General features: G+C 46.4%; 3 protein-coding genes and 1 long non-coding RNA gene across 7 annotated transcripts; 3 read left to right on the top strand and 1 right to left on the bottom strand.

The window, feature by feature from the left end:
• The first annotated feature begins 23,757 nt into the window (after positions 1–23,757).
• Positions 23,758–66,781, top strand: PAXBP1 (PAX3 and PAX7 binding protein 1). 2 transcript variants are annotated; one of them, XM_040423201.1, is made up of 18 exons: positions 23,758–24,098; positions 29,344–29,469; positions 41,697–41,870; positions 42,259–42,480; positions 45,268–45,371; positions 46,192–46,412; positions 47,867–48,056; positions 49,908–50,031; positions 54,209–54,311; positions 54,971–55,086; positions 57,890–58,089; positions 58,994–59,138; positions 61,013–61,134; positions 62,598–62,674; positions 63,992–64,058; positions 64,187–64,333; positions 64,922–65,076; positions 66,541–66,781. In XM_040423201.1, exons 1-18 carry the CDS (start codon positions 23,843–23,845, stop codon positions 66,656–66,658), a joined length of 2,667 nt encoding a protein of 888 aa, XP_040279135.1. In that variant the 5' UTR covers positions 23,758–23,842; the 3' UTR covers positions 66,659–66,781. The 2 variants fall into 2 exon arrangements, with proteins under 2 accessions (XP_040279135.1, XP_040279134.1); XM_040423200.1 differs by having other exon boundaries at positions 41,694–41,870.
• A 5,341-nt stretch (positions 66,782–72,122) lies between these two features.
• Positions 72,123–174,403, top strand: SYNJ1 (synaptojanin 1). 3 transcript variants are annotated; one of them, XM_040423197.1, is made up of 30 exons: positions 72,123–72,228; positions 74,382–74,527; positions 97,470–97,556; positions 99,065–99,332; positions 100,693–100,918; positions 105,645–105,728; positions 106,675–106,736; positions 108,609–108,705; positions 108,823–108,995; positions 109,979–110,060; positions 114,168–114,320; positions 123,251–123,416; positions 126,199–126,390; positions 129,899–129,983; positions 137,205–137,345; positions 137,424–137,616; positions 138,287–138,445; positions 139,655–139,811; positions 140,501–140,618; positions 140,698–140,913; positions 144,336–144,414; positions 147,041–147,203; positions 148,715–148,930; positions 150,726–150,863; positions 152,972–153,010; positions 154,465–154,512; positions 157,640–157,704; positions 160,066–160,168; positions 163,299–163,525; positions 171,686–174,403. In XM_040423197.1, exons 2-30 carry the CDS (start codon positions 74,404–74,406, stop codon positions 172,463–172,465), a joined length of 4,641 nt encoding a protein of 1,546 aa, XP_040279131.1. In that variant the 5' UTR covers positions 72,123–72,228; positions 74,382–74,403; the 3' UTR covers positions 172,466–174,403. The 3 variants fall into 3 exon arrangements, with proteins under 3 accessions (XP_040279131.1, XP_040279132.1, XP_040279133.1); XM_040423198.1 differs by lacking the exon at positions 152,972–153,010; XM_040423199.1 differs by lacking the exons at positions 152,972–153,010; positions 154,465–154,512.
• Positions 174,404–177,254: 2,851 nt separating this feature from the next.
• LOC120994545 lies at positions 177,255–179,716 on the bottom strand. Its single transcript, XR_005777429.1, has 2 exons — positions 177,708–179,716; positions 177,255–177,672 (listed from the first exon to the last, which is right to left on the bottom strand). It is a non-coding gene; the product is annotated as an uncharacterized LOC120994545 (long non-coding RNA).
• A 26,241-nt stretch (positions 179,717–205,957) lies between these two features.
• Positions 205,958–217,004, top strand: CFAP298 (cilia and flagella associated protein 298). The gene is made up of 8 exons (XM_040423195.1): positions 205,958–206,045; positions 209,547–209,687; positions 210,908–211,075; positions 211,709–211,776; positions 212,730–212,888; positions 213,319–213,450; positions 215,054–215,149; positions 216,770–217,004. The coding sequence occupies exons 2-8, from the start codon at positions 209,549–209,551 to the stop codon at positions 216,878–216,880; spliced, it is 873 nt and encodes a 290-aa protein (XP_040279129.1). The 5' UTR covers positions 205,958–206,045; positions 209,547–209,548; the 3' UTR covers positions 216,881–217,004.
• The last annotated feature ends 54,351 nt before the right edge of the window (positions 217,005–271,355 follow it).

Genomic DNA, 271,355 nt, shown 5'->3' with positions numbered 1-271,355 from the left:
GTGAATGAATTATTTCTTGGTACTGCACTGTGGACTATGTTGGTGCTACTTCAATAAACAATATAACAAACATGGTTGGTGTCTTCTTCCTTTGTTTTTAAATGCGATGGCCCATGAACAACATTTATCACGTATCCACAGGGATGGATCCGACCTCTAGGACCCCCACTGATCATGAGCATTGGGTCTCTAAGTCCCCTGTGTGAATGGAGTGGTACTGTGCATGCATCACACCACTGCTCGATTTAGTGTCCTCCGCTATCTCTGGCAGTCCCATAGAAGTGGATGGAGAGGTGGTCATTGTTACTCACCGCTCCATTCACACAGAAGACAGATTCTTGTGATCGGTGGGGGTTCCAGTTTTCAGACTACTACTGATCACACATTTATCACCTACCCTGACTTGTCTGTCTTAGTAAATACTCGTTGTTGTTTTTTTTTGCAGTGAGCCCAGGAGGAGGGCAGAGAAGAGGATGGGAGTGATAGTACCAAGATTGGTGGTTGTAATTGTACTCGCTCTCTCTCCTGGGCCGTGCAGTGGTGGGAAGTGTGCACATTCTTCTCCCTTCGGGGCACACCCTGGTCTTGGAGGCCTCCCGCCTGAAGGTGGGGTTCTGTGTGCCACTTGATGGTGATGATGGGTCCCGTGCAGCTGCAGAGGAACCAATGATGAGGCAATGTTGCAGTAGAACAGGTCTTTACTGAAGGTACATCAGATACAGTTCTCAGCATGCATGGACTGGCAGATGTTACCACCGATCTGACAAGTTACACGGCTGCACAGGTAGCTGAAGGGGTTTAGCTCTGAACCATATCCCCATCTTCACCCCTCCGGCCCCCCTGATATGAGCATCGGAGCACTTTAAAAAACCTGCATGTCACATGGAAAAAATTGCAGTTTTTATGACAGTTTTTGCACTGGAAAAAAACCTTATGCACACGATCGTGTTTTTCAGTCAGCAAACCGCAGATCTGTAGAACACGGGTCCTGCCCGAGGGCATGCAGCCATTTTTGATTTAACTTCTGTAGAAATGTCTAATCCTTGTTTGCAAAACGGACAACAATAGGACATGTTCTATTCTTTTGTGGGCCAACAAGCAAGATGTGCTGCCTGCATCTTTTACAGCCCGATTGCAATGAATGGGTCGGCATCCGATCCGCAAAAAAATGCAAAATAGATGCGGACCGAAAATACAGTTGTGTGCATGAGGCCTTACCCAAAGTTATGTTTAAAAGAGGCCTAAAGTAACATCCTATGACCCAAGGCCATGCAGCTAACCCCTTTGCGCCCTCCGCCATACATATACTTTAAAGATGGCACCTGCTAGCCAGGGCAGCAGGTGTCATGGCTGCCGGGTTTCTACCGTTTCATACGAATAAGGCCAATCGCATATGTAACATCCTGAAGTATGTCACTAAACTTCTTTATCCCCGCTACAATATGTTAGGTGTGTATGTATTGTCATTCTGTGTAATCTAACTTTGCATTTGCCATTATATGTATCTTCAGGCCTGTATTATATATTTGCTGTAATTTCAATGTACACCAGCAGGTGGCAGCAATATGTAGCAGACCATAGTCACTTAGTATCTAGCCTGGAATAGTCCATTCCAGCCTAGTTTCCCCTGTGTGAGCAGAAGTGGGATGTTCCCATGGCCTGTCTCATGAGGAGGAGAAGGAAGTTAGTGAGTGTAACCAGCCCCCCCGGCTGGGGAAGGCTGTGTTGGTAGGAGCTCCCAGAAAACAGGGATCCCAACCTAGGATCCAAGCCTCGGCTGAGGCCAAGGATCACCCTTCCCAGCCTGAGTCATCTAACTCAGCTGGTTGACAAGCAAGCAGCCACCTCCAGAACTATAGATCTCCAGGAAGAAGACATCATACCCTGCGAGCAGTCCTGTGAGTACTTATCCAAAGACCAGGAGAAACCAAGTACCTCCTCAGCTAGTCAGGCCCAAACTAAGCAGACTACAGACAGAGCAGAAGATAGATACCTGCCAGATCTACTAGGCATATGACCAGAAGCAGAATACATATAGATTCCTGCCACATATTGCCACTACCTGCTGGGACCCAAGACTATTGCTGTAACTTGTATGGATCAAAGCTGCCAATCACTAAGTAAAGACAAGTTGGATCATACTACCTACTGACCACACTCAATTTTATTGCAAGTGAGCCAGGATACTGGAGTCCAGCCGTATCAAGGTAGGAGACACCATTGACACTACCATATTTGCTATACAGAGACATTATCCCCCTCTGGCATTCCTCACCTGGTACGTGAGCTATAACATCTTAAAGGGCCCTGCTACAGTACCTGCGCAAGCTGCAATTGGCGTCACGAACTACCACACATATATCCTGAACCACTACATAGCTGACCCAGTGTCCTGCTCATTGCACATACATTTAACCCTTCAAATGCCACGGCATCTGAGCGGTATGAGAACGGAACGGAAGGCATTTTGGAGCATTCAGCTCTGTTCAGTTACATTTTGTCCCCATTGACAATGAAGCGTGTTTTTTTTTCCGGTATTGAGACCCAATGATGGATCTCAATACAGGAAAATATTAACTCTAGTGTGAAAGTAGCCATATTCGCCTAAGATATTCATCTTGGTGGAATTATTATTTTTTTTCCCATTTTTGCGTGCGTTGTATATTTTACACAGAAAAAAACCCTGCGATACCAAATACAGCTAAAACAAATAACCAGATGTTTTAAATAAACAAATGTGTGTACATTTGTATATTTTACACATACAAATTCCCACTATACTATTGCTAAAAGTAATAAATATATATATAGAAATATAATAAATATATTTATTTTATTTTTAAAGAAATGATAAAGGGGCGGGTGTCACTACCAGAGCTTTGAGACGTTCTCACAGCTCTGTTTCTCCACCCCTGTGATGATGTCACTACTAGAGCTTGGAGGAGTTCTCACTGCTCTGTTTCTCCGCCCCTGTGATGAGCTCTTTACTTTCTGTTTCCTTCCTCTCAGCTGTTCCTCCTGCGTTTGATTTCCCTGCCTTTAAATCACCCCTCCTCCTTTTGTAGGCTGTGGATTATATTTCTCATTTGAGTTGTAGCTCTTGCTTGAGTATCTTCCCTTGTATGCTATCCTTTCACTGGACCTGTGTTCTGCTGCAGCAAGTACTCCGGATATTGCCAGCCTGTCTTTGGATCCGTCTTCACGGCGGCTGCAGCTCCTTCAGCTAAGTGTGCAGACATTGTAGTGTATCTGTGTGTTTTCTGACTGGATCCGAGGCGACCACGGTTCCCTCCATATACTGAGCAGGGCACCGGTGGCCGTGCCCCTTCCACTAATGTAGGGGTTACAGTGGTCATCAGTCCTAGGTACGCGGGCATGCCTCGTTCCACCTTTTGGATCCGGGCATGGGCTTAGCAGCATAGGGAGAGCTTTGAGGGTCTGACAGGGGTCACCCTTTATTCTCCCTAGTTTGGGTCCGGTCAGTAGCTCTATTTTCTGTGCATGCTCTTGTTGCTCACATACAGCCGTGACATTATAATCCACCAAAACCGTCTTTTTTGACATGGATCCGCTTTCTGGCCTGGTTGACCGCATGCAGGGTCTTTCTTTGGAGGTAGCAGATCTCCGTCAATCTATGACTCAGCTTCAAGCATTGGGCTCTGCTCCGGCCCATGGAGTCTGTTGCGAGCCAAAGGTCTCACTTCCGGAAACGTTCTCCGCGGGCAGTGAGAGTTTTGTTCGCTTCAGAGAGGCATGCAAACTCCATTTTTGCTTGCGTCCCCATTCCTCTGGTAATCAGGAGCAGAGGGTGAGGATTGTCATCTCCCTGCTCAGGGGTAATGCTCAGACTTGGGCTTTTTCGCTGCCATCAGGGGATCCCTCCCTTCGATCCGTGGAAGGATTTTTTGTGGCCCTGGGGCAGATATATGATGACCCGGATCGTGTTGCTCTGGCCGAATCTAACTTACGTTTTTTATGCCAGAGCAAACTGTCTGCGGAGCTTTATTGTTCTGAATTTCGGAGATGGGCAGCTGATTCAGGTTGGAATGATGCTGCACTCCGGAGTCAGTTCTGTCATGGTCTCTCAGAGAGATTGAAAGATGCGTTTGCTTTCCATGAGAGACCAACGTCCTTAGAGTCTGCCATGTCATTGGCGGTACGCCTTGACAGGTGTCTAAGAGAAAGAAACGAGACCTCTCTGTCCAGCCATTGTCAGTCTAGGGGCAGTGGTGCGGACTCATTCAGTGTGCAGGGGCCTCATCCTATCTCAGTCCCCTCTGAGGAGGAGCCCATGCAGCTAGGTCGACTTGCCCCTGATAAAAGAGGATTTAGTCCTCAGAGTATGGTGTGTTTTTGTTGTGGGGGCATAGGTCATTTGGCAAATGTTTGTCCGTCTAGGAGATTCTTGAACTGTACTAAGAGCGATAATAAGAGAAAAACCTCAAAAGGTAAATCATCAAACTCTGCTTCATCTGCTACTTTGGGCAAAGTTGATGTAGGAATTGATGCTTTTCCTCTGACCTGCAGTTCCCGTTTTCTCCTGTCTGCCAGGGTGGCGCTAGAGAGCAAAGTCATTTCTTGTGAGATTTTTGTTGATAGTGGAGCGGCCGTCAATCTTATTGACACTCAATTTGTAGCCATGCATGGTTTTCAGGTTTGCACATTAGAAAAGGATATACCTGTTTTTGCTATTGACTCTGCTCCACTCTCACAGAGATCTCTGAAGGGCATTGTTCACAATATCCGGTTAGCTGTAGGTGACACTCATGTGGAGGATATATCTTGTTTTGTCCTTAACGGATTGCCTTCTCCTCTGGTTTTGGGGTTACCCTGGCTCACTAGACATAACCCCACTATTGATTGGCAAGGAAGGCAAATAAATGAGTAGAGTGACTTTTGTAGAGAGAATTGTCTCACAGCGACTTTTGCAGAGGTGTCTACTAAAACTGTGCCATCATTTCTCTCTGATTTCTCGGACGTGTTTTCCGAGAGCGGTGTTCAGGAGCTACCTCCTCACCGGGAGTTTGACTGTCCCATTAACCTCATTCCCGGCGCCAAGCTGCCAAAAGCTCGCCTCTACAATCTCTCACAACCGGAAAGAATCGCAATGCAAACCTATATCTCCGAGAGTCTCGATAAGGGGCATATTCGTCCCTCAAAATCACCTGTGGCCGCTGTTTTTTTTTTTGTTAAAAAAAAAGATGGCTCTCTGAGACCTTGCCTAGATTTTAGGGAGCTGAACCGTATCACGATTCGCGATCCCTATCCCCTTCCTCTGATCCCGGACCTCTTCAACCAAATTGTTGGGGCCAAGGTTTTTTCCAAATTGGATTTGAGAGGCGCGTACAACCTGGTCAGGGTCAGAGAGGGGGATGAATGGAAAACGGCCTTTAATACCCCTAACGGGCATTTCGAGAATCTCGTTATGCCTTTCGCCCTGATGAATGCTCCGGCCGTCTTTCAGCATTTTGTTAACAGTATTTTCTACCATTTAATGGGGAAATTTGTATTGGTGTATCTTGATGATATTTTGATTTTTTTCCCCTGATGTTCAGACCCATCAGGATCATCTTTTTCAGGTTCTGCAGATTCTGCGAGAAAATAAATTGTACGCCAAGCTGGAGAAATGTCTTTTTATGGTATCGGAGATTCAATTTCTGGGTTTTCTCCTCTCTGCTTCTGGTTTTCGCATGGATCCGGAGAAGGTCCGTGCTGTACTTGAGTGGGAGCTTCCTGAGAATCAGAAGGCATTGATGCGCTTTCTGGGTTTTGCGAACTATTACAGAAAGTTCATTTTGAATTATTCCTCTGTTGTCAAACCCCTCACTGACATGACAAAAAAGGGGGCGGATTTTTCCTCTTGGTCGGAGGAGGCGCTTGCAGCTTTTTCTAAGATTAAAGAGAGTTTTGCATCTGCTCCCGTCTTGGTGCATCCTGATGTTTCCTTACCTTTTATTGTTGAGGTGGATGCTTCCGAGGTGGGTGTGGGTGCGGTTTTGTCCCAGGGCCCTTCTCCTGCCAAATGGCGACCCTGTGCCTTTTTCTCTAAAAAACTCTCCCCGGCAGAGAAAAACTATGATGTGGGAGATAGGGAGTTGTTGGCCATCAAGTTGGCTTTCGAGGAATGGCGCCATTGGTTGGAGGGGGCCAGGCACCCTATCACCGTTTTTACCGACCATAAGAATCTGGCATACTTGGAGTCGGCCAGGCGTATGAATCCGAGAAAGGCCAGATGGTCTCTGTTCTTCTCCAGATTCAATTTTGTCGTTACATTCCGCCCTGGGATCAAAAATGTGAAGGCTGATGCTCTCTCTCGCTGTTTTCCGGGAGGAGGAAACTCAGAGGACCCGAGTCCCATTTTGGCGGAGGGGGTAGTTGTTTCTGCTCTATATTCTGATTTGGAGGCCGAGGTCCAGGCTGCCCAGACTGAGGCACCTGCCCGTTGTCCTTCTGGGAAGTTGTTTGTGCCTCCTGAGCTACGTCACAAACTCTTTAAGGAGCATCATGATACTGTTCTTGTTGGTCACCCCGGGAGTAGAGCCACGGTAGATCTCATTGCTCGGAGATTTTGGTGGCCGGCTCTTCGTAAGTCGGTGGAGGGTTTTGTGGCTGCTTGTGAGACGTGCGCTCGCGCTAAGGTCCCTCGTTCACGGCCTTCAGGTTCCCTTCTCCCGTTACCCATACCTTCCCGTCCTTGGACACACCTGTCCATGGATTTTATCACGGATCTTCCTCGTTCCTCAGGGAAGTCGGTGATCCTGGTGGTGGTGGACCGTTTTAGCAAGATGGCTCATTTCGTACCTTTCCCTGGTTTACCCAATGCTAAAACGTTGGCGCAAGCTTTTGTCGACCATATTGTTAAATTGCATGGCATTCCCTCTCATATTGTTTCCGATAGAGGCACGCAGTTTGTGTCCAGATTCTGGAAGGCTTTCTGTTCTCGCCTGGGGGTTCGTCTGTCCTTCTCTTCTGCTTTTCACCCGCAGTCGAATGGTCAGACTGAGCGCCTCAATCAGAATCTGGAGACATATTTGCGCTGTTTTGTGGCAGAGAACCAGGAGGATTGGTGTTCATTTCTCCCTCTTGCTGAGTTTGCTCTGAACAACCGTCGTCAGGAATCTTCTGATAAGTCACCATTCTTTGGTGCATATGGGTTCCATCCGCAGTTTGGGACATTCTCGGGAGGGGCTCTTTCTGGTTTACCTGAGGAGGAGAGATTTTCCTCGTCTTTGTCTACCATTTGGCAAAAGATTCAGAGTAATCTTAGAAAGATGAGTGAGAAGTATAAGCGTGTGGCTGATAAGAGACGTGTGCCTGGTCCGGACCTGAATGTGGGTGATCTGGTGTGGTTGTCTACAAGAAATATTAAGGTTCCCTCCTGGAAATTGGGTCCCAAGTTTATTGGGCCTTATAAAATCTTGTCAGTCATCAATCCTGTTGCCTTCCGTCTTGATCTTCCACGGGTTTGGAAGATACATAATGTATTTCACAGATCTCTCTTAAAACCATATGTCCAGCCCACGGTACCCTCCTCTTTGCCTTCTCCTCCGATTTTGGTTGATGGCAATCTGGAGTTTGAGGTTTCCAGAATTGTGGACTCTCGCATTGTCCGCGGTTCTCTTCAGTACCTCGTTCATTGGAAGGGTTATGGTCCTGAGGAGAGGATGTGGGTTCCGGTGTCGGACATTAAAGCCACTCGCCTCATCAGGGCATTTCATAGGGCTCATCCTGAGAAGGTGGGTCCTGGGTGTCCGGAGTCCACCCGTAGAGGGGGGGGGGGGGGGGGGGGGGGGTACTGTCACTACCAGAGCTTTGAGACGTTCTCACAGCTCTGTTTCTCCACCCCTGTGATGATGTCACTACTAGAGCTTGGAGGAGTTCTCACTGCTCTGTTTCTCCGCCCCTGTGATGAGCTCTTTACTTTCTGTTTCCTTCCTCTCAGCTGTTCCTCCTGCGTTTGATTTCCCTGCCTTTAAATCACCCCTCCTCCTTTTGTAGGCTGTGGATTATATTTCTCATTTGAGTTGTAGCTCTTGCTTGAGTATCTTCCCTTGTATGCTATCCTTTCACTGGACCTGTGTTCTGCTGCAGCAAGTACTCCGGATATTGCCAGCCTGTCTTTGGATCCGTCTTCACGGCGGCTGCAGCTCCTTCAGCTAAGTGTGCAGACATTGTAGTGTATCTGTGTGTTTTCTGACTGGATCCGAGGCGACCACGGTTCCCTCCATATACTGAGCAGGGCACCGGTGGCCGTGCCCCTTCCACTAATGTAGGGGTTACAGTGGTCATCAGTCCTAGGTACGCGGGCATGCCTCGTTCCACCTTTTGGATCCGGGCATGGGCTTAGCAGCATAGGGAGAGCTTTGAGGGTCTGACAGGGGTCACCCTTTATTCTCCCTAGTTTGGGTCCGGTCAGTAGCTCTATTTTCTGTGCATGCTCTTGTTGCTCACATACAGCCGTGACAGCGGGATGTTTGTATTTTTTTTATTTACTTTTATTTTAAAAAAAGTGTTTACTTTTTTTAAGTGAATTAACCCCTTTCTGCCACAGTCAATGCAGGAAGAGGTTAATTCCCAGCCTGCGGGCTGAGATTTCATTTTAAAGCCAGCAGGTGGCGATCTTACATAAGAAAAAGCGCTCCCTGCCGGCTTTCAGCTTCTTCAATTTAATACACACTTGTAGCAGAGTGCAAAAAGCGTGTACAACTGCCTGACCGCTCCAGCTGGACACGGCACATCTCCCTGCGACCGCAGCTGTCTAATGACAGTGTGGTCACAGCGATCTGCCGGCGACATGGGCCACCGGCAGATCGCACTATAACTCGACGGTTTTATACGTCGAAAGTCGTGCGGCGGTAGTAAAGTTGTTAAAAAAATAAACAGTAAATCGAAATAAATAAAACAAAAAAAAATCATAGGCATCGTAGCGTCCAAAAACAAACGTACTATTAAAATACAGAAATATTTATCCCATACATTGAATGGCGTAACGAAACACAAATTCAAAATGGCCATTTTTTGTCACTTTATCTCCCCAAAATAAATTTTTTATAAAAAGTAATCAAAAATTCTCACATTTCAAAATGGTATCACTGAAAAGTACCATATTTTTCACCCCATAAGACGCATTTTTCCCCCCAAAAAGGAAATGCCCCTGCATCTTATGGGGGGAATACTAATGAGCGCTTTCATTATGGAAGCGCGCATTAGTACCGGAGGACCGGGAAGCGGTGAAATCTTTGTACTCACCGCTTCCTGGTCCTCAGCTGTCGGCTGTGCAGGGCTGCGCAAAGTGTGAGGGGGCACTGTGACCTCACGCTGTGCGCACCAGTTCACAGTACAGCTGGCGGCACAAGGAAGATGATCACACTGGAGGAGAGGGGCGGGAGCGTCAGGAGCGAGAAAGGTAAGTGCTTTTTTATTTTATTACATTTGAGGCTGAGGGGGGTAATATAAGGATACTGGTGGCTGATATAACGCTGCTGGGAGCTAATAAAACACTGCTGGGGGCATGGTGACAGGCATTGGTGGCTGAAATAACGCTGCTGGGGCACGGTGACAGGCATTGGTGGCTAATGTAACGCTGCTGGGGGCACGGTGACCAGCAATGGGGGCTAATATAACGCTGCTGGGGCACGGTGACAGGCATTGGTGGCTAATATAACGCTGCTGGGAGCATGGTGACAGGCAATGGGAGCTAATATAACGCTACTGGGGGCACGGTGTCCGGCATTGGTGGCTAATATAACGCTGCTGGGGACATAGTGACAGGCAATGGTGGCTAATATAATGCTGCTGGGGGCACGGTGACCGGCAATGGGGGCTAATATAACACTGCTGGGGGCATGGTGACAGGCATTGGTGGCTGAAATAACGCTGCTGGGGGCATGGTGACAGGCATTGGTGGCTAATATAACACTGCTGGGAGCATGGTGTCTGGCATTGGTGGCTAATATAACGCTGCTGGGGGCATGGTGGCATGCAATGGGGGCTAATATAACGCTGCTGGTGGCTAGTGATAGGCAATGGGGGCTGATATGAGGATGCTGGGGGCTATCGAGAGGTAATGGGGGCTGAAGAGAGACTGCTGGGGGCTGGTAAGAGGCTCTTATCTAATTGGGGGTCATTCACATTGGGAGTCTGATCTGAGGTTTTATTAACATTGGGGGTCTTATTGGGGCTGTCAGCTTAGGTCTGATTAACATTGGGGGTCTGATTGGTGGTCTGACCAGAGGTCTAATGAAAAAAAAAAAAATTCTTATTGTCCTCCTCTAAAACCTAGGTGCGTCTTATGGGCCGATCCGTCTTAACCTGTTCCGGACACGTGACGTACCGGTACGGCATGATGTCCCGATACTTAAGAACACATGATGTACCGGTACGTCATGTATAGTTCCGATCACCACCGCCCGGCTTGCGGTGATCGGAACTGGGTGCCTGCTCAAATCATTGAGCAGGCACCTTGGGTCAATGCCCAGGGGGGTCCTGTGACCCCCCCGTGTCGGCGATCGCAGCAAACCGCAGGTCAATTCAGACCTGCGGTTTTCTGCGTTTCCAGGTTATTCGGGTCTCTGGGGACCCGATAACCCGGAACAGGATGGTGATCGGTGGTGTGATAATACACCACCAATCACCATCCTGCGATCCTGAGAGGTGATGGTGACATCACCTGTCAGGATCGTCTCTCATTGGTCGGCTGGGCGGGCGGACCACTTAAATTACTGCAGCGCTCCTCTTATCCTCCTTTTGTGTCCGGGAGCCGAGGAGAGAGGAGCGCTGCACGTCGATCTCCAGAGCTGCAGGGATCATCAGCCAGCACCCCCATCTGTGCCCCAGCACCCCCATCTGTGCCCAGCACCATCTTCACCCAGGTGTTTAGGGAAAGGTTAGGGACAGGTTAGGTTAGGCAGGGATATTCAGTGAAAGTTAGTGGGGGAAAAAAAAGCGCCCGTTTTTGTTGCATCACCCTAAAATCGGGTGTCTGGGGTCCACAGCACAGTTCTGTGACCCTAGACCCCCCCTTCCCAGGGGTGCTGCAGCTTGCCCCCCCCAGGGGTGCTGCAGCTTGCCCCCCCCCCCCCCCCCACAACTTTTTTTGGGGGCGCAAGCAGTTTGTTTTGTTTTTTTCTGCGTACGCTGACTGTGGCCGGCACTGTTAGCGTCCGGCCACTGTTAGCGCATCGCACACCCCACCGCTGATCAACTTCGGACGGTTGATCAGCGAGTTTGAATTTTAAATTTTTTTTTATTCACATTTTTTGGCCTTTTTTTATTTATTTATTTTTTTGTCTGTTAGGTTTAGGGTAAGTTCGCGAACACCCGTGCCCCCACACACACGCACACCAAATAAAGTTTATCACGCACGCACACACACACGCAGACACACACTCCCCTATGGCCCGCCGGATGTTCTCGGCCGAGGAGGCATACGCCCAGCTTGCCTCCGAGTCCAAGAGCTCCAGTGAGGACGAGGATGACCCCACTTTCCTTTTGTCATCCGCGTCCTCCTCATCATCTAGCGATGATGATGAGCCCCCAAGGCGGCGGAGACGCCGCCAGGCGGAGCAAGGGGACCGCCATGCTAAGGACCCTGTGGCCCACACTAGTACGAGCAGCTCTGGGGCTCGTACTAGTTTTCCGGCCCACCAGTTAAGTCCACTGGAGCCCCCTGGCGGTGAACTTGTCTGGTGTACCCCAGAGCATTTTGAGCCCGTGATTCCTGATTTTGTAGGCCAAACAGGAATCCAGATTTCCACAGTGGGCTTCACTGAATTTGATTACTTTAGTCTTTTTTTCAGTGACCACTTTGTAAATCTAATGGTGGAGCAGACGAACCTTAACGCCCAACAGTTTGTTGCTCAACACCCGGGCTCCTTTTTGGCTAGGCCCGGTGGCTGGACTCCGGTCAGTGCAGCCATGATGAGGACGTTTTGGGGCCTCGTGCTGCACATGGGCCTAGTCAAGAAACATAGTGTCAGGCATTACTGGAGTGGGAACGTCCTCTACCAGACCCCACTTTACAGTACGGCCATGACACGTACCCGGTTTGAGGCCATCCGGAAATGCCTGCATTATGCAGATAATGCAGCATGTCCCCCCCGAGGTGATCCTGCCTATGTACAAAATCAGGCCGGTCATCGATCACTTTGGGGCCAAATTTGTGCAGTCCTATGTACCTGGAAGAGAGGTCGCGGTTGATGAGTCTCTCATTGCTTTCAAGGGGAGATTCCTTTTCCGTCAGTATGTTCCCTCTAAGCGGCCGAGGTATGGCGTGAAGCTGTACAAACTTTGTGAGAGAACCTCAGGGTACACTTACAAGTTTCATGTGTACGAGGGGCGAGATTCCCGTATTCAACCCCCAGAATGTCCCCCCACTCTGGGTGTTAGCAGGAAACTTGTGTGGGACCTTATGTACCCACTGCTAGATAAAGGTTACCACCTGTACGTGGATACATTTTATACTAGTATCCCCTTGTTCCAGTCCCTCGCCACCAGATCCACGTCCGCTTGTGGGACCGTGCAGAAAAATAAACGCGGCCTCCCTGCCTACCCCCTCCAGGTACCTATCTCCAGGGGTGAGACCCGTGCCCTTACCAGTGGAAACCTGTTGCTGGTCAGATATAAGGACAAGAGGGATGTCCTTGTACTGTCCACAATTCACGGTAACGGCATCACCCCTGTCCCTGTGCAAGGTACCGCGGCAACAGTCCTCAAGCCCGATTGCATCATCGACTACAATCGGTATATGGGAGGAGTTGATCTCTCTGATCAAGTCCTCAAGCCATATAACGCCATGCGCAAAACCCGGGCATGGTACAAAAAAGTTGTGGTCTACTTGGTACAGGTTGCCTTGTACAACTCTTTTGTGCTGTCCCGGAGCGCTGGCAACACAGGGACATTCCTTCAGTTCTATGAGGCAGTCCTCAAGGCCCTGATCTTTTTGGACCGGGAAAGAGCAGGCCGGAGTACCTTGGGAACTGGAGGAGCCCGGATCGTCCCTGGCCAACACTTTCCTGGTGTGGTCCCCCATACTGGAAAGAAGGGACGGAGCCAAAAAAGGTGCAGAGTGTATCACAGGAGGGGGATACGGAAGGACACCACTACTCAGTGTGACACGTGCCCCGATCATCCGGGCCTCTGCATTATTGGTTGCTTCAGGGAGTACCACACTTCCATGGAGTACTAAATTTATATCCCAATTTAGCCACTGACAATCAGATAAAAAACTATGGTTCTCAGACTTGAGACATTAAAACGTAAAAAAAATTAATACATATTAAGTATCGCCGCGTCCATAAGAATCTGCTCTATAAAAATACCCCATGACCTAACCCCTCAGATGAACACGGTCAAAAAAATAAAATAAAAACGGTGCAAAAATCACAAAAATTGTAATAGCAAGCGATCAAAAAGTCATATACCCCCAAAATAGTGCCAATAAAACCGTCCTCTCATCCTGCAAAAATTGAGCCCCTACCTAAGATAATCGGCTAAAAAAAACAAGAAAATTACTCTTAGACTATGGAGATACTAAAATATATTTTTTTGGTTTATAAAAAGATAATATAGTGTAAAACATAAATAAAAAGTAGACATATTAGGTATCGGCACGTCCGTAAGAATCTGCTCTATAAAAATACCCCATGACCTAACCCCTCAGATGAACACGGTCAAAAAAATAAAATAGAAGCTGTGCAAAAAAAGGTATTTTTTTGATCACCTTACATCACAAAAATTGTAATAGCAAGCGATCAAAAAGTCATATGCCCCCCAAAATAGTGCCAATAAAACCGTCCTCTCATCCTGCAAAAAATGAGCTCCTACCTAAGATAATCGGCAAAAAAAATAAAAAATTACTCTGGAGATACTAAAATGTTTTTTTTTTGTTTATAAAAAGATAATATAGTGCAAAACATAAATAAATTTTAAAAAAGTAGACATATTAGGTGTCGCTGCGTCTGTAAGAATCTGCTTAAAATACCCCATGACCTAACCCCTCAAATGAACACGGTCAAAAAAAATTATAAAAACGGTGCCATAACAGCAATTTTTGGGCAAATTTTCCATTTTAATCCGGTAACAAAGCAAGGTTTAACAGCCAAACAAAACTTAATATTTATTACCCTCATACTGCAGTTTACAGAAACACCCCATATGTGGTTGTAAACTGCTGTATGACCAAACGGCAGGGCGCAGAAGGAAAGGAACGCCGTATGGTTTCTGGAATTTTGATGGTCTTTTTTTTGGCACCATTTCCGATTTGAAGCCCCCCCTGATGCACCCCTAGAGTAGAAACTCCATAAAAGCGACCCCATCTAAAAAACTACACCCCTCAAGGTATTCAAAAGTGATTTTACAAACTTTATTAACCCTTTAGGTGTTCCTCAACAGTTTATGGCAAATGGAGATTAAATTTCAGAATTTCTATTTTTGGTAACCTTGCCTCACAAAAATGTAATATAGAGCAACAAAAAAATCATATGTACCCTAAAAATAGTAGCAACAAAACTGCCCCCTTATCTCGTAGTTTCCAAAATGGGGTCACTTTTATGGAGTTTTTACTCTAGGGGTGCTTCAGGGGGGCTTCAAATAGGACATGGTGTAAATAAACCAGTCCAGCAAAATCTGCCTTCCAAAAACCACACGGCGCTCCATTCCCATTCCCGTACAGTAGTTTACGGCCACATATGGGGTGTTTCTGCAAACTACAGAATCAGGGCAATAAATATAGCATTTTGTATTGCTGTTAACCCTTGCTTTGTTACTGGAAAAAATGGATTAAAATGGAAAATTTGCCAAAAAATTAAAATTCTCAAATTTCATCTCCATTTGCCAATAACTCTTGTGCAACACCTAAAAGGTTAACAATGTTTGTAAAATCTGTTTTGAATACCTTGAGGGGTTTAGTTTCTTAGATGGGGTCACTTTTGTGGAGTTTCTACTCTAGGGGTGCATCAGGGGGGCTTCAAATGGGACATGGTGTAAATAAACCAGTCCAGCAAAATCTGCCTTCCAAAAACCACACGGCACATTTTTCCCTCTACACCCTACCGTGTGCCCGTACAGTAGTTTACGGCCACATATGGGGTATTTCTGCAAACTACAGAATCCGGGCAATAAATATAACATTTGAAAAAAGAAAAAATGATATCCAATGCATCTAAAAAAAGAAAAAAAGAAAAAATGATGTTGATAAATACTCCATGTCTGACTTTTGGAATCTCCAACCAGGAGTATAAAAACCAATCTAATATGGAGTAGGGTCATTACCACTGAAGAAGAGGAGAGGTGTCCTCGAAACGCGTTTGGTTTCTAGTGATCTGGATAAAGATCTATACATGACCCAGCTATAAGAAGATTTTCCTTATACTCTGCGGGATAACAGTGCACTGTATCCCTGATCGGACGGAACGGAGCTTATGTCTTACACAACTGGCCGAAGAAAATACTAAAGAACAAAACCTCGAGTGCCGCTACGTCACTTCCGGAGCGACGATTTTGTCTCTGACTCCACGTGGAACGCTGACCAAGGAACAGCCGGCACGCCGGCCTCCAGCAGCTCCTAGAACACTTGGACGACTGTCCGACAGAAAGGAGAAGGTAAGCCCACACAGTGGGTTGTCATCGGTACATTGTCTGAGAGTGCCGGACTATTACAGAGACATGCCCGTATAGTGGGCTGGCACTATATATATCTTGAGACACCGAAGGGACTGATTACCACCGAAGTATACCTATAGAGTGGGCTTTATCAGATATACTCTGAACTGCTAAAATATATAGCCTGCTTGAAAAGGAATATCATACCTAGAGTTTAATATAACTGAAATATTTCAATATTGGATCTTTTTTATTAGGAACAAAAAGGGAGGCTCTTTCTTCTTTTTTTATTGCCAATTTTTTATGGATTTGTAGCATTGACAAAATGAACTTATCACCTTGATTCATTTGTTACTATTGATACCAGAGTGTGTTTATTTACTAATAATGTATTGAATTGCATATTTTATTAATTTTAACTTTTTATGTACCTATAATAAATTTTGTGATCTGCAACCTTATGACTCCATGTGTTGAGAGTGCCAGTCTTCCAATATTCTAAATATAACATTTTGTTTGGCTGTTAACCCTTGCTTTGTTACTGAAAAAAATGGATTAAAATGGAAAATTTGCCCAAAAATTTTAATTCTCAAATTTTATCTCCATTTGCCATTAACTCTTGTGGAACACCTAAAGGGTTAATGACGTTTGTAAAATCAGTTTTGAATACCTTGAGGGGTGTAGTTTCTAGAATGGGGTCATTTTTGGGTCGTTTCTATTATGTAAGCCTCACAAAGTGACTTCAGACCTGAACTGGTCACTACAAATTGGGTTTTTGAAAATTTCTGAAAAATATCAAGATTTGCTTCTAAACTTCTAAGCCTTCTAACATCCCCAAAAAATAAAATGTCATTCCCAAAATGATCCAAACATGAAGTAGACATATGGGGAATGTAAAGTAATAACTATTTTTGGAGGTATTACTATGTATTATAGAAGTAGAGAAATAGAAACTTGGAAATTTGCTAATTGTTCCCAAATTTTGGTAAATTTTTTATTTTTTTATAAATAAAAATGAATTTCTTGCCCATGTCCTTGGGGGACACAGGAAACCTTGGGTATAGCTCAACTCCCTAGGAGGCGTGACACTAAGTGAAAACTGTTAAGCCCCTCCTCCAGCAGCTATACCCTCAGCCTGGAGAGAGAGACAATAAGTTTTTGCTTAGTGTCCAAGGAGGCAAGACACTCCCTGCTTCGCAGGGCTGTTTTTTCTCCTTAATTTTATTTTAGATTTATTTATTTATTTATTATTTTTTACTATTCACAGGGACAACAGAGACGCCTGGACCTCTCTGTTTCTCCCGGGGTCGAGCTGCGCCAGTGCCGGTCATCCACACTGCTGCCTCCCCCACAGAAGACAAGGAGGACCAGGGCAATCCAGCTCCCCTGCATCCCGCCAGCGTAAGGGTCGCCCACACGTCAAGCCCCTCTCCAGCTTCCTGCCACTGAGGTGCCAGTAGCTGAAGGGGCGACCCTGCTGGAATGGACAGAGGGTGAAGACTTCAGGATGGTGAGAGTGGCTGTTCCAGCCTTCCCCCCCCCCCTCCCTTCTGCTCACCCCCCTCCAAGGCCTCCCCACCATTCCTGGGACATCATCTTAGGCGCCCTACTACAGGCTAAGTGCCTTCAGGGCATCCAGGCTACGAGGCAGCCGGCTAATTGACTGCAGAACCGGCACACTTTCATTGTCTAAGATCGCAGGCAGGCAAGGCCTGCCGCAGCAGTAAGCAGCCGGCACACTTTCATTGCCGGCCGGCAGCGCGACATCCGGCGAATCGCGGCGATCGCTTTATCATGCGGGGGTGAAAAGGCTCTCCCTTACCTCAAGGCGTCCTCCTTTTTCGGATCGGGACATCTGCGGCGGCCATATACTTATTGGGGGGGAGGCTCGGCATTCAACTGTGGCTATGGAGTCGCGGCTTTTCATTACAGCCCCCCCCCTTTTTTTTCTGCCAACCGTATCATCACCAACATGTCTGACCCCTCAGGGGCCTCTAGGCCCTGGTATCACGCCTGCACTCCCTGTGAAGTACCCTTTCCACGGGGGCAATCAGACCCGCATTGCTCTCCATGCCAGGCCCCTATACAGGGTTCGCCACTTGTTGTGCCGCCCCCTGTTTCCTTGGATTCACCTGATTGGGCAAGATCCCTGTCCCAGGCCATGGAAAGTCTCACTCATGTTGTGGGCCGCCTTGTAGGCATACAGCCTGCCACGCAGTCTGCTGGACCCCCTGTCGTACCCTCCAGGTCCGCTACTTTTGCCGATCCGTCTGGGTCCCTCGCTCCCAGTGATGCCTCCAGGGCCAGGCACCTCCAGAATCACTCCAGGGCGGAGTGCGCGTCTTCCTCAGATGCGTCCCTGTCTCCTCAGTCGGGTCCCTCCTCCTCACAGGACATGCCCTCTGAGGGAGAATTGGTGGATTCGGATTGGGACATGGACTCGGCATTGCTGTCCAAGCTAGCCTCTGCTGTGGGTCACCTCATTACCAATATTCGCGACACCTTTAAAATTCACAACGACCCTCCCAGCACTGACAAGGCCGGTGTGTCCTTTTTCCACCCCAAACAGGCGTCCACAGTTTTCCCCCTCCATGCCGACTTCTCGTCGGTGGTCTCTAAGGCTTGGACTCTCCCCGATGCCCGTTTTACTCCCCCTAAGAAATTGGATATCTGTTATCCCTTCCCAGCGGATTGCATCTCCACTTGGGCGTCTCCACCTAAAGTCGACCCTCCCGTGGCCCGCTTGTCTAAAAGCACGGCCATTCCTGTGGCGGACGGCTCCTCTCTTCAGTCCACTGAAGACCGTCGCATGGAATCCCTTACAAAAGCCATATTTGCCGCCTCTGGTTCAGCCCTCAGACCAGTCTTTGCTTCGCCTGGGTCGGGAAGGCGGTCTCGGAATGGGCTTCCCAACTGGACCAGGAACTTGATTCGGACGTCTCCCTTCAGGACCTCCGTTCTTTAGCCCAGCTCGTTGTTCAGGCAGGGAAATTCATTTGTGAGGCTTCACTTGATGCGGGTGCCCTCATTGCTCGTTCCTCTGCTCTGGTGGTCTCGGTCAGGAGGGAACTTTGGCTAAATGTTTGGACGGCGGATGCCGCTTCAAAACGGTCTCTTGCCGGACTTACCTTCGCGGGTTCCCGTTTATTCGGGACCCGCTTGGACGAGCCACGGGGGGGAAGAGCGCCCATCTTCCCCAGCCCAGGACCAAGAGCACCACTCGAGGCCATCCTGGTTTCTCTCTTTTTAGGTCCTCCCGCAGGTCCTCCGGCCTCGACCTGCCCTTCCTCTAATTCCTCCCAGGATAGGCGTAAAAAGTACTTTTTTCGGACTCAACCCTCCTACTTTTCAGGGACATCTGGCAGGCACACGTCTCCAACGCCTGGGCACTCGAGATTGTGTCATCCGGATACAAAATCGTATTCGCGTCCCTCCCTCCGAATCGCTTCTTTCGCTCCCGTGCCTCGAGGGACCCCCAGTGTGCGGCCGCCTTCTCAGAAGCCATTCGCACCCTTCTGGACAAGGTAGTGATTACTCCCGTTCCTCCAAGGGACAGATTCAAGGGGTTCTACTCGAACCTTTTTGTGGTCCCCAAAAAGGAAGGCTCGGTGAGACCGATATTGGACCTCAAACGGTTAAAACGGTTTCTCCGTCTTCGCCGGCACAGGATGGAGTCCCTCCGATCCGTGGTGGCTTCTCTGGAAAAAGGGGAGTTTCTGTCGTCTATCGACATCCAGGATGCTTACCTCCACGTCCCGATCGCTCGGTGTCACCAGCGTTTCCTTCGCTTTGCGGTGGGGAACGACCACTATCAATTTGTCGCCCTCCCCTTTGGCCTGGCGACGGCTCCTTGGGTGTTCACCAAGATCCTAGCCCCTGTCCTGGCCTTGCTCCGCTCCAGGGGTGTTTTTCTACTTCCCTACTTGGACGATCTGCTCATCAAGGTGCCCTCCTTTTCCCAGACGTCCACCAGCGTGGACCTCACGCTGCAAACCCTGGAGCGGTTCGGTTGGATTATCAACCTTCCCAAGTCTTCGCTTACCCCTTCCAGACAACTCGTCTTCCTGGGGATGCTACTGGATACAGAAGCGGCGGAGGTTCGTCTCCCACCGGAAAAGCGTCTGACCCTTCACCGTTCGGTTTGGACCCTTCTTCTCCACTGCCGCCCCTCCTTCCGGGACAGCATGCGGGTATTGGGACAGATGGTGTCCTGCTTCGAAGCGATTCCATTTGCGCAATATCACTCCCGCATCTTCCAGACGGCGATCCTGTCTGCCTGGGACAAGTCCCCGGAGAGTCTGGACCGGCCCTTCCCCCTACCTCCCCATGTTCGGACCTCCCTCCTCTGGTGGTTACGGACCCCCATTTTCCTTGTGGCCATCACGTCCCTACGACGGGTGTCTGAATTGGCGGCACTTTCTTGTACTGAACCCCTTTTGGTCTTCCACCAGGATAAGGCTGTTCTCCGTCCGGTTCCTTCCTTCCTCCCGAAGGTGGTCCCCGCCTTTCACCTCAATGAGGACATCGTCCTCCCTTCCCTTTGTCCGTCTCCTTCTCACCCTCGAGAACGGGAGCTTCACCGCTTGGATGTTGTTAGGGCCCTGAAGATTTACCTGGAGGTCACCGGACCCTTTCGGCGCACAGACTCTCTTTTTGTGGTTCCGGAAGGTCCGCGCAAGGGGCTGGCGGCGTCCAGGGTGTCTATTGCCCGCTTCATCAAGATGGCTATTGCCGAGGCTTACCGTGCCAAGGGCAAGGAGACACCTTTTGGTGTTACCGCTCATTCTACCAGAGCGGTCGGTGCCTCTTGGGCTCAGAGGCATCGGGCTTCGGCTGAACAACTGTGTAAGGTGGCCACCTGGTCTTCCTTGCACACCTTCACCAAGTTCTACAGGGTGAACACCTATGCATCGGTGGATGCTGCTTTGGGCCGCCTGGTCTTGCAGGCGGCGGTTTCTTGATACCTCCGGTGGTTTCGCCTTGGGCTGTAGTCCCTCCCCTCTTGGACTGCTCTCGAACGTCTCAAGGTTTCCTGTGTCCCCCAAGGAAATGGGCGAGAAAACGAGATCTTTGTATAACTTACCTGTAAAATCTCTTTCTCGCTCTTCCTTGGGGGACACAGCGCCCACCCATTGTCCTGGTTTACCGTTACGGTTTAGTTGCCCCTGTCGGGTAGTTGACTTGTTTGGTTTCACATGGTTGGTCATTGCCTTTTTTTTTTTTCACTACTTGGACACGCAACTGGTAGTCTCTCTCTCCAGGCTGAGGGTATAGCTGCTGGAGGAGGGGCTTAACAGTCTTCACTTAGTGTCACGCCTCCTATGGAGATGAGCTATACCCAAGGTCTCCTGTGTCCCCCAAGGAAGAGCAAGAAAGAGATTTTACTGGTAAGTTATACAAAAATCTCGTTTTTTTTACTTAATTTTACCAGTGTCATGAATTACAATATGTGACGAAAAAACTATCTCAGAATGGCCTGGATAAGTCAAAGCGTTTTAAAGTTATCACCACTTAAAGTGACACATGTCATATTTGCAAAAAATGGCCTGGTCCTTAAGGTGAAATATGGCCGTGTCCTTAAGGGGTTAAAAGGGGGGAAAAGGAACAGAAGGAACAGGAGATCCCCTCAGGCCTAATACAAAAGATAGGGGAAAACAACAAGCAAGAAATAGGAAAAAGACACTTAACTCCGAATAGTCCGTGGACGAGCAGGAACTCCGTGGAGGTCCAAACACCAACAGAATAGAGCTATCAACCGCACAGCATGATGGGTGAAGCCAGATTAAATAGAGGAGCAGTAATAACCATCAAGCTACACCTGAGACAAGAGGTGTGGTCATTACCAGCAACAACACGGAAACAAGTGGAACCAAAAGAGACTGTCAGATCACATCACGTGCAGCCAGTCTCTTGGATCTTCTGACACCTGTCACGTTAGAGACCGTGACAAGGATACACCATTTTACGGCACCATTTTTGGTGTAAAATCAATAGTGTTCTGAATTCCAGCAGAGGAACAGCCTGCCGGAGTTTACCAGATCCAGCTATGTTCACATTTTACGGCAAGCTGATCTGGCACAAATGATGGCCTCACAATTATCCTGGAAAGCAGCCAGATCACCACCGGATCCCATTATCGTTAATGAGGATCCCGCGGTGAACTAGAGAATCGGGCAGTCTGGATCCAGTGAAATCCGGGAGGCTGCTCTGTGCCGGAACAGCCCGTGAATGCTTTCGGCTGGACAAAAAGTCCTGCGTGCCGAAAGCCGTCATTTCGCTGGAATGTAGCCCCATTATAGTCAATGGGGAATTGCCGCATGCAGCGGTATTTGTCCGACCAAAACTCTGCATTTAGGCCAAAAATTGACCAGATTCCATTAAAACTTTACTGTGAACGTAGAGTTCCCATCTGCGGCATCCCAGATCCGACAGGCGGTTATGGCAGAGAACAGCACAGACTTGTGTAGTGCGCATGCGCCAGTTAATGCCATGGCTCACTGTCCTCTGCTGGTGTGCCGCGGCATTAAACGGCCTGGGTCCGGTGGTGAAGTGTGCAGGCGAGAACTGAAGAGGATGACGCAAGATCATTACATGGCGGGCCAGAAAATATAATGGAAAGGGGTTCGGCGTGCAGATCACTGAGGGGCCTGGGCACTTGCAGCAAGAACGCCACCCCTGGGCACGTGTGTGCCCTCATTTGAATAACTTTATTAACTCAGCCTTACTAGATGGGACAAAAACATCAAGGGTACTTTCTAATCATGTGTCTGTGCAAGACCGTTATATAAGCAGTGCACAACATGATAACTTGCTGACAGACTCCCTTTAACCCCTTCCGTTTTTCACCTTCCTGAAAGAGCCTATTTTAGCAAATCTGACATGTGTCACTTTATATGGTAATAACTTTGGAATTCTTTTATTTATCCAAGTCATTCTGAGAATGTTTTCTCGCGACACAATGTACCTTATATTAAAGGTAAACTTGAGTGGATATGTTTTACCTTTATTTATAAAATAAAATCCCAAATTTAGCAAAAATTTTAAAAAATTCACTATTTTCTGAATTTCTCTGCTTTTAAGGCTTCATGCAAACGAACGTATTTTGTTTCCGTGTCCGTTCCGTTTTTTTTGCAGATAGGATGCAGACCCATTAATTTCAATGGGTCTGCAAAAAATACTTACAGCACACTGTGTGCTATCCGTATCCGTATGTCTGTTCCGTAGCCCCGCAAAAAAATATAACATGTCCTATTCTTGTCTGTATTAGGCATTGTTACAATGGACCCGCAAAAAAAAAAAACGGATGGCATACGAATGTCATCAGTTTTTTTTTGCGGATCCGCAATTTACGGTCGTGTGCATGTAGCCTAAGACGGATACTGATACCTAATAAAGTAGTTACTAATTAACATTCACCATCTACTTTATGTTTGCAGCATTTTGTGAATGTCATTATATTTTAAATTTTTTGAAGCACAGTTTCAAAATTTTTTAAAAACATTTCCAAAATCTACTTTTTTAAGGACCAATTGAGTTTTTCAAGAGGACCTGTCACCACTCCTGACATGCCTGTTTTAATAGCTTCATGAGTTCCCCATAATAACAATTCTGGAGCATCTATTCTTATGGCTCTATGTTGTCCCATTCCTTTATTATTTCTACTAGAAGTTATGTATGAATTGCTATTAGTCTGCAGTAAGGGTACAGCGGGGAGGTAACCAGTACCCTAGTACGTGGGGAATGCATGAAGCTATTAAAACAGGCCTGTCAGGAGTGGTGACAAGCTCCTCTTTAAGTCACTTTATGGGGCTTAAGTAGTAGAAACCACCCATAAAAATAAAAGTTGCAAAGCAAAGACTACTCTAAAATTAGTCTCAAAATACGAATTAGACGAACAAGGAGAAAATGCCTTCTGAACAGGCGGAATTCAGTTGGTAAATGAGACCAAAGTCTGAAACTGCTTTTTCACTGCTGAATACTGGAGCAGACACTGTGGTAAATGTGCCCGTAACTAGAATGGCGTCCGGCCGCTGGACAACCACTTCTGTCCATTCCCTCTCCTAGCCACTAGGTGTCAGCAGTAGGTTTTTCTTCGGCTAAGCTTCCATCCCTGCTAGTAACACCGCCGTGCAGCAGGGGTCGCTGTGATTTCCTGCCGTGAGCCCAGTGCAGCGTTTGCTTTGCTTCGGACGGCAGCTCCTCGGGCCGCAGTGCTGTGTGCGCGCGCGAGCCGGTGTCCACCATGTTCCGGAAGGTGCGGCGGGTGAATGTGAGGAAACGAAATGATTCCGAGGAAGAGGAGCGGGAGCACGATGCGCCCATGGCGGTGGAGCAGCCGGAGCACGTTACCGCCGAGCCGCCCCCCATCTCCGGCCTCTTCCTGCATGACGGCCTTCAGGGGAACAAGCCACGGAAAGCGGCGGCGGCGGCGGCCAAGGAGCCCGTCCCCGGCATAACCAAGCCCGTCAAGCTGCTCAGCTTCCAGGACGACGAGGACGGTGAGTCTGCACACGTCCCTATAGTCGGGCCCCCCTATAGTCGGGCTCCTCGTGGTCGGGCCCCCCTATAGTCGGGCTCCTCGTAGTCGGGCCCCCCTATAGTCAGGCTCCTGGTAATCTGTCCCTATGGTGGTCGGGCTCCTCGTAGTCGGGCCCCCTATAGTCGGGCTCCTCGTAGTCGGGCCCCCTATAGTCGGGCTCCTCGTAGTCGGGCCCACTATAGTCGGGCCCCCTATAGTCGGGCTCCTCGTAGTCGGGCCCACTATAGTCGGGCCCCCTATAGTCGGGCTCCTCGTAGTCGGGCCCCCTATAGTCGGGCTCCTCGTAGTCGGGCCCACTATAGTCGGGCCCCCTATAGTCGGGCTCCTCGTAGTCGGGCCCACTATAGTCGGGCCCCCTATAGTCGGGCTCCTCGTAGTCGGGCCCCCTATAGTCGGGCTCCTCGTAGTCGGGCCCCCTATAGTCGGGCTCCTCGTAGTCGGGCCCCTCGTAGTCCAGCACAATATCACCTGCAGACACAGAAAACCCCTGTCATAGGCAACCCAGTGGGAGAGATGGAGCCAAACTGGAGCAGTTACCATAGCAACCGCCAATGGTCCTGAATCAGGTTGGTTGCTATGGGTAACGGCTCCTTTTCCTTTGCACTGTTTGTGATAGACCACCCCCGGTGGCAGGGTCAGAAGGTGCAGTCTGCTCCACGTCATCCTGTTCTCCGGGCTCTGCACAATATTGCCAATAAAGTTTGAGTATTGCCTTAAAAATCAGCCTTTGGCACAGGCGTGCGGTACGGTAGCTCTGCCCAGTTGATGCCAATGGAGACGAGCTGCAATACCAGACACAACCTGTGGACAGGGGTGGTGCTGGAAGCAGCCATGTTTCTCCAATCCTGGGGAACAGATGAGAGAATTGAGGTGTGATCGTCCCGAGGCCTCCTGTACACCGAGCTCTTCTGTAGACTATAAATGGCTTTATCCTGAGCGTAGGTCGTCGGTGTCTGATCGGCGAGGTCTCGTGTGAGCGCCGCGTCCTCTTCACTGTCCAGATCACCCCACGTAGTAGACGGGCAGCACAGAGGACGCTGCAGCACTCTCCGAAGCCGCCCCCCGTCACTAGTCTTATCTGGATGACCGATGTACAGCCATGTTGAGCGCATGCGCTGCATCTACAGCCGCGCATGTTCAGTAGCGCAGAACACCAATGTATGCCTTGTGATCAGTTACGTGATGTACATTGAGGAGGTTACTTTGCAGAGCGTCCTACGTGTGATGGATGGAGCGTTCCTTCCCGATCATTGCCTGCTCATCAGCGGCGGTTACGTGCTGCGGTCTCCGGCACTGTATGGGGACCAGCGATGGCTACTGTTGTCACTCGCCTTCATATAGACTTATTGTTTCTGGGTAGGGATGAGCGAAAATGAAGTTAAAAAAATAAATAATTAAGTTTCAAGTAAAAAAAAAAAGCATCCTTTCCCCAAAATTAAGTAAAAAAAGAAAAGTATACATATTAGGTATCGCCACGTCCGTAAGAACCTGCTGTATAAAAATATCACATGACCTAACCCCTCAGATGAACACCGTAAAAAATTTTTTATAGTGTGTCAAGAAAGCTATTTTTTGGTCACCTTACATCACAAAAAGTGTAATCAAGCGATCAAAAAAATCATATGTACCCTAAAATAGTACGAACAAAACTGCGACCTTATCTCGTAGTTTCCAAAATGGGGTAATTTTTTTGGGCGTTTCTACTCTAGGGGTGCATCAGGGGGTCTTCAAATGGGACATGGGGTAAAAAAAACAGTCCACAGTGACATCTGCCCTCCAAAAACCATATGGCGTTCCTTTCCTTCTGCGCCCTGCCATGTGCCCGTACAGCGGTTTACGACCACATATGGGGTGTTTCTGTAAACTACAGAATCAGGGTGATAAATATTGAGTTTTGTTTGGCTGTAGTGTTAACCCTTGCTTTGTTACTGGAAAAAATGGATTAAAATGGTAAATCTGCCAAAAAGTGAAATTCTGAAATTCCATCTACATTTTCCTTTAAGTCGTGTCAAACACCTAAAGGGTTAAGAAAGTTGGTAAAATCAGTTTTGAATTGCTTGAGGGGTCATTTTGGGGTGGTTTCTATTATGTAAGCCTCACAAAGTGACTTCAGACCTGAACCGGTCCTTTAAAAAGTGGTTTTTGGAAACTTTCTGAAAAATTTCAAAATTTGCTTCTAAGCCTTGTAACATCCCCAAAAAAATAAAATGTCATTCCCAAAATGATCCAAACATGAAGTAGACATATGGGGTATGTAAAGTAATAACTATTTTTGGAGGTATCACTATCTGTTTTAAAAGCAGAGAAAGTGAAATTTGGAAAGTTGCGAATTTTTCCATATTTTTTTTTTTTTTATAAATTTGGTATTTTTTTTATAAAAATGAAAAATATTGACTCAAATTTACCACTGTCATGAAGTACAATGTGTCACGAGAAAGCAATCTCAGAATGGCCTGGATAAGTAAAAGCGTTCCAAATAGGGATCGACCGATATTGATTTTTTTTTTTAGAGCCGATAACCTGTGAACTCTCAGGCCGATAGTCGATATTCTGTGCATTTTCATTTTTGAATAACATTTTTTTTTCTGGAGATTTTTATTTATTTTTTAAATATTTTAATAGTTTGGACTTTTCGGATGTGGCAATATATGATGTTCATTTATTTATTGTTTATACAGTATATTTTATATGTAAGATTGGGAAAGGGGGTTATTTATACTTAAATTAAATTTTTTTTTTTTTTTACTGTTTAATAACTATTTCCCCCTTAGGCTGCGTTCACACGGGCGAGATTTCCGCGCGGGTGCAATGCGGTAGGTGAACGCATTGCACCTGCACTGAATCCGGACCCATTCATTTTTATGGGGCTGTTCAGATGAGCGGTGATTTTCACACATCACTTGTGCGTTGCGTGAAAATCGCAGCATGCTCTATATTCTGCGTTTTTCACGCAACGCAGGCCCCATAGAAGTGAATGGGGTTGCGTGAAAATCGCAAGCATCCGCAAGCAAGTGCGGATGCGGTGCGATTTTCACGCATGGTTGCTAGGTGATAGTCTATTCACTGTATTATTTTCCCTTATAACATGGTTATAAGGGAAAATAATAGCATTCTGAATACAGAATGCTTAGTAAAATAGCGCTGGAGGGGTTAAAAAAAATAAACAAATTAACTCGCCTTCTCCTCTTGATCGCGTAGTTCCCAGTCTCTTCTGATGAGCTGTCGGCTAAAGGACCTTTGGTGACGTCAGATCACATGCTCCAATCACATGGTCCATCACCGTGGTGATGTACCATGTGATTGGAGCATGTGATCTGACGTCACCAAAGGTCCTTTAGCCGACAGCTCATCATTAAAGAAGTAAAGAAGAGACCGGGAACTACGCGGAGGAGGTGAGTTAATTTTTTTTATTTTTTTTTAACCCTCAATTGATCACCTACTATGCATTCTGTATTCAGAATGCTATTATTTTCCCTTATAACCATGTTATAAGAGAAAATAATACAATCTACAGAACACCGATCGGGTCTGGGTACCACAGTCGGTTTTTTATCACGCGCGTGCAAAAAACATTGCACCCGGACACGCTCGTGTGAACCCAGCCTTAGGGGCTAGAACCTGTGATCTTTTGATCCCTTGTCCTATGCACCCTGATAGAGCTCTATTAGGGTGAATAGGACTTCACACTCTCCCTGCTGCCCTGTGCATAGTACACACAGCAGCAGGGAGATTACCATGGCAGCCAGGGCTTCAGTAGCGTCCTGGCTGCCATGGTAACTGATCGTGGCCCCAGGATTACACTGCTGGGGCTTCGATGGGAACAGCCACCAATGAGAGGAGGGGACCCTGTGGTCACTGCCACCATTGATTTTAATACTGGGGAGGGCGCACTGCGCCACCAATAATAATTAACATTTAATACAGGAGGCGGGTGTGTCGTGGCAGAATCACATAGGCGGCACCCTGCCTCTGTCAGGGAGCTGCAATCAGCGGCAGCAGTTAACCCCTCGGGTGCTGCATCTGAGGGGTTAGCTGCCGCTGATCACAGCTTCCTGTCATATAGGCTGGGCACAGCCTCCTGAATTTGTATTAGACGTTAATTATCATTGGTGGCACAGTGCGCCCGCCCCTCCTCCGCCTCTCTCTCCTCATTGTCAGCGGCGGCACAGGGGGGTTAGAGAGTGACTGCTTCTCCCCTGTGCTGCTGAGGGAACGTGAGCGCGCTGACAGCAGTGCGCTCATGTTCTGTGATAGCGCGCTGGACGCATTATCGGCAAGGTTAGATCCCAATTACGATAACTTTAAAAATCATGAATATCGGCTGATAATATCGGTAGAAGAGCACTAGAAAAATGCCAGAAAAAAAACCCAGCCCCCCCAGAAATATACTGCATTAGAAAAGGCGTGAAATACTAAAAACAAAAATCCTGTGTATGTAGCCGGCATAAAAGTCTATACATTTCCATAAGTTACATGCAGGTTCTGGGGCAGATATTGCACAGTAATTAGCGCCATTTCTGTGACGGGAGAAGCCGTGGATTTTTTACACCATGTGAATGGGATTAATTCCAATCCCCATTTATTACACTGGACTGTACTTTGACATTCTGTAACAGATGCGCAGTGTGTGAATGCAGCCGTATGTGGCAGCCGCCTTGTTCTGTCTGAACTTGTGAGTTAACGGTTACTACCCTCAGATTCCTGCGGCGAGGGGTAGACTGGGAGCTTAAAGGGATATGCCGGTAGGTAAGTTATCCCCCATCCTAACTGTCAGGTCAGCGGGGATCCTACCACTGAGAGCCCCACCGATCACGAGAACGGGCGTCCTTTACCCCCTGCTGAAATGACGGAATTGGCTGGTCGTACATGCGTGCGGAAAACTTGCCTACCGGAATACCCCTTTAAAGTGGCCCTGTAAAAAACCTAAGAGGCCCCATGTTGGAGGTGGGTGCAAATTGACAGATGGTGGGGACAACAGAAGCAGGCAGGCCAGCAGTACTGTACTGCAGCACAAAATACCGCCACTCCCGCTGCAGTAGTCCACTGTATTGCCATACTGAGGAGGATGATACAGCTGAAATCCGGGGAGCACCTGTGGCCGATGTGGGTGGACGGTGTTGCCTTGTATTTTTGCTAATCGGCTACAGTAAGTGCTGCAAGAGGTTCTTTATTAAAAGTTGTGTTTTCTGTGTTTTTCTCAATAGAAGAGGAAGTTTTTAAAGTGAAAAAATCAAATTACAGCAAGAAAATTGCGAAGCTACTTAAAAAAGAATATAAAGACGACTTGGAAAAGGTCGGACCCAGATCTGACGTGAACTTTGGACTAGATGGTAAGAGGCAGAAGTGGTCGGGTTTACTGATGTTATACATGTTAAAGGGGTTGTCCAGTTTTCACATGGAGGATAGGTCATTAAATATCAGATCGTCGGGGTCCAATTCCCTGCACCCCCGCTGATCAGCGGTTTGAACGGACCGCAGCGGTCCTATATCTGCATTCCCTTTACTCTTTACCTGCACGCCGTTGACATGGGACGGAGCAGCTGTCATTGCACCGCCGCTGCAATGTCGATGGCTTGTAGGTAAACCATGAAAAGAATGAGCGCCACGTTCTCTTCAAACAGCCGATCGTCGGTGGAGCCGGGAGTTGGACCCCCACTGATCTGGTATTATTGACCTATCCTGAAAATAGATCATCAATATGGGAAAACTAGACAACCCCTTCAAGAAATGCATTCTAAAATAAGATGGTATTCTAGTGTACTGGAGCTTACATAACAACTCCCATTATCTCCTCCTCTTACCAGAATGTCATTACCTGCTTATAAGCATGCTCTGTATTCACATCACCCAGCACCCCCAAATCCTCGGTTAACCCCTTTAATGACCAGTTTTGTTTTTTCCCTCAACATTTCGGTTGCTATAGCTTTTTTTTATTTTTTTGTTAGTCACTGGGAGCTCTTAGACCCACCATCTCTGCCATAACAGGGGGCACCCCAACATTCCTGCTACCTCTATCCATTGGACTTCTCTTTTGGGTCCTGTGTTGTCTGTGATATCCAGACTGCCTTTCTTTTCCTAAATTGCAGTAGGGTTATGCCTGCGCCGTACATTTACAGTTGTGCGGGTTTAAGGGCCAGGGACATACACCTTGCATTTATAGCATGTGGTCGTAAACAGATGAAAACTCTGTTCTAGTTATGAAAAGTTCTCCCGTCTCCACAGGAGACGGAATAACTTATTAGATTGATGTGGGTCTTACTGTGGTGACTGCCATAATAACAAGAACAGGGACCCCAAACCTGAATATTAAAGGAGCAGCTGGCCGAGCATCCACCATGCCTCTACATTCATTCTCTGTGGGACTGCTGGATATGGCAATCCAATAAAGAATGAATGGAGTGGGCACTGCTCTTGCTGCTTCATTGCCATTCCAGGGTATGGGGCCGCCGTAGGACCCCCAACAATCTAATTGTCACCCCTTATCTTGTGGATAGGATTTAAATGGGTTGTCCAGAATCAGAAAAACATGTCTGATTTCTTCCAAGAACAGTACCAACCGCTCTCCACAGGTTATGTGCAGTATTGGAGCCGAGCTGCAACCCGTGGACAAGGGGTGGTGCGGTTTTAAGAGGAAAGCAGCATGTTTTTCTAATCCTGGACAACCCCTTTAACATCTCTTTTATAATCAGAATGACCCTTTAAATTCTTGCAATTAGAACTTAATTTTTGTCTGTTCCGTTGTTTAGTTTTTTGCAGCCCATATGCGGAACCATTTATTTCAATTGGGCTGCAAAAAAAGGAAATTCTGTATCCATATGTCTGCAAGGACAGGCATTATTCCAACGGATCCGGAAAAAAAACAGATGTTACACGGAGTCCATCATTTTTTTAATTATTTTTTTTTTTTTATCCGTGATCCCTTTATAGTCAGTTTTTTCCCCTATGTTCTCATTTTGCCACCTGTTGAGTAACGCATAGATATGACCTGATGAGGAGTGAGGGAAGAGATGCGACAACTGCTCAGCATGCCTTTCTTTTTGGCTCAATATAGTTGTCAGGTTTTTACCCTCTTCCTCTGCATCCCTGGCAATTAAGGCTACTTTCACACTAGCGTTTCACGGATCCGTTTGAAGGGCATTTCAAACGAATCCGTCAATAAACTGACAATAAACGGAAGACATTCAGACGGATCCGTTTGTACGGATCCGTATGTTTTACGGATCCGTTTGTCACGTTGGTTTCCGTTTTGTCATCCGTTTAGCGGATCCGTTTTGGTAGGAAAAGCATCTCTAGGTTCCATCTTCATGTATTCAGATCTATAGGGTTGTAATGCTCCTATATTTCTCCAGGGCTATCTTGTTGAAGTTCCAAAGCTGGTCCGGCTTTGATAATGGACCACACCTTTTGGACTCTTGTACATGACTACATGCACTTAAAGATGTATAGTGTTCGTTAGAGGGCCATATGTCCCTGATCGTCCTTGATCGTGCGTACAGGAGTACAGAGCATCATGATGCTGACCATGTTGTGCCGCAAACTGGGCTATTGTCCCGCACTCATATGATCTATTAGTGCAAGACTATATCCCCGCGGGCAGCTCAACTTGCACAGGATGATTGTACACTATGATGCTGTGTGCTCTCGTGCGCACGATCAATGCCACTACGGGACATATGGCCCGCTCACGGACCGTATGTCTCTTGGGGCATACAGTCGTGTGCAAGAGGCCTTAAAAGGGGTTTTCTCATCTAATACAATGGGGGCATACCACTTTAAGATATACCTACATTGTCTTATAGGTGCGGGTCCCACGGCTGGTACCCTCACATATATTGAGAACGAAGCCAAGAAAGTAGATGAGGTCGCACTGTGCTGCTGCCCTCCATTCACTTCTATGTGAGAGGCGGGGATTAGCGCTTGGTGGTGGACGTACCACTGGAAATGTGTCCTACAGCAACAGTGCTCCCCGCTCCGTTCTCGATATAGGTGCGGGTCCTACCAATGTTTACCCACACCTATCAGACAATGGGGACATATTCAAGTGAAATCCCCCCATTGTCTATGTGAATACCCCTTTAAAAACTGTATGTCCCTTGCTTGTCCCTTGTGGTAATCACACTAGTTATATTAGCGTCATCGGGAAATCATTAAACGTTAAAATCACAATTTATTAATGAATTCCTGATGATGCTGATGGACCGTGACTCCCACTAGGGCTCATATGAAAGGGCACAAGATTGAACAATGAACAAGCATTTGCTTGTTCATGTGCCAATCATAGGGTCTACGATCAATAAAGAGCCAAAAGATCGCTCATTATTGATGGTCCGGTTTTAATGGATCTTACGACATTGGCACTAATGCTGTTTTGATATAAAAACTACCAAGGGTGTTATAATAAACGCACAGTAGTGAGACTAGGGTAGTTTTAATTTCAACACAGCTATAGTGCCGAGGTTCCCTGTACAGGACAATAAAACACAGACACAGTGCAGTAAAGTATAAACATTTTTTTATTTTTTATACAGAAAATAAATAAAATAAATATAAACAAAATTTTTATTTACAACTGTTCATAACGGTGAGGGGAGGTGGACTGTCGTGGGGTTGATGGTCTGGGGCTGGCAATGGTAGCCCCCCTGTCCTGGCGATCCACTGAGGTAAAACAACGGGCCACAGGAAAGGATGCAGGGCGTAATTGCGGGGTGTGGAGAAAGGAAGGGTCTGAGGAGGAGGAGGCCCGAGCATGTGTAGAGGTGGAGGGAGTTTGAAAAGAAGTAGGAGGAAAATACGGGGCAGGAGAAGAAAAAGAAGCAGAAGGAAACACATGCTCGGGGGGGTGGGAAGGGAAAGGTTGGCGGTACTGGCCACTCGTGTGGGATGGGGGGTAGGTGTGGGATGGGGGGTAGGTGTGGGATGGGGGTAGGGGTGGGGGTTGGGGGCGGTGCATGATTTCCCATGACCCGTTCTCTAGCATGATCTTGTACGCATGCAACTGCTCGGGCGTCATTGAGTCCATCAAACTGATCATGCTTAGCCTATAATGGTAGTTTGGGCTGCGTTGAAACGCCGACTCCGCCCCCTCCCAGCGGCGAATCAAGTCAGCACCAAACTCCATCTGATGTTGGGCAAAACCTTCTAGAGCGTCGGAAACGACCTCTACAAGGTTCGCATAATCAGCTCGATTTGGCCTACCGGATCTCTGCCTGCTCACCAGGGCTCTCAAATTTTGACGAAAACCTAAGAGCCTCTGTTGAGCGGAGGGACCCGGTAGGGGACTCTGATTATCCTGAGCCGATGCATGAGGGACAGGAGGGCTGGCGCTGGCGATCTGTTCCGGTTCCGCCTCAGGAGGTTGGTCAGGCTCCCGAGTCCTGCTGGCACGTCTGTAGAAAAAAAAAAAAGGAAAGTTAGGAATTGTTCTTTAAATAAAACATCCATGTTCTATGCTATGTCTACCGTATACCATAGGGGGCTGGCCAAAACAGGGGAGCCAAACGCTCCGCTGTCTCAGACAGCCCCTTACAGTCAGACCGAGAGAAAAGTTGTCCATCTGACTGTGGGGGGCTGGCCAAAACAGAGGAGCCAAACGCTACCCTGTCTCAGACAGCCCCTTTACAATTTATTTTTTGAACAGTTGTTATAAATATTTACCTTTTTGGTGCCATTGCCTTTCGTAGGAACCCCAGGGCCGCCGTATGGATGTAGGTGGCCCCTGAGGTTCCTCCGGAGCCACTCGGGGCCTGAACCTCCTTGTTGTAATCCCTCCTGAAGCGGTCCCGGATAGATCGCCAACGCGTTGTAACCAGTTTGACTATCGAAAAAAAAAAACTATTAAAAATAAAATCAGCATGATGAAAGGAAAAGAACAATATTTTAAAGTACTAAAATACATATTGTTTTACTTACCATATTTCTCCTGAGCCGCCGCTTCGAGATCCCCCCAGGTCTCAAAAACTTCAGCACAGATGTCCCTCCAGAGCCGCTGGGTACGACGATGATCGGCGTGGTGGCGGTCGGAGTGGTCCCATAGTGCTGGACGCGCCTCCACCAGTTGGATGAGGAGCAGGTTATCTATGCTCGGAACCCCGAACTCCTCGTCTTCCCTGGTGGAGCCTACGGAACCCTGAAAAAAAGGAAATACAAAATTGAATGTAAATCCTAATACAAAATGCTAATTAAAACTACTTAATTCAATACTTACACGTCTACGACTGCCACGCTCATTCCCGCGGACTCTGGAGGCGACTGGGGGATCCTCGCTGGCGGCTCTAGGTGCAGATTGCTAAAAACAAATTTTCTCGCCCAGTTTCCTTGGGGGACACAGAAGACCTTGGGTATAGCTCATCTCCCTAGGAGGCGTGACACTAAGTGAAGACTGTTAAGCCCCTCCTCCACAGCTATACCCTCAGCCTGGAGAGAGAGACTGCCAGTTTTTGCTTAGTGTCCAAGGAGGCAAGACACTCCCTGCTCTGCAGGGCTGCTTTCTCCTTGTTTCAATTTTAGTTTTTTACTTTTTTATTTTATTTTTGTTCCAGATCATCAGGGATAACAGAGACGCACTAGACCTCTCTGTTCTCCCGGGGTTGAGCTGCGCCAGTGCCGGTCACCCGCACTGCTGCCTCCCCCACAGAAGGCAAGGTGGATCAGGGCAGCCTCGCTCCCCTACATCCCGCCAGCGCAAGGGTCGCCCGCACGCCAAGTCCCTCTCCCAGCGTCCTGCCACTACGGTGCCAGTAGCTGAAGGGGCGACCCTGCTGGAACGGACCGAGGGTGAAGACGACTATGGTGAGAGAGAGGCTTCTCCAGCCCTACGTCCCCCGTCCCCCCCCGGTCTCCTGCGTGCCTGACCCTATACTGGGCCTATGGACCCTTCTGCCCATGCTAGACCTAGGCTGGCTCCTGGGCTGTCGCAGGGCGACATTCTGCTCCCTCTCTCCTGGCCTCCAGGACATTGGCACCCTTCTCCCTACAAGAAGAATGCCTAGGGAGCTGCGGAGGTCCGCAACTAGCTGCCCCTGATGGAGGGGTTATGCAGGCGTCCACCCTCACAGACCCGGTCTCAGGGTCCCCCTCCCTCTTACCGGCCACTACTTCAGGGCCAGAGGGCCCGCGCCTTGCTGCCACTGACCCTCCCTACTCTCACGGACACCGTTCCAGGGGAAAGGAGGTTGTAGCTGCCGGCCATATGGAGCGCTGTTCTAGGCAGGTGCCCGCTCCAGGGGTGAAATGGCTGCCGGGTGCAGGGTCCTCACTTCCGGACAGCTGGGTGGGCACCGTGGCCTGCAAAATGAGCGCTTCAACAGCCCCGGCCGACCGTCGGAACAAAACTTGTGTTCCACTTCAAGGCCGCGATCCCGCTCTATCCGGGTCCCCGGCTCGCGGGGTGGGCACCCGCGGCCGGTATGTGCCGCTCCGTAGGCCCGGCTGGTACTTTAAGTACTGTGCGGCCCCGGTCATCCGGGCGCCGCTAAAAATTTAGGCCCCGGCTCTTACGGCCCGCGGGGTGGGCACCCGCGGCCGGTATGTGCCGCTCCGTAGGCCGGCCGGTACTTTAAATACTGTGCGGCCCCGGTCAGCCGGGCGCCGCTAAAAATTTAGGCCCCAGCTTCACGCTACTAGGCCGCAAATTCAGGCCTCTGTTGGAGGGGGCTGGAACTTCTCCAGGCGCGAATTCTTCCCGCCTGGAGGTTCCCCCGCCCCCAGAGGATCGCAGTGCCGCCCCCCAGGCCGGATCCCTGTTAACCCTTTGGGTACAGGCCGGCTTCCGATGAGCCTGTATGGGTGGATCTGTGCCCTGTAGGTGGCCCCCCCTTTTATTTTATTTTTTTCTGCCTCAGTGAGGCTGTGTGTTAAAAAAAAAGAAAGTTTTTATTATATATATGACTTGTGGGCTGCGCAGGACGCTGCAGCCTCATCTCAGAGTGCTGCCTGTATACATGCCCCCCTTCCATAGGCGGCATGGTGTCGCGCTCCCCGGCTGCGGCGCTGCCAGGGTCTTTTTTCCCCTTCTAGGTGGTTTTCTTGCCCTTTCCGCGCTACGGCGCTGGTCAAGTGCATGCCTTTTCTGTAGGCAACATTCGTCACCCTCTCCAGTTATGGTGCCTGCCATGTGCAGGACCCCCCTCCTGGGCGGGATACTGCACTCTCCCTAACTGCGGGTTGGCCTTGTGCATGATCCCCCTTTCATTGGCGGCCTACTGCAGTTTCTCCGGATACAATGCTGGCCATGTGCACGACCCCCTTCCATAGGTGGAACACGGCACTCTCACTGGGTTCGCTGCTGGCCATGTGCGTGCCCCCCTTCCATAGGTGGAACACGGCACTCTCACTGGATTCGCTGCCTGCCATAGGCATGACTCCCTTCTGTGGACGGCATTCGGCACTCTCACTGGATTCACTGTCAGCCATGTGCATGACCACCTTACATAGGCGGTATGATGTACTCTCATTGGATTCACTGCCGGCCTTGGGTATGCCTCCTTCCCGGGTGGCGGCATACATACACTCCCTCGGTCGGTGGTTGTTCTCTCGCCGGTACATTGTTGGCCATGTGCATGACCCCTATACATAGCGGGGTGCTTGCACTCTCTCTGGATCCGCGGCCGGCCATATGCATGACCCCTCTTCTGTGGGCGGTGTACGCACTCTCACTGGATTCGCTGCCGGCCATGGGCATGCCTCCTTCGGTGGCATACACACTTTCTCACCGACTGCTCGCATTCTCCCTGGATGCGATGCTGGACATGTGCCTGCCCCCCCCCCCCCCTTCCTTTTCTGGGCGGCATACTACACTCTCACCAGATACGTTGCTGGCCTTGAGCATGGCCTCTAACATGGGTGGAACGCTTGCGCTTCCATTGGATACGGTGCTGGCCTTGTGCGTGACCACCCCTCATTCCATGGGTGGAATTTTGCACGCTCACAAGATTCAAGGCTGTCCTTGTATGTGCTGTACTGGACTTGCACATGTTCCCCTTCATTGGCGGAGTAGTTACACTCTCACGAAATTTCGGGTTGGGTGAATTGTTGCACACTCACTTAATGCTAAGATAGCCCTGTGCATGCCCCCCTTTTTCACTAGGTGGACCTCCTGCGTTCCTGCTGGATACTGTGTGGCCATGTGCATGGCGCCTTTCTGGGCGAAGTATGGTATGCCCTACTTCTCTGACGTAGGTACGGCCTTGGGCATCACCCCCTTTTTGGGGCAGGCCTTTGCATTCTTGCCCACTGCAGTTTGCCAGGTACATTTCCCCCCTTTTTCGGGGCGGTCAGTTTGCGTTCCATCGCATACCATACTAGTCTTGTGCATAACTCCTTTCAGTTTGCACTCCCGTAGATACTGTGGCACTCTGTGGCTGGCCCTCTTCGCTGAGTGATATATTTTTGCAGTGAGCGGACGTTCTTGTGCGTTGTTTCCTTCTCGTCCCGTAGGTGGGTTGGCCTTCTCACTGCTTACGGGGCTACTCGTACGTATGCCTCCTTTCCTCCTGCGACATACTTTTTCTCTTGGGATACGATGATTGCCGCAAGCCTTGCACTATTCTCTAAGGAGATCATTCTGTCCATCTGTGTAAGCCTAAGGTGTTGTCCAATAAACAACAAATGAATACCTTATATTTAAGTAGACGGGCTCTACTGTTCGCTACTGCACAGAGCTGGGTGGTACTCATTCATTTCGTTGGCCCATTTGTCCTTCCGCGGCATTGTTTCCCTGTGCTAGTGGTCACATGGTCGAGAGCGCTGTCTGCAGCGCCCTTCGCATTTTATGTTGGCTCTGGCGGGACTATGGTCCCCTCGCCTAATACCATTTCCTCCTCTTCGGGTGCAGTGTGGTATGATTCTTTCCGGATTGGCGCCCTCGGTGCTTCAGTCTGATCTGCTACCAGGTTCGGGCCGCTATTCTTGGGAAGGTCACCCAACTTCTCTTGGGTGCTCGCTTATACAGGTCTGGGGGACCTCCACCTTGGGTTCTTCAGGGTATTCGCCTTCTGCGAGGCGGTGAACCGGGCGTCTCTGTGTAGCGGTGTTCTGCTTTTGAGCTGTCCTATGGCCTCTCTGTTGCCCACTCCCCCTTTCGGTTGGAGGGTGTTATACCGGCCTCTGTCTCGCCTGCCTTTTCTCGCCGGCTCTGTTTGGCTCCCACTCGGTACAGATCATTCCGATGTGGCGTCTGTTCCGGCCACGCTTCAGAGGCTGTTCCTTCACTGCCCTTCCCTCTGGGGAAAGCATGGTTGTTCATGTGGATGGTTCTGGTGTTCCTTTTGAGTCTCCCTTGTCCACACTGGCTGTACTAGCTGTGTGCCTAGTTACCGGGTCTACCGTTTTCTGTCCTCCCGCTGGGTGCAGATTGCGTTTTTTCCATTTTAGGCAATGTTTCTGCTTTGGATTCACCTTCTCGGTAACTTGGGAGGACTACCATTTGGTCAGGATTGTCTTTTAAATCTCCCACACCGGAACTGTAGTCCGTCTTCCTGTGGTGGCTACATTGGCTTCGGCTTTAGCCTGTCTTGTCCTGGCGGTTGCTGGGCGGACCCTTCGGTTCCTGTCCGTTTGTCCTTCTGCTTCCCCACTCTGGGGGGATACGGGACAACCTTGCTCGGGGGCCGACGGGACCAGTTCTACCGACTGTTCTACCCGTGTTACGGGTCTGCGCCTGATCATTGGGTTTTCACCCGCTTGCCCAGGCAACTCTAGTGGGCTCGCTAGTGTTCGCTTCTAGCCGAGTTTTTCGTCCAGGATCTGTGGTAGGACTTAGGGTTTTACCTGGGGTTCTGTGGGAAGCTGGGCGTTCCCCCACTCTGCCTTTCTCCATGGTTCTGTCTTTCTCCAGTCCGGCCTGGACCTGGGGCTGGGACTCTGTTGCTTGAAGTATCAAGTGTCATTCCTGTCCTTCCTCTTTCAGCGTTCCCAGGCCCTCTGGGCCTGTCAGGAACTTCTTCCATGGAGCGGCTCTTGGGTTCCTTTGTACTGTCCTCCGGTACCGTCCTGGGAACTACATACTAGGCTCTTGGCGCTCCAATTTTTCCTTGGAGCCGTTACAGAAGTTCCCTCTACTAACAGTTGGGTTTCTGTAGCCATCGTGTCTCTGATGGGTGCCTGAGTGGCGGCCCTTCTTGTTCCGAGCCTTCTGTCTTCCCCCAGGACAGGGCTGTTCTCCATTCCGTCTCTTCCTTCCTTCTGAAGATGGTGTTTGTCTTTCATTTCATTGAGGCAGTCGTCCTCCCCTTCCCACCCCAGGGAACGTTGGAGATCTCCGACTCTTGTCGACATTCGGTCTCTTGTGTTTCCAGGAGGTCCGTGCAAAGGGTTGACGGCCTCCAGGGTGGCTTTCCTCCGCTTTCTCAGAGTGGCTCTTGTTGTGGTTGCCGCACCAAGGGCAGGGTTCTGCTTTTGGTGTCACCATTCATTTGGCCAGAGTTGTCGGTTTTTTCCTGGGCCGGAGGCATTAGGCTTCGGCCATGCATTTGTGCAAGGCGGTCACTGGTCTTCCTTGCACACCTTACCGAGTTCTACAGGGTGCATACTCGGGCTTCGGCGTATGCTGTTTCGGGCCGCCTGGTCTGCAGGCGGCGGGTTTTTTGATGCCTTCGGGTGCTTCGCCTTGGTGCTGTGGTCCCTCCCCCTTTGGACTGCTTTTGAACGTCCCAAGGTCTTCTGTGTCCCCCAAGGAAACTGGGCGAGAAAACGAGATTTTTGTATAACTTACCAGTAAAATCTCTTTCTCGCTCTTTCCTTGGGGGACACAGCACCCACCCATTCTTTGTTCTTCTCTGACTGTTTCCGAGTTTGTTTACCCTTTGGGTAGTTGGCTTGTTGGTTCCAATTTTTGGACTTTGCCTTTTCTCACTACTTGGACACGCAACTGGCAGTCTCTCTCTCCAGGCTGAGGGTATAGCTGTGGAGGAGGGGCTTAACAGTCTTCACTTAGTGTCACGCCTCCTAGGGAGATGAGCTATACCCAAGGTCTTCTGTGTCCCCCAAGGAAAGAGCGAGAAAGAGATTTTACTGGTAAGTTATACAAAAATCTCTTTTTTTTTTTTTTAGAAGACTACTTAAAAAAAAATAAAAAAATTACGATATATATTCGGCTGGCGATTCGGCAGGTGAGCTGCCCATTGCTGGAGAGCCCTCCGCAGATGACGAAATCTATAATAAGAGCACATACTGATTAATGCAAGGAATCAAACAGTAAAAACTCCAAGTGTTGATTTTATACTTACTGGCCACTGAATACGGCGGCGCCTTCTGGGTGGGTCACTCCAGTCAATCGATGTCTTCTTTGAGGACATCTGTACGCAACAGAATACCAGACAAAATGCAGATAACGTTAAAGGAACTTGTAGAGCACTATTTCCTCATATATCAACAATTTTTTTTTTCAATACTTACTTTTTAAAATATAGATCTGGGCTTGCCCACCGCAGATATTTCCTGTTCTTTTTTTGGGAACGACCCTAATAATAAAATGATTAAAAAAATGAATCCGACAGGAGCCATAATCCCCCCCCCCCCAACTGCCATAAACACCCCCAGAGACAGCAGCCCCGCATAGTGCTAGCAGCCCCCCACAATGACATCAGGCCCCCAGTTCCAAACAACCTTCCCACAGTGCCCTCAGCCCCCCCAATGCCAGCAGCCCCCACAGTTCCAGCCACAAACACCCCCGCAATGTCAGAAGCACCGCACAGTTCCAGCCACAAACACCCCCGCAATGTCAGAAGCACCGCACAGTTCCAGCCACAAACACCCCCGCAATGTCAGAAGCACCGCACAGTTCCAGCCACAAACACCCCCGCAGTGCCAGAAGCACCGCACAGTTCCAGCCACAAACACCCCCGCAATGTCAGAAACACTGCGCAGTTCCAGCCACACACACCCCTTCCCAAGTGCCAGCAGCCCCCCCACCCTAGAAATATAGAGATAGATAGATAGTAAAAAAAGAAAGATAGACAAACAGACAAAACTTCATACTTACCAGTCTCACCAAGTCGATAATCCAAAATGGCCGACGATGAGGGGGAGGGACAGGAAGTTACTGGGCATGCGCAGAGACGTGAACGGTTTCAAACGGATCCGTGTCAAAGCGGAGCCAGGACAGACGGATCCGTCCCCATTGACTTCCATTGTAAATCTGAACGGATCCGCACGCCTCCGCACGGCCAGGCGGACATCAAAACGCTGCAAGCTGCGTTCGGGTGTCCGCCTGCTGAGCGGAACGTAGGCTGAGCGCTGGCAGGCAGATGCATTCTCAGTGGATCCGCCTCCACTGAGAATGCATTAGGGCCAGACGGATGCGTTCGGGGCCGCTCGTGAGCCCCTTCAAACGGTGCGCACGAGCGGACACCCGAACGCTAGTGTGAAAGTAGCCTAAGCCACTTCTTATTTATGTATCTTGTGTATATTCTCGTGTATGTGGCATCACTTCTTCGTGTATGTGGCATCACTTCTTCGTGTATGTGGCATCACTTCTTCGTGTATGTGGCATCACTTCTTCGTGTATGTGGCATCACTTCTTCGTGTATGTGGCATCACTTCTTCGTCTGTTTTTCAGCAGCTGATCAGCAGTTTGGCAGGAATGCAGTCTCCAAAGATAATAACCAGGAAGAGGCGACTGCCGGCAGCGATCTGGGCGAGGCGGAGATGGAAGTAGAAAGTGAAAAAGAAGATGAGAAACCCAAAGCCGGCTCTTTCGCCAACTCCTTGTCTTCTCTAAATGTCTTACGTCCAGGTACTAAAAGCACAAGTACAAACCTAGAGCCTTCATACATTCTATAGGCCCCTAAAGATAGAACTGGCTCCTAGAGATCTATCTTTGTACTGTTTCTGTTCGGGGGGCGGTGTGTATATTTGGAATAGGTATTTGCCAGCAAATGATATGATAATGGGGTTTCTGTCCTCAGGGACTTTCCATATGTTTTACGTAGGGCACACTGACATTACAGAGCAGCCATGTATTATATTATTTCGCCACCATGGATAAAATTAATTGATCAGAAATATATTTTCCTGTGAGTTGTAAAACCTTACATACGAAACATGAGACGACACAAGATGCCTTATATCCCTCATAATAAGTTTACCAAGTATTCATCTGCCTTTTTTTTACCTTTTTTAAGGAGAGATTCCGGATGCAGCTTTTATCCACGCCGCTCGGAAGAAGAGGCAAATGGCGCGTGAACTTGGAGACGTCCCATCCATTGACTTAGACGGTGGGAAAGGTCGCCTGGTCCGCGAGGATGAGAATGATGCCAGTGATGATGATGATGACGATGAAAAGCGGCGAATAGTCTTCTCAGTCCGAGAGAAATCGCAAAGGCAGAAGATTGCTGAGGAAATCGGTATGTCCTAGAACGTTTAATCACTTAATAAAATTAATTCCAGATGTTTGGGAAGTGAGTGAGACTTAGGCCTCTTTCACACAAGCGCAACGGATTAGGTCCAGATGCGTTCAGGGTGCGTTTAGTGAAACTCGCACCATTTTGCAAGCAAGTTCAGTCAGTTTTGTCTGTGATTGCGTTCAGTTGTTGTTTTTTCCGTGCAAGTGCAATGAGGTTTGATGCCTTTTTCACGCGCGTGATAAAAAACTTAAGGTTTACAAACAACATCTCCTAGCAACCATCTGTGAAAAACACATCGCCCCCGCACTTGCTTGCGGATGCAATGCTTTTTTCACTGAAACCCCATTCACTTCTATGGGACCAGGGCTGTGTGAAAAACACAGAATATGGAACATGCTGCCCTTTTCACGCAACGCAGAACTGATGTGTGAAAAAAAAACGTTCATATACATAGACCCTTTGAAATGAATGGGTCAGGATTCAGTGCGGGTGCTATGCGTTCACGTCACGCATTGCATCGGCACGGAAAACTTCCTCATGTGAAAGGGGGCCTTAGGGTGCTGGCACACAGTGCAGTTCTGACATGCATTCAGGAGGCAGTTTTTTATTGTAGCTAGCTGAAATGAATTACATCATTCCCACAATGCAGAACACCCGGGTTTAATGAGGCTGCTAAACTGGCTAAATTGAAAACTGCATCCTGAATGCAGGTCAGAACTGCACTGTGTGCCAGCACCCTTATGGGAACTCTGTTCTTTGGGTCTCATTTTGCAGCTTTAAAGGAAACCAGTCATCAGTTTTGAGAGCAGAATTACTTATGGGCACAAAATACATAGAGAGATTGATAGATGGATATTATTTGGCCTAGGGGCTCAATACTGGAAAAAAAGTGATCAGTTTTTTCCTAATGTATTCTGAATGGAGAGAATTCCGTTCAGGAGGCATCAGGATGTCTTCAGTTCAGTCACTGGACGGAGGAAATACCGTAGCATGCTGCGGTATTATCTCTGTCCAAAATCTCTGTCAGTTGCCGGAATGGCGGATCCGGCATTAATTTACATTGAAATGTATTAGTGTCGTATCCGGCATTAAAAATAATGCAATGCCGGATCCATCCTTCCGGTCTGCGCATGCACAGACCGGTAAAAATGGGAAAAAAATATATATAACGGATCCGTCCGATGTCATCCGGAGAGACTGATCCATTCTTGCAATGCATTTGTGAGACGGATCCGCATACAGATCTGTCTACAAATGCTGTCCGTTTGCATGCAGATTGCGACGGAACTGCTTGCTGGATCACTCTGCTGCAAGTGTGAAAGTAGCCTATTACAGCTATATAGGGGTAGACAGACATTCCAGGACACATCCATGTATAGAAGCAGGAAGTTTTAACTCTTGTGGCACAAGCACTTTCATTTAGGACAGTGATGGCGAACCTTTTAGAGACCGGGTGACCAAACTGCAACCCAAAACCCACTTATTTATCACAAAGTGCCAACACGGCAATGTAACCTGAACACTACAGTCCAATATAGTATATCTTCCATGTACTTTATCATGTAGCTATAATAGCCTGCCTACATTCAGTGCGCTGCCTGTGCTGTTCATAGCGTGCCCTGCGCTGATGAATGGCAGGAAAAGTCTCAGGCATATTGGTACACCATAGACTTTTTCCAGGGCGCGGGTGCCCACAGAGAGGGCTCAGAGTGCCGCCTCTGCCACCCGTGCCATAGGTTCGCCACCACTGGTTTAGGAGTTTCTGCTAGGCCTTAGTTCTGCAGTCAAATGTCCCGCCATTTTGCTGACAGCGCTTCGCTGATGTCTTTGCAGGGATATTGGGTGACGCAGTAGTTGTCAGATGTGAGTCAAGCCTGGATTTTCAGGCAGTTCACCCCATAGAATATAACCTGATTACCATTGTACAATATTGCTGTTCCCTATAAGATTATGTCCCCACGGTGGCAAATTCTGCCATGGAACCCCTAACAGATATTCAAGGCGGGCCCTCAGATTTTTGCTGCATGTTTGCAGTTGTACATGCCACTGATCTGCATGCGGATTTAGCCGCTCCACGTATGGCCATGCTCTTTGGTTTCCGCGCCAAGAACTCAAACCACCAACATTTGGAGGCCGATCTCAGCATGGAAAATAAGCTCCCAGGCTGTGAGCTCTGCGCTGCGATTGGTCAGCGCTACAGAGGAACAAGGGCAGACTCCGCCTACCATAACTTAGTGACTGGAATCTCCGCCTACTATAACTTAGTGAGCGGAGATACCGGAGGGCATAACGGGAGAACAGAGCGGCGCCCGGGGATAATAGTAAGTGCAGTGAGATCCCCGGGCGCCGCTCTCCATGTCTGTATAGTTAGTTCATAGTGTAATAATCGGTGAAAGGTCCTCTTTAAGGGCATGATGAAAAATCTGACCCTTGAATTTCTGCCACAGTTTGCACTGCTGTAGAATCTGCCTGGGGTTTTGACAGGTCTGGCAAACAACCTCCTGGAAGTCTGGAGGAGGGCGGTTTTGCTTGCTTTCTTCCCAGGAAGCTTTGCTGCCCAATTGCTGGACCTCCTCAGAGACGAATATGCGTATAGCTATTGTATTAGAAAATAAATCAGTCGGCCTAATCCTTATCTTGTGTCTGTTCCAGAGGATTCTTTATGGTAACCGCACAGAATTATAACTGTGGGGGGGAGCATAAGACATCTAAATCTGTTTCATTAATATGTTTTGTTTATTTCTATTTCCTATTTTATTTCTGTGTCTTCCTTGTGCCTCCTTTTAGGCATTGAGGGCAGTGATGATGAAGCTCTAGCAACAGGGGAGCAGGATGAAGAGATCAGCCGCTGGGAACAAGAACAGATACGGAAGGGAATTAGCATACCACAGGCATGTATTCTTAATCTCTGGCAAAGCAGTGCTGCAAACTTCTGTATCTGGTAATCTGGCCCTGCTCTCTAAGGCTCCATTCACACGTCCATAATAATGGGTCCGCATCTGTTCCGCAAATTGCGGAATGGGTCCGGACCCTTTCATTCTCTATGGGGCCAGAAGCGATACGGACAGCACACAGTGTGCTGTCCGCATTTCTGGAGCGCACCGCCGATCTTCCGGGCCACGGCTCTGGAAAAAGATAGAACATGTCCTATTCCTGTTCGCAATTGCGGACAAGAATAGGCATTTCTATGGGGGTGCCGGTCGGGTTTATTGCGGATCCGCAAAACGGATCAGTTTTGCCCTTAATGCATTCTGAATGGATAAGGATTCGCTCAGAATGCATCAGTTTGGCTCCGTTCCGCCTCCATATCTGAACGGATGCGTTTGTGCAGATCCATGACTGATCCGCACCAGACGCGAGTGTGAAAGTCTCCTTACATTCAAAGTGAACTGAGCTGCAATACAAAGTACAGCCACTACTAAAAGTGTGGAGCCGTGGCAGTCAAATACTAAAGTGCAGCAGTTTTCTGCAAAATCTGATAACCATTGCATTCCCAGGGAAACATTTGCTTTTACCCCAAATGTTTTTTTTAATGAATAATGCAAATGGACCCGTTATGAACGGATACAAGCGTTTGCATTATAGGTGCGGATCCGTCTGTGCAGATACAAGACGGATCCGCACCGAACACAGGTGTGAAAGTAGCCTTACATTATGTATCCCTACACATTCTAGAGGTATAATGTAGGTTTATTTCTGCTTTGTCTTCAGGTTCAAGCACCTCCGCATCCAGAAGCAAACAATTTGTTCTACCCCACCACTTACCAAGGAATACCCTATGGTTCAGCCTACAACATGCCTTACACTTACGCCGCCTATGGAGCTGCTGAGACAAAATCTCAGAAAGCAGATAATTCTGTCACTTACAAAACTCCCAGTAATGAGATGACTCCTGTTACTATTGATTTGGTAAAGAAGCAGCTTAAAGACAGGTAGGGCAGACTATCCTTCCATTTTCGGAACTTACCTCAGTGTCCCTGACTCATGTTGCATGGGGCCAGGGATGCAGAGCTCTTGTATAACGGCAATGAACTACTCGAAGAAGGCGGACGGAAGCAAGAATTGAGCAAATGCCTCGGAAAATAATTAAAGCCTAGTGAAGTGATATTGCCTTATGTGCCCAAAACTCAGGGCCGTGTCAGTGCGACCCAATATGTAAGAAGGAGAGATGGCTGAGTTCACCGAAGGTATACAGGCCCAGAAGCTTCAGCTGCACAAAGTGTTTATTGTGCATCCAACGTATACAGGATATGACTTTTACTTGTCTGAACTGTTGGGATCTCTTGTCATTTTCTCTTGGAATTGTATTCCCAAATCTGGTAGAAATGGCAAAATGTAATTTAAAGAAGCGCTCCCACTCAAAATGTTGTTCTCTGACCTGTTAGAAAGGTGCATGGTGTAAAATGTAGTGAAAGTAATTTTCTTACCAGTGATTGCATTTGTGATTTATCCCCTCCCTTCGGATCCTCAGCGGTGTCATGTGACCAACACTCTGATCTCCATCTGACACAGCATCTAATGTGTGGACAGGAAGTCAGCTTCTCTATGTATTTCTATTGGAGCCTCAATGTCAGTCTCATAGGAATGAATAGAGAAGTAACTGACTTCCTGTCCTGTGTCAGTTGGAGATCAGAGTGCTGGTCACATGACACAGCTGAGGATCAGAAGGGAGGTTATAACTTACAAATACAGTCACTGGTAAGATTACCTTCACTGTAGTTTTACATCATGTACCTTTCTAATAGGTCAGAGAATAACAATTTTTGTGGGAGTGCTACTATAAATTAATGGATTTTACCCACGAGGCATATTGGAAATGCGGTCCCCTGATTCCTCTGGCGGGTAGGCCAGCTGCATTCTGGTGGATGTTGAATAGAGAGATGGTAGTCTATGGCCAAGTTTTTCGACTTTGTGAACAGCCACAACACGGTGTTGGGTTACCCTTGTTTTCCCAATAGGTTGGAGTCCCAGAAGAAGGAATCTTACCTATCCAGGGACAGACCTATCATATGTGCTCTCTGTGCAGCTACACAGGGGAGTAATAAGCAAGGGGGCTCATGCCACTATAACAAAAATGGACACCAAGGCCTTTTCGTATTTTCCTCCCTTTTTCTTCTTTTTTTTTTTTTTTTTTAATATATATTCCTTTTAGCTTTATAATGAGAATTTTCTTTGACATTATATTCCCTACTCTCGCCTTGTAGTCTTTTGACCCAGCATCCTGCAGCATTTTTATATATATATTTTTTTGCAGTTTCATTAATGCTGGTTTCATTCCCAGTTATTGCGTCTGTGTCCTTTCTGGTGCTAATGTCTGTGTGAATGTGTGCTTCTAACACACCTTTGCCGTATATCCAATTGTAACTATACTTTGTGCCACACACAGGCTCATCGCCATGGAGGACGTGCACAAAGCAAATCTAGAACTTTATGAGAAGCACGAGAAAAGCCAGGAAGACTCCACTAACTCCATAGTTCGATTGGAAGGGTGCTCGGGGGGTAATGGTGAACGGTATCAGTTTTTGCAAGAAATGCGAGGGTATGTCCAAGACTTGCTTGAGTGTTTCCGTGAAAAGGTAAGAATGCAATCATTCGTTGGCCTTAGCCAAAAACCGAAATTTGAAATTATTTTTTTCCCCCGTCATAATTCATCTTCTGAACGTGCAAAATAGATTCTGATGTAGAACATACAAATGTAAATTTCTCATGACATTGAGGACCATAGCACCACGCGTACATGCCCACCTACTGCTAGGAGGGGACATGACCTGTTTTTCCACTCGCCTACATTCTGCTGGGTTTTTTCTGCGGCAGGTGGGTCTTCACTGTGGGCCACCACTTTAGTAGCCCCCCCATGCATAGCGAGTGCACGTACTTCATGTACCTCACTGGTCACCAAGTACCCGTTCACTGCATCTGCAGTTGAAATGCCGAAAACAATGTGAGGTTACCAAGGAGGATAGAAGACACACATTTTTCCACTCCCTTTTTTAATGTTTCCTTAATGCCTTTCTTATCCCTTATAAAAAGTTGTCTGAGACGCCACCAGTTCACATTGATATTTCTGAATGATGTGGTGATCACTAGCTGCTGAAACACACATGGGCAATTTGTCACATTGCCATGGCTTACGTTACCACCATAGGTCTCCTATGGCCCCGTGAGAACGTCCATGTTGGGCTGTTAGCACCAACACCATTGTTCACACGTGGATGTTCCCCTGTGTCTAAAGGAGACTTATGGTAGAAATGTCGATCCCAACAGATATTTACGAATGTTCCGTGGTGATGGTTTTATTGGTGTAGGAAGGAGAGGTTTTCAAAGTGATGAAGCCTTGTTTATGACATTCTGTGACCTGCTCCTTCTGAGAGGTGTGCAATATAAGGGGGTTGGAGGCAGCAAGTCCAAACTTTTCTTATGAGATGATTCCTATACTGAGACCAGGTAAGTCATGACTGGTTTTGACATTGATGAAGTTCTGAACTCTGGAGCTGTAGGACGGCTGGAGGTATATGCTTTGGTTATGCAACATCATAATGATGGTGAATGTGGTCTCTCTGCAACATGATGCGACCATTTTACGCATGCTGGATTTCGGATGATCAAAAACCATGTCTGCGACTTGTTGGATTGAAGTTACATGACTGTTGTGTGATGTGGTTGCCCCTTGTGTGTTTATATTACGTGATATATATATATATATATCTGTAGTAACGCGACTACTTTCAGTTATTACTTGTGGTATAAAAGTGATACCATGCAGTCTGTTGCGCCTCCAAAGTCTCCTACTGGTATTACTGCTCAGCCCCTACACAAGGCGAACTGAGCTGCAGTACCAGGTTCAACCACATGGACAACGTCTCTGCACTGTGAAATACTGCAGTGAAGGGGCCACAGATCCCAAGGGTTAGGTTCCCCCAGATTTCATGTCTATGGCCTGTCCTAAGGGTAGGTTCACACCTTAGTTTATCTTCTTAAACAGCCTACCGGATCTAATAAACGGAGGTATGAACCTACCCTAAGAATAGCCATCAAGGCTGAATGGGGGCTATTCAGGATTAAGAGATCCATGGCTCCTTTATTCCAAAAACAGCGCCACACCTATCTACAGGTTGTGTGCAGTACTGCAGCTTTGTCCCATTCACTTCAGTGGCGCTTAGCTGTATATTCAGACACAGCATGTCGGCAGTTGTGTGCTTTCTGGAGGAAAGCAGCCATATTTATTAATCCTGTACAGGACTTGGTGTGACGTTGTATGTTCCCTATAATGTTGAAGGGGGGGGGGGGGGGCATCATTAAATCTTGACTGATACGTCTTGTTAATCCGTTGCTCTTCTGGGAAGAGTTCTTCATTGTGCGTGGAATAACCCACCGTCTTGTCCTTCTGCACAAAATCTGGTGTTACGAATGTTGTTGTGTTTTTTCAGGTTCCTCTGATAAATGAGCTTGAATCCGCAATGCACCAGCTGTACAAACAGCGAGCTACCCGCCTTGTCCAAAGACGACAAGATGATATAAAAGATGAATCGTCGGAGTTTTCGAGCCATTCAAGTCAGTCCATCTTGAAGGTTTTTATTATTCATTAAACAACCTCAAGTAATGTGTATTATATGCCTGACCATATAAATGTAATTGACACTATTGGTCCTAGCCTTCCCCAGGCTCTTTGAAGCCAGTGTGAATTAGACGTTAGTGACGTTAGTCTTTGCCGTGTGGAGGCGGTTATTTCACTGCCAGTTTACCCCCTGCTGTAGTGCCACAGGCTTTCATATGGTACAATAAACTATGGCAAATAAGAAACCTCCTGTTTAAAGAAAACATGGCTCCTGTCAGCCCCCCACACTGAACAGGTAGAGAAAAAAAATTGGCTAATACTTTCCAGTTGAGTGCTGGAGAAGGGCAGCAATCTTCTACACATTGTGCTACCGGCATTTCTCCAATAGGCTGACTATACAGACCTTCTCCAGATCCTCCCATACATGTTACATACTAGGCTGGGCAAGCATATGTAGAGAATGGGGAGAGGGGACACTGCTAGACACCCCTGGCAGTGTTTTATCTTCCTGCTAACAAAAGGGTCAGGCAGTTGAATACAACATGCTCGATCCTTATCTCCCCCCATATCAGCCACCGGTGAAGAGTCAGGAGGCCCCATACACTGTATGTCCCTTCCAAATCGAGCAGATTCAGCCTATGCACATCTAAGCTACACGGCTAGCTTCAGAGACACACGAATGTTTATATCCAGCATCGGCACCTATATCTGCTTTTGGGTGCCCCATTCATTTGCAAGCTGTTTTGCAGACAGTATCTGTTGGGGACTGCTAATGGAGTACTAACAAATGTAAAAAATGCTCATCTGTCTGCAGTCCTGCTGTTCCTGCACCGCTGCCCCGTACCCGTCTGCTATTGCTCCCTGCTGGACTAGAATTGGCAGGACTGCAGACAGGTGAGTGAGATGTTTTTAAAGGGCACCTGTCAGCAGATTTGTAGCGATGACACTGGCTGACCTGTTGCATGTGCGCTTGGCGGCTGAAGGCATCTGTGTTGGTCCCATTTTTGAGAAAAAGGATGTTTTAATATATGCAATGGAGCCTCTAGCAGCAACGGGGGCGTTACCATTACACCTGGAGACTCTGCTCTCTCTGCAATTTTGCATTTTGACAGGACCATGTGTGATAATGTTTTCACTACCAGGCCCTCTCGATCAAAATGGAGAGAGCAGAGCCTCTAGGTGTAATGGTAACGCCCCCGTTGCTCCTAGAGGATCATTTGCATATATTAAAACATCATTTTTCTCAGTAATGCGGGTACATAAGAACATGGGACCAACACAGATGCCTTCAGCTGCCAAGCGCACATGTAACAGGTCAGCCAGTGTCAAATCTGCAGACAGATGCCCTTTAATTGGACACAGATTCAGAGCATCTGGGTTGTTAGGTCCTGGGCTGTACAACCCCTTTAAGGCTAGGACTACACGATAACATGTGTAGCGTGACATGTAGGGTACAACTACACTGCAATCTGCCGCGCAAAATTATTTTGTAATGCTAGTCGATGGTGTCGCACTGGGTGGATACTTTGTGACTGTTGTGTCGCAGCTCGGCACCATAGACTAGCTTTACAAAATATATTGCGTGACAAACTGTCGTTGTGTAGCCCTAGCCTAATGCAGTTTTCCTGCATGCCTTTGTAGTCTAAACTCCTAAAACTTTAAGACTCACATTTGATCAAAACTGCAAGGTGTGAACTTGTCCTAATACTTAGCATTGCGTTTACCCTGGAGTTTCCCTTTGGTCCTGGTGTTTAGTCACCTCTAGTAACTATTACCTGCATGTAATGTCTGATAATGTGAAGTGCCCTTCTGACTGTTAGTACTTTTTGGATTCATCTTGTGCTGTTTGCCCTGCACTTTTGTATATGGAAATGTTATGTCTGTTGTACACAGTTTATGCCAGGCGTCGCACAGATGTCGGCGATTTCCTGCCTTACGTTGTTTAAAGGTTATGGAGCCAACAGGAACAGGGAGACACTGACTAGTGCTCTTACTATATATCCTACCACATTGCGGGGGCTGCTCGTTGTCATTGGCACATTACCTAGGAGCCCAGCGACTTGCGCAGTAATGACAATGAGATGCTGATGGAGATGCCAGTTGTGCCAGTGTTTCCATGCCCCAGCTGCTTCTAGCAGAAGTGATACACTGGTATCATACTCGCTCCTATTAAAAGGCTATTCTCATATTGTAAAGGGATTGCACATTTCTAGGATATGCCATGACTTTATGGTGGGTGGGGGTCTGACTTCTGGCACCCCACCGATTCTGAGAGTGAAGGGGCTGCCCTGAAATCAGCCACCCTCTGTGCAGAGTAACCACGGCACAAGAGGATGGCGCTGTGTGCGGTTTTCTGTACCCCCGGGGCCCTCACCAACCATAAAGCGATGCCAATTTGCAAGATGGGAGTAACCATGAACGGTGTTATCCGACCTCTGAAAAGTAAATTAAACACATCAGCTAAATGTTATTAATTGGAGTAACGTTTGGTTTACAAGCTTCCAGCATGTGACCACTGCAGCCAATCAGTGACCTCAGCTGTCATGTGCTTGTACTGTTGGCATCCCTGGTCAGCGATGGGAGCCATAATTACCAGTATTACTGAATGTGAACTTTAAAGGTCACTGATTGGCTGCAGCAATGAGGTGCCAGCCGCTTGTAAACAGAGACCGGCGGGTCCACCGTAGCATCCGCATTGCATTGGCAAGGTGAGTAGCAGCTTTTCTGGTTTAAAGGGGTTGTGCCATAAACTACTTTTCACTCTAAAGTGTATTTTCACAAATTACTCCTCTTTGATTTTATTTTTTGCTCCCAAATTTACCTCATTTGCAGTTTTCTCTTGGCACCCATGCTTGAATTCTACTTCCTGGTTTGTCATGTGACTGCTGTCCCATTATGCAGATCATGTGACTAACCACGCCCCCTGTTCTTACCAATGATGCTTCTGATGTCCTACATTACAAGGCTCCAGTGCAGGAAGTTAATAGCAAAACAGATTTGCCCCAGGGTGTAATGGTGGGCTAATAACTTTAGATACATTTATATTAGCGGCACAACCCCTTTAACATTTGCTGCTTTTATCTAGTCGGAAAATACCTTTACTGAGACGAGGTCCTGCGTACATGACTTAGGGTGTCATGGCTGCCTTGTACGATTGGGTTGCAGAAAGCAATTCATGCATAGAATTTAATTTTGGATTATGCAATATCTTAAAGGCAATCATAAGGGAATTGACAGTTAAACCAGGTGCAACACCCTATAGCTCAGCTGAATGTAATGCTACTGTCCCCTATCCAATCTGTTGCCTTATTATGCAAAAAAGGCATTTTTAATCCATATGAAAATGAGCGTTTGAAGGGGTATTCCCATCACAGACACTTGGGAGCATATCGCTGGGATATGCCCCCCTTTGATAGGTGCGGGTCACACCACTGGGACCGGAGAGTGGTGGCTGGAGGACCCCAGGTTTCCCGTGGTCCAGCCACCACCAAGCGCTCTCCCCATACAAGTGAATGGGAGCACACTGCGCTTGCGCGGCCACTGCTCCTATTCATTTCTATGGGGCCGATGGAAATAGTCTAGCTATTTTCAGCTGCCCCATAGAAATGAATAGGGGGTGGCTGGGCATGCGCAGTGCGCCCTCCGTCACCTTCCCCGATCTGTTCTCGGTGTAGGTGCGGGTCCCCCACCTATCAGACAATGGGGACATATCCTATTAATATGCCCCCATTGTCTGTGATTGGAATACCCCTTTAAGTGCACAGAGGGCAGGCCCGACCAAATCTATGCACCCTTGCTTCCTCTGCCAGCCCCTTCTTCTCATTGATTGATAAGGAAGGCAAGAGGACTGTACAGTCAACATGCAGAGGTGCACCGAGTGGCTTGGGCCCCTCCTTGGTGCACTTAACTGCTCATTTGTGTATGGATTAAAAGCGATCGCTGAGTAAGAAGTGTTGTATTCAGTCGAGCTAGTCCGACAAGGCGTTGTGCCTGGTTTATCAGTGAATCTCCTGGTTACCGGACATCTGTCTTATTATAAATGACTGATTAGTTTTTAGAAAGAAGAAGCTTTGTTTCTAATATTTTACACCATAAATCTTAAGCGTTTTATATGAAGAATGTGACGATGCCTTTTAGATTGTATCTGAACTGTTCTGTTATATGGATTCTCAGGCAAAGCTTTAATGGCACCAAATCTAGACACTTTCGGACGTGACCGAGCAGCTTATCAGGAGCATGCGAAGCAGCGGAGGATAGCGGAAAGAGAGGCCAGAAGGTAAGGACTGGGTCCAAATTATGCATCTTCACCTCTATATCCTGCATTGTGCCAAAAGCGCAGCGTGCGGAGCTGTTTCCTGTCAAAACGACAGCCAGAGTAGCAGAACCAGACAAACGCCATTATAAGGCTTCATGCACATGACCATAAGCATCTTGCGCTCCACAAACCAAATTATGGATGCAGTTCTGTGTGCATGCCCCAGTTTGTGGACAAGTATAGGACATGTTATATAATTTGAGGATCGGGTATACGTATGCAGGCAGCAAAATGCTTACGGTTGTGTGCCTGACGACTAAGGCAATGGAGTGTGTCGTGTGATGGATCCAGCAAATGTGGTGTGACTTATTAGACTGGTTTCACACAAGCGAGTGTCGCGCTCCAGGCTCGCACCGCGGCTCCCGCCCTGAACTTCCAGCACTGCCAGGGTTGCATAGCATAATATTGATTGATGATGCTATGTAACCCTTACAGTTCTGGAATGTATTGGATAACACTGACAGCATTATGTCGGTGTTATCCAATACATTCCAGACCTCTAAAGGAGTCTGAAGTGTGACACTCGCTCGTGTGAAACCAGCCTTCGGGAATCCACATTGTGGCTCAGTAATACTGATTAAATCTGTTGGCTAACCAGAAGGGATTCCTCCTTGTTTCAGAGCGCGGCGGCGACAAGCTCGTGAAGTTTCTGGTAAGATGGCCGAACACCTTGAAGGTCTTTCTAGCGATGATGAAGAGACCTCTACAGACATCACCAACTTTAACATGGAGAAAGGCTAGTATACTATACTATATTCTACTTATGGATGTTGCTTTCAGTACCTTGCAAAAGTGTTCACCCCCTTGGTGTTTTTTCTGTTTTACAGCCTGGAATTAAAACAGATTCTATGTAATGGTCCTGACAAAATAATCCAGAGTTACAGAGGAATGAAAAAAAAGGGGGGCTGCCACATGTCGCAGCAAAAAACACACACCAAAAAACGAATGCAGATTTGTACCAACATAGCTGCATTCATGCTGTGTTTTCTTCCAGCAAAGAAGAGTTAAATGACATTTAATGAAACGCTGTTTTGTAATTATTGTAATTCAATTTTGCTGAAAGGAAATGCAACCTAAATATAGATGCGCTTTTTTGCCGTACCAAAAACGCAGCACAGCTGCAACGTGTGGCGGCACCCAGACTATTAAACCCCTAAATAAGATCTGGTCCAAATAAAGTCCAGGAATTCATATTGATGATCAGATCAGCAGGGTCTGACTCCCGAGAACCCAGTCAATCGGTTTTAGGAAGAGGCTGCAGTGTTCCTTGAGCTCTTAGTCCTCGTCCCAAGCCTGTGATGTCACAGTACATCGGTCATATGGTCACTTGTCTCATTTAAGTCCATTACCTGAGCTGCAGCACCAAGCACTGCCACTATACAATCTACAGCCCTTCAACCACTACAACTTTGTCTCTGACTTGTCTCGAAAACATCTGGTTCTTCATGTTGCTTGCTCTGGGTGCTGCCACATGTTAAGGTTTTTTTATGCAGTGTTTTAAGTAGGGATCGACCGATTATCGGTTTTATCGATATTATCGGCCGATATTGAGGATTTTGAACGTTATCGGTATCGGCATCTATTTTGCCGATATTCCGATAACGTATTGGGAACACAGATCGCGTTGCTCTCAGCGTGTTCTGTGTTCCCTCGGCAGCACAGGGGAGAAGGAAGCAGTGTCTCCTCCCCCTGTGATGCTGCTGCCGCTGCCTCCAATGACAGGACGGAAGACAAGAGGAGGGGAGGGGCTGTGGCCGCTGCGCCACCAATGAAGATGAGTCTTTCATTAATTCATATACAGGAGGCGGGAGCTGGCTGCAGAATCACATAGCCGGCTCCCGACCTCTATGAACGGCAGCTGCGGTCCGTGGTAGTTAACCCCTTAGGTGCCGCGGATCGCAGCTACCGTTCATAGGGGTCGGGAGCCGGCTATGTGATTCTGCAGCCAGCTCCCGCCTCCTGTATATGAATGAGAGACTTATCTTCATTGGTGGCGCAGCGGCCACAGCCCCTCCCCTCCTCTTGTCTTCCGTCCTGTCATTGGAGGCAGCGGCAGCAGCATCACAGGGGGAGGAGACACTGCTTCCTTCTCCCCTGTGCTGCCGAGGGAACACAGAACACGCTGAGAGCAACGCGATCTGTGTTCCCAATACGTTATCGGAATATCGGCAAAATAGCCCCCTAGTATTAATCATTGGTGGCGCAGTGCGCCCCCCATCCCAATAGTAAAAACATTGGTGGCGCAGTGCGCCCCCCCCACCCAGTATTAATCATTGGTGGCAGTGGCAACAGGATCCCCTCTCCCCTGCTCCTCCGATCGGAGCCCCAGCAGTGTAAGTCTGGGGCTCAGATCGGTTACCATGGCAGCCAGGACGCTATTGAAGCCCTGGCTGCCATGTTCAGCTCCCTGCTGCTGTGTGCACAGAGCACAGAGCAGCAGGGACAGTGTGATCTCCTATTCACCCTGATAGAGATCTATCAGGGTGAATAGGACAAGGGTTCTAGTCCCTAAGGGGGCTAAAAGTTAGTAAAAAAAACCCCACAAAAATATTAAGTATAAATGAAAAAGATTTAAAAAAAAAAATATAATAATACACGTTAACAATAAAGATTAATTTTCAGCAGATTTGTGTAGGAAAAACATTTTTTTCCTCAAAAATAAAAATACCCAGAATATCGGTATAAATTATCGGCTATCGGCCTGAAAGTTGACAAATTATCGGTATCGGCCCTAAAAAATCAATATTGGTCGATCCCTAGTTTTAAGCCCAAACCAGGAGAGGATTGAAAAGAAAAGTGGAGAAGTTGTGTCTGTCCTTAATTTCTCTCCTGTTATGATCCACACCTGATTTTTGGTTTCAAAAACTGCATCAAAAAGCCTGAACGTAGGCAGCACCCTGAGCAAGCAACATGACGACCAAGATGCACTGAACCATAAGACACACCTAGAGTTTAGAGGAAGAAAATAAGAAAAATATATATTTTTTATCAGACATCAGGTTAGACCCCAAATCTGACCCCCATTCCTCATTAGACCTCAAATCAGCTCCGCGTTCATTATTAGACCTCAGATCAGACCCCCATCCAACATAAAATAAATAAACTTAACTTTCCAGCGGCTTTTCTTGCACTCACCGCTCCTTAGTGCCTCAGTGCACTGTGACCGGACATCACTCGGCGCCAGGTCATAGTGCGCACACTACGTATCCTGACTGCGCACAGCATCAGAACTGTGCAGTGCGGTGCCCTGAAAATACCAGTGAGCGGTGACTGCAGCCAGCACCTGGAGTCCTACCGTGTACTAATGAGCTGTTTGTCAACCACTTTTGATGTCTTATGGTGCAAAATACTGTAAATCGTGCAATAAAAAAAAAACACGTTTTAATTCCAGGTTATAATGAAAGAAAACAGCAAAAACACTGGGGGGGAGGTATACTTTTACAAGGCACTGTACACTACCATATGGCACTAATATTTGCATTTGTAGCATTTTCCTCTAATGTCCATACAGATATTTACTTTGTTTTTTGTTTTTTCAGATCGCATTTTGAAAGAGTCCAGCAATGTTTTTGAAGACGCCCTGGAGAACTTTCATTCCATTGATTGCATCAGATTTCAGTTTGAGAGCTGGCGCTCGTCTTACTATAACACGTATAAAGATGCCTACATTGGGCTTTGTTTACCAAAACTGTTAAATCCTCTTATCCGTCTCCAACTTTTATCGTGGAACCCGCTGGAGGTAGGTTACACACATTGAGAGTGACACATTCCCAGCAGGCTGTGGGCGGTATATTACAGAGAAAAGGAGGAACTGAGCAGATACAGAGAATATATTTTTAGGGGGGAATATTCACCATAACCTGTAATTTATTGATTAAAAAGAATACCTGTCATCTTCTGACATCAGTTTAGTTTCTGACCCTGTTTAGTACTTGCATTCTCTATAAAATAACAATTCTGGAGCGCTGTACTGTTCTCTGTAACTCTTCCTGTCAGTGTATAAAAAGGCTGACAAGTTGGAGTTGCATTTCTGTTAAAGGGAAACTGTCACCAGGATTTTGTGTATAGAGCTGAGGCCATGGGTTGCTAGATGGCCGCTAGCACATCCGCAATACCCAGTCCCCATAGCTCTGTGTGCTTTTATTGTGTATAAAAACCGATTTGATACATATGCAAATTAACCTGAGATGAGTCAGGGACAGGACTCATCTCAGGTTAATTTGCATATAGATCAAATTGTTTTTTTTTGCACAATAAAAGCACACAGAGCTATGGGGACTGGGTATTGCGGATGTGCTAGCGGCCATCTAGCAACCTATGTCCTCAGCTCTATACACAAAATCCCGGTGACAGGTTCCCTTTAATAGTGCAGTGCTGCTGGGAAACCATAAAATTGTGTATAGACACATTGTATTGACAAGGGGAATGCTAATCACATCTCGTCAGTGTATTTTTATATATTTCCAAGATGATTAACAGAGGAACTATTTAATGCAAACCCTTAAAAAATAATCTCCAGACTTTGTCACAGGAAATGTTAAGTGTTTACTAAAAGAGACATGTCAGAGGAGCGAACAGATCCTCTTCCTGAGAAAGCTGCCAGTGATCATGTATGTATAAGTAACAGCATTATTATTTTTTAGCCCAAATGTCGTGACTTTGAAGGTATGAGCTGGTTTGAATCTCTGCTCTTTTATGGCTGTGAAGAGAAAGAATATGACAAGGAAGATGCAGACATTCTGCTTTTGCCTTCACTAGTGGAAAAGGTTATTCTCCCCAAACTCGCAGGTACGTCCTGTTCTTCTCCTTCCTAGTAATTCACTGCACTGCAACCATTTACAGTACTGAACCACTCTGAACATTAAGGTAACTCAGGACTGCGTGGAGTCTGAAAGGCTCTGTTAACATTTCGTTTTTTATTACGTCAGAAGTATGGTGAGAGAGGAATAAGGCTCTGCAGACTGTATAGGCCCCCTTTGTCTACAGTAGCTCAACGTAGAGCTCATCATGTCTCTTTCAGTAATTATGAGCCATGTCCAGGATTTGATGAAGACTTAGGCTTCGTTCACATTTCACTTCTTAACGGACGCGTGTTGTCCGTAGTTTTCAAGGACAACACACAAACCCATTAGTTTTAATATTTTGTTTAACACATCAGTAGTTTTTTACTGACCGTGGGTGAGTGGAAAAATCACAGACGTGCACTACTTTGATCTGTGATGCGGACCAAACATGCCCATGGAAGTCTATCAGTCTGTGGGAAAAACCACTGACACAACACGGATGGCATCTGTGTTCATTCATTGTTCCACAGACCATTTTTAGGAGATGCTCTGGAAATTACTTTTCAGCTGAGCAGTGTCGGTGAAATATGCATGACTCAGAGGGGAAAAATGGACGCATGGACCAAACACGGATTCTTCACGGATGAAACATGGAGGGATTTTTCACGGCCGTCAAACAGACACTGAGATGTGAATGAGGCCTTGGGCTTCGTTCACATTACCGTGTCCTTTTGATGTCCGTGAAGAAATCCTTCCATTTCTGTGAAGATGTCCATGTTTTGGGCCGTGTGTCATCTATATTCCACAGATGCTGTTCTGCTGAAATGTAATTTCCGGAGCATCTACTCTCAGCGGTCAGTGAAAAACAGACCAAACACAGATGCAATCTGTGTTGTCATTGAATTTTCATGGAACCATAGACTTCAATGGGCTTGTTTAGTCAGCATCACGGACCAAAGTAGTGCATGTGTCTGGTTAGTGCACCGGTCAGCAAAGCTACTAATTAATGAACATACATTAAAGGGGTTATACGAGGCTGGAAATGCCCCCCCATATGCGCGGGCCCCCTCACACTGATTCTACTTACCTGGCTCCCTGCGCAGCTCCTGGTCCCTGCACTGCCTCCACTGCTTCTCCCTGTGCGCGGATGAAAACATCCGGTGTCGGGAGGGGAAGGCGGTGACGGGTGGAGCCTCGCTAGCATCACCGCCTTCCGTTGGCTGCCTCCCCTCCCTGACACCGGATGTTTTCATCCACACACTGAGAAGCAGCGGCGGCCGTGCAGGGACCAGGAGCGACGCAGGGAGCCAGGTAGGTAGAATCAGTCTGCTGTCCGTGGAAAGTGTGGACAGCACACATCAGTGAAAATCGGAAATGTGAAAGAGGCTTTAGGCGTATATTCCACTGATATTCCACATCCGGGGCAAGTGAATAACCCGTTCACATGCAGCATAAAATAATTGAGTGCAGACTTGGTAAATGCACTGTGGATTTCAAAGGGAGTCTGCCAGCAGTTTTGAGCATGTTAAACTGCTGACAGCACTAGGCAGGGGCTGAGGAGAGCAGTACAAACCAGCCTTATATTGTGTTTTTCTCATCTGCTCCAGTAAGTGCCAGGTAGGAAGAGCTTCCCTGTAACCTGCTGTCTGCATTGATCGTCACAGCCCGTCCCCGCGGAGTATACTGCATAGTGTGCCTTTTTATTTTTCTGTACAGTACAAAGAAAAGCTTTTCATATGCACCAGGTGCATTAGACACTGTGGATACATTTGGTGTTTCCATTGGGAGCCTTCCCAAGTGGGATCACATGGCGAGCTGTCAGAAAAGCCTTTTGTTCTTTTCCATTCTCAGCTTCTGTGTCGCCTTTTCTTCCCGCAGTTATCGCTGAGAATTTGTGGGACCCATTTTCCACGACGCAGACAAACAGGCTGGCCGCTGTGTTTCAGAAGCTAATTAACGGATACCCGACAGTCGTAAATTCAGACAACAAAAACACAGAGGTAAGAATAACGCTCTGCTCCAGAACCGTAAGCTCCCTGCACGCTCACAGCAGAGATAGAAAGTGTAAATTCAATTGAATCCATCGTTCATTGCTTGATTGATGGCACGCAGCGGTACCTTCGGGCTTTACATTTATAACCCAGCAGGCTGATCACGTTCCCCTGTCATAGGAAGGATGTCCTGACTTCCACCTGATTAGTCCATGACTCTGCGCCCACGAGCACACAGATTTTACTGGTGAAAACAACTGCGTTTTGTTTTAATGGTAGCATCTATCCAGTCAGACGTCAATCTAGCCGTCCAGTATTCATTATTTTCATAACCCATCGATTGCAAATGTCCCTAACAGCTGCCGCCAGGGACCTAGCTATAGTGAAAGCAGGGAAGCTGCTGTTACGGGAACCGAACTTAGAAGGGGCCTGCCCACAACAGTATTAGACACTGACATGGTATACAGTCACAGTATATACGTATTGGAAACAGATGGAGCGGCTGCCTGGCCTGAGGGAGGGATCTTGACTAAATTTGCGGTGGGGCCCAGTCAGTTCTACTTACGGCACTAGTTGCAGTTCTGGGTATGTATTAGGGGTGGGCGATATAGATGATATGGCCATATAAATCTGGTCAATATCGCCATATCACATATCGCAGTAGAACATGACATGCGCCGCTCTCGGCACTCACCATGTTCTCCTGAGCCGGCACAGTGGAGAAGGAGAGAGTCCCTCCCTCCCCACTGTGTGCGGCTGCCGCTGAGAACAGACTAGGAGGATCAGGGGAGGGACTGTGGCCACTGCGCCACCAATGAGAACAGAGAGGAGGAGGGGAGAACTGAATACAAACGTAGCCTGAGGGGTTAATTGCGACGGATCACGGCGCACAGTAATAGAGGCCAGGTATGGAATATGGCCGGCACATGCAGGCTACATTTGTATTCAGGCATATTAACTATATTCATTGGTGGCGCAGTGGCCACAGCCCCTCCCTTATACTCCCCCTCTTCGAAGTATTACATTAATTGCGGGCCCTTCCACACGATTAAATCATTGGTGGCAGTGGCCCCAGGGTAGTAGTTTCTGATCGGAGCCCCAGCAGTGTAATCGCGGGGCTCTGATCGGTTACCATGGCAGCCAGGATGCTACTGAAGCCCTGGCTGCCATAGTCAGCTCCCTGCTGCTGTGTGCACTATGCACAGAGCAGCAGGGAGAGTGTGAGGTCCTATTCACCCTAATAGAGCTCTATCAGGGTGAATAGGACAAGGGTTCTAGCCCCTAAGGAAGCTAATAGTTATTAAATAAAAAGTTTAAAAAAAATTTAGGTTACCCACCCCCCCCCCCCCCCCCGAAATATAGAATATATCGCAATATAGATTTTAGGCCAATTCGCCCACCCCTTGTATGTATATATGTATGATTGTGTCCGTGGAAACACTTTAAAATGTATTTTGTTCTGGATCCCTCAGGCACTACTGAAAGCATTATTAACGAGAATGAGGAGAACGCTGGACGATGATGTTTTTATGCCTCTTTTTCCCAAACAGTAAGTGTTAATGATGTAAAATGTAAAAAAAAAATAAGTTAGACTCGCAGACCTAGTCGGCCATTCTGAAATCTGTTACCAAGCAGCTGTCTGTCTGCTGGGGTACAGCACATTGTCAGTATGGACAACTTGCAAAAATACCCAAAGACCTTTTTGTCACTGTTCTTTTAGGCAATATACATACGTGTATAAAGTTACAGAGCTGTTGCAACATTTTTGCGTCTTACTTTATTGTATATAGTAAAAATATTTTTATGCCCTAAAATCCTCACAATCTGAATGCAAATAAGACACCTTATTGTTTATTTTTTCCTAAATAGATCTGAAATAGCATGATTGTCCTCACCATATGTTATGGTCATAAACTGCAATGCAGAAAGAACCACTTGCTTGTCCCTTTTACTGCTACCTCTCGACTTTCTTTCCTCTCTGGAGTCCAGAACAGGGGGTCAGGGTACCCCCGTTCTACAAATATATGGGTGTCCCCAGGATGGAACTTCACCCGGATGTCCTATTGATATGCCTTCAATGTCTCAGATGATGACACAGGGAATCAAACAATATCAAAGAGAAACCTTAGAGCGCCCCCTCAGGTCTGCACTAGGCATAACACCATAGCAGCTGTGCATGGGTCTTGTGGCTGCCATGTCTTTCTCAACTGTCCAGATATTTAAAAAAAAATCACGTCCCTGCCATGATAGGTGCTGCAGGGTTTTCACCCGTGCTGAGTTCTCATATGATCTGCGTTTGGAAACTCCTTTCAAAGGACATTGAATGCTTCCCATATAAGTCTGGATGTTGCCTTTATATCAGTGTGATGCTACTTAAATAGGACCCGTCCCCTCTCCTGACATGTCTGATTTAGTAACTGCTTGCATTCCCCATGTAATAGCAATTCTGGAGCCTCTGTTCTTATGACTGTGTTGTGCCATTCCATTATTATTTCTGCTAGAAGTTTCTGAATAACTTTTTAGCAGCTTGCAGTAAAGGTACAGATGGGTGTTACCAGTTGGGGGGGTGTCCCTGCACAGTCTGACACCAGCAGCACCGATTGGACAGAGAGACACCCAGCAGTACCTTTACTGCAGACGGCTGGCAATTTATTTGTAATCTTCTAGCAGGAATAATACAGGAATGGCACAGCCCAGTCATAAGAATGGGTGCTCCAGAACTTTTATTACAGCCACGTCTGGACAGGCGAGAGGTCCTCTAATTACCGGCCTACATACAGAAGACTCCAAGCTCCTGTATAAATATATACTGGACTGTCATATCTATCCACGCTGACGATGCTAAATGTTGTACCTTTATTTCTAGTGTGATCGAGAATAAGAATTCTGCGCCTTGCGTCTTCTTCCAGCGCCAGTTCTGGTCGTCTGTAAAGGTAAAAGTCACAATATGTTGTGTAGGAACCTCTTGTGTTCAGAAATGCCAGCAGCTCCACTGTGAATAAATGGGTGTCAATGCAATGTAGCGGACGATCATATGTATTTCCTTCTCTTTGTGTCTCAGTTATTAGGAAACTTCCTGAAGTGGTACGGCGTCCTTTCCAACAAGTGCTTACAGGAGCTGGCCATAGACGGACTGCTCAATAGATATGTCCTGATGGCTTTTCAGAATACCGAGAACGGAGAAGACAGTATCAAGAAAGCTCAGAGTGTGAGTAGGACGCTGCAGTCCATGATCTGCAAACATCCAGGTCCTTATCGTGCAGGGTCCCTAAAATGTTTATCCAATACTAACATACACCAGAGTCGTCCAAACACACGTATAAAATAAGCCCCTGCTAGAAGCACCTGTGCAGTCATGCACACTCGTCAGGCTCGAGGATTGATGTTTAGTGGAAGGTTGAGATGATCCAATTGCATGTACAACCAGATTAGTCTGTTCACTTTCCTGAAATGGAATATACATGTGAGCAGAGACTCATTGCAAGATCTATGTGGCCCCTGGGATGCAGATTTTTTTTTTTTTGAAGGATTTTAAGCATTTAAGCCTCCTTTATTCTACGGCTACGGCCTCTCCGCTGTGGACATGCTGGATGTGTCCGCAGTGCCGCCTGATGACCTATGGCTTGTATCTCCACAGCAGCGCCCTGTAAATCCACGGAGCGCACTCATCCATGTATAGTTCTTGTAAAGATTTCTCCTTGTTCCAGGACACGCTTCTCTCTGCCTTAATCTCTCGTCAGTCTTTTTTGTGAGTGTGGTTGTTTGATTTGTTTGTTTTTTTTGTATGCTTTTCCAGGTGATTGCGTGTTTTCCGAAGCAATGGTTCTCGGGTATTAAAGGAGGTAAAACCATTCCACAACTGGAAAACCTCGCCCGGTATCTCACACATCTGGCTGGTGTCATCTACAGGCAGAATATAGGCTGTTCGGACATGGAGAAGCGAAATGCCAGGTGAGATCCTTAGGTTTTGTAAGGCCTCCTTCACATGAATGATACGGTTTGTGTTAGTATCTGTTCAGGAAAAAACGGATGGTTTTGCACACAATTGCAGTCAATTTTGTGTTCAGTGCTTCATTTTTTTTCCACGCAGGTGCAATCAGATTTTGATGTGTTTTTCACGCGCTTGAAAAAAAAAAAAAAGAATAACAATCTTCATCTCCTAGCAACCATCAGTGTGAAAGCCCCATTCACTTCTATGGACTAGAGCTGCGCGATAAACGCAGAATATCGAACATGCTGCGTCGCCCCCGGCCGGAAAACTTGTGTGAAAGAGGCCTAATATGACAAACCAATCTAGTGCTGGCATAGTGGCTCTGCTCGGTGCTGCAGCTCGGTCCCATCAATAAGTCAGATTTATTTTAGTCATTGTCCTGAGTTACTTAAAGTGCCCTGTGATAAAAACTCAAAAGGTTACCAATCCCCGGCCAATTCCCGCACTGCAGCTCTTGTCCTCCCCACCACCGGGCTTCCTTTACTTTGCTTCATGGTCTCTTGCTGTCTACTTGCTATGAGGTACCCATCGCAGTGCGGACGCATGCCGACCTTTCTGAGCGCTGATCACCTTCCACTTTCCCTAACAGCGGCACCAGTTTGATAGAGGCCGAAACGTTGCTAATATCAGCCGCAGACTCAGTAAAGCACGCAACATTCATCAAGAAAATGACTAATTGTGATATTTCTGGAGTTTTTCTATATATCATTTGATGGGGTGGGAACCCGACTCCTAGAAATTTAAAGGGGTATTCCCATCTCAGACACTGGGGGCATATCGCTAGGATATGCCCCCGTTGTCTGATAGGTGCGGGTCCCACCTCTAGACCCGTACCTACAATGAGAACGGAGCCGGGAGAGCTGTGGCTGGAGGACCCCGGATTTCCCGAGGTCTGTCCACCACCAAGCGCTGCTCCCATAGAAGTGAATGGTAGTGCACCCGCGGCCCCTGCTTCTATTCATTTCTATGTGGCAGATAGAAATAGCAGAGCCAGTGTTCGGCTATTTTCGGCGGCCCCATAGAAATGAATGGAGGGCTGCTGCGCATGCGCAGTGCGCCCTCCATTCATTTCCCTGCCCCGTTCTCATTGTAGGTGGGGGTCCCAGAGGTGGGACCCGCACCTATCAGACAATGGGGGCATATCCTAGCGATATGCCCCCATTGTCTGAGATGGGAAAACCTTTTTTAAACAAGACAACAAGCACTGTGCGACTAAGCAATCCTTTAACTACTGCTGAGGCCAGTGATTGGCTGCAGCAGTCATCATCGCTGCCACCCGGCAGGAGATTAACTGGTAAATTTAGTCCACATTTTGTGGCTTTGGGCACTTTTTTTTTTTTACTTATTGACAACTTTTTCATTGTTACAAGTTGTCGTCGTTTATGGGACAACATTTTTATCACTTCCTTTTTTTTACTTCCCAGAGACCAAATCCGACAGATAGTGAAACTGCTAGCAAGAATCCACGCCCTGGAAAACGCTGTGTCTGTTGTGAACGATTACAACGTGAAGGACGTCAAAGCTCCATCAGACGGGAAATAAAGAGGCGGCCGCGTGCTCCTCGCCCCCTCCCTGTTCGCTTTGTACATAGTGTGTAAAGACTCTAAAGCTGTATAAAGTGTTTTGTTTTTAACGTAACAGTGGACATTAAATGAATGAACTATCGTAGACCGGGCCCAGTCCTGTGTATTTAGCCAGGTCTCGGGTACACACATAAGCACTGGCTTACAGGGCATGACCACACGCCGCTTCTGTGTCCGGAGGAATGGTGAGCAGTCGGGGGCCTTCTCTGGGTGACACGGCCTTGAGACCAGTAGAGGCTGATGCGCTCCCATATGTTTTAGGCCCATAGCGACAATTTGTTGCAGGTAGCAGGTTACTGCAAGCTCAGTGTTTGCTTGAGGGAGGAAAAAGTTAATGGCTTCTGATGGTCACAACAAGTCACCTGTGTCATGGAGGCCATCTGATGACCATGACCATCAGTTGCCCTGGACCCCCCCTATCCTAAATGGCAGCTTTTCCCCAAGAAAGAGCGAGCACAATGCCTATGACTTCACATGTTCTAGCAAGTGGTGAAAAGCTTTTAATTTTTTGGCGTAAGCATGTAAGTTTTGTTTTTTTTTTTTCCCCCCCCAGCCTTGTGCCTGGCATCTATAAAACAGTAGGTATGCTATGGCTAAGGCTAGGTGTAGATCTATACCAGAGGCCCCCAATTTACAAATTGGTTCTAGGACGACCAAGTTGAAAACATTGTAACTTAAATGGAATCTGTCACCTGCTTTTAGCATTTTAAGCTGTCACCATCGCCATGTTCACTAAAAGTACCTTATTTCCTGCAGTCGTCTTCTTACTTTATTTCGTTTTCTCATTTTGATTAAAAAAAGTCCTTTTTCTGATATGCTAATGAAGCTCCAAGGTGCCCAGAGGGGCGTTTTTTTCCCCTCCGGTGCACAGTGACGCCCCCCTGCAGTGCCCAGACCATCTTAATTTGAATCCCAAGAACGCCTCCTGATCCTCAAATAACCTCCCACAGCCCCGGCAAACTGTTCCGCCCCCTCCCCGCGTCATCTTCTACCTTCTAGAATTGCCCCGTTCTCCTTCCTGTCGGCGGCCAGAAATCTCACGCAGGCGCAGTACCGCCTGCGCGATCATCAAGCTCCTGAGACCAACAGCCTCAAAAGTCTCACTGGGCATGCGCTGAGCCCAGAGACGTAACAGGAGCTTGATGATCGCGCAGGCGGTACTGCGCCTGCGCGAGATTTCTGGCCGCCGACAGGAAGGAGAACGGGGCATTTCTAGAAGGTAGAAGATGACGCGGGGAGGGGGCGGAACCGTTTGCAGGGCTGTGGGAGGTTATTTGAGGATCAGGAGGCGTTCTTGGGATTCAAATTAAGGTGGTCTGGGCACCGGAGAGGGAAAAAAGGCCCCTCTGGGCACCTTGGAGCTTCATTAGCATATCAGAAAAAGGATTTTTTTTTTTTTTTTATCAAAATGACAAAACCAAATAAAGTAAGACGACTACTGCAGGAAATAAGGTACTTTAGTGAACATGGCGATGGTGACAGCTTAAAATGCTAAAAGCAGGTGACAGATTCCCTTTAAACGGCCAGCAGATTTGTCCCTATGACACTGGCTGACCTGTTACATGTGCGCTTGGCAACTGAAGGCATCTGTGTTGTTCATATGAGCCCGCAGTGCTGAGAAAAATGAAGGTTTAATATATGCAAATGAGCCTCTAGGAGCAACAGGGGCGTTACCGTTACACCTAGAGGCTCTGCTTCTCTGCAACTGCTGCTCCCTCTGCACTTTGACAGGGCCGGGTATTGTAAAATGTCATCAGGCCTGGCCTTGTCAATCAGTGCCCAAGAGGGTGCAGCAGCTGCACAGAGAGCAGAACCTCTAGGTGTAATGGCAACGCCCCCGTTGCTCCTAGAGGCTCATTTGCATATATTAAACCTTCATTTTTCTCAGCAATGCAGGCACATATGAACATGGGACCAACACAGACGCCCTCAGTTGCCAAGTGCACATGTAACAGGTCAGCCAGTGTCATAGGGACAAATCTGCTGACAGATGACCTTTGAGACCATGACTCAGGAAAATGACTGATTGGTGCAGATAGGTCCTTACATAGAAAGTGATTCTAACTTTGTGTAGAGGACAGGATCTTCAGGGCCCTGTACTGAACACAGTGTACAATAAAAATACCATGGAGCTGCCCTCACCAGGTGTCTCATCCTGACACAGGTAAACATTAGTACGGGATGTGTAGTACCGTACTATACTGCAGAGAGGCGCTACTAGACTGACAACCTGTGCGTGCACTTCAGTAATATAGCTGTTGCACCAATGACGATCCCATATGAATTGTGGAGGTATCTTCCTATCATACGTGCTGCAGATCCGGACTGCCTGCGGTACTGGATATGGTTTCAGGTTACTGGGACTCAGGAATGGCTGATTAGATGTTGGAAATCTCGTAACCTGAGGCTGTTGTAACGCGAGCGATCACTGAAGCTGTAACTTCTTCTATGGTCTCCAATGGACTGGCTGAATTTATCTACAAGCAAAAGCTGTCTGGGGTGGGGAATTAGTCATGGGGGTCTGCTTGTACGAGATCCCCACTAAAGAGCCACAGTCATGGCAAATAGATGGGCAAGAGAGCCAGTGTAAGGAGGGGGGGGGGGGGGGGGGGGAGATTACTGACGTAGGCCTCATGCACACGACCACGGACCTGCAAAATCCAGATACTGGTCATGTGCATGAGGCCTTTTCCTAATAGAACTGCCTATTGTCCACAAAACAGACAAAGATAGGACCTGTTCTACAATTTGCTGAACGGTCGCGCACGTGCGGACAGCACACCGAGGACATCTATGTGCTGTCTGCATTATTTGCAGCCCCTTAGAAATGAAAGCGTCCGTGTGTGATCCGCAGTACGGTCATGGGCGTGAGACCTTAGAGGAGGTGTCTCCTCTCCTGATAGGTCTCTAAGTACTTGCATTCCCCATGTAATACCTCTTCTGGTGCATCTATTCCTATGACTGTGTTGTACCAGTGCAGGGACACAATCATCAGAAGGGTGATATCTGAAGTCGGGTTTTCTTGAGCCTGGGTTACCGTACTTTGTGCCAGATTTATTAAATGGCGCACATTGTTTGGTAAGTTTAGGGCAGGGATGGCCAACCTGTGGCTCTCCAACTGTTGCAAAACTACAACTCCCAGCATGCCCAGACAGCCTACAGCAGGGCATGGTGGGAATTGTAGTTTTACAACAGCTGGGGAGCCGCAGGTTGGCCAGCCCTGGTTTAGGGCATCACTAAACCTAACACTTGTCTACAGCTGTTCCTCCACCCCCCGTACTGGAGTAAGGGCTCGTTCACACTAACATGTGAAGCCTGTGCTGTGGACCGCAAATTGAGGTCTGCAATGCACGAGCACCGTCCGTGGGGCAGGCGCATGGGATCGCAGAATGGGTCTGCGATCCTTCCGTTCTGCAAAAAGATAGAACTTGCTCTCTCTTTTTGCAGTGCGGAAGCAAGGAACGGAACCCCAGAAAGCACCCCGCACTGCTTCCGTAGTGTTCTGTTCCACATCTCCGGATTTGTGGACCCATTGAAATTAATGGGACGGCATCAGTGATGCGGAATGGCCACGGACCAGTGCCCGTGTATTGCGGATCTGCAATACGGCAACGGGCATCACACGTTCGTGTGAACGAGCCCTAACAGTGGATAAATCTGGCGCGTATCTAACAGCGCCGAGTGAGGCATAAAATCATAAAGTCAGATTTTTGTGCAAAAATTACAAGCGCTTAAATATGTGATTTTGTTTCCTGGTGACTTTCTACAAGGGCTGGTAAGATGAATGGAAGAGTGAGAACGTGGCTTATAGGGGTATTCCGCTTGTTCCAGGTTATCCTCCGGATAGGTCAGTGATGGCTGACCTCCGGCACTCCAGCTGTTCTGAGAACAGCCAAGCAAGTGTACATCTTAGGAGTTGTAGTTGTGCCGGAGGTTAGCCATCACAGGGATGACTATTAGATCGGTGGGGTCCTACTACTGACACTTCCACTGATCACAAGGATTCTCAGCCCATACCCCTCTGAGTGCCAACCCCCCAGATATGAACAGATCGGACTGATCTCTATGGGAGTACAGTGCTCCTAAAGCAGGCATCCTCAAACTGCGGCCCTCCAGCTGTTGTAAAACTACAACTCCCACAATGCCCTGCTGTAGGCTGATACCTGTAGGCTGTTCGGGCATGCTGGGAGTTGTAGTTTTGCAACAGCTGGAGGGCCGCAGTTTGTGGATGCCTGTCCTAAAGCGATGACTGGAGCAGCAGTGCACGTGTTCAACCTGCTCCTTTCACTGACTCCGTGGGGTCTGGATTCTGGAGATCCCTGACCGATCTGATAGGAATCTTCTAACAACTGGAGATCTATATCAGCGGAACGCGACAATTTTGGAGAGCCGAATGTGTACGGGAAGATTGGGAGCGAATGCTGGCGGCCCTGTAAAGCCAGCTATGGAGGAACTGCACAACACAGGCTTTAAAGTCGTGGCAGCGTCTGACCGTGTAAGGACAAGTGTCCTCCTGAATGCAACTGTATTGATGTCCTCAGGACAGTGATACAGTAGAATACTGTGGAGCAGATGGCAGTACATTGTGCTGCCCTGTGGTATATTGCTCTGTACTATGGTATTGTTGGCCCTGCCTAATTATACTGCCCCGTCTTCTGTCAACCTGGACCCACCTGCAACATGCGGCCACGTCAACCTTTTTCTGGGCCACTTTTAGTTCCCAGTCTGCCCCTGCACAGCTGTCAGTTTAGTCATACATTTCCAGGAGGAATAAAAGGGGAACTGCACAATTCTAAGACCAGATGATTTCCTAGGGAATACGAGCCTGGACCTAGACAGACATGTCAGTAACCCATAAGAGATCTGTGTCCCAGGAGCTCGTCCATACAGTCCTGTGTAAGGCAACTGGCTGCAGTAGGGCAAAAAGTATATTTAGCCTGACCCTAGCCCCGCCCCCTTAACTAAGCCCCACCCCCGCTAGCTAAAAATGGAGACGATCTGCAGGCGATTAACCCGTGTGTTCGCTTCTGGCTCGGACACCACCTTGCAGCCTGGCTGAATAAATGCTGGATTGTCTGCTGTTCACTTCATTATTTCTAGGTTTAGCGTCCCTTTAAATATACACCCCCCCAAATATCTCACAGAATGTTCCTTACAAAGCACACCACACGACCTCATCGTCCAATACAGCGGATGGGACAATGTCGTGACATGGAGGCCGCTTGTTATCTGCTTTGTAACGCGACATGTGATGTAGTTCCTGATACCGGTGGCGCCCACAATCACCCCCGTGCCCATATTAAAGATGGCGACAGCTGTTGCATGACGTCATCCCTCCAGCAGCCGAACGTGATGCGCGGCGCCTAAGACAGATGGGCGTGCTTCCCGATGCCTTGCACTATGGGAGGGGCGTGGTCAGGGTTGGGCAAGCGCGCCCCCTGCGTCTGTTACCTTGTGAGCGCACTCCCGCGGCAGAGGAGCCGTCAGTGCGCGGTGATCGCCGGGAGCAGAGGACGTCTCCGGGCTGCGGTATGTACAGAGCCTCGCTGCATCTCCGCCTTTCCCGGTGCATTACCCCCACAGACCGGCGCTTCACTGCCCTCCATCTACCGGCCTGACAGCTGTCATCTCTAGGCATGTAATGGGAGGTGGGAGCATTAGCAGGCCCTTTCATTCCCGCTGTCACGATGACTTGACCTATGTCGTGACAGCCCGACCCTGTGCTCCTCCTGACTTACTGACCTGTAGGCTCCCCACCTGATCTCTCTCATCTCACCGGCCTGTCATGACTCATCACTGCTCTCTATCGTGATATGATAATGGTAGATGTGAGATCAGTGATGGACTATTTATTATTATTTTTTATGACTTACATATTTTTTTTTATTTTCGGGGGGCGGGGGTCACTATTAAAGATTGATTTGCAACCAGCTGTAACAAAACTACAACTCCCAGCATGCCTTGACAGCATTAGCCTTAGCAACAGGCTGTCAGGGCATGCTGGGAATTGTAGTCTTGAAGCTGCTGGCGAGCCACAGGTTGAAGACCGCGGTGTGCCATCCGAAAACAGTCATGCGCCTGACGGTGTCCCCGAGCGCTGGTTCATGGACAGTCCCGTGTAATAGGAACCATTGTCCGGTGTGATAAGGCGTCTGTGATGACAGGCACAGGTTATTGTGATTATCGTGATACGACGTGTTCATATCATTCACTGGGGATTACCGCCATGTCTGTAAGTAGTGACCAACCCTGACCGACCTGACTCTTCACCCCTTCGTGAACCAGAAGTCGCTGCTTCTTTGTGTTCTCCTCCCTGGGCCGGTCTCTCTATCATGACATGTGTGTAATATGTGACATGTCACCAAGACTGGATATTATTGTGATACTCTATAATTGTGCCGCATCATTACCAGTGTGTGGTTGTAAATGGGTTAATGTCCTACCTTAGCGGGAGCTTCTTGTATGCCAGTGACTCCTTCATCCTTCACTAAAAGATGTTCTGCAGCAGCTGTGGGTACAGCAGTCCAGGTGTGTAGTATGATGAGTCGTGATTGAGAGGGATGCATTACGTGGTTGCTTAAAAGCAGTTGCAGGGGCGCCTTGTGAGGTTCTGCTGCAGCTTCTGGAGGCACATTGTGTGGGTCTGCTGCAGCTGGGTAGGCGCCTTGCGTGGGTCTGCGGCTGCTGCAGCTGGGTAGGCGCCTTGCGTGGGTCTGCGGCTGCTGCAGCTGGGTAGGCGCCTTGCGTGGGTCTGCGGCTGCTGCAGCTGGGTAGGCGCCTTGCGTGGGTCTGCGGCTGCTGCAGCTGGGTAGGCGCCTTGCGTGGGTCTGCGGCTGCTGCAGCTGGGTAGGCGCCTTGCGTGGGTGTGCGGCTGCTGCAGTTGGGTAGGCGCCTTGCGTGGGTCTGCGGCTGCTGCAGCTGGGTAGGCGCCTTGCGTGGGTCTGCGGCTGCTGCAGCTGGGTAGGCGCCTTGCGTGGGTCTGCGGCTGCTGCAGCTGGGTAGGCGCCTTGCGTGGGTCTGCTGCGGGAGGCGCCTTGCGTGGGTCTGCAGCAAACCCCAGGGGGTCCATTATGAGGTTCCCAGAACCCGTATACATAGTGACTTTCAGGCTGCATTTTGCAGCGTTCCCTGGAGGTACACAGGAGGACTGCCGTCACACAGCGGCATCTGGCAGCTTTGTAAAAAAAGAAAGAGAGAATTTCCCTCCGAATGCCGGTGCGGGTAATAACAGTCTATTGCACTATTACATACCGCAGAAAAGGTGTATGAGCGTATAGCGGCCTGATGGGGGCCTATGGATGCGTTTGATGTTTGCATCGGGAGCTTAGGTGCAGTACCAGACACGACCATGGACAGGGGTGGTGCTGGTTTTGGATGAAAGCGCCGGCATTTTTCTACTCCTGAACAGCACATTTAAATGACATCATCATGTGACCACACTGTCCGTGGTCTGGTAGTAGATGCGTGGCTGTCGATACGTGTGTGAACGTCCCTCCCTGTGGGTGCAGCGGATGCTGTAGAATCGGGTGTCTGCAATCTGCTCCCCGTCCCCTGTCACTGACGCTGCAGCTGCATCCCCCTCCTCTCCCACGTCTCCTGAGGCCGTATAGGTTACGATAATCGTCACTTTCCTCTTTTTTCAGCTGTCTGACCCGTCCGTAACGTAGACTTGTCTCTTCCAGGCGGCACCGGTCCAGCAGAACCATGGCTTTCAGTAAAGGCTACAGGATCTTCCACAAGCTGGACCCCCCTCCGTTCAGTGTCATGGTCGAGACTCGGAACAAGGAGGAATGTCTGATGTTTGAGTCCGGAGCGGTGGCCGTTCTGTGTAAGTTACCAGTTCTGTTTTATCACCGATGCGGCAGGGCTCAGTTTGCTGGGTGTAGCAGAGCAGCGTTTGTCATGAGATCCCTGTGGTTTTCTATAGACGTGCCGGATGTAGTTTTGCATATAAATAAATTTTTATGAGAAGACATAGCTTGGTCTTGCAGTTCGAGAGCTAAAGGGCCTCTCAGGAACCCGGAGGGGGCCATCAACCCACCTTAATTAATCATACCTCTCTTCCGGAAGAAGGTTTCCAATATACTTACTGTCACATAGTTGCGTGGATTGGCCACTCTGGAACCTGATCACGTGATGCGCCTCTCTGCGGAAATCCTACTTCTGCCGACGTCGCGTCTATCAGTCTGAATACCATATTCCGGGTCTGGTTTATGGACGGACACGTCACTTCTTCAGAACCACTTATCTCTTTGGCGCATGCGCAGACGAGGTGGATTCAGGAGTTTGTGCATGCATCAGGGAGACAAGTGTTTCTGGCTCCATCCTGGGCTGAGAAAGTGACGTGTCCGTCCATAGACCAGACCCGAAACCTGGTAGTCAGGCTGAAGGATGTGAAGCCGGAATTTCGAATGAGAAGCGTGTCACGTGACCGATCCGTGTAACTTTGAGACAGTATTTTGGAAAAAAAATTCTGCCAGCAAATTAGAATTAATGAAAGGGGTTGTCCCATTAAGACAAACCTTCGATGGGGGATAAGTCCCTGATCGGCAGTGGTCCCCGCCGATCACGAGGACCCGTTTTCCGCCATTTGAATGGAGCGCCTGCCATGCTTGTATGTGTGCGCCCACTCCATTCAACTCTGCGGAACTGCCGGAGGTAGCAGATTACAAGCACTCGCCCATAGAGCTGAATGGAACGGCCATGACCATACATGCCTGCCGCTCCCTTCAAATGGGGAGAACAGGCCCCCATTCTCATGACCGACGGGGACTCCAACAGTCAGAGCCGGCATGGCCAACCAGCGGCTCTCCAAATGTTGCAAAACAACAACTCCCACCATGCACTGCTGTAGGCTGATAGCTGTAGGCAGTCTGGGCATGCTGGGAGTTGTAGTTTTGCAACAGCTGGAGAGCCTCAGGTTGGCCATTCCTGCCTTACAGGTTGCCTTCATGAGACAACCCTTTTAAGGTGGGGTGATGGATTTTGAGAAATCCCTTTAAATCCCACTTTTCTCCGCCCTGCCTGTTGTAAATGGCTGTAGTGCGGCTGTATTCCAGCGCCTGTACTGATGGGACAGGTGTGCTAGTGGTTTTGGCACAGAACATGCAGCCCTCTTGTTCTTCCAGTGCAGACCTATGAAGTCTCGGATGTCACGCCCCCTTGTGGCTGTGATGACAAGTGTCGCTGCGCAGTAATTGACATCAATGACTTGAGTGCGATTTCATTGCTCGGGGGAATCCCGCAGGAGGATGGGGGCATCCGTACTTCTGCTCTGCGGCCCTGTAAAAAAGCTAGAACTTGTCCTATTCTTGGAGTAGGACATTTCTAGAAGAGCGTGGGAAAAAAAATGGCAGCATACACTCGGCCGAGATCCCGTGGTTTGCGGATTTGTGTTTTGATGCAGTCACGTGCATGAGCCCTAAAGCGGTTACCCCTCAGTAGCCATTCATGTACTGGATAGGTGATAAAGGTATAATGACTAGGACCTAGGGGTGGGCGATATAAACGATATAAATTTGGCCAACGATAGAGATTTAGTTTATATCGCCATATTGCGGTAGAACATGGCATGCGCTGCTCTCGGCACTCACCATGTTCTCCTGAGCCGGCACAGTGGAGAAGTAGAGAGTCCCTCCCTCCCCACTGTGTGCGGCTGCCACTGACCACCAATGAGAACAGACTAGGAGGTGGAGGGGAGGGACTGTGGCCACTGCGCCACCAATGAGAATAGAGAGGAGGAGGGGAGGGACTGTGGCCACTGCGCCACCAATGAATATAGTTAATATGCCTGAATACAAACGTAGCCTGCATGTGCCGGCCATATTCCATACCTGGCCACTATTACTGCGCGCCGTGATCCGCTGCAATTAACCCCTCAGGACCTGTATTTCTCAGTTTTGATTGTAATGAGATAAAATTAGGTCAAGGGAGTGGAGCGGATGAAGGGAGGAAGAGCGCAGCTATTTTATGTGTATTTCCTCTGTTTAGTGTTCGTTTAATCTAAGCGAGTGCTCTGAGGAGCACAGGCTGTTAATTAATGGTTATGTAATTAGCCACAAGGTATTGATGGAACCGTGACTGTAAAACGCTGGCGTCCTTATTAATGGGAGCAAAAAGCTTTTACAGGGAGGCAAATGGTGAAAAGTGCAACTAATAGCGTTACAATGTGGTTTAAAGACCAACATGCATTGTATGTAGTGTGTGCTGTACACTAGAAATGGCATCTGGCGGCAAAAAACCTTGTTAAAAACACCATAAAAATGTTTTTTTTATTAAATATTGTGTGTGAACCATCTTAAAGCGTAATGGCTGTGCTTCTTTGCACAATCGGAACTGTGAAGGAACAGGGCTTTTTTGGGCTTCCCTAATGTTTTTTAGCCATAATATTCCCGGTTTCAGCTGCACAGCTAGATGCATTTCACCCAGAAGCAGGGGGTGTATCCCTTCTATGGGTGTCTGCCAGCACTGTACTGCTGTGACATCTTTTCCTTGACTTCCCGCTACGTTTATTTTCACCTCTGGAGCTCACAGAAGAGATAAGGAGGGATAAATCACACTTACAGTAAGGAGGGCGCTCCTGTGGTGTTCAGGAGTGTAGAAGCAGTTGTTTTATCAGGCTCAGGATCTCCACTAGCTCTGATATGCCCCCACTTCCTCTCTGCCATCTTCTGAGTCTCTATTACTAGGGGCAGTTGACTGCAACTTAGGTGGAAGACTGACTAAAACAATGGGAGATAGGTAGGGGACTGTGCCACAGATCACCAGAAAGTATGGACTCCAATAACCAACAAGATGCTGCCCTTGTGCCGGGACTGTTGCAGTACCAGACACGGCCACATGGACGACTTCTGTGTTGGGTCGAGTACTGCAGTGAAAAAAGTGCTGCAACCTAAGTGAGCACTGCAGCCCCTGCTTTACAGTGGGGAAACTAGGGGTTGATCCTCACACATCACACTTTGATGGCCTATTTTAAGCTTTGACCACCAAAACTATACCCGTCATCCTCAATAAAATAAACATTTAAAAGGCTATTAATATCTTTGTGCTGAATAATTTTTTTTATTATTATTGTTCATGTGCTTTCTAAATGAAGCAACTAATATAAGTTTCCTATCATTTAGCTTCTGCAGAGTCTGTGTAAGTCATTCACCTATCCTCTAGGTTTGTGGAATTTGACATCAATCCCTCAGAGCTTTGCTTCTGAGGCCTCTCTCTGCTCTCCCCCTCCCTTCTCTCAGTGCTAGAGTTTAGGGGAAAGCATCCAAGGAAGTCAGTTCGCATCGGAAAGCGTGCACAAGGCAGGGAGCGGCACATCGCATAAGCTATGTGCAAATAGAGAGAGGAGAGAAGCCACAGCAGGACTCTGCAAGGAAAGGGAAGTCGCACACTCCTCAGTAGCGGTGACTTTCGGTAGACGTAAGAAGAGAGCTGTAGAAGGAGAAATCACTCCAGTAATGATCATGCTGATAAAACCAATACCTTTATTATGAATATCTGTGCCCCCACCCTGCTGAGAAGAACGCATTTTTATTTATATGCAAATGACCTAACTGGAGCACCGAGGGGCTGGGCAGAGCCCTCAGAGCACCAGTTCGTAACACCCCCTTTCCCCTGGATTGACACTGCGTCTAGTCTTGTCTTCTTGGGTCTGCTCTCCTGTTCCCAGCACCTGCTCTGTATTCTCCTACTGCTCTCCAAGCGTCAAGACCTGTCATCTGTGCGGCGCTAGATCTCCTGGTTTTGACGCTTGCACAGTTTATCCCCTTCCACACTGATCAAGCACTGAGACTGGGAGAGCAGGCACAACAAGACAGGGCTAGATGTGTGATGTCTAGCTCTGTCAATCTAGAGGATGGGGAGAGGGACTGAATTTGAAGGGATGTTACGAACTGATGCTCCAAGGGCTTTTGGACGGCCCCATGGTGCTCCAGTTAGGTGATTAACATATAAATACAAAATACCTTTTATGTTTAAATGTGGGGGATTCAATCAGCACAACCCTGTATGCAGGTGCACATCGCTATGGCGAAATACATATACAAAGAAAAAGACACAAATGCAATAGCACTCTGCAACCAGCATTCTGCCCTGCCTCTATGCTGGATGAGGCATTGGTGTACATTTTGGCCAAAGCGTAATAAGCCACTCACCACGTCAAGGTCGCCTCTGAGTGGTCCCTAACACTAGTTCCTACCTGTTTGTGGGCCATGACAGCCACACAAAGTCCAGGGAATGCAGGTGCTCAGCATGCATGTTGGTACTTGCATCCCTGAATCCGATGAAAGCTGTAATGGCACCGGACGGGGTTAAAAGCAGAGTGTGCTTGGCGTGCACGCTGACCTGCATTCCCTGGACTTTGTGTGGCTGTCATGGCCCATAAACAGGTAGGAACTAGTGTTAGGGACCACTCCATAGAGGCGACCTTGACGTGGTGAGTGGCTTATTACGCTTTGGCCAAAATGTACACCAATGCCTCATCCAGCATAGAGGCAGGGCAGAATGCTGGTTGCAGAGTGCCATTGCATTTGTGTCTTTACCTTTTATGTTTAGTTTTTTTTGTTTTTTTCGCAATTGGGCCATAGATATTCATAATGCTGTATTTAATAGGGTTGATCATGCTGACAGGCTCTTTAAAATCACTGTACTTTCAACAAATAGTCGATAGTACAAGTGAATATAATAACATTTTATAATACAGTCCTGATCAAAAGTTTAAGACCACTTAAAAAATGGCAAAAAATCCTATGTAGCATGGCTGGATCTTAAAGAGGACCTTTCACCTATTCTTACTCTATGAACTAAGTATACAGCCATGTGGAGCGGCGCCCGGGGATCTCACTGCACTTACTATTATCCCCAGGCGCCGCTCCGTTCTCCTGCTATGCCCTCCGGTATCTCCGTTCCCTAAGTTATGGTAGGCGGAGTCTGCCCTAGCGCTGGCCAATCGCATTGCAGAGCTCACAGCCTGGGAGAAAATAACCTCACAGGCTGTGAGCTCTGCGCTGCGATTGGCCAGCGCTAGGGCAGACTCCGCCTACCATAACTTAGGGACTGGTATCTCCGCCTACTATAACTTAGGGAACGGAGATACCGGAGGGCATAGCGGCAGAACGGAGCGGCGCCTGGGGATAATAGTAAGTGCAGTGAGATCCCCGGGCGCCGCTCCACATGGCTGTATACTTAGTTCATAGGGTAAGAATAGGTGAAAGGTCCTCTTTAACAAGGTTCCAAGTAGAGCTTCAAGATGCAACAAGAAGAAATGGGAGTGAGACAAAACATTTTTTGAGCATTCAATTTAATGAAGAAAACGAATAAACTGAAACAGGCTGTTTTTCAGCTGATCAAAAGTTTAGGACCACAACTCCCAAAAAAAACTAAACCCCTTCAAAACAGAAATCCAACTTCCAAACATGAACTCAGTAATGAGTAGCTCCGCCGTTATTGTTTCGGCATGCTTGATGCAAGCGTTTCCATGAGGTGAGTGGGAACATTTCTCCAAGTGGTGAAGACGGCCGCACGAAGGCCATCTACTGTCTGGAACTGTTGTCCATTTTTGTAAACTTCCCTTGCCATCCATCCCCAAAGGTTCTCAATTGGATTTAGATCAGGGGAACACGCAGGATGGGCCAAAAGAGTGATGCTATTCTCCTGGAAGAAGTAACTTGTCCTGCGGGCATTGTGTACTGTAGTGTTGTCCTGTTGAAAAACCCAGTCGTTACCACACAGACGAGGGCCCTCAGTCATGAGGAATGCCCTCTGCAACATCTGGACATAGCCAGCGGCTGTTTGACGCCCCTGCACTTCCTGAAGCTCCATTGTTCCACTGAAGGAAAAATCACCCCAGACCATTATGGCGCCCCCTCCACTGTGGCGCGTAGAAAACATCTCAGGTGGGATCTGCTTGTCATGCCAGTAACGTTGGAAACCATCAGGGCCATCAAGATAAAAAAAATTCTCATCAGAGAATAAAACTTTCTTCCACCTTTGAATGTCCCATGTTTGGTGCTCTCTTGCAAAGTCCAAAAGAGCAGTTCTGTGGCGTTCAAGGAGACGAGGTCTTTGAAGACGTTTTTTGTTTTTGAAGCCCTTCAGTCTCAGATGCCGTCTGATGGTTATGGGGCTGCAGTCAGCACCAGTAAGGGCCTTAATTTGGGTCGAGGATTGTCCAGTGTCTTGACGGACAGCCAATTGGATCCTCCGGCTCAGTGCTGATGAAATTTTTTGGGGTCTTCCACTTGACTTTTTTGTTCCATAACCCTCAGGATCATTTAAGAAATTCCAAATGACTGTCTTACTGCGTCCCACATCGGCAGCGATGGCGCGCTGTGAGAGACCCTGCTTATGCAGTTCAACAACCCGACCACGTTCAAAAAGGGAGAGTTTTTTTGCCTTTGCCATCACAACGTGTGACTACCTGACAGAAAATGACAATGAATCCACATCTTTGCACAGATTTGGCCTTTTAAAGGCATGTGGTCCTAAAATTTGGATCAGCTGAAAAACAGCCTGTTTCAGTGTAATCGTTATTTTCAATTAATTGAATGCTCAAAAAATGTTTTGTCTCACTCTCATTTCTTCTTGTTGCATGTTGAAGCTCTACTTGGAACCTTGTTAAGATCCAACAATGTAAAATATGATTTTTGGCCATTTTTCAAGTGGTCTTAAACTTTTGATCAGGACTGCATATCTTATTAGAGAAGACTGCTTCTTTATCCATTGAGGAGTCATCTCTTCTCTTCCCCTCCCCCTCTACCCACCTCTGGAACTGTTTATTTTCCCTTAGTTCACAGCTAAAATTGGTATTGAGAGACAAGACAGATTATCACCTCTGAAGGATGAGGTCACATGCTGCCCGTAGAAGTCTATAGAAATGGATGAAGTATGAGTGAACTGCTGGAGGAAGACAGAGGCAGAGAAACACACAGATGCTGCAGCAGCTTCTAGGATGTTTTTATTTCACTCAAGTGCTGGATTCACATCTGTACTGATCAGTACTGATATGTAATATTCCCCATGCTGTGGATGCTTCTGTGTATGGGCTAGAAATTAGGGAGCAGGTTCTTCTCTTCTGTGTATGGGAGACATCATAGCAGCTGGTCTACACATACTAGAGCTTGGTGAAAAGCTGAAGCTTGCAGAGGGGAAACCTGGTGAAAAATGTAGAATACAAGTTGTGTAATGGTCAAGTATAGTGTTACTGATGACAGCTCCTCTTTAAAAAAGATGATCAACTACAAGAGCTTAAAATGAATGGCCACCCATGTGATACATGAATGGGTCAGGTCCCTCATGGAATGGAGCCACTCAGAGGTCGCAATAACGCCTGTACAAGCGTCATAGACCCCTGTACAGGCAGTTTTACTCCCTAAAAAAAATGTCTAATGCGTATGAATACGCACGTTAATTTCACTGCCATTCATGAGCGCACTGAGCGCTGTGAACGGAGCAGGCAGTGCAGCAATACCGCTGTTGCCTGAAATCTCCAATAACAGAGCTCTGTACCTTATTAGGGAGGAGGCTGCTGATTTGCCAGTATCAACGGGCTGCTGTGCCATTTGCTGCTCCTCTCACACCCCCATTCTCCTGCGCGCTGAACACAGAAGCAGCAGCTTCCTTTTTAGTTATTATGAAAATGGGGCGCGCGCGCCGCCACCCTCCTGCGCCATTGCCGGCTGCGGATGAAGTACTGCAGACGAAGGGAAAGCATGGCAGAAACCGGAGCCTCTGCTGCTGGGAGCTCAGTGTGGAGGTTCATGAATGGAAAAACGAATAGCCAAAAGGCTAAACAAAACCCTGTTTCTGACCCTTACGTTTAAACATAACTTTCATTTGATTGCTCTAATACGTAAACACCTAAAGGAAAAAAAGAATTTAAAAAAGCTGCTGCTTCTCTAGATGACCTTTTGTTGATAGTAGTGTTAATAGAGTTTCAAAGGTCTATAAACGTAGGGTACCTACTCTATTAACACTACTATCAACATAAGGTCTTCTAGAGAAACAGCAGGTTTTTCAAATTCTTTTTTTTTTTCTGCAGGTGTTTTGGTATTAAAACAATCACATGAAAGTTATGTTTTAGTTTTTTTATGTAAGTACCCTGGACCACTGAGGGGTCTAATTCCTGTATGGTTTATGTATGAAGCGCACTGCCCACAGATCAGAGAGGACTATACGGTACACTATACTGTGCAACAGTCCGATATATTGTGTACGAGACTGTCCTATAACTGGTGGGGATTTGGTCTTCTGAGAGATAAATTTAAAATGGTCAAAATTAGCTATTTCTGCATGGAAGACATTATAGAGGAGACTGGTAATGGTTTCCCTGCATAAATAACAAACCCTTAAGGTAATGTAGCACTATGTATTATACAGTCAGGTCCATAAATAATGGGACACCCACACAATTCTAACATGTTTGGCTCTATACACCACCACAATGGATTTGAAATGAAACGAACAAGATGTGCTTTACCTGCAGACTGTCAGCTTTAATTTGAGGATATTTACATCCAAATCAGGTGAACGGTGCAGGAATTACAACAGTTTGCATATGTGCCTCCCACTGGTTAAGGGACCAAAAGTAATGGGACAATTGACTTCTCAGCTGTTCCATGGCCAGGTGTGTGTTATTCCCTCATTATCCCAATTACAATGAGCAGATAAAAGGTCCAGAGTTCATTTCAAGTCTGCTATTTGCATTTGGAAACTGTTGCTGTCAACTCTCAAGATAAGATCCAAAGAGCTGTCACTATCAGTGAAGCAAGCCATCATTAGGCTGAAAAAACACAACAAACTCATCAGAGATATAGCAAAAATATTAGGTGCGGCCAAAACAACTGTTTGGAACATTCTTAAAAATAAGGAACGCATCGGTGAGCTCAGCAACACCAAAAGACCCGGAAGACCACGGAAAACAACTGTGGTGGATGACCGAAGAATTCTTTCCCTGGTGAAGAAAACACCCTTCACAACAGTTGGCCAGATCAAGAACACTCTCCAGGAGGTAGGTGTATGTGTGTCAAAGTCAACAATCAAGAGAAGACTTCACCAGAGTGAATACAGAGGGTTCACCACAAGATGTAAACCATTGGTGAGCCTCAAAAACAGGAAGGTCATATTAGCGTTTGCCAAACGACATCTAAAAAAGCCTTCACAGTTCTGGAACAACATCCTATGGACAGATGAGACCAAGATCAACTTGTACCAGAGTGATGGGAAGAGAAGAGTATGGAGAAGGAAAGGAACTGCTCATGATCCTAAGCATACCACCTCATCAGTGAAGCATGTTGGTGGTAGTGTCATGGCGTGGGCATGTATGGCTGCCAATGGAACTGGTTCTCTTGTATTTATTGATGATGTGACTGCTGACAAAAGCAGCAGGATGAATTCTGAAGTGTTTCGGGCAATATTATCTGCTCATATTCAGCCAAATGCTTCAGAACTCATTGGACGGCGCTTCATAGTGCATATGGACAATGGCCCAAAGCAAACTGCAAAAGCAACCAAAGAGTTTTAAGGGAAATAAGTGGAATGTTCTGCAATGGCCAAGTCAATCACCTGACCTGAATCTGATTGAGCATGCATTTCACTTGCTGAAGACAAAACTGAAGGGAAAATGCCCCAAGAACAAGCAGGAACTGCAGACAGTTGCAGTAGAGGCCTGGCAGAGCATTACCAGGGATGAAACCCAGCGTCTGGTGATGTCTATGAGTTCCAGACTTCAGGCTGTAATTGACTGCAAAGGATTTGCAACCAAGTATTAAAAAGTGAACGTTTGATTTATGATTATTATTCTGTCCTATTACTTTTGGTCCCTTAACAAGTGGGAGGCACATATGCAAACTGTTGTAATTCCTGCACCGTTCACCTGATTTGGATGTAAATACCCTCAAATTAAAGCTGACGGTCTGCAGGTAAAGCACATCTTGTTCGTTTCATTTCAGATCCATTGTGGTGGTGTATAGAGCCAAAAATGTTAGAATTGTGTCCATGTCCCAATATTTATGGACCTGACTGTATATATGACTCGGGCTACTTTCACACTTGCGTTATTCTTTTCTGGCACTGAGTTCCGTCCTAGGGGCTCTATACCGGAAAAGAACTGATCAGGCATATCCCCATGCATTCTGAATGGAGAGCAATCTGTTCAGGGTGCATCAAGATGTCTTCAGTTCAGTCTTTTTGACTTTTCAGGACGGAGATAATACCGCAGCATGCTGCCGTTTTATCTCCGTCCAAAACTCCATAACACTTGCCGGAATTTTTTTACCATTGACATGTATTAAGGCCGGATCCGGCCCCGAGTGTTCCTGCAAAACGGATCAGTTTTTGCAGTCTGCTGCGCATGCTTAGACCGCAAAAAATGTGAAAAAAATAAATGCCGGATCCGTTTTTCCGGATGACACCGGAGAGACGGATCCGGCATCTCAATGCATTTGTCAGACCTATCAGGATCCTGATCCGTCTGACAAATGGCATCCGTTTGCATACTTTTTGCCAGCGACGGAACTGCCTGCTGTAATCCTCTGCCACAAGTGTGAAAGTACCCTTACTGCAATTTTTCGTACTCCTCCTCAGCTAAAGAATACTCCTCAAAAATGGTAATAGGAGTATTTTTACTCTTCCGGAAAAAATATAGCGCGACCTCTGGAGCCACTGTTACACAGCAGTTCTTTCTTCTGGCGCATAGATTGGGTCGCATAGTTGGATAGATCCTCTGTTTGCCATATGGACATGGGTTATCATCACGGGGCCCTTCCCTTCTGATTAATGGGGCACGATTGCTGAATCCTGCATAATTGGGACCCCCATGGTCCTCATAACAAAGGAGCCAGAGCACCAGTTCAGCGTCCCAGGACTCTTGCTTTATTAGACTTGGAACATTGGGATGTAAACCAGTAGAAGGGGTCCCCCCATTACAGTAACCTCTGTATGTATGCTCACTAAGGCGTATACACATCGTAGAGGGTAGAGGTTCCCTCTCTACGAGCCAAAATGGAGAGCTGCTAACATTGAGAAGCTTGTGCCATCTAATAGTCGCCTGTAATGCTATATTTCACCTGTAGTGGCCACTGGAGGGAGAATAAACAGCCGATAAAAGGCGATCTTGGGAGCGTGATCAACCGATCGTTGGTGGTCTTCCTGATTATTAAAGGGGTTGTCCATGATGGGGCAGTCGCTTTAAGACCCGATGGAGAGAGCAGGAACAAGTAGAACTGGAAGCAATGTGCCGTGACTCTTCACCTAGGAAAGCCCATCTCGGAGATTCTTCACATAGAGATATGCACTGTAGGTAATTCCTAGACTAGACATCGCTTATGTAGTGTGTGTGTATACACCAGGACCAGTGTTTCTGCCGGCACTTACACTAATATTTCCTTTTGTAGGGATTAGCTAATGACATCACCGTGGTGGTCTTTACAGACACACAGCCGCCGGGTAGGGGGGGCACAGCCGTATAGAGTCGAGACCTCACCGTACACAGGGGCCATGTGTTTCTGCCTGGGACGTTTTACATCAGGCTCCAACAAGTGAATGAAATCTCTTGTCAGAAAGGGAAATCGCAGTGACGTGTGTCGCCCGTTTCCTGCCACGTAAATAGATTACATTAGTCTTACTTAGGAAATGCTGGAGTGGTGTGAAGGAGCAAGGACAATGGGGTGTCACGCCGTGGTGGACACCTTAGACATCAGCCTGTACCTCACATGGATCCAGAGATCTCCCCATTCATTGCTCCTATTGCTTTGCTAGATTTATTTAAAGTGGGCAGCTCAGGGAGCGTTTCCTTTCTGCTGCTCTCTCTCCCTATCACAGCTCAGGGAGCGCTTCATTTCTGCTGCAGCTCTCCCTGTCGCATCTCCAGCCCCCTCCTATCACAGCTCAGGTAGGGTGTCCTTTCTCAAGGGGGTGTCTTTTGCTCTGCAGCTCTCTCCCTATCACAGCTCGGGGGAAGGGGGGGGGGGGTCGTTTCTCAGGAGACATGTCCTTTCTGCTGCAGTTCTTTCCCTGTTACTGTCACCGCGTCTAATAGTATATCCAGATGGTGGCAGTAGAAGGATGGAACGGAGCATGTGTGACCACCTCAGCCTTGTTACTATGGTGGACAGAGAAATAAGGAAAATCCCAAACAGCAGGTGGCGCTATATAGTTAGGTTTTATTGAATACATTTTATTATATGAAATTACAAAAATATTCAGATCCAGGTTCTGTTTTGAAAAATTAAGTTTTCCATGTTGAACAATAGCTACATGTTAGAAGGGATCCTTTATGATAAGCTGATCACAATGTTCCCCCCTCCCCCCCCCCTTCTCGGTGATCAGCTGCTACCTGGGAAAGCTAAGTGTTTGGTTTCCCTACAGCTCCTCCACAGGGGAAATGAAGAATTACATGTACCCATTCCTATCAATGAGCTGTCTGTGTAAGGCTCCATTCACACGTCCACAAATGGGTCCGCATCCGTTCCGCAATTTTGCGGAACGGGTGCGGACCCATTCATTCTCTATGGGGGACGGAATGTATGTGGACAGCACACAGTGTGCTGTCCGCATTTGCGGAGCGCGGCCCCGATCTTCCGGTCCGCAGCTCCGCAAAAGATAGAACATGTCCTATTCTTGTCCACAGCTGCGGACAAGAATAGGCATTTCTATAGGGGGTGCCGGCCAGGTGTGTTGCGGGTCCGCAACACACCACGGACGTGTGAATGGAGCCTAAGACCGGCTATTCACATAAGACAGCTGACAACTATCACTCCTGAGCCCCTCATATACATGCCTGGTCAGCTCAGCCGAGCATGCATGTGCTTTCAGTAGGAAGAGGGGGGAGGAAGCTGCTGTCAGACTCCTGGTGGTGGAGTATTTCCCCGAGAACAAAAGAAGCTGTCATGATAAAATCCCACCCTTCGTGTCCTCCATTGCTGGGGGGTCTGTTAACCTGCATACATACTAGATGGTTGCCCGATCCTACCGAGATCAGCCGGGTGTAACTCCATTTATTAATGTGTACGGGCACCTACCTGTTGAGACTGGTTGCTGTGTGTCCACCAGCAGCTCAGTGCAGCAAGGACGTCATTGTGTAAGATTACCAGGTAACCGCCACACCTGCAGCCTCCATAATCCTCTGCCGTAAGTCCACGACTAATAGTATGTCTAGCAGTAGTAATTATTACCTCCGGAGGGACTGCGCTCGGCCTGTTTATACGCCGCCTGCGGCCAGGTGCAGAGCGCTCACCGCCCGAGCGCCTTGTAACAATGCAATTTACTGTAATCGGTGTGGAATTATTCCTCATATTGAGCTCCAGCTGCTCCACCTCCTCCTTCCAGAAGGATTATTTACTGCACAGCCCAAATATTCTCCACACGTCCGCAGCGCCGCCGAGACTCCAGAGACGTGCCGTCACCCAGCTTGGTAAAACTTGCGGTAATGTCAGGAAGCATAGTCTACGTTTTCCAAACCAGCACCTGGATCTGAATGCTCTTGTAATTTCATATAATTAAAGTTCAGCATAGCCACTGAGTTATTCAATAAAATGCATCAGTATAGCGCCACCTGCTGTTTGTTTTTTGTCCGTCTCACTGAGGTGGTCGCACGCGCTCAGTTTAAATCTTCAACTGCCACCAGACATATGTTCTGTTAGAAGCTGTGGCAGTTACTGGGAGAGAGCTGCAGCAGAAAGGACACAACCCCTGAGCGCAGAGCAATTGGAGCAGTGAATGGGGAGATCTCTGGATCCATGTGAGGTACAGGACTGGTTCTAGCCCAGGCCCCCCTCATATAGGTTATACTTCCCCACTGTCTGGCTGCTGCCTATCCCCGTCGTGCAGATCCACTCATCCGGCCATTGGGGGAGCAGCGAATAGCAGGCCACGACGGGGGACACAAGCCTCCATTGGGAGGCTCATCCCCTTCGCAGATAACCTCTTTAAAGGCGTCTGGTTTGACCATCAACATCAGATTGGCTGGGGTCTAACTACCACCATAGCAGCTGCCATGGGGCCCCTATAACATAGAGGGCCCAACCACAAATGTGCAGTTTATGTATATGGACAATGGAAGAATGCAGTTGCAGAGAGAGCAGAGCCTCTAGGTGTAATGGTAACGCCCCCGTTGCTCCTAGAGACTCATTTGCATATATGAAAACTATTTTCTCAGCAATGCGGCACATATGAACATGGGACCAACACAGATGCCTTCAGCTGCCAAGTGCACATGTAACAGGTCAGCCAGTGGCTTAGGGACAGATCTGCAGACAGATGTCTTCCTGTATGTTTCTGTTGGAGTATATGGAGTATCACACAGGCGCCACAAAACAGCACAAAGGCACTCCATGTGGCACTGCTGCGGCATCGTACAATACAAATACTTCATTATAAGACATGTAGACTGCACACAGTAGCGCGGAGATGTTGGAAGGGTCCCTGGTATGGATTTTGCACTTCTTACTGATTTACAAGGCATTTTCTGTCCAAACCGTGGCGGTATTATTGGCAGTGTACCCAGGAGATAGGAGCTGCTCCGAGATCAGATCATTGTACATTACCACACAGGAGCAGATGGCAGATGAGCAATGCCAGGCTGCGTATACCCGCCCTGCCTGCGACACTGTCTGCTGATGCTTTCTCCTGCGTTACATACATGTCTGAAGGGGGCATTACCCTTAACGTGGATCAGAACGCTGCTGTATCCACCTCTGCAGCTGTCAGCATCAGGGGGGGGGTTCCATTCACTGACAGCAAACAAAGATATTGAAAGATGTGAGTTAGAGGTTTTTCAAGTGTTTAGAACTGATAACCTATCCTCTGTATAAGGACTCATGCACACGAATGTCTTTTTTTTTTTTTTTTTTATGTGCGTTTTTTTTTTTGCAGCTCGTATCCAGAACAATTCATGCAAAAAACGGAAATGACTCTGTGTGCATTTCGTATGTTCGCATTGCCATTCTGCCAAAAAATAAAACTCATCCTATTCTTGTCAGCATTACAGACAAGAATAGGACCATTCTATTAGGCGTCGGGCGTTCCGCAAAATGTGGAATTCATGCGGACAGTATCCGTGTTTTGTAGAACCGCAAACCTAAGGCCGAGTTCACACTTCAGTTATTTCCATCAGTTATTGTGAGCCAAAACCAGTAGTGAAGCCTTCTCAGAGATCAGGGTCGTGGAAAGATCTGTCCTGTCCTGTTCTGTGTTTTTGACCTGCACCTGGTTTTGGCTCACAATAACTGAGGTGTGAACTCATCCGTAGAATGTGTCCGCACCCGTTCCGCAATTATCCGGAAAGAGTGTGGACCCATTCATTCTACATGGGGCAGGAATGGATGCGGACAGCACACAGTGTGCTGTCCGCATTTACGGAGCAGGGCCCCGAACTTCCGTTCCACGGCGCCGGAAAAAAATAGAACATGTCCTATTCTTGTCCGCAATTGCGGACAAGAATAGGCAGTTCTATGGGGTTGCCGGCTGGGTGTATCGCGGATAAGCAATACACTACGGACGTGTGAATGGACACATGACTGTGGTTTTGTTCCCCATCCGAGCCGCATTTTTTGCGGTTCGGGTGCAGACCCATTTACTTCAATGGGGCCGCAAAAGATGCGGACAGCACTCCGTGTGCTGTCCGCATCCGTTGCTCCATTCCGTGGCCCCGCAAAAATTATCAAACATGTCGCGTTCTTGTCCGTTTTGCGGACAAGAATAGGCATTTCTATAATGGGCTGTCTGTTCCGTTCCGCAAATTGCCGACCACAAAACACGGCACAGTCGTGTGAACAAGCCCTAAGTCCTTCTCTTGGCTTTCCCCTAGTCCATGTGACGACCCATTCATAGGTCACATGACCTAGGCGCAGCTCAGCCCCATAGCGCTGTGCTTGGTGAGCAGGGCGAAGGCTGTAGCGCTACTGCCTTCTCAAACAGCTGATCAGCGGGGGCGCCCGGGTGTCGGACCCCCACTGATCAGATGCTGATGACCTATCTAGAGGATGATAACTCATCAGTGTAAAACTCCTGGAAAACCCCTTTAAATCCAGAAAGTTCCTTTTTTAAAGGCCTCTGTCATTGTAACCATTTATTTTTTAAAGACGACCCATCACGTCCTCTAACAACGGTGGTCACCTGTACCCGGCTGTAGCCGCAGCTCTTTAGGTCTTTAATTTTGACTCTCAATATGCTGTAAGGGGGGCGAGATTCTCGACATGGAGTGAACAAGAGTCCTGACGGCGTCCTATCTGCACGGGCAGCGGCGGCGGCTATTGGTGTAGGCAGCCGCGATGGGCGTGGAGCGCTGGTCCTTCCTCTACAGCTGAGATGTGAGACTGGTATCTATTGTAGTCACTATGTCTTTGTACTACTTTTGTTGCATTTTCTCTTTCAGATATTTAGCTTCCGATATCATTGATGTCAATTTTTTTCACTTTATATTCAAGATTTATCGACTTTCTGATTGATTCTTGGATTTGGTTCCTGGTTTCCAGGGGTGCACCTCCAATGAGGCCAGGCGAGGCGGCAAGACCTAGAGACAAGAGGAGGCAGTAGCGGGGCCATGAGAAACGAGCGCTACTCCTCTCTCTATATTCATGTGTATCGCAGTGTCCCTTTACCAGTAGGGCTGGGGGGGGGAAGCTAGGTGCACCCCCTGCTGGTCAGACTGAAATGTAACACCTTATCAGGGGCAGATGGTGTGAAAGATGGGAGGGGCAGGTTAATTAATTACGGTATATATGCCATACACCTCCCATGTAACATTGTTTTCAATGGTTTTTAATATTTCTTGAGATCATGTTTTGGATACGAACCCATTTTGGGGTTTAATGATGTAACTTTTTGGTGTGCGGCGCGCCATTCTTTACCATATTTGGTATTGGTGGAGGACGCGACGTGGTTATTACAGGTATGTCTCCCGTTACCGTCGTGTCTTCACGGCCCCGGCTGTTTCTTTCTCTTTGGTGATTATGGCTTGGTTTACACAGGGTGTTTTTTGATGCCTTTTTGAGCCACTGGGCAGTTACCGTGATGTTAACGGCTGGCAACTTTTCAGCGGGTCACACCGCTATTGCCGTCTGCAGAGAAAACCACGTCTGGTAACGCAGAGGTAAAAATGCACGCGGTTTTTCTGATGGTTCGGGTACGCCGTGTGTTGACTTGGCCTATTGCCATCGCAGGGCACGCCTCAGTGGTCGGAACGCAAGGCAAGAAAGTAACTAAGAAAATTGCATGAATAGCAGTTCCTTATTATCAGACACCCCCTTTATGTGCAGGGGAGATCCTGATAATAAGCCAGCAGTGATCTGCGCCATTCCTGTACCCGCGTCCATGCTGCTATTCGGCATTCTAGAGCGGCTGTCCTGTAATTGGTCCATACATCATTGTGTCCATGTGAGTGTACTGTGATACCATTATAAATGCCGGCACGGCTCGGGGACTGATCACAGTTCTGCATCCCCCCGAGGTCTCCATCAGTCTCCCTGAGTCATGAATGTTTTACATTTTCATAGCTGCCACTGACGCTGCCATGAATTTATCACCTCGTCCCGCATTCAGAATTATTTGTCCTGTGCCGCCACAATACAAACCCCAAGGCCATTTCAGTTCTGTGTTTTCCGGGTAGTACTAGAATTTACATGTCAGTAAGGATACTTCCTTTAACCCCTTCAGGACACCCCCTTATTTCACCTTAAGTACCAGGACATCAGGGCGTACCGGTACGCCCTATGTCCTAAAGAGGTTAAAGAGCAGATTAACCCTATTAAACCAATTATACCGCCCGGTAGGGTTGATCCTGCTGATCAGAATGGTACCTGTCTCGTGAAAATTGGTTGCGGCATTCCAGAGGAAAAAAGACTTTTGTACTTTTTGCAAATAAAGGCTTCACTGCACCGGGGGGTGGGGCCTAGACTCCCAGTGCCCCTCATCTTTCCAATGCTGGCCCCGCCCCTCAGTGCACTGAAGCCCTCATTCATATATAGAATCAAAGTCTTTTCTCAGGAATGCCTCAGCCGATTTTCACAAGACAGATATCATTCTAATCAGCAAGATCAGGCGGTAGAACTGGTTTAATAGGGTTGATCCTGGTGAGAGGTGCTTTTTAAGGAGTTGGCCAATCCTGTGTCCATAAAGTTATACCACCTCCTGATATACATATATTTCCTCACTGTTTTTAAGATCTCTGTTTGCTGTCAGTGTTAACATTTTGTATTTTGAGACCTAGTACTATACAGTTCATTCTGTCTTTTATAGGCTGCACTACTGAAAGGTCCTGATTTCCGTCCAGGGCCTTGTTGTCAGAGTACTGTGTTACTCAGATAGTTACTCAGATATCGATGGTGGTTTGCCTCTACACCCCTGACAACCTCCTGGTACCCTACAAATGGGGCTCAACACAAGTGAATTTTTCAAATCTCCAGCAGCGATGAGAGAGTTTAGAGTCTCGGTGCTCAGACCCACGACATAACAGAACGTTTTTTGAAAAGTCAGTATCCCTTTTAAACGTTTTAGAATGTTTAATTTTATTTTTTTTCAACTAGTCAGAGAAGGGAAAGTGACCTAGCGGGAAAGACGTGTGCACTTTCCACTCAAATCCACCCCCAAACATCTCTGACCGTGTTTGTCTGTACGTGTGATAGATACAATGGGGCAGGTCTGTGAACCTGTCTTTTAGCAACCAAACACGGCACAGATTAAATTTTTTAGGACTACTATAAGAATGAAAGCTGCGCTGTGATTGGTTGTTATGGGTAACACCGGCAGTTTGTCTGTATAGGGTCCATTCACACATCCGCATCCGTTCCTGCAATTTTGCGGAACAGGTGCGGACCCATTCATTTCCAATGGGGCTGAAATCTGCTGTCCGCATCCGCGGATCCGCACTTCCGTTCCGCAAAAAAAATAAAATAGAACATGTCCTATTCTTGTCCACAATTGCGGACAAGAAAAGGCATTTTCTATGAGAGTGCCGGCAATGTGTGCTCCGCAAAATGCCGAACGCACATTGCCGGTGTTCGTGTTTTGCAAAACACATACGGACGTGTGAATGGACCCTAAGGCAGCTTCATAACACTGCCCCAATGGACGGTACTTCTCAAAATGGGTTGCCCATAGCAACCTGTTTCCAGCTCTCATTTTTCGGAGACTCCTTTGGGTCACATGATTGGACGAGTTGCATGCAGCAACCACTTCTCCTTTGCACCATTTTTGAGAAACCTTTACCCAATATCTGTGGTCACCAGTCGTATACTAAGGACAAACTGCTTGGTTGTCATGGCAGCCATAGGCTTCAGTCTCGGCCTACTAGAGCTCAGCAGAGCCTGCCAGATTGTGGTTTCACAAATGAAGAGCCTCAGGTTGAAGACGACCGTTTAATGTCTTCTCCTATAGATGGCGGTCTCTTTTTATAGACCTTCTATACCGTTTTTGTATACTTCCACGCTTTAAGGGCCCCATGGGTGTAACCTGGATATACTTGTGTGAGGTTTAGACATGTAATATCGTCCTGCCATAGATAATGGATCCCGTGTTACATGACACCTTCCTCACAGCTCCATAGTAATGTATTACTAAGCTCCAGTTCCCTCCTTTCTGATGTATGGCTTGGGGTACGTTCACACAACACAATGTTGACATGGATTTTGACATGAAAATACAGTACATGTCGAATTATAATCCGTAGTGTGAACATGGCGTAATGGAGTGTACCTTCACTTCAGAAGAGCGGTTAGATTAAAGGCATGGACTATATAGATTTCATCTCCTGTAATCCAGCATCAATGGTGCAGGGTAGATGGCACTTCATTCTGGATTATCAGATGGTCACAGTGAGGCCTCATACACGCAGCTATACTTGTACATATCCACAATATGGCGCCCATAGACTACCACACATTGGTTAGAAAATGGCAGCATAAGGAGGTTTTTCCCTCACAGACGTGGACAGTTTTGCACCAAATTTAACAATTGTCACATGAAGTTTGAACTTGGTGCATCTTTAAAAGGGGTTTTCTAGAATTACAAAAACATGGCTGCTTTCTTCCAAAAACAGCGCCACACTTCTCCATGGGTTGTGTGTGGTATTGCAGTTCGGCTCCATTGGGCAGGGGTGATGCTGTTTTTGGGGGAAAAAAAGCAGCCATGTTTTTTTGATTCTGCACATTCCCTTTAAGGCCTCATGCAATCGACCATATTTTAGGTTCTCCTCCAATCCGCATTTTTTGCAGTTCGGCACAGGCAATGGGACCGCAATTTTTTAAAATCTGTTTGCTGTCCGTATCTGTGTGTGCGTCCCGCAAATTATAGCACATGTCTGTTTTGCGGAGAAGAATAGACATTTCTACTGTTGGGCCCTTCGAAAAATGCGGTATGCATCCTGCCGGCATCTGCATTTTTGCGGATCCGCTGTCCGCAGAATTCTGCAGTGCATGGTTTCACTGTTTTTTAGCCTCAGATGCTGGATTCCAGGAATTTCACAATATTACAAAACCAACGCCCTAAAGCTCCGTGCTGCCCGGCAGTACTGATCACATAGTAATTCGCCATTTCTCCGTCCTATTGGCATCTAATCCATTCTGTGCAGACAGTCGGAGGGTGAGGGGCGAGGAGTGGATGCAGTGTGACAGATGGGGAGGTGGCGGCAGTTTGTCCTGATGGGGGCTGGTAGTGTGCTCTGCACTGTGCGCTGATAACCTGTATACACAGCTCTACATGGGTTATATCTCACGTCTATTAGACTGCTCAGTCTGCTTGTGTTAGATTATATAATCCCTGGAACGTGTGATCCACTGTGACTTGTGATCTTACCATATGGCTATTTGTGATTGGTCAGCGTCCATGTCTTGGAGATAAATACTTCTAGTTTACAATGCAGTGGGGCAGATATATAGCGGTAATATGGAAATCGTAGAGAATGGTTCCCCCACTTTACACTAAGGCGAATCGGGATACGTCAATAAGTGATGGATGGGGGTCCGACTTCTGGTGCATCCAAGCCAATCGGCTGTATGGAGATCCCGCGGCACTCTAGTCCCTTCCTAGGCCAGAGACGTCATGTTCATCGGTCACGTGGCCCATTTGCTGCTTAGTCCTATTTAAATGAAGGGACCTGGGCTGCAGTACCGAGCACAGATACTATACAATGTACGGTGCTGTGCTTGGTACACTGTGGGGAGGCCTCAGCATTCACCAGAGCTCAGTGGCCTCGTTATACAGCTGATCAGTGGGGGTGTCAGGATTCGGACCCCCACCTATCAGATATTGATGACCTATACTGAGGATAGGCCATCAATATCGAAAACCCAGTTAACCTCCTCGCAGGTGACACTAGGGAGGCTCATCCCCCTCCACCCAACCCAACAACCTACCGCATCCAGCCCCCTGCCGGATGTTTTGATCCGTGTGACGGGGAGATGCAGCAGTGGAAATGCAGGGATCCGGAGCGACGCGGTTGCCAAGAAGCAGGTTAAGTATAATGTATATGAGGGGCCTGAAATTGGGTTGGGGGGGGCGGTCATTATAGTGGTTGGATAACCATTTTAACTCTGCGGGGAGGATACTGGAGCAGGGAGCTGGTTGTCGGGGACATTTGGAGTCCCCGAAGGGAGGGCAGAGGCAGTTTATTACCTTCACTGCCATCCCCAGCACTGTATAGGTGACGCTTCGTGAGCGCCATGTATACAAAAAATAAACCCCCATGTATCGCTGAAAAAAAGCAAAAAGCCACAAAAATGATTTAAATAATCGTACTGGAAAAAAATTGGAAGCTGCGTGTATTAGAGAATAATGAAAATGTGTCTGGTCGGGGAAGGGGGGGGGGGAGGTGTTAATGGCTCGGTCATTAGCTGGTGATGATGGACTCCTGGATCCTGCCCAGTGAGTCTTCTCCATCATTTCTCCAGCCTGCAGAGAAGGAATAGGACTGGCATGGCAGGTGTGAGAAGGAACGAGCCGCCGTAAGTCGGGTGCCCCGGCTGCATCACTTCTGACCGCACGGCTCAGGTTAGCCAGTCTCGACAGTCCAGAGCAGGTCTCGGTAACCTCCAGCACTCCAGCTGTTGTGAAACTACAACTCCTACCATGCTCCATTCACTTCCGTGAGAGTTCTGAGAACCGCAAAGCAAGTATGCATGCTGGGATTTGTAGTTTCAACCACAACCGGCGTGCCGAAGATTGCTGATCCCTAGTCGAGAGCCCGTGTATATTCGGGTGGCCGTACCCAGCACCTGATCCTGTGCCTGAGATGACTGCACGTCCCCTAAAGTTCTTGTCATTGCTTCCTAAGGATTTCTAACATGTCCTTGATGCAGGTCCCTGTTCATATTGTGCAGGACATTTACAGGGAGTTCTAATATTGGGGACAGTCTAGGCTGTGCAGTTGTGTGTGTTACTCAATGTGAACACAACACGGGCCACATGACTGCATCCTGGGCATTAGATGGCGGCACTATCTGTCTGGAGTCTTGTTATTTTCAGGACTGGGTTCCGTATCATCTAGACATCACGCAGCGTTGTGTACTCCGGCGGTGGCCGCCGTTGTACATTTGTCAGTCCACACAGATAAACACGCCACTGTGAGCGGAGGGTAATGACTCCAGATAAGCCGTATGTTGTGTCTGCACAGATAAAAAGTACCTTCTGCTGCTTGTAAGTCATCCAGTGCAGACATGATGTATATAAGAGGGGCCCGGCCGCGCCTGCGATGTGTTATTTATGCTTCCGTCCTTTACCTTATGCAGTGTATTGTGACCATTCTGATTGTTAATTCCCGTATCGTCTATTTTTTACTTTTGCAGCCTCTGCAGAAAAGGAAGCCATTAAGAGCACGTACAGTAAAGTCATGGACGCGTATGGCCTCCTGGGGGTTCTCCGGTTAAATCTCGGTAAGTGAGACTTCACGTGGCTCAGTAGGTTTGTTTCGGATTGTAGCTAGTGACGAGCGAAGTTAAGAAAAATTATATTTGGCCGCTTCGCCGAATTTCACAAAGAAATTCGATTTGTGACAAATTAGTTTGTCACGAATCGCATTTCTTTGTAGTGGGTGCAATGACGGGGAACTGCGATTAAAGTTGCCCCCTGTCATTGAACCCCTCAGATGCCACGTTCATCACTGATCGCGGCATCTGATGCTACAATTGTGGGCTTTCAGGGGTTAATCCAGTTAAAAAAAAAAAGCACATACTCGCCTTATACATTTGCTCACGGAGAGGCCGTTGCGGCCATCTTGATTGAAGATGCCGCGCGAAATATCACGCATTGACGTGGTGCATCATCACACTGGCCGTGCATGATGATGTCTTCAATCAAGATGGCCTCTCCACGTTCAAATGGATGAGGTGAATGTTTTGGGGTTCTTTTTGCCCCCATTTAGGGAAAAATTTTAGTTTCCATGAAGCGCGAGGAAATTTGGATTCGCAGCTAATGGAATATTTCCTGAAATTTGGATCAAACTCAATTCGTTTGGCTTTGATTTGCTCAACACATTGGCTGTTTGTGGCATCACATCTGTTATAAAGCTGTGCCCACCTACAGGAAATAGATGTTCCATTTGCATTAAAAGGGCTTGTCTGATTTAGCGTCAACCTTCCATAAAGAACTGGTAATATTCCTTGCCGCCGCTCCAGTTCTTCCGGCCCGGCTTATTTACCTGGCTGCAGCGGTGATGTCACTGCTGCAGCCAATCACTGGCCTCTCTGGCTGCACTTCTGGGGCCAGTGATTGGCTGCAGCAGTCATGTGTCGTCAACAGGTAAATGAAGCCCAGCTGGTAGAACCTTAGCTGCCGAAGTGGGATCTGTCCAGTAGGTACTGTACTTATCAGTTCTTTATTGCAGGCTGGTTCAGAGAGTTGTCTTGTTTCCTCCTGAAGCCTGGCAACCTTTCGGGTATGTTCACATTGGGCGATACGGTACAGATTTTCCATACAGGTTTTGCTTGCAGAAAATCCACAAGCTAGTAGCGGCAGAGTGGATGAGGAGTTACCAGATCCTCATCCACATGAGGCACTGCAGATTTTAATGTCAGTTTATGTTGTGGACTTCACCCTTTGCAATACATAGTGTAAAATCCGCAGCAAAATCTACCAAAAATCTGCATGTAAGTGATTTGTTGAAGATTTTTATTTTTTGCTGCAATTTCCATCCCGTGTGAACATACCCTAAAGGGGCGTTATGTGTAGGGTTCATACTGCAAATATAGGGGTTACAAATCCATAACTGAGCCACCATCCTGCTGCCTGTGTGTACATATGGGTCCATGGCGGTGGTGGTCGGGGGAATTGTATGTCTTTTCTGCTTTCCCAGTATGCACTGGTCTGTTGTCCTGTTCACAAGTTCGTCCTGGGATAGAGAGCTGAATGAATAATACTGATGAGTCTCTTTTGTCACTTTCAGGGGACACCATGTCGCATTACCTGGTGGTGGTCACCGGCTGTATGTCTGTAGGGAAGATTCAGGACTCAGAAGTTTTTCGGGTCACCTCCACCGAGTTCTTCTCGTTAAGAATGGATCCAACAGACGAAGATCGAATATCTGAAGTTCGCAAGGTCCTAAACTCTGGCAGTTTCTACTTTGCGTGGTCTTCTTCAGGAGTCAGTCTGGACCTCAGCCTCAATGCTCACCGGAGCATGCAGGAACAAAGGACCGACAACCGCTTCTTCTGGTGAGCCGGTCTTAAAATGGGTAGGGGTTCCAGAGGTAGGACCGTCCACCTCTCAAACATTATACCCCTTTAAGGCAGTCTCGGGAATTGGATACTGAAGCTCAGTGTTCATGTAGGGGCTGGAGGCATATGTCCCCTGGATGCTGGAAAAAGGGCAGTGAACTGAACCTCTGACCCAAATTCAGTTCCCTGAACTTGTGCTTCAGATCTGGCCACAACTCTGCAGTACTGACAGATCATTTCCAGGTCTCATCAGCTCTTTATCATAGTTTTTATTTTTTATTTTTCTAACTGGACAGCCCCTTTAAGGACAGCAGACTGGTTCATGGTCACTGGTTCAACCAGTTTTGTTCCCCTGTCCTCCTGTATCACTGTGTGGAGAACCACAAAGTGTGCAGCCTGAGGCAGGTGTAAAGCTCAGGTGTTCAGAGGCCTGCATCCAGTAGTACCGCCCTACGGCCTGTGTCTGTCTCGACAGTAAGAAGCCTTTCAGTCATCTTAAGAGGTTTAGAGAACCACCCCACTCCTGTCCGTGGGCGGTGTCTGGTATCGCAGCACAGCCCCATTCAAGTGCTGACTTGTTGCAATACCAGATACAGCCTGTGAACAAGGAAATGAGAGAAGACAAGCCCTTTAAATTCTGCATCATCAGCCGTGATCCCTGGACTGCAGACCACGTGCGGACGGCAGTGTATTTTATGCAGATTATCTCTGCCGATTGCAGATTTTTACACCCAACAGTTGGTGTCGTCTCAGAATCCACAGTGCAAGTTAGTTCACATACGGAAAACTTCTGCCCCATGTCGATGACATTTTTAAAATGTCATCTACCTCGCTGGTACTGTATATGGGTATTTCCACACGCCATATTTTTAGGCATGAGTTCCAGCGCAGATTTGGGGCTGAAAATCTCACCGATTCTGTGCCGAAATAGCCTCCCGTTCTTTTCAGTGGGAGGCCCCTCGGAAAGACGAGGAAGTCCTCTCAATAAAGCTAAAGCGAGAGCAGGTCTGCACCATTCAGAATGAAAACCCCCAGCGGTTTCTGCCATGAGACACGCGGCGGATATTGTGTGAACATTCCCTCACGCTACGGATTGGCTGTGTATTAGCACTGGCAGCACGGTGGCTCAGTGGCTAGTGTTGGTTCCTTGGGGTCCTGGGTTCGAATCCTTCCAATGTTCTTGGTTTCCTCCCAGACTTCACTAAACTTATGTGTTTGAGACAGGGAGTTGGATTGGCGGGGAGGACTTGTGTAAGCGATGCTAATCTGTGTACAGCAAGGCAGTATATGTTAGCGCTACATAAGGAAAAAAAATATATTGTCCTAATTGGCCCCCCTTTTTTCCCTTCTCCACCAGGAACCAGTCTCTGCACCTACACCTGAAGCACTATGGGGTGAACTGTGATGACTGGCTGCTGCGCCTGATGTGTGGGGGAGTGGAGATCAGGACCATTTATGCGGCTCATAAGCAGGCCAAGGCGTGCATCGTATCCCGTCTCAGCTGCGAGCGAGCCGGGACCAGGTTTAATGTGCGCGGCACAAACGATAACGGCCAAGTGGCGAATTTTGTCGAGACCGAGCAGGTGAGTTGGCTCTTGGATCTGCGTATCAGTGCAGGGTAGACGTAGCAGAGCTCAATATGCAAAGTGTCTTATGTATTCTGCTCCGTACTACATGAAACCTGTACTGTAATTACTGTGAGGTCACCTGCCACGACAAGGCGACCTCAGTCAGGTCCATACGCTGAATATACCTGTACAACAAGAGTCCTGTCTAGTGGGCCTAGAAGATACAGGAACTATGTTTATTCTGCGCTAAATTAAAAAGCATCTGATCAGCCCTGTTACACCAGGCATACTACCTGGTAGGGCGGACCATGGGGACTAAAACAAGCCATTTCTCTGTGCAATTGGTGTTACGGATGCAGAGAAATTCTTCTTCTGCATCCGTAGGGGCTGGTCTATCTCCTCGGAGCACCCCTTCACCTCTGCTTCTCCCCATTTCCACTTCCCCTCCGGGCATCGGAGTAGTGAGGATACCTGGCTCTGTTTGTGGTTTGCTTCTATGTACCCGTGACTGTGTGACTTGATATTTGTGTATTTGCATAATGTGTGGTAATTGTTACATTTTGATTAACAATATACTTGCAGTCCTATGTAAAACATGTTATATAACACATTGTGATGTCACTGGCCTTTCGCAGAATGGGTTTGTCGTCTTTTAAATAGGACCTTTCACAGCTCCTGACATTTTTATTTTAATAGCTTTGTTCATTCCCCATGTAATACCAATTCTGGAGCATCTATTCTTCTGTCTCCCTGTTGTGCTGTTCCTTTATAATTCCTGCTAGAAGTTATGAATGAATTGCTATTAGCCTTCAGTAAGGGTACAGAGGGGTGTACCTGCACTGATTGGATAGAGTGAGTCTGTGCAGGTACACCCCACCTGGTTACCACCCGTCTGTGGAATCGCCTCTCTTCCTCACCCCTGCTTTGCTGCTATTTTGTGGTAGCATTCTCGTCTGTACAGTGGCTGTGCTGTCCGTGGCATTGTCCTATCATCAACTCCCTACGACAGGCATGGCCAACCTGCCGCTCTCCAGCTGTTGTAAAAGTACAACTCCCACCATGCCCTGCTGTAGGCTGATAGCTGTAGACTGTACGGGCATGATGGGAGTTGTAGTTTTGCAATCCCTTCCCTAGGACGTGTTTGGCGCATGCTCTGTCTAAACTAAACTAAACCCTTCATAGAGAGTGGGCACAGTGAGAACTAGGACCGGAGCCTTTATATATCCTGATGCAGAGCAGGAGACGTTTGGGTACGCGCAGAGTGCTTCCTCCTGCGCCTGCGCAATACAAGTAATGACGCTTGATGGGACAAGAACAAGCGGAGGTGGATGATACTAAGTCTGTGTAAGACGAGTCCGGAGAGTCTGCGTGCGAAAATCCAACCCGGGAGTGTGCGCAACTGAATGGTTGGGTGAAGCCATACTCCACTTGATGACGTCCTATGACGATGCCACGGACAGCACAGCCACTGTTTACAGAAGAGGATGTGACCACGAAACAGCAGCAAAGCAGGGGTCAGGAAGAAAGTTCATTTATACGATGGAAAGATGACAGAGCATACAGTAAGGAAATGTAAAATACTGTAGAAGTGTCCAGCCCCCTCAAAGGGGTCGTCTTACTTCAAGTGTCATTTACATTTTCATGTCAAGAAAGTTAATACAAAGCACTTATTAATGTATTGTTATTATCCATATTGCTTCCTTTGCATTATACACTGCTTGTTTCCATGGTTATGACCACCCTGCAGTCCAGCAGTGGTGGCCGTGCATTCACACTATAGGGAAACACCCTGGCCTCTCTGATAGCTGGGACCATGGAAGCTTGATTAGGCTGGTGCTTTTTCCTATAACGTGTAAGCACGTCCACCTTTGCTGGATTGTGGTCGTAACCATGGAAACGAGCAGTGAATAATGTGATGGAAAAATGAATCCAGCCAGCAAAGTAGGCAATATGGACAATCACAATACATTAGTAAGTGCCTTGTAGTAACTTCCTCTACATGATAAATGTCATTTGCTGACTTGAGACAACCCCTTTAAGTTTCACACCTTCCCTCTTGGTCCTGTGAATGGAAGCATACTTACCTGGTCCCTGCTGCTCTGTTCTTTACTGCGCTTCAGCCCCTGCATATGAACAAGGTCATGTGCTGTTTGGGGAAAGGATTACCTCAGTGGCCAGTCAGTGGTTGCAGTGGTGCACATTGCCTTGCCCATTCTGGAGGTTTACTTACAGGGAGAGAGGTGAATTTTAAGTAGAAGGGTATCCTGGACAAACCCTGTCCCATCTGGACATGTATGTAATATCAATAGGATATGTCCTAAATGTCCGATGGGTGCAGGTCCCACCTCTCCGACCCACTCCTGTGTCTAGAACAGGGCCCTTATGTGAATGGACAGCGCTTGGCTATTTTTGGAAGTCTCATAGCAGTGAACAGAGAAAACCAGGCATGCTCAGCTTGCTCTATATTCACATTGGGGCGCCTGTTCCGGAGATTGGTGCGGGCCCCATCTCGCGAACCCGCTCTTATCTGACACTTATGGCATTTCCTCTCTGTCCAGATGGGACAACCCCTTTAAGGTGGCCACACACATTAGACTAAGGTCAGTCAAACCCAACGATTTTTGGAGGACTAGCCAACCAGCTAACGTGTATTTCATGTTCATTCGGCCTGAATACAGGGTAACGGGCATGTTGAATTCCAACATGTCCGATCCTTGGTTCTCGGTCTTCTCTTCCCATTCAAGAAACATGCCCGCTTGGACATAAATGTATACGGGGAGGTCGGGAAGAAAAGCTGGCAGCTGAAGAAGAGTTTGACCCACAGCTGGTTCATGTGTATGGCCTGCTTTAGAATGGGCCACCAATGTGTGATTATTGGGGTTCCAACCCCGCCAGGGCAGAACAAAGGGGCCCCTTCAGTGTTTTTCCAACCACAGCCATTCCTAGTAATGCACCTGGGTCCTGCAATCACACATTGGTGGCCTAAGAAGAGGTAATCAATATACACTGCTCAAAAAAATAAAGGGAACACTTAAACAATACAATGTAACTCCAAGTCAATCACACTTCTGTGAAATCAAACTGTCCACTGAGTGACAATCAATTTCACATGCTGTTGTGCAAATGGGATAGACAACAGGTGGAAATTATAGGCAATTAGCAAGACACCCCCAATAAAGGAGTAGTTCTGCAGGTGGTAACCACAGACCACTTCTCAGTTCCTATGCTTCCTGGCTGATGTTTTGGTCACTTTTGAATGCTGGTGGTGCTTTCACTCTAGTGGTAGCATGAGACGGAGTCTACAACCCACACAAGTGGCTCAGGTAGTGCAGCTTATCCAGGATGGCACATCAATGCGAGCTGTGGCAAGAAGGTTTGCTGTGTCTGTCAGCGTAGTGTCCAGAGCATGGAGGCGCTACCAGGAGACAGGCCAGTACATCAGGAGATGTGGAGGAGGCCGTAGGAGGGCAACAACCCAGCAGTAGGACCGCTACCTTCGCCTTTGTGCAAGGAGGAACAGGAGGAGCACTGCCAGAGCCCTGCAAAATGACCTCCAGCAGGCCACAAATGTGCATGTGTCTGCTCAAACGGTCAGAAACAGACTCCATGAGGGTGATATGAGGGCCCGACGTCCACAGGTGGGGGTTGTGCTTACAGCCCAACACCGTGCAGGATGTTTGGCATTTGCCAGAGAACACCAAGATTGGCAAATTCGCCACTGGCGCCCTGTGCTCTTCACAGATGAAAGCAGGTTCACACTGAGCACATGTGACAGATGTGACAGAGTCTTGAGACGCCGTGGAGAACGTTCTGCTGCCTGCAACATCCTCCAGCATGACCGGTTTGGCATTGGGTCAGTAATGGTGTGGGGTGGCATTTCTTTGGAGGGCCGCACAGCCCTCCATGTGCTCGCCAGAGGTAGCCTGACTGCCATTAGGTACCGAGATGAGATCCTCAGACCCCTTGTGAGACCATATGCTGGTGCGGTTGGCCCTGGGTTCCTCCTAATGCAAGACAATGCTAGACCTCATGTGGCTGCAGTGTGTCAGCAGTTCCTGCAAGACGAAGGCATTGATGCTATGGACTGGCCCGCCCGTTCCCCAGACCTGAATCCAATTGAGCACATCTGGGACATCATGTCTCGCTCTATCCACCAACGTCACGTTGCACCACAGACTGTCCAGGAGTTGGCAGATGCTTTAGTCCAGGTCTGGGAGGAGATCCCTCAGGAGACCGTCCGCCACCTCATCAGGAGCATGCACAGGCGTTGTAGGGAGGTCATACAGGCACGTGGAGGCCACACACACTACTGAGCCTCATTTTGACTTGTTTTAAGGACATTACATCAAAGTTGGATCAGCCTGTAGTGTGTTTTTCCACTTTAATTTTAAGTGTGACTCCAAATCCAGACCTCCATGGGTTGAAAAATTTGATTTCCATTTTTTTATTTTTGTGTGATTTTGTTGTCAGCACAGAAGTATTTCAGAAGAATATTTAATTAATTCAGATCTAGGATGTGTTATTTTTGTGTTCCCTTTATTTTTTTGGGCAGTGTATATTTCTGGAAACCAGGTTATGGGAAAACGGGAACTTACCAGCACTACCACTGGTTCCTCAGTTTTAGGCTGTGTCCTCTAGTTCTTATCTAATTCGTGACGTGCCTGCAGCCCCCGCAACGCTTGTTGCATCACTATATAGCCGTGTGTAGTCAGAGCGCTGACCGAGGTCTTGTCTTGTGCAGGTGATATACCTTGATGACTGTGTGGCATCATTCATACAGATCCGAGGGTCCATTCCGCTGTTTTGGGAGCAGCCTGGTTTGCAGGTGAGTTCTGTGGAAGCAGAAGTAACCTTCGGTGTAATGGGTACATCTATGGGAGATTTACTGGGCAGGAGACTAGTTTGAATATTTTTATCTAAATTCAAACTTCTGTGCAGATAATTTCCTAATATGCGGTATCTTTATGTCAGACAGAGCTCCAAATCCCCTGCAGAGCCATGCATTTAAAACTAAAAATTCTGGTTGCTTGTGGCCACCACTAGAGGGAGCTTATTGCATACTGTGTATAATACTGGATGTAACTCAGGATCAGTACAGGATAAGTAATGTATGTGCACAGTGACTCTCAGCAGAATAGTGAGTGCAGCTCTGGAGTATAATACAGGATGTAGCTCAGAATCAGTACAGGATAAGTAAAGCAAAGTTACTCCGCTCTCTGTAGATTAGATCTAGATACAGATAAAATCTTAGACATTTTTTACATACTGATAATATCTATCTCATGCCAACGCAATTGGAGATTTGTAAAGATGTGGCACTTTTGGTGACCCCCATTATCAGTGATCAGATGATTGCTGACGGTCGTATCTCTAGTGTACTTTTCCATACACTGGAGTGTCACTGATTTGGACGAGCTCCAGATTAAACATCACCATGTCAAAAAAATAAGGGTGAATAGATGAGAACCGTGCAGAATGAGATACGTCCTCTGCAGGCCCCATTTATCCCAGTTCATGGTGTGTGATATCAATACACAAGAACAGCACTGCTTTATCCTAGTATCCTACTTTACAAGTAGGATGGCTAGGGCTCCACGTCGACTTCTGGAAGCATTGAGGTTATGCTAAGCGTAGCAATTTTTTGGGTGCCGGTAAGTCACCATGGAGCCCTAGCCTAGAGGTTACCATAGGTACCATTGACCATCTTGGTCCCTGGAATGAGTTGAGAACCATTGATGCTGTCACTTACTGTAATATTACTTCTCTGGTAGGTTGGTTCTCACCGAGTGAGGATGTCCAGAGGATTCGAAGCCAATGCCCCAGCATTTGACAGGTATGTGCTGTACCTCTGCAGTATATTGCATAGACTGGTATATTGTAGTATTCAACCGTTTTGCCTTTTTGTTTCTTTCTTGAATCAGCATTTATTCCCAATTCCTAATCAGACCTCAAATCAGACCCCCCCTTCCTCATCAGACCTCAGATGAGACCCACCCTCTTCCTCATCAGACCTCAGATGAGACCCCCACCCCCTTCCTCATCAGACCTCAGATGAGACCCCCACCCCCTTCCTCATCAGACCTCAGATGAGACCCCCACCCCCTTCCTCATCAGACCTCAGATGAGACCCCCACCCCCTTCCTCATCAGACCTCAGATGAGACCCCCACCCCCTTCCTCATCAGACCTCAGATGAGACCCCCACCCCCTTCCTCATCAGACCTCAGATGAGACCCCCACCCCCTTCCTCATCAGACCTCAGATGAGACCCCCACCCCCTTCCTCATCAGACCTCAGATGAGACCCCCACCCCCTTCCTCCTCAGACCTCAGATGAGGCCCCCCCCCCCTTCCTCATCAGACCTCAGATGAGTCCCCCACCCCCTTCCTCATCAGACCTCAGATGAGACCCCCACCCCCTTCCTCATCAGACCTCAGATGAGACCCCCACCCCCTTCCTCATCAGACCTCAGATGAGACCCCCACCCCCTTCCTCATCAGACCTCAGATGAGACCCCCCCCCCCTTCCTCATCAGACCTCAGATGAGTCCCCCACCCCCTTCCTCATCAGACCTCAGATGAGACCCCCACCCCCTTCCTCATCAGACCTCAGATGAGACCCCCACCCCCTTCCTCATCAGACCTCAGATGAGACCCCCACCCCCTTCCTCATCAGACCTCAGATGAGACCCCCACCCCCTTCCTCATCAGACCTCAGATGAGACCCCCACCCCCTTCCTCATCAGACCTCAGATGAGACCCCCACCCCCTTCCTCATCAGACCTCAGATGAGACCCCCACCCCCTTCCTCATCAGACCTCAGATGAGACCCCCACCCCCTTCCTCATCAGACCTCAGATGAGTCCCCCACCCCCTTCCTCATCAGACCTCAGATGAGACCCCCACCCCCTTCCTCATCAGACCTCAGATGAGACCCCCACCCCCTTCCTCATCAGACCTCAGATGAGACCCCCACCCCCTTCCTCATCAGACCTCAGATGAGACCCCGACCTCAGATGAGACCCCCACCCCCGACCTCAGATGAGACCCCCACCCCCGACCTCAGATGAGACCCCCACCCCCGACCTCAGATGAGACCCCCACCCCCTTCCTCAGATGAGACCCCCACCCCCTTCCTCAGATGAGACCCCCACCCCCTTCCTCAGATGAGACCCCCACCCCCTTCCTCAGATGAGACCCCCACCCCCTTCCTCATCAGACCTCAGATGAGACCCCCCACCCCCTGAAATGTAAAATAATAAAGGAACTTGCCTCTCCTGCTCCCTGGTCTCCCTCTGCCTGCGTTGCGTGCTGTGACCTGATGTCGCACAACGTTAGATCATAGTGTTCTGTGACAACGTGTGGTGCTGGCAGAAGGAAAAGTGTTGTATTCACCGCTCCCTGGTCCTACTATTTACTAGTGATCGCCTCCTTAATGGAAGCGCTCATTAGTACTTGCTTCATAAGACGCACTGCCATTATTCACCCACTTTTGGGGGGGAAAAGTGCAGCGCTGTGCTTGGTATATTTTGAAGGCACCGCAGCATGAGTCTGAGCGCAGCAGCCCCTGCAGTCAGATGATCGGCAGGGGTGACGGGAGTCCAATCAGATATTGATGATCTATCCCGAGTATTCCTGAATCTTTCTAAAGTAACGCAGGTGTCTGCATCGTTTACTGCGCTGAAGTCGCCTTTATCTTCACATCAGGCATTTCCAAACACTCAAGAGACTTTATGGCAGACAAGTCGTGGTCAATCTTCTCGGGTCCAAGGAAGGAGAAACGATGCTTAGCAAGGCCTTTCAGGTAAGGAAGCGATGTTACCCCTCAGAAAGCTGTTCATCCAGCGGAGGAAAGGTCTGGTTAAATTCTGCGATTTCTCGGCTATGTTACGTTAACGCCCCTTCTCTCTCGCTTTTGCAGAGTCATCTGAAGGCGTCGGAGCACGTGTCTGATATCCTGATGGTGAATTTCGACTACCATCAGATGGTTCGGGGAGGCAAAGCTGAGAAACTCCATACCATCCTTAAGCCCAAAGTAGGCAGCTTCCTGGAGGAGTGCGGCTTCTTTTACATGGATAAAGATGGCGTTCACAGGTCTGATTACCCCTGATTTCCTGTAGAATATTCATGTAGCCTGCGCCCACACAACCAGCCCCGTCCTGAACTGTAACTTCCTTACATTTAATTTTTTTTTACAAAACTGGTGCACCTTGGTATACCTAGTACGATGCCTGAGGGTGCAGGGCATGACACAGGGATTCTGTCCATGGTCTCTATTGAACCCTTGTGTCACACTCCGCCTCCTCAATCCCTGCCTTCAGTGTAATACAGCATATCGGTTTTAATTGCAGTGTTCCTTTAAAGAGGTATTCCCATCTCAGACAATGGGACCCGCACCTACAACGTGAACTAAGCGGGGAGCGCTGTGGATTTCCCGGGGTCCGTCCACCACCAAGCGCTGCTCCCATAGAAGTGAATGGGAGCGCACCGCGCATGTGCGGACCATGCTCCCATTCATTTCTATGGGGCAGACTGCAATAGCCGAGCTAGTGCTTGGCTATTTTCGGCGGCCCCTTAGAAGTGAATGGAGGGTGGCTGCGCATGCGCAGTGCTCCCTCCGTTCATTTCCCGGCTCCGTTCTCATTCTAGGTGCGGGTCCCAGCGGTGGGACCCGCACCTATCAGACAATGGGGGCATATCCTAGCGATGGCCCCATTGTATGTGATGGGAAATCCCCTGATTTTTCCCATATAGGTGCATTAATCCAGTCGCTGTATATTTCAAGTGAAAGTGTTGGGTTTCTGGCCATATGTTCTTGCCAAATGGGAATCTGCCATAGACCACATCTTGCTATGGTGGTCTTTATTACTGGGTGACCAAAACGATAGCGCTCACCCCTGTGATCAGTTTTCTCCACCCTGTGGCACTCTAGCAATGCCTGACAGTGGCCTTCTTGGGGCCACAGCTTTCAGAGGCTTCCTGACATTTTCGGTCTTCTATATGATAGCGTCATGTTTCCAGAGGTTCAATATGGTGAGTAACTGAAAGGTTCCTTGTGTTTCTACTTCTCTTCCTAGAACACAGAGCGGCAGCATAAGGACCAACTGCTTGGACTGTCTGGACAGAACCAACAGCGTCCAGGCTTTTCTTGGGCTTGAGGTGAGTATCGCACCATGCATGGTCTCATACAGAATGATCACATGCAGGGTTAAAGATACTTTGCCGTTTTTAGTGACCAGAAGTTGGTAAAAAGTACTTGATTTGTACAGCAGTCCTGCCATCTTTTTACAGAATAGGGCACTACACATAAACCTGCAGGAGCCAGCCGCCAGCCACTATCTGTGGATGCACAGATGTGAAGAGCATGGAGTGTGGGGGATGTATGAAAGGATGAGGTTCTGATGAAAGGACCAGGGTCAGTTCATAAGATGTTATAGGCCTCTCTATAAGGACTCGGGCACATGGCCGTGGCCCGCAAACAGCAGGTCCACAATATACAGGCACCGGCCGTTTGTGCACCGCATCACGGATGCGGACCCATTCCCTTGAATGGCTCTGCAATCTGGAAGGTGCGGTGCGGAACGGAGGCACAGAACCTGTCCGTGGGGTTTCTGTCTGTGCCTCCGCACCGCAAAAAAGTAGTTCATGCGCTATTTTTTTCTCATTGCGGACCGTTGGATGCGGATCGCGGACCCCATTCAAGTGAATGGGTCCTGTGTCTGCATATGGCGGTCCCACGGTCGGTTGCATTGTGGAACACAATTTGCGGTCCACAGCACGGGCCCGGTCGGCACACGTTCGTGTGCATGAGCCCAACTCTGGATGTTGGGAATTCATCTGATTGTCCGAGGTAACGCATTTCAGAGAGCTGGTGCATCTGCTGGGTTTTGGTGGATGGTAGTCCTCGATCGTTGGTATAACTGGATAGGACGGTAGATGGAGATGTGGGAGGTCCAGCACCGGCGAGACCTAAGGATGAGTTTATATTGTAATGTGAATGGACAGTCAGTGTTGTGAAGCAGAGCGTCTGCAGCGCCGTCTCCCCCTCTCCCTGTGTTACTGAAGTCAGTCCTTTTTGATGATTGAGGAGGTTTCTGAGCATTTACAGGAAGTCGGCAGGGAAAGGGGAACAGCAGGGCGCTGAGCAAGATGTCACTTTCTCCGTAGAAAAGATTTTAAAGATTTGCGTGTTCACATGTAACAGTGATTTATGCAGACGACATTGAGACGGCGTTGTGGGGAATGATGGACAGTGAGAGCACGCGCTGTAATCTTCCAGACCTCCTCCTGCCCCGTGTCGGCAGTCTGCAGGTAGGAGTCATGGTTTCCAGGACATAAGTATTAAGTAACCTGCAATAACAGGACACTAGGGAGCTAATAGCAATTGCCTGTACGTATATACATGCGAGGAAGCGCTTAATTGAATGAGTCTTTTCAATTGAATATACATTACATTAGCCGAGCGGCATGGAGCAGATGACTTATAGCCTTGTCCAGAGAGGCTCATCAGCCGCACGTTGTAATATATCATTACCGTAATGTGCGCTGCACAGAGACTTACAAAGCACATGAAACCACTAATCGCCATGTCAGGATGACCTGGTTTTGGAGATCTTTTTCACAGATATATGTTGTTCCTTCTAAGCCTTTGTAACTGGCGAGCAGTCACTTAAAGGGAACCCGTCACCGACTTTATGCTGCCCATAATAACTGCAGTATCTAAGTAGAGACAGGTGAGTGGATTTCTGTGGTCTGTCATTTTAAGTTAAAAGTAAGTGGTTGCTGAGAACCAACATCACAATCATTGCAGACTGGGCCTGGAAAAGAGTCCCGGCCACCTGAGAAGAGTCCTGGTTATTCATGAATTCCTGCTCTCCTGCTGATGACTGACTTCTTCTACTTAGTTTTCTCCCTTTTTTTCTAGGAGAGAACTGCCAATCATCAGCAGGTGGGTGAGAGAGAAGGAGATTAGGAATAACCAGGACTCTTCTCAGGTAGATTTGACTCTTTTCCAGGCCTGGGCTGCAATGATTATGATTCTGGTTCTCAGCAACCCCTTACTTTTAGCTCATGAGTGACACATCGCTGACATCAGCATTTCTGTCACTAATGTATGTGGCCCTCAGTGACGTCAGTATAAAGTTGATGACGGGTTCACTTTAAGAACCCTGGGCACTGTGCCCTCTAAAGTGGGCAAAACAGAAGTCCATTAGATAATTATTGAAGTTCAGCGCCCTAATAATTAGATATAAAGCAGACAGATATATATATAGGGCCACCTAGTATCCAAGCAAATAGTGTTATGTTGCACTCAGCTCTAGGCCCTTTGAAGTTTGCTGTCCACATTTGTGGTCATCCAGGACAGTGAGGAGGTCAATGTCACAATCCCTGCTGGTCTGTTTCAGTGAAGGTTAATGTCGGTATACTTGGTGGTCTATGACAGCGACGGGTGAGGGGTTCATTCCAGGATTCCTGGCAGTGATGGGATTAATGTCGGTATACCTGGTAGTCTAGGAGAGGTGAGGTGTTCATTCCCATATCCCTGGTGGTCTTGAATAGTGAAGGGGTTACTGTAAGGATCCCTGGTGGTCTCTGGCAGTGAAAGGGTTCATTTTAGCATAGCTGAAGGTCTAGGGCAGTTAGGTAGTTAATTTCAGTATCCCTTGTGGTTTGGGGCATTGAAGGGTTTCATGTAAGAATCCTGGTGGCCTAGGTCAGTCAGTTGGTCAACTTTAGGATCACTAGTGGATGGGTTAATGCTACATACCCAGTGTCCAGTGTTTAGTCACCTCTCCAACATAGCCACTAGGGGGACATCCACGTGTAGTGGAATTGTTGTGGAAAATTTCCGCAAGAATCCACAGGGAAATATACAACAGAAAAGCCAGCACCAAATTGTGCAGAGTTGGGTTTCACCTGTTAAAACCAGCTGAGTGGCAAAAGAGGACACTATACTCATCTGCCCTGGCACCCCCCATGGCAGCGCACCTCCGGAAGACCACGGGCCTCTGTACAACTGGCCCCCTACTCAGATGTTCCGGCCAGGGGAGTCACAGAAGTGCCAGGGGAGGGGAGTATAGTGATGTTTTATCTGTGTTTTTAGGTCTTGCTTATTATGATTATGCTGAGGTTTTTGGATAATCGGCAGCAAAATCCTCAACACTTGTGTTTGTTGCTGATTTTAACTTGACCATTGAACTCAATGGAGAAAATTTGCAAAACATTTGTGACCCTTCCACGTCGCAAATCCGAACCACAGGTCATTTTCTGCATTTAGACTTTACGCAGCACGTGGATGAGGCTTGTAGTAGTCTCATTCGCTCTGCTTGTACAGGAATGGGCTACAGATTTTCCGTCCTCAGCAATTCCACGACGTGTGGAGGAGCCCTGAGAGTTTCACCTCCTGTTCCATCTCCGTGCTGATTGTAGAGATGACTGCAGACAGTAGACGGAGAAGACACGGCAGCTCTAACCGCACTGCCGCACAGTTCTCCCTCTGATCAGGCAGAGCGATTCAGGAGCACTCTGCCCATTCATTAAGGCATTCTGTATGGGAGTTCACTTTCCAGGAGTCAAAATGGCTTCAGAGCTGCTTCATTACGGCCTGCTAGGATTTCCCCATGTCCTGCTTGAAGTGAAGTGGACTATTGCTGAGGGCTCATGCCCACAAACTTTATTTTCTTTCCGTGTCTGTTCCGTTTTTTTGTTGCCAACTGTTGGCGGAATCATTCATTTCAATAGGTCCGCAAAAAAAGTTACAGAAGTTACTCCGTGTGCGTTCCGTTTCAGTATGTACGTTCCGCAAACAAATAGAACATGTCCGATTATTGTCCGCATTACAGACAAGGATAGGACTGTTCTATTAGGGGCCAGCTGTTCCGTTCCGCAAAATACGGAAAGCACACGGACGTCATCCGTATATTTTGCAGATCAGTTTTTTGCGGTCGCGTGCATGAGCCCTAACAGGGTTGTACAGTATTTGCTGCTTATCTGAAACAGCGCCACTCTTGTCCATGGGTGGTGTCTGGTATTGCAGCTTATCTCTATCCAAGTGACTGGAGGGTGGGCACAGCCCTGGCACCGTTTCTGAGGGTCAAAAAAAAAAACCTCCATTTAGCTAATCTCGGGCAAGCCTTTTCATTTTTGGAACGCTTCCGTCAGCTTTTACCATCCAAACGTAACGACCTGGAGTGTTAAATAATTGAGCCTCAGATTTGCTGCTTTTATTCCATAGGTTAACCTGTTCTCATTATTGTCTCCGCTCAGATGCTCTTAAAGCAGCTTGAAGCCCTTGGACTCGCAGAGAAGCCGCAGCTGGTCACCCGCTTCCAGGAAGTCTTCCGCTCCATGTGGTCCACAAATGGAGACTCCATTAGTAAAATATACGCCGGCACTGGAGCTCTCGAGGGAAAAGCCAAGGTGAGAGACATCTGGGGAATGCCCGTCTGCCCGCAGCGGGTTATGGTGCTCGGATTGTTTTTTTGCCATATGTGAATTATCATAAAGACGCATGATGCTACAGGATGGAGGGACCGACTATAGACGGCACGCATGTGATATGTACGGTTATGTGGTCTTTGCCGTTTCGGTTATTTAGGCTGTTACTCACCTCTTTCAGTCACTATGGATTTTCTCATTGTTTTCATTCATTTTGCTATTCATGTGGGCAGACTTTTCAGCGCTGCCACCATGTGCCCGGACACCCCAAGCTTTCTATGATTTCTCCCTGACGTCATCTTACAAAAGACCTTTCAGCTATTCTTTTGATTTTGAGTAAATACTTTTTTTTACCATTTTTTTCGTCAGATCACAATTCAGGCGTATCTTGTCTTAGATGACCGTGCTGCAGCCCACAATGCACGAACACCGACATTGGGGCAGCCGCCCGTTCTGCAAAAAGATAGGACATGTTCTATCTTTTTGCGGAACGGAAGTACGGGACGAAACCCCACGGAAGCACTCCGTAGTGCTTCTGTGAGTTTCCATTCCGCACCATTCCGGATTTGCGGACCCATTGAAGTGAATGGGTCCGCATCCGTGATGCGGAATGCCCACGGAACGGCGCCCGTGTATTGTGGATCCGCAAATGCGGTCCGCAATACGGCCACGGGGGTGCACACGTTTCGCGTGCAGGAGGCCTTAGACTTCTGCTGTGAGCTGTTCTTTTGTTATTCCTCTTGGAAACTAATAAATTCACAACTGGGCGTCACTTTATCAGTCTGGCTGCGCTGATTGACCAGGGTGTAGGGGAAACTCCATTGACGAGGAGAATGATCACACCGAGTTGTCCGTTTATTTATGCATTTCCAAAAGGAACAACAGAGGAAGCTTTCTTAAAAAAAAAAAAAAAACGGATATGACACCCATGTCGGATAAGGCTACTTTCACACTTGCATTGTTAATTAATCGGATCTGTTTTGATTTTGCACATCAGGATGCGGCTGTGTGAATTCAAAATGGGAAAAAAACTGCTCCGTCACTAAATACATTGAAAGTCAATGGCTGACGGAACCAGTCACCCTTTGAATTACATTGTTTTCAGTGCCGGATCCTTTAATAAATATCTAATCACACAGCTCCATTAGACGGTTATTAATTGCTGCTCACGAGCAGCCTGCTGAATATCCTGAATAAACTCTGGATTATCAAACCTTCAGATCAGAACTGGCCGTTCTCGTCCCTGTCTGTTCCTCAGCCCAGGATGATGATCTGAACTTTTCACCGTCTCTATCCGTACGATCTGCCTGAAACCAGTGTCCTTTTTTAGTCATCTGGATCTGAGCACATTCCAGGGATGTTTCTCGCTCTACCTTAGGTTTCAGGCGGACAGTGGGTTTACATCAGTCCTTCTTACCATTTAAAGGGATTCTCAGCACCAAACGGAGAGTAAGCAGATCAGTAATGTACTCTGCTGGGCGGTCCCTGCAGGAATCGGCTGTAATCTGTGAGGAAACCTGGTAGTAAGTATCCAGTTTCCCTGCAGCGCCTCCGCAGGAGTGATTAAGTATTACACTGTGGCCATTCCAGTGCTCCAGACAAAAAAAAATACCTAGTAGCCATTGGCTCATTAACTGAAAAATTTAGGAGCCAAATCGAAACCGAATCAAAACTTTGGTATCGTGACAACGCTACGCCGATCAGATTGGCGTAGGGTTGTTTCAATACCAAAATTTTGAATCTCTTTCGTCACCATAAAAAAGTATTGCGATACTCAATACCACGATAAAAAATAAAAAAAAAAACACCAAAAAAAGCCGCGTGCATTTAGCATTTTATGAAACGTTCGGCCCATAATAGAACAGTCCTAGCCTATTTTTTTGGAGTGACAAGGTGACTAAAAAATGGCAAATCGCATGGTTTTTATTTATTTATTTCTGTTACGGCGCTCACCGCATAGGAGATATTTTTTAATAGTTTGGACTTTTCAGACGCAGCGCTATGTAATATGTTTATTTATTTATTGTTTATATATTTTATATGTAAAATTGGGAAAGGGGGGATTTAAACTTAATATTTTAGGTTACTTTCACACTAGCGTTTTTCATTTCCGGCATAGAGTTCCGTCACAGGGGCTCTATACCGGAAAAGAACTGATCAGGCATATCCCCATGCATTCTGAATGGAGAGTAATCCGTTCAGGATGCATCAGGATGTCTTCAGTTCAGTCATTTTGACTGATCAGGCAAAAGATAAAACCGTAGCATGCTACGGTTTTATTGCCGGCGAAAAAAAACTGAAGACTTGTCTGAGGCATTTTCCCCCATAAGAATGTGTCAGTGCCAGATCCGGCATTCAAAATACCGGAATGCTGGATCCGCCCTTCCGTAAAAATGTGTAAAAAGATACAAGACGGATCCGTCTGTCCGCATGACAAGCGGAGAGACGGATACGTCCTTGCAATGCATTTGTGACTTGGATCCGCATCCGGATGCGTCTCTCAAATGCTTTCAGTCACATCCAGATCGGCGGATCCGCAGGCAGTTCCGACGACGGAACTGCTTGCCGGAACACACTGCCGCAAGCCCCATTCACTATAGAGGAATGGGGCTGTGCACATGAGCGGTGATTTTCACGCATCACTTGTGCGTTGCGTGAAAATCGCAGCATGCTCTAACATAGCTCTTTCACGCAACGCAGGCCCCATAGAAGTTAATGGGGCTGCGTGAAAATCGCAAGCAAGTGCGGAAAAAAAAAATGGCAGGGTCTATTGGCACAATAAAAGTATACCAATCCTCTTCAGTCCCCTTCTCAAGTGCCAGCTCCCTGTCCTTCCCACTCTGCTCCACTGTCCTGACTCTAGCGGAGACGTGCGGTACACCCCTGAGGCCAGTGACTGGCTGCAGCGGTCATGTGTAGTATACAGATACGTCTCCACTGCATCCAGAACATTGTCATTGCTGACAGTAGTGGCTACACTAGAACAAAGGGGGTTTGAGGTGGTGATTGCCTTTTTTTATTACATTTATATTTATTTATTTTACTTTTTATTGTTCTGAAAGATAAAAACACTTTAAGGCCCCTTGCAGACGAGCATGACGGATTAGATCCGGATGCATTCAGTTAAAAATGCACGATTTCGCAAAGCAAGTTCAGTCAGTTTTGTCTGCGATTGCGTTCAGTTGTTCAGGTTTTTTCCGCGCGGGTGCATTGCGCATTGATGCGTTTTTCACGCGCGTGATAAAAAACCTGAAGGTTTACAAACAACATCTCCTAGCAACCATCAGTGAAAAACACATCGCGTCCGCAGTTGCTTGCGATTTTCACGCAGCCCCATTCACTTCTATGGAGCCAGAATATAGAACATGCTGCGATTTTCACGCAACGCACAAGTGATGCGTGAAAAACAACGCTCGTGTACACAGACCCATTGAAATGAATGGGTCCGGATTCGGTGCGGGCGCAATGCGTTCTCATCACGCATTGCACCCGCGCGGAAAACTCGCTCGTGTGAAAGGGGCCTGACCAGTTGTACATATACACCTTCTTGATGCTGAGGGGCATGTCCAGCCTCCAGTGAAATGAAATGATTTTGCAGGTAGCTTTGCTTAAAAATCTCCTGCCGTCTATACATCTCCTCTGCAGATGTATGTGTGTCCATGGTTACAGACTACAAACAAAACCTGTTTGCAGTCTGATCCTGCAGTCGTGATCCCTTCCATCTGTCCTCGGTACTTACTGACCTTCTCAATGTTAGGGCTTGTTCACACGACCGTATGGCTTTTTCAGTGTTTTGCAGGCCGTTTTTAACGGATCCGTTTTTTGTTTCAGTAGGGTTTCCGGTTTCATTCCATTTTTCCGTATGGCATATACAGTAATTACATAGAAAAAATTGGGCTGGGCATAACATTTTCAATAGATGGTTCCTTAAAAACGGAACAGATATGGAAGACATACAGAGTACATTCTTTTTTTTTTTTTTTTTTCGGAACCATTTAAATGGTTCTGTATACGGAACGCAAAAAACATTTGTGTGACCGAGCCCTAAGTAAGAAGCGCTGGGCAGATTGAAGGGGCGTTTGAAGCCTGATGAGGCTGCACATGGATTATTTTTATCTGATGCTTTAGAACAATAATAAAGATTGTTAAAAGCGCACCTGAAACGCCACAAATCATTTGCTTTGCCCTTTTATAACTAGTTATCCAACCACAGCAAAACCAAATAACGTTATTTCTTCTCCATTCACATACGACGCTACCTTTTGACATAAGTTAAAAGGGTTTACTGGGAGTTAAAGGGGTTTTCCAGGCTCTTGATATTGATGGCCTTATCCTCAGGATAGGTTATCAATATCCGATTATTGGGGGCCCAACACCCGGCACCCCCATCGATCAGCTGTTACCGGCAGCCTCCAGAGCTGGAACTAGCACTTTGATAGGAACCGGATGAACAGCTCAATGATAACTAGCTGCAGTAACCTGGCATGGCCACTACGCTTAGAACGGAGCTGTTCTTCCTGTTCTATTCAAAGTGCTAGAGTTCCAGCTCTGGAAGCTGCAGGTAACCGCTGATTAAGGGGGCGCTGAGTGTTGGGCCCTTACCGATTGGATATCAAAGACCGATCCTGAGGATAGGTCATCAATATCAGGAGCCTGGAAAACCCTTTTAAAGAAGACCCGTTGCCTCTCCTGACTTATCTGGGTCAGTAACTACTTGCATCCCCCATGTAATAACAATTCTGGAACATCTGTTCTTATCACTGTATGCTGTGCCATTCCTCTAGTATTCCTGCCAGAAGTTTACAAATTGGCAGCAGTCTGCAGTAAAGGTACTGTTGGGTGTTACCAGTAGCAGGTGTGTCTGACCTTTTCCAATCAGTGCTGCTGGGGTTGGACTGTCCAGGGGCACACTCCCAACTGGTGACACCCATCTGTACCTCTACTGCAAACTGCTGGCGATTCATTATTTCATAAAGTAGAAATAATAAAGGAATGGTAGGTACATCATATAAGAACAGAGGCTCCAGAAGGATTATTACATGGAGAATGCAAGTACTTACTACAATAGACATGTCGGCAGAGATGACGGCTTCTCTTTAAATATTGACAACCAGTTCTCTAATCCTTGCCCGTGCTGATTAGCCGATGAAACTAGCCATGGTGCTCAGGTAAGTGTTGCGACCCTTTCTCCAGCCTGTGCCGTCACATCACCTCTGTGCAGCATTCTAGTGAATGGGACTGAGCTGCAATACTGGGCACAGCCACTCTATGATGTACGGCGCTGTGTTTGGTATGCTATGAAGAGGTGCAGGGCCCTTCAAACAGCTGATGTCAGACCCCATCAATCTTATATTGATGACCTATCCTGAGGGTAGGTTTATCAATATTCAAGTCCTGTAAGCGGTCACTCAGAAGAGGGGTAGATGACTGGGGCACCGCTTATCCCGCCACGTTAGAATCCGCCACCTGCATGTTTTTGGCTGCTGATACTGATGCATCTGGTCCTGGCTTCTAATATACACTGACATAACGGTTTTTAATAACCTTTCTGCTTCAATTATTATCTTTATTATTATCATTATTATTATTGCCATATTAACTCCTTGCATGCCACTGTTAGTATTTTACGTTCTTCTTTTCTTCTCCGTGTTGTAAACTCCTTGTTCTTATAGTCTTATAACTTCTTGCCTGCTTTTCTCCTGCTCCCTCTCGGTTCCTCTCCTTCTGCCTCTTTGAATGAATGGTGAGTATTTCTAATGAAGCTTTTGTACTTTAAGGAAACTTTTAGATGTTGGTTAATTTAAAGGGGTAACTTATCGTCCACCGCTGCTTCTGAACATGGGGTATTGGTTCACCTTGAAGAGACCCAGCGACTTATTTTCAGGCAATGCCCCAATGGAAAAAATATGTAAATGAGCTCATGTCGACTAAATCCAAGATGCCTCCAACAGAGGAGTCCTCAGTTTGGCGGACATGCATCGTCCATAGAAATATATTAGTCTTCTGCTCGCTATCTGGGTGTCATGAATAGCGTGTGGCCTCCGGGTCTATGGCACAAGAGAAAACGACTGCATAAGGTCACAAGTTCAAAGGAAACACCACCCAGGAAACCAGCGACTTAACTTGATTTAAGCCGTGTATATTGCATCCTGTCACTGGTATAGCGGTTATATGTGTAGTATGAGGCTCACGTTTACCCGAGATCTCTATACGGCCTCTGGTTATCCATTTATTTAATTTAAAATGCCCTTTTCTCCTTTTATTAAATTATTTCTATAGAAATTTCAGTGTAAATTGAGTTCAGCAGAGGATTGTGCGTCTGTCCTCCGGAGTTATGACCTGTGTGTTATAGGCTGGGGGCCCTCCAGTGTAATATATGGCGATATAAAGTCTCCGGCTTGCTGTGTATAGAGGCGTCTGTCTTTCCAGTTCTCTCCATAGCTCTCCTCGGGGAGCCTGGACGCTTGCTCATTGCCTCCTGCTGTCGTCTGTACCATAGGAGGCAAATGCAGGTGATTCATAAAGCCAGTGAAGTGCACACAGTCTCTAGTGGGTTCGGTGTCTGCGTGGCTCCTTCACCAGGAATGGTGGAGATAATTTATAGAAGAAATGTGTGAAGATGTTGGTAGAGCTCTCTGAGCTTTTGGACCTCTGCTGAATCCGAACTAGGGCTGCAGTAAACGATTATTTTAGTAATCGAGTATTCTATCGATTATTTTTTACGATTAATCGAGTAATCTAATAAGAAAAAAATAATTAATAGACTGTTTTCCTTTATAAAAACTCAGACCCCCTTCCATTAGTCCCCAACGTCCTTTGTTCCCCACTGTGCGATCAGCCCAAGTGCATCAGTTCCCCCAGTGCCATCAGCTCTCCCCACCCAGTGCCATCAGCTCTGCCCCCTTGTGCCATCAGCTCTGCCCCCTTGTGCCATCAGCTCTGCCCCCTTGTGCCATCAGCTCTGCCCCCTTGTGCCATCAGCTCTGCCCCCTTGTGCCATCAGCTCTGCCCCCCCTTGTGCCATCAGCTCTGCCCCCCCCTTGTGCCATCAGCTCTGCCCCCCCCTTGTGCCATCAGCTCTGCCCCCCCCCTTGTGCCATCAGCTCTGCCCCCCCCCCCCCCTTGTGCCATCAGCTCTGCCCCCCCCCTTGTGCCATCAGCTCTGCCCCCCCCCCCTTGTGCCATCAGCTCTGCCCCCCCCCTTGTGCCATCAGCTCTGCCCCCCCCCCCCTTGTGCCATCAGCTCTGCCCCCCCCCCTTGTGCCATCAGCTCTGCCCCCCCCTTGTGCCATCAGCTCTGCCCCCCCCCTTGTGCCATCAGCTCTGCCCCCCCCCTTGTGCCATCAGCTCTGCCCCCCCCCTTGTGCCATCAGCTCTGCCCCCCCCCTTGTGCCATCAGCTCTGCCCCCCCTTGTGCCATCAGCTCTGCCCCCCCTTGTGCCATCAGCTCTGCCCCCCCTTGTGCCATCAGCTCTGCCCCCCCTTGTGCCATCAGCTCTGCCCCCATGCTGCTCCTGACACCCGGATTGCACAGTGTCATTGGTTACTATGACGCTGTGCACTCCAGGCGCCCGGCCTTAGTTGCGCCCCCACCCCCTCGGTTTCACCAACTTACCTTTCCAGCAGGGGCGCTGCCGACACTCCATCGTTCTGTGCTGCTCTGCTCCTGACGTCACACAGTGCGTCAGGTCACGGCGTGCGTACGTCAGGAGGTCAGAGCAGCACGAGACCATGGACGTACTGTGGAGTGTCCGGAGGCCGCCTGCTGGAAAGGTGAGTATTCCAAGCGCCGCGGGAGACCACGGAGCGGGAGTAATAGCAAGCGCTTCACTCCCGCTCCATGGTCTCATGACACGAACGAATCTTCGATGCAAAAAATTTGCATCGAGGATTTTTTTGTGTCGAATTACTCGATTTAATCGAGTAATCGTTTCAGCCCTAAGATTCCGAACGTTCAGGTCCAAGCCTCCTTGTCCATCTTTGCAATTGAATAATAAGGCAAACAACCTTTTTTATCGAAAATTTCCTACCATTTTGTATCTACAGCCTCTATGCAGATCTATACGTCTCCTTGGTAACAGACAACAAACCTCTTCGTAGTCTGATCCTGCAATCCTACTCTATTCCGTATGTGCCCCTACTCAGGGGTGGACTGGCCGTAGACCTTACAGGGAAATTTCCTGGTGGATCGATGCCCAGGGGGCCACCCAAGCCCCCCCCACCTCTGCAGCTGGCTGGGTACATAATGAGCTATCAGTGGTAATTAACTCTGTGAGAATCAGATACTCGTGTACCCGGCCAGCGACACATGCCCTCCTGAATTCAACTATGGCCCCCATCTCCTTTCCTAAGCCCCCTGCTCCATATCTTAATCAGAGACAACTGGAAGAGGAGGAGAGAAAATGGCAGCTATTGATGGCCAACTCGGGGACAGCTTTTGGGGCAGCATATTCTGTGGTATTTTGCACTATGGTATTAATGATCCCCCTACCTTTGTTGCTCTGCCTCCTGTCAAGAGACCCTCCTACACCATGGGGCTACTATTCAGTATTTTTTTTCCAGGGCCACTTTAGGATTCCAATCCTCTCCTGCTCCTACTGCTTGGTAATACCGTCTACCAGAAGGGAGTGTGTCTGCAGGATCAGACTACACAGGGCTGGTTTGTAGTCTGTTACTATGGAGACACAAGTCGGCATAGTAGCTTTAGGCACAAACAGTAGGCAATTTAGAATTGTGTTCTTTTCTTGGTGGATTCATTGGAGCAGTATGTGGTGGAGGTGAACACAGTCTTTTAGTTTCCTAGTTTGAGATGATATCAAGCTTGTTTTTACCTTTTGAAATCTAAAAAAAGAAAAACGGTTTCCTTCCTGTATAGAGAACCAGTCAACAGCTTTATTGTGGTCATTTTGCAGGGTGGAAAGTTGAAAGATGGCGCACGGTCTGTTACGAGGACAATACAGAGCAATTTTTTTGATGGCTCAAAACAAGAAGCAATTGATGTGCTGCTCCTAGGAAACACCTTAAACAGTGACTTGGCCGATAAAGCGCGAGCTCTTCTGACCACGGGAAGTCTGCATGGTAAGTATTACTAATCCGGAGATTTATTATTTTACAGACACAAATGCTTCAGCTAAAAAGAGGTTTCTCTACCGGTAATTCTGTGTAAACATTGTCAGCGTTTCATACCTTGCCTAAAGCTTGACTCTACTGAGGAGCAAGCAAAACTCTTAAAGGGGTTATCTGGTAATTAGTATTGATGACCTTTCCTCTGGAACAGTCATCGGTAGCGATCCGATGCATTTTACTCATTTTGGGCTGAAAATAATTTTGTCAATTGGTCAAAATTATTCAGTTGATCTGTTACAAAGGGTTAACTGTCTAGCTGTGTGAATCTTATCTCTAAATTACTAAAAACACTTATTTAAAGGGAACCTGTCACCAGTTTTATGGTGTCCTAACTAAGGGCAACATAAATAAGTGACTGATTCTCTTAGAAAAATGCTGGCTAACTTTCTTTAATTGACCCAGTCAATCTGCCAACATCTTGTATTGAAAAGCTCTAGCTTATAATGATGAGTCCTGAATATTCATGAGCTCCTGACTCTTCCCGCCTACCTGCTGCTGATTGACAGTTATTTTCCATATGAATCAGTAGCAGGTGGGCAGGGGAGTGGCTATAGCTCTGAATTAAAAAAAACGCTGGACTCACTGACATCACGCTGGACTCAAATCAGCTCATTAGCATGTGGCATCTTTGTGTGTATATTATGAGGTAACCATCTGTCACACCAGTAAGTGAATACATCTTAAGGCACTTTTTAGTAGTTAATGATTGTATATAATTAGTTAGTTTATAATCAAATATCCACATGACAGGTTCCCTTTAAGCCACATTCTTATCGGTAAGATAAGGACTGCGCTATAATGAGTGTTTAAAAGGTCAGAGATCAGGAGCCGTCAGCTGAGCCGCCTGATGGAAAACAGTAAAAATACAGAGCCTGCTACTAGAGAATCTCAAGGCTGTACAGAGAAAGGGGCTCAACATTTTTAATAAAGACCAATGGTACAATGCAATAAAAAAAAAATGCCCCCAAAGGTGTACATAGCCTTTCATTGGCTTTTTTTGCTGAAATTGCATTCAGTAGGCTCCATCGCCCAGCCGAAAATGTACCAGGAAATAAACCCACGTGTTCCCTGCCTGTTTGTTTCGGGAACATGTAGAAAACCCTGCAGACTGAGGAACACAGTACAAGATTATCACTCCTTTTTCGGTTTTTAGTGCTTCTTTAACTACAATGCCGTCTTGTGGAATCTGTAGAGGTTGTCTTGTCTCTTCCAGCACACGGGAGTCTTCATGAAGCAACTGCTTTGGTTGCAGACCCTCCGTCTCAGCTTTCACTTGTGTTTAGACATGAATTTCTGACATTTGTGAAGCTTGTGCTTGTTTTTACCTCTCTAATCTGCTATTAACCAACTGTCTATTCCTTCCCTCTTGCTGCATGGTCAGTATCTGAGCTCATGTTACAATCAGGTACAGTTATTAGACTAACCTCATCCCTCAATTTGGATACTTTTTTTTTTTTTTGTATAATGCCTGTGTAATTTTGTGGTCCGTCTCCAAGTTCTGCTGTGTGCGGTGACATACTATGGTTTGTACAGTGAATATTCGTTAAAGGCTATCACTGCCATATTTTTTTATTTTTTATTGTCCCAATAAATCTGAAATGAAAAATGAAAGCAGCTTTGTAATACGCCTTAGGGCTCATTCACACGACCGTATGAGTCCGCATCCGTTCCGCACCCACTCATTTCAATGGGGCTCACAAAAGCTGCGTTGCTCCGCAAAAAGAAGATAAAGCATGTCCTATTCTTGTCCGCGATTGCTAACAAGAATAGGCATTTTCTATGGTAGCGGCGGCCACGTACGGTCATGTGAATGCGCCCTTACAGGAGTTAACCGCGATTTTTAAAAGTGTTTTAATAGTCCACCCCTTCATGTGATTAAGCATATTAACAGTAATAATGAAGACAATATTCCTACAGGGCCGGCGCGGCGCTTCCCGGTGTTATTAGATTGCAGGCACTTTCTGGATCACGTGCCGTACATCCTAGTCCAGTTACAACCCGCGATACATGTGGGTTGCGCCTGTGCAGTCAGGCAGGCTCGGGCACAGGCGGCTCACAGCGCCAGAGGCTACCTGACTGCGCAGGTGCAACCTATGTACATTGTGGGTTGTTACAAGGTTAGGATCCAGGAAATACCTGCAGCCTAATTACACTGGAAAGCGCAGTGCTGGTCTCGTAAGAATATTTTCAACATAATCACTGCTAATGTAATTAATCACATGAAGGGGTGGACCATTAAAGAAAAGAAATTGCAGATGAACCCTCTAAAAATAATTTCTACAGCCCCTGTGCAGACTGTCTCCATGGTAACAGCCAGAAAATGAATTCTGTGCGGTGTAATCCTTCAGTATTGCAGTCTCCTACTTTATTCCATTTGTCCCCTGTTTTGGGCCGTTTTTTTATTTGGTAAATGATCCAGAAGTAGAGGACGGATGGAAGGGAATATGAGTGCGGGATCAGACTACATAGGGTTTGTTGTCTGTTACCATGGAGACAGTCTGCTTAGTTGTAGAAACAAAACGGTATAAAATGAAATCAAAGTTGCTTCAATGTTTTTATATTTAGAGGGAGAATTAAATAAAAAAAAATAAAAAAAAGTTTGCAATACAATATCTGGTCTTTTTGGGTGGCTGATGGCATCCGCACCAGTGTCCCCCTCATTTCCATTTAAATCACCCTTTTTACCAGCAGCTTTGTCTGTTCCGATTGACTATTTGTCTTGTCTTCTTGCCAGCGTCTCCGAGAGTGTTGCAGGGCATGTGTGAGAACTACTACAGGTACGCCAAACCTAGGAAGATTCGGATCTGTGTAGGGACCTGGAATGTGAATGGTGGGAAGCAATTCCGAAGCATCGCTTTTAAGAACCAAACGCTGACAGACTGGCTGCTGGATGCTCCAAAAATTGCCGGAATCCAGGAGTTCCAAGGTAACCGCGTGGGGTAAAGCTGGTCGTACACTTTACATCCCTATTAGCCAAGTGCCTGTTCCAGCACCCATATACACATGTCTTCTGAAGGGGGGAGAGGTTTAGGCTAGTTTCACACCAGCGGTTTTAGATCCTGCAGGGAACATCCTGATGCATCTCTTTGCATTCCGCCATTGCCGGAAGTTACCGCCAGCCACGATAATGGGGACCGGCAGAGATCTGACCACAATAATCGGCTGGCCAATTCTATGCATGTTTTCCGGGTTGCGGCCGGATCTCTGCCAGTCCCCATTATAGTGAATGGGGCCGGTGGGTGTCAGCGTCCAGCAATGCTGAATCCAGACTGCCAGAGATGTCTAATGTTAGTGTGAAACTAGCCCGAACCTCTGCAGGACACCTCCAACAGTGACTTATTTCCTCTGAGAACCAAAGGTTTGGACATATTGAAATCCAGCATGCCCCACCCTTCTTTCCGCAATATGTATCGCCATACATTCTCTATGAAGTTTTTATGTTAAACAGATTTTTATGACTTTTTTCAGGTTTAGTTTCCTATGTCACAAATTTAAAAAATCCTGAAATCCTACAGTTCACACCCTGGGCACTATGCCTCATAATAGACTGAGACTTCTATTCTTAAGGCTCCATTCACACGTCCGTAATTCTGTTCCGCATTTTGCGGAACGGAATTGCAGACCCATTCATTTCTATGGGGCCGCACGATGTGCTGCCCGGATTCGGAAATGCGGATCTGCACTTCCGGGTCCAGAAAAAATAGAACACGTCCTATTTTTGCGGACAAGAATAGTCATTTTCTATTATAGTGCCGGTGATGTGCGGTCTGCAAAATGCAGAACGCACATTGCCGGTGTCCGTGTTTTGCGGATCCGCAAAACTCATCCGGATGTGTGAATGGACCCTAAGGCTGAGTTCACATCTGCGCTGTGAACTCCAGCAGTCTGTTCCTGCGAGGAACAGACTGCCAGAGTTCATCGTATCCGGCATAGCCGGATACCACTGTGATGTGCCAGGTCGAATCCGGTGGTATAATCCGGCCACTTTCCGACACATATGCGGAATTTCAGCCGGACAAAAAATGTTGCGTGTAGCATTTTTTTGTCCGGCTGAAAGTCTGTATGTACGCCGGATTACAGTGCTGGAGTTTATAACGCAGATGTGTACCCTGCCTTACAGATCACTTCTCAGCAGTCTTCTCGTTATCATCACAGGCAAGATTACAAATCACTGATAAAACCTCTGTCCACACAACACAGGATCCTCCATTCACAATATATAATGGTCACAGCTTATCTACTCTCACTCCTGGCACATTGACCTCTGCACAGGTGACAGAGCATGCCCACAACACTATACCGGAGAAGACGGTGAGCCCCCTCCAGACTATGGGTTCCTGTATAGCCCATGTGGATGATACATAGCAAATCTCTGAATGCTGATAACAGAGCAGCAGCTCCGGCAACATCGACACCGCCATAATCTTGTGTAGGAAATTTAATTAAAAATATCTATAGTTGGAAAAGAAAAAACTGACCTAATGTCATGTGTCATTGTCTAGTTTTATTTTGTATAAAAAAAATATATATAGGTGATCCCTTTAAGTGGCAGGGAAGACTTTTTCCCAGTAGTCCTGGGGGCTGAGCTCACCATGTACCCATAGATATCCATGAATTTTATACAGGACGCAAAAGCATGACATAAGATCAAAAATATAACTCAAATGTTAATAAAAGACAACGTGAAACAAACGTTACCTCTCATTACTTCTCCAGTGGGTTTTCTGGGACTTAAATATTAATGACTCATTCACAGGATAGCTCATCAATATCTGCTTGTCTGACCCCCAGTACCTCAGCTGATCACCCGAAAGAGCCCTCACAGAGTGCCAGGCGCAGCGCCATACACTGTATAGTGGCTGTGCTTGGTATTGCAGCTCAGTCCCATTCACTTGAATGGGACTGAGCTCCACAAAGGCCATGTGACATGACGTAGCACCGTGGCCCCTTCCAACAGCTGATCAGCAGAGATGCCGTGTGTCCGTCCCCACCAATCAGATATTGATGACTTATCCTGAGGATAGATCATCAAGATCCTTTAAAAAAATAAAAAATAATATATAAATATATATATATATATATATATATATATATATATATATATATATATATATATATATATAATTTTTTTTTTTTTTATTTTTTTTTTTATTTAGGTAAATATCCTCCATAAGTGATACATAAACAACACAAAGTGTTGAATTTCATTTAAAAGTCCTGTCTGTCCCAGGATGGATAAGTTATTGGTAATTAAATGGATGGACATGGCGCAGATTTATAAAAAAAAAAAAAAAAATGGTTAGCGCGCCGTACCAATCCAGCACAACCCTCAGCTGTTGGAGTAGAATTTTGTTTTAATTTTCAGATTTCCAGTATTTCTAATGCCTCCTATTGATGCGCTAAAGCTGCCCAGTGCTGTAGGTGAAGGGATTGGGAGGTGGCGATTATCCGCTATAGCCTCCTGTCCGGGGTCACACTACACGCTTCTGATAGCTCATTATCTCTGGCCGTGTGGTCCTGCCCGGCCTGCAGTGTTCTCTCTCTTCCCTCGTGCTGTTTTTCAGGTGAATTTGTCTTTTCCTTTTTATTTTTATTGTCTCCAGAATGTTATATTCACTTCCTATATACTATACTTCAAGGGATTGTCTCTTTTTTTTTTTTTTGTAGAAGTCACTGAGGCTATTAATGTGATAGAAAGTACATAACCCCACCATCCAGAAGTCCCCCCGCCACCCTTCCATCTCTGTCAGTCTGATCCTCTCCGCCAGTCTTTGATTTTACAGCTGCCCATATATCGCTGCCGTATCACTGGCCTCAGCAACCTCCTCCTGTATACTGCTGAGGGTAGCGACTACCGCACGTGATCTCAGCTGGCAGACCGGGCCGGTCATTGCTGCAGCAGTGGGAGAATCAGAGCGTTGCCACTGGAGCGGAGGGGCTTCAGAACAGTGAATAGAAGTTTGTTTGTTTTTGTTTTTTGTTTTTTTATTATTAATAGATTAAAAAAATAATTCTGACAACCCATTTCAGCATTTATATTATGAAGATACAGCCCAAAGGTGGATCCAGAGATTTACTTGCATTGCGACCCTTCTGTTCAGTTGACCGTGGGAGCTATAACTCAATTTCTGATTTAGGGCTCATTTGCACAAACGTATTTTGTGCTGTACGGTGCGTAGCCCTCGCAAAGAAGGTAGAACATGTCCTATTCTTGTCTGTTTTGCGAACAAGGATAGATCTTGTTACAATGGATCCACAAAAAGATGCCATACATATGTCACGCGAACGTCATCCGTGTTTTTTAAGGACTGCAAAATGCATACTGTCCTGACACTGAGTGACGGCCTCTAAGCACCGTGTAAGGGTTGTCACCCTGAGAAGCCTGAACGGCGAGTAAGAACTTAACCATTGTGCTAAACGTTCTTTCTTTATAGATAGAAGAAGCAAGCCTACAGATATATTTGCCATCGGGTTTGAGGAGATGGTGGAACTGAATGCAGGGAACATTGTCAATGCCAGGTGAGCGCAGCTCTTGTGAATTTCTAATATGTTCGCCATGTTTTTCTATCTTGGGCTGTGTTCACACTTGTCAGAACAGCAGAGTATGCTACCATATTGCATCCTGCAAAAAAAAATCACTGATCCGTTATAAGTTATCGGGAGTCGAATAACCAAGTTGCCACATATCATGTTGGATCCCTCCAATATGACATCGCTGCCCTTAATCAGAACATCAGTGTGAACAGCTCCGTAGGCGGATACAGGCGCGCTGTGATGTCTGGCTTCAGTCTCCGCACAGAACAGGAATGACATGATTCAGGATTTCACAAAAAGCAAAGACCGAGCAGAGTGAACCTTGAGGCCAAGTTCACATAGATGAAATCCTCACATAAATCCGCAGTGAAATATTGCACAGATTTTGATGCAGAGTTGCAGATTTGCATCCAAATTCTTAACCACCTCCGGACCGCCTAACGCAGGATCGCGTTCCGGAGGTGGCAGCGCTGCGCACAGTCACGCATATACGCGTCATCTCGCGAGACGCGAGATTTCCTGTGAACGCGCGCACACAGGCGCGCGCGCTCACAGGAACGGAAGGTAAGAGAGTTGATCTCCAGCCTGCCAGCGGCGATCGTTCGCTGGCAGGCTGGAGATGTGTTTTTTTTAACCCCTAACAGGTATATTAGACGCTGTTTTGATAACAGCGTCTAATATACCTGCTACCTGGTCCTCTGGTGGTCCCTTTGTTTGGATCGACCACCAGAGGACACAGGTAGCTCAGTAAAGTAGCACCAAGCACCACTACACTACACTACACCCCCCCCCCGTCACTTATTAACCCCTTATTAGCCCCTGATCACCCCTAATCACCCCTGATCACCCCATATAGACTCCCTGATCACCCCCCTGTCATTGATTACCCCCCTGTCATTGATCAACCCCCTGTAAAGCTCCATTCAGACGTCCGCATGATTTTTACGGATCCACTGATAGATGGATCGGATCCGCAAAACGCATCCGGACGTCTGAATGAAGCCTTACATGGGCGTGATCAATGACTGTGGTGATCACCCCATATAGACTCCCTGATCACCCCCCTGTCATTGATCACCCCCCTGTCATTGATTACCCCCCTGTAAAGCTCCATTCAGATGTCCGCATGATTTTTACGGATGCACTGATACATGGATCGGATCCGCAAAACGCATCCGGTCGTCTGAATGAAGCCTTACAGGGGCATGATCAATGACTGTGGTGATCACCCCCCTGTCATTGATTACCCCCCTGTAAAGCTCCATTCAGATGTCCGCATGATTTTTACGGATGCACTGATAGATGGATCGGATCCGCAAAACGCATCCGGACGTCTGAATGAAGCCTTACAGGGGCATGATCAATGACTGTGGTGATCACCCCATATAGACTCCCTGATCACCCCCCTGTCATTGATTACCCCCCTGTAAAGCTCCATTCAGATGTCCGCATGATTTTTACGGATGCACTGATAGATGGATCGGATCCGCAAAACGCATCCGGACGTCTGAATGAAGCCTTACAGGGGCATGATCAATGACTGTGGTGATCACCCCATATAGACTCCCTGATCACCCCCCTGTAAAGCTCCATTCAGATGTCCGCATGATTTTTACGGATGCACTGATACATGGATCGGATCCGCAAAACGCATCCGGTCGTCTGAATGAAGCCTTACAGGGGCATGATCAATGACTGTGGTGATCACCCCCCTGTCATTGATTACCCCCCTGTAAAGCTCCATTCAGATGTCCGCATGATTTTTACGGATGCACTGATAGATGGATCGGATCCGCAAAACGCATCCGGACGTCTGAATGAAGCCTTACACGGGCGTGATCAATGACTGTGGTTATCACCCCATATAGACTCCCTGATCACCCCCCTGTCATTGATCACCCCCCTGTCATTGATCACCCCCCTGTCATTGATCACCCCCCTGTCATTGATCACCCCCCCCTGTCATTGATCACCCCTCTGTAAGGCTCCATTCAGATATTTTTTTGGCCCAAGTTAGCGGAATTTTTTTTTTTTTTTCTTACAAAGTCTCATATTCCACTAACTTGTGTCAAAAAATAAAATCTCACATGAACTCACCATACCCCTCACGGAATCCAAATGCGTAAAATTTTTTAGACATTTATATTCCAGACTTCTTCTCACGCTTTAGGGCCCCTAGAATGCCAGGGCAGTATAAATACCCCACATGTGACCCCATTTCGGAAAGAAGACACCCCCAGGTATTCCGTGAGGGGCATATTGAGTCCATGAAAGATTGAAATTTTTGTCCCAAGTTAGCGGAACGGGAGACTTTGTGAGAAAAAAATTAATAATATCAATTTCCGCTAACTTGTGCCAAAAAAAAAAAATTTCTATGAACTCGCCATGCCCCTCATTGAATACCTTGGGGTGTCTTCTTTCCAAAATGGGGTCACATGTGGGGTATTTATACTGCCCTGGCATTCTAGGGGCCCCAAAGCGTGAGAAGAAGTCTGGTATCCAAATGTCTAAAAATGCCCTCCTAAAAGGAATTTGGGCACCTTTGCGCATCTAGGCTGCAAAAAAGTGTCACACATCTGGTATCGCCGTACTCAGGAGAAGTTGGGGAATGTGTTTTGGGGTGTCATTTTACATATACCCATGCTGGGTGAGAGAAATATCTTGGTCAAATGCCAACTTTGTATAAAAAAAATGGGAAAAGTTGTCTTTTGCCAAGATATTTCTCTCACCCAGCATGGGCATATGTAAAATGACACCCCAAAACACATTCCCCAACTTCTCCTGAATACGGCGATACCACATGTGTGACACTTTTTTGCAGCCTAGGTGGGCAAAGGGGCCCATATTCCAAAGAGCACCTTTAGGATTTCACAGGTCATTTACCTACTTACCACACATTAGGGCCCCTGGAAAATGCCAGGGCAGTATAACTACCCCACAAGTGACCCCATTTTGGAAAGAAGACACCCCAAGGTATTCCGTGAGGGGCATGGCGAGTTCCTAGAATTTTTTATTTTTTGTCACAAGTTAGTGGAAAATGCTTATTTTTTTTTTTTTTTTTTTTTTTCATACAAAGTCTCATATTCCACTAACTTGTGACAAAAAATAAAAACTTCCATGAACTCACTTTGCCCATCAGCGAATACCTTGGGGTCTCTTCTTTCCAAAATGGGGTCACTTGTGGGGTAGTTATACTGCCCTGGCATTCTAGGGGCCCAAATGTGTGGTAAGGAGTTTGAAATCAAATTCTGTAAAAAATGACCTGTGAAATCCGAAAGGTGCTCTTTTGAATATGGGCCCCTTTGCCCACCTCGGCTGCAAAAAAGTGTCACACATCTGGTATCTCCGTAATCGGGAGAAGTTGGGGAATGTGTTTTGGGGTGTCATTTTACATATACCCATGCTGGGTGAGAGAAATATCTTGGCAAAAGACAACTTTTCCCATTTTTTTATACAAAGTTGGCATTTGACCAAGATATTTATCTCACCCAGCATGGGTATATGTAAAAAGACACCCCAAAACACATTCCTCAACTTCTCCTGAATACAGAGATACCAGATGTGTGACACTTTTTTGCAGCCTAGGTGGGCAAAGGGGCCCACATTCCAAAGAGCACCTTTCGGATTTCACAGGTCATTTACCTACTTACCACACATTTGGGCCCCTAGAATGCCAGGGCAGTATAACTACCCCACAAGTGACCCCATTTTGGAAAGAAGAGACCCCAAGGTATTCGCTGATGGGCATAGTGAGTTCATGGAAGTTTTTATTTTTTGTCACAAGTTTGTGGAATATGAGACTTTGTATGAAAAAAAAAAAAAAAAAAAAAAAATCATCATTTTCCACTAACTTGTGACAAAAAAAAAAAAATTTTAGGAACTCGCCATGCCCCTCACGGAATACCTTGGGGTGTCTTCTTTCCAAAATGGGGTCACTTGTGGGGTAGTTATACTGCCCTGGTATTCTAGGGGCCCAAATGTGTGGTAAGGAGTTTGAAATCAAATTCAGGAAAAAATGAGGAGTGAAATCCGAAAGGTGCTCTTTGGAATATGGGCCCCTTTGCCCACCTAGGCTGCAAAAAAGTGTCACACATCTGGTATCCCCGTACTCAGGAGAAGTTGAGGAATGTGTTTTGGGGTGTCTTTTTACATATACCCATGCTGGGTGAGATAAATATCTTGGTCAAATGACAACTTTGTATAAAAAAATGGGAAAAGTTGTCTTTTGCCAAGATATTTCTCTCACCCAGCATGGGTATATATAAAATGACACCCCAAAACACATTCCCCACCTTCTCCTGAGTACGGAGATACCAGATGTGTGACACTTTTTTGCAGCCTAGGTGGGCAAAGGGGCCCATATTCCAAAGAGCACCTTTCGGATTTCACAGGTCATTTTTTACAGAATTTGATTTCAAACTCCTTACCACACATTTGGGCCCCTAGAATGCCAGGGCAGTATAACTACCCCACAAGTGACCCCATTTTGGAAAGAAGAGACCCCAAGGTATTCGCTGATGGGCATAGTGAGTTCATAGAACTTTTTATTTTTTGTCACAAGTTAGTGGAATATGAGACTTTGTAAGGAAAAAAAAAAAAAAAAATCATCATTTTCCGCTAACTTGTGACAAAAAATAAAAAGTTCTATGAACTCACTATGCCCATCAGCGAATACCTTAGGGTGTGTACTTTCAGAAATGGGGTCATTTGTGGGGTGTTTGTACTGTCTGGGCATTGTAGAACCTCAGGAAACATGACAGGTGCTCAGAAAGTCAGAGCTGCTTCAAAAAGCGGAAATTCACATTTTTGTACCATAGTTTGTAAACGCTATAACTTTTACCCAAACCATTTTTTTTTTACCCAAACATTTTTTTTTTATCAAAGACATGTAGAACTATAAATTTAGAGCAAAATTTCTATATGGATGTCGTTTTTTTTGCAAAATTTTACAACTGAAAGTGAAAAATGTCATTTTTTTGCAAAAAAATCGTTAAATTTCGATTAATAACAAAAAAAGTAAAAATGTCAGCAGCAATGAAATACCACCAAATGAAAGCTCTATTAGTGAGAAGAAAAGGAGGTAAAATTCATTTGGGTGGTAAATTGCATGACCGAGCAATAAACGGTGAAAGTAGTGTAGGTCAGAAGTGTAAAAAGTGGCCTGGTCTTTCAGGGTGTTTAAGCACTGGGGGCTGAGGTGGTTAAACACCTAACTGTTTTGCCCGAGTCCAGCTCCAGCAGTGGGAAAAGTAGCTAACAGGAGGGGGGACGGCTGCTTTAGATACTGCTATCTCCTGAATGGTAGCAGCTACAACATGCGATAAGCTGACATTCCAAGCTTTCAGACAATACCAGAATGACCGCAATCTGTTCAGTACAGGGGAAGATATCGCTGATAGAAATCGGCATACTGTGAATGCAGCTGAAAGTGAAAGTAAAAACAGGTTTTACCCGCGATTATTCCCGACTGGATTTTTAAGTGATTTCTCCTCTGTTGCTTGGACTTTAGCTGTCATTCGTATGGAATGTCAGCTTTCAAACAAGACCAGTTGTATGTTTCTAGCTTCTACCATTCAGGAGCTAGCAGCATATAAAGCAGCTCTCCCCCCTCCAGTTAGCTACTTTTCCCACTGCCCGAGCTGGACTCTGGCAAAACAGTAAGGTGGTTAAAGGGGTTGTCCCATGAAAAATATTCTACAGTTTTAAAACCAGCACTGGGATCTGAACACTTTTGTAATTGCATGTAGTTAAAAATTTAGCATAGCCACTGAGTTATTCAATAAAATGTATCTGTATAGCGCCACCTGCTGTTTGTTTATTTTCTTATTTCTTCGCCCTGCTCACTGAGAAGGCCGCACATGCTCAGTTTCATCTGCCTCTTGAGCTGTGATAGGGAGACCATGGACACGCCCCCTGAGCTGTGATAGGGAGACCATGGACACGCCTCCTGAGCTGTGATAGGGAGACCATGGACACGCCCCCTGAGCTGCAGCAGAAAAGACCCTCCCCTGAGCTGTCAGTTTGATAGAAATCTAGCAGAGCAATGAATGTGAAGATCTCTGGATCCATGTGAGGTACAGGGCTGGTTCTAGCTTTGTTAGAAAGAGATTCCCATGTACTATATGATTAGTCATGGGATGACCCCCTTCAAGTAAACCATTTTGTGTTGTCTGTGTTGCAGATTTAGATGCAGATTTCAGAACTCCATTGATGTCCATGGTAAACAGCTGCACACAGTCCGCAGGATAGTGTACATGCTGCAGATTTCAAAATGAAATTTGCACTAAAAGAATCTGCAGCATGTATACAGTATGAACAAAGCTCCATTCACTGTGCTGTGATTTTGTTCAGATTTGCCGTTCCTTTGATGCCAGATTAGAGAGGTTTTCTGGGACAAATGGAAAACCAAGTCTTCCCTTTTACCAGTTGAACGAATACTATTTGCCAATAACTTTCCTGTGCCAATTCCTCCAACCATGTAGCCATCACTTGACGGCCCACCATCTTTTTTGCAAATTCCAATGAGGTCACATACCAGATGAAGCGGTCTGCTTTCCGGTCCCTGCAGTGTAAGGGCTCATGCCCACGGACATGGTTTGGTTCCCAGATGCGGACACATTCACTTCAATGGGGCTACAAGAGATGTGGACAGCACTCCGCGGGCAGTCCTCCTCCGTTCCGCGGCCCTGCAAAAAATATAGAATGTCGTATTCTTGTTCGTTTTGCGGACAATAGGCATTTCTAGAATGGGCCACCCGTTCTGTTACGGAAAGCACACGGGCAGCATCCAGGCAAAACATGGCGCGTTCGTGTGCATGAGCCCTAAGGGTGAACTGACGTCACGTACACTGCAGACTTTACAAGATGGCGCTTGCTCAGCAATATATGCTGGGGTGGGTGGAAAACGAGCGCCAGAAACAGCAGAAAATGGAAATTCCTGCTGTAAAGTTCCAGGGGCACGATGGTGATCTCTGTAACCGAGGAAGGATGGAGAAATGGAAGCAACAAGGTCATGCTTACAATGGGCTTAGGGGTAGGACGCAGGAATGAAAAATTGTGATTTAGGGCAGTGGGAACCCATCTTAAAGGAATTTTCTTGTAATCTTAAGGAATTATTTGCCTTCCTGTCATGGTTCTTGATGGGAGATGATTCCATTGAGCCTTCCGGACAGTCTCTGGTTAGTAACTAGTTATCGGTTTCTACAGCACAACCAACCAGAAGCTGTGGGCTGTCGAGCTTCAGAAGACCATCTCCAGGGACAACAAGTATGTTCTCCTAGCCTCGGAGCAGCTGGTCGGAGTCTGTCTCTTCGTATTCATAAGACCCCAGCACGCTCCTTTTATCAGGTCAGTCGTCATTCTGTTCTGTCGGGCAGTAGTTGACCCCAATGCCTTCAGTCCCGAGTGCTTCACTTTCTATTACAGGGATGTCGCTGTAGACACGGTGAAGACCGGCATGGGGGGAGCAACCGGAAACAAAGGCGCAGTGGCCATCAGGATGTTGTTCCACACCACCAGCCTCTGCTTTGTCTGCAGTCACTTTGCAGCTGGGCAGTCCCAAGTGAAGGAGCGGAATGAGGATTATCATGAAATAGCCCGCAAGCTTAGCTTCCCAATGGTAAGGGCAATGGGGATGTGTTGTTTTTTTTGTTTGTTTTTTTTCTTCTTCCTCTTACAATGTCTTAATCTTCATTTTTCTTTTTCCATTCTCTTTATTTTTCTTACTTTGCCACATTTTTCTTGTATTTTTTCTTGTTTCTTATAGTTTTCAAAGTTTTTTTTTTAAGCTTTTTCTTTCTGTTCTTGCTTTATTCCTTTTTGGCTTCTTCATTTCTTTTTCTTTCTTTTTACTTCTTTTTTCCTTTTTTATTATTCAAATTTTTATTTGCATCTTGATTTATTCAATTTCTCTCCTTTTCTACTTCTCCTTCTTCTCCTCTTGTCCACCTTTCCTTTCCTTCCTTTTTTTTTTTCTTTCTTTTTTTCCTTTTAGATTATTCTTTTTTGTTATTTCATTTGTTCATTTTTTTTCTCCTTTCTTTCTTATTCTGCCTCATTTCCTGTGCACACTGCTAATCTTACAGAATGTCCTTTCTCTTTTTATTTCTTCTTGCTTTCTTCTCCCCTGTTTGTGTCTTCCTTTTCTTTTTCTTCCGCTTTTCTTCTTTTTCCTTTTTATTCTTTTAACTTTTGATTTGTGTTCTCTTCTGCTTTTTCTCCATCTGTCCGTTCTGCTGATCCTGCAGAATGTCTTGGGACTGATTGGCGGTGTTGTTGTTTTTCACCAGGGGAGAATGTTGTTTTCTCATGACTACATCTTCTGGTGTGGAGATTTTAACTATCGTATTGATATGCCTAACGAAGAGGTCAAAGAGCTGATCAGGAATCAGAACTGGGATTCTCTCGTTGTTGGAGATCAGTTGATCAACCAGAAGAATAGTGGACAGGTATGACCATCCTATAGGTGTGTGTGTGTTATATCCAGTCTCATGCAGTAGAACGGTAAATACTAGTGTAGCACCTTTTTCCATCTGCCATTTTAGCCAAACTATGCCTCGTTTGGCCAGTCCTATAAATCACTATATACCCCTTCACAACATCCACCGTACATGTGTGGCACATGTTGGGTCTTTAAAAATGGTACCCGCTGAGCTTCTGACCACCATACTCGGCAGGTTCCTGCTGTTTTACACAGTAGACGCCTAGTAAACAAGCTCCGTGATTGGAGACTACTCCGATCATTTATTTATTTTACGCACTTATATAGCGCTGACATATTCTGCAGCGCTTTACAGACATTAGCATTGCCCTGTCCCCAATGGGGCTCACAATCCAAGGTCCCTATCAGTATGTCTTTGGAGTGTGGGAGGAAACCGGCGCAAACACGGGGAGAACATACAAACTCCATGCAGATGTTGTCCTTGGTTGGATTCAAATCTAGGACCCCAGCGCTGCAAGGCACCAGTGCTAACCACTGAGCCACCGTGCTGCACCACCCTTTTAGCTCCTCGAATGCCACAACCTATTGAGACCACAGCACCTGAGCGGGTATTTACTGGGAGCAGGGCTCTTTCTTCTGCTGTATGGAATAGTGCAGCGTGCTTCGCTGTTCCTTACAGAAGTATGCAGTAGGAATACCTTTCTGTATGCATTTTTTTTTCTTTTCTCAAACATGGAGCCTATAAAGTGTCATCTGTTGGAGGTATAAGTCGTTAAGTCCTGCCATATACAGCATTATTGTCACACCAGGATGGTCACTTTACCAGAACTGTATTGTGTTTTTGTTGCGCATTAAACCAGTAACAACCGTGGCTTCCTCTGTCCTTCTTCAGCTAGGATCCCCATATGTTCTAATATGGTTGTGGGCTGGGTAATCGGGACTCTTGCTGTCTCTCTTAGGAGTCCTGTCAAGATTTGCTGCGCTTTTTACTCTGAAATTCTGCCCCAAATCATATAAATCTATAAATTGCATCGCTCGGGTTCTTTTCGTTTATTGTATGCCTGGCTGCGTAAATCACCTGACAGGTTCCCTTTAACTTGCTCTTGTATATAACTGAATATAATCAATATATAATTATATCATAACTGAATGTTGCAGTTTTTCTTCTTTTTTTTTGGGGTCAATTTTTTTTTAATTTTTTTTTTTTTGCTCTCAGGTATTCAGGGGTTTCTTAGAAGGAAAAGTTAATTTTGCCCCCACCTATAAATATGACTTGTTCTCTGACGATTATGACACAAGTGAGAAGTGCCGGACCCCTGCCTGGACAGATCGTATTCTCTGGAAGAGAAGAAAATGGCCCTTTGACAGATCAGGTATTTAGCGTCTGTCGTCTTCATCTGTAGTACAAAGACGACAGCCGAAGGGGCACAGCGCTCAGCTTTGTACCAGCAATTTGTGAGGGTCTCCACATCTCGATCCCCTTTGGACATGGCAGGTGCTTCGTGAAAAGACAGTGGTTCTTTAAAGGGGGTATTCTCACCCATAAGTGTCTTATAAATGTAGGACCTCGGGGCCCCGCATGTCTCCAGAACAGCGTCCCTTGACCCCTGCCCAGTGAGGTGGCCACTGCCTGTCCCATCCTGATGGAGAAGTGGCTGCCCATGTGCCTGTCTTTCTGGGAGTCATGGATACAGGCTAGCCTGCTAGCTGCGGCTACACCCTAAATGTGTACGGTGGGAGTACCCCTATAAGTAGGGGGGATATTTGTACCATATCGACTGCTACCTATAGTGTGAGCCTCAAGCTTCAAAAATACTTCCATCCTCCTCCCCTGCTGGCCCTCTTATCCATACAGAAGAACCAAAAAGGGTCACTGGACATTTCAGTGCAGTCTTTTTAGGGAGTCGGTTGGATGAGATGGGGGTTTCTGAGGCTGCCCCTGCCCCTGAGACTGCCCCTGCAACGTTCATATCCTAAGTGTATGTCATCACTTTAGAAGAGGTGACATTGGTTGGTGTCCATATTTGCAGTGTTTTTCATGTTTACTTCTCCATCACTTCAGCTGAAGACTTGGATCTCCTGAATTCCAGTTTACAAGAAGGGAGAAACATTGCTTACACCTGGAATCCAGGTTCCTTGCTGCACTACAGCAGAGCGGAGCTGAAAACCTCGGATCACAGGTAATGACCGGAGTAGATTTAGTTCTTTCCTTTACCCCTGTGTATTATGGCTGACGCCGTTTGTATCCTTGTCCTGAAGGCCGGTTGTTGCACTGATCGATGTGGACATATTTGAAACGGAGGCAGAAGAGCGGCAGAAGATCTACAAGGAGGTTATTGCAACCCAGGGGCCGCCAGATGGCACAGTCATGGTCTCCATACAAAGCTCGCCCCCGCAGGAAAGCTATTTTGACGATAACCTGATCGATGAGCTGCTGCAGCAGTTTGCAGGCTACGGGGAGGTCATACTTATAAGGTGAGCGTTCTTCACAGTGTACGGATCATTCAAATAACCGAACGTAAAAGGAAAAACCCACGACCCTGAACACCTACTTCTGAGTTCTAGAAACCAGCACTGATCTCAGCGGCAGATTCCTATCAGCCAAAACTTTCTGCAGCAGAAGATCAAAGAATATTTGTGCTAAGTGTGGAGTTTCAGTTTGTGGTGGAATTTCCACTTAACGTGTGCACGCTGAGCCACAGAGACTGCATCACAAACTCAAAGGGGGTCATTTACAATCAGAAATACGCCTACATTAGGTGGATTTCTGTCGCAGATTGTCATGCAGAGGTTATTTGCGCCGCAATCTGCACCTTTTTTCCCGATCATGCCAGGTCTACAAAAGTGGACGTGGTGTGGAAGGGCAAGGAGGTCAGTCTCATTCATCACTTTCTACGCCTGTTTTAGGCAAAGAAAATGGTCTAAATCTATGACGGCAAGGAAGCTGGCTTACATGTAGACCGGCGTTCGATACGGCGAAGTTATGTAGATGTCAGTGCTCTACATAACTTGACGGATCCAGCGCAGGGGCTTATTAAGACCGGCGTCTAAAACGTCAGTCTTAATAAATGACCCCCCCAAATTTCTCCCTTAAAGGTATTATGCCATGATTGATTTAATAAATGAAACATAGTCCATGACAACCTCTTTCTAACAAAGCTAGAACCAGCCTTGTACCTCACATGGATCCAGAGATCTCCACATTCATTGCTCTAATTGCTCTACTAGATTATCTTCAGCCTGGCAGCTCAGGGAGTGTGTCCTTTCTGCTGCAGCTCAGGGAGTGTGTCCTTTCTGCTGCAGCTCAGGGAGTGTGTCCTTTCTGCTGCAGCTCAGGGAGTGTGTCCTTTCTGCTGCAGCTCAGGGAGTGTGTCCTTTCTGCTGCAGCTATTTCTCTCCCTAAGGGCTCTTGCACACGACCTTATGCCCTCATAGACATGCGGTCCGTGAGCGGGCCATATGTCCCGGAGCGGCATTGATCGCGCGCACGGGAGCGCACAGCATCATAGATTACAATGATGCTGTGCACTTCGGGCCGCCTGCGGTGCTATTGTCCCGCACTCATATGATCATATCAGTGCGCGACAATAGCACCGCAGGCGGCCCGAAGTGCACAGCATCATTGTAATCTATGATGCTGTGCGCTCCCGTGCACACGATCAATGCCGCTCCGGGACATATGGCCCGCTCACGGACCGCATGTCTATGAGGGCATAAAGTCGTGTGCAAGAGGCCTATAACTACCACAGCCTCTAACAAAACATATGACTGGTGAAGAGTTAAACTGAGCACGTGCAACCAGCTCAGTGAGAGGGACAAAAAAAAAAATAAGAAAGAGAACAAACAGCAGGTGGCGATCTACAGATACAGATAGTTATTGAATAGCTCACTGGCTATACTAAATTTTTCATTACATGCAATTGCAAAAGTATTCAGATCCAGATGCTGGCTTGAAAAAAATGTAAAATATGTTTTGTGACACAGCCCCTTTTAAGGGGGTTGTTTAGGATTTTTGTATTGATGGCCTACCCTCAGGTTCCTCTGGGGTCTTACACCCTGCACCCCCCATGATCAGCTGTTTCAGGGTAGCTCCCCTGGATCTACACAACTCCGTCCAGTTTGTAGTGGACACAACTGGTTAATGGGAGCAACAATGCAGTTACCGGCTACGCTGCTAGGACTGCCACACGACTCCGAAGTATAGAAAGATGAATAAATCACACATTATACTGGAACTTTCCCCATAAAACTATTGTCTGCTCAGCTCCTCCTGCTCTATAACCTGCAGATTGCACAGCGTTTTCAGGGGGACTGGTTCTCTTCACTCATCCGTCATACAACTGGGGAGGGGATTAGTCATCATTTAATACTATTGTTCATCCCTATTTAGTTTCCATATTGTCCGCAGCATATTTTCTTTTACACTGGGCGATGTGCTGCCGACAAATAACCGTTTTCATGCCCCTGTAAAAGATGCATTTGCTCATCTGTCGCTCATGCGCATAATTTGTCTTTTTCTATTGGGTCCAAGGTTTTGTACTTCTCCTTTTTATAATGTATCTTTAGAGGCAGGGCCCTGGGTGAAAATAAATCATGGGGCACCTTTGACCTCTAGTTCTAAAAAAAAATGTAGGAGCCAAATGATATTTTATGGCGGCATTTGCAACCATTTACGTCGCTGTCTTGTTTTTGATAGAGAGACTCCATTGTTAGAGCTTGCAGCCACCACTAGGGGGAGCTACTGTCACTGGTTTACTATAGATGGATTTATTATTGAGTTTAGTGGAGGCTGTAGATCGCTCTGCAGGGAGTTTGGGTTTGTTAAACCCTCAGTATGACCATGACACATCCAAGTAATACAGACATGTAATATGTTCAACCTGGACGTGTGACACCGACCTTAGGGGGTTTTCCAGTTTGCATCAACGTCCTATAAAATAATCCTTTATGAAGGTTGCTGTACGTTTTGTAATGCATTTCTTCTTTGCTTCTCTTCTCTGTTCGAGGCTGTGGTCACATGATCAGGTCCATACAGATCTTCTTTATTTCCTGTGATGTTATGTCCATAGGCGGGGTAGTAATAGGGGAGGGTTTATGTAACCAGTGGAGTGGGTGGAGCTATAAACCAGCTGGGCGGTGCTGGAGAAATGAGAGGTGCATCATGGGTTTGGTTGGATACAGGAACGGGAAGTGCTACATACAGGATGGAGGGATTGGTTTACATGGTGAAAACGGGTCAGGAGAGTGTGGGGGAGGATGTACATGAGGTAAGTGACTCCATAAGCACATCTGTTAACCATAGGAATCCCGGGAAAAAATGGGGATTATCTTCTGGAGAAACAAAGGGACCTGCTCATTAAAATCCACATAATCTATCCTTCTCTCCACCTGCAGGGACAGCTGCTGGACCTCTCCCATACACAGGTCTATCAATTTCACTAAAATTGGTTGTGATCCAGGAATTTGATACTGATGACCTCTCCTCTGGATTGGCCATCGATATCAGATTGGAGGAGGTCTGATACCTGGCATCTGCGCTGATCAGCTGTTTGAAGAGGCCGCTGCAGTCACAGCTTACCAAGCACAGCGCCGTACATCGTATAGTGGCTGTGCTTGGTATTGCAGCTCAGCCCCGTTCACTTGAATGGGACTGAGCTGCGCATAGGCCACGTGACCAATGTACGGCAACGACACATTGGCTAGGTAAAGGCTAAAGCACTCGCGTAGCGCTCCAGCAGCTGATCGTGGGGGTCCCAGGAGTTGGACCCCTGCTGATCTCATATTGATGACCTTTCCTGAGAATAGGTCATTGGTATGAAATTCCTGAATAATCCCTTTCATCTTCTTTGTTTGTCCAGGATGTTTGTGCTGAAATAACTGCTTATTCATTTTTGCAGGTTTGTAGAGGATAAAATGTGGGTTACGTTCCTTGAAGGAAGTTCTGCTCTTGCTGCTCTACACCTTAACGGCGTGGAGGTAAATGAAAGTTCTGTAAAAGCCACTTTGTTTTATGATCTGTGCTGGTGCCTGGTGTGTAAAGGTCGGCAAAGATGCTTTGAATTTGCCACGTGCCACCTGCTCGCTAGAAAGAAAACGGTCATAGCTGACCCACTGAAACGGCTCACATCAGGACAAGTGTTCAGCCACCGCTTGCCAAGAGGAATGTTCCCATTCGCTGACAGCAAGCAGCGATTTGGAGATTTTGGAAATCCCTTATAGTAAATTCTAAACGTGAAACCATTTGAAAGCGAATATCCCCATTGCAAAACGATGGCAGTACTTGGGTAAGATACAGTGAGGAACAGAAGTATTTGAACACCCTGTGATTTTGCAAGTTCTCCCACCTAGAAATCATGGAGGGGTCTGAAAGTCACATTGTAGGTGCATTCCCACTCCGAGAGACAGAATAAAAAAATAAGGAAATCACATTGTATGATTTTTAAAGAATTTATTTGTCTTGCACTGCTGAACTTAAAGGGGTTCTGCACTTTCATTTAACTGATGATCTATCCTCTGGATAGATCATCAGCACCTGACCGGCAGGGGTCCGACACCCGGGACCCCCGCCAATCAGCTGTTTGAGAAGGCAGCGGCACTCCAGCAGCGCAGCGGCCTTCTCACTGTTTACCGCCACTGACGTCACGACTAGTATCAACTAGCGTAGGCGGGGCTAAGCTCCATGCAAGTGAACAGAGCTTAGCCCCGCCCATGCTAGTTGATACTAGTCGTGACGTCTGCGGCCTGGCGGTAAACAGTGAGAAAGCCGCGGCGCTACTGGAGCGTCGCTGCCTTCTCAAACAGCTCATCGGCGGGGGTCCCGGGTGTCGGACCCCCGCCGGTCAGGTGCTGATGATCTATCCAGAGGATAGATCATCAGTTAAATGAAAGTGCAGAACCCCTTTAAGTATTTGAACACCTGAGAAAATCAGTGTTAATATTTGGTACAGAAGCCTTTGTTTGCAATTACAGAGGTCAAACGTTTCCTGTAGTTCTTGACCAGGTTTGCACACACTGCAGCGATTTTGGCCCACTCCTCCACACAGATCTCCTCTAGATCTGTCAGGTTTCGGGGCTGTCGCTGAGCAACATGGAGTTCCAGCTCCCTCCAAAGATGTTCTATTGGATTTAGGTCTGAGACTGGCTAGGCCACTCCAGAACCTTGATATGCTTCTTACCTAGCCACTCCTTGGTTATCCTGGCTGTGTGCTTCGGGTCGTTGTCATGTTGGAAGACCCAGCCACGACCCATCTTCAATGCTCAGACTGAGGGAAGGAGGTTCTTGCTCAAAATCTCTCAATAAATAGCGCTAATTTATCCTTTCCTCAATACAGAGCAGTCGTCCTGTCCCCTTCGCAGAAAAGCACCCCCGAAGCATGATGTTACCACCCCCATGCTTCACAGTAGGGATGGTGTTCTTGGGATGCAACTTGTCCTTCTTTTTTCTCCAAACACGACGAGTGAAGTTTAGACCAAAAAGTTCCACTTTGGTCTCATCTGACCACATGACTTTCTGCCATTCCTCCTCTGGATCATCCAGATGGTCATTGGCAAACTTCAGACGGGCCTGGACATGTGATGACTTGAGCAGGGGAACCTTCCGTGCAATGCATGATTTGAAACCATGACGACGTAGTGTTCTACCGACAGTGACCCCTGAAACTGTGGTCCCAGCTCTCTTCATGTCATTGACCAGCTCCTCCCTTGTAGTTTTGGGCTGATTCCTCACCTTTCTTATCAGTGATACCCCACGAGGTGAGATCTTGCATGAAGCCCGAGTCCGAGGTAGACTGACAGTCTTCTTTAGCCTCTTCCATTTTCTAACAATTGCTCCAACAGTTCATCTATTTTCACTAAGCTGCTTGGCAATTGCCCTGTAGCCCTTTCCAGCCTTGTGGAGGTACACAATTTTATCTCTGGTGTCTTTTGACAGCTCTTTGGTCTTGCCCATGGTAGTAGTTGGCGTCTGACTGTGGGGTGGACAGGTGTCTTTAAAGAGCACAAACAGGTGCTACTAAGTTAGATTAATGAGTTGAGTAGAGGTGGACTTTTTAAAGGCACAGTAACAGGTCTTTGAGAGCTAGAATTCTTGCTGTTTCTCAGGTGTTCAAATACATATGTTCAGCAGTGTAAGACAAATACATTCCCTAAAAATCATACAATGTGATTTCCTGAATTTATTTTTATTTTTTATTCTGCCTCCTAGAGTGGGAATGCACCTACAATGTGACTTTCAGACCCTCCATGATTTCTAAGTGGGAGAACTTGCATAATCGCAGGGTGTTCAAATACTTCTGTTCCTCACTGTAGGTACGGTTTTGCCATATGGCACTAAGTTGGCAAAGGCATCCTTACCGAGGAGATTTTATATTCACTTTATTTGCAGAAATTCAGCAGGATGATTGAATGATATTTCAAAAAGTGATAACGTCTCCCATGTTTCCGATTACTTTTCAAAGCCCCAGGCAGAGCCGTGTGCCATGAATAACAAATGCACCGTCTCAGTGTGCAACATTAATACCGGGCCTATAGCAGTTGTAATAAGCTGTGGACCAAACGAATGCTTCTTCTTGTAGCTCGGGTTGTAATCTATTGCTCCTTGCAGATATCAGGGAAAACGATGAATATTCAGCTGAAGAACCCAGACTGGATAGCTCAGGTGGAGGAGGAGATGAGTTTGGAGAGGATCACCGTCGCCTTGCCTTGTTCTACCAGCTCTACGCTGCTGGAAGAAGATGCAGACGTTGCTGCTGACTTCGACATGGAAGGTGCTTGGTCCAAAATCACAAATTTCCAAAAGTTAGCGTCGATGTAATTCATGAGCGTTCTCTGTCCTCCTCTGGAATAGAGCATGGTCCTGAGAGTGGGGCATCTGGGAAGTGTCGCCCTAATGGGACAATCCCTGCTAAAGGGGTTGTCCCAAGATTTGAACTTACAGGGGTTATCCTATGAGTAATGTAAAAAAAAAACTAAAATCAGACATCCTATAGTAGATGACAATCTTTCTAACAAAGCTAGAACCAGCCCTGTACCTCACATGGATCCAGAGATCTCCACATTCACTGCTCCAATTACTCTGCAAGATATATAGCTAGCAGTTCAGGGGGTTGTCCTTCCTTTCTGAGGGGGGGGGGGGGGGTGTCCGTCCTTTCTGAGGGGGGGGAGGTGTCCTTCCTTTTTTGGGGGGGGGGGGTTGTCCGTCCTTTTGGGGGGGGGGAGGGGGTTGTCCGTCCTTTTTGGGGGGGGGGGGGGTTGTCCGTCCTTTTTGGAGGGGGGAGGGGGTTGTCCGTCCTTTTTGGGGGGGGGGGGGGGTTGTCCGTCCTTTTTGGAGGGGGGTGGGGGTTGTCCGTCCTTTTTGGAGGGGGGTGGGGGTTGTCCGTCCTTTTTGGAGGGGGGAGGGGGTTGTCCGTCCTTTTTGAGGGGGTTGTCCGTCCTTTTTGAGGGGGTTGTCCGTCCTTTTTGAGGGGGTTGTCCGTCCTTTTTGAGGGGGGGAGGTGTCCTTCCTTTTTGAGGGGGGGAGGTGGTTGTCCTTCCTTTTTGAGGGGGGGAGGTTGTCCTTCCTTTTTGAGGGGGGGAGGTTGTCCTTCCTTTTTGAGGGGGGAGGTTGTCCTTCCTTTTTGAGGGGGGAGGTTGTCCTTCCTTTTTGAGGGGGGGAGGTGTCCTTTCTGCTGCAGCAGATGGCAGTTAAAGGATGGAACTGAGCATGCGTTTCCATCTGAGTAAGCAGTAGAGAGAATTTAGAAAAAGGGCAAACAGCAGGTGGCGCTATACAGATAGATTTCGGGGAATAGCTCATTGGCTTATAATTTTGTAATTACAAAAGTATTTAGATCCAGATACTGGTTTGAAAAAAAAAGTAGATTTTTTTTTTTTTTGTGGGACAACCCCTTTAACGGGAGTCTATCCCCAACCAGGACCATTTATAATGGTTGGCCTGGCTGTACATCTCTCCTTATGTCATTAAGGGCTCACTCAGACAGCCGTAGTGTTTTGCGGATCCGGACCCGTGTGCATTTTCGTATTGCGGACAAGAATAGCACATGCTCTGTCCGTGGTAGCAGAACCCATAATAGAATTCCTAGATAGCCTGAGCCCGAACCTGTGCGCTGAACTTGAAAACACTCAATACTACTTGTAATGAATGCAGTAACGGCACAGAACAATCCTCCAATGACTAAGTCGTCGTGTTCATTTTTATATGTATTACCGTTCAGTTAACCCATTGTAGACATGATGAGGTGCTTCCAGTCATGTGACCCCCCCAATGTCCATCCTGCAGGTGACGTGGATGACTACAGTGCAGAAGTAGAGGAAATCCTCCCTCAGCATTTACAGCCGTCGTCGTGCTCCACCATGGGCTCATCCCCTAGCTCTTCTCCGCGTTCAAGTCCGTGCCCATCGCCCACCATGCCAGAGGGACCCCCTCCTGCTCTGCCTGTACGTCCAAGCCGGGCACCTGCAAAGACGCCAGGACCCCCCGTCGGCTCATCTCAAGGTAGATGGCATCAGGCAGTGACCGGACTGACTGTGCTACATATTATACATCGGGGATTTTGGCTGCGTTCCTTTTCTAACCATGGCTAGAAAAAATGGTGGCTTTGAGCTGTTTCTGTACCTTTTCAGTCGATAGATTGGCATACATAGAGTTCAGCAGACAATGGCTGATAGGTGACTTTCTCCTTCTATGGAGGGATGCCATTAATACATCAGGGCAGGTGGTATCTCACTAAATCAGCCGGGGACGACAGAAAAACTGTCTCTAGCAAGAAATCACAGCACAGCTTTCATTTTAGGCTACTTTCACACTCGCGTTTGGTGCGGATCCGTCATGGATCTACACAGACGGATCCGTTAAGATAATACAACCGTCTGCATCCGTTCAGAACGAATCCGGTTGTATTATCTTTAACATAGCCAAGACGGATCAGTCATAAACTCCATTGAAAGTCAATGGAGGACAGATCAGTTTTCTATTGTCATAAAAAACGCGTTTGGCTCAGTTTCGTCAGACGGACACCAAAGCACTGCAGGCAGCGTTTTGGTGTCCGTCTCCGAAGCGGAATGTAGACGGAACGGAGGCGAACTGAGCGGATCCTTTTCCATTCAGAATGCATTAGGGCAAAACTGATCCGTTTTGGAGCGCGTGCGAGAGCCCTGAACGGATCTCACAAACGGAAACCAAAACACCAGTGTGAAAGTAGCCTAACAGAGCAGCTTAAAGGCCATGTACAGCTATGTTTTTTTATGATTTGCATTTTACTCATTTTGTGCTAAAGATTTTTTTCTTTTTTTCAATTGGTCTTTATTAAAAATGTTCAGCTGTTTCTGAGATACAAGGGTTAAAAAAAAAATCTGTCTGTTTGCAGGATGTCGCTTGGTGTTTTCTTCGAATCCCATCATCTGACGGCTCATGTGTAGCTCTCATCTCTGATCTCCTGATGTCATAAACAGTTGGTTAAGCCACGTTCTTATCAGTTTGATAACCATTGAGCTCTGCGTGTTTATGAGGTCAGGACATCAGAGCAAAGAACAAACAGTGACTGATTATTTTAACTCTTGTACCTCGGGAACAGCTGAACATTTTTAATAAAGACCAATAAAAAAAATGGATCTGTGGCCCAAAAGGAGTAAAATGCAATCATGAGCTGTGATTGGTTACCATGGACAATGACAGTTTTTTTTAATTTATTTTTTATTAAACATAAATTTTTCTTTTTATTGATGAAAATAGTCATACAGAGCGTGGAAAATCAGATAACAGTTTGAGAAATGAGGCCCAATTTAATGAAAACTGTCTGTTGCCCATGGTTTCCATGATGCAATATTTATTACTGAGAACGCAGTATTCACATGGGTCAGGTTCGACTTTGGAGAAATCCACTGTGGATTTTTTTCTTCTTTTATACAATCCACAGCAGAAATACAAGGCTAGCACTCTATCTGTCTTGGATCCGCGTGGAGATTAGCCCCAATGGCGCTAATATGTGGGTTTTCGCTGCAGTAATGAACATACTGTGGGCTGTAAGATCCGCAGGGCAGACGTTATTCCAGGCGGATTTTCTCCAGACCATGTGAAGGTATAGAATTCTGCGTTCACGGCATCACTGAATCCGCACCTACAGTAAATTGTATAAATGAGGATATAGGACAGCGTGTGGTTACAGAAATGAAGACTAGTGACTTGTGAGCCGCCTGCTAGTCTATAACTACATATCCCAGCATGCTCTGCTCTCACTGTATACCTGTAATGTACTGGACTACAGCAGCTAGCTCTTCCATCTTATTGATAGGTTCTCCGGTGGACTTCCAGCCAGTAGTACTAAAGGAAGCTCCATCTCTGACTCTGGAACCCAAACGAGCGCCTCCTCCAAGACCCGGGGCCCCACCGGTGCGTCCAGCTCCCCCGCAGCGTCCGCCTCCTCCATCAGGTAAGAGTTAAAGAGGTTGTCTCATTTCAGCAAGTGTCATTTATCATGTAGAGAAAGTTAATACAAAGCACTTCCTAATGTATTGTGATTCTCCATATTGCCTCCTTTGCTGGCTGGATTCATTTTTCCATCACATTATACACTGCTCTTTTCCATGGTTACAGACCACCCTGCAATCCATCAGTGGTGGTCGTGCTTGCACATTATAGGAAAAAGCGTCAACCTTTCTGGTGGCCGGGAGCGCACATAGACGAGAGCTTTTTTCCTATATTGTACAAGCACGACCACCACTGACTGACTGCAGGGTGGTCTGTAACCATGGAAACGATCATCAGTGTATAATGTGATGGAAAAATTAATCCAGCCAGCAAAGGAAGCAATATGGATAATAACAATACATTAGGAAGTGCCTCGTATTAACTTTCTCTACATGATAAATGCCACTTACTGAAGTGAGACAACCCTTTAAGTGCCATGATATGCAACATTATGGGGGAGATTTATCAAAAGTGGTTTAAAGGAAAACTGGCTTAGTGCCCATAGGAAGCAATCGGATTTCACCTTTCAATTACTAAAGGATCTTTTGCTAAATCTCCCCCAATGTTTGTTCAGAATCCATTATCCTTGTAGACAGCCGTGGTAACACGTGCATGATATCCACGGTACACACAACGTGAAGATTTCATCACATTTCGAATTGCAAATGAAGGAAAGTAGCGAGGCCAAAGGTTGTGCCTTCTCCGAGGCAGATAACGTTACCCAGAATTAAATGGCTGATGGTATAAGGGCCCGTTTACACTGGCAGACAATGTCGCAAGTCAGTAGGCGCCCATTTACTTCTGTATAGTAATGTTAATCAACCTGTGGCTCACCAGCAGTTGATAAACCGCAACACCCATCATGTCCCGGCAATGACGGGCTGTTATAGCATACTGGGAATTGTAGTTCTTCAACAGCTGGAGAGCCGCAGGTCGGAGACCACAGCCCTGTAGAGGCGAAGGATACCGGCCTCGGCTGGGAGCACATCATTTATCTTAAGGTGTCAGGTAAATAAGGTTTGTACGTCATGTTTGAGAGCTGATTGCTGTCGGTGAATGGAAATGTTCTCATTTACATGCAGCGATTGCTACACTTGTATACACAGTCCAGGCAACCGTCCGTGAGCTACACGATTTGGACTTCAGACTGAGACCTCTTTTGCGCACTCATGCATTGCAGCAAACTATAGGAGACTTCTGCTCCAAGGGCTGTTTCACATGAACACGATCGGTCCAGGAAAGATGGGATGTGTTTCAGCCGGATCTCCCGACCCTACCACGCTCCCTTGACCCAAACTGACTATATGATATTGTTTTATGATGCATTCAGTTTATATCCGATGGCGGATCTCTTGTACTGAAATGACACGATGCTGTGAGTTCAGTACCTGAGATTTGCTATCGGATATGAACTGACTGTATCCTGATGGTGGGAGTTCAGTACAAGAGATCCACCATTGGATATTAACTGACTGCACCGTAAAACACTATTACAGTCAGTTTGAGTCAGGGGAGCACGGTCGGCCCGGCAGACACATGGACCGTTTTTCCCACGCCAATCATTTGCATGTCAAACAGCCCTAATACGTTTAGCGCACAGAGGATTGTCTAGACTGGACAGAAGTGTTGCAAACCCTCAGCATGAGGTCTGTACGGGGGTTTAAACCTCGAGATCAACAAGAATAAGATTTCTAGAAATGCTAAGAAATTGAAATTATTTCTTAGAGGGTCACACACAGAATCTTCCAGGATACACATTGGCGGACCAGGCAGCAACTGCTAAGCGGAGACTTTTTTTTGTGGTGTATTTCTAGCGCCAGGGGCACTTTAGCATAATGATAGGATATTGGGAGTACATGCTAGTGATGTCCACCAATGTCTGTCCTGAGTAGTCCCGCGTCTGTTACGAAGGAACGATCAGCAGATGTGATCTATGGCTCTGCAGTATACAGACGGGACACGTGCTGTATGACACACTGTATCTGACCCATGCACTGACGGCAGCTGCCAGCTACGCATCTCACTGATGGTTCACTCTCTGTTCTGCTTTCTGCTGCTCTCCATGTTAAGGTGCTAGAAGCCCCGCGCCAGCTAGGAAAGAGATTGGAGGTAATGGTAGCTTGTCTCCTGTGCTGAATGTAAATGTGGGCTCCTGTCCGGTTTACATTTCACTCCCTTTCCTGCGTCATTCATGTAGTGTCGTTACTGTGTATCGTCCACTCCCTTCATAATAATCACAGTTAGTACAGTACACCAGGCGGACATGACATTGAGGTGCCATTGATTTCATCACATTTGCCCCAACCTTTAGATAGTCACAGTCACAGGGCCCATGATTTTTCAAAGACTTGCAGGCATCCAAATTTTGCCGTAGAGAACACTCGCTGCAAATCTGATAACTCCGATGTTTTGCGCCCACGGTGGCTTTCCCGAACTCCTGATTGTCAGCTCTGGTGAATACGCTCCCTCATTGCTGCACAATTGCATTGATTGGCCAATGAGGAAACGTTTAGTGACCTTCTAATGGTGGCTAAATCTGTGGTCACCCAGCTGGGAATTTATATTTACATGCACGCAACGCAGCTAAAAAAAAAACACTGCCCTTAAAGACTATGTACACCTTTGAGGGCATTTTTTTTTAAAATACTGCATTGTTCTCCTCATTTTGAGCTAATACAATTAGCTGAAGGACCCGGCTTCTCTCGGGTATATTTAATCTATTTAATTTAATGTTTGTGTGTGTCGTTAAAAGATATCAACACTATCCACTATAACAGTGACATCTACAGCACCCCGCCCCCAAAACAGTGCCCCCCAGTGCCCCATCCCTTAAAATTGGACCTCCATAGCAGCCCACCCCTTAACTTTGACCTTTACAGCACTTGATAGTGACCTCCACAGAGCACCGCCCCCTTAACTGTGACCTCCACAGCAGCCTGCTCCTAGGGTGGTCAGAGGTCAAGTTTTAGGCCGGACAGTCCGGCTTTCAGACTCCCTGTCCTCCATCCGGCGCAGGGCTTGGACGGACACAAGGATGTCCTCTTGAACAGCTCACTCTCAGACAGCAGCACTGTGCTGTCTGAGTGTGAGCTGCAGGGAGAAAGTCACCCTCCCTCCCTCCCCTGCAGCTGACAGAAGTTGATTTTTAACTACATTTTTTCAATCCCTGTCGGCTGAGGAGTGGGAGGGAGGGCGTGGCCTAACCTGATCAGGGAGTGGCTTAGCGGGACCTAGAAGTTGATTTTTAACTTCATTTTTTTCAATCTCTGTTGGCTGAGGAGTGGGAGTGGTTAACCCTTTGTGACAGAACAGCTCAATATTTTTACTAAAGGCCAATTGAAAAAAGCCAAAAATGAGTAACATGCAATCATTCAAAAAAATTAATTGCCTCCAAAGGTGTACATAGCCTTTAAAGACGCACACACGCTAGTGCACAGCATACATCACGGTGGTTATTGTGTCTCTGTACTTGACGCTGTCTTTACCTGTGACCTGTCTGTCTGTGTGAAGCTCCTGTTGTTACGGTCTCTACAATCTTTAGTGTCTTTTCTCTCTTTAACAAGGTGCGGGTGCTCCTCCCAGCCCAGGGGTAGCTCGCAGAGATCCGGAAGGTAAATGGACTGCATGAGACTACCTAGCATGTGCCATAGAAATGCGCTGTACTAATATCTAATAGGCCAGGGATATGATGTTACATTCTAATCGTTGGCATAACTAATAAAATTTAAGCCCCAAATATTAAACCTTCTAATTTCCGATGTATAATGATGCCAAATAATAAAGTACTCTAGTTCTATGTCTACAGGTCCAGTGCGGAGCTATGCATCTCCATGGTAACAGACTACAAACAAACTCTGCGTAGTTTGATCCAGAAACCTTACTCCTCCTTTCCAGTTGCCCTCTACTTTTTGCTAACCTACCAAATGTATGTTGGCAAAAAGTAAGCAGCAGATAGAAAGGAGTGTGACTGTAGGATCACAGGTTTTGATTTGTTGTCTGTTACCATGGAGACACATAGGTCTCCAGGAGAGCTGTAGGCATAAAAGTTTTTGTTTTTTTTTGTTTGCAAAGTTGCTTAGGGTGGGTTCACATCACGGTTTTGCTATCCGAATACGTTGTGTAAAAAAAGATACAAAAACGCAGCACACCATGCTTTTGTATCCTTCAGAATCCGGTAAAAAAACACATATATTTATTTTATTTTTTACAGTGGTACTCTATGGTGAACAGATGCCACGGTCTGAGGCACCCATGTAAACAATAGAATGATGGCAAAAACATGAGGTGAACCCAGCCTGAATATTTTTTTGATTATTTACAAAAATGTGGTTGCCCCGGCAGACTTTGCCTTTAAAGGGAACTTGTCACCGGGATTTTGGGTATAGAGCTGAGGACATGGGTTGCTAGATGGCCACTAGCACATCCGCAATACCCAGTCCCCATAGCTCTGTGTGCTTTTATTGTGTAAAAAAAAACGATTTGATACATATGCAAATTAACATAAGAGTCATATCTTACTTATGTGACCAGAGAAGAGTCATACTTTCGTTTTTTTAGCACAATAAAAGCACACAGAGCTATGGGGACTGGATATTGCGGATGTGCTAGCGGCCATCTAGCAACCCATGTCCTCAGCTCTGTACACAAAATCCAGGTGACAGGTTCCCTTTAATATGTGCCATCGCTACACCTTTTTTTTGCATAAACATACAATTCCATTGCAAAATATATTGACGGCATGCAGGGCATTTTTAAAATGGTATTGTTGTGCATGTTTATTTTAAGTGGAAACGGGTCTTGGTTTTCTTTTTATATTTTGCGTTTATTTAATTAAATAGATTTTTTTATTTTTTTATATTTCTTTATATTTCTACTCCGCCATCTGCAGATCACTGATACCAGCTAACCCAATGACCTAAATATGCATATTTCAAACGCAGCCATTTACAGTACAATAGATAGGACTTTAAAAATCCCATCTGCAGGCAGTGAATAACGTGCATGGAAGTCGAGGCATGCTTTGGATTTTCTAGTTTGCAACCTCTTCATTCTGCTGTAGATTTGTCACAGACTTTCACCACGTGTTTCACCCTTTGCAAGGTAATGGGTGTAACCTTGCAGCAAATTTCCACCACGGTCTGCAGCAAAGATCGCATTTTTTAACGTTGATTTTTGGTGAAATCCACAGCATATAAACGATCTTAAACACTGGATCTGTTAGGTCTCAGGATGCCCTAAAAGACCTATTGCAGCGAGTGACTGTAGGATCAGACTACACAGGGTTTGATTGATTGTTGTCTGTTACCGTGGAAACACATAGTTTATTATTATTTTTTTTAAATAAAGACTGTTTGCAGACCCAGAAGTTCACTCGTTGGTGCTTTCTGATCCCCTATATTATGCTGAACCCCCTTAGGCCCAGCACTAAGAATAACATTGTGATTGTTTTTCCCAGAGTGCTTCTTTAAGGATTTTTGTATGCACTTAAATTTTGAGGACTGGATCTTCTGGGTTTGACTTAGGGTACATTCACACGACTGTGTGTAATCCTTTCCATTTTGCGTTCCGCAAATAACGGAACCGTGTGTCCTCATTTTGCGGACGAATGACATCAGTTTGTGTTCTGTATGTCTTCCGTTTTTTATGGTCCTCAAAAAACGGAAGGGGAAAAAAAATGAATTATTAAGGCCTTCAATAATACGAAAACGGATGACATACGGAAACCATTTTGTAGGTCATCCGCAATTTGCGGATCCATTGACTTGAATAGGGCTGCGGACTGATCTGGGCGGACAATAGTAGTACAAGCTTTATATTTTTGCGGACTAGAAATGCGGAAACACGGATGCGGACAACATAGTGAACGTTGTCCGCACATTTTCTTCACCCATAGGAATGAATGGATCAGCATCTATTCCGCAAAATGCGGAACAGACGCAGATCAAATTATACAGTCGTGTGAATGTACCCTTAATTTGCAAGGTAACGCAAAATGTAAGAATTTTTCTATTGGAATCATTTTAAAACTGCTCCTGTGTCTAGATAGTGCTGTGACATACTTGCTATGGCGCACCCTGGTGTTCTCTTGGTTCCCTTCCAGAACGTCCACCTCGTGTCCAGTGCTGGTGGTCACACATGCCCAGTAGTGCAGTCCTGTTCCTTGGATCCTCTTATACACAGGTGGCGCATTGACTCCTACTGTTGTGCAGCCAGCCATATAGAATCGGCTCTAGAAAAGGCTTCTCCCCCACCAGCACCGGACACATAAGATGGACGTTCAGAGGGGGAATATGAAGTACACCAGGGGGCGCCATTTCAGCAGTAACTGGACAAAGAGGCACTTTTAGTCAAGAATTGGAATTATTTTATGTGATATAAATGTGTAATTGTCATATTTAATCGTGGGGCAATCCATTTTAATGGAAAACGCAACTAAAATTCTAATATCTTTATGCAAGTGTACAGGTTAGACCAGTGTCCTGATCATTATATAAAAATCTGAGAAACGGGTACAAAAGTATTCAGTAAGGTGAAGTGATTGGCAGAGCTACTAGTTGTCCGTGTCTTGTATACCATACTAATCTGGTAACTAATAATCTGGTAACTAATAATCTAGTAACTAATAATCTAGTAATGCATGTGCTCTGTCTTGCCTGAGCCTTAGTCCCATGCCATCATTCAGACACGGTTATTTGTGGAGAATTGAAGTGACTTTTGAGATTTCCTTTTGTCTTCCAGTTCGTGGCCCCCCTCCTCCCCAGCTTGGAGCCCCGGTGACTGCCCCCTGTGCTTCAGTGAGGCCGGTGAGCATCTAATAATCATTCCCTCTGTCAAGGGCTTCTCATGGGGCAGCTGAATGGTTAAAAAGCTGTCCGGCGTAGGAGGCGACAACCCCGAAGGTTGTCACTAGTGTTTAGCGAATCGAAGGCCATGAAGCCGAATTTCCTCATGCTTCGTGATGGCAATCCCAAAAAAAAATCATATTTACACCATCCATTCGCCGGCCACCACCATCTTGATTGAAGATTGCGTATGACGTCACCACGCCGGCAAACGTGATGCCTAGGGATGGTACCTTGGAACCGAACCCGAGTTCGGGAAATGGTTTTTCACAGTACAAATTAATTTATGACTTTATTCGCGAAGCAATAGCTTCGGCTCATTTGAGCCGATACATTCTAATACTGTATGGAGCTCCTGCACCGTACAGTATTAGAACAGAGTTTTATGCGAATCGACTTTGGATGTTTCATCCAAAGTCGATTCGCTCATCCCTAGTGATGACATCATCACGGAATGCGTGAGATTTCACGCTTTATCTTTAATCAAGATGGCGGCGACGAGCAAATGGACGAGGTAAGTATGATTTAGGTTATGAACGCGGCATCTGAGGGCTACAATAACGGGGAGCTGTGCAATCGCCGCTCCCTGTCATTGCACCCACTACTTACAAAGAAATGCCCTTGTGACGAAGTAATTCATAACACAGCGTTAATTTTTTAATCTAGCCAAGCAGCCGAATCGAATTTATGAATGCTTCGCCCATCGCTAGTTGTCACCTGCGGCCAATAAAAAATAAAAATACGCACCTGTCCGCATTCCCGCTGTTTCCACCACCACTGCCCCATCCCCCCCATGGACCAGAAGTGGCTTGGTGCCGTGACTTCCATAGAATATCACTGGCCTGATGGGTCACGCGCTAGAACGGCACTGACCAGCCCTTTAAAGGGAACCTGTCACCGGGATTTTGGGTATAGAGCTGAGGACATGGGTTGCTAGATGGCCGCTAGCACATCCACAATATCCAGTCCCCATAGCTCTGTGTGCTTTTATTGTGTAAAAAAAACGATTTGATACATATGCAAATAAACCTGCGATGAGTCCTGTCCCTGACTCATCTCACATACAGGACTCATCTTGGGTTAATTTGCCTATGTATCAAATCAGTTTTTTTTACACAATAAAAGCACACAGAGCTATGGGGACTGGGTATTGCGGATGTGCTAGCGGCCATCTAGGAACCCATGTCCTCAGCTCTATACACAAAATCCCGGTGACAGGTTCCCTTTAAGAGATCCTGGAAACTTGCTGATAAACCAGGCACAATGGCTTGCAGTAGTTAAAGCGATGCCGTGCCCACAATGGACATGGCAGTGCGCATGCCCTGGCCTGGCGAGGAAGTGCGCGTGACCTCGGCCGGACCGAAGGATGACGCAAGGGAATAGGAGGACGGGCAGAGGCAGAAGCTGGGGCGGGGAAACAATAGAAGAAGGCAGAGCAGCCTGGGCTCCTACACCGTGAACGCTGCCCCTGGGCACTTGCGAGTGCTCAGTTGCATATGACTTAAACTTCGTTTTTCCAGCTTCTGCAAGTGTCAAGAAAAAGACAAAGGTACCGTTACATTCATGTATAAGTGCGCTATAGGACAATGTAAGCGCTGTATATGGCCATATGGAGGTGACATCATTACATTCAGCTGAGCTAGTCCTACAAGGTATTGTGCAGTGAATTTACTGGTGACGGGTTCGTCTTACAACTGCCCTCTTGGCATGGGAAGACCAGGGAGCACTGAGCACTGCTGAACGTCTTCTGCCCCGGGTGCCACCGTTCTGGGTCCTGATGCTTTCCAGCGTCCGCGTCCTTTATGAGACCGCTCTTGGGTCAGAACAGACCAGGGGGCAAGGACTGGCGACTACAAGGGAGAGATCTGTCCCCCCGTCCCCCCCCCCTCTGGTCTGCGGTCTGAATTTAGGGGCTGAACTGGGGTCTGGATTAATTTTGGGGTCAGGTCTGGGATCTGAATTTATGCGGGCGTCTGTGATGTAAAATCCAAAATGCCCAAAAAGACTCGCTGTTCACAACTGAGAAGGGTAGAGTACCCTGGCATCAGTCAAGCCTCGCCCGTCCTCAGGCGTTAGATTTATTAGGCTAGGGCTACACGCCGTGCAACCTTTTTTTTATAATACTCTATGGTGTCGCAAAAAACTCATCCGAGATGGATGTTTGTGCTTCGTGTTGCAGCATGTGGCAGTGCGACAGCCATAGACTAGCATTACAAGATATGTCGTGTAGCCCTAGCCTTAGTCATACATCTCAGCCAGGATCCTCCCTATAGAAGAAGCTGAGGTTCACTGAGTGAATGTTCTTATTCTTCTTTGCTCTAGACGATACCTCCTCGTGCCGGGGTTATTAGTGTCCCTCAGAGCCGACTTGCGCAGTCCAGACCAAATCCTGAGGCCCCAGTGAAAGCTGCCGAGCCAGCCAAAGGTATGCATGTCCGAAGCCTGTCTATAGCAGGATCTATAGGTCTGGTCACTGGCAGTGCACTCACACACGTCCCTCTCTGTCTCATGGGGTCTCGACATATACTATCTTAGAGAGGACCTGACATGTCTCTTTTAGTAAGTAGCTGCATCTCCCATGAGAGAACAATTCTAGGGCATCTTTTCTTAGAACTCTGTGTTGTGCTATTACTCAGTTATTCCTTTTAAAAATGTACATCTACATAAATACTGGGTGTTACCATTCCCCCTGTCATATAGTGTGTGTCTGTCTACGCAGTCTGACAATGTCAGATCTGGCTAGGGTTGATTATTGACAAGGGGAATGGTAACATCAAGTTGTCTATTTATTTATACATTTTTAGGAGGAGTAACAGAGGAACGGCAGAATACAGAGAACTAAAGAAAAATGTTCTAGAATGGCTATCCCATGGGGAATACAAGTATTTATTAAAACAGACCTGTCGGGAGAGCAGACGGCTCCTATGCGGCTCATGTCTGCTGATTAAGTGTTGACCAAAGCAAGCTTCGGATGGAGCTTCCGAAGTTTCTTCGTTCCAAACATCGGAATAAGCCCTCATGCACACGACCGTTGTTTTATTCCGTGTCCGTTCCGTTTTTACGTGATTTTCTGCGGACCCATTGACTTTCAATGGGTCCGTTGAAAACTCGGCTAATGCACCGTTTGTCATCCGCGTCCGTGATCCGTGGTTCCAGTCCGTCCAAAAAATATAACCTGTCCTATTATTTTCGCGGAAAACGGTTCGCAGACCCATTCAAGTCAATAGGACCGCTAAAAAACATGGAGGCACACAAGATTGTCATCCGCGTCCGCTTTTTTCCTATCATTTGCATGGCAAACCTGTCTTAGATTTTTTTTTTTACTTTCCTTCATGTCTGGTGATCCTCCAAAAATAAAGGAAGACACACGGTAACAAAAACGGATCACGGAACAACGGAACCCCATTTTGCGGAATGGAACACAACAACGTTCGTGTGCATGAGGCCTAATACTGTACGGAGATTCCTCTACGGACAGTATTAGAATGAATAAGCTCCGATGAGCCAAAGTAAGTTATTCACAAAGTCGCGCGTGACTTCCTTAAATAACTTCAGTAATTTATTTTCAAAGTGGAAAATCACTTTAAAACTTGGAACTGAACCCGGCTTCGGTTCAGAGGTACTAGCCCAGACGTCAGCACCTTCGGCTGTTGTGAAACTACAATTCCCAGCATGCTCCATTCATTTCTATGGGAGTTCTGAGAAGAGCAGAGCAAGTATGCATGCTGGGAGTTGTAGTTTTACAACAGCTGGAGTGCCGGAGGTTGCCTACCATTGCACTAGTCAGAACCGAAGTAGAGTTCTGTTTCAAGCTTTAAAGGGATTCTGTCACCTCTTTTTACCCTATAGAGATGCGGACATGCACGGCTAGATCGCCGCTTGCATGTCCGCAATATACCTGTCCCATATCTCTGTGTGGTTTTATTTCAGTTGAAAAAATGATTTTCTATATATGTAAATCAGCCTGATAAGGAGCCCAAGGGGCTGCACTAACCGTTCTGGAGCCCAGCCACGTCCCCCTGAGGAGGAGCCCAGCACTGCCTGTAACCAGGAATCTCCTCATTGCTCAGAAAGTCAGATCGCCGTAATCTCGCGGTGCGCAGTTCCTTTCCTGAGGCTGATGCCAGCACAGAGAAGGAACACTTTGCCTGTACTGCGCATGCGCGAGCTCGCACATCACGAGATTACGGCGATCTGACTTTCTGAGCAAGGAGGAGATTCGTGGATACAGGCGGTGCTGGGCTCCTTCACAGGGGACGTGGCTGGGCTCCAGAACGGTTAGTGCAGCCCCTTGGGCTCCTTATCAGGCTGATTTACATATATAGAAAATCATTTTTTCAACAGAAATAAAACCACACAGAGATATGGGACAGGTATATTGCGGACATGCAAGCGGCGATCTAGCCGTGCATGTCCGCATCTCTATAGGGTAAAAAGAGGTGACAGAATCCCTTTTAAAGGGGTTTTTCCACTTTTAAAATCAATTACTGAAGTTATTCCACGAAGTCACGCCCGACTTTGTGAATAACTAACTTTGGCTCATCAGAGCCCATACATTCTAATACTGTACAGAGACGGATCTCCATACAGTATTATTCCGCAGTTTTTGAACGAAGCAACTTTGGATGCTTCATCCGAAGCTGGCGTCACTCAACACTACTGCTGACATAGTATATGGACTTACATATTGGAGGAGATTTACTATTGAAAATGTGCCTGTTTTTTGGAGAGTTGTGCACCAAAAAAAACTGCCGTGCATGCTTTGCGTCACATTTACTATTTTACGCTCTTTTCCAAGGTTTTTACGCCTCATCCGACGTGTCCTAAATGTAACTCCGTGCACCAAAATAGTGCCGCTTTTTTTTTTTTTAAACTATGCCAACTTATAGGTCAGGGATCAGCAACCTTCGGCACTCCAGCTGTTGTGAAACTACAACTCCCAGTATGCTCCATTTATTTCTATGTGAGTTCTTAGAAGAGCAGAGCAAGTATGCATGCTGGGAGTCGTAGTTTCACAACAGCTGCAGTGCCGGAGGTTGCCTACCCCTGTTAATATAGGTGATGTAAACCAGCACATGAACAGAAGTCTAGCAGAAGTCTGGTGCAGGATTTCCGATGCTCCGAACTTGCAAAGTTCCGTGCGCCACAGCAGTAAATTTGTTTAATATTGAGACTGTGATTCACATTCTTAGGCCTCATGCACACGACAGTTGTTTTTATCGGCCTCCATTCCGTTTTTTTTACGGATAGGTTGGGGACCCATTCATTTCAATGGGTCAGCAAAAAAATGCTGATAGTTCATCCGTGTTTCCCTTCAGCAAAAAAAAATAGTGCATGTCCTACTTTTTTCACATTTGCGGACAAGGATAGGCATTTATTACAAGGGATCTGTGGGGAAAAAAACGGATCCTCCCAAAAAAACGGATGCCGCATCCGTTTTTTTTTAGCTGCCGCACAATTTGCGTGCATGAGGCCTTAGACCGTGCAGAGTGCAACACTATTAGTCCATCTGACCTTATGTCTTATTAATTATCCATTTGTGTTTCTTCTTTCAGCAATTCCTTCTCTTCCAGAGCCCATGATACCCCAATTTGCAGTCCCCCTCCAGTCCAGCCCAACTACCCAGCCACCCTGCCAAAAACTGCAAGAACCTATGTTACCTACCGCGTTCCATCCTTCTTCGCAAACACCCCCAGTGCAGAGCTTAGACCCTCCACCACAACCGCCTCCTCGTAGCCGCTCTGCCCAGAATCTGCCCTCGGAGCAGGCCCCTTCTGAACAGGTAGGCTTGGTCGCCATGAAATACTTAGATCACCAGTGGGGATTAGATAGCCGAGAATGCCATTTATATACCCTTGGATTTAGCACCGTTATCACCAGCAGTTATACTACATTTTAAAGGGGCTTTTCCGAGATTTTTCTTCTGATAACCTACACTCTGAATACGTCATCAGTATCTGATCGGTGGGGGTCCGACACCTGGAACCCCCGTCGATCAGCTGTTTAAGAAGGCACTGCGAGTGTCGCGGCCTTCTCCCTGCTTACCAAGCACAGCGCGTATATTGTATAGTCGTTGCGCTTGGTATCACAGCTCAACCCCATTCACTTCATTGGGACTGCGCTGCGCCTAGGCCACATGACCGATGAACGTGACGTCACTGGCCTAGGGAAAGCTGAGAGAAGGCCGCTGTGCTCGCAGGACCACTGGTGCCTTCTGAAACAGCTGATCAGCGGGCATCCTGGGTATCGGACCCCCACTAATCGGAAACTGGTAACCTATCCAGAGGATAGGTCATCAGTTGAAAAGTCGGAAAACCCCTTTTAAGCTGAGCCTTCAATTTTTATAAATTAAAGGGGCGTCTCTCCCTTATTCAAAATGACCATGACTGCCTATGTTTTATGATCAGCATTGTAGGCAAAGGCTATAAGCAAGGATAAAGCAACTAATTATACCTAATATTTTCTGTAAATGAAGAAAAGACCAACGACACTTGTGTTTCTATGCCCCCCCCCCCCCCCAATTTTAGAGGGTTCAAAAAACATGGCAGCTTTCTTCCAAAATATAGCACCACACCTGTCTACAGGTTGTTTGTAGTATTGCACCTTTTACTTCACTGGGACTGAGAGGCAGTGCCAGCCACATTTTTCTAATCCTGGACAACCCCTTTCATTTATTTAAGTAACTGTCAGACATGACATGAGCTGGATCAGCGGAAGTCTGGTTGCTAGGGATATTCTGCCTAACAACAAGGTTTTCAGGCAGCACGTCACTAGCAACTAGACTTTATCAAGATTTTCCATATCTTCACCTCAAGGCAAAGTTTTCGCCAAATTGAAGATGAGACCTGGAGGGCCTTAAAGGCTATGGATTGGACACCTTTGAGGACTATTTTTTTTTTAATATTATTGCATTGTACTGATTTTGAGCTAAAAATCATTTTGTCAGTTGGTCTTTATTACAAATTTCGAGCCCCTTACTCTGTACAGCCTTGAGATTCTCTAGTACTATGCTCTGGGTTTTTTCTGTAATTCATCAGGAAGCTCAGCGGACAGGCTCCTTATCTCTGACCTTATAAACACTCATTCTAACTCAATTCTTATCTTACTGATTGTTTTTGAGCTGTTAGTAACTTTTATAGATACGAGTTATTAGATGACCGGCACAAAGTGAGTACGATATGCAGAACTTAACCCTTTATGACAAAGCTACTGAATATTTTTAATAAAGGCCAAATGAAAAAATTATTTTAAGCCCAAATGAGTAAAATGCAATAATAAACAAATTGCCCCCAAAGATGTACATAGCCTTTAACCTAGGCCTTCCTCCTCCATATTAACAGAACACACTGCAGTTTCTTACTGTTGGCAAAATTAACCTTAAAGGGTAAGTACCCATTTGTTACCATTTTTGTTATTGGTCCATTGCATCGGGGGGGGGGGGGGGGGGGATGAAGAAATTTTGCAAATAGTCTTGATTAAAACATTTTTTTTTAAATGTACTGTTTTATGTCTACATCTTCTATGCATAGTTATGTGTCTCTGTGGGTAAATAATGGCCTGTGTAGTCTGATCCTGCCGTAATACTCCCTTCCATCTGCCCTCTTGCTAATATCCGTCCAGTAAATGCCCTTGCACACGACATACGGTCTGTGAGCAGGCTATATGTCCCGGAGCGGCATTGATCATATGATGAGTGTGGGACGTGCACGGCATCATTGTAATCTATGATGATGTGTGCTCCCGTGCGAACAATCAATGCCGCTTCAGGACATACGGACCGTATGTCTCGGAGGGCATACAGTCGTGTGCAAAGGCCCTAAAGGACAGAAGAAGGGAGGGTGACTGCAAGATCAGACTACACAGCGTTTATTTGTAGTCTGTAACCATGGAGACTCATAGGTTTGAATAGGAGCTGTTTACACAAAACAGGAGGATATTTTTATTATCTTGAATATTCACAAAGTGGCTTCATTTTCTATTTGAGATAAATTGAGGCAATAAAAGTGGTTTTAGAAGTGGACATGGTCTTTAAAGAAGTTTTTTCAAAATTTCAGCAGAGCATATACACTGTGTATCTCTTCTCATTATATCTTTTTTCTTTAATATCTATCCTTTTTTACCACTAGCAGGAGCAACCATCAGGGTAACAGGTACCGCAGTAATTTACCCTTACTTCCTATATCCCATCAGTGAATGACACCCTTAGTCTCGTACGTCTCTCACCTCACCGATAATTGTCACATGTAATAATCCAGATAACGTCATTTACCTCTGTTTGCTGTCATGATAAAGAAGGGGCAGTCTATTACTATTTTTTGGCAGAGGAATGTGGTGTTGGTTTTTCAAATCCCCACCTGGATCTAGCATGTAATTAAAAAGTTATTCACTGAAATTAAGCAGTATAGCGCCACCTGCTGTTCGCTCTTTTTCTAATTTTGTTGTGCCGCTCACTGAGATGGATGCACACGCTCGGTTCCATCCTTCAACTGTCACCAGTTGCAGTAGAAAGGACACCCCCCATGATCTTCCAGTTTGAAATAAATCTGGTAGAACAATTGGAGCAATGGGGAGATCTCTGGATCCATGGGAGGTACAGGGCTGTTACTAGCTTTGTTAGATTGTCATGTACTATGATATCAGATTTTTCATTTTTGACATTAATCATGGGATAACTATGCATATCCTGCAGCCCCACAATGGACCGGTTACCTATCTTGCCCTATCTTATACTTGTCTACAGGTATGGTAGTGGGAGCAGGTTTCCATTTACTGATATTGATTGGTGACCTCTGAGCTGAAAAGTTATCAATGTGCCCAGATCTCTACTGTGCACCTTCTACTTGGGCTTTGGGGACTATTAAAGGCAATGTGTCATAAAAAAAAATGACCCATTGTTTAAATTTAATTAAATTTTTTTGAATTTCTGCATGTGAAAACAGCAAAATTTTAGGTGTTTTGTTTAAAATATAGATGTAGACACTGGAAACTAAAACAAAAATCACCAAATATGTGATGAAAACAATAGGTCATGTTCAGATTCCATTTCCTTTCAAATAAATTTCCACAATTATACACTACTTAATTTTAGTTCCAAAATTCTTCGCTGATTAATCTTATGACACATAACTTGCTAACTGCTAATGCTCAGTTTTTCTGATCCAGCGCACCAAATCCCTTAAAGGGAACCTGTCATCAACTTTGTGCTGCCTATACTAACGGCAGAATAAAGTAGAGACAGGTGAGTTGAATTCAGCGGTCTGTCATTTATAAGTTAAAAGTAAGTGGTTGCCGAGAACCAACATCACAATCCATTGCAGACTGGGCCCGGAAAAGAGTCCCGGCCACCTGAGAAGAGTCCTGGTTATTCATGCCGCTACACGTCGTCTCCTTTGTAGAGGCGGTTTGGTGTAATCGCAACTTCTTCGTCCCTTTCAAGTAATAGGATAGGTCATCCAACAGTCTTTAAAAGAGTTCTCATAAAGACAACCTCTCTCCTTACGCTCTGTTATGGCATGCAGACATTATAGAAGTGGGTCCCCTGCTCAGGTAGGCTTGAGCCATTTAAATGGTCGCCATGTACTACTACAACAAGTAGCCAGATGCAGATTTGCCTTCCAAAAATGTACCCATTTAGTCATGTTAGTGGCATCATCTGTGACTCTGTACAATAAACATCTACTGTCTCCTCTCCCGGCTGGTTTGACGTGTATCTGAACGGACTTCTGAATTGTAATAGGGCAGTATTCTTTATCATGACATGATACCTGCCATACCATATTAACTTTTACTGCTGCCGAAATCAGTACTTGTCTAACAAACAGTTGGTGATCTCCAGCTTTCTCATCTCTATAATGAGCAGAAATGGTAGATAAACCATCTTACAGTTTCCAGAGTTGATGGTTTTTGTGCCCCTTACATATATTAATACCGTTTTGCAATGGCTGTACTGCCATATTATTTAACTATTGCTATTGTTTCTTTGTCTCAATAAAAAGTATTCCTCCACTGATCCACTTGAAAGGAACCTGTGTTTTAGATTTATCTCATTACATGATGTTTGAGCTGACAGCAGGGAGGAAGTAAAGGATTCCAGTATTAGAAGTCTTCTCCTACTCTGCCTTATATTGAAATGAACAGGCACCTATTTCTGTCGGCAAGTGTCCAGATCACCGCCAGATATAGTCAATAGGGATCTGGCGGTGATCTGCAGAATCTGGCAATGCCAGATCCAGTGTACAGTACAGACCAAAAGTTTGGACACACCTTCTCATTCAAAGAGTTTTCTTTATTTTCATGACTATGAAGGCATCAAAACTATGAATTAACACATGTGGAATTATATACATAACAAACAAATGTGAAACAACTGAAAATATGTCATATTCTAGCTTCTTCAAAGTAGCCACCTTTTGCTTTGATTACTGCTTTGCACACTCTTGGCATTCTCTTGATGAGCTTCAAGAGGTAGTCCCCTGAAATGGTCTTCCAACAGTCTTGAAGGAGTTCCCAGAGATGCTTAGCACTTGTTGGCCCTTTTGCCTTCACTCTGCGGTCCATCTCACCGCAAACCATCTCGATTGGGTTCAGGTCCGGTGACTGTGGAGGCCAGGTCATCTGGCGCAGCACCCCATCACTCTCCTTCATGGTCAAATAGCCCTTACTTTCAAAGTTTTCCCAATTTTTCGGCTGACTGACTGACCTTCATTTCTTAAAGTAATGATGGCCACTCGTTTTTCTTTACTTAGCTGCTTTTTTCTTGCCATAATACAAATTCTAACAGTCTATTCAGTATGACTATCAGCTGTGTATCCACCTGATTTCTCCTCAACGCAACTGATGGTCCCAACCCCATTTATAAGGCAAGAAATCCCACTTATTAAACCTGACAGGGCACACCTGTGAAGTGAAAACCATTTCAGGGGACTACCTCTTGAAGCTCATCAAGAGAATGCCAAGAGTGTGCAAAGCAGTAATCAAAGCAAAAGGTGGCTACTTTGAAGAACCTAGAATATGACCTATTTTCAGTTGTTTCACACTTGTTTGTTATGTATATAATTCCACATGTGTTAATTAGAGATGAGCGAACTTCTGTTTTAAGTTCGGCTTCCGGTTAGCGGAGGATCCCGATATGTATTCCGAATTCCGTTGTGGTTCGTGGTAGCGGAATCAATAATGGCCATTATTGATTCCGCTACCACGGACCACAACGGAATTCGGAATCCATATCGGGATCCTCCGGAAGCCGAACTTTAAACAGAAGTTCGCTCATCTCTAGTGTTAATTCATAGTTTTAATGCCTTCAGTGTGAATCTATAATTTTCATAGTCATGAAAATAAAGAAAACTCTTTGGATGAGAAGGTGTGTCCAAACTTTTGGTCTGTACTGTACGTTCACCAGAGATGTGAAGATGGCTTTAGAGGACTTTATGGAGCCTGTCACCTGTACTACGATGCCCACACTTAGGGCAGCGTAGTATAACGACAGATGGCAGATTAAAGCGGTCTGTCACTTTTGAGCTGGCATGCAGTACATTTAGAGCACTGAGAAGCCAAACCTCTCAGCGCACAGCAGCGCTGCAAAAGAGATGGGTCCGATGAGACTCCCCGGCCACGCTCTCCCCCGCCATGTGACCATGATTGGCAGGTTGCTTTCCTATGCGCAACGGCAAAGAAACCTGACAGTCCTCGTCAGTAGGTGGAGGTGGCCAGAGTCTCATTGGACGTGTCTCCATCACAGAGGTGGTGAGCGCTGGTAGGTTTGGCGTGTCAGTGCTGACTGCCAGCTCAAAGGTGACAGACCGCCGAAATCAGTGGGTCTGTTGCTATATTATGCTGCCCTGTGAGGACAGTACAGACAACAGGTTACCTTTTAAAGGACTCAAGATGTGTACCTCAGTGTGTAAATTCATGTTTATGATGAACAGTTGATTTGCAGGCTCCGTAATCCATTCATTGCAATATGGGGAAGAGTAGGAGAAGACTTCTAGTACTGGAACCCTTTTCTTCCTCCCTGCTGATGTCCGCTCCAACAACATATACAGTAGAAAGAGAGAAAAGGTTAAAAATACTTTGAAAATCTTACAACCATCAATTTCCTGGACGGTTGTGTGTCTTTATGGGGTACTTGATAGGTAGGGTAAGGAGTGGCAAGTGTAAAGTGAGCTAGCAGTCCTGTAGAAACCGTGACCATGACTGGGCTGCAGCTCCACTGTACATGGCAGACAATGATCATTTCTAGTCTGTGAATCCTGAACATGAATGGTGTTGCCTCTGCAGAGGTCAACACCACGCACATCCATTGTCAATTTACTGCTGCTGTGAGGGGGAAGATGTTATCTAAAGGTGAATCCTTATAGCATTGCATTAATTAGCGTAATGTGTGATGCTCTAATTGAGCCACTACAAGGAGCCTTTCCCTGGTTGGAGTGAATGGTCTGACAGTGTTAAATAGGTTGTCTGCTTTTTTTATTTAATATTGATGACCTATCCTTAGGTCATCAATATCAGATCAGCGGGGTCTGGCTCCCAGCACCACTGCCAATGAGCTGTTTGAAGAGAAAGCAGCACTCGTACCAGCACTGCTTTCTCTTCATTGTTTACCTGCTCGCTGTCACAACCGCAGTGGCAAGCAGTGTAATTAGAACCCTGCCGTCCAATTCACTTTAATTGGACAGCTCCTCAAGTGAGGAGAAAGGAGCTGCTCCATTGAAGTGAATGGGATGGCAGAGCTGTACTTACACTGCTCACCTCTGCAATGCCAAAGGCGAGCAGAAAATCATTGAAGAGAAGGCAGTGCTTGTACCAGCTCTGCATTCTCTTTTAACAGCTGATCAGCGGGGGTGCTGGCAGTCAGACCCCCGCCGATCTAATATTGATGACCTATGCTGAGGATAGGTCATCAATATATAAAAGTGGACAGCCCCTTTTAACTGAATCTGTCTAAAAGAAAACTGATTTCATGAAAGCTATGCTGTGATTGGCTGCAATGGGCAATAACAGCCCGCTTTTCTTTTAGACAATTTCATAAATCTCTCCCTATATTTCTCAATGTATTTCCATCACACAACTGGCAGAAATACATTGATAAAAACTCCCACAAACAGCTCTAAATCACTGCTTCCTTTCAGATAATATATTACTAAACTGGCTGCTTGCAGCTACCACTAGGGGGAGCTCAGTTCCTAGGAGTTAATACAATTACCATTGACTGCAATGGGAGCTATAATAATCTCTTTGCACCAAGCACCCGCTAGTGACTGCTGCATGAAAACGCAGTTCAGCCCGGGCCCTGTAGCAGTTGTGTAGTCTGCTACACCGCCGCCTGTCGGAAGAAGACCTGTAGGGATTTTCTGCTAGTAGCTTCAGAGATCTAGTTGTGTCCCATATAATTTATGAACACTATCATTTTCCTGTGATTCTTCATTCTGTACCATACATAATCAGTTACTTTCTTGGGGTACACATAATCCCCCCCCAGTTATCTGTATAAAATGTTCCCATGCAGCATCGGCACCATTCACATTTCATATCATTGTCTATGAGACGGACAATAAGATTTAGATAAAAGAGAAGCCATCAAGCTGCGCAGCGGTAAAAGTCACTAACCCTTTTATTTTGTATGGGGAAGGGGGGGGGGGGGGGGAGTCACATCTTGTCTTTGCTTTTTGACTGTCAGACCACCCAGAGCCTTTTAGATTTTCATCCCAGTTATTGCATGAATATTGCATGAGGCAAGTAGAGAAACATCAAAAACAAGGACATTTCATCAGGGTGGTAGAGCTTTTCATTTCTGTAGCTAGTGAGTGGTTGCATCTTGGTAAATGATCTTTTTTGTTTGTTTTTTTGCATCATTTTAGTTTTGAAAGTAGATGAGATACAATCACTACCCAAAAAAAATAATCTCTCTAATCTGAATATTCTCCTCTGTGATTATTTCTTGCAGAACGAAGCTCATGAAGTCGGTGGCTTTACAAGTCCGTTTAACAGTGAGCTATTTGTGGGCTTGGCATTTGATCAACTTCCTATTTTACAGCTGCCAGCGCCTATTCACATACCACCACCACCATCCTCCTCATCATCAACAACCTCAAAGGAGCCAATACTGTTGCCGTCTTCATCAGCAAATAACCTTCATATCCTAAATAACATGAATTGCATGCCTGCTGCTCTTCCTCCAATCCCAGCCCGTAGCGGATCTCGGGACAGTCTGAGGATATCGCCCAACCCATTTCTCAATAGATCCAATACCTTGCACACAGCAAACCCATTCACGGAAAGAGCAGCAGAGGCACCAAACCCTTTTACGACCCAGACCACCACACCTACCAGCGTACCAGCTGGTATATTCGATCAGTCTCATTCTGTCAGCGAACCTGAGTTGCCGCAAAGCCGTCCGATGTTTACCGTGGGTCCAGCAGAAAAAAGTCTCTCGTTGCCGCACAACTTTTCCACAATGCCAGGCCCAAATTCCAAAGGTTGGGTGACTTTTGAAGACACCAACTTTATGACTAACGCAAACAGGTCAACACCCAGCAATGGAGTGGAACTGAACCTTTCTGGATTCGACAGCAACTGGAACACACTCCCAGCTGGATCTTCACTGACTGCGCCTTTAAGAAAGCCACCAGCCCCTCCACGTGTCCCGTCAAGAATAAAACTTGAACCACCCTCTGCCAAACTGCCGGCAAACCCTTCACCAAGTTTTGATTTTGCAGACCGGTAACCAGGACGTTACATGGCTTCTCGCACAGAACCACTATTTTTAATTATCCTTATTTTCTCGATATATGTGGGCGACCCATCCAGTGCGACTTTCTTTTTGGGATTGGTTCTTGTAAAGTTGCATGCTCTGCATAAAGCCATTTAAAGCAAACCTGTCATCGGGACAGGACCCATTCAGATTTGGGCATTTGTACAATATGCTATCAAAGATTAACTTGAGGGTGCAAAGGTCCCGGAAAACACCGGTCAAGTGGCCAATTGAAAAATCTTCCGATTCTTAAGGTGGTCTGCTGAATGGCTGAGACCTCAAAGAAGAGAGGAGCCTATATACTTTTTAGTTCCCTGCTTGAACTTTTAAGGGTACCGTTGTGTTATTGGGGCTTGTCCTGGTCTCAGTTTCCCTTTAGAATGTGGGGGAAAAAATATTATTATTTTTTTTTTAGTAGGAAACTACTATTATGCTTTAAGTTTACTGCAGTAACAGGTAAACCACTTCATATCATTAACATTTCCATGTCTGATAACTTGATGGACACCAAATATTCCTAGGAAGGAGACATTTACTGGACATTTTTTATGATGTGTTTCAGAGGCTATAGTAGAATCATTGGTGAGTGAATGTCAAGCGATTGCAGTACCACGGGTCCAAGCGTAGCTTCACTGATAGTTTTGGGTGGACTTTCTGTGATATAATGACTGGTGCAGACACCAGTATGACCATTTGCCACCAGTCTATGGATAATCCTTCAACCATCTTTCATTGGTGATGTTAAGGCGACGTTCCAGTTTCATTGTGCTTCAGTAATAGCAGTTGTCCAGTTTATAAAACCCATCTCTATACACTCTGTCTAAGGGAATTGTGATTTCATGGGGGGGGGGGTCTTCTGTTGGTAAGAATGGAGAGCAGTTGCAAAGAGCGTCTCTTAGTCTGGAGGTCCTGTCCTGTCTGATGTTACGCAGACAACTCATTGAGATCATTGCAATGCTTAATTTGACCTGTGGTGGCGCTGCAGGGAAATTGCACACTTAGAATGGAGCTGATGGCCCAGAAGGGGGGACACTTTTGTCATCAGCTTAGCGTCAGGTCATCTAGATTAACCCTGTTGTCTCCAATGGAAACCAGATGCTAATGGTAAAATAGAACGATCCCTTGATTGATCGTCATCCATCTGGCTTCTTATCAGGGAACCATGAACAGGTTATACCACTAAATTGAGATTTAAGAGTCGGGCACAATATATATATAAGTCGGGCATTATGTTTGACATTGCCATTGATAAAATGTGCAATCATTTATAGGTGGGGGTTTGGTATCAAGCTTGCAAACAATATCTACCTCTAGCAAACCATACTGAGAGTTGTAGTCGAAGCTAAAATAATCTGCATTGCTCTTTCATATATGACCAACGTATAGCATACAGAAAAGGACATTCTCCATTAGGCTCGGGCTCCACAGAAACATGGGAGCGCTAGTGAGTCGAAACCATAGCTTCAATGATTTCCTATGGCAAAAGGAAGGTAAAAATCATAAAGTGGCGACATGCCACTTTTTCCCCTTAAACTCCTGGGCACGCACCCGCTGTGGGTGCATTTACATTAACCGTATTTTCGGTCCATTTTTTTGCAGATCCCTCAAGGACCCATTCATTTTTCTGGGCCTTCAAAAAACGTGGACAGCTTACAGATGACATCCTATGACAAATGCGTCTGTATGGATGACCCCCAAAATGATAGAACATGCCCTAATCTTTTCTGTTTTGTGGACAATATTAGGCATTTTTTTCATAAAAAGTGCAGGATGCAGACCAACCGCCTCTGTATTTTTCAGATCCGCAGAAACGGCCATTTGAATGCCCCCTTAGGGTGCATTCACACGACCATATGTATTTTGCGGTCCACAAAAAAATACGGATTGCGTTTCTTTTGCGGATCCATTGTAACAATGGAACGGACATACATGGTGTGCTGTCCACTTTTTTGTGGATCCATTGAAATGACTAGGTCCGCGTCCGATCCTCAAAAAAATGCAGATCAAAAATACGGTCGTGTGAATAGGGCCTTACTGACATGTAGGTTTCAGTATATTCCTCAGCTAGGTAGGTTATGGAATTATTCTAAATTGAAGTTGGCAGAATTAAAATTTTTAAAGGGGAAATCCAGTGAAAATGATTGTACCCACCACATTCACATGATACCAGAGGCAGCAGTGTGTAAGGGTTGCTGTTGCACCAGGGCCCCTATGCCTCGTAAAAGGGTACCAAATGGCACAAGACATAAGGGGGGGGGGGGGGGGGGGTTGGGACATGGGTCAGGAGCATCAAGTCACACCTCTGAAGATCCAAAACCTTGAAAACTCTGATACAACATGGCGCCATACTTAGAGCTGTGGCTGTGATTTCTAGATGGACGTCTCAGCAAAATCCTTTCTCTAAATTGTCTGCCACAAGGTGTTAACTCTATGGACCTCCAGGACTGTCCCCAAGGGCGTCAAACCATATGGACCTTTAACATGTCAGATGAGGACTTGTGATGGATTTCTCCTTTAAGTAGCCTGCGATGTTAGTAGCTCAGTATTATTCATGCATGTTGGGGTGCGTTAACCGCCGCGGTGTTGCTAGTTATTTGATCACAGCATAGAACTACACCCTAATGTGGCAGAGGACCGCACTCAGGATCACCTATGATGGAGACGACCTCCTACACATATAGGATCTTGATGCCATGCTCCCAGGATGGACCCACTGATAAACTAGCATAGATGGGGACACATCTCACCAGAATGAATGCGCCTTATGGGGACAGGTCTCAGGGATGGGGAGAAGAGCACAGGTAAATGTTGAAGACCGAGTTGCCTTGCAACGTGACCAGGCCTCAGGAAGCTGGAATCTGGTTGGTTGATATGGGTAACATCTACTTTGGGCGTAAATTTTTATAAATCTTACCCAAACTGACTTGGGCTATGTATAAAAGCAAAAAAAAAAGTGCATAGAAAAGCTGGAGCAGTTGCCCATTTCAACCAGTCACGGGGGAAAAAAGCAGGAGCCTGTTTGTCGACTATGGCAACTGCTTGATGATTTTTTCACAGTATATGGGGTACATTATGTATAAGGAGTAATTTCTGTATAACCGCTGCTATAGAAGAGTCACAAAAAACCTGAAAAAACATTACTAATATCATTGACATGTGACATTTTGTCCACAGCTTTCTTTGTCTAGACCAGTGCTCCCCAACCTGTGGCTCCCAGTATGCTGTTGACGAGCAGTGGTTTAGACACAGACGAACCTGGCACTAATCGGTGACTTTCACCGTATTCCAGCTTTTTACCGGAGCGCGGGAGATATTAATTAGTTCGATGCACTTTAATTGTCTGTTACATTTCAGAACATTATCTACTGAGCTTCAGCGCTGCACCCGACTCATAATCATCCGCAATTCCAATTTCGAGTTTATTATAAGTGTGCACTATACGAAAACCGCCATCTTACAGGCTAAACCGGTATTCAGAAAGATGCACTGACGATGGCGCTAGCCACAAAATGGCTGCCTGCGGAGTACAGTGTGCGCTTTTATAACCCGCAGAGGCATCCCATCTACTATACATAAAGCACTGTATATAAGCCGTGTATCCTTAACGGCGCCAGTAGTTTATAGGAGTACACTGTATGGTTGTCTGGTCCAAACTCTGTGTTTTTAGATAGTGATAGAAATCTAAATGCAATTTACAGGTATAAATGCTTAATATATTCCAATGTAATAATAATAATAATCTACAGTATTTATGAACGCGTGTATACATTCCTGCATAGATTTCTATATGGGACAGTGCAAGTGTGATTGAAAGGGTGTTTCTACCTAATGTAAAGGGAGGAGCCGTTCTCTTCTGTCAGATTGTTAAATATTCAGCTATTTCCCAATTACATCTGTTTATGGGAAAGCTGAATCACGCCGGCTGAATATGGCCGTCGCCAGCCTTTTATAGCTTTCCCAAATCTTCCTGTTCCTGTTAAGGAATGTGGGCAACGATCCCTTTAAGGGTGGTTATGGCCACCATGTTTTTTCTAGTTATTATCCCGTTTCCAAGTAAATTAGATATTGTCATCGCATTTTGGGGTTTTCACTTCGCTTTTCCAGTTTCCAGTAAATATGGGGCATTTAAAGGGCATCTGTCTGCAGATTTGTGCCTATGACACTGGCTGACCTGTTACATGTGCACTTGGCAGCTGAAGACATCTGTGTTGGTCCCATGTTCACATGTGCCCGCATTGCTGAGAGACATGATGTTTTATTAAATGCCATTACACCTAGAGGCTCTGCTCTCTCTACAAATGGCATGCTCTCTGCACTTTAAGGCCTCATGCACACGGCCGTTGTTTTGGTCCGCATCCGAGCCGCAGTTTTTGCGGCTTGGATGCGGACCCATTCACTTCAATGGGGCGGCAAAAGATGCGTACAGCACTCCGTGTGCTGTCTGCATCCGTTGCTTCGTTCCGTGGTCCGCAAAAAAAAATATAACCTGTCCTATTCTTGTCCGCATTTTGTGGACAAGAATAGGTTGTTATATTAATGGCTGTCTGTGCTGTTCCGCAAATTGCGGAACGCACACGGACGCCATCTGTGTTTTGCGGACTGCAAAGCACACAACGGTTGTGTGCATGAGGCCTAATTGACAGGTCCCTATCAATAAGTGAAGAGGGTGTGGCAGTTGCAGAGAGAGCAGAGCCTCTAGCCTCGCCCCGTTGCGCCTAGAGGCTCATTTGCATATATTACAACTTCATTTTTCTTAGCAATATGGGCACATATGAACATGGGACCAGCACGGATGCTCAGAGCTGCCAAGCGCACATGTAACAAGTCAGACAGTTTCAGAAGTACAAATTTGCTGACAGATGCCCTTTAAAGGGTCGTCCACTTCTATACGATCTATGGGCTGTCATCATCCATATGTGATCTATGGTTGGGGGGATGGTCTGACACCCTGGACCCCCATCAAACTACTGTTTCAGGGCTTGAAACTAAACGGCACCATCCATTGTGTAGTGGGCAGAGCGGTGTAGTTCCGGGACTAGTGCAGAACAGCTCATCGTCAAGGATTATGGTGTCGGACCCTCACAGATCAGATCTCAATGGCCGGTCCTGAGAATGGGCCATCCGTAGTATAGGAGTGGGCAACCCTTTTAAGTCCCAAGAGCACCCGGGAACACCCACTTCTAGGCAGGATTTGGGACTGTTGGCGACTGTGTACAAAATACAGCCATAATACTTTGTGTTCATGAGCCCAAAGACAATCCCTCTGATAGCTGTAATGGCAAACGCTAGGTAGGTGCCTTGGTGGCACTAGGTATAGATTGTGGAACAGTAAAGACAGCCATATTGTTTGTCACCAGGCTTTTCTAAAGACACACTACTAAGGAACAGGCAGAATAGGGTTTATAAGAGCTTGGGCGAAGAGGACAATTTAATTATTTATTTGGGGTGAATGCTCTAAAACCATATAGACATTTCACACAATCTCTGGCAGATCATTCAGTAAAACAAGACGTCATATAGAAAGTGGGTAATCGTGAAGGTCTGACAGAACAGGCCCTGTAGCCCATAGCAACCAATCAGAGCCCATCTTACAATTCTTACACTGCTGTGAAAATATGAAAGCTGCATTCTGATTGGTTGCTATGGGCAACAAGGCCTGTTCTGATCAGTGAGGCCTAGTGACTTCTCCTGTTCCAGGCCTGGCCATCACATTAGACATTTTACCTACATTTGCACGGAAGAGAACTTTACTATACTATATTAAAGGAGTCGCTAGATTTTTAAGACTCTATCATTGTGTAAAAAATAAAAAATGTTATTAAAAAATTATATTCCAAATGATAGCATAATAGGGGGGGGAGACATATTTTATATTGTGCTTCTATCTTGTATATTTTATAGAACTGATGCGTCTAGAGATCAGGGTTTCTATATAGAATGACATTGTCCATCTCTAGCCCCATGACTATTGTATAAGTACATTATGTACTTCAATACCGTCATGTCACTGTGTGAATGGCTTGAAATACGTGTCGCCCAGTCTCTACAGAGCTTTGGTGCTTTGTGATTATGGGGTTGTCCAGGTTTGGTGCCATATTGCACCTCAACCCCATTCACTACAACAGAGTTGAGCTACGATACACAGCTCATGAATAGGTGTGGGAGCAGTTTCTGGAAGAGGGCGGCCATGTTTTTCGTGCACATCCCCCATACTATGCGCTTTTTGAACATTCATTTCTATGGGGCGTGCACACATCCGTATTGTTTGTGGATCCGTCCAAATTATAGAACATGTCCTAGTCTGGTATGTATTGCAGAAGGGAATAGTCATTTATATTAATGGGAGTGAGTAAAATGCAGAGCGGACGGTATCGGTATTGTGTGGATTCATGGTTTGCGTACCACAATAAGATCATGGTTGTGTGTATGAGGCCTATGGCTGGTTTCACACTAGTGTTAAAACTCTCTAGCCCGTCGGAGCCCATTGACTATAAGGGGACCCAACCTATTTCCGGCACTCGTGCTGACATTCGCCAGACTAAAACAGTATTTTTGCAAGCACCGATTTTTGTCCTGCTGAATCCCAGCATGAGTGCAGGAAACAGGCTTGGTCCCCTTATAGTCAATGGGGTCTTGCCCGGCTCTGGCCCTTTCCGGCTATGCCAGATGCGATGAACTCCGGCAGGCTGTTCCTCTGCCAGATAATTTTAACACTAGTGTGAAACTAGTCTTAAAGGGGTATTCCGGTTAGATTAAGTTATCCCCTATCTACAGGATATGGGGTCCTAATGCTGGGACGCCCACCAATCATAAGAACGGGGGCCCCGTAGCCCCCTGAAATGAATGGAGCAGGTGGAGCACATGACATTCATTTCTATGGAAATTCTGGAGATAGCTGAGCGCTGTACTCTCTCTCTGCAACTCCCATAGAAATTAATGAAGCGGGCACACGCATGTGCAACTGGCCGTTCCATTCATTTCAGTGGGGCTGCAGGTGATACAGGACCCCCGTTCTCGTGATCAGTGGGGGTCTCAGCGGTAGGACCCTCACCGATATAATAGTTATCCCTTATCCTGTAAATGGGTGATAACCTAATCTAACCGGAATGCCCCTTTAAGGGCTCATGCACACGACCATATGTATTTTCTGGTCCGCAAAGAATACGGATGATGTCCGTGTGCATTCCGTATTTTCTGAAACGGAACAGCTGGCCCCTAATAGAACAACACTATCCTCGTCCGTAATGCGGACAATAATAGGACAAGTTCTATTTTTTTGCGGAGCAGACATACGGAAACGGAATGCACATGGATGTTTTTTTTGCTGACCCATTGAAATGAATGGTTCCACATACGGTCCGCAAAAAAAACACGTAACGGACTCTGAAAGAAAATACGTTCGTGTGCATGAGCTCTAATGGACTTCTAAAAATTGAACGGCAATGAGTCGCATCAGAGGAGAAGAATTTGAGAACTCTTGTGATTTTCTGCCCCTCCCGTTAGTTTCGGTGGACGCTGCTCATGAGCGGACATCTCTCCGTGAAATCAGCAGAGAGGAGCATGCTACTTACCATATAGCACTCTGGCTTGTTTTAAAGGGATTATTCAAGAGTTCAAGAACTTGCAGCGCACTGAAAGACTAATTTTTGTAACCCTGCACAACCTCGCTTATGAGGAATCTAATATATGCTGTCATTTAAAGAGCTCTGCCTCCATGTCGGTTTCCCTTTAAACTCGTACCAGACACTATACTGATCCTTTGATCGCTGTACTTTGGTTGTGCGCAAAATAAAATGGCTGCCTGCGTTATACAGGTACAGCTGACGTCTTTCCTGCCCATTCTGCCTTAACCAACATACTATGGATATGTTACTGATCCATGCTCGACACCGTTCTTTACTGCTGAGGAAACCAGAAGTGGTGTTTTTTTTTTTTCTGGAACCTGTGGTGTATGTGAAGATTTTCATGTCAGATTTACATTGCTTCTGTGGTATGTGTCAGATTATATACTGAAGAGATCTGCAGTATTCCAGTACAATGTAACCCGTGCTCTGTCCTGTGAAATATGTGCGATGTTGAAATAAAAAAAAATATGAATAACAGAAATTTTTATTAATTATTTTGCCCTAAATCTACCTAGTGGATTCCTAGACTTGGTTAAAGGGATTGTCTAGTTAAAATTAAAAAAAAATATTCTTATATACTTCATATGCTATAATTCTTAATAGAGGGGGTCCTCTGTTCAGGATGCCCATCTCTTGGTCAGAGCGGAGAGCAGTTACAAAGAGCGTCTTCCGCTCAGGAGGACCAGTACTGTCCTGCACTGCACAGCCAAATCACTGATTTGAAAGGACATTAGGGGAAATTGATCAAAACCAGAGTGAAGGAAAACTGACTTAGTTACCCACAGCAACCAATCAGATTCCAGCTTTCATTTTTCAGGACTTCTTTGAAAGATGGAATCTGATTGGTTGCCCTGTTTAACTAAGCCAGTTTCCCTTTACACCAGTTTGATCTCCCACCATTGTGCAATGCGTTATTTTCCCCGTGGTGGCGCTGCAGGGAATTTAAAAACTTACTGCTAGGTTTCCTCACAGATGACAGTTTATCACTGGGGGCCCAGCAGGAGCACACTGTCATCAGCTTATTGTGAAGGATTGTCCAATGTTGAGATTAAGGGCCCATGCACATGGCCGTGTTTTTCGTCTACATCCGATACGCATTTTTTGCGGGTCGGATGCTGAACTATTCACTTCAATGGGACCATGTGCTGTCTGCATCCGTAGGTCTGTTCCATGGCTCTACAAAAAACTTCTTGCCCGTATCATGGACAAGGATAGGACATTGCTATAGAGGCCAGGACATTCTGTTCAACAAAATGCGGAACTCACATGGCCGGTATGTGTTTTGCGGAGTGCAAAACTGCTATGACCATGTGCATGAGCCCGAAGTCAATTTACCCTTAAAATGGGTGTTCCCATTTTTGCCATATCCTCAAGACATGCCTTAAATGTCCAATGGGTGAAGGTCCCACCTGTGGGGCCCAAACCTGTCTTGAAAATGTGGTCCATATCACGCCACCTGGAATGGAGAGGTGAGTGCATGTGGGCATCTCCCTCTGTTCACTTCCAATGATAGGTGAGTGCGCTCACTTGCCTATTTTTGGACGTCCCATAGAAGTGAATGGAGAGTCGTGCATGCGGGCCTACCTCTCCATTCCGGGTAGCATAAAACATGGCCCCTTGAAACAAGAGTAGGTCCCAGGGGTGGCACCTGCACTCACTGGAGATTTATGAATATTTTGCAGATATGCCATAAGTGTCCAGATGGGACAACCATTTTGGTGTGTCAACGCTCCGCTGTTTTCAGAACTCCCTTAGAGGCGAATAGAGGATGACTGCACATGTGCAGCTGCTCTGTTTACTTCAGGGTTCCTGTTCTGAAGATAGAAGTTGGTCACAGATGTCGGATCTAATGGACAGTGATGGCATATCCTAGCGATATGCCCTCAATGTCCCAGATGGGATTAACAAACAATATGAAAAAAAAGCACCAGTCTGTGGTAAAACCATAAGTCGGTGCAGTTTTTGCCTGCACCGCTGTTGCAACTACGTGTCTCCATCCCTACAGTCCAGCCATTATAACCTGGATTTTCCATGGGATTATTCAGATAATGATCACTTTATTCTTGATCTGAAAATTGACTTGGGCCTCATGCACACAGCTGCTGTGCGGCCGTTCCGTGCATTGGGGACCGCGATTTGCGGTCCCCAAGGTATGGGCAACATCTGTGAAGTGGCCGGAACGGATCGAGACCCATTCAACTTGAATGGGTCCGCGATTCGTCTGCACCGTAAAAAAATAGAGGCATGGACAGAAACACAACGGAAGCACTTCTTAGTGCTTCTGTGGGCTTCCGATCCGTGCTTCCGTTCCGCACCGCATCTCCTGGATTGCGGACCCGTTCAAGTGAGTAGGTCCGCATCCATGATGCAGGGTGCACACGGCCGCTGCCCGTGTATTGCGGACCTGCCGTATGCATGCCGCAATACGACCAGGCAACGGCCGTGTGCGTGAGGCCTTAGGCATAGTTCACACTTCAGTGTTTCGTCAGTGAAGTCAATCAGTGATTTAAGAGATGCCATCTTGGAGTACGTCAATGAAAATAAGCAAATAACGCCATATCAGCATGGCTTCGTGAGGGATCGGTCATGTCAAACAAATTTAGCCAGTTTCTATGAGGAGGTAAGTTCTAGACTTCACAGCGGCGAATCATTGGATGTCGTATATATGGACTTCTCCAAAGCATTTGACACTGTACCACATAAAAGGTTAGTATATAAAATGAGAATGCTCGGACTGGGAGAAAACGTCTGTGAGTGGGTAAGTAACTGGGTGAGTGATAGAAAACAGAGGGTGGTTATTAACGGTACACACTCAGATTGGGTCACTGTCACTAGTGGGGTACCTCAGGGGTCAGTATTGGAGGGGTCACCATCACTAGTGGGGTACCACAGGGGTCAGTATTGGGGTACCACAGGAGTCAGTATTGGAGGGGGTCATGTTCACTAGTGGGGTACTAAAGGGGTCAGTATTGAAGGGGTCACCGGGTCACTGTTACTAGTGGTTTTGGATCTTTCTTTTTCTTTCAAAATTCTTTTTATTTCAATAAAATAAAATAAACTTCCACATAGTATAAAATGTTTTACAATGACACTTAGTAGAAAGTTATACATCAACCGTGTTGCATAGCGGATTAATAGCATTGGACATTGTAAAGTAATACAGTTTGCATTAGTGTCTAGTGTTAGGGTATTATAGCTTGAAAATAGATAAATCTGTATAGCACAAACCGTATGTATATCCATGAGTTCACTGAATTAGGTTGATGAAATCCAACAATGTTCTGGAGAGATACAATGTTAGTGACTATTCATACGTTTAAATTATATGTGGTAGAATAAGGTGGAGGAGGGTAAACAGGGGGCTATGGATAACTAATGGGAAGCGGGGGAGGGAGGGGGTAAGAGTCAGGTATGTTTAGCGGTTATGAACCAAAAAAGGGGGGAAGGACGGGAAGGAGGGTGGGGAATGAGGGAGGGTTGGGAAGGGGTGGTGAGGGGGGGGTTGGAGAACAGAACAACAACAGTTCCTCTAGACATTATTGAAAAATCCTAAAGTGGTTAAAAAACCACTCAGGATTAAAGTTTCTTGCACATTAAATATCCTTCAACGAGATTCCAAATACAGACCAGCCATACCCTATGACATAATATATTGTCACATATTAGTGTTTGTGTTATTTATTAATCTATGTTTATGTAGGTATAGAAAGAGCTTCAGATCTGTGTTTCTGACTTCCAAGGCCTCCATATTTTTTCAAATTTGGAATGATTTCTAAGTTCCCAGTGCGAGAGCTCCTCCAATCTGGCAATATCATTTACTTTAGCGGACCATTGAGGTCTTGATGGGATGTCCTCTGATTTCCATTTTATAGCAATTAGTAATCTACCAGCTGCTATTAAAATTCTTATCAAGTTCTTTTCTATCTTGGACAGAGAAGAAGGTAGCAGAGAGAGCAAAGCTATTTCTGGAAGAAATGGAAGTTTCCCCTCTGACAAATGCAGGATCTTCCTAATCTTGAGAAATATGTCTTTCCAAAAGTTAATTATCTTAGGACATGACCACCAGATATGGAGGAAATCTCCCACCTGTATATTGCATCTCCAGCAATTTTTGGATGATAGGGGATATATTTTACTCAATTTATGGGGTGTCAGGTACCACCTAGTTAATATCTGATCAATGGTCAGTAAAGTTGATGTGTTGGTCCAAATTATAAAAGTAGGTTTACATGCCTGGAGAGAAATGACACTGACACATGCAGGTGGGAGTCAACGCATATCTCTGGTTTATTGCGGAACAGCAGACATTATATAGGACAGGAAGGAGTGGGGGGAGTACAGTGTCGTATATCTTTTCTATTGCCTATAAACTCTATCTTCTGTCACATCTATGTGCAAGAGGAAGTCCTCCCCCTTCCAGATAGGGGAAGCTGCTTGCTTGAGCTGAATAGAAACAGTCTTGTGACGCATGATAAAGCAAAGAGCAAGATTCTTGTTATAGGCATTGGCTGGGTGCCTGACCGCCATTCTAACTACAGTATATTTCTCAACAAGCAAGTATCCATTTTGTATCAATAGTTCATAACAGTCCCCCTTTGGAGACTTGATTGTAGACTTTCCCTTGCCTAGCGAATACCCTGGGCATACCATTTGTATCCTCTTCACCCGCAGTGGCGACAACCTACCCCTTCTAGGTAGGCTCCCGGTTGCTCGGACTTGTGGTAATTCCTGGGATTCATCTCGCCCTATCTCAGCCAGGCATCATAGTGATAAGGGGGAGCTGTGTTGAGTGATGTTTCCTTCTGTTCTTCCTCATCACCATACATGAGCATGATGGGTGTTCATCAGTTTTCTTCATTCTTTTTGAAAGACGGGTCACACAAGTAAGAACAAGCTTAATTACCATGTATATCACCAATAGTATTAGGGCTACCCGTAATATTCCTTGGACAATTCCCATGAGCCAACCCCCAATACCTTTAAACCAGTTGGCGGGGTTAAGGATGGAGAATGTATCAGACCACCATGTATCTTTATCAGCTTTATGTGCGTCCAGCCATTTATCCCTTGGATCCGCCATTTTCTCTAGACCAGCGGTTCTCAACCTAGGGGTCGCGACCCCTTTGGGGGTCGATCGGCCCTTTCCAGGGGGTCGTCTGAGGCTTCCTATTGTGGGTCGCCCGCACAACGGCAGCGGCCCCTTATCCTCGCGCACAGGAAGTGATGTCCTATCACTGCCTGTGCTTGAAGGAGCCTGACGTCTGGACGGGTAAGTCGGGCCGCCTGTCTGCTGAGGTCCGAGTTTTTTCATTAATGACACCGCTGCTGAGCACCACTGCCACCAATGATTTAATTGAGCCTGGCTGAGCCTGGATAATTTTATTTTAATTATTTGGCTGAGCAAGGCTTAATTTATTTGGGGGGACATGAAGCACCGCTGATTTATTTATTTGGGGGACCCTGAGCACCATTGATTTATTTATTTGGGGGGGGACCTGAAGCACCGCTGATTTATTTATTTGGGGGGGGGACCTGAAGCCCCGCTGATTTATTTATTTGGGAGGGACTTGAAGCACCACTGATTTATTTATTTGAGGGGTACCCTGAGCACCACTGATTTATTTATATTTTTTTGGAGGGGGGGTACTGTGAGCAAAACTGAGTTATTTATTTGAGGGGTACTGTGCGCACCACTGATTTATTTATTTGGGGGGGGACCTGAAGCACCGCTGATTTATTTATTTGGGGGGGGGACCTGAAGCCCCGCTGATTTATTTATTTGGGAGGGACTTGAAGCACCACTGATTTATTTATTTGAGGGGTACCCTGAGCACCACTGATTTATTTATATTTTTTTGGAGGGGGGGTACTGTGAGCAAAACTGAGTTATTTATTTGAGGGGTACTGTGCGCACCACTGATTTATTTTTTAGGAGGTATTTGTTGTTTATTATTTATTTTAAAGTTATTTATTTGGTTTAGGCTACTTTCACACTAGCGTTCGGAGCGGATCCGTCTGATGTTTCATCAGACGGATCCGCTCCGATAATGCAGACGTTCGCATCCGTTCAGAACGGATCCGTCTGCATTATTACTTAGAAAATTTTCTAAGTCTGAAAGTAGCCTGAGCGGATCCGTTCAGACTTTACATTGAAAGTCAATGGGGAACAGATCCGCTTGAAGATTGAGCCATATGGTGTCATCTTCAAGCGGATCCGTCCCCATTGACTTACATTGTAAGTGTGGACGGATCCGCTCGCCTCCGCACGGCCAGGCGGACACCCGAACGCTGCAAGCAGCGTTCAGGTGTCCGCTCACTGAGCGGAGCGGAGGCTGAACGCTGGCAGGCGGATGCATTCTCAGTGGATCCGCCTCCACTGAGAATGCATTAGGGCCAGACGGATGCGTTCGGGGCCGCTCGTGAGCCCCTTCAAACGGTGCGCACGAGCGGACACCCGAACGCTAGTGTGAAAGTAGCCTTACAAATATTTTGTATTTATGCTAAAGTTCTGTGGTTATGAATGAATACTTGTGTATTTGAATTAACATTTGGTGTATTGGTGTCTGTGCGTGTTTTTGGTGGGTCATCATAACAGTATCAAAATTTGTTATGACGTAGCAAGGAAAAAAATGTAATGGTTGGGGGTCACCACAACATGAGGAACTGTATTAAGGGGTCACGGCTTTAGAAAGGTTGAGAACCACTGCTCTAGACCCACCTTAACTTGCAAATTACCCTGCGGGTCTATGTAATGGCAACAAGCGGGTCCCACAACCTGGCACATATCTCCATCTTTAGCTGTAACATAGTCTAGAACTAATGTGTGTTGGTTGGTGACAATGATCAACTGGTTTTGCACACTGTTCGAGGTGTTAAGTCTCATCACTTCCCATATTTGATCATCTAGATAATCAGTTGCCACCACCAAATGATCCCACATCTGCACTATCTTGGGATATATGAAAAGGCTACTAAGAATTTTATTGGAAATGCTAATTTCTACAACATGTGGCTTACCGTTTGGTCTGGGTGTGTTATCTTTTGGCCCTGCGGTACAAGGTGTGTTTAGGAATAGCATTTATGTCAATTTCAGAGTGTGGTACTATAAAGGTGGCAGGAGTAAGCCTGGCGATGGTGCACAGTCCTGTGACATTCTCGGATAACCATTTGTACACTTTGTATCCACAAAATAAGTATATGTCTTCTGGAACTGCCACTGCTGTGTTATTGAATAATTGGCTAATTTTATCCCTTTCGCCAGCTGATATCCTTTTCACCTCACGCATTGCACCCACGCGGAAATCTCGCCCGTGTGAAAGAGGCCTTAGAATTTAAGAAGCAATTTTCTTAAAATTTTCTATAACATTTTCAAAACTGTTTTTTTTTTTTAAGAACCAGTTCAGTTCTGAAGTCACTTTGAGGTCCTTACATTATAGAAACCACCCATAAATGACCTCATTTTAGAAAGTATGCCCCTCAAGTTAATTAAAAACTGGTTTTACAAACTATGTTAGGATGGAGGTGAAATTTACAATTTTCAGTTTTTGCGCAGATTTTAAATTTTAATCCAATTTTTCCTATAACATAGCAATGGTTAGCAAACGAACCTCAATATTTATTACCCTGATTCTGCAGTTTACAGAAACACCCCATATGTGGTCGTAACCTGCTGTATGGGCACACTGCAGGGCACAGAAGGAAAGGCGCAACATATGGTTTTTGGAGAGCAGATTTTGCTGGAATGTCTTTTGGCTGTCGTGTCATATTTGAAGGCACATTAGGGCACCCCTACAGTAGAACCCCCCCAAAAGTGACTCCATTTTGGAAACTATACCCCTCAAAGAATTTGATGGGTTTACTGACCACTTTTACCTCAGAGGCGTTTCATAATATTTAGACACGCATAGCTGTGAAAATAAAAAATTATATTTTTTTTACAAGAAAGTCGCTTAAGCCCAAATTTTTCACTTTAGCAAGGGATAACAGGAGAAAATGCACCCCATAATTTGTTACCCATTTTCTCCTGAATACGGCAACACCCCATATGTGATTTGCAAACTGCTGTATGAGCAGACGGCAGAATTCAAAAGGAAAGGAGCGGCATCTGCATTTTCTAACATGGATTTTAACCCCTTAAGGACTCAGCCCTATTTCACCTTAAAGGGAACCTGTCACCGGGATTTTGGGTATAGAGCTGAGGACATGGGCTGCTAGATGGCCACTAGCTCATCCGCAATACCCAGTCCCCATAGCTCTGTGTGCTTTTAATGTGTAAAAAAACTGATTTGATACATATGCAAATTACCCTGAGATGAGTCCTGTCCCTGACTCCTCTCACATGCAGGACTCATCTCAGGTTAATTTGCACATGTATCAAATCTGACCAGTGTCACTTTAAGTGCTGATAACTTTAAAACGCTTTGACTTATCCAGGCCATTCTGAGACCGTTTTTTCGTCACATATTGTACTTCATGTCACTGGTAAAATGAAGTAAAAAATAATTTTTATTTAAAAAAAAATACCAAATTTACCAAAAAATTTCAAATTTCCAAGATTCTATTTCTCTACTTCTATAATACATAGTAATACCTCCAAAAATAGTTATTACTTTACATTCCCCATATGTCTACTTCATGTTTGGATCATTTTGGGAATGATATTTTATTTTTTGGGGATGTTACAAGGCTTAAAAGTTTAGAAGCAAATCTTGAAATTTTTCAGAAATTTTCAAAAACCCAATTTTTAGGGACCAGTTCAGGTCTGAAGTCACTTTGCGAGGCTTACATAATAGAAACCACCCAAAAATGACCCCATTCTATAAACTACACCCCTCAAGGTATTCAAAACTGATTTTACAAACTTTGTTAACCCTTTAGGTGTTCCACAAGAATTAATGGAAAATAGAGATACAATTTCAAAATTTCAAATTTTGGGCAGATTTTCCATTAAAAAAAAATGTTTCCAGTTACAAAGCAGGGGTTAACAGCCAAACCAAACTCAATATTTATGGCCCTGATTCTGTAGTTTACAGAAACACCCCATATGTGGTCGTAAACCGCTGTACGGGCACACGGCAGGGCGCAGAAGGAAAGGAATGCCATACGATTTTTGGAAGGCAGGTTTTGCTGGACTTTTTTTTGACACCATGTCCCATTTGAAGCCCCCCTGATGCACCCCTAGAGTAGAAACTCCAAAAAAGTGACCCCATTTTAGAAACTACGGGATAGGGTGGCAGTATTGTTGGTACTAGTTTAGGGTACATATGATTTTTGGTTGCTCTATATTACACTTTTTGTGAGGCAAGGTAACAAGAAATAGCTGTTTTGGCACAGTTTTTATTTTTTGTTATTTACAACATTCGTCTGACAGGTTAGATCATGTGATATTTTTATAAACCAGGTTGTCACGGACGCTTTTTTATTTATGTAAGTTTTACACAATAATTTCATTTTTGAAGCAAAAAAAATGTTTTAGTGTTTCCATAGTCTGAGAGCCATAATTTTTTCAGTTTTTGGGTGATTACCTTGGGGTAGGGTATGATTTTTGCGGGATGAGATGACTGTTTTATTGGCACTATTTGGGGGTGCGTGTGACGTTTTGATCGCTTGCTATTACACTTTTTGTGATGTAAGGTGACAAAAAATGGTTTATTTAGCACAGTTTTTTTTTTTTGTTTTCTTTACGGTGTTCATCTGAGGGGTTAGGTCATGTGATATTTTTATAGAGCCGGTCGATACGGACGCGGCGATACCTAATATGTATATATTTTTTTTATTTATGTAAGTTTTACACAATAACAGCTTTTTTAAAACAAAAAAAATGATGTTTTAGTGTCTCCATATTCTGAGCCATAGTTTTATTTTTTGGGTGATTGTCTGTTAGGAGCTCATTTTTTGCAGGATGAGGTGACTGTTAGATTGGTACTATTTTGGTGGGCAAACGCCTTTTTGATCGCTTGCTGTTGTACTTTTTGTGATGTAAGGTGACAAAAAATTTTATATTTTTACGGTGTTCATCTGAGGGGTTAGGTCATGTGATGTGCTTAGAGACGGTCGATACGGACACGGCGATACCTAATATGTATACTTTAATTTTTTTTCCTATTTTTTTACCAATTTTTTTTACTTTATTTGGGGAAAATGATGTTTTTGTTTATTTTTACTTCCATGCCATCGGGTCCCCCCTACAGCCGCATGCGGACCCGATGGCACTGCCGATCGCCACCGCAAACCTCAGGTAAAGCCGCAAACCGCAGGTCTGAATTGACCTGCGGTTTGCTGCGATCGCCGATGCGGGACATGACCCCCCCCCCCCGGCGTTGTGACAGGATGCCCGCTGAATGATTTCAGCGGACATCCTGTTCCGATTAACCCGCGCCGCAATGTAGTTTTAAAGTTAGGACGTATGGGTCCTTAAGGACCCATACGATGCATGTGTCTTTACAGAGGAAGAGGTTCTAAGTCAGCTGTCTAAAATTAATACAAATAAGTCACAGGGGCCTGATGGGATACACCCAAAGCTATTAAAAGAGCTCAGCGTTGAACTAGCAAAACCATTAACAGATTTATTTAACCAATCGCTGGCAACAGGAGTCGTCCCAGAAGATTGGAAATTAGCAAATGTTGTGCCCATTCACAAGAAAGGTAGTAGGGAGGAATCGGGCAACTATAGGCCAGTAAGCCTGACATCAATAGTGGAGAAATTAATGGAAACCATACTTCAGGGAGATCATGTCAAACTAATCTTATTGATTTTTTCGATTGGGTGACTAAAATAATAGATGGAGGAGGTGCAGTAGACATCGCTTATCTAGACTTTAGTAAGGCTTTTGATACTGTCCCACATAGAAGGCTTATCAATAAAGTGCAGTCTTTGGGCTTGGACTCCCATATTGTTGAATGGATTAGGCAGTGGCTGAGGGACAGGCAACAGAGGGTTGTAGCCAATGGAGTATATTCAGACCAAGGTCTTGTTACCAGTGGGGTACCTCAGGGATCTGTTCTGGGACCCATATTGTTTAATATCTTTATCAGCGAAATTGCAGAAGGCCTCGATGGTAAGGTGTGTCTTTTTGCTGATGACACAAAGATTTGTAACAGGGTTGATGTTCCTGGAGGGATACACCAAATGGAAAAAGACTTAGGAAAACTAGAGGAATGGTCAAAAATATGGCAACTAAAATTTAATGTTGTTAAGTGCAAGATAATGCACCTGGGACGTAAAAACCCAAGAGCAGAATATAAAATCAGTGATACAGTCCTAACCTCAGTATCTGAGGAAAGGGATTTAGGGGTCATTATTTCAGAAGACTTAAAGGTAGGCAGACAATGTCATAGAGCAGTAGGAACTGCTAGCAGAATGCTTGGGTGTATAGGGAGAGGAATTACCAGTAGAAAGAGGGAGGTGCTCATGCCGCTCTACAGAGCACTAGTGAGACCTCATCTGGAGTATTGTGCTCAGTACTGGAGACCATATCTCCAGAAGGATATTGATACTTTGGAGAGAGTTCAGAGAAGAGCTACTAAACTGGTACATGGATTGCAGGATAAAACTTACCAGGAAAGATTAGAGGACCTTAACATGTATAGCTTGGAAGAAATACGAGACAGAGGGGATATGATAGAAACTTTTAAATACATAAAGGGAATCAACAAGGTAAAAGAGGAGAGAATATTTAAAAGAAGAAAAACTGCTACAAGAGGACATAGTTTTAAATTAGAGGGGCAAAGGTTTAAAAGTAATATCAGGAAGTATTACTTTACTGAGAGAGCAGTGGATGCATGGAATAGCCTTCCTGCAGAAGTGGTAGCTGCAAATACAGTGGAGGAGTTTAAGCATGCATGGGATAGGCATAAGGCCATCCTTCATATAAGATAGGGCCAGGGGCTATCCATAGTATTTAGTATATTGGGCAGACTAGATGGGCCGAATGGTTCTTATCTGCCGACACATTCTATGTTTCTATGTAAGGACTCGGCAAACATGGCGTACCGGTACGTCCTAAGTCCTTAAGGGGTTAAGGGCCAAAGTGTTGTTGTTTTTATAAATTGTGTGTGGGGGCTCATTTTTTGCGTGATGGGCAATAGTTTTTTATGGTACCATTTTAGGGTATATATGACTTTTTGATCGCTTTTTATTTAATTTTATGTTAGGTGAAGTGGGCTAATGCAATTCTGCCAGTGTGTTTTTATTTTTATGAGGTTCTCCATGTGGTATATTTGATAAGATTATTTCATTCTGAGGTTTGATACGGTTATGGCAACACAAAATGTATATTGTTTTATTTATGTTCTACCACTTTTATATCCTAAAATCACTTAAAATATATATATATATATATATTTTGCATCACCAAAATCTAAGACCCATAATTTTTTTTATCTTAGGGGGGACTTGTTGTAATACCCAGTAGGCTTCAGATATCGTGGTTTGAATCCACCTGGCTAAGGAACCCTTAGATACTTTAAGACCTTTGTTTTTCCCCCCATACTGCACAAATAGAAAATCAGACTCCCTGAAAGCTTTAGTGGCCTCTAGGTAAAAGATAACCACTCTTCTAACATCTAGATTGTGAAATTTTGCTTCTTTGTGAACTTAGGTTTTCACAGAGACAGTATAACCATCTCCTCCTGTCTATGAAAAGTTGTTACTACCTTTGGTAGAAAAGGCTTATCCAATCAGGAACCCCCCCCCCCCCCCCCCCCCAAAAGGGTTGAGTAATCTTTAGGACTTGATTCTCACTCTAACTCTTCGTGCTACCAAATTTATAGCTACCAAAAAAGCAGTTTTTAAGGCCAGGATACGTAAAGAAGATTCTGATAAGGGTTCAAAGGGGCGTTCTGTTAATCCCAAAAGAACCACGTTCAAATCCCACCATGGGGATACCACTGGTCTTAAGGTAGGTCTCAATCTTTCTGCTCCTTTGAGGAATCTGTATCTCTATTTGGGTGCAGACCTTTCTCAAATCCAGATGTAGGAAGCTAAGAACTGTTTGGATAGAAAATACATCAGTAGATATCCTAGACCCTTTGCCCCACAAACAAAACGCTCTCAAAATTTTTGTATAAATTCTAGAGGTTACTGGTTTCTTGCTTGCTGCCATGGTGTTAATAACTGCATCTGAAAGGCCTCTAGATAATAAAGTTATCCTTTCAGATTCCATGCAGCCAAGTGTAGTTTTTCTATTTGTGCATGAACTACTGGGCCTTGAGATAACAGATCCGGGCACCAAGGAATAATCTGTGGACTTTGAATCGAGAGATGTTTCAGTAGGGGAAACCAGGATTTTCTTGGCCATAATGGAGCTATTAAAATTACGTGAGCTTTTTCTTCTCTTATCTTTTTTAGAACTCTGGGAATCAGAAGTAGGGGAGGAAACGTGTAGGCAAGAGGGATGTCTCATTTTTGAGCTAGAGCGTCTAGTCCTAAATTCCCGTCTTTTGGATTTAGGGAGAATTTTTTTTTTGCATTTTTGTTTGAGGCTAACAGATCTACTAGAGGTTTTCCCTGTTTTTGCACCACTTCCAAAAAGATTTTCATTTTTAAACTCCATTCTCTCAGATTTGAAGAGTAATTTGCCTGTTCTGCTGGCCACTGTCCCTGAAATCAGAGTTTTGAGCAGTGCCCCCCCCCCCCCCAGCCCCCTAAACTTACATCCGTCGTGACTATGACCAAGTCCCTGGCGCCCCATGGAACTCCCCTCTGGAGATGGTTCAGGTCCTGCCACCAAAGAATAAAATGAGAAATGGAAGGGAAGAGAACAATTTTGTTCTCTAAAGCATTTAGTCTTTTTTCCAGTTCTCCAGTAACCACAGTTGGAATATCCGAGAATGGAACTGGGTTCATCTCACGGCTGGAATACAGGCATTAGGGTACCTAGAAGTTTTATGGCTTGCCGAATTGTAAAGATCGGGTGATCCAGAAAGTTAAGACCTTGTCCAGTATCATAGCAGCTTTCTGAGGAGGCAGAAAGGTCTTTTGTTTTACCAAATCCATAAAAAAAGGTCGTCCAGATATGGGACTATGATTGTTTAACCTTCTCAGGTGAGCAACTACTTCCACCATCACTTTGGTGAAAACTCCAAAGGGTAAGACCTGAAACTGAAAGTGCCAGAGGGTTCCCTTGATGTAAACTGCTAACTTTTGATCTTTTTCGCAAACCGGGATATGATAATAGGCATCTTTCAGGTCCAAATAGGCCATATAGTCCTCATTTTTTTTTTTTAGAAGGTTTATGGTTGACCTTAGTGTCTCCATTTTGAATTTCTCATACATTCTATATTTGTTTAGAAATTTCAGGTTTATAATTAAACGGTACTTGCCATTGGGTTTCTTTACCAAAATTACTGTTAAATAATAACCTGTTTCCTCCTGCTGCAAAGGAACAGGAATAATGGCTTTTAGATTGAGGCGCTCTGAAATCCCTTCTTCTAGTTTTTCCTGCTGAAGAGGCGATTTTTGAATAGGAGTAATTTAGACATTTTTTATAGGAGGAGGGAGACGGAAATTGATATTGTAACCGTTTTGGACAATGTTTAGGACCATAGATTTGTTATAATCTTTTCCCATTCTTCTAAAAAGAATACTAATCTCCCTCCCACCTGAGCTCTGGCGTCATTGTTTAGGGGTTTAAGGATTTTTGGACGCAAATAAAAAAATCCTCTACTTCTGCCCCCTCTTTGCATTTTCCCCCCATCAGATCTTTTTGACTGGGAAAAAATACCTTTTTTTTTTTTTTTTTTCCAAAAGGGAAATTTCCTTTTCCCCAAGACCCCAAGAAAGCATTTCTTTGAATCAAAGGCTTTTTCCAGAATTTATTTTCTAGGTCTTCCTCAAACAAAAGATTCCCATGGAAAGGGAGACTACAAAGCTTCATTTTAGAACTGATGTCTCCCGACCAAGACTTTAAAGGGAACCTGTCACCGGGATTTTGGGTATGGAGCTGAGGACATGGATTGCTAGATCGCCGCTAACACATCCGCAATACCCAGTCCCCATAGCTCTGTGTGCTTTTATTGTGCATAAAAACCGATTTGATACATATGCAAATTAACCTGAGATGAGTCAGAGCTTGAAAATATGACTCTTCTCTGGTCACACAAGATATGACTCTTATGTTAATTTGCATATGTATCAAATCGTTTTTTTTTTTACTCAATAAAAGCACACAGAGCTATGGGGACTGGGTATTGGGGATGTGCTAGCGGCCATCTAGCAACCCATGTCCTCAGCTCTATACACAAAATCCTGGTGACTGGTTCCCTTTAACCATAAGCCTGTTCTAGCAGCAATAGATAGGCCCGTGGTTTTCACCGCCATCCTTACTGATTCGGCTGTGGCATCTGATAAGAAATCTATGGCTTTATGCAATAGGGGAAAAGAGTCTTTTATTGAATTGTATGGTGTATTATCTTTAAGAAGAGATTCTAATTGCTCAAGCCATATTTTAAGGGATCTGGCAACAGAGGTGTCAGCTAGATTAGGTTTAAATAAAGCAGAGGCTGCTTCCCACGATTTTTTAAGACAAGTCTCCACTTTTTATCCATGGGATCTTTTAAAGATCCCGTATCTTCAAACGGAAGAGAATTAGCACTTTTTACAAGCTTTACTAGCAATACATCTACCTTGGGGCAAACAATAAAGGGTTTTAAATCCTCTTCATCAAAAGGTAGTCTGCGTCTAATTGTCCTGGGAATAAAAAGCTTTGTCAGTTTTTCCATTCTTGTTTAATTAGAGAGTGCATATTTTTATGAACTGGAAATACAAATTTTTTCCTTTGTTCAAGGCCGCTATACATTTCGTCTTGGACAGACCTCTGCACTTTCTCATCGGACAAACTCATGGTTACTCTGACCGCTTTTATTAGCTCTTTAGTGTCCTCTGAAGAGAACAGAAATCTTTTGACCTCAGTATCGGATCCTGAGGAAGCATCAGAATCTGGATCCGAATTAGAGGAGACATATAAGCTAATAATTTTAGATTCCCTATGTTTAACAGAAGAGGAGCTAGGACCAGCTACAGAGCTTTCGGCCAATGCGGCATATATTTCTTGCTTAATTACGTCCCTTAACTCGTCTCTGATAGATTAGACTAAATCTTTAGCAATATTGTTGGTACATTTTATATTGCAAAAAACACACTTCCTAACTTTAGGGGAGGTTTTTGCTTTTTGAGAGCTGTCTCTCACTCTGCATACACACCAAAAGACCGAAAAACAGGTATTAGCTGCTAACAAACAGATCAAAAAATAGCAACCAGAATTCTCAGCACATATGGCACTTACAACTGCCAGGCCCAGTGTGTTCTCCATTGAGACAACCTGCTGGTCAGTCATACTGGACATTTCCAATGCCTAATGTGCTTTATATACTCTCCCTTACCTGCAGACCTCAGATCAGAGAGCGACTTCCACCTTAATCTTGCACCATTTCTGCCCCAACAGTGAACAAACAATATGCGTCCCACTGTGGAACGCATAGGCCGCCTCCATTTCTACTTCTGGTTCCGGCCTTGGGGTATTTGTTCTGATTTCCAGCCTGGAACGCACGCTAGCATCCTTGACTTCTGGCGCTGCCGCTGCCAGAGCCGAACATATCAGATGGCAGCCAGGGGCATCGCAAGACCGGAGGTACTCCGTGAGTTTTTGGTCCTCACATTGCCTTTCCCCGGCAGGTGCACAGGACTGGGGAGGAAGGAGATGGACCACCAATGAAAAAATTATGGCGTTTTCCCTAACGGACAACCGGGTACCCAACTAGGGTTAGGCTGCCCCCAGCTCCCTCATGTGATCTTAGACATCAAATAAACAGAAATACCGCCTCTGTCTGCCTCCACAGATGCGGAACTCACAGCATTGCTATGAGCAAAAAAAAGGCCTGTCTCCCACCTGGAAGGGACAGGAAGACACTGAGGATGGCTGGAGGGGGGTCAAATTTATTCTTCCTGTCCCTACCTGGTTGGTGGGGGACCTCTCTCATGGTTATTCTGTCGTGGAGGATGAAAGGGAAAAATAGGAGTTAAGACCTACCGGTAATTCGGTTTCCAGAGATACCCTTATATACAATATTTAAATAGCCGTTAGTAAGGGAGGGAATGTATGGGTGCTATCATGAGGGAATCTCTGGAAACCGAATTACCGGTAAGTCTAGTTCCTATTTTCCAGTTCATCCCTCATGACAGCACAACAGGAGACGTACCAAATTATAATTTAGGGGGGGGACCAAGTCTACGGACAACATACAGGTGAAACTCGAAAAATTAGAATATCGTGCAAAGTTCATTTATTTCAGTGATGTAACTTAAAAGGTGAAACTAACATATGAGACAGACTCATTACATGCAAAGCGAGATATTTCAAGCCTTTGCAGGGAGTGCAGAATTATTAGGCAAGTTGTATTTTTGAGGATTAATTTTATTATTGAACAACAACCATGTTCTCAATGAACCCAAAAAACTCATTAATATCAAAGCTGAATATTTTTGGAAGTAGTTTTTAGTTTGTTTTTAGTTTTAGCTATTTTAGGGGGATATCTGTGTGTGCAGGTGACTATTACTGTGCATAATTATTAGGCAACTTAACAAAAAACAAATATATACCCATTTCAATTATTTATTTTTACCAGTGAAACCAATATAACATCTCAACATTCACAAATATACATTTCTGACATTCAAAAACAAAACAAATCAGTGACCAATATAGCCACCTTTCTTTGCAAGGACACTCAAAAGCCTGCCATCCATGGATTCTGTCAGTGTTTTGATCTGTTCACCATCAACATTGCGTGCAGCAGCAACCACAGCCTCCCAGACACTGTTCAGAGAGGTGTACTGTTTTCCCTCCTTGTAAATCTCACATTTGATGATGGACCACAGGTTCTCAATGGGGTTCAGATCAGGTGAACAAGGAGGCCATGTCATTAGATTTTCTTCTTTTATACCCTTTCTTGCCAGCCACGCTGTGGAGTACTTGGACGTGTGTGATGGAGCATTGTCCTGCATGAAAATCATGTTTTTCTTGAAGGATGCAGACTTCTTCCTGTACCACTGCTTGAAGAAGGTGTCTTCCAGAAACTGGCAGTAGGACTGGGAGTTGAGCTTGACTCCATCCTCAACCCGAAAAGGCCCCACAAGCTCATCTTTGATGATACCAGCCCAAACCAGTACTCCACCTCCACCTTGCTGGCGTCTGAGTCGGACTGGAGCTCTCTGCCCTTTACCAATCCAGCCACGGGCCCATCAAGACTCACTCTCATTTCATCAGTCCATAAAACCTTAGAAAAATCAGTCTTGAGATATTTCTTGGCCCAGTCTTGACGTTTCAGCTTGTGTGTCTTGTTCAGTGGTGGTCGTCTTTCAGCCTTTCTTACCTTGGCCATGTCTCTGAGTATTGCACACCTTGTGCTTTTGGGCACTCCAGTGATGTTGCAGCTCTGAAATATGGCCAAACTGGTGGCAAGTGGCATCTTGGCAGCTGCACGCTTGACTTTTCTCAGTTCATGGGCAGTTATTTTGCGCCTTGGTTTTTCCACACGCTTCTTGCGACCCTGTTGACTATTTTGAATGAGACGCTTGATTGTTCGATGATCACGCTTCAGAAGCTTTGCAATTTTAAGAGTGCTGCATCCCTCTGCAAGATATCTCACTATTTTTGACACTTCTGAGCCTGTCAAGTCCTTCTTTTGACCCATTTTGCCAAAGGAAAGGAAGTTGCCTAATAATTATGCACACCTAATATAGGGTGTTGATGTCATTAGACCACACCCCTTCTCATTACAGAGATGCACATCACCTAATATGCTTAATTGGTAGTAGGCTTTCGAGCCTATACCGCTTGGAGTAAGACAACATGCATGAGGAGGATGATGTGGTCAAAATACTCATTTGCCTAATAATTCTGCACGCAGTGTATTTGTTATAATTTGGATGATTATGGCTTATAGCTTATGAAAACCCCAAAGTGACAATCTCAGGTACCCTTTGCTCAGGGGATATGGATTAATTAGCTGACTAGAGGGTGACACTTTGAGCCTAGAATATTGAACCTTTTCACAATATTCTATTTTTAAGTAGCATTACTGAAATAAATGAACTTTTGCACGATACGCTAAATTTTTTGAGTTTCACCTGTATCTCAGATATTTATCATTAGATAAAAATACAATTTCATAGACTCAGGAATAAACATGAGACAAATTTTTTAAAAACAAAATCTTGATGACAGAATCTGTGAACCCAGTCGTAACTCTGAATTATCTCTATCTGCATCCTTGATCAACAGACCTACCTCTGTTTATAGACTTAAATACTTAATTAGAGGAAGAATAAATTGTCTTATTAGACATCGGCCAGAAAAAGGATGCCCTTTACCTCTAAGCCTAGTCTATATGGTAAGTACCATTGTGTAAAAGCGACTCGCTCTAAAACCAGATAAAATATTGTAACATCATATATAACCACTGCGCGGAGTAAAAATTTATTGTAGACCCCCATTGCAGTTCATTCCCAAGAGTAGTTTAATTGTTATAATATGATAAACAACTAACTCTGGATGTCTACAAGGTATATGTAAGAAAACCGAGCCAAGCTGACAGCACTGGCACATGGCCAGCATAAACCTCAAGGATGAGGTAACCAAACTGTACCATTAACTTCATACCGGTCCAGGACAAGCTTGGGATCCCGTACCTGGAGGTGTTGGTATGAACTTAAGAGAGAAGAAAGGAGAAAGAACCCTTCTGACGAAACCAGGCCAACCGAGAACCCACCTGCCCGCATAGCTTCAAGGTCAGAGGCAGTCTTAAGGGTTTCACAAGATCTTTACATGGCACTAGCCAGGAGACACAGGGACTGAGGAGTGGCAAGAAGTTACAGGACCTGTGCAGCGTACATAGCCGCAGCTATATATCTGTGTGAGTATGGCTGTAAGGCCTCTTTTACACGGGCGTCGCGTGCGAGGGACAGATAGGATGCAGGTGAGTTGCGGGAAAATGCGCGATTTTTCAGCGCGAGTGCAAAGCGTTTTGCACGCGCGTGAGAAAAATCAGCATGTTTGGTACACAGACCCGAACTTTGGGATCGGGCCTGTGCTGCGTAAAAAACGCACAATATAGAGCATGCTGCGATTTTCACGCAACGCATAAGTGATGCGTGAAAATCACCGCTTATGTGCACAGCCCCATTGGAGGGAATGGTTCCGGATTCAGTGCGGGTGCAATACGTTCACCTCACGCATTGCACCCTAGCGGAATTCTCGCCCGTGTGAAAGGGGCCTAAGTGTGAATGTAGACAGAGGAAAGCATAGTCTCTATTGCCGTTTTGTAGCTCCCTGGGTTGGCTTGCAGTGAGGGGAGTCTCCTTCCCGGAGGCGACAGAGGTGCCCTTGAGGTTATGGGTATTAGGTGCAATGAAGGCAGGGTCCCTAATGTTCGTGACATCAGCACCCTTAGGTGCAAATAGATAGAATAACAGAGAAGAGTTTAGTTGGGCATAAGTTGACATTTACTGAAAATCTGTGGGTGATTCAGTCAGCACAACCCTGTATGCAGGTGCACATCACTATGGCGAAATACATATACAAACGCAAAATATAAATGCAATAGCACTCTGCAACCAGCATTCTGCCCTGCCTCTATGCTGGATGAGGCATTGGTGTACATTTTGGCCAAAGCGTAATAAGCCACTCACCACGTCAAAGTCGCCTCTATGGAGTGGTCCCTAACACTAGTTCCTACCTAACCAGTCAATCTGTCCTGGAGGCTGGTTTTAAAGTCAGTATAAAACTGAGTCTGCATATATAGCACCTACCAGTAGCCATTTGGCTCCAGGAGAAGTATATAGTGGGCTCAGCATGCATGGTGGTACTTGCATCCCTGGATCCGATGAAAGCTGTAATGGCACCGGACGGGGTTAAAAGCAGAGTGTGCTTGGCGTGCACGCTGACCTGCATTCCCTGGACTTTGTGTGGCTGTCATGGCCCATAAACAGGTAGGAACTAGTGTTAGGGACCACTCCATAGAGGCGACCTTGACGTGGTGAGTGGCTTATTACGCTTTGGCCAAAATGTACACCAATGCCTCATCCAGCATAGAGGCAGGGCAGAATGCTGGTTGCAGAGTGCTATTGCATTTGTATTTTGCATTTACTGAAAATCACTTGTCTTGAGGTAGATATACCAATTTATTGCCATAGAAGGGATAGCTGTAATTCATACAAGAAGAATTCACAGCCAGGAGAAAAGACCCCATTCCAGCTGCTGACTGTTTCAGATGCACTGATGCGCTGGAAGGAGAGGCTGGACACCCCCAGATCCTAGTCCCAGCCTTAGGCCCTAAAAGTTCTTGTAGAATCTCTTCAACCCTAAAGCAGGGAACCTCTGCGTCTATCCCCTGTAGGGACAGGAAGAACACTGGTGGTTGGAGGTGGAAGGGAACTTTAAACCGCTCTGTTTCCTGTCCCAAGAAGGTCAAAGGGGAACAACCTCCTTTTGTGCTGTCATGAGGGATGAGCTGGAAACACTGAGTATCCATCCCTTGTGGACATAGTCCTGGGGCTGCATTTACAATTCTGCAGCCTTCAGGGGTGAAATCCCCCAGCGTGCTTTGCAATGTTCGTGATTTTCATTATAGTTTATATGTAGAGTTGAGCGGACACCTGGATGTTCGGCTTCGGCCGAACTTCACAAAAAAGTTTGAGTTCGGGACGCGAACTTGACCCCGAACTCCATTGAAGTCAATGGGGACATGAACTTTTGAGCACTAAAATGGCTCTAAAAAAGTCATGGAAAGGGATAGAGGGCAGCAAATGGCAGCAAAATGTGGTTAAGAGCATGGCAAGTGCTATGAAAACAAATATGGATAGGGAAATGACTTAAAATACATAAAAATAAAAAGTAATAATCTTGATCTAGGAGGACGAGGTCCATATGGAGTTGGAGGTTGCGGAGGCGGTGTAGGTAGCCAACACTGGTTTTTGTTTTTTATTTAATTTTTTTGTTTAAATTTGGGTAGACCCCAAAACATTGGGAAATATAACCTGTGATACCCCCCCCAGCCGTGCTAAAAACACGTTCAGACAATACACTGGCTGCAGGGCAGGCCAGCACCTCCAAGGCGTAAAGGGCAAGCTCAGGCCATGTGCCCAATTTGGAGACCCAGAAGTTGAAGAGGGCAGACCCATCAGTAAGTTTGTGTAGGCGTGTGCACACATACTGCTCCATCATGTCGCATGTCCCCGTGCTGTCCACGATCTAATTGGATATCTTCTCTATCAACTTTCGATGTTCTTTTCTGCGCCTACCATGTGGATCACAGTTAGCGGCGAATCAGGGTTCCACACCAGAGATAGAGCGTGAGAAAGGGAGACCACATCCAAGGGAGGTCAATGGCTGAAATGTGATTGAGCGGAAATATGGGACAAGTTGTTAAAGCGGAAGGATCGAATGAAAGGAGGGGGCGCGTGAGAAATTTAAGTCCCTGTCGCCTAAGCAGAGCAGGGGTTTTTCATAGGCAAAATGGGTTAATGTCACCCACCAATGGAACAGACGATTTTTTTAAAATTTCTGTGTCAACTATGCAGAGCAGGGGTTTATTCATGGCAAAACTGTGTTTATGTCACCCACCAATTGAACAGACGATTTAAAAAAAAAAATTGGTCCCTGTCACCTGTGCAGAACAGGGGTTTGTATACGGCAAAATTGGTAAAATGTCACCTGACAATGTAACGGACGATTTTTTTAAATTTAGGTCCCTGTCGCCTATGCAGAGCAGGGGTTTATTCACGGCAAAAATTGTAAAATGTCACCCAAGAATGTAACAGACGCTTTTGCACCCTGCTCCCTCTTTTGCTGTGCTGGTGCCTCTGTGCAACCACCGCCTCTTCCTCCGAACTAGACAGGTCACTCGCATGACCTTGATTCCATGTGGGGTCTAGTATCTCATCATCCTTCACATCATCTTCCACCCACTCTTTACCTCTGCCTTCCTTGTTGGTCTGCAGAAAGCCACAGCAGTTGGCGCCTGTGTTTCGTCATCATCAGAGACGTGCTGCGGTGGTCTTCCCATGTCCTCCTGAAACATAAGTGGTTGGGCATCAGTGCACTCAATCTCTTCCACTTCTGGGGCAGGGCTAGGTGGATGACCCACGGAAACCCTGCTAGCAGAGTCCTCAAAAAGCAGAAGAGACTGCTGCATGACTTGGGGCTCAGACTGCTTGGCTGATTTCCAAGGGGGTGAGGTGAAAGACTGATGGACATAGGCTGCAGGTGCCAACTCTGATCTTTCAGCAGGAGACAACGTGAAGGAACTGGAGGCACTGTCAGCAACCCAATCTATCGCCTGTACTTGTTCTGGCCTCACCATTCATAGAGCCGCATTAGGTCCGACCAAATACCGCTGAAGATTCTGTCGCCTACTCGCACCTGAGGAAGGTGTTTCACTTGTGCGTGTAGCTGGCACAGATCGACCAAGTCCTCTCCCTGCAACAGGAGATCCACCAGCAGCACCAAGACCGGGGCCACGTCCCTTATTTGACGCTCTCCTCATTCTTTGCGTTCACCAACCAAACTAACAGATGGTTTATGTCAGGCGACAATGTAATCGCCAATAGTCAACAATTAGGTTCACTGAGAGTAAATGGGTGTTTTTTTTAACCCAGTATATAATTGCAGTATTTAAATCTTGTATTTCACTGTCAGAAATGCAGCAAAGGCCCCAGATGTAGTGTCTTCCAAAAAATTGGTGTTTTTTTTAAACCCAGAATATAATTGCAGTATTTAAACCTTGTATTTGACTGTCACAAATGCACATATGCTGTGTGGTGCACTGAACTTGCACAAAATGGCCGCCGACGCCCACCTAACTAACAGACGGATACAAGTTCTTTTTCTCTGTCACTGGGCTCAGGGCAGGGTAAAAAGATTGTGCACTGCACCCACAAAACAAAATCTAGGTAGATCGCTGAGTTAACAAGCACTTCTGATTAAAGTTTCTTTCCTATTCTCTCCCTCACAGCAGCAGCATCCTCTCCCTACACTAAGCACAGCAGAGTGTCGTGCAGCTTATATAGAGGCTGGGTCACATGCTGTACTGGCCAATCACAGCCATGCCATTAGTAGGCTTGGCTGTGATGGCTTCTAAGGGCACACGAGTTAAACTCTTGTTGATTGGCTGCTCTGCAGCCTTTCAAAAAGCGCCATTAACTCACCGAACACCGAACTTTCTTCGGCTTCAGTGTCCAAAAATCCTAAAGTTCAGTACGAACCCGAACTTTACAGTTCGGGTTCGCTCAACCCTATTTATTTGGCCTTTTTCATGGACTGATAAAAGGGAACTTCATTTGGCCCCTCTAAACTCCACACCGATCCATTGTTTTCCTGTGTGCACTGCCACCCATGCCCTCATTCTATACTAATGTGACACCCAAAAAACCTCACCATGAGTGCCAGCTCCAGATGACACTGAAGCCCCTAACACTATCCCAACTAGCGGGGCCCTCAGATAAGACCCAGCTGCCCCTACCACTATCCCAACTAGCGGGGCCCCCCAGATAAGACCCAGCTGCCCCTACCACTATCCCAACTAGCGGGGCCCCCAGATAAGACCCAGCTGCCCCTAACACTATACTAACTAGCGGGGCCCCCAGATAAGACCCAGCTGCCCCTAACACTATTCTAACTAGCGGGGCCCCCAGATAAGACCCAGCTGCCCCTAACACTATCCTAACTAGTGGGGCCCCCATATAAGACCCAGCTGCCCCTAACACTATCCTAACTAGCGGGGCCCCCATATAAGACCCAGCTGCCCCTACCACTATCCCAACTAGCGGGGCCCCCAGATAAGACCCAGCTGCCCCTAACACTATCCTAACTAGCGGGGCCCCCAGATAAGACCCAGCTGCCCCTAACACTATCCTAACTAGCGGGGCCCCCATATAAGACCCAGCTGCCCCTAACACTATCCCAACTAGTGGAGCCCCCAGATAAGACCCAGCTGCTCCTAACACTATCCCAACTAGCGGGGCCCCCAGATAAGACCCAGCTGCCCCTAACACTATCCTAACTAGCGGGGCCCCCAGATAAGACCCAGCTGCCCCTAACACTATCCTAACTAGTGGGGCCCCCATATAAGACCCAGCTGCCCCTAACACTATCCTAACTAGCGGGGCCCCCATATAAGACCCAGCTGCCCCTACCACTATCCCAACTAGCGGGGCCCCCAGATAAGACCCAGCTGCCCCTAACACTATCCTAACTAGCGGGGCCCCCAGATAAGACCCAGCTGCCCCTAACACTATCCCAACTAGTGGAGCCCCCAGATAAGACCCAGCTGCCCCTAACACTATCCCAACTAGCGGGGCCCCCAGATAAGACCCAGCTGCCCCTAACACTATCCCAACTAGCGGGGCCCCCAGATAAGACCCAGCTGCCCCTAACACTATCCTAACTAGCGGGGCCCCCAGATAAGACCCAGCTGCCCCTAACACTATCCTAACTAGTGGGGCCCCCATATAAGACCCAGCTGCCCCTAACACTATCCCAACTAGTGGAGCCCCCAGATAAGACCCAGCTGCTCCTAACACTATCCCAACTAGCGGGGCCCCCAGATAAGACCCAGCTCCCCCTACCACTATCCTAACTAGCGGGGCCCCCAGATAAGAGCCAGCTGCCCTTGGCCCCCTAACGCTAACGCACCTAGTGCCACCTCCGGGTCTCTTCCCCGCCCAGCTGTACGCCAGAGCTGGTGACGTCATACACTCCACACTAAGCCGCCAAAGAGAGAGCCGACCAATCAGCGACAAGAGGTGTGGCTTCTGTACCCGACTGTTACTAGCTCCTCCCTAGCTATCGCCGGATGTTGACGGTCGTCTCCCTGCAAACCAGTCCAGGAAGTTTAGTGTGTGCAGCAGTCTGCAGGACGTAGAGGAGCTGAAGGTAAGCGCCTTATGTAATATATAATAATCTATATATACAGTTATATGCTGCTGCTGTATATGTAGGGAACTGCTGATCCGCCATCTACCAGTCTGATGTAGGATGCTGAAACTTGTAGTTCTTGCAGCAAAGCTTCTCTGCAATTTGCCTGAATCTACCTCCTATCAGCTGTTGGGTCTTCTTCTAAGCCTATGTTCACACACAGGATTCGGGAAATGTAAGGGGTACATACAGCGCCGTCTGAATATATCACAACAGCGGGGGTCCCCAAATCTGTGTGAACGGAACGGTGGTGACCATGGAGAGCGGTGGTCACCTCCTGTCAAGAGGCGATGGACATTGTTAATGAAGAAATCCTTTAACCCTGTCAGCCCCAGAGGATTTCCCGCTTTATGCGTTTCCATTTTTTTCACTCCCTGCTTTCCTGGAGCCATAATGTTTTTATTTTTCTGTTCACATAGCCGTATAAGGGCTTGTTTTCTTTTTTTTTTTGAGGGACAATTTGTATTTTCTATCGGCACCATTTATTATTTTATACGAGGTAGTGGGGAGCTGGAAAACAATTCCAAATGGGGGAAGAATTGGGGGGAAAAAAACACAATTCTGCCACTGTTTTATGGGTTTAGTTTTTACGACGTTCACTGTGCGGACACAGAAATGTTACCTTTATTCTCCGAGGGCGATCACAGCGATACCACATTTATTTAGTTTTTCTTGTGTTGTAATACTGAAAAATAAAAACTTTGGAAATAATAATTTTTCTCTTTTCATCACTATACTCTGAGCTCCCATAACTTTTTATTATAGTTGTGTCTATGGACCTTTGTGAGGGCTAAGTTTTTGCAGGGCGATCTGTAATATTTTATCACTCTTATGAAAAAAATAAATCCGTTTCTGAATCGCTGAAAAAAACAGCAAATCGGGTATTTCGATTTTTTTCCATTACGGCGTTCACCATACGGGATAAATGTGTTCATATTTCAATAGTTCAAGCTTATTGGGACACGCAATGCATACAATTTTTTGGTTGTTTATTTTAATTATGGGGAAATATTTTTTAACTTTTTTTTTTAAACTTTTTTACGTGACCCTAGGTCAGTGTTGGCGAGCCTATGGCACGGGTGCCAGAGGCGGCACTCGGAGCGCTCTCTGTGGGCACCCGCACCCTGGAAAAAGTCTATGGCACACTAATATGACTTAGATTTTTCCTGCCCTTCATTAGCGCAGGGCTCGCTATGAACAGCACAGGCAGCGCACTGAGTGTAGCAGGCTATCATAGCTAAATTATAGAGTACATGGAAGATATACTATGTTTGACTGTAGAATTCAGGTTAAATTACCGGGTTGGCACTTTGCGATAAATAAGTGGGCTTTGGGTTGAAGTTTGGGCACTCAGTCTCTAAAAGGTTCACCATCACTGCCCTAGGTGATTATAAGAAGCAATTATTTAAATGCTTCTTCCTTAGGCTCCATGCACACAACCGTATGTATTTTGCGGTCCGCGAAAAACAGATCCGCTAAAAATACAGATGACATCCGTGTACATTCCGTTTTTTACGGAACATCTGGCCCGTAATAGAACAGTCCTATCCTTGTCTGTAATGCGGACAATAATAGGACATGTTCTATTTTTTTGCGGAATGGAAATACGGAATGCACACAGAGTAACTTCTAGTTTTTTTGCAGACCTATTGAAGTGAATGGTTCCGCATATGGTACGCAAAAAAAACGAACGGAGACGGAAAGAAAATACGTTCCTGTGCATGAGCTCTTATATTGCAATTCGTTGCAGATTCGCTGTGTTTTTATGGAGACCTGCCACCTGCAGGGCTCCATAGGAACTACAGCTGTAAAAGCCTTGGCTTCTTCCGAGTGCAGGGCTTTTACATACAACCCACAGCTCTCCCCCCGATCGCCCTGGGGAGCGCAGCACTCCCTGGGAAAGCCGCCTCCGATGCAGTGGTCACAATTGACCATGGCGTCTGAGGGGTTAAATGTCTGTGATCTGCGTTATCGCCGATCGCAAGCATTAGCCCTGGGTGTCTGCTGTTTAAAACAGCAGAAACCTGGCAGCTATGGCAGGCGTCCTCTTTAAAGGCCTAGCGGTGGGGAAAGGGTTAAAGAAGTACACCGGGATTTTTTTCTTTCTTTACCTCTATAGTGCAGGATAGAGGCTTTTGTGTATACCTGTTTATGTGTAAGTTGTGGGTTGTCAGCCATCTTTATTTCTTCTCCCCTCAGATATGGTTTTCAGAGTGATTCCTACATTTCCCATCATGCCTGGCTTTGCAGAGACATAGGGGACAGAGTCTCAACACTCTGCACTGCTCTGAGGGCAACCATGACAGATCAATGATACAGAGCTGCTATCCCCTCACATGTGATGCAGCTTGAGCCTCTCTCCTGCCATCTCTCTCTCCTTGGTCAGCTCTTACATACAGTGTGAAGCTACATCTCATAGAAGCACACTGGAGAGTCAACACACGCAGATAGTACAGGCAGGCAGTGTGAGTCTGGAGGTTTATGTGACTACAGCTAATCACACTCTCACATAGTGACGCTACAGCAAGTTGCAACTTTTTTTTTTTTTTTTTGACTTCCTCTTGCGCAACACATATTGCCGTCGTGAAGCCCCAGCCTACTGCTTGTCCATGGGTTCACAATGCAACAGGCGACATGCTTCATCGTAGGGCTGCAACGAGTACTCAACTAAATCGAGTAATTCGACACGAAAAAATCCTCGATGCAAATTTTTTTCATCGAGAATTCGTTTGTGTCACGTGACCACGGAGCGGGAGTGAAGCGCTTGCTATTACTCCCACTCCGTGGTCTCCCGCTGCACTCGGAATAGTCACCTTTCCAGCAGGGGGCCTCCGGACAGGCCCTGTAGTCCCATTCAAATCACAGCTGTGTAGCGGTGCAGCCATGGAATTGAATGGGGTCACAGCGCAATTCGCAAGTTGCTACAGCCCCAGAATCGCATTAAATCCAGCCCTTGCCACCGCATGCAGCTCAGTGGCTGCCCTGCCATACAGAGATTTTAGGTTGAGCCACCGGTGCCCCAGCCTAACTCCGCTCCCCCCATTACTATAACATGGGTGGTCTGAGATTACCTCGGAGCGGTGCTTGGCCTAGAGTGGAATCGTGGGACCAGGTTCTCATAGGGGCCAAATTGCTGATACTGCTGGAGCCGGAGAGCAGACGTGGTGCAGAAAAGCGCCGGAGGCCCTCACGATAAGCTGCTGCAGAACCTCTTTCTTAAAAGAGGAACACATCATGCCAGGGTGCAGCAGGAGGAGAAGGAACTTGCTGCAAAAGTGATCTGTGGCAGACGAGAGATAAGCATCGCCTACATAGTGCCGCTTATCTCGGTATACTTGTCAGAATGGCATGTTGATGACTATATGATGTACAGACCTCTCAATGGAAAATTCCCAGTGTGATGTATTGTTAACGGATGTCCCCAGTGCTGTCAGGTGACGGTTTTCTCCTTCTCCCCAGAAATGGTGCGCTTACACGTGAAACACGGCGACGAGAGCCAGTTTCTGTTTGATACGACTGTTCACGTTTCTGTAGAGGAGCTGGTGAAGCAGGTGGCCTCCGTATACAATGGACGACTGAAAGTCAGTAGGATCTGTTCAGGTGAGGAGACCCGTGTGCACGGAGAGGATGGGGGGGGGGGGGGGGGCACGCTGCTGTCCAAAGTGTGGAGCATGGGAGGTTTAGGGGGGATACAAGTGACTGACTGCATCTTGCTGCGTATTTCACATACATACATACATACATAGTAAATAAAGGGCATTCCCCTTTAAATAAAAAAATATATAAAATAATCACCAATCACTAGGGGCACAGACAGGCCACGCCCATCCATTGCAACCAATCGCCGCACAAGGTTCCTTCAAAACTTGTACGACCATTGGTTGCAGTAGCTGGGCGTGGATCGGCCACATGTGCCACACGCACCACAGGGTCGCACCCGGCTTATAGTTAACCATTTCACTGCCAAGGATGTCCATCATAAATCATGATCATTAAACATTTAGCCTTGACTGGAATACAGAGTCAGAAGTCCCAGGACACCCTTTTATTTCGGAAACAAACAAAAAAAATGAAATATCTGTATTCCGCAGCAAGTAATGGGTGAGGGGGCCTATCTTTTAGGCCATGTTCCAGAACATGGCCGCCATCTTGAAAGCCGCCATATTGGATCAAAGGCAAAAAAAAAATCTGTGGGAAGGGGGTCATGTAGCATATAAAAAAAAAAAAAAAAAAAAGAATTTTCTAAGAAATCGATTGCCACAATTAGATTTGCAGTAACTATTGTGGTTCAAAACTTCAGAGTTCTGTGTTCAGCACCCGGGGGCACACACCGAACACATCAGATAGCTGTGCATCACAGGGAACGTTCCCGGTTGTAGTTGCAACTTTCTGCATTGATAACTTTTGAACCACAAGAGATATTGCAAATATGATTGCGGCAATCGATTTCTGAGAAAATTCTTTGATATGCTGCATGGACCCCTTTCCACTGGAAAAAATCTGCCCTTGATCCAATGAGGCAGCTTTCAAGATGGCGGCCATGTTCCGGACATGGCCTAAAAGATAGGCCGCCTCATCCATTACTTGCTGGGGTATTCAGATATTTCATTTTCCCTTTCGTTTCTGAAGTAAAAGGGTGTCCTGTGACTTTTGACTCGCCCTGTATAAGGGGTAGAGCAGGAGACTCCACATTTCGGGAGCAGCACTCATGACATGGCCAGTGTTGCTGTCCTCTCCCCCCCTGGATTGGGGTGCAGTCTACGGCAGGACGGTCAGGGCGTATTCTTCTCTGTTACTAATGCAGCTCTCTTCATTCACAGAGATGGAGGAATTGGCGGAACACGGCATCACACTGCCCCCCAACATGCAGGGGTTAACGGACGAGCAGATCGAGGAGCTGAAGCTGAAGGATGAATGGGAAGCAAAATGTGTGCCCAGCGGAGGGAGCGTCTTCAAGAAGGATGAGATTGGCAGGCGGAATGGGCATGGTAACGATGGCAGCTGGTGCCCGAATCTCTCTGTGGTTTCATTGGTTTTAATGGAATAAAATATTGCGGAAAAGAATAAATGTTCAAGTAGAGTGCAGTGTAAGCTGGCGTAATGTGGTATTTTAAAGGGGCGTTCCAGGATTTTTATATTGATGGCCTATTCTCAAGATAGCCCTTCAATATCTGATCGTCGGGGATCCGATACCCCGACGATTCGCTGTGGAGATATGTGCTGTTGGAGATTTTCCCGGGCATGGAAATGCCCTTTTATGTGGCACTCCACCCACCTGTTGCAGCGCTTCGCCCATTTTGAACATCACCCGGTTGTACAACACCTGGCTTCCCTTCCCCAGTGCATTTTGGACACCAGGGCTGCATTGAATAGTCCCAATGCCGCATACACTGACAGTAGTACACTGACGGCTTCTCTATGGGAGAAAGCTTCCCTCCAGTCTGTGCTCAGGAGATTTGCCATCTTTTCCAGGAGTGCACGGAGTCCCCCTTTTTCCTTGAGCATCCGCGGAGAGCTGTCATGTACAAATATCAGTAACGTAGACGTGCACAGGGGGAGAGATTTTAGTTATTATGTTCTTCCTCTTTATTATATTGTTTATATTTTATCCTTCTTTTCAGCACCAAATGAGAATATGACGAAGGTTTTGCAGAAAACAATGGAAGAAGCCAAAGCTTTAATATCTAAGGTAACTTCATGTACTGCGCTCTACGTGTGTCCGTTATATCGTCATACTGAGTCTGGTGTTATGAAATAGATATGGCGGCTTATGGTTTCTAAGCCCATATTCTACCTTATTAATGGGTTTGCTCCACCATTAAATATCATATCCAAATAAAGCTTCCCAGTTAAAACCGTCTAGTGAAGTTATGAAATTACTTGCATAGTATGGCGCCCCCCCAGAGTTCAAAGTATATGCGCATGTAGATCTACTGAGCTGAGTGCTGGTGGTCACACATGCTCAGTTGCTCTCCCCACAGCCAGGTCTCCACATAGTGATCCTCTGTTCACCGCAGGGCAGCCGATAGTGATAGTTTTCTGCCCTGCTTGTCTGGGAAGGTGCAGAGCCTGTGCATTCGTATGACAGTATAACTAAGAAGACTCAGTCTACAGGGGATGTATATAGGGTTTATATTGTCAGCTGCCAGAGGCGGAAGGAGACTGATTCTGCCTCCGGAAGCACAGATTAGCAGCAGCAACAAAGTCATGGAAATAAAATATTTCTTTACCCATTTTTTGGGCATATATTAATTAGCTTCGCCTACATGAGTTTCATTTAGCAGATGCATGTAGCTAAGCTCTGCCCTGTGAAGGAAAGAGCTAAAATAGCAGCTACAAGAGACACATAATGTCACCAAATTAAAAAAGGGATTTACATCTCCACTATCAATCCTTATGGAAGTCATCAGTTTTAAAAAGATGTTGTTTTCCAGTGTAGAGCTCACCACCAGGGGGAGCCATCCAAAGACAGATTTATCAAGTTTCGAAAGGATGTCTTCAGTGAGCTCCCTCTAGTGGTGACTACAGGCAAGCAGAATTTAATTAAATAATTTTTTTCAGCTAAGGCCTTGTTGCATTAAATGCCAAAACGTGACAATCGTCATCTCCCTGTCTTGTTTTTTTTTTTTTTTTTTTGTCTAGAAACAAGCAGAAGCTAATGTTTGTCTCACAATGGAGATGGTAAAAGATGCCTTGGATCAGCTGAGAGGCGCTGTCATGATTGTATATCCTATGGGATTACCACCACACGACCCCATCCGGATGGAGTTTGAAAACAATGAGGACCTCTCAGGAACTCAGGTATGTACTGTCCATGTATGATCTCATTTTCTGGAATTATGAGTAATCGTTTCATAAGAGACTTCATCCTAAACTGATATGTATTGGCCTCGTCTGATGTCGTTCATCTCGGGTTCTATAGATCAATCGGTAGGAATCTAATGAAACTGTTGGCAATTTGCTTAGATTACTAGTCTCCAACCTACAGCTCTCCAGCTGTTGTGAAACCGCAGCTGACTTGGCTTGCTGGGATTTGTAGTTTCGCATTAGCTGGAGCACTACCGGTTAGAGACCACTGTCTTAGAGTACTGTGTCAGGTTTTCAGTAACAGAAATCTCTGAACGGTGCCAAAGGGGTCATAGAGCTCTACAAAGACCTTTTTATTCTGGAAATCATTTGTGGCCCAAGATATCACTGGATCCCCTCACAATTTTTACGCTTCTTATTCCAGGCTGGACAAATGGTCATTGCAGAACCTGATGCCCAGTTGTGGTGGGCCGGGAAGGAGATGCTTAGGAAAAAAAAACTTGTAGACTACACTGGCAAAAATGAGAAGACAAAAATTATTGTGAAGATACAAAAGGTAACAAGGAGCTGTAAAACCCACATTAAAGGGGTTTCCAGGACTAAAAGCATACCTAACTTTTCAACAACCTTTGCATTACTCAATAGCACTGGTCATTATGTGACTTGAGTCTGGCATTTTTGGCATTTTTCTCCTCTGTATACTAGATCTATAGTTTGCAGTTGTCCCTGACCACGTGGGTGGAGACCGGCTCCCATCCACTGCACACAGAAAGTAGAGGAGAATCTGCTTCCTAACTTTCTCACGCTTACTCAAGTTGCTCCAGGTTCATGGAGGACATGACAGCGAAGTACTGACCTGTAAAGATAGAACAAAGCACTTGGACTGAGATATAAACTTCCTTGAACTATTGACTTTTGTTTGAAAAAGTTAGTGACCGTTTCAGTATTCATGACTTATCCTCAGGATGTGTCATAAATACCTCATCGGTGAGGATTCGACTTCCGACACCCCCGCCAATCAACTGTTTGATGGGGCCACAACGCTCAGATAAGCACTGCGGACCTTTCACAGAGCACTGTACGCTATATCGCAGCTGTTCTTGGCATTGCAGCTCAGTCCCATTTAGGTCCAGTCCATAGACTTCTAGATGTGATGAGGAAGAGGTTGCAGAGCTCTCCTGAGTGCTGCGACCCCTTCTGTCAGCTGATTGATGGGGATGCAGGTTGTCAGACCTCCACCGATCTAATACTGATGACCTATCCGAAGATAGGCCATTAATATTTATGTCCTGGACAATAAAATAGCCATTACACGGCAAAGTCTGTGAGGTTGTCAGAATGCCTATATTCAGTGGAGGGGAAAGTGGGGATTGTATCCTGTGTTGAATTCACATGGCTCACTTGGATTCATTTCACCTTAGAGAAGCAGCACTCTCTATAGGGGTTGTCTGATTTGGGCAATCCCACTATGTTCGAAGTGTCCAGGGGTTATAGGCTGATCACAGGGTGTCCCAGCAATCCGCTTAAACCTGACAGTGAGTGTTCAGTTTCCACGCAGCGCCACCACAGGGGAAATGAAGCATTACACAATTCTCATTGAAATCAATGGGCTGTCCCCATGATGCATGGGTCCTCCAGAGTGAGAGACATTCTTTGTAAACCTCTCCTCTCTCTGGTTATCACATGTGTGACCGGAATGAGAGATCCCCCTGAATTTCGGTATTTTACATATTCAGGTAAACTGTAGGGATCTGGTAAACGTTCTCTTCTGACTGACCCTTATCTTGGATGTAAGGACAGTTTTAAAATAAGACTTCTTTAGGGTCCATTCACACGTCCGCAAAATGGGTCCGCATCCGTTCCGCAATTTTGCGGAATGGGTGCGGACCTATTCATTTTCAATGGGGCCGGAATGTGCTGTCCGCTTCCGCATTTGCGGATCCGCACTTCCCTTCCGCAAAAAAAATAGAACATGTCCTATTCTTATCCGCAATTGCGGACAAGAAAATGCATTTTCTATGAGAGTGCTGGCGATGTGCGGTCCGCAAAACGCGGAACGGACATTGCTGGTGTCTGTGTTTTGCGGATCCAGACGTGTGAATGGACCCTTATACCACTCTCTGTGGTCGCTATGAATGCTGATTTCTGTCACCATCTAGAGAGGACAAGGAGCCCCAGCCCGGGAACCTGTAATATCTGAGGAGGAGCAGAGGAAGATGATGATGCATTACCACAGGCGCCAGGAGGAACTTAAGGTAACCCCTTTCTCCCCTCTCAATTCTTTCCTACATTCGGATTTGCTGCAGTCTTCACTCTCAGCGAGTAAAATCTGGGGTGAAAGTCAACGTCACACTCATATTTCAACATAGAATATTTGGATACCCCTTCCGCGTGCAGCCATGTCCTCACCTAAGCACAGTCTCTGCCTCCCACAAGATCAGCCCACTTGTCTCCAGAAATACTCTGTGCTGCAGTTGCCATTTACAAGAGTTTATTAATTGCTGGGTGTTTGTTCCTCGCCCACTTCTAAACGGATCTTACATAAAAGTTTTGTCCAGCCTAGAAGACAACAACCCCATTGAGCCTAACATTTGCCCCGTTATAAAAACCCCAAAACCTCACCTGTCTGCAGTTCCACTGTGCAGGTGCCACTACCCCGTTCTCGTCCAGTTCCCGTAGGGTCAGAAAGTGGCCTTGTCCCATGACCTCTGCAGCCTGGCACAGGCCTTAGCGGTCTAGATGAATGGTATATCAGCAGTGCCCCACTGTGGGGCCCGGCAGTAGCATATAGCATGTGGGCACACAGGTTGTTAGCTCCTAGGCGGACAATCCTTTAAAGAAGACCCGTCCCCTCTCCTGACATGTCACTTTTAGTAACTACTTGCATTCCCCATGTAATAACGATTCTGAAGCCTCTATTCTTACTGTATGTCTCTATGTTGTGCCAGTCCTGTATTATTCCTGCTGGAAGTCAACAAATAAATTGCCAGCAGTAAAGGTGTTACCAGTAGCGGGTGTAGCTGACTCTGTCCAATCAATGCTGCTGGTGTCAGACTGTGCAGGGACACGCCCCCAACTGGTAACACCCCTCTGTACCTTTACTACAAGCTGCTGGCAATTCATTCATTACTTCTAGTAGAAATAACAGAGGAGTGGCCCAACATACAGTCATAAGCCCAGATGCTCCAGAATTGTTGTTATATGGAGACTTGAAGTAGTTATTAATACAGACATGTCAGGAGAGAAGACAGCGCCTCTTTAAGCAGAAATTGACAATGAGTTTACGAATCTTACTTAAAGGGGATGTCTCACATTGGCAAATGGCATTTATCGTGTAGAGAGAGTTAATATAAGGCACTTACTAATGTATTGTGATTATCCATATTGCTTCCTTTGCTGGCTGGATTCATTGTTCAATCACATTATACACTTCTCGTTTCCATGGTTGCGACCACCCTGCAATCCAGCAACAGTATCACTATAGGACAAGGTGATGCCTCTCTGGTGTCCAGGACCACAGGAGTGCCCATGTGCCAGCGCGTCTTCCTATAGTTTACAAGCACGACCACCACTGATGGATTGCAGGGTGGTCACAACCATGGAAACGAGCAGTGTCTAATGTGATGAATCCAGCCAGTGGAGGCAATATGGACAATCACAATACATTAGTAAGCGCCTTGTGGTAACTTTCTCTACACAATAAATGCCATTTGCTGAAGTGAGACGACCCCTTTAAACATCTTCTAGGTCAGGAGCCATTGTTAAGAAAGCGTATTGCGTTCTCTTCCGCTCTCCTTTTACATTTCACACGAGACGTCTATGTGCAACTGGCTGTGGATAGCGTGTAATGTACGACGACGCTTTATTTATTGCAGAAGCTTGAGGAGGATGAGGATATTTCGTACTTGAACACAGATTGGGCAGACAACAGCTCCTTGAAAAGGCAGTTCCAAGGTGTAAAAGACATTAAATGGAGACCAAGATGAAGACGTCTTAAGCTACTTTCACACTGGCGTTTTGGTTTCCGTTTGTGAGATCCGTTCAGGGCTCTCACACGCGGTCCAAAACGGATCAGTTTTGCCCTAATGCATTCTGAATGGAAAAGGATCCACTCAGAAGGCATCAGTTCAGTCTCCATTCTGCTCTGGAGGCTGCTTGCAGCGTTTTGGTGTCCGTCTGATGAAACTGAGCCAAACGGATCCGTCCTGGCACACAATGTAAGTCAATGGGGACGGATCCGTTTTCTATGACACAATCTGGCACAATAGAAAACGGATCCGTCCTCCATTGACTTTGAATGGTGTTCAAGACGGATCTGTCTTGGCTGTGTTACAGATAATACAAACGGATCCGTTCTGAACGGATGCAGACGGTTGTATTATCTGAACGGATCTGTCGGTGCAGTTCCATGACGGATCCGCCACAAACGCGAGTGTGAAAGTAGCCTTACACTGTTTTAACTCTGTCTGCCCTTATATTATATGAATAAATTATCTTTGTCTACACTGGGATTTGTCATGATTGCATCCAGTGATCTCCACTGCCCGTCTGTCCTCCTGATGCTATGTGTGCTGCTGACCACTAGGTGTCTCTCTGTTCATTGTGTCTCCTGCGTTATTTCGGAGACGTCACGCTGTCCGTACTGCGACACAACTACAGCTATTTCATGTTGGCTTAGTATTTAGCTTGTAACTTTGTGAAAACGTCTGTCATATTCTACACGGTAGAGAAATGATCTATATTGCCTGTTACTGGCGAGAGATCTGCCGTATGTCCGGATATTCCTTACCGACGTCCAGAGCGGCGCTTAATTCCGTTTTAAAGCAGTTGACCTGGAGTATAAAAACATGGCTGCTTTCTTCCAAAAACAGCACCACACACGTGCACAGGCGTAGGGCGGTACTGCGGATGCACCAACATTTTTAGGATCCAAATGAGTAGTGATGCTTGAAACCATATCATCCATGAGACACTCATGAAAGGGTTAACCAGCCGGTATGCAGAGCTGATTGGTGGGGGGGGCTGCTGACTGACAGCGTCTCTTGCACCCCAGTAAATTAAGTAATAATTCCAGAGCAGCTTTTCTCAGAACTCTGCATTATGTTGTTCCTCTCTTCTTCCTCCTGGAAATAGTAGGACTAAATTGACGATAGGGCGCTATCATTCCCTTTGTTAATTGGGTATGTCCTTTACCCATATTATGTTCGTGATGATCGCACTGGCATGCGGCTCTAATGGCTGGAATTGGAGAAAACTCTGATCCCATGTGTTTACCCTTTCTGTTACGCAGTCAATGTAGAATGTGGCGCTGGAAAGGGGAGGGATCTCCATTTGTCTTGTCCCTCAGACCCAGTAATGCCATTGCCAGAGCTGACCAGGTAATAGTGACAGTAAGGGCTGATTCACATCTGTGTGCTGTGCATGAGAACACGGATCCATTGAATTCTGTATGTGTATTCTGGCGTCCGTGATTTTCCACTGACCGTTGGTCCACAGGAGAAACACAGAAGCAGGCAGTCCTGGGTCCATTTTACGGACAGGATGATCCATGACATCCATTTTTGGTCCGTTTTTTCACTGATCCAATGCATAGAAAAGTTTACGAGTTTGTAAAAAAAAAAGTAGCAATTTTCTGCAAACGCAAATCTCAGATGCAAAATGGACGCAGAGGGACAAATAAGGCTACTTTCACACTTGCGTTGAACTTTTCCGGCATTGAGTTCCATCCTAGCGGCTCAAATCCGGAAAAGAACTGATCAGTTTTATCCTAATGCATTCTGAATGGAGAGCAATCCGTTCAGGGTGCATCAGGATGTCTTCAGTTCAGTCACTGTATGTTTTTTGGACAGAGAAAATACTGCATTATTTTCCTTTGAAATGCATTAATGCCAAGTGTCCTGGAAAAACTGATCTGTTTTTGCAGTCTGGGCATGCACAGACCTTTAAAAATAATAAATACCGGATCCGTTTTTCCGTATGACAACTGGAGAGACGGATCCGGTATTGCAATGCACTTGTGAGACGGATCCGCATCCAGATCCGTCTACAAATGGTATCCGTTTGCATAGAGATTGCCAGATCCAACAACGCAAGTGTGAAAGTACCCTAAGCCCTTATAGCAGGGATGGTCAACCTGCTGCTCTCCAGCTGTTGCAAAACTACAACTCCCAGCATGCCCAGGCTGTCTATAACTATCAGCTTACAGCAAGGCATGGTGGGAATTGTAGTTTTACAACAGCTGGAGAGCCGCAGGTAGGCCATGCCTTACATGTGCCCTGTACAGTCCAGCAGCTCAGACAGTACTACAAGCAATACTGGAGGATGGGTGTGCCCCTCAACGGGGAGAGGTCCAAAATCCTCCAAGCCACAGAAGATGGAGCCAGCACTCCAGTAGAAGTAGCATCTTCTTTGGCTTGAATTAACTGTTGCTGTGCGGGATTTTGGACCTCTCCCCGTCGAGGGGCCCGCCGCCCACCCATCCTCCAGTATTACTTGCAGTGCTGTTTGAGCTGTCGGATTGTACATGTGCTTTGTATATGCAGAGGCCATAATGTATTGTCATAGCCTAAATTATCAATGTAATATTTTTTTTATTATTCTGGTTATGCTGCCCCGGTGAACACAATAAGAAAAAACCCAATAGCTTTTTATGCATTTCTCATACTCTCAAAATTAATATACAGGGTGGGCCATTTATATGGATACACCTTAATAAAATGGGAATGGTTGGTGATATTAACTTCCTGTTTGTGGCACATTAGTATATGTGAGGGGGGAAACTTTTCAAGATGGGTGGTGACCATGGCAGCCATTTGGAAGTCGGACATTTTGAATCCAACTTTTTGTTTTTTCAATAGGAAGAGGGTCATGTGACACATCAAACTTATTGGGAATTTCACAAGAAAAACAATGGTGTGCTTGGTTTTAACGTAAATTTATTATTTCATGAGTTATTTACAAGTTTCTGACCACTTATAAAATGTGTTCAATGTGCTGCCCATTGTGTTGGATTGACAATGCAGCCCTCTTCTCCCACTCTTCACACACTGATAGCAACACCGCAGGAGAAATGCTAGCACAGGCTTCCAGTATCCATAGTTTCAGGTGCTGCACATCTCGTATCATCTGAAGGCAATTGTCTATGCTGTGAAGATACGAGATGTGCAGCACCTGAAACTACGGATACTGGAAGCCTGTGCTAGCATTTCTCCTGCAGTGTTGCTATCAGTGTGTGAAGAGTGGGAGAAAAGGGTTGCATTGACAATCTAACACAATGGGCAGCACATTGAACACATTTTATAAGTGGTCAGAAACTTGTAAATAACTCATGAAAGAATAAAGTTACGTTAAAACCAAGCACACCATTGTTTTTCTTGTGAAATTCCCAATAAGTTTGATGTGTCAAATGACCCTCTTCCTATTGAAAAAACAAAAGTTGGATTCAAAATGGCCGACTTCAAAATGGCCGCCATGGTCACCACCCATCTTGAAAAGTTTCCCCCCTCACATATACTAATGTGCCACTAATGTGCCACAAACAGGAAGTTAATATCACCAACCATTCCCATTTTATTAAGGTGTATAAATGGCCCACCCTGTACATTTAAAGGGCATCTGTCAGCAGTTCTGTACCTATGACACTGGCTGACCTGTTGCATGTGCACTTGGCAGCTGAAGGCATCTGTGCTGGTACTTTGACCAGCATGGTCACATTTACACTGACTGGTCCTGTCAATCCAAATGCAGAAGGTGCAGCAGTTGCAGAGAGAGCAGAGCCTCTAGGTGTAATGGCAACGCCCCCGTTGCTCCTAGAGGCTCATTTGCATATATTACAACATCATTTTTCTCAACAATGCGGGGACATATGAACATGGGACCAGCACAGATGCCTTCAGCTGCCAAGTGCACATGCACCAGGTCAGCCAGTGTCATAGAGACAGAACTGCTGACAGATGCCCTTTAATACTAGTCTATACAAGGTGATTGAAAAAGAATGGTGAAAAATTATAGCCTTGGTATTTAGAACTGGGAGAAGATAACACAAATTTATCAACATGGAAAGGCACACTATCCATCTACAGATACACTACAATTGTTGGGTGTGAGCACTGTTGACACGGCGGATGTCTAGGCCGTGGTCCAGCTCTGTCCAGACGTGTCACAGCATATCTTTGGATATGGACTCCACTCGTCTTCTCGGGTCATTCTGATCCTGTGGCTGGGGGACAGAGACAAGAAGTCGCAGGGCCAGCACAACATTGGTGAACTGTTTATTCCAGCATGGCCAATCCAACGTTCCTGTAAAGTCCACTCAGGTATCGGAGAACGTCCAACTGGCAATAAGGAGGACACCATCCTATATCTGGCAAATCTTCCTCTATCTGTGACATAAGCCATTCCTGTGACATTACCAGGTAGGAGAGACCACTGACCGAATCCTTGGCAAAAAAACGCAGGGACCGCTGCACTGAACACGTTTACTTCTGGTGAGTCTCATGTGCTTGATAAGGGCTCGTGGGTTTTCTGAGCCCCAGATTCTAGCGTTGTGGAGATTGACCTTCTCACTGACATGACAGGTAGCCTCATCGCTGGACGCCGCACTGTCACCTAATTAGTCCTCTTCCCATCAGCCCGGCAAGTCAATGCAAAAGTCACTGCGTTTTGTTTGTCGTCTGGTTTCAGCTCCTTAAGAATTTGTAAGCTGCATGATGTCTTTGTAAGATCCGCCATACCGTGCTTTGTGGTACGTGTAGTTTTATGCTAGTCAACCTGGTGGACTTTCTAGGACTATGCTCGCACACGGCTCGAATCCTGTTCTCTCTACATGCTCTTTCAAATTCCAAGACCGGAAAAGCTTTTTCTTGCTGCAATTTCGCCATCTTAAACCTGCCCCTATATTGTATAGGTTTAACCTAACGCAAAGGGGAGAATTCTCAAAAGTGGTGTACACTAAAACTGGCTTAGTCACCCACTGCAACCAAAGGATCTCTGAAAAATGAAAGGTAGAAACTGATTGGTTGCAATTTTGCTAAACCTCCAGCAAAACTGTGTAAAATAAAATTCTAGCTGCCTATAGCAACCAATCACAACACAGTTTTTATAGCAACTTCGGATATCCAGTATCTGCATAATGGCAAAGAATTTCATATTCCTTAAACGCAACCTGGACAGCTCCTTTAAGAAAAGACTAATGATAGGGGACAAGAGATGAGTAGGACAGATGACAATATATTTCAGCTGGAAGTGCTCCTCACCGCTTTGTTGCTGTAGGTTTGAATGGAAGGTAACCTGACCGGTGATGTCATTCTCTGTGCTGTCAGGATCGGTGACATTACTGGTTGGATTGTGTTTGACAGTCTGTGTACAGAAGAGGAACATGACATTAAAGGGTTTCTGTCACCCTGCAAAACTCTTTTTTTTTTTTTTTTGGATAGTTAGATTCCTCATAGTGCGATATAGCAGAATATAATGCTCTTACTTACTTTCATGCGGCCGATTTTTTATAAAACAAACTTTTATAATATGTAAATGAGGGCTCTACCAGCAAGTAGGGCGTCTACTTGCTGGTAGCTGCTGCAGAAATCCGCCCCCTCGTCGTGTTGATTGACAGGGCCAGCCGTGATCTCCTACTCCGGCCGGCCCTGTCAGTAATTCAAAAATCGCGCGCCTCGCGTCATTCTGAGATGAGGAGGCTCGTATCCTCAGCACTCCCTTAGTGCGCCTGCGCCGATGACATCACCGAAAGAGAAGACGTCATCGGGAGTGCTGAGGAGACGAGCCTCCTCATCTCAGAGCGCCTGCGCCGAATGACGCGAGGCGCGCGATTTTTGAATTACTGACGGCCGGCCGGAGGAGGAGATCACGGCTGGCCCTGTCAATCAACACGACGAGGGGGCGGATTTCTGCAGCAGCTACCAGCAAGTAGACGCCCTACTTGCTGGTAGAGCCCTCATTTACATATTATAAAAGTTCGTTTTATAAAGAATCGGCCGCATGAAAGTAAGTAAGAGCATTATATTCTGCTATATCGCACTATGAGCAATCTAACTATCCAAAAAAAAAAAAAAGAGTTTTGCAGGGTGACAGAAACCCTTTAACCTTTAATCATCTGCATAGACGAGGCCTGGAGCAGAGGTGTAACTTAAAGGCACAGTCCAGGAAAAATGAAAACACTGCCCAGAATCAGAAAAAAACTGACCCCCTATAGCACAACCTCTCCAGCCCTGCGATTTATACAAAGGGAGGGGGCTATCTCTATCACTTCCCAATCAAATTTGAGACTGTGATCACCAGAGCTGACCATCTGAAGCTGGTAGTCTGGGGCTTAACAAAGGCCCCATGCGTGTCCTGTAGTGCTGCCTGTTAGGGCACAGGTTAGGTCTACTTCCAGGAGAAATGAGTAACAAATAGTGATAGCTATGGAGTCATCCTCTAGGCATTATATGGGGTATTATTTGGATACACTGAATGGCAGGATTATATAAAGGGGTCCTCTCACTTCAGCAAATTGCATTTATCATGTAGAGGAAGTTAATACAAGACACTTACTAATGTATTGTAATTTTCCATATTGTCTCCTTTACTGGCTGGATTCATTTTTCCATCACATTATACACTGCTCTTTTTCAGGGATAGAAACATAGAATGTGTCGGCAGATAAGAACCATTTGGCCCATCTAGTCTGCCCAATATACTGAATACTATGGATAGCCCCTGGCCCTATCTTATATGAAGGATGGCCTTATGCCTATCCCATGCATGCTTAAACTCCTTCACTGTATTTGCAGCTACCACTTCTGCAGGAAGGCTATTCCATGCATCCACTACTCTCTCAGTAAAGTAATGCTTCCTGATATTACTTTTAAACCTTTGCCCCTCTAATTTAAAACTATGTCCTCTTGTAATGATATATTAGTTAGATGCACAGGATGGTTGATGCACCAAACAGGGTGCTCTCAGTTTAGCAGCGTCACCCCGCTGCTAGAGAAAACAGAAATATAAAAGAGAGATAACTGGGCACACCTAAGATATTGGAAACTAATATTTATTAGGAATACTTGCAATGAATTAAAAATAGATATGCAATGGGGATGTATAGTACCGAAGTATAGCTTGAATCACTGTCACACTATTAAGCAGCATACATAATATAAATTCTGCGTATCAGTTGATTGGGATGAAGCTGAATTGGTCACCTCCGGTGATTAATCAGACCTGACAGCCTCACTCCAGTCCCTTCATAGGCAGAAAAATACATAGGATATAAATTACATTTAATGAAAAAATATGGTGAAATATAAAAACAGTAATATATTAGCGGTAAAATATAATAATGATAATCCAGTGACAATGGAATAAAATCAGATACCAATAGAATATAAATCAGGTAACGATAGAGTAAAAATGGAAATTCGTTTGTCCTGAGGGTTTCCAAATGTCCAAATGTGGCAAAGGTCCCCACAAGTTCGTATTGTCGATATAAAGTGGCAAAGTGATGTTGTATGGTATATTAGCAGCAGTAAAATAAGTTGGTTTATTCAGTCATTGAACCAGCGGCGTCCCGCTTTCGATCTGAAATCAGTCCAACTATAAGGCAATAGTGCATAGAGGAACGTTCTTACCGATGCTGGAGGGTTCTCACAATTGAGAGAAACCTCTGCCGTCTGTCGAAACTTGATCCCGGTTTTACTGCAGTCGGGTAAAACTCACGGTGGATGCTGTGGATCACCTGTTAGCAGTCAGATCACTGCACGAGGTCCCGCTTGTTTGAGTCTAGATGGAGTATCCCAACCTTCCGGGTAGAGGTTTCAGATCGGCTATGTTTGATAAGTCGGCTCGGAATTGTTCCTTGGTAAAGTCAATGCGGTGCACTCGCATATGATTATAATTGGGGGGTCAGACCAGACGCGTTTCGGGGTTAGAGTATCCCCTTCCTCAGTGGCTCAACTATACTTCGGTACTATACATCCCCATTGCATATCTATTTTTAATTCATTGCAAGTATTCCTAATAAATATTAGTTTCCAATATCTTAGGTGTGCCCAGTTATCTCTCTTTTATATGTCCTCTTGTAGCAGTTTTTCTTCTTTTAAATATTTTCTCCTCTTTTACCTTGTTGATTCCCTTTATGTATTTAGCAGTTTCTATCATATCCCCTCTGTCTCGTCTTTCTTCAAAGCTATACATGTTAAGGTCCTTTAATCTTTCCTGGTAAGTTTTATCCTGCACTCCATGTACTATTTTAGAAGCTCTTCTCTGAACTCTCTCCAAAGTATCAATATCCTTCTGGAGATATGGCCTCCAGTACTGAGCACAATACTCCAAATGAGGTCTCACTAGTGCTCTGTAGAGCGGCATGAGCACCTCCCTCTTTCTACTGGTAATGCCTCTCCCTATACACCCAAGCATTCTGCTAGCATTTCCTGCTGTTCTATGACATTGTCTGCCTACCTTTAAGTCTTCTGAAATAATGACCCCTAAATCCCTTTCCTCAGATACTGAGGTTAGGACTGTATCACTGATTGTATATTCTGCTCTTGGGTTTTTACGCCCCAGGTGCATTATCTTGCACTTATCAACATTAAATTTTAGTTGCCAGATTTTTGACCATTCCTCTAGTTTTCCTAAATCCTTTTCCATTTGGTGTATCCCTCCAGGAACATCAACCCTGTTACAAATCTTTGTGTCATCAGCAAAAAGACACACCTTACCATCGAGGCCTTCTGCAATTTCGCTGATAAAGATATTAAACAATATGGGTCCCAGAACAGATCCCTGAGGTACCCCACTGGTAACAAGACCATGGTCTGAATATACTCCATTGACTACAACCCTCTGTTGTCTGTCCCTCAGCCACTGCCTAATCCATTCAACAATATGGGAGTCCAAGCCCAAAGACTGCAATTTATTGATAAGCCTTCTGTGTGGGACAGTATCAACAGCCTTACTAAAGTCTAGATAAGCGATGTCTACTGCACCTCCGCCATCTATTATTTTAGTCACCCAATCAAAAAAATTAATAAGATTAGTTTGACATGATCTCCCTGAAGTAAACCCATGCTGTTTTTCATCTTTCAATCCATGGGATTTTAGATGTTCCACAATCCTCTCCTTAAAGGGCTTCTGTCACCCCACTAAACAGTTTTTTTTTTAAATTTACATATTATAAAAGTAAGTTTTTAGCAGAATCTACTGAACCAAAATGATTAATCACATTATGTATGGATAAATCGCAGTATAGGTATTATAAGTACACAAAAAAAAAAATATGTTTAGTGGGGTGACAGAAGCCCTTTAAGTAGGGTTTCCATTAATTTCCCCACTATTGATGTCAGGCTTACTGGCCTACAGTTGCCCGATTCCTCCCTACTACCTTTCTTGTGAATGGGCACAACATTTGCTCATTTCCAATCTTCTGGGACGACTCCTGTTGCCAGTGATTGGTTAAATAAATCTGTTAATGGTTTTGCTAGTTCACCGCTGAGCTCTTTTAATAGCTTTGGGTGTATCCCATCAGGCCCCTGTGACTTATTTGTATTAATTTTAGACAGCTGACTTAGAACCTCTTCCTCTGTAAAGACACATGCATCAAAAGATTCATTAGTCTTCCTTCCTAACTGAGGTCCTTTTCCTTCATTTTCCTTTGTAAAAACTGAACAGAAGTATTCATTGAGGCAGTCAGCTAGTTCTTTATCTTCTTCCATATACCTTCCTTCTTTTGTTTTTAATTTGGTAATTCCTTGTTTTAGTTTCCTTTTTTCATTTATGTATCTGAAGAATGTCTTATCGCCTTTTTTCACTGATTGAGCTAATTTCTCTTCTGCCTGTGCTTTAGAAGCTCTTATAACTTGTTTGGCCTCTCTCTGCCTAATAGAATTCCTAAATGCTATCTTTTTGTTTTTAATGATTTTGACCATCGCTGCAGCCCAGATACGAGGTGGCCGGGACAGGAACTACTGCGCATGCGTGTCTATGGGCGATCCCAGAGAGGCCGTTGCTTTTTCCTATACTGTGCAAGCACGACCACCTCTGCGTGATTGTAGCGTGGTCGTAACCCCTGGATACAAACAGTCTATAATGTGATGGAAAAATAAATCCAGCCAGCAAAGGAGGCAATATGGACAATCACAATAGATTAGTAAGTGCCGTGTATTAACTTTTTCTACATGGTTAACGCCATTTGCTGAAGGAGACAACCCCTTTAAGCATTATTGTATGGGAAATGTGTGCACACCCTATATATATGGTAGAAGTATTAATTGGATATCTGATGGATGGGTCTGGGTTTGGCAGATTCTAGAAAAATGCTATCTGCCGAAATGTTTTGGGGAACATGTATCATCCCCCCTGTGCCAGAAAACTGGCACCAAATAGCTGCAAAGTTAGGAGCATCTTTTTGGGTGCTTTATGCACCGCTTGCCACTTTTCAAAGTAGCAAGCAGTGTGGGGCTGGCCACATTTATTATAATCTATGCCTGGAAACTGACTTGGATTATAGCAGAGATCTAGACAAGCTCCCTTGCTGGTATAAAGCTCCATTCAGGCACACATGCAAGGGGCAGCCGCACCCCAGGGCCCTCTGTCACGTCCCAGGTGTAGGAAATGCCAATTGGTATGTTGCAGCCTAAAATGTCTCTTTATGCGTGTCACGGTGCTCCTACATGGATACGGCTGGACCCCAGACTTTGGCTCTGAAGCAATAAATAGGTGGAATAATTGAGGGATTTGAAGAAATAACTTGAGTCCAGACCTTAAAGGAAATCTGTCACCTGCTTTAACCATTTTTAAGCTGGCACCATCGCTATGTGGACTAAAGTACCCTGTCTACGGCCAGAAAACTCGCGCAGGCGCAGTACCGCCTGCGCCTGTGCGATCATCAACCTCCTGAGGGCAACAGCCTCAAAAGTCTCACTGGGCATGCGCCGAGCCCAGTGATGTGACCTGAGCGCTGTTGCTCTCAGGACGTTGATGATCGCGCAGGCCGCAGGCGGTACTGCGCCTGCGCGAGTTTTCGGGCCGCAGACAGGAAGAAGGACAGGGCATTTCTATAAGGTAGACTATGATGTGGGGAGGGGGCGGAACCATTTGCCGGGGCTGTGGGAGGTTATTTGATGATCAGGAGGCATTCTTGGAATTCAAATTAAGGCGGGCTGGGCACTGCAGGGGGCGTCACTGGGCTCCGGAGAGGGGAAAAAACGCCCCTCTGGGCTCCTTGGACCCTAATTAGCATATCATAAAAAGCGCTTTTATATCAAAACTACAAAACGAAATCAAGTAAAAAGAAGACTGCTGGAAATAAGGTACTTTAGTCCACATAGCGATGGTGCCAGCTTAAAAATGGTTAAAGCAGGTGACAGATTCCCTTTAAGATGATGTTCAATGGCAGCTTTACTTGAATAAACGTTTCTCCAAACAGTTTCAGGCTTTGTCTTGGTTCCAGCAGGCTGTAGCATTAAACTGGCAGGCAAACTCAGCTCTGCTATATTTTTCTCTCACTCTGCTGTACTGACAAGCTAACTTGGTGTCTTTGTTTCCTCTTTATGCTGCACTTCACTCTTGTGGTCGGACTTATGTTCAGCCAAAAAGTAGGTTAGAATACTGGCAGCTCCACCATGGAGTCTCAACCAGAACCAACTCGAACTGCCCCACCACCTTCTGGTAGCAAGCAGGTCTGGCCCACTTCTGCCACCTGCTGGTGAACCAGGCACATTACATGTAATAAACAGTTACATAACAAGATTATGAATGCACATTGTGGAGGACCTGGAAAGACATACATAAGATGACATTATATTAGCCTATTAGAGATAGTAGCAAGGTGCAGTAGTGGTAACACCACTTTAGGTGTTACACACAGACCTGCCCCGATCTGATGTCAGCGGGTGAAAGATTAAGACTGGTGTGTAATACGCCAGGCTTGATAAATGCCCCCATAGTGCCTACAATAGTACAATAACATCTGGTGGAGGAGGATAATGGGACCGCCTTTCAGGACTTTGTCCCTTATGACATTTTACATAATTATCACTTCTCTGTGGGAACACTTTAAGGGTCCATTCACACGTCCGCAAGTGTTTTGCAGTTCACAAATTGCGGATCCGCAAAACACGGACATCGGCCATGTGCGTTTCGCATTTGCAGACCACACATGGCTGGCACTATAATAGAAATGCCTTTTCTTGTCCGTGTCTTCGGACAAGAATAGGACATTTTCTATTTTTTGCGGAACAGAAGTGCAGATGCAGAACGGAAGTGCGGATGCGGACAGCACACTGTGAAGGGACCCTAAGGAAGACCCTTCTCTGTTCGAGCATGTCTGCCCCCCTGTGCACAAAGGGGAAGACTTAAAGGGGGTTATGCTATATATATATATATATATATATATATAAGAACTGGGCCAGCTACACCCCCTGTCTTCTCAATAGACGGTGCTGCCCCTTTTTTTTCTTATTTCTTTTTTTTTTCTATAAAGAAGGACGTGTATACAGTTGCAAGAAAAAGTATGTGAACCCCTTGGAATTATGGATTTCTGCACAAATTGGTCATAAAATGTGATCTGATCTTCATCTAAGTCACAACAATAGACAATCACAGTCTGCTTAAACTAATAACACACAAAGAATGAAATGTTACCATGTTTTTATTGAACACACCATGTAAACATTCACAGTGCAGGTGGAAAAAGTATGTGAACTCTTGGATTTAATAACTGGTTGAACCTCCTTTGGCAGCAATAACTTCAACCAAACGTTTCCTGTAGTTGCAGATCAGACGTGCACAACGGTCAGGAGTAATTCTTGACCATTCCTCTTTACAGAACTGTTTCAGTTCAGCAATATTCTTGGGATGTCTGGTGTGAATCGCTTTCTTGAGGTCATGCCACAGCATCTCAATCGGGTTGAGGTCAGGACTCTGACTGGACCACTCCAGAAGGCGTATTTTCTTCTGTTTAAGTCATTCTGTTGTTGATTTACTTCTATGCTTTGGGTCGTTGTCCTGTTGCAACACCCATCTTCTGTTGAGCTTCAGCTGGTGGACAGATGGCCTTAAGTTCTCCTGCAAAATGTCTTGATAAACTTGGGAATGAATTTTTCCTTCGATGATAGCAATCCGTCCAGGCCCTGACGCAGCAAAGCAGCCCCAAACCATGATGCCCCCACCACCATACTTCACAGTTGGGATGAGGTTTTGATGTTGGCGTGCTGTGCCTCTTTTTCTCCACACATAGTGTTGTGTGTTTCTTCCAAACAACTCAACTTTGGTTTCATCTGTCCACAGAATATTTTGCCAGTACTGCTGTGGAACATCCAGGTGCTCTTGTGCAAACTGTAAACGTGCAGCAATGTTCTTTTTTGGACAGCAGTGGCTTCCTCTGTGGTATCCTCCCATGAAATCCATTCTTGTTTAGTGTTTTATGTATCGTAGATTCGCTAACAGGGATGTTAGCATATGCCAGAGACTTTGTAAGTCTTTAGCTGACACTCTAGGATTCTTCTTCACCTCATTGAGCAGTCTGCACTGTGCTCTTGCAGTCCTAGGGAGAGTAGCAGCAGTGCTGAACTTTCTCCATTAATAGACAATTTGTCTTTCCGTGGACTGATGAACAGCAAGGCTTTTGGAGATACTTTAATAACCCTTTCGAGCTTTATGCAAGTCAACAATTCTTAATCGTAGGTCTTCTGAGAGCTCTTTTGTGCGAGGCATCATTCACATTAGCCAATGCTTCTTGTGAAAAGCAAACCCAGAACTGGTGTGTGTTTTTTAAAGGGCAGGGCATCTGTAACCAACACCTCCAATCTCATCTCATTGATTGGACTCCAGTTGGCTGACACCTCACTCCAATTAGCTCTTGGAGATGTCATTAGTCTAGGGGTTCACATACTTTTTTCCACCTGCACTGTGAATGTTTACATGGTGTGTTCAATAAAAACATGGTAACATTTAATTCTTTGTGTGTTATTAGTTTAAGCAGACTGTGATTGTCTATTGTTGTGACTTAGATGAAGATCAGATCACATTTTATGACCAATTTGTGCAGAAATCCATATCATTCTAAAGGGTTCACATACTTTTTCTTGCAACTGTATGTATGTATGTGTGTATGTATGTTCTGCGATCAATCAAAAACGCAACCATCGATTTCAACGAAACTTGGTATACACATCCCTTGCTACCCGAAAAGAAAGCTTGTGGGGTCTCAGCTTTCTAGCACGTACCGTTCCTGAGATATTCCCCAAAAATGACCTGCATTAGCCAATACAAGCCTGCAAGTCTTTCTCTTCATATCCCAACTGCCATACACACGGTCACATGTCATTTATCAGCCAATAGAAGCTTGCAGGCCCTTAGTCTCCACATACACACAGCTTTACTCCAGGTTTCCATAACAACCCAGCCATTTTTCTACACTGCTGTAGGTATGCTGCTACATGCATTCATCTTGGATGTATTTTTTGTGACTGTCGTGTCCCAGTCACAGCATGTCGCAGTGTGACACCAAAGCCTATCATTATAAAAATTGTCGTGTGACATTGGTACGACAAAATGTCGTGCGACACATGTCATGTAGCCCTAGCCTTAAAGGGGCAGGGCGCTGTAGAGGTCACTATTAATGGGGTGGGGCCACTATTAAAGGGGCATGGCGCTGTGGAGGACACTGTTAAGTTGGCAGGGGCCACAATTAAAGGGGCAGCTGCTGTGGAGGTCACTGTTAATGGGGCAGGGGCCACTATTAAAGGGGCAGGCCGCTGTGGAGATCCCATTCCAGAAGCATAAGCATTAATATGGAGTTGGGCTCCTTTGCAGCTATACACAGCTTCCATTCCACTCGGGGAAGGTTTTCCACAAGAATTTGGAGTGTGCTTGTGGACATTTGGGCCCATTCATCAAGAAGAACATTTGCTGAGGTCAAACGCTGATATTGGACGAGAGGGCCTGGCTCGCAATCAGTATTTCAGCTCATCTCAAAGGTGTTCAATGGGGTTGAAATTAAGGACAGGTAAAGGGGTTGTGCCACAAATAGTAGATCACACCTGGATCTCAATTCTTTTGTAATTGTATGTAATTAAAAAATTAGCTCAATAAAATGTATCTGTATAGCGCCATTTGCTGTTTGTTCTCTTCCTTATTTCATGCCCACCTCACTTTGGTGGTTGCACATGCTCATCGTCAACTGTCACCAACCGTATCTTCTGTTAGAAGCTGTGGCAGTTACAGGGACAGCCCTACAGCAGAAAGGACATGTCCCCTGAGCAAGAACACACACCCTGAGCTGCCAGCTTGAAATAAATCTAGCAGAGTATTTGGAGAAATGAATGAGGAGATCTCTGGATCCATGTGAGGTACAGGGCTGGTTCTAGCTTTGTTAGAAAGAGATTGTCATTTTTATCAGTCACTAGCAGAAGGACCCGGCTTCGCACGGGTATATTTCACCTATTTAATGTTTGTGTGTCGTTAAAAGATATCAACAGTATCCCCCATAACAGTGACCTCCACAGTGCCCACCCATTTAACAGTGACCTCACTGTTAAAGGGGTGGGCACTGTGGAGTTCACTGTTAAGGGGGCAGGGGCCACTATTGAAGGGGCAACTGCTGTGGAGGTCACTGTAGAGGTCACTGTTAAAGGGGGGCGCACTGTGGAGGTCACAGTTATGGGGGCAGGCCGCTGTGGAGGTCACTGTTTAAGGGGTGGGTACTGTGGATGTCACTGTTAAAGGGGTGGGCACTGTGGAGGTCACTGTTAAATGGGTGGGCACTGTGGAGGTCACTGTTATGGGGGATACTGTTGATATCTTTTAACGACACACAAACATTAAATAGGTGAAATATACCCGTGCGAAGCCGGGTCCTTCTGCTAGTGACTGATAAAAATGACAATCTCTTTTTAACAAAGCTAGAACCAGCCCTGTACCTCACATGGATCCAGAGATCTCCTCATTCATTTCTCCAAATACTCTGCTAGATTTATTTCAAGCTGGCAGCTCAGGGTGTGTGTTCTTGCTCAGGGGACATGTCCTTTCTGCTGTAGGGCTGTCCCTGTAACTGCCACAGCTTCTAACAGAAGATACGGTTGGTGACAGTTGACGATGAGCATGTGCAACCACCAAAGTGAGGTGGGCATGAAATAAGGAAGAGAACAAACAGCAAATGGCGCTATACAGATACATTTTATTGAGCTAATTTTTTAATTACATACAATTACAAAAGAATTGAGATCCAGGTGTGATCTACTATTTGTGGCACAACCCCTTTACCTGTCCTTAATTTCAACCCCATTGAACACCTTTGAGATGAGCTGAAATACTGATTGCGAGCCAGGCCCTCTCGTCCAATATCAGCGTTTGACCTCAGCAAATGTTCTTCTTGATGAATGGGCCCAAATGTCCACAAGCACACTCCAAATTTTGTGGAAAGCCTTCCCCGAGTGGAATGGAAGCTGTTTATAGCTGCAAAGGAGCCCAACTCCATATTAATGCTTATGCTTCTGGAATGGGATGTCCAACATGCTCATCTACAGTGCTGCCCATAATTATTCATACCCCTGGCAAATTTTGACTTAGTTACTTTTATTCAACCAGCAAGTAATTTTTTGATGGGAAATGACATAGGTGTCTCCCAAAAGATAATAAGAGGCATTATTGTGGAAAAAAAAACATTTCTCAGCTTTTATTTACATTTGAGCAAAAAGTGTCCAGTCCAAAATTATTTATACCCTTCTCAATAATCAATATAAAAGCCTTTATTGGCTATTACAGCAATCAAACGCTTCCTATAATTGCAGACCAGCTTTTTGCATGTCTCCACAGGTAATTTTGCCCATTCATCTTTAGCAATGAGCTCCAAATCTTTCAGGTTGGAGGGTCTTCTTGCCATCACCCTGATCTTTAGCTCCCTCCACAGATTCTCAATTGGATTCAATTCTGGACTCTGGCTGGGCCACTCCAAAACGTTAATGTTGTCTGCAAAACATTTCTTCACCACTTTTGCTGTGTGTTTTGGGTCATTGTCATGCTGAAATGTCCACTGGTGCCCAAGGCCAAGTTTCTCTGCAGACTGCCTGATGTTGTCGTTGAGAATCCTCATGTATTGCTCTTTTTTCATGGTGCCGTTTACTGTGATTAGGTTCCCTGGTCCATTGGCTGAAAACACCCCCAAAGCATTAGGTTTCCACTACCATGTTTGACAGTGGGGATGGTGTTCTTTGGGTTGAAGGCTTCCCCTTTTTTACCCCAAATGAAGGAACCATCATTGAGACCAAACAATTCAATTTTTGTTTCATCTGACCATAGCACAGAAGACCAGAAGTCTTCTTCTTTGTCCAGATGAGCTTTTGCAAAGGCCAAGTGAGCTTTTGTGTGCCTTATCTTGAGAAGTGGCGTCCTCCTTGGTCTGCATCCGTGGAACCCATCAGTGTGCAGTGTCCGTTGGATTGTCTGCCTTGAGACATTGCCATCCTTGGATTCTTTTTTACCTCTCTAACTATCCTCGTGGCCAGCACAGGTGTCACTTTTGGCTTCCGACCACGTCCTCTGAGATTTTCCACAGTGCGGAACTGTCATGGTCTTACCTGCTTGCTGCTCTCCTTCGTTTGACATGTGCTGGCGGCCATCTTGGGTCCTGGGTTTCTTGTAGCCTTCCACCCTGCGGCTCCTCCTTCCCCTGGGAGGAGCTGGATGCCTAGCTCATATATATAGGAGGTCTGTGGCTTCAGTTCCTTGCTTGGTCCTCTTGTGTTCACATGCTTCTAAGACTGCTGCTGCTTCTGGTTCCTGATCCTGGCTTCGTCTGACTACCCTGCTGGTTCCTGATCCTGGCTTCGTCTGACTACCCTGCTGGTTCCTGATCCTGGCTTCGTCTGACTACCCTGCTGGTTCCTGATCCTGGCTTCGTCTGACTACCCTTCTGGTTCCTGACCTCTGGCTTCGCAAAGACTCTGCTCGGTTTCACCATCCGTTTGGACTTTTGCTTTGCAGCTTTATTTTCAATAAAGCCTTCTTATTTTCACTTATCTCTTGTTGTACGTCTGGTTCATGGTTCCGTGACATTAGGACCAAGCCATGAATTCTGACGGTACAGGGCCATCCTCGCTACCCACGCTGGTTGCCAGACTTGATCAGCAGGATCACCTGTTGGGTCGGTTCGCTGTGGCGTTGCAAACCCTGCTTGAACGCACGGCTCATTTCGCTCCCGTTGCCGATGGGTCGGTTGTCGCTCCTGGGCTCGCTCCTACTGCCGCTCCGGTTGTTGCGCCAGAGTCTACCCCGACACCTGTTGTTGCGCCTGCGGTGTTTCGGGGTATGACCGGTTCTGCCCCTCTTCCACAGCGCTTTGGGGGAGAGCCAACTCAGTGCCGAGGTTTCCTTAACCAGGTGGGCATTTATTTCGAGTTGCTGCCACATGCCTTTCCTACTGAGAGATCAAAGGTGGGCTTCTTGATCTCGCTGCTCTCGGACAAGGCCTTGGCCTGGGCCAGCCCTTTATGGGAGAACAACAATCCGGTGGTTGCCGAGTTTTCCGGTTTTGTTGCTTCTCTTCGGAAGGTATTCGATGTGCCGGCTCGTGCTGCCTCTGCTGCGAAGCTCCTTATGTCCATCAGACAGGGTTCACGATCCGTAGCTGAATACGCCATTGAGTTTCGTACCCTGGCAGCAGAGGTGGGCTGGAATAATGAGGCTCTGGTCGCTGCTTTCTCTCATGGTCTCTCGGATGCCTTGAAGGATGAGGTTGCAGCTAAGGACCTACCAGTTGAGCTCGAGTCTCTTATTTCTTTCCTGATTTTGATTGACACCAGACTCAGGGAGAGACCTTCCTTTAAGGAGAACCTGCGGAGGTCTTCTAACAGATTGGTGCCTACGTTTGCTGTCCCACCCGTGCCTCCCTCTCCTCCCACGCCTCCTGGGGATGACCTGTCTGGGGGTGAACCCATGCAGCTGGGGTTTGCTCGCCTGTCCGAGGGGGAGAGGGCACTCCGGAGACGCGAGGGCAGATGCATGTACTGTGGTCTCGGTGGGCATTTTCGGTTGGCATGTCCGAACCGTCCGGGAAACGCTCGTACCCTGAGATCCTGTCGGGGGCAGATCTTGGGTGGAGTCTCCTCGTCCCCGGTTTCCCGTGTTGACAAACCACTGATCACTGTTGTCCTCTCCTGGGTCGGGGGCTCGGTGACGACCCAGGCGTTGGTGGACTCTGGTGCTGGTGGTTTGTTCATTGATAGTGTGTTCGCTGCCGCCAATTCCATTCCTCTGCAGGCTCGAGGTTCCCCACTGGCTCTTGAGGCGATAGACGGCAGACCCCTTCTGCCGCCACACGTGACTCATGAGACCCTTCCAGTGGGGATAGCCATTGGTGCTGTTCACAGAGAGTCGGTCTGCCTCCAGGTTATTTCGTCTCCACACTACTCGGTGGTCTTGGGGTACCCCTGGCTCCAGAAGCATAATCCGACTTTCGATTGGAGATCGGTCGAGATCCTCTCGTGGTCACCGCAGTGTGGGGCTAGTTGCATCCATGGGTCTGTCAAGTTGCTGTGTACTTCCTCGGACTCTCTGTTGCCTCCTGAATACGAGGAGTACCGGGATGTATTCGATAAGGTGCGCGCGGTTGCCCTACCTCCGCACCGCCCATACGATTGTGCCATAGAGTTACAATCTGGTGCCGTTCCTCCTCGTGGCAAAGTCTATCCACTGTCGGTAGCGGAGAATGAGGCCATGGAGGAGTACGTGAGGGAGGCGCTTTCACGCGGACACATTCGCAAATCTTCGTCCCCGGCAGGGGCTGGATTTTTCTTTGTGAAAAAGAAGGGCGGTGAGTTGAGGCCTTGCATCGATTACAGGGGTCTCAATCGCATCACGATCAAGAACGCTTACCCGATACCCTTGATTTCCGAGCTGTTCGATCGCCTTAAAGGGGCCACGGTCTTTACCAAACTCGACCTGAGGGCGGCATATAACCTGGTAAGGATCAAGGCGGGCGATGAGTGGAAGACCGCGTTTAACACCAGGACCGGTCATTACGAATCCTTGGTTATGCCCTTTGGGTTGTGCAATGCGCCCGCAGTCTTTCAGGAATTCATCAACGATGTTTTCCGTGACCTGTTGCAGCAGTGTGTGGTAGTCTATTTGGATGACATCTTGGTATATTCTGAATCCATGGAGGCCCACATTCTGGATGTCAGACGAGTGTTGCAACGGTTACGAGAGAACAAGCTGTTCGGTAAGCTTGAGAAATGCGAATTTCACCGATCCCAGGTAACCTTCTTAGGTTACATCATTTCCGCTGAGGGGTTCTCCATGGATCCTGAGAAGGTTTCGGCTGTCTTACAGTGGCCCCAGCCCAGTGGTCTTCGTTCCCTGCAGCGCTTTTTGGGCTTCGCCAATTATTATCGGAAGTTCATCAGGGACTTTTCCATGCTGGCCAAGCCTCTCACGGATCTGACCAGGAAGGGCAGTAATTCCCAGGTCTGGCCGCTCGAGGCCATCCGAGCTTTTGAGGCCCTAAAGTCCGCCTTTGTGTCGGCTCCGATTCTGTCGCATCCCAACCCTGGGTTGCCCTTTGTCCTCGAGGTGGACGCGTCTGAGACGGGAGTAGGCGCCCTTCTGTCTCAGCGTAGAACACCAGAGGGTCCTCTGCTTCCTTGTGGGTTTTACTCCCGGAAACTGTCTTCCGCGGAGTGCAACTATCAGATTGGTGACAGGGAGTTATTGGCCATCGTGCAGGCCCTTAAAGAATGGAGGCACTTGCTCGAGGGTTCGGTGGTTCCGGTTCTCATCCTGACGGACCACAAGAATCTGACCTACCTTTCTGAGGCCAAGAGATTGACACCACGTCAGGCCAGATGGGCTCTGTTCTTGTCACGTTTTAATTACGTGGTCTCCTACCTACCCGGTTCCAAGAACATCAGGGCGGATGCCTTATCACGGCAGTACTCCGAGCTGTCCAGGGAGGAGTCGATTCCGACTTCGGTCATACCTCCGAATCAGATCCTGGCCGCCATTCGCACCAGCCTGACCTCTCCCCTGGGTGAGCAGATTTTGGCGGCTCAATCTGGTGCTCCCTCTGGGAGACCCAACGGCAGATGTTTTGTGCCTGAGGAGTTGCGCACTCGGTTGTTGCGAACCTACCATAACTCCAAGACCGCGGGGCATCCTGGAAAGAATCAGCTGTCCTGGGCTGTTTCACGTCTGTTCTGGTGGCCTTCCCTACGTTCCGACATCGCCGCATATGTAGCGGCATGCTCCGTTTGTGCCCAGAGTAAGTCCCCTCGGCACCTTCCGTTGGGCCTTCTGCAACCCATAGCCACCGGGGAGCGCCCATGGTCACACCTGGGGATGGATTTCATTGTGGACCTCCCTGCATCCCGAGGCCATACGGTCATTCTCATGATTGTGGATCGGTTTTCCAAAATGTGCCACTGTGTTCCTCTCAAGAAGTTACCCTCTGCACAAGAGTTGGCCTCGATTTTTGCCAGGGAGGTCTTCCGGTTGCACGGTTTGCCTAAGGAGATTGTGTCGGATCGGGGGAGTCAGTTTGTGTCCAGGTTCTGGCGCGCCTTTTGCTCCCAGTTGGGGATTCATCTCTCCTTCTCCTCGGCCTACCACCCTCAGTCCAATGGGGCCGCAGAACGATCCAATCAGGCCTTGGAGCAATTCCTTCGTTGCTATGTCTCCGATCACCAAGACAATTGGGTTGACCTCCTGCCTTGGGCTGAGTTTGCCAGGAACACGGCGGTGAACTCTTCCTCTGGGACGTCTCCCTTCATGGCCAATTATGGGTTCCAACCTGCCGTGTTACCGGAGGTATTCTCTCCCCAGGATATTCCGGCTGTGGAGGATCACCTTTCCGTCCTACGTGCTTCTTGGGTACAGATCCAGAAGTCCCTTGAGGTCTCTGCGCAGCGCCAGAGATTCCAGGCTGATCGCAGACGAGCGCCTGCTCCTTCCTACCAGGTCGGAGACCGTGTATGGTTGTCCACCCGCAACCTCAACCTTCGAGTGCCCACTCCCAAGCTGGCGCCTCGCTTTGTTGGTCCCTTCCGAGTGCTTCGCAGGGTAAACCCGGTAGCCTATGCCCTTGCGCTTCCTCCTGGCATGCGGATCTCCAACGTGTTTCATGTCTCCCTGTTGAAACCACTGGTGTGTAATCGTTTCACTTCCTCGGTTCCTCGGCCTCGTCCGGTCCAAGTGGGCAATCGTGAGGAATATGAGGTGAGCAATATCCTAGACTCACGCCTGGTCCGCGGTCGGTTGCAGTTTTTGGTCCATTGGCGTGGTTATGGTCCAGAGGAGCGTTCCTGGGTTCCCTCCGCAGATGTCCATGCTCCTGCCTTGCTCCGAGCCTTCCACGCACGCTTCCCTCAGAAACCGTTTTGTGCTCCGCGGAGGAGGGGCCCTTGAGGGGGAGGTACTGTCATGGTCTTACCTGCTTGCTGCTCTCCTTCGTTTGACATGTGCTGGCGGCCATCTTGGGTCCTGGGTTTCTTGTAGCCTTCCACCCTGCGGCTCCTCCTTCCCCTGGGAGGAGCTGGATGCCTAGCTCATATATATAGGAGGTCTGTGGCTTCAGTTCCTTGCTTGGTCCTCTTGTGTTCACATGCTTCTAAGACTGCTGCTGCTTCTGGTTCCTGATCCTGGCTTCGTCTGACTACCCTGCTGGTTCCTGATCCTGGCTTCGTCTGACTACCCTGCTGGTTCCTGATCCTGGCTTCGTCTGACTACCCTGCTGGTTCCTGATCCTGGCTTCGTCTGACTACCCTTCTGGTTCCTGACCTCTGGCTTCGCAAAGACTCTGCTCGGTTTCACCATCCGTTTGGACTTTTGCTTTGCAGCTTTATTTTCAATAAAGCCTTCTTATTTTCACTTATCTCTTGTTGTACGTCTGGTTCATGGTTCCGTGACAGGAACATCTTGTATTTTTTGCTCAAATGAAAATAAAAGCTGAGAAATGTTTTTTTCCCACAATAATGCCTCTTGTACAGTCGTGGCCAAAAGTTTTGAGAATGACACAAATATTCGTTTTCACAAAGTTTGCTGCTAAACTGCTTTTAGATCTTTGTTTCAGTTGTTTCTGTGATGTAGTGAAATATAATTACACGCACTTCATACGTTTCAAAGGCTTTTATCGACAATTACATGACATTTATGCAAAGAGTCAGTATTTGCAGTGTTGGCCCTTCTTTTTCAGGACCTCTGCAATTTGACTGGGCATGCTCTCAATCAACTTCTGGGCCAATTCCTGACTGATAGCAACCCATTCTTTCATAATCACTTCTTGGAGTTTGTCAGAATTAGTGGGTTTTTGTTTGTCCACCCGCCTCTTGAGGATTGACCCCAAATTCTCAATGGGATTAAGATCTGGGGAGTTTCCAGGCCATAGACCCAAAATGTCAACGTTTTGGTCCCCGAGCCACTTAGTTATCACTTTTGCCTTGTTCTTCACCAAACTGTTGTTGGATTGTTGGAAGAAGTTGCTGTTGGAGGGTGTTTTGGTACCATTCTTTATTCATGGCTGTGTTTTTGGGCAAAATTGTGAGTGAGCCCACTCCCTTGGATGAGATGCAACCCCACACATGAATGGTCTCAGGATGCTTTACTGTTGCCATGACACAGGACTGATGGTAGCGCTCACCTTTTCTTCTCCGGACAAGCCTTTTTCCAGATGCCCCAAACAATCGGAAAGAGGCTTCATCGGAGAATATGACTTTGCCCCAGTCCTCAGCAGTCCATTCACCATACTTTCTGCAGAAGATCAATCTGTCCCTGATGTTTTTTTTGGAGAGAAGTGGCTTCTTTGCTGCCCTTCTTGACACCAGGCCATCTTCCAAAAGTCTTCACCTCACTGTGCGTGCAGATGCGCTCACACCTGCCTGCTGCCATTCCTGAGCAAGCTCTGCACTGGTGGCACTCCGATCCCGCAGCTGAATCCTCTTTAGGAGACGATCCTGGCGCTTGCTGGACTTTCTTGGACGCCCTGAAGCCTTCTTAACAAGAATTGAACCTCTTTCCTTGAAGTTCTTGATGATCCTATAAATTGTTGATTGAGGTGCAATCTTAGTAGCCACAATATCCTTGCCTGTGAAGCCATTTTTATGCAACGCAATGATGGCTGCATGCGTTTCTTTGCAGGTCACCATGGTTAACAATGGAAGAACAATGATTTCAAGCAACACTCTCCTTTTAACATGTCAAGTCTGCCATTTTAACCCAATCAGCCTGACATAATGATCTCCAGCCTTGTGCTCGTCAACATTCTCACCTGAGTTAACAAGACGATTACTGAAATGATCTCAGCAGGTCCTTTAATGACAGCAATGAAATGCAGTGGAAAGGTTTTTTGGGATAAAGTTAATTTTCATGGCAAAGAAGGACTATGCAATTCATCTGATCACTCTTCATAACATTCTGGAGTATATGCAAATTGCTATTATAAAAACTTGAGCAGCAACTTTTCCAATTTCCAATATTTATCTAATTCTTAAAACTTTTGGCCACGACTGTACATCGTCTTATTTTCTTTTGGGAGACACCTATGTCATTTCCCGTCAAAAAATTACTTGCTGGTTGAATAAAAGTAACTTTAAGTCAGGGGTATGAATAATTATGGGCAGCACTGTAGGTGTAGCTTATGCCTCTGCTGCCATTTGAGGTCGTCACCCAGGATTTATTAACATTATAGGAGACAAAGATGAGTCCGATATAGTGTGGTGGAACGTTCAAATTATTTACACAATCCACACACTTAAAGGGGTTGTCCTGGATTTTTTATACTTTTAATAACAGCCTATCCTCAAGCCATCAGTGTTTAAATGGTGCTGATCAGCTGTTACCGTGTTACTCCAGTGCTGGGACTACACAGCTCCTTCCACTACACATTGGATTAGATAGATTAAGTGTAGGGTGTTGGATCGCCACCGATCACATAAGGACGGACTATCCTGAGGATAGACCAGCAATATTGAAATCCCGACATTCCCTTTAACCCCTACTTTTATTTTATGATGAAATGTGCATTCAGATTTTTTGAAGATCCTTTTATTATTGACATTGCATGAAATATGTCTAATAATCCACTGGGGCTTTACATTTAGGCTTCGCCAACCATGAAGAACATTCTGGGTAGTCTACACCCAAAACAGGACACTCGTCATTCTGTATTGTGAGAGCTTAAAGGAAATCTATTCTTGACAGCATTTACAAAGCATAAAAAAAATTGCTTTACAGCAGCCCCATGGTCCATAGACACAATGGACAGGAGAGGACACTATTGACTTCTATGGGAGAGTTTTCTAGGCATGCTCTGTGACCTGTACAGAGGGTATTGTACTAGAAAAGAATAGATAAGCTCTGACAATCACCTATTGTGAATGGTGGATCCTGTCTTATCTATACACAGAGGTGATATCATTACAGGCAGGATTAGAATGACAGATAAGAAGGTAACTGCTTTAAAGAGATCTGTACAGACCAAGAAGTGGTGCCAATTATTAGGCTTAGTGGCCAGTGTGAGAACTGCAGGAATTTATGTTTTTTGTTTAAATATAGACAGTGACATTGAAAATGTCGCAAACTCACTTGTCTGGGCCCCAGCGGCAGGATCTCTGGCTTCGGCGCTGCCACGCCGGGAGAGACGCGTTGCTAAGCCAGTGGAGTGATTGCTCAGCTGCTCTATTCCTGTGTGCTAGTTGTTCTGACTAATGGAGCGCCGAGTCATGGACCACCCAGGTTTTGATCCCGGGACTCTGTGCTCTATTTACACCCCTTCCTGGCCATACACAAGTGCCAGTGATAGTCTCCGACTCACTAGCTTTGTTCCTGGTTCCTGTGCGTATTGGATTGTTTGTTTGTCTGACCTTAGCTTGTCTTTTGACCACTGTCTGTCTCACGTGATTTGTACTGTGCATCCCATCTGGTTCTGACCTCGACTTGTCTTTCGACTACTCTATGTCTCTCGTTTGGTACTGCGATGTCCGCCTGGTTATGACCCATTTATGTACGACTATCCCTGTGTATTGTTTTTGTCTCTGGATGTTTGTATGTCTCTGCACCTTAGTAGTATAGGGACTGTCGACCAGTTGCGGTCTTGAACTGCAAGTAGGTAGGGAAAGTGGGTTGGGTTCCAGGTCAGGGCTCACTGTCCGTGTCTGTTCCTATCTACAAGTGTTACAGAATTTTTTTTATAATATCATCAAAAATTCTTTAAAAACATGTTAAACATAAAAACGTGATTTAAACAATAGGTTATTTTCTGATGACTCATTCAGTGCAGAGCGGACACTATTAGTGCTAGTGCAGACCTGGCCGGCAACCAGCTGGTTAAATCATAGTCCGGGTACTTACCGGTAGTTTTATACAGTGACATTTTCTTTGTGCGGGAAACACAATAGATCTATTATCTGTAGACATTTCCCCGAGAACAAGCTTGTTGTCTACTGGAAGAATCCCGTAGGATCTAACATGTAAATGTGAGCAAGAAAGAAAGTTGTTGAAACTGTTACATAATTGTATTCCTCTGTGCCAGGACGACTAACAATGGCGGTGTGGGAAGACAAGTCCGTCCAAAATATCTAAGATAACCCTGTAAAGTGTCTACATCCAACTGAATGTCAGTGACATTTGTATTAGAGAGGCCGGAGGTCTATCTATCTATCTATCTATCTATCTATCTATCTATCTATCTATCTATCTATCTATCTATCTATCTGTCTTTCTATCTAGCCACCTGATATCTATCTATTATCTATCTGTCTATCTATCTGTTGTGGGGTTTCGCTCTGGTAGATAGGGTAAGCGGGCGCAGTACAGAGGCAAAATACAAGTTCTTAACTCAAAACGTCAGTGTTTATTCACACTTGAGGCAATTGCACAAAACAGCACATAACTTTGCAGTCATGGTGTTAATTCGCACACAATGGAAAGTTCATATAATACAAGTCACCTTGCTGGCAGTTCTGCCTCCAGTAGTCCACGGCAGGCTTTAGGGGGCCTGTTTCCCCAGCATGCGGCTCTCAGCCCTCCAGCACGGCACAAAGCGTCAGATCTAAAAAACAGAGACATCTCTGCTGAGCCCAGCTGCCTATTTAAGGACAGCCAGGTGCTGCCAAAACCCGGACCGGCACTTAAACTCCGGTTCGGTAATTGACCTCACCTGGCTGGAAACCAGCCCAGCCGCACATGCTGGGAGGAAAATACCTGCCTTGCCAGACACAACCCCTCACTGTGTCACATATTCCCTCTTTGTTCTGCAGAAACAAAAAACATCTGGTGACCCGGTCGTTCCTGTCTTTGGCCTGGCTCATCCACTTGAGAGGGGAGTGGTCGGTCACCAGGCGGAACTTTCGCCCCAACAAATAGTAGCAGAGTGCCCACTTGATAGCCAGACACTCTCTCTCCACTATACTGTACCTGGTTTCGGCTGGGGTGATCTTGCAGCTTAGGAAAACAACGGGATGCTCTTCCCCATTGACTTCCTGAGACAGTACTTTGGAGGCATCCGTTTGTACCACAAACTCCCTCTTGAAGTCGGGCGTTACCAAACCGGTGACCCACACAGGGCTGACTTCAAAGCGGCAAAAGCCTTTTCATTGCTGGAGCGCAGGGAGCTGGGTCCTGTCACTCACCGCTCTGCTCCCCGCGCTCCTCCCCTCCTTCAGGCCGGCAGCGCTCTGAATGGTGAAGCAGGAAGACTTCCTGCAGAGACAGTGCTGCAGAGCGATCTGTGCCGGCGCGGAAGAGAGGTATGTGAGCTTCAGGACCGGGACAAGGTGAGTAGTTACTGTGTTTTTTTTTATTTTTAATACAGAGGGGGCACAGAGGGCTTTATTACTATGGAGGGGGCACAGAGGACTTTATTACTATGGAGGGGGGGACAGAGGTCTTTATTACTGTTTACAAAAGAGGCTGTCAGCAATTTTTACTGTGGCAGCCGCCTCTCTTACATCAGACAGAGGGGCCGGTACCTCTTCTCCTAGAAAACCCGGATGCGGGCTGTCTTCTGTACAGGTGTCCCTATCTTTCCACAGTTTGAGTAAATTGACATGGTAAACCTGCTCTGGCTTTCGCCGCCCTGGCTGGTGTACCTTGTAGTTTACATCGCCAATTTTCTCGAGTACCTCGTAGGGCCCCTGCCACCTAGACAGGAACTTACTGTCCACGGTCGGCACCAGAACCAAAACCCGATCACCCGGGTTAAAGATCCGGACCCGAGCCTGCCGATTATAAACCCGACTCTGGGCTTGCTGAGCTGCCTCCATATGCTCCCTAACAAGAGGCAACAATGTCTCTATCCGAACTTGCATCTGGGTAATGTACTCAATAACACTTTAATGTGGAGTGGGTTGTTGTTCCCACACCTCTTTGGCCACGTCCAAGAGACCGCTAGAGTGTCTGCCATATAGCAGTTCGAAGAGCGAGAACCCAGTAGAGGCCTGGAGTACCTCTCGCACTGTGAGCCTGAGATACGGCAGAAGGAGGTCCCAGTTCTTCCCATCTTTAGACATTACCTTTTTCAACATATTTTTTAATGTTTGGTTAAACTGTTCTACCAGATTGTCCGTTTGCGGATGGTAAACGGACGTCCGTAGTTGTTTTATGTGCAGCAACTTACAGAGTTCCCTCATCACCTTGGACATAAAAGGGGTCCCTTGGTCGGTCAGAACCTCTTTAGGTAGTCCTACTCGGGAAAACATCTTCATTAACTCCTTAGCTATGAGTTTGGCCGAGGTATGTCGCAGTGGCACCGCCTCCGGGTACCGAGTGGCGTAGTCTAGAATGACTAAGATGTGTTGATGCCCTCTGGCGGACTTCGGTACTGGGCCTATGAGGTCCATAGCTATTCAATCAAACGGTACTAAGATAATCGGGAGAGGTACTAGGGTATTACGGAAATGTGGCTGGAGGCTAGTTATCTGGCAGGTCGGGCAAGACTTACAAAACTCTTCCATTTCTTTGAATATGCTGGGCCAGTTAAACCGCTGTAGAATACGATCAAGAGTTTTCTGCAGCCCCAGGTGTCCCCCGAGAACATGTTGGTGGGCTAGATCTAAAACAAGCTTGCAATAAGCCTTGGAGACCACCAACTATTCAAAAGGCTCACCCTATAGTTGGTTTACCCGATACAACATATCCTGATGAACCATAAAATGGGGAAACACTGACTCTGCCCCAGGTTGTTGTGGTTCACCATCTACTATTAACACATTTTCCCAGGCGCGGGATAGGGTTGGGTCCTGACGTTGGGCGTTACCGAAATTATCCACGGAGACATTTAGGTCTGCCAATTCAGGACCCGTCGACAAGTCCTCCAGGTCTCCCACCATCACACGTAGCGGGGTTGTCTCCCTCTCTTCCACCGAAGTGGTGGTCATCCCTAACACTGGCCCTTCGGTCTCAGGTTCCCAGGGTCCTGGTCTCCCCCCTGAGCCGGGCCACTCTGCTAGGATTACACCTGTCTCATGGGTATCAGTCACTCTCATAGCAGGCCACAGTGCCAGGAAGCCCGGGAAGTCACTTATAAGTTCGTAGTGTAAATTTGGGGCAACTGACACTTCGGGAGTCCATCTGCCAGCCCCTGCGGTTAGGGACACCAGGACAGTGGGATAGTCTTTTAAGTCTCCATGGATGCACATGACCCCGACTTTCCGGCCAGTATACTCTGCTGACCTTACCAGGAGAGCCCTTACTAGGGACACCAGACTCCCTGAGTCCAGCAGAGCCTCCACTGGAGTGTCTCCTACCTCCACCTGGCACAGGTGGTTTAGAGTTTTTGGGGTACCTGGCATATAGCAACTGACGGTAGCCATAGTTAGTATTCATGGGTTCCACCTGATGCGGACAGTCAGCTATTACATGCCCAGCTCCTGACACCGCCAGCAGACTATCGGAGCCAGGTCCGTAGAGGGTACACCCCGGGTGGGTTTGGTTGGTACAAGTAGCCGGGTCTGGGGTGGAGATTTGTGGGGTTTGACTGCCCCCTCCCAAAAGAACCCCCTGTAACAGTCTTAGTAGCCTCGTAGCGCTCCACCAGGTCCACCTTTTTTAGGGCATTGCAAGGAGACACCTGACCGATCCAGTTCTGGAGAGGAGGTGGCAGAGCCCTCCAGAGCATATCAGCCAATAGTCTATCCAGCATAGCCGTGGAACTCAGGCTGTAGCCACTTTTGCAAGAGGTGGAGTAAGTCATAATACTGGGTCCTCGCAGGCTCAGCCGGGCTTAAACCCCCACTGATGTACCCGCTGGGCCCGGACCAACACATTCACCCCCAGTCTTGCCAAAATCTCACCCTTTACTCTTTGGCAGTCGGCCACTTGATCATCCGGCAAGTCGAAATACACCCGCTGGGAATCGGATGCCAGGAATGGAGCGACGACCTCAGCCCACTGGTCACGGGGTAGCTTTTCCCTGATGACCACTTTCTCGTACATCGCCAGGTAGGTTTCGATGTCGTCTGCAGGGATCATCTTAGGAATCGCGGCACGGACTGCTTTCCGGGCATCGTGGACGCTCGGGGTTGCTCCTGCTGTCTGCAAAGCCATCATGTGTTGTAGCAGCAACGGGTTAGTCTCCTGCTGCTGCTTATTAGCCTTGTGTTGCTGAAGGTTTGTCTCTTGCTGCTGCAGATTAGCCTCCATTTTGTCATGGGGCACTGGTTGTAATACAGCTGGTTTAATGTAAGACATACAACTGTGCCTGAAAAATGCAGAAACCAAAAATAATCGGCGTTCACGACAGCCTCACTGCTCTTGTCTGCATCCTCCACCAATTGTGGGGTTTTGCTCTGGTAGACAGGACAAGCGGGCGCAGTACAGAGGCAAAATACAAGTTCTTAACTGAAAATGTCAGTGTTTATTCACACTTGAGGCAATTGCACAAAACAGCACATAACTTTGAAGTCTTGCTGTTAATTCACACACAATGGAAAGTTCATATAACACAAGTCACCTTGCTGGCAGTTCTGCCTCCAGTAGTCCACAGCAGGCTTTAGGGGGCCTGTTTCCCCAGCATGCGGCTCTCAGCCCTCCAGCACGGCACAAAGCCTCAGATCCCAAAAACAGAGACCTCTCTGCTGAGGCCAGCTGCCTATTTAAGGACAGCCAGGTGCTGCCAAAACCCGGACCGGCACTTAAACTCCGGTCCGGTATTTAACCTCACCATGCTGGGAGGAAAATACCTGCCTTGCCAGACACAACCCCTCACTGTGTCACACAGCCTATCTATCTGTCTATCTCATATCTATGTATCTATCTATCCATCTATTAGTGATGAGCGAAGTATTGAAAAATTTGATTTGGCTGCTTCATCAAAAAAATAAAAATAATTGCTTTGTGACTAATTACTTCATCAGGAAGCGCATTTCTTTGTAAGTAGTGGGTACAATGACAGGGAGAGGTGATTGCGCCGTCCCCCGTCATTGTACCCCTCAAATGCCGCGTTCATACATGATCGCGGCATCTGACAGCAATAATACAGTGTAAAATAAAAAAACTTAAATTAATAAAATCATACTTTCCTCATCCATTTGATGAGCCGGCCGCCACCATCTTAATTGAAGATCTAGTGTGAAATCTCGCACTGCCCGTGATGATATCATCATGTTGGCTGGCGTGGTGACGTCATACATCACAGCTCATGGAATTTCATGCGAGATCTTCAATCAAGATGGCAGCGGCGGCCGGCTCTTTGCATTCAAATGGATGAGGTAAGTATGATCGAATTCCACTTTATCAGCTTTGATTCGCTCAACCCTACTATCTATCTAAATTACAGGGGGAGCTTACAGTATACAATACATACGAATCAGCCATTACAGTAAGACATTGTACTATGTGGCTATGTCGCCCTATATTCACTGCAATCATGCCCCGTATTTTCTGACTCCTTTCTATTATAACCGGCAGTAATTGTTTTCAGAAGCTTGCACTATAGTAGATCTGTGAGAAGGATCGGAAAGGATAGTCTTCACTCAACATGCACATCAGGGAATTGGGCGCCCATGACCCTCTTGCCAGTTCATTGGTTATCCTCTTTTGATCCACTCTTTATAAGGTAGGTACTAACCACTACATACCAAGAACACCCTACAGACCTGCCATTTTGGGGATGCTCTGACCCAGTTTTCCCATCATCACAATCTGTCCTTTGTCTCGGTCCTCCAGATCCTCACATTTGCCCATTTTTCCTGCTTCTAACACATCAACTTCAAGATGTGACTCTTCACTTGCTGCTTAATGTATCCTATTATCAGTGGATCTATCAAATCGAACCGAGCTCTGACCCCTAAAATGGATACATAAAGAAGTTTCTGGGACCACAAAGCCCTGCAAATCTGCCCAAAATTCAGGTAAAAAATATGGGCAAAATCGGTCTCCAAAACTTCTGCAATGGCAAGTCCACGGTGACGTTATTCCAGTGGACATTGGATGCTGCATTCAAGTTTTTGAAGAAAAAAAATATATAAATTACATAGTTTAAAATAGCATTTAAAAAAAATGTAAACCAGAAGGAACAATTTTTTTTTATCAAGTTGTCCCCATTTTACTCCCTTTTTATTAGTGGAGGCTTTAAACCTGTTGGACCCAGTCCAGCTGTAAATCACTTTCCTCTGCAGATAATTCACTTCTGTCCATCCGTCTTTTGAACTTCGTAATTCGTCTTATTAGTCGTCTTTTCATTTAAAGCCAAAATATCTAATTAGGTTTAATGGACGGGAAATTACAAATTTGTCATTTCTATCAAAGTAATAGTTTAGTACAAATGAGTTACAATAGACTGTAATTATTATAATTTGTGGAGTTATAAGATAGCGAGACAATGTCCCTGTCTCATGAAAAGCCATCGATGATGTTTTATTATTTATGGCGCTATACGCATTGGTTTTCTATGCAGGAGGCATCAGAAATTTGAGGGGACTCTAGGAGTCCCAATGTGGGGGTTTGGGACAATGATACAGATTTACATACTACTTAATTACAACATTTGGATTTAGGCTTGTTGACGCAGTCTTTTTTTTTGTGTTTTTGCATTTTTTTTTTATTGTGTTATTTTTTATTTACCATATTTTTCGCCCTGTAACATACACCGGCCCATAAGACGCACCTAGGTTTTAGAGGAGGACAATAATATTTTTCAAGAGACCTCAGATCAGACCAGCAATCAGACCTCAGCTCACAGCCCCAATCAGACCCGAATGTTAATAAGATCCCAATAAGACCTCAGATGAGACCCCCATGCCTTATATCAATCAGCCCCCATCAGGGGAGGGCTGGCAGCCTTAGTCCTGGGGGGCAAATCCAGTCAAGTGGCCCCTTTTTAGCCCCGCCCATTATTAAAAGCCCCTCCTACATATAATAGGCCACTCCCAACACACACTGTACAGCTGACATTCTATAGTTGAGGCCTGTCTACACATCATACGGAGAGGGGGGGCCCGTCCTGGCTGCACTGCCTGCTTATATAACAAGCTACAGCCAGGAAGCTCCTCCGCTCTCCTCCCTCCCCTGATCCTGCTCAAGGCTTGTGGTTCCCCCCCACCATCTCCTCTCCTACATAGCACCACATACCTCTTACATCCAGTGATGTCACCTTTGATGTAGACGTTCTCTTTCCTCATCTTCTCCATTCAGACCAGACCGCCATGATGATTTTTCTGCCATCTCCCGTCTCTGCAGAGATTGAGAAACAGACATTAGTTTCCTGCCACCCCCAATACTATACTGCAGAAACAGTCCCCCTGGAAATACTAGTACCACACAGATAGTGCCCCCTTAAACAATTATTGGCACACAGTGCTCTAAAAAATAACTGCGCCCAGACACTAATAGTATAAAGATAATGTCCCCCAAAAATAATTGTGCTAAGCTGATACTGTGCCAGGGTGCCCCCAAAGTAACAGTGCTCCCCAAAATCCTACCAATAGAAATAATTCTCTGCAAGAGCACACTTAGTAGTAATAATGCCCCTATAGTGCCCTAGTAATCATGTTCCTCATAGCCCCCCAGTAGTAGTAAAGCTCCCCATAATACCCCCTAGTAGTACTAATTTTCCCTATAATATGACAGTACATGAAATACCCCCGCTTAGTGCCTGCAGTTGAGCTAATGTCCCCATAATGTATGCCAGTATAAAATACCCCTATATAGTGCCCCAGTAAATGCCCTCATACTGCTCCTCTCCCCCTTCCCCATAGTGTCCCCCATAATATGCCAGTAAAAAAATGCCCCTTAGTGCCCCCAGCAGATGCCCCTATAGTGCTCCTCTCCCCCACAATGTGCCAGTAAAAAAATGCCCCTTCTTAGTGCCACCATATGCCCCATAAGTGCTCCACTCCCCCATAGTGCCCCCAAATAATGCCCCATAGTGCCGCTCTCCCCTATAGTGCCTCCCATAATGTGCCAGTAAAAAATGCCCCCTTAGTGCCACCAAATGCCATAGTGCCCCCCATAATGTTCCAATACAAAAGGCCCCTTTAGAGCCCCCACTTCCCCATAGTGCCCCCAAATAATGCCCCTATAGTAACACCAGATGCCCCATAGTGCTGCTCTCCCCTATAGTGCCCCCCAGAATGTGCCAATAATTAAAAAAAAGCCCCTTTAGAGCCCCCAGATACCCCCATAGTGCTCCTCTCCCCCATGGTGCCCCCCCATAATGTGCCAGTAAGAAATGCCCCCATAGTGCCAGCTCCTCCAATAGTGCCAGCTCCCCTCATAGTGCCAGTTCCCCCCCATAGTGCCAGCTCCCCCATAGTGCCAGCTCCCCCCCATAGTGCCAGCTCCCCCTCCCATAGTGCCAGCCCCCCCCCATAGTGCCAGCCCCCCCATAGTGCCAGCCCCCCCCCCATAGTACCAGTTCCCCCATACTGCCAGCCCCCTTATAGTGCCAGCTCCCCCATAGTGCCAGCCCCACTATAGTGCCAGCCCCCCCTATAGTGCAAGCCCCCCCCCCCATAGTGCCAGCTCCCCCCTATAGTGCCAGCCCCCTTATAGTGCCAGCCCCCCATAGTGTCAGCCCCCCCATAGTGCTAGCTCCCCCATAGTGCCAGCCCCCCCATAGTGCCAGCTCCCCCTATAGTGCCAGCCCCCCCTATAGTGCCAGCTCCCCCATAGTGCCAGCCCCCCCTATAGTGCCAGCCCCCCCTATAGTGCCAGCTCCCCCTATAGTGCCAGCTCCCGCTATAGTGCAAGTCCCCCCCATAGTGCCCCCCCATAGTGCTAGCTCCCCCATAGTGCAAGCCCCCCTATAGTGCCAGCCCCACCTATAGTGCCAGCTCCCCCATAGTGCCAGCCCCCCTATAGTGCCAGCTCCCCCTATAGTGCCCCCCATAGTGCTAGCTCCCCCATAGTGCCAGATACCCCCCCATAGTGCCAGATCCCCCCCATAGTGCCATATCCCCCCCATAGTGCCATATCCCCCCCATAGTGCCAGACCCCCTATAGTGCAAGCCCCCCTATAGTGCCAGATCCCCCCATAGTGCCAGCCTCCCTTATAGTGCCAGCTCCCCCTATAGTGCAAGCCCCCCCTATAGTGCAAGCCCCCCATAGTGCCAGATCCCCCCCATAGTGCCAGATCCCCCCCCCCTCCCATAGTGCAAGCCCCCCACAAAGAAGAAAAAAAACAAAAAAAACACTAATACTTCCGGCCTGTGTCCCTGCTGTGAGCTGCCCGGCTCAGGCGTCGCGATGATAATGACGTCATCGCACTGCCTGAGCCGGCCTCTTATAGGCTGCAGGCATTAGTGCCTGCGGCCTATCAGAAGAACAGGGGAGGGACACACCTCTCCCTCCCCTGCCCCACAGCACACAGCACGGCCGCAATTACATCCAGGGCCACACCGCCTGTGGTGATCGGCGGTGCGGCCCTGAAGAATAAAAAATAAAAATATATTTTTTTAAAGACGGGCGGCCCAGCGGCTGTTTATTTAGGGCGGCCTGGGGGGCAATTGCCTTCCTGCCCCCCAGCCCAGCCCGCCCCTGGCCCCTATGCCTTATATCAATCAGCCCCCATGCCTTATATTAATCAGCCCCCATGCCTTATATTAATCAGCCCTCATGCCATTTTTGAGCCCCCATTATGAGCTCCCATGCCATTTATGAGCCCTCATGCCAAAGAGCAAATAAAATAAAAAAATCACTTACCTCTCCTGCTTCGGACGCCGCCGCTCCTCACTGCCAACACACTCTCTCTTCTTCCTGCCGCGCGGTGCTGTTTCCCAACACGCACAGCGTGAGCTCACAGAGCGCCCTCAAGCTGTGCACAGCCACAGCACAGCTGAAGACGAGGAAGCGGTGAGTACAGATCCTTCACCGCTTCCTATAATGGAAGCGCTCATTAGTATTCACCCCATAAGACACAGTGACATTTTCCTCCCACTTTGAGGGGAAAAAACTGCGTCTTATGGGGCAAAAAATACGGTAAGTCTTTTTAGTAGCATTTTGAAAAATTAACAAAACAGAAGCCCCCCCATAACCCCAGTTTCCCAACCCTTCCCCCCCCCCCCTTACAATGTCCAAAAGATGCTCTCCATCCGCCACAGTCCCATATTGTAACATTGCCACCAGAGCGATAATAAGTGCATATGCACCTCCCCTCTAGTACACAGGAAATTAACAATAGGATTGTACAGTAATGGTTTCGGTGGGTGCCGGGCTCAGCTCGCCTCCATCAAGCAAAAGGAATGTAGAGCCACTTAGAGGACTGCCAACCACCGAGCCAACACAAGCTCATCCTTGGTACAAAGTGCCATTGGCAATACCAATCACACCAGGCCCAGGCGATATCTCTGAAGTTCCTGGAACGGCAATCCAATGTGCCCAATGTTTCTCAAATTTAGCTAGGACTCCTCGCTTCCTATAAACTTCTCGCTCCAAGTTAAGTAGCCAGTTAATCTTGGCTATGTATTCAGTTCTACTGGGGTTGCACTCATCTAGCCAATGGTGAGCAATTAATTTACGTGCCATATACAGCATTCTTGCCATTGCCACCTTACTGTGCTTGTGTTACTTTAAAGTCCATGGTAAATTATAAAATTCATCATAAAGTTTTTTTTTGCTTTGCTTTTGTCAATTTTTTTTTATTTTTTAGGGTCATCATCCCTGAAGTGATATGTTCTGGCTGCACAGTATACCAGTATGTGGCCAAGCAAAATTGTATTGAGCATGAAGGTGATGACTGTGCAGACCTTTGCTTGCATAAGGAATATATGGTACTGCAGAGGGGCGTAGCTATAGTGGGTGCGCAGAAGTAGCAGTCGCTACCAGGCCCAGGAGCCTGAGGGGACCCAAAGACCCTTGTACCACATAAGAAGACACTGGTATTATAGAAAGTGCATGTTAATGTCATCATGTGTATTTTTTTTCCAGGTCCTGCACATTGTGTATTTGTATTTCTGATTTTGTGACTGTTAATATGTAATGTACCTGGTCCACCAGCAGATGGCGGCAATAATGGCAGAGCTACCTAGCCTAGAGTGGAACTTTCTTTTCCATCTAGCCCTCTCTAGAGAGGGAGGAGTTTAGTTAGTGAAGGTCAGTCTAGCTTACTCCCTTTGCTTGGGGAAGGCAGCAGGCCCTAGTCCCTGCTGGACGAGCCCTGCAGAAGTGAGTTTAGAGTACCCCCTCCTAAGGGAAGGTTGTGTGCCAGTCAGTAGAGCCCTGTCTGCTCTGCTGGAACAAGAGAGAAAAGCAAAGAGCCTCAGAAGCCAGGAGGAGAAGTTCCCTGGATAAAGATAAAGACAGAGTCAGACTACCAAGCTAAGTTGCAGCATACAGCAAAGGAAAAGCTTCTATTTAATTCTGTTAGCACAGCAGAGCTAAAGAGTAGCCGATGTAGCAGAGCCGAGTGTGTTTGCCTGCCAGAATTAATGCCAAAGCCTGCTGGTGAACAAGATAAAGTTGCAAGATTGTTTTCTGATGAAAGTTTATTCGAAGTAAAGCTGTTATCAACTTTTATACAAGTCTGGACCCTATTTATTTCATCATCCCCTTCACCAACTATTCCTTCTATCCCTTGCTCTGCTTCAGACGAAAACGCCCAGGGTTCCAGGATATCCAGGTAGGAGCACCCTGACACGTGAAACACCATTGAGGGACATTGTAGGCCACTCTACACCAGTCTGGTATTCCAACACCTGGGTACCACCAACACCATCTACTTAAGGGGACTCTGTTCCTTGTTGCTTCAATGCAACTGGCGTCACCACAATATCCATCTATATACCACTATAGGGGACCCTGGCCGACTCACCCCCCACCATCGGTCTGTCGTACATGCTGGTCAAGTTACTCCTGGAGGGAAGGGGTTAGGTCAAGCATTTGGCATGGGGGGGAGGGTGCCGTTTCAATTTTTCCCTCAGGCAGCACGTAGGCTATGTGCCTCCCTGGCCACAAAGCACTGAGGGAAGGGGGGCCCAAGCTGAACTCTTGCACCAGGGCCAACGAGCCTTTAGCTAGGCCCCTGGTACTGCATATGCGGCGGACCGGAGGAGCAGAGGATTAGATTGCCTACTCTCCCAGAATCTCCGGGGGTCTCCTAAAATAGAAGGGGGCAGAGAAGACAAGTCCACCGCACAGCTGGGAGTCTGTCTGTCTATCAATGCCTATGCCTGGTGTAGCTGAAAACCCGACATAGTCACCTGCTTACTAGTCGATCGCCTGTCACTTACATACATTCTCCAACCAAATCATAAAAACCAAAAATATTAAAACTTTCCCAATAATGCCGAGAACCAGGACACAGATCTCATTCTGGACAAATGAGGCTCTTAAGTGTGTGGCTGGTTGAGCACCAGTTGCTTGTTCCTCTTTGTACCATGAGACTCCAGCTGGTTCCTTTTTTTCTTCCTCAAAGGTCAAATCTGACGAAAACTACTCAAAAACCGATGAAGTCTGAAAGCAGGCAGAACATTGAAAGAACACACAGAAGAGGACGCAGAATAATACTCTGACCCCATGTGAGGGGAGCGCCTCTTGTCTTAAAGAGCCGGGTTCCATTAATCATCCCGTCCATCTCCAGAACAATCACTTTGTAATGTGATTCAGAGCTAATTAATCGGCTGCAATTCAGCTCGGAAACAATGTATCCAGGGTGTTTCACAGGCCATAAACTGCTCTGACACACAGACAGGCTGCTCACGCTCACAAAGGCCTTCTGGGGGCCCAAAACTCAGCCTTACATTGATCAACATTTAAGTGTCTTAGGGGGTTGGGGGGCTCCAATACAGATGCATGGGGACAGCCACAAGTCAAGGTCTCTCTCTGGAGAGTGGAGCACTCAGCAAGTTCAAACACTCAAGAGTTTCTCAGTAGCTACTTGTGTCTTTCAACAATGGGGGAGATTACGTTATAGATGCAGCCTTCGGAAAACCGCCTTTCCCACGTATCAGCGAGAATATATAGATATACTGACTATAGGCGGACAGGGCCTCACATTCACCCTCGCCATGATAACAAGGAGTAAAACCGCTACTTAAAATCTCGCTTTAAAATGAAAAGTTATGCAATTCTTCAGCAACTTAAGGTCCTTAAAGAACAATTTTAGTTTTTTCATTTTCATTTGTGCCTCCACTGCCTTCCAAGAGCCATAACTTTTTAAATTTTTCATTCACAACCGCATTACGAGGGCTTGTTTTTTTGCGGGACAAGTTGAACTTTTTAATGGCGCCATTTCACTTACTATATCTTGTTTTGGAAAAAGGGGGGGGGAATCTCTATTTAAAAAAAGAAAAACTCTTAAAAATAAAAATTTTCTTTGCCTCATTCCATTCTGACACCCATAACCTTTTTATATTTCTGTCTACAAAGCTGTGTGAGGCCTTGTTTTTTTGCAGAGTGTGCTGTAGTTTTTGTTGGTAACATTTTGGGTTACATATGACTTTTTGATCACTTTTTATTCAATTCTTTGAGGGGGGGCAAGGTGACGAAACAGTGGAAAATTGAGGATTTTACTAAGTTATGACGTAAAGTCATGATTTTATGAAAGACACGGAGGCGAGTATTTGCTTAACTCTTTCTTTACTGAACATATAGCAGCAAAGATAACTGAAGAAAAGACATCAGCGTAACCATGGCAATAACCCCACCCCCACAGCCCCTATATAAGGCGCATCACCACATGAACACTTCCTCTTTCTTTGTGGACTTCAACTGACGAGAACCTTGAACTTGGAACGGTCAACAAACAGCCCGAACTTCGACTGCGAACAACAACAGTGGGTTGCAGCAAGGAGAACATCTGGAAGCAGCTGACAGGAGGCGATCAACCTGAAGAAAATAAGACATCATGGTAATAAGGACACTAACTATCCGAGTGTGGCAAAACCATACCCGGAAACATTCCCTGCGAAAACAATAATGCATTCAATAAATAAATAAATAACATTTCAAAAAGATCATGAGACCCCACAGACCAGATGGGTGGGCATAAAACAAAGGGTGGGAAATACTCGCCTCCGTGTCTTTCATAAAATCATGACTTTACGTCATAACTTAGTAAAATCCTCAATTTTATATCAAGACACGGAGGCTCATATTTGCAAGTTTAAAGCTGAGCAATGACTGAGGTAAAAACATGCGGATCAGGTCTGAAATAGAATTCCCGAAAGGTAGAGACTCGGGACCAATCTGCCAGCTTCATGACATCTTCTAAACGGGCTCCGGCCACCGACATTGAGGTAGCCGCTGCCCCCCGTACCGAATGTGCGGTAAATATAGAAGTGTCAATCCCAGAGAGAGAAAGAATCCACTTGACCCACCGGGAAAGCGTAACGCTGGTTACCGGAGCAAAAGGGCGCCGAAAAGAAATAAACAATTGAGGGGAATCTCCAGAGCGAAAAGATAGGGTGCGAGACTCGTATTCCTTTAAGCATGCAACGGGGCACAGTTGTAGAGAAGAAGGAAAAGACGGAAAAGTAACCGACTTAATACCCGTTTTCGTGCGACGAGATATGTTGAACATAACGCCATGAGGAGTAAAATAACGCGCGTCAATGTCCAAAGCTCGGACATCCGAGACGCGCTTACAAGCCACCAAACAAAGAAGGGTCACTAACTTGGCTGACAGTTGTCGTAGAGACAGCAAAGAGTTGAGAGGCCAATCCTCCAAGAAACGGAGGACTGTAGCGACATCCCAAGTGGTAGAGAAACGAGGTCTAGGTGGACGCGACAGGCGAGACCCCCGTAACAATCTACAAACCAAAGGGTGTTGGCCGGCGGGGCAACCGTCAAACCCAGAGTGTCTGGAGGAAATAGCTGAGCGGTACACGTTTAACGTACGGTAGGCTTTACCCGCCTCAAAGAGAGAAGTGAGGAATTGAAGGATAGCGGCTACAGGGGCTTGTAGGGAATCCAAGTCCCGTGAAACGCACCAACGAACCCAGACGTCCCACGCAGACTGATAGGCTCGTCTAGTGCCTGGAGCCCAAGCTGACTCCAACAGCTGCCTGGTTGCAGCCGAAAATTGTGAGGAATCCCAGGAACTCCTGAAACTCGGCAAGCTAGAAGTTGTAAGGATCCGTCCAACAAGAGCGGATGGTGGCCACCGTAAGGGTCGAGAAGCAGTTGAGGAAAAAATGGCAGAAGTCGAGGTACCTCCGTGAGAAGACTCAGTAATTGTGGAAACCACGACTGTGTCTGCCAAAAGGGAACTAACAGTACTAACTGCGCTTGTTGGCGACGAACCTGAGCGAGTACACGAGGAATGAGAGCAAACGGGGGAAAAGCATAGTGGAGAGAGTCTCCCCAGTTCTGAAGGAAGGCATCTACGGCTTCCGCATGCGGATCCGGACGCCAACTGAAGTACCTGGGAAGCTGCGCGTTCAGGCGTGACGCAAACAAATCGATGCAAAACGGGCCCCAGAGAGATACAATATCTTGGAAGACCCTCGGATCCAACCTCCAGTCGCTGGAGTCCGAAATGTAACGAGAACTCCAGTCGGCTAAGGTGTTGTGGAGGCCTGGAATGTATTCCGCCACCACTGAAATTCTGTTGGAAAGACAAAATTCCCAAAAGTCTTTGGCCAGACAAGACAAAACTCTGGACCGAGTCCCTCCTAGGCAGTTCACGTATCGGACAGCAGAGACATTGTCCATACGTAGGCGAATACACGCCCGAACTGAACCCTGAGCGAAACTGCGGATCGCAAAGGAACCCGCTAAGAGCTCGAGAGCATTGATGTGAAGATGAGACTCCTCGGGAGACCATGCTCCACCCGTGGAGACTCCCTGACAGTGTGCTCCCCACCCCATCAGACTGGCGTCGGACTCGATAACCATATCTGGATGTGGGCCGAAAATAGCCCGGCCGTTCCATACTGACAGATTGTGAATCCACCAAATTAACTCGTCTCTGGTCTCCGAATCCAAGACCAGAGTATCTGAGTATGAGGCTCCCGCTCTCAGGTGAGCAATTTTCAGTCTCTGAAGAGCACGATAATGGAGGGGAGCCGGAAATATCGCCTGAATGGAAGAAGTGAGAAGACCGATCAGGCGAGCCAGGTGCCGGAGGGATAACTGAGGGAGCAATAACGCATGACGAATCTCTTTGCGGATAGATTTGACTTTGGCTAAAGGAAGACTGAGGGATAGATCCAAAGAGTTTATGGCAAAACCCAGGAACTCCACCGTGGTGGCTGGTATGAGGCATGACTTCTCCATATTGAGAATGAAACCTAGCCCTTGAAGAAGGGATTTGGCCATCTCCAAATGATCTAACAGAAGGGAAGGATTCTGGGCCATGATCAGGATGTCGTCCAAATAGATGATTAGACGCACCCCTCTGGCCCTGAGCCAAGCCACTACCGGTTTCAAGAGTTTCGTAAAACACCACGGAGCGGAGGATAGGCCAAACGGGAGGCAAGTAAACCTCCATGTCTGACCGCTCCATAAAAACTGAAGGAGATTTCGGGATGAAGGAGCTATAGGAACCGTAAGGTACGCATCCTTCAGATCCAACTTGACGAACCAGTCTCTTGGAAGAAGCATATCTCTTAGAAGATGGATGCCCTCCATCTTGAAATGTCTGTAGCGAACGAAGACATTCAAATGTTTGAGATTTATGACCGGTCGGAACTGGCCACCTTTCTTCTGCACCAAAAAGATGCTGCTCAGCACCCCCAAGTGAGGATCGGGGGACAACTCTATAGCCCCTTTGAATAGAAGGGACGAAAGTTCTGCATGTAGAAGCGTTTGGTCTGAGACTGGACCCCATAGAATAGCGGGAAGGTTCGTTGGGGGGGATACTAGTTCGATGGTAAAACCCCGGACCGTAGAGAGAACCCACTGGTCTGAGGTGATCTTTGACCACGCATGGAAAAAGAGACGGATTCTTCCCCCAACCTGTTGGGGAATCAGAGACGACACACAAGGACGACTTACCATAAGGGCGTCTAGACCCGGAAGCGCCTCGGAACCCTCTGAAGCGAGAAGAACCTCCGCGGGATGGGAAGAAGGTAGGTTGGTACTTGGAGTCCTGCAGCGATTGGCGGTAATTGAAGGAGCCACGGCCCGTACCTCTGGGCTGGAAGTTGGATCGGCCGGACAGTCGGCTCCTAGGATTGCCGGCCCTGGAGGAAAAACGCGTCTGGAAAACGCGGCGCATGGAGCTTTGCGCTTTATCAAGGGCCGTGAAAGCTCCAACATATTTTCCTAATTCTTTTATGAATGGGTCCCCAAAGAGGAGACCCTGGGCCTCCTTCCCAGATTCTGATAGGGATAAATTGGCCAATTTCGGCTCAATTTTCATTAATATGGCCTTTCTTCTTTCAATGGCAATTGAAGTATTTATATTGCCAGTCAGACAAATAGCCCTCTGGGCCCAACCACTGAGGGCCTCAGGGTCAACCTGTGTGCCCGCTGCTTTAGCACATTCAGCAAGATCAAAGATTTTTGCTAAAGGCCCGGTCAAATCAAGCAGCTTGTCTTGGCAAGCTTTCAATGCTGAGTCCAACCCCTTGCGTGGGTTGAACCCTGTTTTAGCAAGGAACTGAACCACTTTAGGGTCCACGCTGGGGGTCTCGCATATTTTGTGCGGAATCAGAGGTCGCGGACATTCTGCCCGTAATTTACTGCGAGCCTCTTTAGACAGGGGAGTACGGATCCTTGCTTCCAGATACTGAGCCACATGAGTGGCGGGAAGCCATTCAGAGGACCTTGGATGGTGCAATTGGTCGGGGTCGAATAGAGGGTCCCCCATGGGATCCAGGATAGCATCTTTGTCAGACACTATAGGGTCAATACCTGTCCCCGCTATATAAGACGGGTCATCCTCAATAGCAGGATCAACTGCCACATCAATCAAATCATCTTCCCCGGACTGGTGGGGGTAATCATCATAAGCCTCCTCAACAGACTCTGCGTCTGAGTCAGAAACCGGCTCCGGTTGAGACCGTGCGGTTTTCCAAGATCGCACCCTTTCTGCCGGGCGCGGGTTAGCTCTCTTGCGCGACTTGGACGCGCATTCATTAGATGGGACAGAGCCCACATTCACATTTGTTCTGGAGGCAGGAGGGGGCATATCAGTGATAGGTTGAGCCCTCAGGGCCTGGGAGATCGATTGGGATAAGGACACTGTCACTGAGCCCATAGCGGCTACAATAGCATCAGAGATAGACTGCTGGAGGTTAGCAGCCTGTGACTCCTGAGCAGAGGGTTCATTAACCCTATGGGGAGGGACTGGTGATACATGACCAGAATGTCTCACCTGAATAGAGCTGGCCGGGGACACAGGGACGTTAGACATGTTGGAAGGTACTATCTATAGGAGTAAGTCACCCCAATAGACAGAATAACGGCGCTGAAGGAAGAACAGGACAAGGATAACTGTACTGTAGAATCCGGAGCTGAGAACTGAGAGGGAGGGAGTCGCAGCGATGCAGAGCAGTGACGAGACTCCTCCCCTTCACCCGAAGCCAATGAGGTGAACGGAGACAAATGACTGCGGCCGAGAATCTCGCTCAGTATCGCGAGATCTCGGCACCTGAAGAGAGCTGCGTCGCAAAAGCCCGGGAAGACGGAGCGGGAACAAGGAAAGGTAATGAGGAAGGAGGGGGGGGGAAGAAGGGGGAGTAAAATGGCCGAGGCACCCCTGAGGGAACAACAGCTCAAAACGGGACGCCGGAAATGGGGAATACACCTAACAATGCGCCGACAGCGCAAATAGGCAGAGAAAACAGATAATAACAAAACGATTAACCCCCTGAAGGAAGGTGAAGAATATATATATATATATATTGGATATGAGGAAAACGGAGGAAGACAAGTCTTCCAGAAAGGGACTAGGATAGAAATAGGGTGTAACTAAGGTACTAATAAAATATAAGTACAAGTGTAGACATATATATGAAAACAGTAAATGACACAGCAAATAAAATCATCCACTTATCTGAGCTGAAGCAGCAAAGAAAGAGGAAGTGTTCATGTGGTGATGCGCCTTATATAGGGGCTGTGGGGGTGGGGTTATTGCCATGGTTACGCTGATGTCTTTTCTTCAGTTATCTTTGCTGCTATATGTTCAGTAAAGAAAGAGTTAAGCAAATATGAGCCTCCGTGTCTTGATATAAAATTGTTAATTTTTTTACCGAATTCACCACAAAAAAATATTTAATCATTTGGACTTTTTTTAGACATGGCAATACCAATTATATTTTTTTATTTTATTTTATTGTTTATTTCATTTGATATGCAAAATTAGGAAAGGGGGTGATCTAAATTTATACTTTTTTTGTGTGTGTTTTTAATTTTTAAACATTTTTAACTGTAATTTTATTTCCTGGGGTATTTGAACATACAATCTTCTGATTGCTTGTACCATGGACTGCGATAAAATATTATGTTTCATACACCACCTGTAAATCCCTGCCACTGGCAAGGCTTTGCAGGTAGATCACTATCACAGGCCTGGGACCCCAGACTGTCGTAGCAACCAATCTAAGCCACACAATTTTGCTGGGGTGGTTCCCTTATCGGAGGAGCCCCCTCCATCTGTCTGACCACTCAGATGCCCCTGTCACTATTGACCATAGCATCTGAGAAGTTAAATGACCACAATTGGAGCTATCTCTGATCGCAGTCATTGCAGCTGGTGTCTGCCCGTGACACCCGACTCAGGCTCAGTTTGTGTGCCTAAGGGTAAATGCACACAACAGTTTAGTTTATGTGGATTTGCAGACAGATTTTTTTCCACACCAAAATCCTAATGTTTTGATGTGACTTACCCCTTGCAAATGGTGAAATCTGCAGTGAAAATCCACTCGAACAATTGACATGATGCAGATTTCAAAATCCACATGTGTAGATAAAATTTTGAAAGTGTCATCTACTTACATGCTACCATAGATTTTCTGCATAAAAATGAATGTGGGCTATCCGCACGTACTTGTCACCTCTGTGACAGGTCTTAGACGTTCTGAAAGATTATCTGCACATTAGTGATCTGAGAGCCTCTATTGGTTTCACTTTGTCTGTGTGTTGCTGGTATGTCCACACCTCCTGTTCAGGTGTGGATCATGTGACCTTTACCCATCCCTATTTAGTCTGACTTTACCCATCACTCCTTGCTCTGGATAGCTTCATTTGGTTTTGAAAGAGCTGGAGTGTGGTTCTTGTTCAAGTCCTGTTTATCCATCATCCTCAGAAGTTAAGTGTTCCGCTTGTTGTGTTTTGTATTCCCCCCTCTCCCCTGGTTGTTTACTAGGCCTCAGCGAGACGCTGGTTCCTTCACCAGGGAAGGAATGGGTTTTCTCTGCCGTGTCATTACCTTTAGGGCATCCGAGGGTCACCAGGGTTTTCTAGGTTCCTGTGTATGGGCATCATTACCATCGAGAGGTGCCCATACGGATAGGAGTTAGGGCCAGGAGCAGGGTTTTATAGGTGGTGACCCTTTTCCTTCCTTAGCGGTGAGGCCTAGTGTCTTTCCCCTTCCTTCTTGTTGTCTTTTGGTGTTCTCCCCTACTACATCCGTGACAGTACTATGCACTGTGTGCATGTGGCCTAAATGTAATGGACCAAGCACCTTCTCATGACCAGGGCTCATTATCATCCCCTGGAAGTAAAAAACTTAGATTCCCATTAAATGACTGCATGCAGAGATCTTGAAAGCCGCAAGGAATAAATCCAGTAAGTACATTTCTCCTCCTGAAGTGCCAATATTATATTTGCTGTTCGTACAATACTTTGTCCTTGGATTATTCTTGTTCCTAAGTTGCAGTACAAATATTAGATCCGGTCCCTGCACAATGTACACATCCCAGTCATACTGCCTTCCAGTGCTGTGTGAAGGTCAGAGTTTATCTTTCCAGAAATCTGACCAGCCACCCAGAAACACTCATTTAAAGGGGTATTCCCATCTCAGAAATTAAAGGGATTGTCTGCTTTATTCATATTGATGACCTACCCTCAGTATAAGTCATCATTATCAGATAAGTGGGGCTGCGACACCCGTCACCGCTGCTGATCAGCAGTTTGAAGAGAAAGCAGCGCTCGTATGAGCACTGCCTTCTCTTCATTGTTTACCAGCTCGCCGTTGCAACCACATCGCTGAGCAGTGTAATTACATCTTAGGGCTCTTTCACACTTGCGTTGTCCGGATCCGTCGTGCACTCTATTTGCCGGAAGTGCCCGTCGGATCCGGAAAAACGCAAGTGAACTGAAAGCATTTGAAGACGGATCCGTCTTCAAAATGCGTTCAGTGTTACTATGGCAGCCAGGACGCTATTAAAGTCCTGGTTGCCATAGTAGTAGTGGGGAGCGGTATACTTACAGTCCGTGCAGCTCCCGGGGCGCTCCAGAATGACGTCAGAGCGCCCCATGCGTGGGGCGCCCTGACGTCACTCTGGAGCGCCCGGGGAGCCGCACGGACGGTAAGTATACTGCTCCCCACTACACTTTACCATGGCTGCCAGGACTTTAGCGTCCCGGCAGCCATGGTAACCATTCAGAAAAAGCTAAATGTCAGATCCGGCAATGCGCCGAAACAACGTTTAGCTTAAGGCCGGATCCGGATTAATGCCTTTCAATGGGCATTAATTCCGGATCCGGCCTTGCGGCAAGAGTTCAGGATTTTTGGCCGGAGCAAAAAGCGCAGCATGCTGCGGTATTTTCTCCGGCCAAAAAACGTTCCGGTCCTGAAATGAAGACATCCTGATGCATCCTGAACGGATTTCTCTCCATTCAGAATGCATTAGGATAAAACTGATCAGGATTCTTCCGGCATAGAGCCCCGACGACGGAACTCTATGCCGGAAGAAAAGAACGCAAGTGTGAAAGAGCCCTTAGCCATCCCATGCACTTCAATGGGACAGCTCCTTCCTATGCATGTAAATAAGAAGGAGCCATCCCATTGAAGTGAATGGGATGGCTGAGATGTAATTACACCTGCTCCCAGATGCGTTTGTGATGGCGAGCAGATAAACAATGAAGAGCACGGCCTTCCCTTCAAACAGCTGATCGGCGGGGGTGCCAGGTATCAGACCACACCGATCTGATATTGATGACCTTTCCTGAGGATAGGTCATTCATAGTGTTGAGCAAATCGAACTCCAAGAAGTGCAATTTAATCTGAATTTCAGGGAAAATTCAATTTGCCGCAAAGCCGAATTTCCTCGTGCTTCGTGGTAGTAAATCGATTTTTCCTGAATGGCAGTAAAAAAATAAAAAAAATCATACTTACCTCATCCGTTTGAGCTCGAAGAGCCACTCACCGCAGTCGCCCCGCCCTGTCATTGCACCCACTAGTTACAAAGAAATGCGCTTTGTGAAGTAATTCGCCACAAAGCGATTTTTTTAAATATAATTTGGCGAAGCAGCCAAATCGAATTTTTGAATACTTTGCTAATCACTAGTCATCAATATAAAAAAAGCGGACAACCCCTTTAATGACATATCCACATGGTATGCCATAAATGTCTGAGCTCTCACCTCATCTCGAGAACAGGAGTCCCCCAGCCCCTGTCCCGTGGCTGCAGTGAATGGCGAGTATGGCATACATGAATCTATTTGCTTCTATGGAAGTTAGCTTACTTGGCTATTTTTACGACCCCCATGTAAATAATCGGAGAGAAGAGGAACCTAAAACCTGCAGATATACTAAAAATGTCAGAATAATGTTTAAGCTACATCCTGATCAGTTTGATAAGAATTCAGCTTATGGTCTCATGCACACAACCGTGTTCGCATTGCCGCCTGCAAACCATGGATCCACAAAACACAGTCACCTTCCATGTGCAATCCGCATTTTTCTCACTCCCATCACTACAAATGACTAAGAACAGGACATGTTTTTTTGTTGTTTTTTTGCGGACCCTTAGAAATAAATGGGTCTGTGTGGAATCCACAAAAAATGTGGTTCAGACACAGATACTATTCTGACTCTGATTGTTGTAATAGCGATTTATCTCTAGTGAGACCTCTATATGCCTGGCCTGTATCAGCAGATATAATCACTGAGGACAATCCTTATCAGATAGCTTGAACTCACCAACAACGAGTTTATCCATGTAAGTTGCTTTATTCTGTAAGCCAGATAACAGAGTACAGCAGAACAGATGGATTCCGGTATTGCGCGGTCAAAAGATGATGCTTTCATAAGCGTACATGAGAATACATGTGCACCTGTACATATGTCTGGAGCAGTATGAAGATACAGGAGGTGAGGTACACAGAAGAAGGGGTGGAGCAATGAAAGGAAATTAATCACAGATATCACAAACAAGAAAAATAAGTGCATTACCAAAAACGGCCACTAGATGGGAGCATATAACCAAATATAGAATATGTGAATGGTTCAATGAATTAAACTATACAGATTTTAACTGCGTAGCAGCACACTCCCCGTCTGGCATTGAAAATGTCACTATTTAAACCATAACGGTAGTTATATAATTGCTTGATGTCCGAGGTCCTGAAAAACATAAAGAGAACAGGCATATAATGCAACAACTAAAATGTAAAGCTTCAAGTGTATCAATTAAAGTTCAAACACTTCTAGCTTGAAGTTTAAGGCAGGATTCAGCAGTATAAGCAGAATAAGTTCCGTAGTCTTTACAGTCCCTTGTCTTGCGATGGTCCGTACAAGCCTTATCCACTTGGAAAAATGTTCAAAGCGTTGACAGCCCAAGACGAGTTTTTGTTCAGTTCTGGTGGCGAGGGCTGTAACTTCAGGACTAATCTCTGGATCCTTGTCAGGTTCTAGAAGACCGAAGACGTCAGCTGTGGTCTCTTCTGTGTGATCCAGCAGGAATTCAGGACCTGTTAACCAGGAAGAATTTGCAAATACACTTGCAGACACTGGTCTAGTAGCATGATCTGAGGGATTAATTTCAGATGGGACATAATGCCATTGTTCAGGTTTAGATGATTTCCTGATTCTTTCTACACGGTTGCTGACGTAGACATAGAAACGTTTAGTCTGGTTGTATATGTAGCCCAGAACAACCTTACTGTCTGTGTAGAATTTGGTGTCATCTATCTGAATGTCTAGCTCGCGTAATATGAAATCTGCGATTTCTACAGCTAGCACAGTCCCACAAAGTTCAAGCCTAGGAATTGTGTGCTCAGGCGCTAACTTAGCTTTCCCAAACAGAAACCCTATGTGGGTTTGATTAGAAGAGTCTCTCACCTTGAGGTAGGCAACAGCCGCAATGGCCTCAGTAGATGCGTCTGAGAAGATGTGAAGCTCTTTTCTCCGGCTCGTAGCAAGGGAAGCTAAGGTGTAGCAGAGTGGTATATGGATTCCATCTAAGGCGTGTAGAGATTGCTTCCAGGACTTCCACTGTGAAAGCTTGTCAGATGGCAGTGGAGCATCCCAGTCTTTTTTTAAATCAAGATAGTTTTTATTGAAAAAGTAAAACACAGTGTACGACATATACACATACTGTATAAGTCAGCATCCAATGGCATGTATAATAAAATAAATTTGTGCCCCTTTTTAAATATAAATACAATGTTGTTGTGTCATTATTAATTATTTCCAAGGAGTACACATTAATCACAATGTATCCAGGGCGTACATACATCATAATAAAATCCAATCATTAAACCAAACTCCCCCCCCCCCCCCCCCAAGCATTTCAAACCTGTGAGACGACCGAGCCCTACAAAAGCAGCATCTCTTCGGTGTTGTAGCACTGTCCACTGCGAAATTCTAGTGCACAGCCGTGCTGCCCAGCGTTCCCACTATACCAGGCCAACCTACCGCAGTCGCAGTCCCCCAGTCCCAGAAATTTGAGCATCCCAATCTTTAATAGACTCTGAGAGCTGTCTAAGTAAGGCTTTACCTTGTATGGTGATGGGAGCCACAAATCCCAATGGATCGTATAGGCTGTTTACCACTGACAGAACTCCACGCTTGGTAAATGGCTTGTCTGTAGAGCTGACTTGAAAGCTGAAAGTGTCCTTTTATAAGTCCCACCGTAGGCCCAGACTTCTCTCTATAGGTGGCACGTCCATTCCCAGATTTAAGTCCTTAAACCCTGTGGCATGATCGCCAGGTTGAAAGGCTTTCATAACAGCAACACTATTTGAGGCAATTTTGTGTAGTCTTAGGTCAGCCTCAGAAAGGATACCTTCTGTCCTTTAGAGCAGGTCTATGGCTTCTTCGTCTGTAGGTAAAGACTTAAGTCCATTGTCAACATAAAAGTCTCTCTCAACGAAGTGTCAAGCATCCGCACCATACTCCTTTTCTCCATCAATGGCAGTCCTTCGTAAACCATATGTTGCAACAGCGGGTGAGGGACTATTTCCGAAAACATGTACTTTCATGCGGTACTCAATAATCTCATTGTCCATGTTGTTGTTACGGTGCCACAGAAACCTTAGGAAGTTCCTATGGTCTTCGCGTACAATGAAGCAATGAAACATCTGTTCAATATCAGCAGTTATGGCAACTGGTTCTCTTCTAAATCTCATAAGTACGCCTACAAGGTTGTTGGTTAGATTCGGGCAAGTGAGAAGAACATTGTTTAGGGATACACCTTGAGTCTTGGCAATGGAGTCAAATACTATACTGATTTGTTTTGGCTTACGTGGATGAAACACTCTGAAGAAAGGCAGATACCAGCACTCATCGTGTCTTTGATGTGGTGGCGCTGGTTCGGCGTAATCATTGTCAAAGATCCTTTTCATAAAGCCGATTAAACGGTCCTTCATTTCAGGCCTGTTCCTTAGTGTTTGTTAAAGTGAGTTGAATCTGGATAAAGTCTGTTCACGATTGGTTGGGAGTTTGGCCCTTGTTGCACGAAGAGGTAATGGTGCAACCCAGCTGTTAGACTCATCCTGAAAGAATTCCTTATCCATTATTTTGATGAATTCTCTGTCTTCAACTGACAAGGCTATTTTGTTGTTCTCACTTGTAGTACAAAACACTGTGGTACCTAGGTTGTCATCACAAAGAACAGGAGTAACCTCAGGTACTTGGATGATGTCAAGAAGCTTCTCCTTTACTTCATAATGGTGAGGGCACTGTTTGAAGTGGGATGCACGTCCGTTTCCCAACACGTAAGTCTTGAAGGAGTAGATCTCAGATCTGCCACTATTACCCAGCCTAGGTCAAGTATTTGTGCATAAGGGGCGTTGTCAGGCCCATCGCACTGATCGCATACTTTATGTACTCTGAGAATGTCCCTTCCTAACAGGACTAAGATTTCTGCACTCTTGTCTATTGCAGGAATCTCATCAACAAGGTGCCTTAAATGAGGATGTGGATACGCAACTTCTGGAGTGGGAATCTCTTCCCTTTCGTATGGTATCTAGTCGCACTCGACTAACGTTGGTAGGGATATGCCCTCTCCCTCGTTGATACAGTCCTGATCAAAAGTTTAAGACCACTTAAAAAATCATATTTAGCATGGCTGGATCTTAACAAGGTTCCAAGTAGAGCTTCAACATGCAACAAGAAGAAATGGGAGTGAGATAAAACATTTTTTGAGCATTTAATTTAATGAAAACAACGAATAAACTGAAGCAGGCTGTTTTTCAGCTGATCAAAAGTTTAGGACCACACCTCCAAAACAATCCTAAACCCCCCCAAAACAGAAATCCAACTTCCAAACATGAACTCAGTAATGAGTAGCTCCGCCGTTATTGTTTATCACTTCAAAAATTCATTTCGGCATGCTTGAAGCAAGCGTTTCCATGAGGCGAGTGGGAACATTTCTCCAAGTGGTGAAGACGGCCGCACAAAGGCCATCTACTGTCTGGAACTGTTGTCCATTTTTGTAAACTTCCCTTGCCATCCTTCCCCAAAGGTTCTCAATTGGATTTAGATCAGGGGAACACGCAGGATGGGCCAAAAGAGTGATGTTATTCTACTGGAAGAAGTCCCTTGTCCTGCGGGCATTGTGTACTGTAGAGTTGTCCTGTTGAAAAACCCAGTCGTTACCACACAGACGAGGGCCCTCAGTCATGAGGAATGCTCTCTGCAACATCTGGACATAGCCAGCAGCCGTTTGACGCCCCTGCACTTCCTGAAGCTCCATTGTTCCACTGATGGGGGGGACTTAATACTGGCACATGATGGGGGGGCTTAATACTGGCACATGATGGGGGGGCTTAATACTGGCACATGATGGGGGGGCTTAATACTGGCACGTAATGGGGGGCTTATTACTGGCACGCAATGGGGGGCTTATTACTAGCACGTAATGGGGGGCTTATTACTGGCACGTGATGGGAGGCTTATTACTGGCACATTGGGGGGCTTATTACTGGCACGTGATGGGGGGCTTACTACTGGCACGTGATGGGGGGCTTATTACTGGCACGTAATGGGGGGCTTATTACTAGCACGTAATGGGGGGGCTTATTACTGGCACGTGATGAGGGCTTATTACTGGCACATTGGGGGCTTATTACTGGCACGTGATGGGGGCTTATTACTGGCACGTGATGGGGGGATTATTACTGGCACGTGATGGGGGCTCTTGTTACTGGCACGTGATGGGGGCTTATTACTGGCACATTGGGGGGCTCTTGTTACTGGCAGTGGCACGTTATTGAGGGCACTTATTACTGGCACATTATTGGTGGGCACTATAGGGGCATCTACTGAGGCCACAAAGAAAGGGTGTTTTAAATGGGGGGCTCTGTACAGTAGCATTTCATACTGGGACACATTATGGTGGGTACTATGGAGAAGGGGAGACAGGAGTACTATGGAGTCATCTACGGGGGGCACTAAGAAGGGGTATCTACTGGGGCACGATATATAGGGCATTTTATACTAATACATTATGGGGGGCACTAGCAGGAAGGGGGGAGAGGAGCACTATGGAAGCATTTACTGGGGCACTATATAAGGGTATTTTATACTGGCACATTATGGGGGACCTTAGCTCAACTGGGGGCATAAGGGGGTATGTTTTGCACATTATAAGGAGAATTATTTCTACTGGGGGGCATTATGGTGGGTTTTATTACTCCCCCATGGTATGACCCCCTAGTAGCAGCACCAGCCTCTCTCTGCTCTACTATCCCTCTGCCCCTTCTCCAAATCCT

This window comes from Bufo bufo, chromosome 3, assembly GCF_905171765.1.
Source record: "Bufo bufo chromosome 3, aBufBuf1.1, whole genome shotgun sequence".
NCBI lineage: Eukaryota > Metazoa > Chordata > Amphibia > Anura > Bufonidae > Bufo > Bufo bufo.
Note: the sequence above shows the minus strand (reverse complement) of the source record. Positions and strands in the feature narration are given on the sequence as shown.

Coding starts and splice junctions, on each gene's coding strand:
- PAXBP1 (XM_040423200.1), top strand. CDS start 23,843: ATGTTCCGGAAGGTGCGGCGGGTGAATGTGAGGAAACGAAATGATTCC. Junction 45,372..46,191: donor AGGGAATTAGCATACCACAG/GCATGTATTCTT, acceptor CTTTGTCTTCAG/GTTCAAGCACCTCCGCATCC. Junction 64,059..64,186: donor AGTTCTGGTCGTCTGTAAAG/GTAAAAGTCACA, acceptor TTTGTGTCTCAG/TTATTAGGAAACTTCCTGAA.
- SYNJ1 (XM_040423197.1), top strand. CDS start 74,404: ATGGCTTTCAGTAAAGGCTACAGGATCTTCCACAAGCTGGACCCCCCT. Junction 114,321..123,250: donor CTCTCGAGGGAAAAGCCAAG/GTGAGAGACATC, acceptor GTCATTTTGCAG/GGTGGAAAGTTGAAAGATGG. Junction 150,864..152,971: donor GCGTCCGCCTCCTCCATCAG/GTAAGAGTTAAA, acceptor CTCCATGTTAAG/GTGCTAGAAGCCCCGCGCCA.
- CFAP298 (XM_040423195.1), top strand. CDS start 209,549: ATGGTGCGCTTACACGTGAAACACGGCGACGAGAGCCAGTTTCTGTTT. Junction 211,076..211,708: donor TGGCAGGCGGAATGGGCATG/GTAACGATGGCA, acceptor CCTTCTTTTCAG/CACCAAATGAGAATATGACG. Junction 215,150..216,769: donor GGCGCCAGGAGGAACTTAAG/GTAACCCCTTTC, acceptor TATTTATTGCAG/AAGCTTGAGGAGGATGAGGA.